Raw genomic sequence first — 233,404 nt, 5'->3', positions numbered from 1 at the left:
CTGGAACAGGGAGAAAACTGCATCAAAAAAGAGAGAGAAACTCCTTCCAGGTATGGAGAAAAACTGCTGGCAGGTAGGAAAATATCCTCCAGAGAGGGAGGAAGCTGCCTTGAGGTTGGGATGGGAACTGCCTCCAGGTTGGGAGGAAAACAGGCTCCAGGCTGTGAGAAAAATTGCCTCGAGGCAGGGAGAAGAGTTTACAGAAACAGCCTGCAGGTAGGGAAATGGCATCCAGGGGGGAAGAACAATCCCAGGGAGGGAGAAGAGCATCCTCCAGGCAGGGTAAAACACAGCCTGCAGGTAGGGAAATGGCATCCAGGGAGGAAAAACAGCCCCAGGGAGGGAGAGGAGCAGCCCCTGGGAAGGGAGAGGCACAGGGAGGGGAAGAGGCTGCAGAAAAACTGCTTCCAGGCAGGGAAATATCCTCTAGGCAGAGAATTATCATTTGGGCAGGGAAATATCCTCTAGGCAGAGAATTATCATTTGGGCAGGGAAATATCCTCCAGGCAGGGGAATCTCCTCTCGGCAAGGAAATAGTCCCTAGGTAAGGAAATCTCCCGGTGGGCAGGGAAAATATCCCCACGGTAAGGAAATATTCCCTAGGTAAGGAAACATCCCCCAGGCAGGGAAGCATCCCCTAGCTAAAGAAATCTCCGCTAGGTAAGGAAACGTCCCCTAGTTAAGGAATTATCTATCCCCTCGGTAAGGAAACAACCTTAGTTAAGGAATTATCCCCTCGGTAAGGAAATCTCCCCTAGTTTAGGAACTCTCCCCGGGCTGGGAACTCTCCCCTCGGTAAGGAATTATCCCCCAGTTCAGGAGCTCTCTCCTCAGTAAGGAATTATCCCCCAGGGAAGGAAACCTCCCCTCAGTGAGGAGCTCTCCCCCAGTTCAGGAGCTCTCTCCTCAGTAAGGAATTATCCCCCAGTTCAGGAGCTCTCCCTCGGTTCAGAGCTCTCCCCTCAGTAAGGAATTATCCCCCAGTTCAGAAGCTCTCCCCCAGCTCAGGAGCTCTCCCCTCAGTGAGGAATTATCCCCCAGTTCAGGAGCTCTCCCCTCGGTTCGGAGCTCTCCCCTCGGTTCGGAGCTCTCCCCTCGGTTCGGAGCTCTCCCCTCAGTGAGGAATTATCCCCCAGTTCAGGAGCTCTCCCCTCGGTTCGGAGCTCTCCCCTCGGTTCGGAGCTCTCCCCTCAGTGAGGAATTATCCCCCAGTTCAGGAGCTCTCCCCTCGGTTCGGAGCTCTCCCCGGCCCGGCCGTCCCCGCTCGGTGCGCGCAGTTCCGGGCGCGGCCCGCAGGGGGCGCGCGGGGCGGGCGGCGCAGGCGCGCAGGGCGGCGGCCGCGGGCGGCGGCGGCAGCGGGGCCGCAGCGAGCGGGGCCCGGCCCGGCCCGTCCCGACCCCCGCCCGGCGCCTCCCCGCGCCCCGAGCGGCCCCGAGCGGCCCCGCCGAGCCATGGCGGCCCGGCCGGGCGGGTGAGCAGCGACACCGCGGCGGCCCGGCCGGCCCCGATGCGGAGCGGCCGCCATGCAGCCGCCGCCGCAGCCCTACGAGTTCCTGGGCGAGGAGAACGGCCCGAAATGGCGCGGCCTCTTCGTGCCCGCCCTGCGCAAGGTCAGTCCCGGCGCCGAGCGGCGGCACCTGCTCTGAGCCTGCCCCGCGCTCCGGGCAGGTGGAGCCCCGGCCCCCGCCCTGCCCTGGGGCAGCGCCGGGAGCGCCCCGAGCCCCCCGCGGCTCCCTCGGGGCCGGCCGGGGCCGCTGCGGGCGGGGATGCTGCGGGCGTGAGGGGCCGGCCGGGCGCTGCGGCTCCGGCACCTGCGCTCGCTCAACTTCGCTCTCCGCTTTAACTGGGGCTCTCGCTTCCAGGGGTTGGTGTCCCAGACTGGCTTGGCTTGGAGGGGATCTTAAATTTCATCCCGTTCCAACTGCCTGCGATGGGCAGGGACACCTTCCACTGTCCCAGGGTGCTCCAAGCCCTGTCCAGTCTGGCCTTGGGCACTGCCAGGGATGCAGGGGCAGCCACAGCTGCTCTGGACACCCTGATAGCACTGCTGATGTGCGGGGGAATGGCATCCTTCATCCCGTCTTTTATCCCCTTTTTTATCCCTTCCTTCACCCTTTCCTTCACCCCCTCCTTCATCCCCTTCCCAGGCGTTTCTCCTGACACCTTTCCAGGCTCTTTCCCCTTCCCCGCGCTGTTCCCGGCACTCAGGTGACACCTGTGACAGCAGCCACCTGTGGTGCAGGGAGAGGCCACCCTGTGGCACATCTGCCACTGCACAGCTGAGAGTGGGAACACACAGGAGGTGAATCCGTGGGTTTAGGATGTGTTTGCACAGCAGGGAAGCTCCTGCCCACCCCCATTTTCACCCCCAGCAGTGTAAAACAGTGATAAATTGAGGCTGGAGGAAGCAGTGCCCTGCTGTGTGTCATTTCCAAAAGCTGAGGGTTATTCCATAATTCTGACCATCATTATCTGCTGATCTGCATCTCTGGTGCTGCCATACAGATACTTTGGGCAATGGTGAGTTGCTTGTCTCTTTTTGTCTCCAAGAATAGATGTAGTGATGCTGTTGGATAATGATTCTCTGTTATTTTTTAATAGAGTAAAAGATCTGCATTTGTTTTGGGTGCCTGTCTAAGTAGTCTTGTGGCTGGCATAGAAACCACTAATTGCCTGTCTGAAGAATCCTGGATTTTCTGCTCTTTACCCTAAAATCTTCTGCTCATGGAAGCTGCTTTCCAGTGTCTTAGAGAATGCCAGGCTGTTCTTTTCCTGATCTCTCTGGAATCTGACCTGAAGCAGCCCCTTAACACCAACCAGCATCTGCCCAAACATGAGCTACAGATGCAAAAAGATTCCCTTAAAATTTAGAGGTGCATTCATCATCCTCAAATACAAATGCAGCAAAAGTTGTAGGGATCATGCTGCTTTACCAGTTCTATTTGTGCACTTGGTTTTGGTGAAAAAAGCAACAATTTCAGCTTTCTAAAGCAGAGGAAACAGGGTTGTGATGCCAGTGAGTGCCTGTAAAAATGTGTATTTGCTTGTAGCCAGGTTTTTTCTCCCTGGGAAAGTTCCTGGTGTGCAGGACCCACCCTGGAGCATGAGGCAATCTGGCTGTAATGTGAATTTCTGGTGTGAACACACAGTATCAGTGAGTCAACCCAAAATTGTATCCTTGTCATCCTGCTGGGGAAGCACTCTCAGTGTTAAAACACCTTTAAAAGATACTCTTTAAAGCAAGCACTGGAGAGCTTAAAATGGGCAGGAAATTATCCAAAATAACTATTGCATTATTTCTAGGGGAGCTGAAGAACCTGGCACTGAATCCAGAGTGTGAAATCCTCCAATTTTCTGTTAATTTCCCAATTCATTAAACATCATCACTGCTGTTTGCAGATAGTTAAAAATCCACTCGTTGGCCAGCTGAGATATGATTTTTCCAAGCAGGTTGCTTTGTGATGAAAACTTTAAATAAACTTTAGTATTTTTTTAGTTGAATCCCTGGAATAGAGGGGGGTTTTTAACTCTTAAGCTGTGTTTTTAATATCCTGGGTATTATTTCCCATTCCTGAAAGCTTTTCCTTTAAATGAGCACTTCTTGAAGGAGAGAAACAGAAAGCAGAAGCAGAAAAAGAAGATAGATTTTGCTTTTCTTTGTGCATGTTAAAGTGGGAAAAAGATTTAAGTCTAAAATGCACAAAGATGTGGAGCTGGATAAGGAGCCCATGTAGTTTACTAACAATAAAGAATATTTCTTTATTGCTTGGATTTTAAGTCCAGAACATGCTTTAAAGAGCTTCAATCTCTTTATTATGAACTCAGCAAGTTTAAAGTAACTTGTTTTTATCAAACCACTTTTAAACTCTTGCTTTACTTTTATTCTATTCAGTGGACACTTAAAAATGGTAAAACAAATCAGTTCTTACTTTAGTCCATGAAAAAAAAAAGAGAATGTGTCTTTTGAACAATATTTTATATGCATTTATACTCTTTAAGATTAGTAGACAGTGACCAGAATCTTTAAACCAGATTTTATATATTTTTATGCCCACATTCCTTAGCACTGGCACCTGAGGATCTTGTAGTTTGGAAAATTAGAAGCAGTTTCATATATTTGCTTCTGTTCTAGTTGGGAGATGGACAAGCACATCCTTGCTCTAAAACACTTAATTTCTTTATTTTCTTCTGCTGCTGTGCTGGAAATGAAGCAGGGAGTGAGGGTAATTTGATATAAAATCCTTTCAAAGTAAATGAGTCAGAAGAAAACATTATTTTGATGTGATCACTGAGGTTTGGTGACTTGAGCTGCTGTTTGGAGCAGGTAAATCATCCCACACAGATCCTGATAAAGGCTTTTAACCTGGCAGCTGGCTTTGGGTTTTGGTTTTTGTTTGTTTGTGTCTTGGTGTTTGGGTTGGTTTTGCTTAGTTTGGCCTTTATTGGGGGAGATGTCAAATGGTGAAACCCTTTTTTAAGCTGCATTTTGGGTTTGGGACCACCTCTCCTAGCACAGATCCAGTGCCACAGCTTGTTCCTGCTGAATTCCAGATGGAACTCCCCAGAGCTGAATCATTTTACAGGCTGAGACTGGGATTCCAGTCCTGTGGGAATTATTTTACAGGTTGATACTGGGATTCCAGTCCTATATGAGTTATTTTACATGTTGATACTGGGATTCCAGTCCTGTAAGAATTACTGAATGGAATTCCAGTCTTGTGTGAATTATTTTGAAGGTTGAGACTGGGATTTCAGTCCTCTATGAATTACTGAATGGGATTTCAGTCCTGTGGGAATTATTTTACATGTTGAGACTGGGATTTCAGTCCTCTGTGAATTAGTGAATGGTATTCCAATCCTCTGTGAGTTATTTTGCAAGTTGATACTGGGATTTCAGTCCTATATGAATTATTTTGCAGGTTGATACTGGGATTTCAGTCCTGTATGAATTATTTTGCAGGTTGATACTGGGATTTAAGATCTCTCTGAATTACTGAATGGGATTTCAGTCCTCTGTGAATTATTGAATGGGATTCCTGTCCTGTGTGAGTTATTTTGCAGGTTGATACTGGGATCCCAGTCCTGTAGGAATTTCAGAGGCAGCAGCTGAGTCTGTCACTCCCTCCAGCCCACTGGAGGTCCCAGTTTTAATATCCTGGATGTGAGTTGCATAAAAGGTTTTTGGGAAGTGTAGTTGAAAAATTCACTTCTATCAAATGCCTTCCATTGGTACCTGGAATAAATTTCTTTTCCTTTTATTTTCTTTTCCTGATCTCTCTGGAATCTGACCTAAAGCAGCCCCTAATCACCAACCAGCATCTGCCCAAACATAAACTACAGCTGCAAAAAGATTCCCCTGGAGCAACTTTTTAAAATAAACCCCATAGAATTAGAGTGTGAGGAATTCATAGATATGGATTTATTCGCCTTTAAAATATTCTTGTGTGTCCTGAGCTTACATTTTACAAGGGATGGGGGAACAGGACCCAGGGAATGGCTCCCAGTGCCAGAGGGCAGGGATGGATGGGAGATTGGGAATTGGGAATTCCTGGTGGGGAGGCCCTGGAGTGGAATTGCCAGAGCAGCTGTGGCTGCCCCTGGATCCTGGCAGTGCCCAAGGCCAGGCTGGACAGGGATTGGAACACCCTGGGACGGTGGGAGGGATCCCTGCCACGGCAGTGGTGGCACTGGATGGGTTTAAATCCAACCCAAACCATTCCAGGATTCCATAATTAGGATTTGTGTCCCCTGGCAAATTCAAAATGTATTTCTGTAAACAAGAGCTGTGTGTTCAGCTGCTTTGCTCTTTGATTTTTTCTAAATAAATTTCAGGAGCATCTCCCAGGGATTCTCCTTTTGGGTTTTCCCTGTGATCCACACACAGTTAAACCCCACAGCTCTGCAGGCACCACATGTTGGGATAATCCTGGCTCTGGGCACTATTTGCATTTTCTAAAACAATTCCACCATTGCTCTGGACCACTCATCAAATTTCTAGAGCATGACTAAAGGGTTTATTCTTAGCAAATGTTGCATAGACAGATATAAAAGACCATTTTGAGGACTTTTTTTGAGTTTACATTAGTTCAGGGCTTCTGTATTTTTAAACATGTAGGAGTTTCTCTGTGGTGATGTGTGAGATTGGGATTGAGGTCAGGAGGTGCAGGGGTGTCCAGCTTTATTCCATGCATGTTTTCCATGGCAGGATCAGGCTCCCCTTGGGTTAGAATTATTTAATGTGTTTTAGCCTCATTATAATGGATTCATATTTAAAGCATTTTAATTTCATTAGCATCTATTATTATTTAATGCATTACAATTCCAACAGGGAAGTTGCTTGTTAAAAAAAATAGTTACATTTAGGTTTGAAATCTCTGAGGTCATTTAGCTTCTCATAAATACATTTATTTGAGCTCAGGAGCCTGGACCTTGCAGTTGCTCCAAACATGAATTTGAGTGACCTGGGCTAGTGGAAGGTGTCCCTGCCCAAGGCAGGGATTTGGAATGTGATGGGTTTAAAGATCCCTTCCAACCCAAACCAGTCTGGGATTCTATGGATGCCTCAGCCTGGAACCAAAGGGGGCTGCTCCTTTTATTTAAATCTTATTCTTTTCATGCTTTTTTTTCATTGTAGCAAAGTTTCTGACACAGGAATCTGTGGTTGGCACACAGTAGCAGGAGGGTTGTGAGGTGAAGGTGGATTTTACATCCCAGGTGTTCAGTAGGAGTGCTGGGGTTTCATTTGGCAGCTCCAGCAGAAGGAACACTTCCTACCTGTGTTGTTCAAGTGGAAATGGGAATTAGTGTTTGCCTTGGCCTGGGGAGCAGGCACAGGAGTTAAAAACCACCAGAGCTGTTGGCTGCTGTGATTCACCTCGCTGTGGAGCCTTTGGGCTCCAGTCCCAACCCCAACCCCAACCCCAATCCCAATCCATCTTCTCATCCTCTCACCTCCTGCAGTGTCTCCTGTCCACCTCCTCCTGCTCTCCCTGCGTTTCCAGCTCTGTCTTTGCACAGTGCAGCCCTTATCTAATCAGTTCCAGAGGAGCTGTGGAGTCTGGGATTTGCTTTTCTAATGACCTCACTGATTGCCTCTGTGCCAGCCTTTCCCATCAGTGCTTCCGGAGCGTTACTCATGTGGAAAACCTGCCTTTCCTGCACCATGGCCCTGCTCTCCTGAGCTTAGTGTCACCTCAGTCACCACTTGGTTCGTGGGGAAATTACTCTGAGGGCCTTCACTGTCTCCAGATTATAGGAATTCTTCCCTGGGAAGGAGGTGAGGCCCTGGCACAGGTGCCCAGAGCAGCTGTGGCTGCCCCTGGATCCCTGGAGTGTCTGGGGCCAGGCTGGATGGGGTTTGGAGCAGCCTGGGATGGTGTCAGGTGTCCCAGCCATGGCACAGGGCTGGAATGAGATGGGATCTGAGCTCCCTTCCAACCCAAACCATGCTGGGATTCACGCTGCAGGTTGGAATAATTCAGTCTGCCTCACTGAACCGTGCTCCTTGGGAAGGGTGGGGTGTAAAAAGTGGGGAGAGGGAGCCCTGAGTGCTGAATTCCATGCTCAGAGCAGCTCTCAGCTCCCTGGGAAGGGTTCTGGGAGAACTGGGAGCTGTCAGGGTTTGCTGGAATCTGAAATGCAGGGAACCCTCAGAGCTTTGGGGCTGTGAGCCAAAGATCAACCCAGGATTTGATCTGGGACCTTGGAAAAGGCTCCCAAACTGAGGGGCCAGAAGTGAGAATGGGGATTTGTAGTTTAAAGCAGAGACATGTTAAGCTGAGTAAAGCAAAGTTTAGAGTTTTAGAGTTTAAGATATAAAAATAAAAGTAGTTCCAGAGGTAAACAAGGAGTTTAGAATGCAGCTCTGTGGGTTTGTGTGCCATAACTTGAGTGGCTAAGAAAGCTCACACTGTAGTGTGGGTCCATAAGATGAAATATTTAAGGATTGGGTCAAAAACACAAATATCCTTGTTGGCAGTGTTTTATTGGCCAATAACTCCTTGAAAGGTCTTGTAACTGAGGGTCTTGTGACCTTCTGAGCCATGCAGTGAAGATGTGAGCCCAACTCACCCTTCCTGTACAAGATAAGAAAATAAATCACATAATCTGAAATCTCAGAGGTGCCATCTCTAACTCATTGAGAACTCCTTCAGAAATCCCCCAAAGTGTTCATTCAGATGAGGGCACAGCCTCCTCGTGGTGTTTCTCTCCCCTGTCACAGCCAGGGGCTGTGCTGGGCTCCCTCAGGCTTTATCTCAATTTCAACAAAGCATTTTATGGATGGATCAAATCCAAACACTTCATTTTCCATCAGGTTTGAAGATTAAAATGTATATATATATATATATATATAGTTTGTGGATGTGTAAACAAATCCACTTTGAGCTTCCCCTTTACTCTGTATAAAAGAAAACAACAATTAATTGGAGAAAGAAGAATTTGTGTGTATTTGTACATTATTATGTTTTTTTCTGTGGGCACCAAGCAGCTTTCCCAAGAGATTTTAGGACAGTCTTTGATGGTGGTTCAGAGTCAGATCCTGTCTGTACCACCCATCATTCCTGCTTTAATTCACCCTCCCCTCAACTACAATATACTGTGAAGAGAAGATTATTTAACTAGCTAAAGATGGAAAAAACCCACATTTAACCAAAGTGGTGGTGTAAGATGATTTTTAATACCCCTGTGCAGTCAGTTGAGGGATAATTTTATTTTGCTAACCATGCTTCAGTAAAAAAGCCAAATGCTGTCTGTAGATAAAAATTCTCTTTTACTTAAGAGGCTGCTTCATGCTGTTCCTCTCTCAGCATGTTTTAGTCTGATTTAAGAAAGACAGGCCAGCCAGAAAATGCTGCACTGGAAATAAAATAAGAAATCAGTGTGGTTATTTTAAAAAAGTTGACAGTGCATTTTTATTGGGGATTTCTCTTCAAGTGTTTAAATCTTTTTAGATTTAAATATTTAAATTTAAACCACATCCCTTGTGGTTCTTTCTAAAGAATAATGCTTGAAAATTGGGAATATCAGTGGTGTTCCCTTTAAGTTGCTCCATTTAGTTCCCTTCTTCCTCTGGAGCATCATCCAGATGAGGGATTAAAAATGCCTTTGGAGCAGATGTTTTGTGTTTCTTGTGGTCAGGGTTATCTTTAGGAGAGAAAAGATAAGAAGGAATTAAAAAAGAGATTTAAAAAAATTTTTTTTTTAAAAATTTAAATGAGAAATTTCTTGTTCTGAAATCCCAGGTAATATTGGAATTCCATTTTCTGAAAAATGTAGTTTTGAATATGAGTACAGAACTGGGATGTTTTTACCAAAAATTTCAGGAAGATGAATCCAAGTTTTTGTGAAGGAATGTGCTGCCTGCAGACTCAATGTGCACATCATGGATTTGGGAATTTTCTGTTCCTGGGGTTTTTTTAAGTGAAAAATCTCTTGTTTTGCTCAAGTGCTCGCTGTGGAACAGCTGGAGCTTTCTGAATGTGTTTTCACTATCAAAATAATCTATTAAGTAAAAATATGTTTGGGTGTTGTAGCCAGCAAGCTGTTGGTTTGTCTCAGAAAAGGCTAAAAAGAACTTCCTTGGAGGTCTCTATTTTTTTCTATTTTTCCCCTCAGTTTTTTGTCATTTCAAATGAAACCCTTTGATAATTTTTTTTCTACTCTGGACTTCTACCTTTCCCCAAGTCTGAGATCCAGAATTCCTGTGAATTCTAAATCCTGAATTCAGTCCTGAATTTAAAATTAATTCTGCCATTATATTGGTTAAAAAAAAACCCTAAAAACCAAGAAATAAGATCAATTTGTTTCTAGTTTTAATACCATTTATCTGCATGAAAAGTTTTCATCCTCATCTTTTCTGAGCAGACTCCTTGCTCTGAGGATTAGTAATATCTCACTGAGAAGGAATTTTGAGGAGAAGCTTTTGAGGATTTTCATCAAATGCACATTGGAAGGGTGGAAAAATAGGGAAAAGTTTAAGGGCAAGAGAAGCAGTTCAGGAATTTCAGTGCAAAATAAAATTATGTCCCCCAGAAAGGCCTTAAGGCCAAGTTCAAATGCCACCCTTGCACCTATTTTTTAATTTCTTTTCATTGGAACAACTTGGACTAAATCTGTGTAAATGACACTACAAATTAGTTCATTCTGCTAATCCTAATCTCTCTTTAATGACTCCAGACTCTGCTATTTCACAGATAAAATAGGCTAAAAATCTGCTTTCTGTGTTCCCTTCTGCTCAGCTTCTTGCAGCAGAGCTCTGGCTCATCAGGGCAGCACCTGTGGGTTTTAAAGGGAATTTTGACCCTTAAAAGAAACAGTTGCCAGACAGAATTCAGCCTGGGTAGCTCTGGGGTGTTTATTCCATGCCAGTTTATGTAACTGTGTTCAGATATTTCAGTGAGAAGCAGAGACCAGTGGATGTCCCTTCTGTGAGTACCATCCCCAGGAGCTTCTCCTGCTTTTTTCCTTACTTTGAGGGTTGATCAATCTCTCCTTGCTTTTCCAGTCCTCTCAGCCAGGATTTGGGGAGTTCTCTAAAGAATTTGTGTTCTCTCCTTGATCCAGTGGCATCTGATTGCATCAGCTGGTGCACAGCTTTTATTACAGCATTTTTGTTTTGCTCTGAAAAACACTGTCTTGAAATGAAATTGGTTTTTTCTTCTCAGCATTTACATCAAATTGATTTCTCTGAAAGCCAGGGAGTGCAGAAGCACCTCTGGGACCTTTCAGGATGCTGCAGACTCATTTCAAGAGGCAGCTGAGCTTCTAAATCCTCTGGGGAGAGTTGTCTCAACCAGGAGATGTTGGGCTTTGTTGTTGGTTTTGCTCCTTCTGAAGGAGCATTGACTCCAGGACTTGGAGAGGGCCCCCGAGGTGATTTGGGGATGGAACAGAAATGAGGGAAGGCTGGGGGTGCTGGGAATGTTCATCCTGGAGGAGAAGGCTCCAGGCAGAGCTCAGAGCCTCTTGCAGGGCTAAAGGGGCTCCAGGAGAGCTGGAGAGGGACTGGGGACAAGGGATGGGGGGACAGGAGCCAGGGAATGGCTGCCAGTGCCAGAGGGCAGGGATGGGTGGGAGATTGGGAACTGGGAATTCCTGGCTGGGCTGGGATTGCCAGAGCAGCTGTGGCTGCCCCTGGATCCAAGGCCAGGCTGGACACTGGGACACCCTGGGACAGTGGGAGGTGTCCCTGCCATGGAATAGGATGGTGTTAAAGGTCCTTTCTGATCCAGGCCATTCCAGGATTCCATGATTTGTGTTCCTAAAGTGAAGCTGAGATTCCCTGGCGCTGTTTAAGGAGGGCTCTGTGCTCCTCTGCTGCTCCTCAGCCTTGCTGCACATCCAGGCGCTCCCAGGAAAGTTTAGGGGAGTGTGGCATGAGCTGTTCAGGCCTGGCAACTGAAGTCAGGTACAAATAAAATCATTTTTTGTGCAGTGAAGTGTGAAATAAGTGACTGGAAAGAGGAGAACAGCTGAGGTCTGATCAGGGAATGGGAGTTCCCATCTTCTCCTGATCTTCCTCCTCTTCTGACTGTTCCTGTTCTTGTCAGTTCTCTGGAGCACCATTAAGGGTTCACTGCAGGGACAGAGAATTTCATTTGATTTCTTTGCTGGTCCTGCTCTTGCTCTAGTGCTGCTCTCTGAGACACGTGGCAGGACCTTCCCAGCACTTCCTGGTTTGCCATTGTTTTGTGAATTAAACTCTCATGTTCAGGAAGAACACAAAATGCCCTGGCTCTTGTTGAAACCTGCTGTCTTAAGGAGGAGTTTTCAAGGAGTGAGTTCGGTTTTCTTGAGGATTTTTTCTTTCTTTCAGGATCTTGTGTCAGCTAGGAATCAGTAGTGTAAAGCAGAGATTCATGTTTGAGGCACAGAAGGCAAAATTGCATTTACAGGGCTATGAAATAACTTTATAACAAGACTGGGCAGCTGGATTCGAGCTCACACAGGGCAGGGTTAGATGGGGAATTGGGAATTCTTGGCTGGGAGGGTGGGGAGGCTCTGGAATGGAATTCCCAGAGAAGCTGTGGCTGTCCCTGGATCCCTGGCAGTGTCCCAGGCCAGGTTTGACAGGGCTTGGAGCAGCCTGGGACAGTGGGAGGTGTCTCTGCCATGGCAGGAGAGGAACAGGATGATCTTGAAGGTCCTTTCAAACCCAGACCATTCTGGGATTCTCCTTAATTTGGAGGAAGCCCCCAGAGCCCCCCAGTTTTTGGGAACTGCTCCCTGGGCTTTGGAAGGGGCTGTACCTTTATTTCAGAGCATCAGAATTCAACCCAAAGATGTTTGTGTCTTGTCCCAAGGAGCTGCCACCCCATTTGTCCTGTGAATCCCAATGTGAGTGTGTCACATGACTTTCTGGAGGTGATTTAGGTGGAATTTGTGTGGGGAGAGCAGGGAATTTCCCTGGATTGTCTTCCTTACAAATCTTTTGGCTATAGTTTGAGATCTAGTGAGCACTTTCCTGACTGAGAGGCTGCCAGGGAAAACTGAGTATGGAGACTAACCCCTGAGTGATTTTTTTTTTTCCTTTTTAAGGTGGGATGGTTTGACTGGGGGGATTTTTAGTAGCAAAAGAGCCCTGCTGACCCAGGATGAGTTAATTGTAGCCCTTTCTCTATGGGCACATGCTGAGGTTGTCTGGTCTAGTTTAGCCTGGGAAACCAAAGCTGAGATTAATCTCCATGAAGTGAGATAAGAGGAATTGTCCTGCCTTGCCTTGGAGAGAGGTGGGGAGCAGCTTTTCCTTGCTGCTCCTGTGTTTAGTCCCCCAGGCAGGGGGAGTGACTCCATCACTCACTCGTGGCTGGGGCTGGTGACATCAGTGCAGTTACTCATTCAGGAACTCAGATACCCACAGGGATGAGTTCACTCCAGTGCTGGCAGAAATCTGCCTTGGCTTGGCACTCTTTCCACCATAATGGTAAAACACAGAGTTTGGAATTCCACAGAGGTGCCAGCTTGGCAGGAATAGGAATTACCACCTTAACTCCAGAGGAAAACTTGTGAGAAATATGAAAAGTGTGTGAATCTGCAGCACTGCAGTCCAGAACTATCCTCCTTTTGTTGGGATTTGTTTTTAGGCCCAGCTTTCCATGAAAAAAATCCTAATTTGTGGTAATTGCTGGGTCCCCAGGACGAAGGAGAAAATGATGAATCTGACTCCATGTTCTTAGAAGGCTGATTTATTGTGAAATGATATATGATATTGTATGATATTGTATTATATTATAACTATACTAAAGAATAGAGAAAGGCAGAAGGCTACAAAGAATGAAAATGAAAACTTAAGACTCCTTCCAGAGTCCCAACACAGCCTGACCCTGATTGGTCATTAAGTTAAAACAATTCACATGAAACCAATGAAACAATCACCTGCTGGTAAACAATGTCCAAACCACATTCCAAAGCAGCAAGACACAAGAGAAGCAGATGAGATAATATTGTTTTCTTTTTTCTCTGAGGCTTCTCAGCTTTCCAGGAGAAGAATCCTGGGCAAAGAGGATTTTTCAGAAAATGTGATGGTGACACTAATTCTTTGAATTGCTTTGGCCAGGTGCAGCAGCAGGTTCACCCCAACCTGTCAGCAAAGGAGGATTCCCTGTACTACATAGAGGAGCTGATCCTGCAGCTGCTGAACAAACTGTGCATTGCCCAGCCACGCACTGTGCAGGACGTGGAGGTAGGACTGGGGCTGCACACACCAGCCTTGGCCTCTGGGATTGCTGGAATTATTTGGGATATTTTGGGCAATGCAGGCTGGAAGCCCAGAGTGTTGAATTTGCAGAGTCCCCAGGATGAAGGAGGAAATGATGAATCTGACTCCATGTTCTCAGAAGGCTCATTTATTATTTTATGATATTATATTATCTTAAAAAATGCTATATTAGCTATCCTAAAGGATACAGACAGAAAGCTAAACAAGAATGATTATGAAAAATCATGACTCTCACTCTTCCAGAGTCCCACACAGCTGGCTGGGATTGGTGATTAAGTTAAAACAATTCACATGAAACCAATCAAACTGTTGGATAAACAATCTCCAACCACGTTCCAAGGGAGCCTGGAACACAGGAGAAGCAATCAGACAATTGTTTTCATTTTTCTCTGAGGCTTCTCAGCTTCCCAGGAGAAGAAATCCTGGTGGAGGGATTTTTCAGAAAATGTGACAGTGACACCCAGAGCTCCCTGGCAGGACTTTGTGGCTGTCCCTGGACCCCTGGCAGTGCCCAGGGCCAGGCTGGAGGGTTTGGAGCAGCCTGGGATAGTGGAGGGTGTCCCATGGCAGGGATTGGAACTGGATGAGCTTTGATGTCCCTTCCAACCCAAACTAATCTGGGATTCTCTGATTCTATTTAGATTTTAAAAGCAAATTTAACTGGAAACTCATTTTTTACCCAGTGCTTCAGGAGGGAAATTGTGGGAATTTTTCCTCATTAAGTGTGGGGAATTGAAGATCTGCAATGTGAATTTGGGAAGGAAGCTGCCAAGTCCTGCTCCCTTCCCAGCCCAGGAGCTGCTTTAGCTGCACCTGTGGTTTGGAGGATCTGAGCTTGGAGCTGCTGTAAATTCTTCCTGTAAATGCAAAATGCTTCAAAGGAATTTCTGCTGTTGAATGCACAACGAATTTAAGAATTTTTCCTACTTTTTTGACATCAATATGCAAGAAAAAAATTTAAATATTTCAATGAAAGGTTACTGTTGTCAGGCCTGGGTTGTGCAGCTGAGGGAACAAAGTTGGATATTCCTGGGACTTTACTGGGCTCACTGAGGCTCTTGTATTATTGCAGCTGTCAGCTTTTGTGTCATCATTCCAAAATGAGGGTTTAATGGAGTCTGGAGGGAGAAAATGCTTCCATGTGGCTGTGCCCCAGTAGAGCTTTGTAGAACATTAATTTTACATCAATCTGTAGGTCCAGGGTTTTCAGCCTCATCCAAAATGATGTCTTTGAATGGGATTCTCTATGTGCAAATTAAAAGAATTACATATATATATTATATAAATTATATGTGTTACAATTATTATGTGTCTGTATTAATATAAATGTGTATCATGGAAATGAAAGAAAATTTTATATATAGTTAAATGTATATAATTGTATATTTTAATATATATGTATGATATGTGTATATTTATGTTAATCATATATATTTTAGATGTATAATTTATATATATATATGTATGTATGTGTGTGTATATGTGTATGTATGTATTGGCCCAATAATTGCCCAAAGGGTTTTAGATTTTTATTAGATGCCCTTTATTCAACATTAATAATTAATTTATGGGGTTTTTTTAATACTGATGCATGAAGATTATTATATCACTAAATTAAAAGCAAAATTTAATAGTTCCTTAAGAGCTCTTGGGATTGGATCTGCTCCTCAGCTGTTTTTAGCTGTAAAGGGAAAACATGAGAGCTGTGATCCCTGAAGTTTATCCTGAGATATTTACATAACAGCCTGGAGCTAATGGAACTGTTTGTCCAAGATGTTGGCCTTAAGTATTTGCCAGATCAAGGTCTAAAAATCTCAAATTAGAAATGTTTGATAAATAGAAGCAGCCCTTCAAATGGTTCCTAAAGGACCAGAGGGAAGCAGTGTTGGAGCACAGCAGGCTCGTGTTAGGTTGGGTATTGGGAAGGAATTCCTGCCTGGGATGGAATTCCCAGAGCCTGGGACAGGGGCAGGTGTCCCTGCCATGGCAGGGGTGGCACTGGATGGGATTTAAGTCCCTTCCAACCCAAATCAGTGTGGAACTCCATGATTCTAAGCTGAAGAATGCTGAATGCCACCTTAGCTGCATTTTTGGGAGGTTCTCCTGGCAGGATCCCAAGGAAGGGTCATTTGGGGGCTGCTCTCCAGGAGGGAATGTCACCCTGGGTTAGCCTGGGAGCATTAAATGGCCACTGCAAAGGTTTAAAAGCTGCCTCTAAGAAAATCTGCTTTTCTGTTAGGTCTTGGAATATGTGCAAAAAATTTTTAATCAAAGGGACACAAATATTTCACCATTTTTTTCCAGCTCATCCTTCAGCTTTTCGTTCCTGCCATAAACTTGATCTGATGTAGGGCAAGTTACACTCTTTTCTCAGATAGGAACAATATCAGTTTGGGTTTTTTGTAGGCTGTAAACTGTTCAGTACTCTCTGATGGTGTTTATATTTTGGGATCCTGGCCTCACAGAATAGTCTGGGTTGGAAGGGATCTTAAAGAACATCCATTTCCAACTCCTACCATGGCAGGAACATCTTCCACTGGAAGTGGAGACTGAAACCTCCTTGCTGCTCTTGAAAAGATCATAAATTTTAGGAGATTTGAAGGAACTCTTGGTGCTCAGGGAGGGGAACTTGTTCAGGATTGCTGAAGAGAGAGAAGCGGGGTTGGGTAAGGAGAGAACAATTAGGAAAAGGTGTTGCAAACACTGAGGAGGAGGATAATTGCCTGTCCTGGAGGGGAAGTAATTTGCTGTGCTGTTTTATTTAAACCTCCCTGGTGGCTGTGGTTGGGCTCAGAGCTGTCTGTGTTGGCAGGAGCGGGTTCAGAAGACGTTTCCCCACCCCATAGACAAGTGGGCCATCGCTGATGCGCAGTCGGCCATCGAGAAACGGAAAAGAAGGAACCCCCTCCTGCTCCCTGTGGACAAAATCCATCCCTTACTGAAGGTACCTCTCACCTTTCCTGCCCCCCAGCATGACCTTTCGTGTATTTCTTTAATTTGTATGAAAATTTAGAAGTTTTTCTTCTTGGCAGAGGGAGTAAAGAATCGCCATAAAGCTGAATTTATTGTATTGTGTAATAAAAGTAAATCCTTAAATTCATCACCTTCAAGACATCAGTGTGTTAATCCATTACTCTACTTTGAAATAGGATTAGTTAGTTTTTAACATAAACAAAACTCAAACACCTCCCCTACTTCAGCAGCACTGCTTTGATGCATTTATTTGTTTCAAAATGCTGCAGAAATCAAAATAGAAGAGGAAGGAACAGCAGATCCTGTTCCTTGTGTACTGTCAACCAAGATGTGTCAGTGTCCTTTCTGTCCCTGCTGAATGTCACTGCTGCCTCAGGTTTTAAAATCAGGAGATCTGCAGAGGTGTTTCCAGCTGTTGAGAAAGCTGTATTGGAGCATAAGCAGAAATTCAAGCACTTTTCAGGTCTCCTTGCTGTGTTCACATACACATCTCACTTCCTGAGGGTTAATGAGAGGGGGAGGGATGTGAAGAGAGGAAACAGCACTAAATAAGATCTTCCTAAACACCACTGGTGTTCCTTGGTGAAATCTGGTTTAGAAGTGTGAAAACAGGCCCAAAATCTGATTTTTAGAGGATGCAGCAACACATAATGAGAACAAGTCTGCCTTAGTGAAATGCACAAAGTCAGCTGCGTTCGTTGGCAGGTGAAAGGCTGCGTGGTGCAGGCTGTGCAGGACGTGGAGCATGTTCCCAAGGATGATGTGCCACGTTCATCCTGGGCTCCATTGTTTTATGGAGTGCTGAGTGCTCAGTTGGCGTGGCAGGGGGTGGAAGAGAGGATCTTTAAGGTCCCTTCCCACCCAAACCATTCCATGATTCCTTGAAAGTGAAGCCTAATCTGTTCTCAAGCGTCCACATGAGGGTCAGAGTCCTGCAATAAGCACAGACAAAGATGGAAATTTAAGTACAGGAGAAATTCCACTGAAGTCCCTTCCTTAAATGAATTCTATTTTTAGGACTGTCATTTTTAGATGAGGGATTATTTCAAGTTCTGTAGCTTTTTCTCTCTTAAAATACTGCAAAATACCACAAGTATTTACAAGCCTCTCCTTCCAGGCAGATGTTTTAATTTCCATTTGATGTCTCAGCCCTGGGTGTTCCATTACTGTAAATTATCACCGCAGACAAAATCCATTTCGGTAGAAAATTCAATGTGTTTGTTGTCATTCTAGATTCATTTCTGGAATCAATACCATTTGTTTTCTCTTGTTTTCACTTTGCAGGAGGTCCTGGGCTACAAGGTGGATTACCATGTCTCTCTCTATATCGTGGCTGTTTTGGAATACATCTCAGCTGACATTTTAAAGCTGGCTGGAAATTACGTTTTCAATATCCGACACTTTGAGATCTCCCAGCAGGACATTAAAGTATCAATGTGTGCTGATAAGGTAAGGGCTTGGGATTAAAACAGTATTTAGAGGTGATTTGTTCCATTTTATTTGATCTGCAAGGTGTGTTCAGAGGAGGATCAGAGGGAGAGCCTGCTTTTACTCCAAGGCAGAGCTTCTCTCCTTGCTCATGCCAGACCTGTCACAGCAAAAATTTAAGTCAAAGGCAAAGCTTCTCTCCTTGTTCATGGCAGATCTGTCACAGCAGAAATTTAAGTTGAGCCTGCATAAATTTTGGAACAGCAGGAGCCTTTAGAAGCAGTGTAAGGCCAGAAAATTATATTGTCCTTCATTTCTCTGCTGTCACACCCTCCTGATGTCACTTTGTCGTGGCAGCTCTCCTTCCTAACACAGAAAAGACCTTTAGTTTCCATGCCCATTAAAATGAGAAACATTTTTGTTCGGTTTTATCTTCAGCAGGAGGTTTTGTCCAAGGCTTATGCAAGATTCCTTGTTTTCCAAGTTGATTCTGCATGAATTGTAACTTGTTTTCTAGGTCGTGCTCACTTCCAAGGGGGAAAATGGCTTTGGCAACTGCTGCAGCCTCCTGCTGCCAAAGTTGAAATATTACTCCCTTGTGAAAGTGAACACAGCAAGGATTGTATTAAAAACTCCAAGGATTTCTCTGAACACATTGAAATAGCTGAGCTGGAGCCACGTGTGAAGGCCTGGCTGGGTGTAATTCTCTGGATTTCTCTGGCAGGTTTTGATGGATATGTTTGATCAGGATGAGATTGGGTTGGTTTCTCTGTGTGAGGATGAGCCCTCTTCTTCTGGGGAGCTCAACTACTACGACCTGGTGAGAAATGAGATTGCAGAAGAAAGGCAATACCTGAGGGAGCTCAACCTGATCATCAAAGTATTTCGGGAAGCTTTTCTGTCCAACAGGAGACTCTTCACACCTCACGTGAGTCCTTTATTGATCAGCAATGCTAATTGCTCCATTAGCAGCCAGAACTTACCCATTTTGCATTAACTGTGTTGGAGGTGAAATCAAATTTGATTTATTGTGTGTCAGTGAATAATGAGAGTTGGCTGTGTGTGAAATCCAGTGGGGGAATTGCCATTAATGGCAGTGGAGCTTAATGGACACAATTCCCTGTCAGATCCAGCAGCAGCTAGATTATTTTGGTCATTTAGGTAATAGTTGCACTTTTGCTAAAGACAAAAATTAAGTCATCTATCTGCATGTGCAGTGAATGCTTGAACTGACATTTACAGGCTACCCCTTATCTGTAGAAATTCCAGTTAAAACAGCCCTTGGCTGTGGATTCTCTGACTGTGAACGGAACCTCTGTTTGAGAAATGATTGAAATATTTGATTGAAATTGTCCTTGTGGCAAATTCTGTTCTCAGGAGGAGAAAGGAGGGATTGGTGGATCCTTCCTGTGGGCAGGGAGAAGGGGACAGACCAGCAGATCCTGAACTGGGATTTGTAGGTGGCACCAGCAGGTTCAAAAGAGGCAGCAGGAGCCATTCCCATCCCAGCTGGGTGTGAAAGTCCTTAGGAGCTGATGGAATTGTGCAGGTGTGGGGGTAGAATTCCAGTGAAGACGATGGGAGCAGAAGGGAGCCGTGTTTGGGAGCTGAGGAATATTCTTTTGGGAATGGGAATGGGAAATTTCAGGATTTCATGTTCCCCCAAGAGGGTTCCCATGGTCTGGGCACTGCCTGGAGGTCAGTGGGAGGTTGGGGCAGAGAAATTTCTGGGGCTCCCTCACTGAGTGTGGGGAATTGAAGATCTGCAATTTAATTTGGGAAGGAAGCTGCCAAGTCCTGCTCCATTCCCAGCCCAGGAGCTGCTTTAGCTGCCCCTGTGGTTTGGAGGATCTGAGCTTGGAGCTGCTGTAAATTCCTCCTGTAAATCAGCTCCTTCCTGCTGTGTTCTGGGGGACAGGAGGGAGCAGAGGGAGCAGGGAGGGCCAGGAGTGCCTGTCCAGGTCCCAGCCTGTCCTGGCAGCACAGCAGCTCCTGGGAAGGATGCTCTGGAAACTGGGCAAGGCTGGATGTGCTCAGGGAAGCCTGGAGGGCTGGGAAGACCACGGAGCTTCACTTTTCCTTGCTTTCTGTTGGCTCCTCTCAGTTGGAACCCTGAGAATTGCTGAGAATTTCAGCCTTTCTGTGCTGACAGGCTCTGACCCCCCAGAGAACACTGCACTGACCTGAGGCCCTGGAGAAGCTTCCAGAATGGAATGACAGAACTGGGATTGTGGGTGTGGGGTTTGGATAGAAGTGTGTGATATCACAGGGTTGGAAACTCAGAGTTTGGGGTTTAGAATATAGAAATAGATATAAAACAAGATGAAGGTTTCAGGGTGAAGGCTGCTCCTTCTTCTTCACCTCCTTCTCCATGGGTTGGGGTGTTTTTGTGTAATTGGATAAAAAAGTCCCCATTGTAGCCATGGTTGTTGGTTATTGGGTTAAAAGTGAAAATAATTGAGGTGTCATTTCTTAATTGGACAGTTTATCCTTAAAAGGCCTTGTAGAGAGAGAGATGGGGCTCCATTTTTAATTTGTTAGAGTGGAGTGCTGCAGAACTCAGGGTTTGTGAGATTGTAACAGAGATAGGAACCACTAAACATCTGAATCCAAGAAGAAATTCCATCTAGCACATTCAATCCCAACCTTGGCAAAAAAGAACTTAAGACTCAACACTTCTCCATTTACCTTGTGGTTCAGACAAAACCCACTCCAATATTTACATGCTCCAAGTAAATCATCCCAGCCAGGACTCAGGCCTGTTTTGTGTTTGCAGGACATTGATGTGATATTCAGCAACATTTCAGACATCCACGAGCTGACAGTGAAGCTTCTGGGACTGATTGAGGACACTGTGGAAATGACAGATGAAAGCAGCCCTCACCCTCTGGCTGGCAGCTGCTTTGAGGACCTGGCAGAGGTTTGGTCTTTCATTTGGTTGGTTTAGGGTTTTTTTAAAATGTTTTTATTAAATCACTCCAATTGGGTGTAGTGGTTTTGATTCATCAATTTGAGATTTGGCCAGTTTTGAGATTTCCCAGCCAATGCAGCAAGGAGTGAGGAGGGTTCAGTGCTGGCCAATCCTCAGCAGCCATTTCCTGCTGGGAGGGAGGATTAGGAGAGGGGAAAGCTCAAAACCTTAACAGGGTATAAAGAAAAACTTTATTAACAATAACAGTAAAAAAAAAGAGTAATAATAATAATATATAATAAGATTAATAATATATTATAATATATTATGATATATTATAATATATTATAATATATTATATATTTTATATATTATAATATAGTATAATATATAATATATATTATATATTATATATATAATATATAATAAAACCTTCAGAACACTTCTCCCTCCACAACCTTTTCTTTCCCACTGGCAATGGAAAGAAACAAACCCCAAAATTTCAGTCAGTTTACCACCTCTAGAACAGTCTTTGTTCAGTTCACTTTGGGAACTTTGCATCACTTCCCTAAATGTCTCCCCAGCAAAACCATGCCCAAATTCCCCTCTGGAATGGGAAATATCTCCAGGGGCTCCAGGAAGGAATGAAGTATCAGAGCAGCAATTTATGGCTCAGAATTGTAGCAAAAGTGCTGTTGATTCCCACTGAGCTCTAAAGTGGGTATGAAAAAGCAGGAATAAGGAAAAACTGCGCTGGGATGGGCTGTGGCTCCTCCTGCAAGGTTATTCATTATTTTCTTAGTTTGTTTTGAATGGGCACTGAAATACTGAAGGAAATTTTTTTAAATTCTCAAATACTCCATATTAAAATTATTCTAGTAAATATTCTTAAGTATTATTTTATTTTAATATATTATAATATAATCTATTATAATCTAATATAATATACTATAATATAATACAGTAATATACTATAATATAATACAGTAATATACTATAATATACTATAATATACTATAATATACTATAATATACTATACTATAATATAATATAATATAATATAATATAATATAATATAATATAATATAATATAATATAATATAATATAATATGTAATATAATGTAATATAATGTAATATAATATGTAATATAATATGTAATATAACGTAATAATATATAACACAATATATAACATAATATAACATGTATATATATTATATAATATATTATATAATAATATAACATAATATATAATGTAATATAGTATTATATTATATTATATTACATTACATTACATTACATTACATTACATTACATTACATTACATTACATTACATTACATTACATTACATTACATTACATTACATTATATTTATAATGTGATCTATTTCATATAACATATTACTATTTTAATTAATTATTGCTATCACCATTCTTAATTATTAATTAAGAATATGTTACTACATCATACATTTACTATATTTTAAATATATTTTATTTAGTATTATTCTTAAATAGTTCTGTTCTGAAATACAGAAAGGAGTCACAAAGCTGAGGAGGGCTAGAACTCAGTTTAGTCAGAATTCCTGAAAATAGGTGCAGAATGGCTCTGGAATTCACAGGGGAAAAGCAGCATCTGAGAGGCAGGAGGACAGTTCAGCTCAGAATAAACCACACAATTTGAATTTTCTGTGAGGAAAGCTCCTGGAGCAGATGACCAAGGTAGGGATGGAGGTTTTGCTGTCCTTGGATATGAATGAAATGGAACCTGCTTTTCTTTGGGATGTGTATTAATCCCAGTTTTTGGCTCTAAAATGTGAGAGCAATCATATAAACACCAATTAGAGAGGAAATTAATTGTTCTGAGCTGACAGAGAATGTATCAGGTGAACCACGTGGTGAATGGCAAATTTTTGGTTTTATCTTAAAATTATGGTGTTTATTTTAAAAATCAAACTTTTAATTTATATTTATATATAATTTCAATATCTTTTATATATTTTTAATATTTCTATTAATTAAACTTTTCATTATATTAAATTTTAATTTTACATTTATATATCTTCCATTTTTAAGATCTGAGGATTGCATGAACACCCCAGCAGCACATAGAGAATAATTACATTTTTGTGGCTGTAAAAAATAGTGATTTTTGGGCACAGGTGCCACTCACTGAGGAAAAGACCATAAAGATAAAGTTTTCTTGGCATGGCTTCAATAAACCACTCATGTAGGAAAGTCCAGTTGACCAAGTCTTAGCAGTTATTGAAGCATAATTGCTTTATAATGATAAGGAGAAGTGTTTGATCAATGGATTAAAGCAGTTATGATATTGAAACTATTAAAAAAAAAACCCTTTAATTTGAAATAGTGCAGCATTATCCTGGAAAAAAAAAATCTGATTTTATTGCAAAAGCTGCTCTGAGTCATCCAGTGCTTGAATGGAAACAAATCCTTTTCAATGAGTGAAAATCTCATCTGATTTTTCATTCACTGAAAAACTTGAAGAGGAAATGAAGTCTAGATTATTTTTCCAAGCTTTTTATGAAGGTAATACATTTGAATTTATGAATTCAGTTAATATGGGGCAAGACCTGCTTAATAAGGGAGCTGTTGATTTGATCATCTCCCGGGGTGAGATCATCTTTGTGTCAGTGTTTGCAGAAGGAATCATTCCAGGGAGATAGCAAAGTGAAGTGTTTATTTGCTCTGCTTATCTCCCTGCCAGCATTGTTCATTTAGTGTTGCCATTAAAAAGGTCCTTCAAGTTCTTGGGAAGGATAATTAAAACCAAACAACACTTGCAAGCTGGAATCTTCCTGCTTTGTCTGTTTTTTTCTGCATCAGCTCCCTGGAAGGTTTAAAAACATAAATATTGTCGTGGGTTTGAGATAAGGAAGTGTGGGGGAAATAAAACATTGATTTTGTGTATGGGGAAAATAAAATATTTTTTGCTGCTGTGGAGGAAATTCAGAAACACCCAAAAGTGGGAGATGGATGGTTGAGAACAGGGCAGAGGGTTTCTGAAGGGATCTTCACAGGGCAGCTGATAAAACAGGGGGGTTGTCAGTAGGTTGTAAATTTATTTTCTGGTGTTTGTGTTTCCACAAGAGGAGTTTTAAGTATCCACAGAGGAACAAAGGTGGGAAGCAGAGCACACAGCCAGGGGGTGAAATGGGCAAACCCCAGTCCAGGGCCACATCCTGCACTGTGATCATTTACAGGGACATCAGGGTGATGCTTCCATAGAATCCCAGAATGGTTTGGGCTGGAAGGGACCTCAAATCCTCCCCAGTGCCACCCCTGCCATGGCAGGGACACCTCCACTGCCCCAGGCTGCTCTAAACCCATCCAGCCTGGCCTGGGGCACTGCCAGGGATCCAGGGGCAGCCACAGCTGCTCTGGCAATTCCACCCCAGCCCCTCCCCACCCTCCCAGGGAAGAATTCCCAATTTCCCACCTAACCCTGCCCTCCTTCAGCCAAAAGCCATCCCTTTCAACATCCCAGAATTCCATGGTTCAGTCACTTTTGCAGCAGTGCAAGCATAAAACCCTTTTTAAATAATTCATCTCTTTAGGAGGATCCCTATTGCAGTTCATTTTAACCTCATGTTCATAAACCAAACCCAAAACATAAAACACTGACTGAAGTCTAAGTGGAAGAAACTGGAACCACTGGTAAATGCAGTAAAAATATAAAATCATTCCAGAAGACAGCACAGAGTCAGGAAATGCTGGCCTGGCTCCTGCAGTGGGTTTGCACTGTGGATTCCTCTGTGACTTGAGACTTCACCAATGTCCAAACAAGTCTTTTGTGGGGTTGGCATTCCCAAATCCAGCAGCCTGGCAAGCACTGGGGTGAAAAGAGGGATGTGCTGAGCCCAGCAGTGACTCAGGAGTGAATCAGTCCCTGCAGGGACTGGGATCAGCCTGACAGGCCCTGGCACAGCCCAGCTGGGAGCCAGAAATGATTCCTGCAGCCAGAAATTATTCCTGCAGGGATTCCTGCAGCCAGAAATGATCCCTACAGCCAGAAATGATTCCTGCAGGGATTCCTACAACCAGAAATGATTCCTGCAGCCAGAAATGATTCCTGCAGCCAGAAATGATTCCTGCAGCCAGAAATGATTCCTGCAGGGATTCCTACAACCAGAAATGATTCCTACAGCCAGAAATGATTCCTGCAGGGATTCCTGCAGCCAGAAATGATTCCTGCAACCAGAAATTATTCCTGTACAGGCAGAAATAATTCCTGTGCAGCCAGAAATTATTGCTGTGGGATTCCTGTGCAGCCAGAGATGATTCTTGCAACCAGAAATGCTTGCTGTAGGAATTCCTACAGCCAGAAATGATTCCTGTAGGGATCCCTGTACAACCAGAAATGATCCCTGTACAACCAGGAATGATTCCTGTAGGGATCCCTGTGCAGCCAGAAATGATCCCTGTGCAGCCAGAAATGATCCCTGTGCAGCCAGAAGTGATTCCTGTGGGATTCCTGCAGCCAGAAATTATCCCTGTACAGGCAGAAGTGATTCCTGTGGGATTCCTGCAGCCAGAAATGATCCCTGTGCAGGCAGAAGGGATTCCTGCAATCAGGACTGATCCTTTGGGATCTCTGTGCCTCCAGGTTTCCCTCCCATCCCTGTGGAATCACAGCTGCATGCTCCAAACAAAACCATAATTTTTGCATCTAAACCCTCAATGGCACTTGAGGGCTTTCCCCTGGGACTGGTTTTTCTCTCCCAATTGAGATATTTTCCCTGGAAAAGTGTCCCAAGTTTCCACATTGTTCATCTTTATGGCCAGAGGGGAGGTAAAATTGCCATTCCTTATGGAATGGGGTGAAAAGCAAAAACTTCTCTTGGTTCCTACTGCTTCAGTACAACAAACTATGTTGGCCATAAAGATGGGGAGGTTGAGGAATTCCAAGAAAATTTTGGGCATTTAAAAGCAGGAAGTGAAATAAGATTGTGGTTTATTCAATATTTGTTTTGTAAAATCAATATTTTCTTGAAAAGTTCCATCAGCTTATTGAAGGAAATTATTATAGCAGCTGGCACAGAAATAGCTTGGATCCTTCACTCCTGTGTGTTATTCTGGTTTTATTTAGGAGCAAGCCTTCGATCCATATGAAACCTTGTCCCAGGATATTCTCTCTCCACAATTTCATGAGCATTTTAACAACTTAATGGCCAAACCTGCTGTGGCTCTCCACTTCCAGGTGAGTGCAAATGAGAGATGCTGAATGGCTTTAATGCTCATCATTCAAAGGTTGGAATTCTGGCAGTAATTCTTTGCTTCTGCTAAGGGAGGAACCCTCAAGGTCCTTCCCTACCTTCAGTGTGGGATATTTTGACTTTGCCTCTTGCTGGAAAAGCAGGGCACAGCTCTGACCCATCCATGGCTGTTTTGCAGGCTTTTTCCTCCTCACATCCTGTATGAGAGCAGAGGGTGAATTCTCACACTGCCACTTTTATTTTACCTTTTATAGCCCACCACAGGCACACAAACACCATATCTTCATTTTCTCCTGTGCATATCCAGGCCTCTTTCAGCCCTGAGGCTGTGACTGGTTCTTTTCTGGAATAATTCTGCAGTAATTCCTTAGTCACTGCTGGCCAGCAGAATAATCTGTGATTTTTTTATTGGTTTATTGCTTCTTTCAGCCTCTTTAGCAGATTTATTAATTAAAAATGCTGCTCAGGCTGGCTTGGTGTTCAGAAATGCCCTTAGAGAAGCTGCTGAACAAGTGATGGGGCACTGGTGCTCCCAGTTAAGTCCAGTTCAGTGGTACTGGGACATCTCTGCAGGAGGGGATCCCTCTGAGCCCTTCCTTCAGGGAGTGTTTCCTCTGCAGCTCCTTGCTGAGCTGGATCATCTCTCTCTGCAATATTCCTTAAGGAAGGCTCTTTGCCTCCTGCCCCCCTAAATCTAAAGCTCAAAGCTGGAATTGAATTCTTTTATTCCAGATTCAATTGATATTTAAGTCAGGTGGTGAATCTGGCCTCCTTTCTGTCCCTGAGGTAATTCAGTTTCTCCTCAGATGGAAGGTGGCAGGAATTTCACCACTGGCTGGAAAAACCTCTCCTCATCTTACACCCTGAATTACTGCCTTAGTAACTACTGGGACTGGAAAATATTTCTCATTTTTTAAGTGATAAACCTGTGATTCTCAGTTTCTGAGAGTGATACTGATTTCTTCAGTTCCCAATGAGGCCTCCATATTTCTGTGGGATATTGGACATAGTGAGAGCACAAGGCATATTCTGAATATTTCAGTGTAAATAATCCTGGTTTTTTTCCTTTCCAGTCCACAGCTGAAGGATTTAAGGAGGCTGTCCAGTATGTCCTGCCTCGCCTCATGCTGATCCCAGTCTATCACTGCCTGCACTACTTTGAGTTGCTGCAGGTAAATGGAGCCACACTCTCATTTCTGACTGAAAAGAATTATTCATGTAGAAAATCTGAGCTTTTAAATAGCTGATTATGTTTTACTTCCTCAGAAAATTAAAATTATTTGACACTGTTACTTGGTTTCTGAAAAGTACAAACATACTTAAAAAATCTTTAAAAGCATCTGTTGCTCTCAGATGAACATTTAAATGACATTTTATTAAACAAATCCTTATTGCACTTGAGTTCTAATATAATTGAAATTTTAATTTAATTAAATTTTAATTTCATTTAAATTTTAATTAAAATTGTAAAAATCTAAAAATTGAATACACAAATCTAATTTCTTTCTTCTATGAGTTCTGAATTTTTTATCCATTCAGCTAAGCAGGATTCTGTCAGAATTCTCAGTCTCAGGTCACACTCCAGCTGCAGCTCTGTTTATTTTTATTATTTCAGAATAATCCATTCTTAATATTCAACCATTTGTCCTGAGTCCTAGCTGGAATTAGCTGAGGATAATGTCAAAAAGGTTCTGTTTGCCCCATGGTGGGGGGAAGTTTGGTAATGCTTTAAGGGGAAATGAATTATTAACTAACAGGGATGAACTTCACTTCAGTGGCTAAAACAGCCTGTGGCTATAGCTGACATTTGAAATAGCACCAGAAATGACTCTCTGAGCTTCTCAGTGTAAAATCTGATGCTGTGCAGGTGAGTTACAGGGATTTCCTTTGTGTTTTAGAGGATTTACTTGTATGAAGGAAGAAAGCAGAATTTTTCTATAATCCAACCTAAATATTTCTAGGAGTTGTGTTAATACCAGCTCTGTCATCAATATTTAGCACAAGCTCCTTTTTTTTAATTTATTTTTTTTAATTTCTACTTCATTTTACTCTTGTTTTCCTCATGTCTGCTGTGATTTTTTGCATATCCTGATTTAAATAAGTAAAAACAAGGGATGATTTATTTTGACCTATCCCCAGTGAATGGGTTGCCAATATTTTGCAGAAAAGTTGAAATTTCAGAATGGTTTGGTTTGGAAGGGACCTTAAAAATCACCTGGTTCCAACCCCTGCCATGGGCTGGGACAGCTTTCAATACACCCAAATATGTGGGATTTCAGTGCATTTTCAACTATTAAGCATTTCTAGGGATAGTCAGTTCAGAAAACAGTTCAAAAAACTTCAAAAAACCCAAAAAAATCTTAATTTTCTACAATTTCCTGACAGGAGGGTGGGGGACAGGAGGGTCAAGCTCTGCCAGGGGAGGTTTAAATTGGATAGCAGGAGAAATTTCTTTATCAGAAGAAATTTCAAAATAATGAACTTCCCTTTCCATGATCCTCACCTGTGTGGGATAATTCTCTGGAAATTCTGAAAATCTTCCAGGTTGAAAAGCCAGAACTGGGGCAGGGACCTGCCTGGTGCTGAAGGTCAGACTGATTAATGTCTCAGAGCTGGGAAAGTGCATCAGGATGAAATTTAAGGATGAAATTTAAGGATGAAATCACCTGCTCCCACAGCTCTGGGGGATTCTGAACCTGGAGCTGGTTTTACAAGTGTAAAATATATTGTGGTTTTCCCCTTTGTAGGGAAACATTGCCACAGGTGCCCTGTAGAGCCTGGCAAAATAATTTTGTTGTGTTTTTATTTATTTTAAAGGATCATACAGCATGAAAGATGATCATTTAGCAGTGAAAACATTTAAATTTGACCCTTATCCTCAGTGCAGGAGATTTCTGAGTAGAATCTGACACTTGGCTGTCTCACAACCTTGTGAGCACAGGACAAAAATCTGCAATATCACCCTGGAGAAATGGTCAATCCAGAGTATTTTGTTGTGTTCCCATTAGTTACAGGTTTCAAATTTGGATTTTATGTTGTACTTTGAAAAATCTTGAATTTACAGCAGGGATTTTTAGAAAGCAGAGTGGTTTTGGGGATAAAAAAATATATTTATTCAACAATTCTAATATATTATTACAATAATATATTATTGTATTATATGTTATATTACTTACATAACATTATATGTTATATTAATACAATATATAACATTAGAAACTGGTGGTACTGCTTCTCTGTTGCCATAATCCTGTTCTCTAAATTAGTTTTAGAATAAACTGAGGGATCCCAGCTGAGGGAATGTAGTGAGGAAAGGAAAAGAAGGATTGTGCCATGCCAGTGAGTGTAAGGAGGATTTCTCTTCAAGTCTGGAGATAAAACAGAGTTTATCCCAAACTGCATGGCAAGTTGTCAGAGTTTTGCTCACCAATTTATTAGCTTGGATTTTCCTTTAAAAAAATTCACAGAATCCCAGGCTGGTTTGTGTTGGAAGGGATCTCAAAACCCATCTCATTGCAGGCCCTGCCATGGGCAGTTCGAATTATCTTGGATGTGAAAAGGGTTAAAAAGAAATGTCTTCTATTTTTTCCATATTTTTAAAGTTTTTTAGGTACCACCTTAACCAAAAAGAGGAACTTTCAGGTTTTGCTCAAAGCATGTTGCTACCAGGTGGATGGAGATTAAATGAAAATCTGTGGAATTCCCTAATTCAGGAAGTTTCTGCTGAGATGGATTTAGCCTTTATACAAAGGCAATACATTTGTTCTCACTATTTTTATATTTTTCTGTGGTAGCAAATCTTGAATTTCAGACTTTTACTCTTTGCTCTGTGCAAAATTCTTGAGTTTGCTGAAGGTGGCAGAATTCAGGATGATAAGAAGCAAAGAGAGTTGCTCCTTCTTGTCTTTGGGTTGTTGAGATGGACTCATGGAAGGAAGATAGAGTTCCATAAACCAGCTCTGAACCCTTGGCTATTTCAAACCTTAAAACTCTTGAATTAAACCAGTTTGAAACAGGATATTGTTGATGAGATAACAGGCAAAATAATACCTGACAATTAGCATTAAAGGGTAAAGGGTGGGTAAATTAAAGGGTAAAGGCTTCTAAATGTGATGAATATCCCCTGATTTTTCCTGAAGCTGTGACAAATATTTGTAATTTCATGCACATCTACTTTTGGTTGGGGCTCTGTAAAAAGTCACTGACTTGAAATCACCAAAATTTCACCGAGTGCTTCCTTCAGTCTTCTTACCCTGCTGGAAATGAGGCAGATCTGAAAGAAAACCAATGTTTGTTGTGTGCCAGCAATTGCAGGAGTGCAGTGAGGACGAAGAGGACAGGGAGTGCCTGAAGCAGGCCATCACTGCCCTGCTGAACCTGCAGTGCAGCATGGAGCGCATCTACAGCAAGCACTCCCCGCGCCGCCGCCCTGGGTGAGCACCACAGAGCCTCCCTGCCTGCCCACAGCTGGCAGGGAGGGACAGCAATCCCCTTTTCCTGCTGGAAAATCTCTGTATTTCCTTCTCAAGGCATGTGTTCTTGCCAGGTTTCTTTGTTAGATGGAGCAGCAGGCAAAACCTTGCCCGCTTGTAAGAATTATGTGAATGTTTGTCTTGGTTTGAGTAGATGGGGGTCTGTTAAGGAGGGCAGGAGTCTCTGCTGAAATGGAAAATGTAAACTCCTCCTCTCTGAATTATAATTCTGAAATTAAGGGGTTTTCAGGTAAAGATGTGGGAGTAGGAATAACAGGTTTTTATTAGAGAAGAAAATAAAAATAAAATTTAAAAATGCAGTAATACAAAACAACAGTGACATAGTCAGAATAAGACCTGACAGACCCCCTGTGTGTCAGGGTGGTGGCACAGTCCCCTCCCAGGGTGGTGGCACAGTCCCATCCCAGGGGTGGCACAGCCCCATCCCATGGTGGTGGCACAGTCAAACCCCAGGGTGGTGGCACAGTCCCATCCCAGGGGTGGCTCAGTCCCATCCCACGGTGGTGGCACAGTCCCATCCCATGGTGGCACAGTCCCATCCCAGGGTGGCACAGTCCCATCCCATGGTGGCACAATCCCATCCCAGGGGGTGGCACAGTCCCATCCCAGGGGTGGCACAGTCCCATCCCAGGGTGGCACAGTCCCAGGGGGTGGCACAGTCCCATCCCATGGTGGTGGCACAGTCCCATCCCAGGGTAGCACAGTCCCATCCCAGGTGGTGGCACAGTCCCATCCCAGGGGTGGCACAGTCCCATCCCATGGTGGCACAGTCCCATCCCAGGGGTGGCACAGTCCCATCCCATGGTGGCACAGTCCCATCCCAGGGGTGGCACAGTCCCATCCCATGGGGCTCAGCCCTCCTGCAGTGCCAGCTGTGGCTCTGCTGCAGCAGGATCCTGCACAAGGGTGGAGTTTTCCTCTGCAGCTGCAGGGCTGCTGGAGATGGGCCTGGAATTCCTCTGGGAATGCAGGGCAGGAGAAAGCTGCTCCTCTGGGAATGCAGGGGGCAGAGGCTGCTGTGCTGTTCCAGGGCAGATTGGATCCAGGTAGGAATGCTTGGCTCCTGCCCTGGGCACAGCATCTCCCCATGGGATGGTGGAATTGGATCAGCCCTGCAGGGACACTCAGTGGCCATGGACAGCAGAGATCTGCTGCAGGGAGGATGGGCTGTGGGGGAGAGAAAGGAAAAACTGCCCCATGAACAGAAGAAACTCCTCTACTTCTAACAGAAGGGACAAAATTCTAGTCCTGCCCACCCAAAGTAGTGCATGTGGCTTATTTAGAACTTGATTAGGGAATTTCGAGGGCAAAAAAATCATGATTTAAACAATGAATTCCCTTGATTATTTTATTCTTTTGGGATGGCACATCTGGAACGTGCCCACTGTGACATTTCTGTTCCTCCTGGCAGGGAGCCGGTCTGTCGCTTCTATCACCGGCAGATCAGAAGCAAACACTTGGCCATCAAGAAAATGAACGAAATCCAGAAAAACATCGACGGCTGGGAAGGCAAAGACATCGGGCAGTGCTGCAACGAGTTCATCATGGAAGGAGGGCTGACCAAAATCGGGGCCAAACACGAGCGCCACATCTTCCTCTTCGACGGTTTGCTGATCAGCTGCAAAACCAACCACGGGCAGTCGCGCCTGCCCGGCTACAGCAGCGCCGAGTACAGGCTCAAGGAGAAGATCGTCATGAGGAAGATGCAGGTGGTGGACAAGGAGGACACGGCGGAGTACAGGCACGCCTTCGAGCTGGTGTCCAAGGACGACAGCAGCGTCCTGTTCGCCGCCAGGTCGGCCGAGGAGAAGAGCACGTGGATGGCGGCGCTGATCTCGCTGCAGTACCGCAGCACCCTGGACAGGATGCTGGACTCGGTGCTGCTGCAGGAGGAGAACGAGCAGCCCCTGAGGCTGCCCAGCCCCAGCGTCTATCGCTTCGTGGTGGAGGACTCCGAGGAGAACATCGTGTTTGAGGACAACTTGCAGAGCAGGAACGGGATTCCCATCATCAAAGGGGGCACGGTGGTGAAGCTGATCGAGAGGCTGACCTACCATATGTATGCAGGTATCCTGAGCTTGGGGTTGGAATCCTTTTATCATTCTGCTTGTAATGAAACGTAAGATCTGCAGGGAGTGAAAATAAGTGACTAAATCACCTGGCTTTGCAGGCAAAGCTGGAAGAAAACTCTGGGTATGCAAACCTTTCATCCCCAAAAAACCCACAAAAATATGTTTCCATGTCTCCTCATGGCCAAAGCAATGGAGCTGTTACAGGCTGAGGCTCTGTGAAGGAGGAAAAGAGTTGAAGGTTATATTTATTATATTTATTTAATTTTTATGTAATTTTTAATTTTTATTTTCTTATGTTATTTTTTATTTAGCTGTATTTTTTATATTTATTACATTCAGCCTGCCACCCTGTGAAGTATCTGGGTTGGAGGGTATATTTATTATATTTACTGTATTTTTTATATTTATTACATTCAGCCTGCCACCCTGTGAAGTATCTGGGTTGGAGGGTATATTTATTATATTAATTTTATTTTTTCATTTTTATTTTATTTTTTATTTTGCTGTATTTTTTATATTTATTACATTCAGCCTACCGCTCTGTGAAGTATCTGAGCTGAAGGTTATATTTTTTTTAATTTATTTTTAAATTTTTATTTTATTATTTATTTTATTTCTTATTTTGCTGTATTTTTTATATTTATTACATTCAGCCCACCACTCTGTGAAGTATCTGAGTTGAAGGTTATTTTTTTTTAATTTTTATTTTCTTTTTTATTTTTTATTTTGCTGTATTTTTTATATTTATTACATTCAGCCTGCCACTCTGTGAAGTATCTGAGTTGAAGGTTATTTTTTTTAATTTTTTTTTTTTTTTATTTACTGTATTGTTAATGTTTATTACATTCAGCCTGCCACCCTGTGAAGTATCTGAGTTGAAGGTTATTTTTATTTTATTTTTATATTTATTTTATATTTTGCTGTATGTTTTATATTTATTACATTCAGCTGCCACCCTGTGAAGTATCTGGGTTGAAGGGGATGCCAGTCACCATCAGCATTTTTCAGCCTCTCAGTGTGTGAAAGGCCCAGCAGTGAAAGCTGAAGGAGTTCCATGAAGGGCTGATGCTGACGAAAATGTTTGGTTTCATTTTTGGGGTGCAAGGGGAAGCTGGTGCTGTTGGGACTGACATGAAATTTTTGTTAAATTTCCCCAATAGCTCAGCTGGTCAGGGAAAGTCATTTCCCAAAGGAGGCTGAGACAGAGGTTTTAAGAGAATATTGGATGTGCAGTTCAGTATTTTTCAGGGAAATGCACCGAAGAACTGAGTGAGAATTTCCCAAGCCCTGTCATTTCTGGTCTTTTTCAAATACAGTGTTTGCCTTACAACCTCAGTGTCTTCTCTGCAGATTAAACTTTTTCTTTGTATTTTATTTCTGATCTTTTGCAACTGGATAAAAACCCACTGCTGTCATTTTCTTACTCAATCCTGACAGATCCTAATTTTGTCCGGACTTTCCTGACCACCTACCGCTCCTTTTGCAAGCCCCAGGAGCTGCTGAGTCTGCTGATAGAAAGGTGAGCAGTGATCCTCCTTTCTGAAGGCATGGAAAAGGTTTGGAATCATAGAATAAAATCCCAGAATGGTTTGAGAAAGGACCTTAAAACCCATCCAGTGCCACCCCCTGCCCTGGGCAGGGACATCTTCCACTATCCCAGGCTGCTCCAAGCCCTGTCCAGCCTGGCCTTGGGTGCTTCCAGGGCTGGAGCAGTCACAGTTTCTCTGGGAATTCTATGCCAGGGCCTCCCCACCCTCACAGCCAGGAATTTCTTCCTCAAAGCCCATCTAAGCCTCGTCTCTGTCAGATTGAAGCCTTTCCCCTTGTCCTGTCACACCTGTTCCTGATGAGTTTTGTATATTTGGAATCACAGAACATCCCGAGTTGGAAGGGACCCACAAAAATCAGATTCCAAGTGCTCCTTTCCTGTTCAGGATCCCAGTGTCAAATTTCAGTGTTCTAGTGAACTTTATAAAGCAGGAACTTTAAAACAACAATCCAGGTTTGCAGTACCAGCTTCCTTTTCCCAGTTTAAATGAGATGCCTGGATGAGGTATGAGCTGGAGCACCTGGTGTGCCTGGGCTGTGGGTGGTGATGTTGTGAACTGCTGAGTTTGCTCATGAGAGAGCTGAGTGCACAATGGAAATTAGGACAGAAACGTTCCAGGCAGTTTGTTTGAAGGCACAGAATTAAGGTAAACAGCATTTTAATGCAGTGTGGTAAAGCTGCTCTTAAGCTCTCATCTAATCTTCCCTTAATCATGCCAGCAGGTCCTTAAAAACCTTCTATCCCAGTCTAGACATGGTGTGATGAGCAGAGCAGCAGAGAATTAGCGGGGTGTGGAGCTGGGGAGGAGGGAATTCCAGGCAAACCGGGTGGCAGAGAAGCACCTGCTTCTCCCCACGCTGAGTTTATATAAATAACATTTCTCTAAACTGCAGCTTGTGCACAGGGGGATTGTGTTCTGCCCTGCTTGCCATCCCTGTGTGGTGCTTTCCCCCAGGTTTGAGATCCCCGAGCCCGAGCCCACGGAGGCAGACAGGCTGGCCATCGAGAAGGGGGAGCAGCCCATCAGCGCCGACCTGAAGCGCTTCCGCAAGGAATACGTGCAGCCCGTGCAGCTGAGGTGTGTGTGTGCCCCTGCCCTGCCCTGGCACTGCCAGCCTGGCCTGCCCTGACTGCCAGAGCTCCTGCAGACTCTAATCTCTGCTGGAGACTTCAGCCACGTCTGCCAGCACCATATCCCAAATCGTGTCCTGATTTTCCCAGCGGCTGCCGGAGCTGGAGCTGGCCCAGCTGGGATCCCCACCCACGGCGCCTGTGGCTGAGGGATGTGGAGCTCAGAGCGGGGCTGGCCACGCTCTCAAAGCATTCCTTGTTCCCAGCCCCTGGGAAGATAATTCCTCTGTTCCCAGTTTTCCAGCCCTGCTGGTGTTTCACTCCCTTTCCCAGCCCTGTGGATGTGGTTGCTCACAGACAGGGAGACTCTTGTCTGTGCTGCACATTGCAGTGGGCTGCAGGGAATCTTCAAGGTCTTGCTGACCAAGCTAATTTGGGGAACAATTAAGCATTTCTAGTATGAATGAGAGTAATTGTTGCCCCGATTGGGGATCGAGACAGGAGGAGACACAGATCACAAGCAGTGTTTGCTTGAGCAACTTTTAGTCATTACACTGGTGAGTAACATCAAGATGTTCCTGTTAATGAGACATTAATTTTACTAATAGTAATTATTAATGACACACACAGAGAACCCTCAGTTACTCTGCTACCACACATTCCTGTTGAAACAACAGCAGTTGACTCAAAGGGTCACAGTGACATGCCAGCACCTCCAAGGTGTTCAGAAAGTCACTCAGAAACCTGTGTGCATATATATATAAAATATTTTAAAGATAAATCTGTGGGTAAGCCTGTAGTTTTCCTTGACACAGAGCTGCCACCACCTTCTTGAACGTGATCCAAGTCACACAACCTCACCATAACCTTGGTCCTCCTGCGTGCTGCTGGCCTTGGGCAGCTTATCAGGCCCTTGGTGTTCCCACTTTATCAGCTCCTGGGGGTTCAGCAGCACCAGAAGTCTCCACAGTTATCAGTTCCTGGGAGAGCTGCCTCTCAACTCCTGCTTTCCCTGGTTTTGCTGTTTTCTGGGAGCTATTTATGATCCTTACTGTGTATTTCCAGTAGCTTGAAGCTTTCTTACAGCTACAAACGAGTGACTTTGAGCTGTTGGTGGATAAACTCAGCACTTTGTGCATTCCAGTGTGGTTAGAAGCATTGACCTCTGCTTCAGACTCTGCAGTTTGGGGAAAAGGTGGACAATTGAAGGTGTTTATCCCTTCCCTCCCTGCTTCCCTGCACTCTCCATCTTGTACAAAATGCAGTGCCCAGGCATGAAAGGGCTTGGACACAAATGTGAGGGGATGGGAAGGAGGAGCTGGGCTGGAAGTGCAGTCAGCAGATCCAGGCACTCTCTGGCTTTCCCAGAGTTTTCAGCACAGGATCTCAAGGGCAGAGATGGGTTAGATAAGATCCTGTTACATGAAACTTGGATCAAAACTTTGCCTCTTGGAATGTGGCATTGATTTCCAGCCAGAATGATCTGTTGGGGCAGAAATTCTTTTATGGGATAAACCTTATTTTTTACCTTGCACATGGGAAGAAGAGAGTTAAGGAATTTTCCATGTGTCCTTCATTTGTCCTCAATGTAGGGCTGATTTTTGCTCAGGTGATAAATTGCACCTGGATAAATCAAAGTGTTGAAGGTGTGAGCTCAGCTTGTTTACCTGAAGAGGAGAAAAACCAGTTTTTTATTCTGATTTATCCTGAGTGCAGAAGGCTGAAAAGCAGCTGGAGTTCACTTTTAGAGACTGATTTATTAGTAATTTCTGTAAGAAAGAGTAAAGAAAAATCAAGAGGAAATTCAGTGTTATCCTTAAAGGATGTACTGGACCTAATCAGGCCTCTTGGGTCATTAGAAATTCTGTGAGCAGGGCAGTAACAACAACTTTGAAGATGAAATTGGTGTGTAGGAAAGAAAGAATGACAAATTTGCCTCTTAACAAGTGGGAGATCCTAATTAGCTTTTTCATTAAAAAAAAAACACACAAGGAAAAAAAGGAAATTACAAGGAAAATAAGAAATCCCAATTTTGTCTGATTTTGCTAAGTCTCTTCCTCTTCTGAAACCATCTCAACACTGGCATTTTTTATATTAGATTTTAAAATAGCACCAAGCTATATTTATGCTAAAACTATTCTTTAAAACCTATAAATTAGGTTTTAAAGAATAGTTTTAGCATGAATAGTCTTTGCTCTGTTCCTTTGTCCATGTGTATTTTGAGAGTCACCAAGTACATGAATCTGTAACTTGACTTCTGTAGGATTGTGATTCATTTTTATGGGATCAGTCATGGAAGTCCTTCAAAATAAACTTAATATTCTTTCCTCTTTCCTCAGAATACTGAATGTGTTCCGGCACTGGGTCGAGCACCATTTTTATGATTTTGAGAGGGATCTGGAGCTGCTGGAGAGGCTGGAGACCTTCATTTCCAGTGTCAGAGGTGCAGTAAGGGGGGGTCCTGTTCCCTTCCCACCTTTTGGTACAACTTCCCAGTCTGATCCTGGTGGATTTTGGGCCTGAGAATACCTTTACACACATGAGTAATTTTAATGCCTTTAATTGAGCTGTTTATGAGGCTTCCCTTTACATGAGGAAGCTTTGGCCTGGAGCCTAAACAGCTCCTAAAAATGATTTCAAGCATTAGGATGATAATAATACTTTAAATATATTTCCTTCTGGACAGTGTGATCATCCTTGCCTGACTGTGTAATTCAGGCAGTCACCTTCCCCTTCTCCATAGAGAATTCCTTCTCTTTTGCTTACTGAACGTTTTCATCCTGATTTTTCCCATTTATATAAAGTTCCAACTGAAAATCGTTATTCTTTCAGAAGAGGATATTGGGCCCATTTGGTATCTCTTCTTTATGAAGTAGATTTTTTTTGGCAGGCTCTGTGGATGGCAGCAGTGTTGGCATGTTTAATCCTTATCCTGGCAATTCCAGGTTTTCATTTTCAGAGTGCCAGGTCTTACACTGGGCAACACAATTCTGAGACAATTAAAAACCCTGGACACAGGGTCACTTTTTTCCACACCAAAACTGTCAGAGGATGTGGTTAAATAGAACAGGCTTGACATGTGTTTATTTGTCAGCTGATATAGGTGCAAAAACCCATAAGGAAAAAAATAGAGAAATACAAAGCTGATTCATTTACGTGCAGAAATGCAGAATTCTGAGTGTACATTCAAATTTTGGGGGAATTGGTTTCACTAAATTACCAAAAGTCCTTTAAAATTAGAAGTTCTCAGAATGGTTTGGGTTGAAGGGAGATTAAAGCCCATGCAGTCCCACCCCTGCCATGGCAGGGACACCTCGCTCTATTCCAGGCTGCTCCAAGCCCTGTCCAGCCTGGCCTTGGGCACTGCCAGGGATCCAGGGGCAGCCACAGCTGCTCTGGGCACCCTGTGCCAGGGCCTCCCTACTCTCCCAGCCTGGAATTCCCAATATCCCATCTAACCCTGTCCTCCTACTGTTTGAATCCATTTCCCCCTGTCCTGTCCCTCCATCCTTTGTCCAAAGTCCCTCCTGCCTGAGCTCCACTTCCCAAATGTATTTATTTAAAAACTCAAATATTCCCTCCCCAGAGATTGCTCTATAACATTGACATTTATGAAAGAACATGAATTTATTAAAATCCAACACTTATAACAAGATCAATGCACTTTTCCCCTCTTGGATTTGTAGTTTAACCCTCCTCTCTGTCAGTTTAAAGCCAAACTTACAACAGCATTGAAAAACCCATGTATGGGGGATTTTTTTTTTTTAATAATTTCTCTTCTACAGGAAAATCCATGAAGAAGTGGGTGGAGTCCATTGCCAAAATCATCAAGAGGAAGAAAGCCCAGGCAGATGGGGTCAGCCACAACATCACCTTCGAGAGCCCCCCGCCGCCGCTGGAGTGGCACCTGTGGCGCGTGGGGCACGGCGAGGCGCTGGAGCTGATGACGCTGCACCCCATCGAGATCGCGCGGCAGCTCACCCTGCTCGAGTCCGACCTGTACAGGCAGGGCCCTCTGCTCTCTGCTGCTCTTCTCTCTGGGTCTGGAAACACTGGGGGCTGCTGAGGAGGGCAGGAGGCTCCCCTGAAATGGAAAATGGAAAATCTTTCCTACTGTGTTTATGGGGTGCCCCGATGAAGGAAGGAATGATGAACCTGACTCCCGGTTCTCAGAAGGCTCATTTATTATTTTATGATCTATATTATATTAAAGAATACTGCACTAAACTGTGCTAAAGAATACAGAAAGGATACTTACAGAAGGCTAAAAAGATAATAATGAAAACTCCTGACTCTCTCCAGAGTCCCAACACAGCTTGGCCCTGATTGGGCAATGAGTGAAAACAACTCACAGCAGAATGCAATGGAACAATCACCTGTGGGTGAACAATCTCCAAACACATTGCAGACAAGCAAAACACAGGAGAATCAAATGAGATAAGAATTGTTTTCCTTTATCTCTGAGGCTTCTCAGCTTCCCAGGAGAAAAATCCTGGGCAAAAGAATTTTTGAGAGAATGTGAATGCCATACCCTCCCTCTAAATTGTTGTCATTTTGAAATTAAGGGGCTCTCAGACAAATATATGGGAATAGGAATAAGAGTTATTTACTAGGGAAGGAAATTTTAAAAAATAATAATAATACAAAACACCACTGCCAGAGTCAGAGCATGCCCTGGCCCCCTGTGTGTCAGGGTGGTGGCACAGTCCCATCCCAGGGGTGGCACAGTCCCATCCCAGGGGTGGCACAGTCCCATCCCAGGGTGGTGGCACAGTCCCATCCCAGGGGTGGCACAGTCCCATCCCAGGGGTGGCACAGTCCCATCCCAGGGTGGTGGCACAGTCCCATCCGAGGGGTGGCACAGTCCCATCCCAGGGGTGGCACAGTCCCATCCCAGGGGTGGCACAGTCCCATCCCATGGTGGTGGCACAGTCCCATCCCATGGTGGTGGCACAGTCCCATCCCAGGGGTGGCACAGTCCCATCCCAGGGGTGGCACAGTCCCATCCCATGGTGGTGGCACAGCCCCATCCCAGAGGTGGCACAGCCCCATCCCATGGGGGTGGCACAGTCCCATCCCAGGGGTGGCACAGTCCCATCCCATGGTGGTGGCACAGTCCCATCCCAGGGTGGCACAGTCCCATCCCATGGTGGCACAGTCCCATCCCATGGGGCTCAGCCCTCCTGCAGTGCCAGCTGTGGCTCTGCTGCAGCAGGATCCTGCACAAGGGGGGAGTTTTCCTCTGCAGCTGCAGGGCTGCTGGAGATGGGCCTGCTCTCCCTCTGGGAATGCAGGGCAGGAGAAAGCTGCTCCTCTGGGAATGCAGGGGGCAGAGGCTGCTGTGCTGTTCCAGGGCAGATTGGATCCAGGTAGGAATGCTTGGCTCCTGCCCTGGGCGCAGCATCTCCCCATGGGATGGTGGAATTGGATCAGCCCTGCAGGGACACTCAGTGGCCATGGACAGCAGAGATCTGCTGCAGGGAGGATGGGCTGTGGGGGAGAGATAAAGGAAAAACTGCCCCATGAACAGCAGAGAGCTGCCCCATCAGATAGGAACAGAATACACACCCCCATTTCCAACCTAAGAAACCTAAGACATGTTTTTGTTTGTTTGTTTTTTTTGGTTTTTTTTTGTTTTTTTTTTTTTTTTGGTGTTAGGGTTGGGCTTAAACGTGCTTGAGGTGGTATTTTTTGTGTTTGGACTTAAGTGTTTATTATTTTTTACTTATATTATAAGTGTTATAAGTCCTGAGTTTTACAGTACTTCACTAATAAGTTACAAAATGCCTTTGTTTAGCTCTTTCTACAAGGTTTTTTAATGGTAAGCTCTTTAATTAAGAAATGAGAAATTGTTTTTACTTTTAACTTAATAACTAATTATTTGTGTTTTGCAACGTGGATTTTTCTATCTAATTATACAATAGTACTTAAACTCATGAAGAAGGTGAAGAAGAACTAGCTACTGCTTTAAACCTTCTGCCTTGTTTTGTATATATTATTATCTTTTAAAACTTTAACCTCTGAGTTTTCTGCTGTGTGGCATTACAGACTTCTATTTAAACTCTACACTCATAATCTTAGTGCTATTATATAATTTTGGAAGCTTTCTCTACAGCTTCAGCTTAAATATAGTGTTTATTTAGGGGGTCAGTGTCTTTCAACACACAAAGTCTAAAATTCTCAGCATCAGGGTTCCAACACTCTCACACCTTTTTTGTCATTATTTCAGCCAAAAAAATGCTCCTCATTCACACCATCGGTCAAAAATACCCTGTGACTTCCAGAGCTTACAGGAAGAGGTTTCTTTGCTGTGTGCTCTGTTAAAATATGCACAGGAGTGAAAAAAAAAAGAGTTTTTATCTCCATATCAGACTTGTGACAACAGAAATGCAGAGGGGATAATGCAGCAGTCTTACAAAATTCAAATTAAAAAATCCTGTTCCTGCTCCAGTGATGGGAGGTTTTGTGAAACCAACCTGTTGCTGCAAGTGCTTCACCTTCCTGTTTTCAGTTTTTAACTCTTTTGGAGTCGTTTTCTTGCCCTTTCAGAAAATTAAAGTCACTCCTTTGTAATTTTCTTATCTGAAAATTCTTCTTCAAAATTACCCAATTTCAATGAAGATAAAAATGTGTTTCCTTCTGTACTCGAGCACTCAAAAAGTTGTGGTTTGCAGTAGATGAGGTGGGATTGGATTTGTGAAATATCAGGTCATGATTAAGGGGAGAAATAATCTTTTATTGCAAAGACAGAAATCACAGTTTTTCTTGGTACTGAGCATTTTGCCTCCTGTTTTGTCATTGCCAGGGCTGTGCAGCCTTCTGAACTCGTTGGCAGCGTGTGGACGAAGGAAGATAAGGAAATTAACTCCCCAAATCTCTTGAAAATGATTCGTCACACCACAAATCTGACTCTGTGGTTTGAGAAGTGAGTGCAGGGCAGTGCCATGGAGCACTTTTCCCTGGATGTGCTCGGGGTTTGCTGGGTCATTTCTGCCAAGTCCTCCCTTGGCTTTCCAACTCCAACGTGTGTAAGATGTGATTACAGAAATTCATACTCGAGATTCTGCAGAGAGAGCCAAAATCTGCATGCTGGATGGGTTTTCATGGAAAAATTTGATTTAATAACTCAGAAAGTGTCAGGTTTTATTTCTCAGTGTTTCTCAAATGCCATCTTTTGATCAGGTGCATTGTGGAGACAGAGAACTTTGAGGAGCGAGTGGCTGTGCTGAGCAGGATCATAGAAATCCTGCAGGTCTTCCAAGACCTCAATAATTTCAATGGTGTTCTGGAGATTGTCAGTGCTGTGAACTCTGTCTCTGTGTACAGGCTGGATCACACATTTGAGGTGAGTTTAGGGCATGGAAAAAGAAATTCAATCAGAATCCAGAGCTGGGTCCCACACGGTTCTGGAGTGAAATCTGTTGTTGGCAGCAAAGCCTCCCTGGAGTAAAACAAAAAAATAAGGATGTGAATAAAATCATTTGAGTTTTGTATGGCTCTGAAAGGCAGCACAAGGCCTTGAAGTTAAAAGCAAATGTTTAATTTTTATTAAAGACCAATTTTATAACTTTAAAGTTAAAATAATAATCTGTTTTCAGTAATCTGGAATCTTTTCTTCAGGATCCACATGACTGAATTGTTTGGGGCTGTAATCCAGAGCAAACCATTGCCCCAAGAGGTTCTTTGAAACCTTCATTTCAATTCCCAAATTCTGCTCAGAGAGCCAGGGATTTGCCTTGTATTTGCTAACCATGCTGTTATGAACATTTCCATCCCTTTTTTTTTTTTTTTTTTTTTTAAATTTTGACAACTCAGGCACTCCAAGAAAGGAAAAAAAGAGTTTTGGATGAAGCAGTAGAATTAAGCCAAGATCATTTTAAGAAGTATTTAGCTAAGCTCAAGTCAATCAACCCTCCCTGTGTGCCTTTTTTTGGTAAGTGACATCGAATTTTTGTGTGGTGTCAACTCTAAAGTTGAGTTTGCTGCAGATGTATGGTTAAAACTGTTTTTTTTTTTTTTTTTAATCAGGAATATACCTAACAAATATCTTGAAGACAGAAGAAGGGAATCCTGACTTCCTTAAAAGACAAGGGAAAGAATTAATTAATTTCAGCAAGAGGAGAAAAGTGGCTGAAATAACAGGAGAAATTCAGCAGTATCAAAACCAGCCCTACTGCTTACGGGTTGAGCCAGAAATCCGGGTGAGCAGCCATGAAAAATCTCTTTGGGGATTGGAGAGGGGGGAAAAATGCCAAATAATCTTCTAACACTGGACTAATTTTGCATGAATAGTGATTATCAAGAGAGGGGGGAGCAGTGGGTGGTAGACAACAAAGAACCACACAAAGGAGCAGCCAAAAGTGGTGAAAAATGACATTTTGAATCACTGAATTGCGAGTATTTCATTAAAATTTTCTCTGTCTGCTTATTTTTTAAATATTCTCGCTACTTGTTTCATTCAGAAATTCTTTGAAAATCTCAATCCCATGGGGAAGATACCAGAAAAGGAGTTTACAGATTATCTGTTCAACAAGTCCTTGGAGATTGAACCTCGGAACTGCAAGCAGCCACCTCGATTTGTGAGTTTTTTCCTGAAATTTCATGGGATCAGGGAACACCCTGAGTTGGAAGGGAACCACAGGGATCATCAGGTCCAATTCCTGCATTATTTAATTAAAATTAAATTGCTAAAATTCACTGACCACTATGGAAATGATACACGGTTACCTCAATAAGCCAGATATAATTTCTTCAGAATTCCTTATCCTGAGTTGATTTTCCCCCTAAACTTGATTGAAAAATACTTCTACTCCTGATGTATGTCATTACTAAAATATATTACTTTATCTGATTTTAAAACTCACCTTTTTCCCCAAAAACTTGAAATATTGCTGTTAAATTTGTATTTCCTATCATACAGTCATATGATAAAATATGGAGTAATATTTCTCATTTCACAGTACCAAGAAATCTTAATACTAATTAAAATATTACTTTTATACATATATTCAGTATTCTTTAAGATAATTTCTGGTTTTGTTTTGTATAAATATTTTATATTATTGCAAAAACTGCAGACTTTACCAGGTGCAACCCTTTTTGCTGAAGAAAGTACAGTTCCATTTAAAGGAGTACCAGTTTTGGGTTTAAAAACCCCAGCTCCTGGAGCTCAGAGTTCTTTTTTAAGCAAGAAAATCACAATTTAGAGCACTTGTTTTTTATATGTTGTAATTGCCTGAGGAACTGGAGCCATGTCTAATTTTTTGGGGGAGCTATAAATCATTTTTGCCATCTCTTGTTAGAGGAATGAGTAAGATGATGTTACAAATGTGGCAAAAAAACACCAGAAATTGCTGTTGCAAAAATGCTTCTGACAGTAATTTTATTAAAATCTTTTCTAAAAATAGGAGTCCAGTCAGCTGGACAGGAATTCTTGACAGCTTATGATTTCCAAAGAGAGAATCATACTGGAATTTCAGGAAAATCCAGTTGTGGGTGCTGTAATGTGCTGGACACCACTGAAAGATGGGGACATAATTGGCTTTGCAAGGCTCAGCTTTGATCTGTGCTGGATTATACCCAAGCCTAACCAGGCTGGGTTTGTCCACACAGTGACCTGGTGTAGGAATCTTGTCCTGGATAAACTGCAGGACAGGGACACCGTGTTTCCAAGTGTGTCCTTGTTCCTGGGTGTGTGCAGGGCCTGGTGACCCTCTGTGCTTTTTCTCTTTCTGTGCTGTTGCTCTGGGGCTCTGCTGCAGCTCTGAGGGACACCTGAAGCAAATTTCTATTTCCCAGGGCTGTTTTTCCCAGTGTTTTGTCCTGGTTGGCAGCAGAACCTGGACTCTTCATTCCTCATTCTTGTGGGGAAATAAAAGATTTCCTCTGCTGCATCCACAACATCCCAGCAAATCCCTGATGTGTAAATAACACTGCACCTCCCATCAGATGTACCCCTGTGCTGCTCTTTGAGAAATACTTCACAAATACCTCACAGAGCCTTGGGAATGCTGCAGTGGGGAATGGCAGCAGTGTTGGGAATGCTGCAGTGAGGAATGGCAGCAGTGTTTGGGAATGCTGCACTGGGGAATGGCAGCAGAGTTTGGGAATGCTGCAGTGGGGAATGGCAGCAGAGTTTGGGAATGCTGCAGTGGGGAATGGCAGCAGTGTTGGGAATCCTGCACTGGGGAATGGCAGCAGTGTTTGGGAATGCTGCAGTGAGGAATGGCAGCAGTGTTTGGGAATGCTGCAGTGGGGAATGGCAGCAGTGTTTGGGAATGCTGCAGTGGGGAATGGCACAGTGTTGGGAATAGCAGCAGTGTTTGGGAATGCTGCAGTGAGGAATGGCAGCAGTGTTTGGGAATGCTGCACTGGGGAATGGCAGCAGTGTTGGGAATGTTGCAGTGGGGAATGGCAGCAGTGTTGGGAATGCTGCACTGGGGAATGGCAGCAGAGTTTGGGAATGCTGCAGTGGGGAGTGGCAGCAGTGTTTGGGAATGCTGCTGTGTGGAACATTGCAGTGTTGGGAATGTTGCGGTGTGCTATGTTGCAGTATGGCAGCAATGTTGGGAACGTTGCAGTGTGGGCAATGTAGTGTGGAATGTTGCAGTGTTGGGAACATTGCAGTGTTGATAACGTTGCAGTGTTGGGAACAGTGTTGGAAACATTGCAGTGTTGGGAACGTTGCAGTGTTGGGAACGTTGCAGTGTTGGGAACAGTGTTGGAAACATTGCAGTGTTGGGAACGTTGCAGTGTTGGGAATGTTGCAGTGTTGGGAACAGTGTTGGGAACGTTGGAGTGTTGGGAACAGTGTTGGAAACATTGCAGTGTTGGGAACGTTGCAGTGTTGGGAACGTTGCAGTGTGGAACATTGCAGTGTTGGGAACAGTGTTGGGAACATTGCAGTGTTGGGAACAGTGTTGGGAACATTGCAGTGTTGGGAATGTTGCAGTGTGGAACATTGCAGTGTTGGGAATGTTGCAGTGTGGAACATTGCAGTGTTGGGAATGTTGCAGTGTGGAACATTGCAGTGTTGGGAATGTTGCAGTGTGGAACATTGCAGTGTTGGGAATGTTGCAGTGTGGAACATTGCAGCCTTGGGAACGTTGCAGTGTGGAACATTGCAGTGCTGACAGCTGCCCTGTCTCCAGCCCAGGAAAACAACGTATCCCCTGAAGTCCCCCGGGATCAGGCCCAACACGGGCAGGCACGGCTCCACCTCGGGCACGCTGAGGAGCCACCCCCTGCCCCTGGAGAAGGAGCCCAGCAAGATCAGCTTCAGCAGGATCACCGAGGCTGAGCAGGAGACGGCGGCGTCGGCCCCGACCTCCCCCAACACCCCCTCAACGCCGCCCGTGTCGGCGTCCTCCGAGTTCAGCGTCTTCTTGGACATTGACCTCAACAGTTCTTATGGTAAATAACAGCTTAGGTTGGGTTCATAGTCATTGGTGCTGTTCCTCAGGCTTCCCAAATGTACTGGGGGGGTGTGCCAGGATTTAAAAAAATAAATTGCAAAATTAGAATTAATTAAGAATTCCCAGCGTGAGTTAAATTCTCCAGTTCAGGAAGGTCTTACACAGGAAATTCTCATTCAGGTTTGCAGCAGATAAACTTGGGGGTTTTTCTGATCTCTCAGCTTATTCAGGCATTTGTCATGTGCTGCAGTGCAGTGGTTGTGTCTGGAAATGGTTTAATGGATTTTTTTATTTCCCAGGTAACAACAGCATCTTCGCTCCTGTGAACTTGCCTCAGTCGAGTGAGTGTTGGAACTCTGTTAAATTTTAACTCTGCCTTCCCTGGCTTCAGGAGAGCTCGATGGGAACTACAATCTGAAATCTGGGATGAGAATGTGGGCTGCATTCAGAAGGGCTCCTTTCAGATCAAATGTCCAGTAAAGAATGTAAAGCCTAAAGCTTAAACTGCTGGTTTAGTTTGGGTTGGGTTTTTATCTCCAGGCTCTCACATGATTTTCCTTCTATTTTGAATGTCCTTGATGATTGTTTTGTTTGACTAAAGCTACAAATAAAGCAACTTGATAATTTCCTAATTCCACCTAGTGAAAATAACTGCTGTGTTGGTGGGAAGGAAGAGACACATTTTGTACCACATCTGTGAGGGATATCCTGCATTCACCTGTGTTTTCAGCTGTTCTTTTTATTTATTCCACACACATTTTTTAAAATATGATTAATTTAATTTCCAGCTGGAAAGCACAGGCCTGATGTAGACACAGAGCTCACTGCATTCCTAAGAGGAAAAGCAAAGGTGTGACAGAAATCACCAATACAAGTCAGGGGTTGTGTTATGTCTTAATTTGAGGATTTTTTCTCCCTCTGTAAGAACTCACTTGGAGTTCCCTGGATTTATTTTCCTGTCTCTCAGCATTGCCTGCTGACTGCTGATGCCTTTTTTTGGTACTGGACACAGGAGAACACTTTGTGAGGCCTATATCTGATTAAAGCAGTGAATTAAATGATTTCATGCTGCTGAAGTTACTGGCTCATGTTGCTGTGGAGCACAAAGATCTTACTTGACTTGCTTTGATTTTGGCTTGATATTCCAGAATATGTTCCTCAGATATTGCACAAGGAGTAAAAGATCTGCTTTTCCCTCTCCAGAGACTTTCTTCAGCTCTTGGGGGAGCTTCCCCAAACTGAGTGATGAGCCTCAGAACCCTCCTCCACTTCCTCCACGGAAAAAGATGGATCAGGATGCTTCCAGTGCTAAGGTATTGCTGTCCTGGATTGAGTAACTGTGGTGATAAATTGGGGAATATCTAGAATCATTTCTCTTGGAAAAGACCTTGAAGATTGTCAAGTTCAGCCATTGATCCAAACAGGGCTCTGTCAGTGTAAAAGACTTTGAGATGCAGAGCTCCAGTTTCCTGTTTTTAAGTTTTGGATTCCCAGTGTCCAAACCCTGCTAGGAATTTCAGAACAAAGTGTTCACATTCCCATCAAGGGTACAGCTGCTGTGCTTCTGACAGCACAACTAGCAGAGGTCAGGAGAATTCCTCATCTAAATGAAGACTGCTCTTTACCCAAACATCTGGACAAGGGAAATGGCTTTAAACTGAAGAGTAGGTTTAGATGGGATGTTGGGAACTGGGAATTCCTGGCTGGGAGGGTGGGGAGGCTGTGGCACAAGTGCCCAGAGCAGCTGTGGCTGCCCATGAAAGTGTCCAAGGCCAGGTTGGGCAGGGTTTGGAGCAGCCTGGGATAGTGGGAGGTGTCCCTGCCCATGGCAGGGGGAGGAATGGGATGGGATTTAAATTCCCTTCCAACCCAAACCATTCTGGGATTCCGTGCTCTCCGTTCTTACATCTCCTTTTTCTCCGACACTGCAGGGAAATTCCAAGTCGGATGACGATCCTCCAGCAATCCCACCTCGGCAGCCGCCGCCTCCAAAGATCCAGCCTCGCGTTCCTGCTTACACCGCGCCCCTGGAGCAGCCCCTGCACAGCCCTCCTCCTCCGCCCCCCCGGGACCCCGTGCCCGACACCCCGCCCCCGGTGCCGCTCCGGCCGCCCGAGCACTTCATCAACTGCCCGCTGAGCCTGCAGCCGCCGCCGCTGGGACGCTTCCCCCGGGACCCCGAGTGGCTGCGGGAGGCCGGCTCCGGCCCCAGCTCTCCGGGCACCCCTCCCAGCACCCCGTCCCCGCGGGTGCTGCGCCGCTGCTGCGTCCTCAGCGCCAGCCACAACAACCTGGCCCAGCCGCCCGTGCCCCCCGTGCCGCCCCGGCACAACTCCAGCCCCCAGCTACCTAAACTGCCACCAAAGACTTACAAAAGGGAGCTCTCCCACCCTCCTTTGCACAGACTGTCTTTGCTAGAAAATGCAGAAACTCCTCAATGACCTTAGCCATAGTAGTCATTGACACTGGAATACTGTTTGTAAAGTTCCTCTTTTTTTTTTTTTTTTATTTATTCAGAAAAAAAAAAAAGGCAGTGTATTTTAGTATTTTCACAAATTATGCTCTTAAAGTGCTGCTGATCAAAAAAAAAAAAAAGGATTAAATTGGAAAAAATTCAGACTACACACATTCCAGCCTGTGTGGTTGGACAGCATTACCCTCAGGTGAGCAGCAGCATTGCCTTGGTTCACATCCTCAGTGCCGACCGTTCTGCCAGGACACAAAACAGACCTTTTGCACTGTAAACTACACTAAGTGAATTTAAACTGACATCATTTAATTGCACTGAGCCAAAAAAAAAAAAAGGTGCGTCTGTGGAATTTTTTTTTCAAATTTGAGCACTAGTGGCCTTTTTTTTAATTAAGGAAACCCAGCAATGGGATGATCAAACAACACAAGGATACAGAGCGTCACAGATTTGAAACCTCTGACCACTTGCCTTGAGGTTCCTGAGTGACAGCTCCTGTTCTGGAATATTCTCATGCCATGTCTTAATTGCCATTGATTTGCTGCTGAAGACAAAGAAAAAAAAATAGGTTGAAACCTAAATACCAAAATATTCCTTTGGTCTTGGTTCTTTGGAGAAAGGATGAAGGAGGAGTACCCGTCTCGGATATCGGGGAGGATCCCGAGTACTTCACGTGCATCCTGTTCAGATGTGCCTTTTTTGTTTTGATAGGCAAAGGTGTCTTAAGCTAAAGAGTTTGTCTGCTGTTGTGGAGAACAAAGCTATGCGCCTGTACAATTGTTTATATTGTATATTTACAGATATGCTAATGACATGTATAAATTGAAGTCGACTTCGAGGCCTATAACACAGTCTGCTACTCCTGGGATTGGATCCGGCCAGCAGCGTTTCCTCTGGCTTGGGAGCAGTCCTGCCTTCCAGACCTAATAACTTCCTTTAGATCTACACTTAACTCGTGAATCCACTTTGGAAATTGGTAGCATTTAAACCAGCAAACACTTAAAGCTTTATTAAACTTTTTAAACTGATAAGTGAATGGAACTTTTCTTTGCCAGTCGAACACCCGTGTTTGAGCTGGTGTGAGAGTGAGTCTGTTTTACTGGTAGTTCTGTAGCAGCATTTATAAAGTGGCCTTCACAAGCCACATTTTATTTACTGGTTTGTGGCCTTTTACTGTGCTTTGTATCAGAGTTCTTAACAAGATTAATAAATCACCCCAGTCTTAATTTTTAAGAGCTTGAGCAGTGCGTGTTCCTTGCAAGGACAAGGTTGGGAATTGGATTTTTGACAATGCAAAATGGCCCAATTTTCCATGGTCTCACTTTGGCTCATCCCAGCCTTCCAAATCACACTCCAACTTCTCATCAGTCTGCCTAAGCTGCTCCCGTTGTCTTGGGCATTCCATTTGGAAAATTCTCTTTTTTGGAAAGGAGATAGGACTGAAGAGGGACGTTAATTAGAAATCCCCTGAGGTGGAAGGGATCCATCAGGAGTCCGACTCCTGGCCCTGTACAGGATCATACCAAGAACCCCCGGTTTTCTCCTGGGAAGATGAATTTTTCCATCTCTCTCTTGAACACTCTTTTTTTTTTTCCTGTCTGTCCCCTCTGTGCTCCTTTCCTGAGGGAGAGGTTGGAATGCATTCATGCAAGGGGCAGAACACACTTTTTTATAGAACTGCTTCATTTTGCTATTAAAAGGTTCAAGAAGTCCCAAATTTGAGATGCCCAGACTGGGAATGCAGGTAGGAAATGGAGGATGACTTGGAAAAGTGGAATTCTTTCTCAGATTCTTTGTATTAAATCTTTTGAAGTCCCCACCAGCAGCTATTGCTAAACAAGGAATAATATTGTTTCAGACTTTCGTGTGTTATTGAAGAGGAAGAAATTCTCTACCTCATTTTAGAATATACAGACGTCAGCTTTATGCCTTCCTGTACAAGTGCTTATGCCAGAACCATTTTGAATACTCCACAGTAAAATATATCATAATATGGCCATGGAAAGTGGTCAAAGGCAGTGAGATTCCCACCAGCACGGTTCAAGAGAGCAATAAATAGCATTTCAGTTACTTCATAATTAGAGGGCTAGGTAAAAAGAACAACAAAAAAACTGCTGGAGGGGAAAAATGTGAAGTTTGGGTTTGAAGTTGGCTCGTGTGGGAAAAGGCAATTCCCTCAGAAATCTTCTTCCCAAGGAGAAGCTGCTGACCACCAAGAGGCCTCCCATTGCTCTAAAAGAAATGAAGAAATAAAGTAATAAAACTTTCTTCTATATATCCAAGGGGGAGGGGGGGAAATCTAAAACCTTTGCATTTCAAGATGTCAGTGCAGAATCAACTCATATTCAGTTGCTCGATTAAAACCTTTTTTGTGAGTTTTAATATTAAAACCTTCATGTAGGTTTGTTAAGACCTTTTTGTAGGTTAAGTCCTTTACTGTAGGTTTATTACAACTTTTTTCATAGGTTTACGAAGACCTTTTTCATAGGTTTATTAACCTTTTTGTAGGTTTACTAAGACCTTTTTGTACATTTATTAAGACCTTTTTTAAGCTTATTAAAGCCTTTTGGTATGTTTATTAGGACCTTTTTTGTAGACTTACTAAGACTTTTGGAGGTCTATTAGAACTTTTTTTGTAAGTTTATGAAGACTTTTTCTGGAGGTTTGTTAAGACCTTTTGTAAATTGCATGAGGGCAGTTTGTAACAAAACCTTCAGGAGGGCTCAGGCTGAAGCGGGTCAGGAGGGATGAGGGAGCGGCTCCTGAGGGAGGAGGTCTATTAGAACTTTTTTTGTAAGTTTATTAAGACCTTTCGGGAGTTTTGTTAAGACCTTTTGTAAATTGTGTGAGGGCGGTTTCTAACAAAACCTTCAGGAGGTCTCAGGCTGAAGCGGGTCAGGAGCGATGAGGGAAGCGACTCCTGAGGGCTCCGAGTGCCTCAGGGCCGCGGCTGCCGGAATCCTGGAAACAATTCCGGCTGGACACGGCTGCCGGAATCCTGGAATCATTCCGGCTGGAAAAGCCTCCACGCCCACCGATCGCAGCCTCTCCCGCCGCCCCGAGCGGGCGGGCAGCGCCGTCCCCTCACGGCCCCCCCGCCATTTCCTGCCGGGGCGGGGCCGCGCCGCCTCAGAGCCGCGGCCATGGCGGGCTTCGTGAGGGAGCTGGAGCGGCGGGCCGGGCCGGCGCTGCGGCTGGAGCAGCGGGCGGCCGGCGGCGTGGGCTGTGTGGTGTGGGACGCCGCGCTGGTGCTCGCCAAGTTCCTGGAGACCGGCGCCTGCCCCCTCGCTCGCCGCCACGTCCTGGAGCTGGGCGCGGGCACCGGCGCCGTCGGCATCATGGCAGCCACGCTGGGGTGAGCGGATTCCCTGCCCGGCGCTGTCTGTTCCCTCAGACCCATTTCGATTCCTTTAAACCCTGTTTGCTATGCTCTGCGGACTGTCCCCTGCCATCGCGTAACTCCCTAACCACGTGTGTGTGTTACAGGGCGAACGTGACGGTCACAGACCTGGAGGAGCTGCAGGAGCTGTTGATGGTTAATATTGAGAATAACAAGCACCTGGTCACAGGGTCCGTCCGAGCCAAGGTACTGAAATGGTTTGTATGAGCCTTTATTTAATGTCTCTGGTCAGCTTTTAACGGGGATTCTGGGCTCAGATTGAAAAAGAGTCGGTTTAGATGGGATTGGGAATTCCTGGCTGGAAGGGTGGGGAGGTCCTGGTGCCCAGAGCAGCTGTGGCTGCCCCTGGAAGTGTCCAAGGCCAGGTTGGACGGGGCTTGGAGCAGCCTGGGACAGTGGGAAGTGTCCTTGCCCATGGCAGGGATGGGATTTAAGTTCCCTTCCAACCCAAACTATTTTAGGATTCTGTGATTTGCAGAATCTGGCTTCTTAAATTGCTAAATAACTTCAAAATACCGCTGTGAGAGGGAAACTTAATATGAGAACACAGTAGTTAACTTTTTGCTGAGTCCTTTAGTATGTGTTATTACTAAAACTTCTTTTCACTTCTTGTTGGTTTTTTTTCTTGTTTGTGCTTTTTAGGGGTGAAGATGTAACAGAATTTCAGCCTCCCCCCGATTATATACTCATGGCTGATTGCATTTACTATGAGGAGGTAATTGAGGACTTTGCTAAACCCCTACAGAAGGATTTCTTGGGAAGGGGCTGGGATCAGTGTGTTTAGTAGGAGAAGTGTTCAGATAAATATTTTGCTCATGTCATGGTCCCTGTGGTTTATAAGAATAGGTAGAACAAGACTGGAAAATGTGTTTTCCAGTAGATGTAAGGCCATTTGACATAGAACGAGAGATTATTTTTATGTTAAAAATCCCAAATTAATGTTTGTGCCTCCCCTCCCCCCTTTTCTTGACATTAGGAATGGTGAAGCAAAGTCTGAACTGTTGAAATCATTGGTAAATGAAATTTAAAAGTGCTGTATCTGCTGTTTGGGTTCTCCTCACGCTTTCCTTGGGAAGGCAAGAGGATAAATCCTGCACAGCTGAATGGTTGTTGTAGCCTGCCTCGTGTCCTCAGCTGGAGCTTGTAGGATGTGCAAAGAGAGCTGAGGGAAGCTGCAGGAAAAGGGAAATAACCTGACAAACCCCATGTCCCAGTGCCCTTCCAATGGCTTTACCAGCCCCTGGCTTTGAGTCCCTGCCTTTTGCTCCTATTTCCCTCCACTGTTCTCTGGATCTGAGCCATCCTCCAGGAATAATTGAGAAAACTTATTTTGAAACACACTGAGGAGTACTCCTTGTGTGCCTCAAGGAAGTGCCCGCTCAGCAGTGTGGGATGTTTCTGGCTTGGATTCCAGTTCCGTTTTCTTGGTCAGTCTGGGAAATTCTTCTCCTGTGAGTCCCCTTTTCTCCTCTGCTTCCCTGCTTTTTCCCCATATTCTTCTTGTCCCAGTTAAAGCACTAAAAATAACTAGCAGAAAAGTGACACTGGGAGATTCTCTCTTGAGTGAAGACTTTAGCTAGAGGGTATTGTAACCAGAGAAATGAACTTGAAATCCACATGGGAAATGTTTAACCTTTTTTGGGCAGTCCTTGGAGCCCTTGCTGAAGACCCTGAAGGACCTGACAGGCCCTGACACTTGTGTGCTGTGCTGCTATGAACAGAGGACGATGGGGAAGAACCCTGAAATTGAGAGAAAATACTTTGAAGTAAGTGGGTTTTAAGCATATTTTCTTTTAGGCTGCTCCATTGAAAGCAGAGGGGAAAATACAAAGTTTTGCTCAAGAACTCAAAACTCTTTCCTGAGTGATAGAGATGCTTCTGAAAAAAAATCCTTCTCTCTAATGAGAGCCCATTAATGAGTGTTTTAATTGAATGTTGCAGGTGTATCTTGTGTGCAGGTGAGGAAAAGCAACACAGGGAACACCTGTGGGGGGATGATGGTCAGTGCAGCTTTAACTTTGCACCTGTGGTGACTGCTGAGAAGCAGCTCTTGTGCAGGATTATCTATAATACCTGTAATATTGCAAAAAAAAAACATGAAAAGGGTGAGAATTGCAGTGGATTGGTAGGTGTTAATCACAGCCCCTGTTTGATAACAGGTGCCTCACACTCTTGTGGGGCCCTGGCACTGAGGAGGGCTGTGCTCAGCTCTGCTGAGGAGCTGCTCCCACAATAAACTCAACAGGTGTTGGTGTTTCTGGCTGATTTCTGCATTTTTTTTATGATTTATTTCCTTCCTTGCCAGGTTCAGCCCAGGCAATCTGAGCATGGCCCAGAGCTGATGCTGGGGGATTTTAGACTGGTTTTTTCTCTCTTCTCCCTTTCAGTTGAGGGTGTTGGCAGACAGGCAGGTGCTGTGGTTTTGCTTAGCATTTTAGGGATTGAAGGAAAATTCTGGATTCACAGAATCATTTCGGTTGGAAAAGTCCTCTGAGATCATAAAGTTCAACCATCCCCCAAGCACTGCCAAGGCCACCGCTAAGCCATGTCCCCAAGTGCCACATCCACACATCTCTTAAATCCCTCCCGGAGTGTTTTACCACAAGCTTAAGTAGATTTTTCTGGAGTATTGCATGTGTCTGTAGCTTCAAGTTAGTGCTGGATGGTGGGAAATGTCTGGAATGATTGTGGAACTGTTCTTTGTGGAACAGCTGCTCCAGAGGGACTTTGAGCTGGAGAAAATTCCCCTGGATAGGCACGACGAGGAGTATCGGAGCGAGGACATCCACATCCTGAGCATCCACAGGAAGCAGATGGTAAGTCCACAGAATCCCAGGATGCTTTGGGTTGTTGGGAAGGGACCTTAAAGCTCATCTCATTCCACCCCCTGCCATGGGCAGGGACACTTTCCACTGAAATGGTTCATGGCACCAGCACAGCAACTGCTGCCAGGAATTCCCGGAGCTGCTGTTTCCTTGGCACAGCGTGGGCACTCCAGGGGTGGAGCTCCAGTCTGTGAAATTTGGGACCCCGTGGAACCACAGCCCTGCTGTACAAAGGAGCTGCTTTGTTCCCAAACCTGGTGCTCCAGGTGCCAGCCTTCCTCTTCAGCACTACCTTTGAGCTTCACACTTCTGCTTCCATGCTCTAGTGGGGTGGGATCTCCAAACTGGAGTTTAGAGGCACCAGTAATAAAAATAAAATGCCTGGTGCTGCTTTTGGCACTGTGGGCTCTGTCGTGCCACCCTCTCCCCAAAGCCAGGCTCTAGATGTGATACTCGGCAGCTGCCAGGATTGCTTTGATCGTTTTGGGGTTAACTGATGAAGCGTGAAGAAAATATTTTGCATATTGTGCTGACACAACGTGCAGGCTCAGCTCTTGAACAAAACCAGGCCACTTACAAATCTGTCATCTTTGTGAAAATCTCTTGACAGAATTTCCCATCGTGAGATCTTTGAGCACAGGATGTGTCCCCTGGCAGAGCTCTGGAGCAGCGGGGATGGGATAACACCGCAGAGGGACTGTCAGCGGTGTGGTTGTGACTCATCTGCGCCGAGCAGCTTCTGGCTGGCCGACTCGGCAGCCGAGGTGTCTGACAGCGCCTTCCGGCCGGACAGCTGTGGGCTGGCCGTGTCTGCGGCCCGGGGAGGCGGGGAGTGGAGCCGGAGCGGCCCCGACAGCCCGGGGCGTGTGCTGGTGCCTCTGCTGGGCGGCTGCTGCGGGAGCGGCGCTGCCGAGCTCTCACCGAGCCCGTGCGAGGGCACCGCGCTGAAACCGCCGAGAGGGGAACATGGGAGCGGCTCGAACGGCCGGTCAATAAAACTTTGGCACGGGAGTTGGGTTTCAGATGGTGGGTTGTTCATTCATCCTGTCCTTCCTGCGTCATTCCCTCCTGGGAGGTTCAGTCCAGGAGCTGGGGCTGTCGTGGTGGTGGTTCCTGCACAGATAAAACACCTGTGCAAAATCGTTCTGCCATCTGTTTTCACCTGTGCTTTTCTGGTGCAAAGATCAGCAGTGTTCAAGTTTGACACCCCCAGGTTATTCTGGTGAGCAGTTTCCTTGTGGCTGTTGGTGTTTCTGCCTCTTGGAGCTCAGTGCTGGCTTAGGGGAGGAATTTTGCAGGAATTCTCGCTTTTCTGTGGTGGAAGCAGCTGTGGAAGTTGGGTCTGTGACAGAGGCACGAGTTACTGTGGCTGAGTTTTCTCTAAGAACTGGTGGGTTGGGAAGAGCTTTGTTCACAGGCTCCCATGAGTTTCCTGCACCTGCCCTGAGTTCAGGCTCCCTTTATCTCCAGTAAGAGAATTCCTTGCAAACTTCCCACATCCTAAACCGCTGTCCTGGCTTGCTGAGCGATGATTAGCGAACGTGAGAACCTAATTTGTCAAACCACACGTGTTATTTGTTACCTTGTTATGAAAAGAGCTCCTTAATTACCCAGTGGCCTGCAGGAAGGGATTTACTGGAATGTTTACACCAATGTGGCTTCCCAAGTGGAAGCTCTTATTGCAGAAAAATGAGGAAAAGATCCCCAAATCCCAGCAGTGGTGAGGATGATAGCACAAAGGGATGGTGTCATACTGGGACACTCTGGCACCCTGCTTGGTGGTGGGGGTGCTGCAGAGGGGAGCAGCCTTTCCCAAGGGTTTGGAGCTGATGGAATAACTGTGTTTCATCTGCAGCACGTGTGGTATCAGCACTTCCTTTTGCACAGGGCTCGGATCTCTTCTTCAGTAGAAAAAGGGAAGAAGTTGTGCTTTTTCTTCCCTGCTGGCTGCTGCTCTGCTGTGCCCTCAGCTTTGGGCCTGTGTCACTCAGGTTGTGACTGTCCCTGAGTGACAGGGACCTCGTGGGAGGGGGCTGGGTCATGTCACCCCCTGCGTCACCTCCTGTCACCGGCTGCGCCCGGCAAGGGGGATGTAAAACCCAGCTGCTGCTGCTGCTGCTCTGCAGCTGCGAGAGGAAACTGCCGCTAACCAGGGCAGCAGGGAGGGGCCCTCTGTCCCCAGAGCCACCACGTGAAACTGCTGCTTTTTGGGGAGAAAAAAAGGGGCTTTGGGAAAGGGGTTGGGATCCTACTGGGGCTCAGCTTCACCGTGTCTGGAGAGGCTGCCTGCTCTGAGCTAGGAGAGGGTGTGGAGCCCTCATGGAAAACAGGATGCGAGGGAGGTGGTGATCCTGCCTCCTGCCAACCTCTCTGTTCTCTCACCTGTCCTGTTTGTCCCAGTTGGACTTGTGCTGATTCCTTGGAGAGTTTTGGTGCCTCTTTCATGGAACACAGGTTTTTTGGAGAAGTCTGGCTGTGACAGAGTCAGGCTCTGCCCAGCCTCTGGGGCACAACAGGTGCTCAGGAGAATTCCTGTGCCTGGCAGTCCCTCCTGCCATGCCAGCTCAAATCTGTCCCAGCTCTCCACGTAAGAGAGCTCACCCTGGGCTCTGCCTCCAGGCTGGCTGTGGTGGGAGCCAGCAGCACCAAATCTACCACATCCCAGCTGGGTTCCCACCCTGTGCCTCACCTTGTGAGATTTGTCTTCACAAGAGAGAGCAGGAACCTCCCTGTGCTGCTGCTGTGGGAGCTGGTTTGGTGTCACAGGCAGAGACATTTGGGAGTTTGAGGCGTTTGCCTGAAGTCATGCTTAAATTGTGGATAATTTCCTGGCATGGCTCCATCAGCAGCCCAAGCCATGGGAAACTGTGTGGGCTGTGCTGTGGAGGTCACGCGTGATTTTCCTGGGAGAGCCTTGGTGCTCCTGTGCTGGCTCAGCCCACAGCCCTGGAGGGTGCCCTGCCCTGTCCCTCTGGTGACAGCAGTGGCAGTGCCACCATCCCGTGGTGCCTCTGGGGCTCTGCTGGGCTGCTCACTGCTGGCTGTGGCAGCCGGTGGAGCTGTTCTAGCTCCACTTGGATCGAGGGCACGTGGTCTGGGAGGGAGCACAGCGTGTGATGCCAGCTCAGCACCAGCCACATCAGTCACTGATGGCTTCTTGTCATGGTATCAGGCACAAACTGCAGGACCCTCAATGCTGCTTGAGTACTTTTCCCTTTTCTAGGACAAGCAAGAGGTGCAGGGTAGCTGCCAGGAGGAGTGCTGGTATCCAGATCTGGCCATTCATGAGTGATTGCTGGTGCTGCTGCAGAGCCCCTGGGACTGTGTGAGGCCAAGACCTGCTCCCACACATCCCTCAGGGCTGGTGGCTTTACTTGGGAAAGTGTTCCCCCCAGCTGTGTAATCTGTGGCATGTAGTCCTGGGCAAATGGATTCTCCTCTTAGAAAGTGACGCTTCTTGCCTGCAGCATTAAGGAAAAGGGTTTTTATTCCTGTGTGTCTGCTCCCCCCAGCTGCAGTGGGCTCCCAGTCCGTTAAACAGTGTCTTGGGTTGATTGTGTGGCTGCTGTTGTGCCACTTCCTGAGCCCCAGCCAAGGAGCAAACAGCACAGTGACAATGGCAGGGTGACAATCACTCAGCAGCTCAGTGACAGGAGGTCACATCTGGGGCCTCTCCCATCCCTGTGCACCCCACCTCATGGGGCCCTGGGAGCTGGGCAGTGCATGGAGGGCCTGGACCAGGGGGAATGGCTTCCCACTTCCAGAGGCCAGGGTTAGTCTGGATGTTAGGGAGACATTTTTGGCTGTGAGGGTGGGGAGGCCCAGGCACAGGGTGCCCAGAGCAGCTGTGGCTGCCTCTGGATCCCTGGAAGTGTCCAAGGTCAGGTTGGACAGGGCTTGGAGCAGCCTGGGACAGTGGAAGGTGTTCCCTGCCCATGGCAGGGGTGGAACAAGATGAGCTTTGAGGTCCCTTCCACTCCAAGCCATTCAGGAATTTCATGATTTCAAACCCCTGGTGTTTTGGCAGCCCAGCCTGGGGGATGGGGACACTCCTTGGTGACAGTGTGGTGTGGATGTGGCTCCTTGGCCCAGCACATGTTCCCAGCACTGCCCTATGAGTCCCTTTAGGGCGTGTGGGATGCCAGGAGAGGGATCCCAGCCTTCCCCTCCTGAAATGGTGTCAGTTTGATCTGCTTGCTGCTGGTGCAGTGTCCTGTCATCCCAGGGTGGGGAAGCCGTGGGACCACAGCCTTGTGGTCTCCTTTCACATCCTGAAACAAAAAAAGGAAAGTTTCTTTTCTGAGGCCATGCAAACCATGAGGTTTGTGCAGCACAGGGGCCCTGGAGCTCCTGTTCCTGCACCCATGAGCAGCCAGAGCTGTGGTTTCCAGCCCCCAGGGAGTGACCAGGACCTCTAGGTGATGGCGGCCCATGTTTGTGTCCAAGTTTAGTGTCTTCCTCTGAGGATCAGCTTCTCCCAGCCGCCATCCTGGGTGAAGTGGAAGAAAGATGACAAGGAGCAGAGAAAGTTGAAATTCTGGCTGAAATTCTGTCAAACTATTTTGGCCTGTGGAAACATTTTTGGAGGATGTTTCCCAAATTCCCCTGTGAGATGGTTGTCTGAGTCTAGCCTGGGTTTGCCATGGGAGGTTACTCCCATGAGCTATGGGACCTCTTGCCTAGGCAGCACCTCCATCTTCAGCCTTGTAATTATCCTGTGCCAGTTATTCCTGCCCTCACCAGCTCCCCTGAGGAATGTGGGAGCAGCCGAGGGCTTATGGGGTGACTCGGATCAGGAGGTGAAACAGGGCTCCTGCTTTGGTGTGCCTGTTTCTTAATCCTCTTGTGCTCCTGGATTTGTTTTTTTTGGGGGGTTTATAAAAAAAGGAAATCTGTAAAACAGGAAAGGCTGTGGAAGTGAGAAGGCAGCAGTGGGCAGGAGGGAAGTGGGGGTGCCTGGGGAAGCAGCCAGCCTGGGCTGTGGTCCCTGGTACCCTGCCAGCGCCAGCGGGAAGTGCAGGACGGCCCCGTGTCCAGCGGCCAGCAGGACGGGGAGGACGCGTGGCAGAGCCCTCTCCCTGCACGCTACCATGAGTTTACTCATTTCCTTCCTCTCCCTGTGACCAGGGAGAGGAAAAAAGGCACGGTTTTCCCTCTGGAGGAGGGTTTGCTCAGGGTGATGCAGCGCGGGCAGCCTTGCGGCCCCATCCCGGCACGTCCCCATCCCGGCATGTCCCTGTCCCTGCGTGTCCCCGGCCGTGCTGAGCCCGCGCTTCCCATTGTGCCCGAATCCTCTGACTCATCCGTCTCTGCTCCGCTCCAGTGCAGTCCCTGGCGCGTGGCAGCCACCGGCTCACGGCGTTTCTGTTCCCCCTGGGGGGCAGCGAGCGGCCGCTTCTCCTCCTGCTCTGCCCGTCCCGCCTCCAGCTCCGCATCAGCGCAATCCTGGCCTGACACCCTCGGAGCAGGCGCTCAAACCCCTCCGGTTTGGCGCTCTGCATCCCCAGAGGGCAGACAGTGCCGCTGTGCCCGTGCCGGGGCTGGATGTCTCCCTGGCTGCTCCCTGCCTCTCCGCACACATCCGTGCCCTCATGCCAGCAGCGGCTGCCATGCCCAGAGTGCGGCACGGAGCCGTTCCCAGCACAGGCTCTGCGAATCTGCTTTGAAGCTGGGGATGAAGTTGGTGACAGTTTCTGTGGGTTTTGCTCCCCCTGCCCAGCCCAGCTGATACCTGATGGGCTCTGAGGGCTGGCAGGGCTTTGTAGAGGAACGTTGTCCACACTTCCCTGTGGATTCCCAAGCTCCAGCCACCCTTGCTGGATCCCATAGGATGCCTTAAATAAATAAAAAAAAACACAAAACAGAAATAACCTGGAGCAGCTGCCCCCAGGCTGCTGCTTTACCCTGCCAAGCATGTTCAGGTACTAAAATCCAGCATGGCTGGTTTGGGGGCAGGGCATCACTTTTTTGGGGGTGCACCATTTTTGGGTGAGCACATCAATTTTGGGGTGCTCATTTTAGGGAGAGCAGCGTGGATTCAGGTGTTGCTTCCCACAGCATTTTCTGGCACATGCAGGACCCTGAGACATTCGAGAGCCCTGGCAGGAGAGGAAGTGGTGTGGGACAGGTGGGCTCTGTGAATCCCACAGGAGCTGGAAGACTCCCACTGGAGCCAGGAGGTCCCTAGGGAAGATAAGAGGACCCTCACCATGGCTGAGTCACTCCTGCAGGTCTGGCACACTCAGGAGTGTTTTGCACCCACCACCCCATGTCCTCCATCCCATCCAGGTGCCCAATTTCCTTTGGATTTGAGTGCAAGGAAGGAGTTAAGCAGCTACAGGCTTGTGTGGATTTGGGCCAGATATTTAAAGATCCAGGGCTGGGAAGGGAAAGGGGAGGTGTGATACTCTCCAAACGCTCCCTGCAAACACCTCAGAGGCTCCCACTGCCGGTGCCGTCCCCACGCTCCCGACAGCGGCTGCTGGGGAAGAGGCACAAAATGCCTTGCTGCTATTTTTAGCTCTTCCACGGTGTCATTAGAATAATCTGGGATTGGAGAATGCTGCTGTGCAAAACTGCCTGGAAGGTAGAACTCAAAATGTGAAGGTGTGGGATGCTGCAGGTTGAGGTGGTGGGGATGGAGAGGAGACACATGGCAATGGTCCAGTGGGAGCTGCCCAGGGAGCACCGCTGGTGACAGGGACAATCCGTGCTGCTGTGACACAGCAATTAATAGACACGTCCTTAATTACATCCCAGGAGAGGGGGTTTAAATAGAGATGAGGCACCTGCCAGGGTGGGTTATCCAGGCCAATGGAACATGCTCAGCCTTGGGCCAGTACTGGGGACACGTCTGCATCCTTGTCAGCAGTGCCACCAGGCTCCTCACCCTGTCCATGACAGGGTCCCCTCGGTGCAGCCCTTGCAAATGCTGTCTGGAGCCCGATGTGTTGGGAATAAAATACATCAGGAAGAGCTGAGCTAAATGGAGGAGCTCAGCAAGGCCTTGTCAGGGAATGTCCTGCTGAGCCAGTACCAAACCAGCAGAAACTACACCCAGAAGAGGCTCCCTCTGACCCAGAGCTCGTGTAAGAGTCACAGCCCTGGGCACAGGCTCAGCTCGCAGCCACCCTCAGCCCCCCTCGGGTCACTTGCCCTCATCCTCCTCCTCCTCCTCCTCCTTTGCCCCTTGGACAACTTGGCAAAGTCCAAAGCTAAACATTAGCTCAGGTCTGGGAGCAGCTGCCAGTGGTCAGTGTGCCGCCCTCAGCCTCCCCTGGCCGGTTGGACCTCGTCCCCTGTGACTCAGCCTCTGTTTCCACGTGTTTCTCCACCTCATTTAAGGCACAGCCTGGTCCTTCTGCAGCTCCTGGGGCCAACCATCATTTATTCACCTTCTACCCAATCTGTGCCTGGAAAAGCAGCATCTCCCTGGCACATCCTCCATGCCCCCACCACAGCCCTTCCTCATTGTTCTGCTGCCTGTGACCCTCCAGGTCCCCCTTACCCCCCATGTCTCCCTCCCCCTCTCTATCCCAGGAGCTTCACCATCCCAAAATTATTTGATTTCACATCCCAACTGCAGCTTGAGTTCAGCCTGGCAAAAGCTGCAAATCCAAACTATTGGGTTTTTCTTTGGTTCTTCTTTTTCTTCACTCTGGTTCTGGTAGGGTTTCAATGGGACCATCCTGAATTTGTGCTGCCTCCATGCTGAGTCTTTTCTTCTTGGCAAACAAGATCATGGGAAAATATCTTGGATGTGCGGCCAGGTTGGAGAACATCCTTCCAATCCCCAGCCATCCTCCATGCCAGGTTGGAGGTGGACCAGAGCATCTTCCTCTGCAACCAGACATGAAACAGAGCTCAGAGGCTCATGGCAAACCCTGAGTAAGTGGAAATTAAGTCTTGGAGGCTGAGTGGGACCACGGGGGTGTTTGGACTGGGGCCTTGGAAGCTGGTACCACAACCAAGCCAGCTGGGAAAGTGAGAAAAAAGAGTCACCCCAGCAAGAGCGATGGCCACGAGCCCCAGACCACCTCCCCTCCCTCACTCCTCGGGCAGACACAGCTCTCTGCTCTCAGGTCTTCGGGAATAAACCCCGCTCAAGGCAGGGATGGCTCCTCCACCCCCAGCGTTGCGACCCCACCCACCCCTGCCGCGGCTCCCTTTGAGCGCGATCCTTGCGCGGTTAATTGGATTTGGGCGCTGCGACAGAAGGGACGGGGATTAGGGTGAAGGGGAGGAATTACAGGCGGGGGTGGGAGCTGCCCTCGGGGTCTTTTGTCCCGAGGATTATTGGCAGGGGCTGAGGACGGGGTTGGATGTTCAGGAATTGCGGTCGGTGTGATGGTGGTTGGTGTGGTCGCTTTGTCACAGCGCCGTGGGTGGCCCTGGGGAGGGTGTGGGGGACATGGGATTGACCCCGTCCACGGACAGACCTGCAGCTCTCCTCAGGCTCAGGGCTCGGTGCTGGAAATGAAGGATTCTCCCGGTGCCTTTGTGGGAAGGAGGCTGCTCTGTCCTCATCCAAACCCAGGGCTTGCCCAATGCAGTGGACACAAACACCTAAAAAGTGTTAAACTACCAAAAAAAAAAAAAAAAAAAAAAAAAAAGATTTTTGGCAATTTGGCAATTCCTGCAGTGGGAGTGGGGAGGACACTGGATCTGCTCCAGTCTCCTGGGAGCTGATAAACCAGCCAGAGCATGGTTTATCCAACCAACTCAAAATTCAGAAGTCAGTTTGGTGAGAAAGTGATGTAGGACAGTAGCTGGAAGTCACCTCTCTGCTCAGAGACCAGGCATCCCCTGGATGAGGCAAATTCATGTTGTGGCAGTGTGGGAATTCCAGAGGCAAATCCTGGGGGCAAATCCCGAGGACGTTGTGACGCAGCAGGAGCCAGCTCAGACGGTGTCACCCTTATCTTGGCACGGCACTGCCATCCCCTCCCTCCTCCCATATTTATTTTGGGAGACTTGAGAGCACGGCTGGTCCTTGCAGCCACGCTGCTCTGCAGGACCCAAATCCATCTGGGAGGGCCGGGAGCTGTTTGGGGCAGCTGGAGCCGTGCGGGGCAAGTTGGAGCAGTCCGGGAACAGGAAATACCTGCTGCACCTCATGGCAGGGATTACGGGCGTGGCCAGGGGGCGGGGATGCCACGGATTGAGAGACTCTGCTCCCAGACTCTGCTCCCAGACTGCTCCCAGACTCATGGCTTCAGCCATTAAAAAAGGAGGATGAGTGACCAAGGGATCAGGAGAAGTGCCCTTTGTACCATCACAGCCCAAGAGCTGTGGGAAGAGGCACCAGCCTGCCTGAGGATGGCCAGAAATCTCCTTTTCCACCCAAATCTCCTTTTCCACCCCAGTTCTCAGCTTGCAACCAATATCAACAGGTCTGGCAAAGCCAGGAATGTGATTTCACTCAGGGAAAACCGGGTGATTCCATGGAGGTGGGATGGGAACACGATGGGCTCTGGGCTCTGCTGTGGGCTCTGTGGTCAGCCTGACAGTCTTTGGGTGTTTCCTGCAGGAGAGCAGGGAGGTTTCACACTGCCCAAGGCGGTGCTCAGTGTCCACCGTGCAGGAGTTAATTGGGTTTTCTTTATGTTAATTGCGAGGGGAAGTGAAGAATGCCCTTAATTAATTGGAGGGCAAATCAGCCGTGCAGAACGGGCCAGATTTACCAACCCATGCACAAAAATCCCAGCTCTCCCCCTTGCCATAGCAACGGGAAAACACGGGGGATTCTGCTCATTCAGCCAAAAATCCAGCCGGGATACCCTCCTGTGTTACCCTCACTGGTGAACAGACCCTTCCCAGGGAAAATTAAGACTCAAAATAATATTTTTTTTAAAATACTCCTGGGGAGGTCTGGGTGCATGGAATGGTTGGATTTGCCTTGTGCTGAGAGGCCTTGGTGGGTTTTGATGGGACCTGCCTGTACTGGAGGCATCTTGTAAGATCCAGTGCTGAGCCCTGGGAAGGTTGTTTGTTCCAGGAGGGATGTGGTTCACTCCAGGTTCTCCCACCCGTCTTCCCAGCGTGACCTAAATCCATCTGTATGGGAAGAGGGGTGGGACTAACATATTCCCCTCTGCATAAATAATAATAAAACAATCTGCCCTAAAAAAAATAACACAATTCACTCTTGTGAATCAAACTTTGGGAGCAGAGAAAGGCTTTGGAGAGACCCCAGAGCTCGCCTCCGCAGCCGCTCCCAGTGGGAAATTAGATGTTTTCTGCACTTCCATTCCAAGCCTGAAACGTCCCTGCCGAGACAGCTGGTTCCACAGGTCCAAAAAAAAACCCCTGTGTGAGTATGAAAATCATATTGAAAAGAGCTGAAATTTAATTAGGTCACATCCTTGTGATCTGGTGATGCAAATCAGCGCCTGGCACACCGAGGCTCTGCCTGGAAAATGTGACAGCGGTTAATGAGGAAAGCACGCCGGTGGGATTTCCCTCCCAGGCTGAACAGCTGGGGAAAACATCAGGAAAACTTTGTATCCCTCTGGATTGCTGTCAGCTGAAACCCTCCTGTGGGGCTGCTCCTGGCCTGGAGCAAACCAGGGGCTCCCAGGCGGGGCTGCAGTGAGGGAGATGCTCGTGGGCATTGGGATGAAGTCAGTCCCTGGATTGGCACTGCCATTCCCACTGGAGCTTGCCCAGGGAGGCCAGCGGGCACTGCCACCCCCAGCTGTGGGATGTGGGTCAGCATTGACCCTCTGATTCATCCACACCCACTGTGGGTGCCGTGGATTGATGAGTGGGTGCTGAAGTTCGTGCTCCAGTTTGTGGTGCTGAGATTAACCCCCCAACATCTCCGTGCTGGGGCTGGTCCCACCTTCCTTTTGGGGAGAAGACTCAATGTTTTTTATACATGCTGTCCAGAACATGTCCTGGGTGTAAATCCATGGGGGGGAACTCTCCACAGGACCCTTGGGGGATTTCTCATGATCCCCCATATCTCTTGTTGCCTCTGGGATCAAACAACTCTCAACTTCCAGCTTTGGTTCTAGAAAATGAAAGGAAAACCTTCTCCCAACCCCAGCAGCAGCTTTTCCACCACATTCCCGTGATCCAGCCTCCTGCAACCCCACTTGAGATGTCTCAGATATTTTACACACACTTCTAAGTCTCAGTTTGGGAGGAGAGAGCCAGGCCACAGCTCCATTGCTTGGCAACAGATTTCCTTCCCAAAAATCCCACCCCAAACCCAAGTGTTAAATATAATTCAGTGGGAAGGCCCGCAGGCAACGCCCTGAGAACGCTGCTGGGGCAGCCTGAGCTGTGAGAGCTCTGTGGAGGGGATATTTTGGGAAGAGGGAAGTTGGTACCGGGAAGACACGGCTGGGAGATAGGGAGGTGCTCCCAAGGGTTCACACTGTGTAAAGAAAGGGTAGAAATGCCCAGATCCAGTTCCTGAGCCTCCCACAAACCAAGAGAGTCTGCCCAAAAAATCACATGGCAGCACTTGGAGCCACATCAGAACCTTCTTTTCCTTGCCATGACCCCCCAGCAGGCCAGAGAAGCTGTGTCTGCCCCTGGATCCCTGGAAGGGTCCAAGACCACTTTGAAACAGGGTTTGGAGCAACCTGGGATGGTGGGAGGTGTCCCTGCCCAAGGCAGGGAGTTGGAACTGATGAGCTTTGAAGTCCCTTCTAAACCATTCTGGGATTCTGTAACGTGGTGTCATTGGGTTTATCTGATCCATAAAATCTGGGATTCATTCAACACAAAAGAGATAAACCTTTCCATTTATTTATACACATAGAAATACATATGAATCTTTGCAATTGAAGCCAGTAGCTGTCTTTGGGGTTTTTCCCCCTTTTCCTGAGCTCACCCCTAGCACAGAAATAGATTTAGATCCAATTTAGATCCACATTTAAAGGCATTTCCATCCAGCTCCAGGCCTGAGCACAGCCCCACGCATGGACTGCAGCCAAGCTGAGCGTGTTGGATGTTGGCTGTGCTGCAGAAACATCATCCCATTCTTCTTTCCAAGAGCTCCAAGCTGACAAAGCAGCTGGCCTGGAAAGATGCTCAGGGAGCTCCAGCCCTGGATCACCCAGCCCTGGCAGCTGGGGAGAGCTGCTGGTCCTCCTGCTCCAGTTGGCCTTTTCCAGCTTTGAGGAAACAGCACAGATCCCACCAAAGCTCAAGGAGAGGTTTGGGACCTGCTGGAGGATGCAAATCCCCAACCTGCTGCTTCTCCAGGGTAATGGATCCTGCAAACCAAACGCCACGTGCATCCCCCTTCCAGCCCAGACAAGGCCTTTGCCAGCACAAGCGATGCCAGCACAGCTGGAGTCTGGATTTCCTTGTGTATTTGGGAAGCAGCTTCTTATCTTGCATTAATTGCTTTGTTAATTACCCTCATCCCCCTCACAGTGTCTCTGGGGGAGCGGCCCGATGATGCGCTCATTGGCCACGCCGGATCACCAGGGCTTTTTTCCCAACCCCGTTTATTTATTAGCTGGAATTACCTTCAAACTAACAGGACTGAATATTTTTGTTCCACTTGGCCAAGACTTTATAGACCGTGGAGAGGCAGAAATCACTGCCACACACCCACAACGCGGGCAGAGGCACTGAGGTCGGGGACGGGGCGGCCGGATCGGCGTCCCAATCCCAAAGGGACCTGGGGAAGCAGCAGCTTGGGCATCGTTTTTCCTCCGTGCTGCTCCCAAAAGCCTGGCTGCTGGCACTGAACTGACTCCAGACTCGCTGTATGTGCACGTACATTCCTTGGCCATGCGATCACACCGGAAAAGATTGCCTTCAGCCCGGGAACCGCAGCGGGAAGGAGGCTGGGAAGAGCTGTGCAGTCACCGGGGCGGGAGCGCTGCAGCCTCCAGAAAAGCTGCAGTCAACACTTTTTTTTTTAGGAGACGTGGTGCTAAAAGAGGAACCGCTGCGGGACGCACGGATGGAAAGGCTGAGATGGGTGGGGGGGGGAAGTGCTGTTATTTTGGCAAAATCCCTCTTTCCTCACGCAGATCTTTGTGCAGCACGAGCCCTGTCCGTGAGGCCGAGCCCCTCCCAGGATGCTGCTCCCAGGACTGGGCCAGGTTCTGCTCCCACCGGCATGGCTGAGCACAGAGGGCCTGAGAGCAGCTCCCCCACCAAGCTGGCTCCCAGGCTAGCAGGGCAATGCCCAAAGCACATTCCAGGTGGGAACCACAGCCCAATCCAGACACTATCCCCACGCTCCTACCACATGTCTGGAGGGCAGCAGAGTCCCAACCCTCACAGGGAGTCTTGCTCCAGTCCCTCAAGCCTTGTGCTCCAGATCCCGCTCTGCTCCCACCAAACAGCCCCCTGAGCTGCCATCGGGAAGCTCAGGATACCCAGAACAGCTCCAGCCCCTGACCATCAGGAATTTTGGCACCATCCGTGTGGCCGAGCGATGGTGTCGCAGCTCCAAGCATGGGGTGTTTGGGCAGGAACAAGCTCTGTGCTTTGCCAGAGCGGGCTGAGATGCTCGGGAGCTGTGCAGGAGCGGGCTGGGATGCTCAGGATCTGCAGCAGGAGCGGGGCTGAGCCCCCGGTTTCCCTGGGATGGACCCGGCCTTCCCTGCTCCAACAGCCCAACTGCGGGTGAGGAGCGCGTCAGTCACTCACCGGTGCCGCACCGGAATTTGCATAATTCCAATTATGTTTCCAAAACGGGGAACGGGCTCTGACAACAACTCTGCAGTGCCTCGAACAGTCAGAGAAGATGGGAAATCGTTGTCTCGGACCCGATGGCCCCGCAAGCGCCTTCCGCTGGCACCGAATCAGCGGCGGGATTGCGGCGTGGGAAAGGATGCGGCAATCCCGGTTTTGCCATCGAAACCAATGGATATAAACGTGTTTGAGGAAGGACGAGCCTCCCCCCGGCACTGCTCTGCCTCTCTGTTCTCTCGGCCCTTCGTCCTCCACCCCCTGCCTCCCCCAGGGCCATCCCAGCTCCCACAGCTTCTGCCTTTCCCAGTTTCCCCCTCTACCTGGAGGCAAAAGAAAAGCAGGAATGACGGAGCCGGCTGTGAGTGCCGTTGGTGTGTTGAGCCATCGCTGCCCACGAGGATATTTAATCTCCGTGAGTCACCTCTCCCTCCCTATCTGCCATCTGCAAGTGCTCCGGCCTGAACTGCAGGTTTGGGAACGGGCTGCTCCGGAGCCACGCAGCTGCGGCTGTCCCCGAGCCTTCCCCGCTGCCGCCGCGCACATTTTTGGCAACCTGGGAATGCCGGGGAGTTGGCAGATGCTAAACGAGTCCACCGATCCCATGCCTTAAATAGCACCTGGTTTCCCGAGGCGGATGCCGGGAGGTGGGATAGAGCCCAGGAGGAAGCTGCGGGTGCCCCGAGCCTCCTCTGCAGACTGCGGAACCGGCGGCAAAACACTCCGGGTCTGGTGTTTAATTGCCCGCGGTTAATTGGCAATCCAAAGGAGGAGGAAGCTGCAAGGAGAGACGTCAATTCATAAACCCTCAAGTGTTGGGAAGCTCCAGATTTTCCAAAGGCCCGAAAGCAGCCCGGCTGCTGAATAATGCATCAGGCTGCCGAGAAATTGGCAAACACCGGAACCAGTTAATCCACAGATCCCTCTCGGATGCCAGCACTCCTCCAGTGACAACGTGATTAACCAGTTTCACTACTGGGAGCGTTTCCGGGAGCTGGAGAGCCTGGAGAAGGCAAGGAGGAGCTGTGGAGCCCCTTCTCCTCCATGGCAGAGTGGGGCTGGGGGACACTGGAATGGTGAGGAGTGAAAAAATGAGTGTGGCATTAGAGCAGGAGGTTCCAGGCTTTGACCTGGAGGCCTTGGGTCAGGGAAACCCACAGGTCACTCCAAACAAGGTAGAAAAGCTGCAGTTCATCCTGGTGGGGAGATGCATCCCCTGCCAAAAATCACCATAATGGCCACGATGAAATGAAAAGCTGGAAAGTTTTGGTGCTGTGGTTAAAAGTGTAACCTCACATCCAGGGGAAAATGCAGAGCAGGATTTCTCCATGAGGCATCAGCCAAACAGGAGGGCAGGAGCAGATCCTGAGACTGCAGGCAGTGTTCCTTAAAGGAGAACAGACCTCTGCCCTACTCCCTGCAACATTCCCAGCCCTCCCTAAAGAGGCCAGAGCACTGCAGCCAGCGTGGCCAGGAGCAGATCCAAAGCAGAGCTGCAGGAGAGCAGCAGGAGAAGCAGGAGCAGATCCAAAGCAGAGCTGCAGGAGAGCAGCAGGAGCAGCCCAGGAGCATCACCTGAGCCCAGCCTGGATGGTGACCCTGGCTCTCAAGTGCCACACTCAAAATGTTTGGAGGCAAGGGCTGGAGGACTTTGGATTCATTAACGGGTCCAAGGCTGTCAGATGAGCCAGAGATCCAGGGACAGCTCGTTGGCAGCCATTCAGCTCCTTCTACAACACAGCACCAGGGGCCAGTGGCTTCCACAGCAGCCCTTGCTTAGCTTGGCTCTTCTTCCAGCCAGCAGGTGCCAGGGGAGATCATCCCAAACCTTTGTGTCAGGCAGCAAGGAGCCACCCAGCACACCAGCAGTGTCTGTCTGGCTGCTGGCCCTCACCTCCCTACCCAGATGCTCCTATTTTCAGTGCTGATGTGAAACCTGGTCCATTCTGAGTCATCACAGCCCAAAAAACTCATTCTATTGAAAATATGAGTAGATCCAGAATATACAGGATGGAATTTGAACAGTTCACAGACATTCTTTGGAGGCAAAGGTAAAGCCAGCTCCCTGCTGGCCTGCCAGAGCTGCCTCTTGGCGGTGTGAGGCGGGTGCTGGGGTTGGTTCCAGCCAGGGCAGCAGCCTGAAAGCCACAAAAACATGATTGGAAAAGCTTCCTGGAGAGCTGGGTCAGTTCCAGCCTAATCCAGCCCCTGTGGGAAAGGCATCCTGGCAGATGTTGAGCTAATGGGATAACTGCAGGCACATCTCACTCCAGTGGTGTGTGGTGGTGGGAAGTGCCCGGCCTCAGGGTCCTGCTGCTCCACAGGAGCCCCTTCCTTCCTAGGGGAAAATGCACAATGCTCCTCAGGGCAGAAAGAACAAATATCAGCAGCACAGGGACTTTGCAATCCCACGTTCCACTCCCAAAGTGCAAAGTCTCCCTTGGAGCAGGCACACGGTGCTGCCCAGTTAGGAGCTGTCAGCACCAGGCATGGCAGGGCCTGGAACTCCCAGCCTTCATGGAATGAGCTCCTTCCCCAAGAGCAGCTTTACAGGAATGGCAGAGGTATTTTGGGGCTGGGTTGGCCCTGGGTGCTTCCCTCTGCTCCTCTCTGTCCCCTGCAGCCATGATTAGGCAGGTGCCTTCCTCTGAGGGACCCTCATGGGATGAGAATTGCTGGAGCTCAGCCACAAAAAAAGTAATGTGGTCTTCTCAAAAATCCAGGATAATCCTGGGAAATTGCTTCCCTGGCTTCTGAGGTCTCCCAGCCAGCCCACCCTCAGGTTTTCCCCTTTTCTCCCCAAAATGTGAAATAAAAGTGCATCCTCACAGAACAGCTCAAGAATCACTGGATGCATTTGCTGCAGCTTTCCTCAGGTTTTCATGCCTTGCATTGATGAGAGAGAAAAACTCCCTTCCTGCTCCATCAGAAACTTCAGATGAAGGCAGTGTCTGGTCCATGCAGTGGAAAATCATACAAGGAATCCATTCTAGGCACAAGCATGGGGATAATTTTAGGAGTTCACAACATTGTAAAATCATAGAATGGTTCAAACAGGGACCTTAAAACCCATCCAGTACCACACCAGCCATGGGCAGGGACACCTCCCACTGTTCCAGGCTGCTCCAAGTCCTGTCCAGCCTAGCCTTGGGCACTGCCAGGGATCCAGGGGCAGCCACAGCTGCTCTGGGCACCCTGTGCCAGGGCCTCCCCTCCCTCCCAGCCTGGAATTCAGGCTCTTTTGTACACCCTGGCTCCCTCCTCTTCTCTGTTTAACCACCAAGGAGGTTTTCACCCACCGAAAGGCAGCTGGAGCACCAGGATCCTGTACAGATCCAGGAGCTGTTGGTGGCACCCCTGGGGTTTGCTCTCACCTGAAAACTCCTAAGGAAAACAAAGTGTTCTAAGTGCTGCCAATTTCCAAGCATCACCAATTTCCATCTCACAGGACACCCATTAAACCCTGCTGCAGCATTTTTCCTAACTAAAGCTGTCTTGGAAGATGCAACTAAAAAAACCAGGAACAGAGGAGTGAAGTGCAGCCTCTGGAAGGGAAAACTTGAGGCAAAGCAGGTCCCAGAGCCTGTTAAACCACCCTGAGACTCAGCAGTGAGTCACATCTTGACTTTTTTCCCCCTCCTTTCTTAAGGAGGCCAGAGATACCTGTTCTTAAGCAAGAGCAGAGCCACTTCCTGGACAACCCCCAGCACACCCCATTTCCCGCCTGTACAAACCACCCTGCACAGAGCTGCTGGGGCTCTGACTCACCCTGCACCTCCCAGAGCTGACACAGGGTGCAAACGACACCCTTGTGCTCTTGGGGTGCTCCCACTTTTGAAAGGGAGATGGATTGTGGGGCTCCAGCTGGGCCTGAAGCTCTGAGAGCCTTTGCTCAGACGTAATTCCGAAACACGAGCGCGCACAGGACCTCAAAGAGGAACTGAGGCAGTCAGCAGGGCTGACACTCACTCACCAACAGCCCCTGGGAGCTGATGCTTCCCCACGAGACCAGGGGAAAGTTTTTTTATCTGAACTTCCAGAAAGCACCAAAGCTGAGGGGATTTCAGATTGCCCACAGCGAGCTGTCAGGTTGGACAGATATTAAAAGCAAATCCAAGATAAAAGCACAGCCGTGTGTTAGAGGGAAGTCTGAGTCACAGAGCTCACACTGAGGCTGCTTCCACATCCACAGCAAGTTCTCTGCTCCTGGCAGTCCCTTTTGTCCCATTCCCAAAGCCCAGTGAGAAGGGAGAGCACCTCAGCTCCCCAGGCTCTCCCAGCCCCTTGCGCCAGCTGTTCTGAGAACATTTTCAAAGCGAGACACATTCCTTTGGGAGGACTTGCATTAACAGGGATAATTTCCAATTAGGAATGGTGGGCAGAGTTTTTCCAAGGCCTGTCCATGAGGACAGGGCCCTGGGACTGGGGGCAGAGCCCTGCTGGGGGCTGAGTCACGGCGTGCTCCGGGCTCACCGCGCTCTGATGGGACCCGATAAGCGCCGGCATTTTGAAATGTGACTCTGCTGCAGCCAGAGAGACACCGGTTCCCCTGCTTGTCTCCCAGCTCCAAGGAGTTTAATTAACTCCGAGTAAGTTCATTTACACAGCCACACCCTGGTCTGACAGCCAGGCAGAGCCTGAACACCCTGGAAGGGGAAGGCTCCGTGGTGAACCCCATGGCCCCTGCGCCTACCTGGCTGGACAATCATGGAATCATGGAATGGTTTGGGTGGGAAGGGACCTCAAAGCTCAGCTCGTTCCATAGGCAGGCATGCTGCTCACTAGAGCAGGTAATAATGCTCCTGAGCATTCCCAAAGCTTTGCAGCAAGGAGGCCGTTCCAGGGCTGACACCTGGCCTGGCACCTGCAGCTATGGGAGCAGAGCCCTGGCTGTGCCCTCTGCCAACAGAGCTCTGGCTGTGACCCCGCTGCCTGTCCCAGGGGATGGCAGCTGTCACAGGATCCATATCCCGCTGCTCCCCAGCCCCCCCGCAGCCCCAGCACCTGCCCAAGTCCTTTTATCAGCTCACTCGAGTCCTGCTCAGGCACCAGCAAGTCCCAACATCACATCTGTCACTCCACAAGCACCCCTAGTCACTCATCAGCCCCTCTGTCCATCCCTGTGTTCCACACCAGCCTCGTGCTGCCCTTTCCAGGGAATTTCCTCCCTGGAACAAGGCAGAGACTGCCCCTCCCTGCCCTCACCTTCCCGAGTTAGGTGGGGCTGGAGAACCCCGACAATAAAGTTTGCTCAAGTGGGAATATTAAAGCAGCATCCTCCTTTTCCACTTCTAGTCTCTCATCTAGTTCTCAAAGGAATTACAGCCAGGCCTCCAATCTGGGAGATCCAGAACAGAGCCCTCTTTATGCCAGCACGGCGCCCGAGTCCGGCACCAGATTGCCCCTTTCTGCTTCTCTCATAATTCAATACAAGTAACATACCAGGAGAGCTCCGCTGTATAATTGCTTTATTTTCTGCTTATTAGTTCTTTACCAACACTACAGCCATATTGAGAACACAAAATTCCTGGGTACTTCAGTCAGGGAGATCACAGGCCACAAACTCAGTCACTTGGTCGGACACGATTGAACGCCATTCAAAACTTACTCCATAAATTCACACGAACACAAATCGATGCACTTGGAATTCCAGACTGGTTTGTTTGGTACAGAATTCCCACTTTATCCTACTGACAGCCACTCCCTCGTGCTGAGGTCCAGCTACAGCCTAGAAAGGACGTGTTGGAAGTGAAACCTGTGGGTTTTTGTTCGGTGGCCACGGCCGTTTATTTCTGACGGCTCTGCCACACGTTCCAGTAACTTTTTCTCCCCCATCTCTTCCTCCCCACTCCCCCCCCACCCAAAAAAAAAATTTTAAAAATCCAGAAGCAAAAGCAATTTCCTTTCACCTACAAAACAGAATTACAAAGTTACTTCTAAGGGGATACAAAATTGCAAAATCAACTTAATGCAAAGGCTGCCCCAGCGCTTGGAAACACAGGAAACCAACTCAGACAAAAAATGAAGGTATTGAAGTTTTCATGTTGACTGAGAATAGGTTTAAGAAAGTTCAAGAACCATTAATAGAGCTTCAAGTTTTCCAGTTTAGGCATTTACTTTGTGCTTGGCTATTTTATTGATGCTCCAGAAGAAAACAGTAACCATATTGTTGTAATTTTAAGTTTTTATACCACCACACTGTTCATTAAGTTACAGCAACAGGAAAAGAAAAATAAAAGCTAGAAAATAGAGCAATGATATTCCAATGGCAAAAAGCCTTGGATTAAAATAAACTAATCTCACTTCCTCTTCTTTAGGGCTGAGATGGAAGAGTTATTTCTACATTAAGCTTCTGCAGACTCTCTACAATTCACAAAGTCCATCAATGCTCTATCTTCTAGCACCAAGAACCCATCCAGTCCCATTTGCAACCCACATCCAGAAAAGTCTTTTTTTTGGAACCATACTCTAAAAGGACTTTGAAGTGCTCCAAAGCATTGGATTTCAGAAGTGAATTCAGGATTTTTATCTTCCCATACATCTTTGGTAAGAGCTCCATGTACAAGGTACTCAGCATGCAGAGTCACCACTGCAGCAATGTAGTGTAATGCCCCCAATTCCATGTAAAACTTATATTCTTGGAAAGAGAACACAATTAAGGAAAAAATGGAAAATAAAAGCCATTTTCTTCTGGTTTTGTAGCATACATTCCTAGAATTCCCCAACGGAGTTCTAACTCCTTGAGGAAATCTGAAGTTAATCCTTAAGGCTGAATAAGAACCAGCTGCTTTAACAGTTTGTGCACCCAGCGTTAATTAATACTTGATTGAGTTTTTATGCAAATACTCGCTCTGGGTGGGGTTTTTGATTGGCCAGTCCCAGCTACAGGCTGTGACATGGCTAACGAGCTGCTTTGCCCTTTAAGAACTAATTATGGAAGTTTACATTCAGCGTCGATTCTCTCTCTCTGCCCTCCCCGCTCTCATTAGCAGTTCCTCAATGGGCCTCAGACATCCAACATAGTTCCCTTTCCTACAGGACCACAGCAGCCCCGGGACACGGGCAGGAGGCTCCAGCCGCTCGCAGGAGCTCAGTCCGGGCTTGGAAAACCAAAGCAAGCAGTGATTTCCTCAAAATGGCCATTCCTGATGTCAGAAGCCCCGGGCTCGAGCAGAGCTCGGCTCGGAACTCGCCCCTTCGCAAGGCTCCAGCATGGAAAAAGAACAATAATAATAATAACAACAATTTCCTTCCATCTGTTGGAAAGAAACAGGAATCCTTTCAAAGTTTAGGTGTCTCCAGCTGCCTTGAGATGGAAGCGAGAGGCAAGTCAGAGCTGGACTTTTGCCAAAACATCTGATTTAAAGTCAAACTCATTGCAACATTTTATTGCTGCATCTGCTGGAAAGAGCCTCGGCCCAAGGACCGACACCAAGGAGTAAAAAACTGCAACTAAACCTCATTTAAGACAAAAAAACCTGCCCAGTGCCTGCCCTGGAACTACAGCATCGCTCATGCCTTGTTTGCTATGTGGTGTGGGGAGCTGGTTTTGCATCCCTCCTCATGCATGATGTATGGGTCAGAACTTCCCAGCTGACATTCCAAAGCAGTTCTTACATTTCCCAGCGCCCGACACGCACTTTGAACACGTTACAGTGGAATTCCCACTCTCTGCCACTGCAGGCAAGAATTCCCCTCGTTAGCCTGAGCCGTGGAGCCAGACTGAGTCACTGTTTAGTTACAGATTAACAGAACTTTTTTTTTTTTAAAAAAAGTCCTTAATATAAAAAGACAGACTGCAGTTTGATTTTAAGCAACAATTTTCAGTTTACTAGATGAAGTCGACCTAGCAACATATCCTGCAAGAATGCAAAAAAGTAGCAATCTACAGCAATGTGAGAGAAGAGAGAGAAAAAAAATATATATAATCAAAAAAGTAGACCCAGAAAGCATACACTGAAAATGGACCCCCTCCCCCAACATCCCCCAAAATAATCAAACCAGCAAAGGGCTAACGAGAGGAAAAAGGAAAAAAAAAACCAAAAAAAAAGTTACTTAGCAAGTCTATAATGTGTCCTTCCCCTGTTTGCTGGAAGTCTGCCATAGCATCTAGTGCCTGTGTTCGTGTCACATTCGGAGGTTAGAGCATCCTAACGCCAAGCAGGAGGAGTTAGAACAGGAATCCAGCCAAGGGTGCAGGAGGAAAGGGTGGCAACTGGAGAAAGGTGATCATAATCCTATGGATGCGGTTTTGTTTTTACTTTTCAGTAGAGAATCATTCTTCTGGAAAGCCACGTGGGTTATTTTTAATTTTTTTTTTGTTTCTTTTTTGTTTAATTTTTTTTTGTTTTGTTTCTTTAATTCTTTGTAGACTAAATAGTTCCTCTCCCATTAGGATTTATAATTGGACGTTAACCACGTCAGCCCTTCGTAGAGTCCATCCCCCGTCGTGGCACAGGAGGGCTGCACATACCAATTCCTATCCCTGATCCGGGTCAGGCCCAGTTTCTCCTGGATCTCGTGGGGTTTCATGGCGTCGGGCAGGTCCTGCTTGTTGGCGAAGATGAGGATGATGGCGTCCCGCATCTCCCGGTCGTTGATGATGCGGTGCAGCTCCTGCCGCGCCTCGTCGATGCGGTCGCGGTCGGCGCAGTCCACCACGAAGATGAGCCCCTGCGTGCCCGTGTAGTAGTGCCGCCACAGGGGCCGGATCTTGTCCTGGCCGCCCACGTCCCACACGTTGAACTTGACGTTCTTGTAGGTGACGGTCTCCACGTTGAAGCCCACGGTGGGGATGGTGGTCACCGACTGGCCCAGCTTCAGCTTGTACAGGATCGTGGTCTTGCCGGCCGCGTCCAGCCCCAGCATCAGGATCCGCATCTCCTTGTTCCCGAAGATCTTGGACAGCACCTTGCCCATCTCGGCGGCATCCAAGGGAGGGCGAGAGGGCGAGCGCCGGCCCGGCGGGGAAGGGCGGGCGGGGCTCAGCGCGGGCCGCGCATGGGGCGGCGGGGAGGCGGCTCCGCTGCTCCGCCGGGCCCGCGGCGGCGGCTCCGCCCGCTCCTGCCTCGGCTCCCGCCGCGGCGCCTCAGCTCATGGGTGCCGGCGCGGTGACGGCGGGAGGATCCTGAGGGCCGGGGAGCGCCGCGGAGCGCCGGGAGTGGCCGCGATGGCCCGGGAACGTCCCGGCCGTACCTGAGGGCCCCGCGCGCCGCTCCCTCCGCCCGCGCCGCCGGAAAGGGGCCGCGCGCGCCCGCGCCCGCTTCCGCCCCGCCGCCACCCCGCGCATGCGCCCGCGCGGGCCCCGCCACGCCCCGCCGCGGCCCCGCCCCCCTTCCGCCCGCGCCTTCCCGCCCGCCCCGCGCGCATGCGCCCGCCGCCGCCGCCCCGCCCCCGGGGGCTCCGCGGGGGGCGGGGCCTCGCCGCTGATTGGACGGGGCGGGGCGGCGCGCGCGCGGCGCGCGGAGGGGGCAGGGCCGCGGTGGGGAGAGGCGCCACGCGATCGCGCGTCAGCGCGGGGCGCGCGCGGGGCGCGTCTTAAAGGGGCAGGACCGGGCGGGAGCGGCCCCGGGACCGCGCCCGGCACCGAGCCCCGGGCGGGAGATGAACCCTGCCCCGGGACCGGCCGTGTGCGCAGCGAGGGCGGGGAGACCCCGGCACGGGTGCCCGGAGAGGCTGTGGCTGCCCCCGGGTCCCTGGCAGTGTCCGGGGCCGGGCTGGGCACTGGGAGCGGCCGGGGCAGTGGGAGGTGTCCCGGCCTGGGCCGGGCCGAAGGGTCCCTTCCAGCCCAGCCGCCCGTGATTCAGCGCTGCATCATCGGCGCTGGGACTCCACGTTGTCCCGGGTCGCTCCCAGTGATTCCGGCGGGTGAAACTCCGCGGATCGGCGCTCGGGACACGCGCGGCGGTCGGGGCACGTCCCTGCCCTGTGCCCGGAGCTGTGCCCCGGCACGCCCGGCGCGGAGCGCGGCGCCTCCTGCACGCACACGCCGGGCCCTGTCCCCACCCCGGGGCCGGGACACGGGAGCGGCGCCAGGGACACGGGGGCGCTGCCAGCCGCTCCTCCGGCCCGGGGCTGCCGGGTCCCGTGAGGGCCGGCCTGTGTTGGTGGCTGCTCCTGGGGGCAGCGGTGCCCGGAACACAAATCCCACAAAAGCGCGGAATCCCAGCCCGGTGCGGCTTGGAAGGGACCTTACAGCTCATCCCCTTCCACCCGTGCCATGGGCAGGGACACCGCCCCGGGGATGCACTTGGCGACTTTGGGGTCTCCTCCTGGAGAGCACGGTGTGCATTCCCTCGAGGTTGGGTAGGATTGGCTTCACTGTATCTTCCCAATCCCTTCAAACACTCCAAAGCGTGGGTTGATTTCTGTGGCTGATGTCCTGGTACATGGGAAGCAATCCCTCGGGAAATGCTTTGGTGGCTTTAGGAGAATGGGAGGTCTCCTAGACTGCAGAATTAACAAGGAATCAATTAATAAGGGATCTTCCCTCTGGTGAGCAGGGACAGGAAGGAGCTGTGCAGGGAGGTTTAGCTTGGAGATAGGGAAAGGTTCTTCCCCTGCAGGGCCAGGGGTTGGATCCATGGTCCCTTCCAGCTCAGGATTTTCCATGATTCTGTGATGTCAAGAGGAGTTTTTGAGGAAGGCTTTGCTCTTTCCTGCAGCCAGCCAAGAGGGAGGATGCCAAGGCAAACACGGCATGCGTGGCCTCTCCTGGTGAGAGGCTGTGCCAGGGCACGGCCTGCTGACCCCAGGGCTCAGGAGTGTCCCTGCCTGGCCAGGCACTGCCAGAGTTCATGCTCTGCTGATTAAACCAGCAGATAATGCTGCTAATTATCACACTGGATTGGGATTTCCAGCACACCCTGATCCCACTGGATGCAGTTGGCTCAGTCTCCTCTCTCACTAGCATGGGATATTTATCTAAACAGACACCTGAATATTTGCAGGGCTAAAAGTACCATCAGGCTGTGGATATTGGTGGGTTTTCACTCAGCTCTGCTCAGTGTGACCATTTCCCTGCTGCTGAGTTCATTCAGTCAGGCAGCACCAGCCCACAAGGGCTCACAACAGCACAGAAAGGAGATGTCAGGAGCTTTGAGGTCCTGCCTTTGCCCATGTGCCGGAATCTGTTGTTCTTCCCTCAGCCTCAGAGCAGCTTTTTGTGCTGTCAGGAAATGACTTTTGGTGCTTTTGTTCTGACAGTGCAAAGCGTTGAGGGGAGGGTGTGACCGTGCTGGGGTTGCTCTGCTCCCCTTTGTAAGAGCTGAGAGGCTGCTTGGGGCTTTCTCCCAGGTGAGGAGCGTGGATCTCAGGGGTTAGGTGAGAATAAAGCACAGGTGGGGGAACACGGGCTGGGGGCTGGGGGCTGTGTCACCCCCTCTGGGTACCATGGAACCCCATGGAATGAGCCCCTGCAGGGTGGGGAAGTGCCCTTCCATCATCTGCTCCCCACTTTGCACCCAGCCCTGCTGTTCCTCGCGTCTCTCCTCTTGAATCTTGGCTTTTGTTTCCTTTGTTGGAGACTGCATTGTCCATCATCCCTGGGGACTGGGTGCAAATAGGGCTTGGCCTGCTTTGGCTTTGCCCATTTCACCTGGCAAACAGCTTTTCTGAACTCCTCCTGTCCTTTCCCTCCTGGAAAAGCGATGGGACCTGTGCAGCTCCTTCCAGAGTTTCTCTGAGCTGCTCCTGCCGTGGAGCCCTGTGGAGATGAGGCCCTCCCAGTGCCCCCTGCTCCAATCTCTGCTATCTCTCTGCCTGCTAACGGTGTTCAGGTTTAGCTTTTCTATTTTCACATTCTGTGCTGCTTTAGTGTGTGGGTCTGGGTTCATATTATGGGATGGTGAGCTCTGTGCACAGAGCAGGGAGACAAAACAATTCCTGCTCCAGCTGGGCACCAAGGACAAATGAGCCAAATCTCAGGCCAGGAGCACAAACCCCGTGGGCTGGAGAGAGAAAAACAAGCAGGGTGGGACTGCAGGGGCTAAAGCTGGGATGGGACAATGAACTGCAAGGTGCAAATGGAGCAGAGCTGATCCCAGGGAGAGACCCCGTGCCCGGCCGGGCATTTTGGGGCCATTTTGGTTCATCTTGGGTGCAGCCCTGGCTGGGCTCTGGTGCTGCCCAAGGTGGGTCCATGGAGGATCCTTTGGATAAATCCCTGCTTTATTCTGTGACTCCATCCAGCCTCTGCTCTAGGGCAGCCTGCACAAGGCATTTCTCCTTTCCCTGGATCCCTGGCAGGGCCTGTGGCCGAGTTGAGCTGCCCTGGGCTGTGGTCACAGCTTCTGCCTCTGGGTGACACTGAGAGCACCCAAAACTGATCTTCCCACGATCATCCAGGGCTCCAAACTTGCCAGAGGGGAATGATGAGCTGCACTTCTTCCCTCAGAAAGCCCAAACTGATGGGGGGATGTGGTTAATGCCCTGGGCAGCTCGGGTGGGAAGGGACCACAGTGGGGTCACCTGGTGCCACCTCCCTGCTCCAGCAGGGCCGGCACAGGGCACAGGATTGTGCCCAGCTGGTTCTGGAATGTCTCCAGGACTGCAGACTCCTCTCTGGGCAATCTGTTCCAGTGCCTGGTCACTGCACAGTAACAAGTTCTTCCTCAGAAGAGAAATGGGATTCGCTCAAATGCTTTTCCACCTGTGCTGGGATTCATTCCCAGGGATCCTCCCTGCCCTCCAGGAAAACTTCCCAACCTCACCAGGGCAAGATTTGCCATGGCCTGGCTGTGCTTTTAGAGGAAGTGTTCCTGCTCTTGAGGAGGACAGATAGCAAGGAGACATTTGAGCACTCAGCACTTCGGGTAGTTAAGATCTCCAATTAGTCACTAATGAACTCAGTGCAGTCAGTCCTGGCTGCTCACGTTTCCCAGTCCCCAGGGAATGCGGGAGAAGCTGGAGACACAGCACCACCTACTTTTGGAACATTTTAGTGGAGAGTCCTGGTGGTTTCCGTGAGTGCACAGGAAGGAGGGTAAACAGGAAGCAAATGGAAATAACTTCAGAAAAGTAAAAAAAGGCTTTGCTGTCTGAGGGATCCCACTGCTGACTCCCTGCAGAGCCTCTGGGAGAGCGCAGCCTTTAAAATGGGAATTTATTTGCAAAGACAGGCCCTTATTTTTAACAGAGAGATTTAAGCTGCTGTGAGGTGGAAATTTGAATGAAGTGTGATGGTCTGAGCAAAGCAGGTTCTTCACCTCAGGATGGATATAAATCTGAATTTATAGATGGGCCTGTAACCACCCTCAGGGAAAGGAATGCACTTCTGGCACTGTCTACTCCATATAGCTCAGCCTTACCCTGCTGATTGATTTTCAAGGTAAAATACTCCAAAAACCACACTCAAAATGCCCAAATATGTTCTAAATTACCTGAAAAACGTGAGCTCTTAGGAGGGGTTCACTTTCACACACCTGCTTGAGAATTAAAACCCTTCTCAGGTCCTTGGCATCCCCAGTGAGTTACTGGGTAGCCTGCAGGAGTTAAATATTTCAAAAGTGAGTTAAATATTTTAAAAGCGAGTTAAATGTTTCGAAAGTAAGTTGAATGTTTTAAAAGTGAATTAAATGTTTTAAAAGTAAGCTGAATGTTTTAAAAGTGAGGTGGACATTTTAAAAGTGAGGTGAGTGTTTTAGAAGTGAGTTAAATGTTTCAAAAGTAAGTTGAATGTTTTAAAAGTGAGGTGAGTGTTAAAAGTGAGCACTGGCTGATGCTGTGTCAGTGGATGGGTTGTCCCTGTACCTGCTGGGGATTTACAGCCCAGAGGGTAAAAAGCAATCATGGTTGTAAAGTGATTAGGGCTTAGAGCCTGGGGAGAAGGGCAGCAAATACCTGTGGGACCTTGTGGTGGCTCAGCTGGGCCTGGCTGCTCTTTATCTTTCCTTATCTTTCCTTATCCAGAAGGAACCCATGGACAGAACCCCTGGGCAGTGCAGGTACCAAGGTTTGCATTTATTATTTTCCACGGGTTTGCACACTGTGGTTCCACGTTCTGCCCTCCACCAGAGGTCCAGGTGCTGTCACAGCAACCTGAAACACCAGATTAACCAAACCTTGAGGGAACTGATGCTCATCAATCAGAGAATTTTTATCTCTTTGCATATAAATCAAATTCCAATCACTGTGGATCATCAGGCCAAACCTGTTTTGATGGGGTGCAGCCCATCTTTCCCTCCTTCCCTATTGACAGGGATGAGAAAAGCCTTTGTTCACTGCTCCTTCAAAGACTTTTGTGGCTTTCCAAGGAAGGAAAAGGGAATATAATAGCAGCTCTGGCTTTAGTATCTGTGTTAGATAAATTCTCCTGTTGTGAAAACAAATTACATCCTCGATACAACAATGGCATTCCAGGGGTAGATTTGTCATGGAGATATCTGACACAATGGGCCAAGTGTCCTGTGCAGGGGTGAGTCAGGGAGAGAAGCCTTTCCCAGAGCACTTGGCCCTGGTCCTGCCTCCCTGTGGGCAGGGAGGGGTGGGGATGGTTCCCATGGATGTCTCAGCTCTGTTTCCTGTGAGTTTGGGTGCAGCAGCAGCTGGGATTGGCAGGAAGCTGAACCTGAAACCTCCAAAGGTGTGCGTGCTACAGGCAGTGGCATCAGAGACTGGATCCCTGCATCTTCCCATCCTGCTAAGGAAATGGAGGAGTGGAGGTGGGAAGGGGTGTTGGAGAATATGGGAATTTGTTTGGAAAGACAGGCCCTTATTTTTAAGAGAGCAACTTAAGCTGCTGTGAGGTGGAAATTTGTCACCACAGATGAAATTTGGTTGAGCAAAAAATATCCTGACTGCAGTGGGTTTCTGTGAGCCCCAGTGTGCTGAAATGATGCCTTCAGGATCCTGAAGAGCCAATAAAATCCCACAGGTACCATCAGGAAAAAGCCCTGTCCTGGTCTCCAGCCCCCTGTGGAAGTGAGGAAGAAATCCTCCAAAGTGACCTCCCAGCAGGAAAACCACTCTGACACCCTGGAGAGGAGAGGGCTCCAGGGAGAGCTCAGAGCCCCTGGCAGGGCCTGAAGGGGCTCCAGGAGAGCTGGAGAGGGACTGGGGACAAGGATGGAGGGACAGGAGCCAGGGAATGGTTTCTCACTTCCAGAGGGCAGGGCTGGATGGGAGATTGGGAAGGAATCCTTTATTCAGGGGATGGTGAGACATTGCAAACAGGTTTTCGATATATCAATCTAGTCCCTGTAACCACCCTCAGGGAAAGAAATGCACCTCTGGGCACCATCTACTCCACATTGCCCAGTCTTACACTGCTGATTGATTTTCAAGGGAAAATACCCCAAGAAAAACCACTCCAAAAAAAGCACTGTTGGATGCCCCTGGATCCCTGGCAGTGTCCAAGACCAGGCTGGGCATTGGGGCTTGGAGCACCTGGGACAGTGGGAGGTGTCCCTGCCCATGGCAAGGGGGTAGAATGGGATGGGATTTAAACTCCCTTCCCACACAAATCATTCAGGGATTCTACGATTCCAGAATATTTAGGGGTTTGTAATAAATCTTAAGTACATCCAATGTCTCACAGGTGCTATTGACAAAGCTGGCTCCTGCTCTCCCAGGGTGTTCCCAGGAGCAGAGAGAGGAAATGAAGAGGGGGGTGGATACTGACCAAACCTTCACATGCCAAAATCCTGGATCACCACCGTGGCAACACCAGCCTGAAAAATCCTGAAGCCTTAACAAGAAGAATAATTTGAGGCCCATGGTGGGATTTTGGGGTGTCCTGCGCAGGGCCAGGAGCTGGACTCCATGATCCTTCTGGATCCCTCCAGCTCAGGGTATTGTCTGGCTCTATTCCGTGACCCTGTGGTCGCCTGGCCCTTGGAAGGAGGAGTTTTGGAGCTCAGTGGGATCCCCAGGCTGGTTATTTGTGGGGCTGGAGCCTGGCTTAGCCCTGACTGTGCACAAAGCTCCCGCGGGGAGCTCAGCGGGGTCCTGGAGCAGCTGCTCCCGCTGGGCTGGGCGGGTCCAGCGGCTGCGGGATGAGCCCCGGAGGGCAGGGTGGGATGAGCTCCGGAGGGCAGGGCAGCCCCGGGACTGCGGGATGAGCCCCGGAGGGCAGGGCAGCCCCGGTGCTGCCGGAGAGCTCCCGAGCTGTGCCCAGCCCCGAGGGCTCATTTGCCCTCTCAGCTGTTATTTTGGTGCTGCCCAGTTCTGTCAGACCCTTGCTGCGCCTGGGCCCTCCTCAGGCTGCCAAGCCCGTTCCCATCAGATTTTTTTTCCCAGGAAATCACGTTGTTTCGTGCCCCTGCTCTCCCAAATTCCTCCTGCTATGGTTTTTTCACGTGAGCAAAAACTTCTGTGTGCGTGGCAGGAAGAATCCCCGTGTCAGTGGCAGGAGGAGGGGGTGCCTGGATGTGTTCAGTGTTATTTCTGTGGGGATGGTTTGCCTTTCTCCCATGTTTGTGGTTGCCAGGCCCCCCTCTCCTCATGCCTTGACCCCTAAATCATTATCCTAATGCCTTTAGCCAAAACCCCAGCTGTCACCAACAGCTCTTCCTTAAGGAGATAAAAAGAGCCCAGAACAAGGTCTGGGATCCCTCCCATGCAACCCTGACACCCTTAATGCTGCAGGCTCGTGCAGCACTGGGGAAAATCTTATTTTCCTTCTCGGAGATGGAATTGCACTGTGGACTTTAGCCCTGGACTTTGCTCCAGTTGCTCAGGACGGGCTGGAGGAAGTGCTCAGACACCTCGGAGTGGCTCTGGCAGGGCAGCAGGCGTGGCCCTGCCTGGGCAGGACACCCTTGCCTTGACCTCTGTGCTGGAGAAACACAACTCCATGAGCCATCCATGGAGGAGAGGGAGCAGCCAGTAATTCCCATGGGGTACCTGGGGCAGGACACTTTGACAGAGGCAAAACACAGAGTTCAGGTGAAAAATCCTCAGTGAATGAGTTCCTAGGCAGCAGCCTGTTATGGCAGGGAATGGATAAAAGCAGAGAGCTCCTGAATTTTATTTTTTGCCTTAGGTTTTTGTTATTTTTTTATCCTTTGTTGAGAATCATTCAGCTCATTACACCTGCAGGGAGCAGGCTGCCCCTCAGACTATCTGCAAATCCTTCTGAGCTCTCTCTGGTCACATTCTAGAGCAGGACCACGGACTTAAATTTTCAGCCTACACCAGCGTGACCTGCCCTGTCTAAACCAAAGCATTGTGCTGGATGCTCACTTGAAGAGCTAAATTTTGCTCCCTGTGCCTGCTGCTCCTCCCAGCGTGCTGCTGCAGCTCTGAGGAGCTCCCGAGGCCGGAGGAGCCGCTCCAGGGCTGACGGGGAGCGGAGGCAGCGGAGAGAGCAGCCGGGCACGGTGGCTTGTGCCTGTAATCCAAGCTCCGGGGAGGCTGAGGCTGGCGGATCGCTGAGCCCGGGGGTTCTGGGCTGCAGGGAGCTGTGCCGAGCGGGCGTCCAAGCTAAGGCCGGCATCGATATGGTGGCCCTGGGGGAGCCGGGGGCCACCAGGTCGCCTAAGGAGGGGTGAACCGGCCCAGGTCGGAGACGGAGCAGGTCAAAGCTCCCGTGGCGGTCAGTAGCGGGACCGCGCCTGTGAACAGACCCTGCAGCGCAGCCCGGGTGACAGGACGGGACCCAGCCTCTTTTGGCATCTCATCCCCTCGGACCCAGCCTCTTTTGGTACCTTATCTCCTCGGACCCAGCCCCCTTTGTCAGCTCTCCGTGCCGCGGAGCAGCCACAACAGCGGGGAAAGGCAAACACTCGCAGGGATGCTCCTGCTGAAGATGCCGCGCCAGCCTCGCCCACCCAGCCGTGCTCAGGTTTTGGTGGGATGTGTTGGGATCCCAGCAGATGTGATGTAAAACTGGGAAATGCCGGGTTCCTGTGCCGGCCGGCAGGATTTCCCGTCGCCTTTCTGGCAGCGAGTCAGTCCCACCCCTCCCTCAAAAGCTGGGGAAGCTCGCAGGAGCCTCTCAGAACTCTGCTCTGCCCGGTATTCTCTGTCACAGCCCATCGGTGCCCTCGGCTCTGAGCTTTCCACTCTCAGGACAACGCTGGCAAATCGGGGAGCTTTGCTCCAGGAGTTTTTCAAAGCAGGTCTGCTCTGCCCTCGTCTCTGTCCGGAGCTGTCCCGGGGACAGAGCTCCGGGCTCGGAATGAGAACAGCACCGGTATGAGCCTGCTCTGGCTCCGAATGGGGCTTTGGGCTTCCTCAGCAGCTCAAACCTCCTCAAAACCCATTCCTGTCTCCCCAAGCGGTTTGGAACATAAAGCAGAGGGAGCTCAAGGACGTTCCCTCGGTTCCCCACTGCCGCTGTGTGGCCAGGCAGAGCTCGCACAGCACGGGCGGCAGGAATCTGCAGAATAGATGGATCTGGTGGTTTGTGGGTGGCATCTGAGTGCTGGGAAGGCTGAGGTTGGGATTTTGGGCTGCAGTCGTTGTGCTGGTGGAAGTTCAGTGTGGATATGGTGCTCCTGAGGGAGGCCCTGATCCTAAATCCCACCGTGAATCTCTGGGAACAACGCCCAAACTGTGTAAGAAGTGAAGTTTGTGCTAAGGATGGGGTGGGGGGCTCTGTCCGTGGCCTGGCTGTTTCCTCAGCAGGGAAAACTGAGGTGTGTGCTGGGGATGGAGGGAAAGGAGAAACAGGAAGAGAGGGAGAAGGGAAAGGAGAAGGGGAAAGAGGAAAGAGAACGGGGAAGGAGAAGGGGTAAGGAAGGGAAGAAGAAGGGGAAGGGGTAAGGAAAAAAATGGGAAAGAAGGTGAAAGCGACAAAGGGGAAAGGGGAAGGAGAAAAGGGAAGGAGGAAGGAGAACGGGAAGGGATAAGGAAAAGAAGGGGGAAGAAAGGGAATGGGAAGGGAAATGAAAAAGAAAAGGAGGAAGAGAAAGGGAGAAGGGGGGGAAAAGAAGGAGGAATGGGAAGGGGAAAAGAAAAGGGCAAAGGGGAAAGGAGGAGAAGGGGGAAAAGGATAAAGGAAAGGAAGGGGAAGAAGGAGGAGGAAGAAGAGAAGGAGGAGAAGGAAATGGAGAAGGGAAATAAGAAGGAGAAAGAGGAGGACGAGAAGGCGAAGAAGGTGGAAGAGGAGGAGAAGGAGGAGGAGCAGGACAAACAGGAGGGAGGAGCGAGGGCAGCAGGAGGAGGAGGATCAGGAGGGTCGGGGCGGGGCAGCAGCAGCAGGAGCAGGAGGAGGAGCGGGAGGCGGGTCAGGGGCGGGTCGGGGGCGGCTCCGCACAAACCGTACCGCTGTCGGAGCGGGCAGCAGGAGCAGAAGGAGGAGCAGGAGGCGGGTCGGGGGCGGCTCCGCACAAACCGTACCGCTGTCGGAGCGGGCAGCAGGAGCAGAAGGAGGAACAGGAGGCGGGTCGGGGGCGGCTCCGCACAAACCGTACCGCTGTCGGAGCGGGCTGCGAGCGCCGGGCGCGGTGGCGCGTGCCTGTAATCCCAGCTGCCGGGGAGGCTGAGCCCGACGGATCGCTTGAGCCCAGGAGTTCTGGGCTGCCGTGCGCTGTGCCGAGCGGGCGTCCAAGCTAAGGCCGCCATCAATATGGTGACCCGCGGGGAGCTGCGGGACACCAGGTTGACTAAGGAGGGGTGAACCGGCCCAGGTCGGAGACGGAGCAGGTCAAAGCTCCCGTGGCGGTCAGTAGCGGGATCGCGCCTGTGAATAGCCACGCCAGCGTAGCCTGGGCAATACAGAGACACGCGGGCTCCCCTTTTGCCCCACAGGACCACCAACACACCCCAAAACCCCCCGAAAAGCCCTTTTTGCCCCAAAACACACACTCGCAAACACCGCCTCCTACTGGACAACACACCGCAGCAACCCCGCGCCGCTCAACTACGCTCAACTACACGATTCACAGCTCCAAGTAAATTTTGAAGCCAAATCCGCCCTGAAATCAGAAATGTGGACAAACACTCGTGAAAGCTGTCCCGCGGATCCCTTTGCTGCCCGACACGGACGCCCGAGGGCTCCTTTGCCCTGCTCAGCACAGAGAGACGCGGGGCCCTTTCCTGCCCCCCTCACCCCGCATCCCTTTGCCGCACACGGGACCCTCTCGCGCCCCTTTCTGTCCCCCTTTCGCCGCCCTCCCCCAGGGCCCCTTGCTCACACACGGACCCTTTTTTGTCACTCCCGGAGTCTTTTTTGTCATTGCCGGACCCTTCTCTGTCACTCCCGGACCCTTTTCGGTCACCGCCGGGCCCCGCTCGCCGCCCGCCCCCTCAGCGCCCCCTCGCTCACAGCGCCTCCTGCTGGCCGCGCGCGGCACCGCCCCCGCTTGGTTCGGCGGATGCGCGGCCGCGGAGCGCCGGGGATTGGCGCCGGGCGCGACCCGTAGCGGCCGTGGGCGCAGGCGCGGTGCGGCCGCGGAGCGCCCGGAGCCGTGAGGGGCCGGGAGTCGTGAGGGGTGGGAGCCGGGATTACGGAGGGGCCGCGGGCCGGGATCCTCGTGGGTCTCGGCGGGCGGCGCCGGCGCCATGAAGTCCCGCTTCAGCACCGTCGACATCCGCGCGGTGCTCGCCGAGCTGCGGCAGAGGTACCGGCACTCCCCGCCCGTGAGGCTCCGGGGAGCGGGGCCCGGTCCGGTGGGACCTGGTCCTGCCCCGGGTCCGGGTCCCGGTCCTGGTCCTGGCCCTGGCCATGGTTCTGGTTTTGGTTCTGTCCCCTCTCCTCCCTCTGGCCCTGGTCCTGGTCCTGGTCCCGGCCCGGCGTCCCCGCCCCGCCGGAGTCTCGGGGCTGTGGGGGCTCTGCTGCTCCATGGTGTCCCGCTGTCACAGCTCTGCCCCTCAGCACTGCCCTGCCCGGGCTCTGCAGAACCCCCTCAGTCCCGCTGCCATCCCCTTCCACCCCTGCCATGGGCAGGCTGCTCCAAGCCCTGGGCCAACCTGGCCTTGGGCACTGCCAGGGATCCAGGGGCAGCCACAGCTGCTCTGGCAATTCCAGCCCAGCCAGGAATTCCTTCCCAATGTCCCATCTAACCCAGATGAAGCCATTCCATGGCTCCTGTTCCTCTGTCCTTGTCCCCAGTCCCTCTCCAGCTCTCCTGGAGCCCCTTCAGGCCCTGCCAGGGGCTCTGAGCTATGCCTGGAGCTTTCTCCTCTCCAGGTGAGCAGCCCCAGTTTCCCAGCTGGAAAACTCCTCACGTCCCTGTGGAGCTCTGACACATTTCTGGTGTCCAGCCCCACTCTGAAGGGAGTGACTGACACCCCAAAACCAGTTCAGTGCCCATACTGGGATTACTGGTGCCCTGTGCTGGCCAGGAGCTCCAGTATCACCAGTTCATTTTACATCCCTGCCACAAAGAGGAGCACGGGCAGGAACTGGCAGCTTTCTCCATTTTCTTCATTCATATAAATTTCTTCATCTAATTTTCCCCCTTTCTTAATTGCTGTGTCTTAAGAGCAGTTTCTCCATCTCTCCATGGTTGTTGCTTCCAGTTCATTCCATTAATCTTCCTTTGCTGCCCTTTTGGTTCCTCCTTGGTAATTTATCCTAACGTAGTAATTTATCATAACTCGGTAATTTATCATAACTTGCCCTTCTCTGTACTTTAATTGCCACTGGGATTTTTCCCTTGTGTTTTGGATTCTCCAAAGCATTCCTTGTTTTCCTTTTGGCAGCTTGTTGGGAATGAGAGTGAACAATGTTTATGATGTGGATAACAAGACCTATCTCATTCGCCTGCAAAAGTAAGAGCTTTAAGTATCTGTACTTACAAATTCTTTAGAAATGCTGTGTGAAAACCAGATTTTTTAAATTGTCTGCAGTAATTCCTGACTTGTTTCCAGTGAAATTCTGCTGTTTTTTTGGTAAAATGCAGTAATTTTTACCCAAAAAAGATCTTAGGAAATGGGAAACGCTGCAGAAAACCCTGTGCAGATGGGTGGGTGCTGGGGTGGCTGCTCCTGTGCCAGGTGGGATCCCAGAATGTCCTCATTTGGAGGGGATGCTGGGGATTTTGGGGTGCAGGTGGGGATTTTGGGGTGCAGCTGCTCTGTTCTGCCCCCAGGCCGGAGTGCAAGGCCACGCTGCTGCTGGAGTCGGGGATCCGCATCCACCTGACGGAGTTTGAGTGGCCAAAGAACATGATGCCATCCAGCTTTGCCATGAAGGTGAGCTCTGCAGGGCCTGTGCTTTAGAAAGTGTCTGCCCATCAGGAAGGAGTGGTTACCTTCTGTCCTTGGAGGCAGGAAAATAGGGAAGGGGTATCCCAGTGAATCCTGGTCCTGCAGGGGGCTGAGGACAAGGGAAGAGCAAACGTGGGCTTGGGGTCACTGATGTTGTCTGAAAGAGCAATATTTAAAATGATAAAAACTTTTTATAAACTTTATTTGTAGTTTTTTTATAAACTTTACTTATAAATTCCTTCTGGAATGTTGCTCCAGTAAAATCCTTGTTGTTCCAGTTGGATTGTGTGAATTTTTGGTTGCTGGATGCAGCATGCTGTGCTCCAGAGTCCTCTGTTCAGTCTGCTGAGCTCTGGGGCTTCAGGCCTTGCTCCAGGCTCTTAGGCTGGGCTCCTGCAGGTGGATCCATGGGTAGATCCATGGGGATGCAGCCTGGGATGACTCCCATGGATCTGTTTAACCTCTGGGTGCAGCCAGAAGTGACTCAGCAGAGATCCTCCAGGGTGGCTCTCCACAGCAGAGATGGATGCAGGGTTAATCCCAATTCTCTTTACAAATCAACTCTTAGAATTTGAAGCAGCTGCTTCCTTGAGCTAAACAAACAACATGAAAAAAAATGTCTTAATATTAACAATTGGGCTCAATTATATTTATAATAATAAAAATGAAGGTGTTACTTTGGTGAGCACCAGCATTTTTACTCTTGTGATATTTGAGTTATATGGGAGGTGGTTGGTGCCACAGGAGGGCTCTCTAGCCAAGCCATTCCCAAGTGTTTTCAGATGTTTCCCAGACATTTTTCCCACCCCTCTGATGCCTGGAGAGGCTGCTTAGAACAGAGGCCAGACAGAGTTCAAGGATGAAGGTGGGTGTTTATTGAAAGGCCTTCAAAGGGCACTCCCTGGGCATGCAGGAGTCTTGCAGAGGCCACATCCAGGTGGGACAACAATCAGGAGTTTTTCAGACAGGTGAAAGTTTGGGCCATTTGCATAACAGAGGTTAATTGTCCAATTAGAACTTCAGGGAATGAAGTCACTTACTCCAAGTTTTTCCCCTGTCCTGGTTTAGGGCCAGGAGAGGGAGAGAACCTCTGAAGGGGTTTCTCTAGAAAGCAGATTCAGTTGGCTCCTCCCCCAGCTCGCTCAGGAAAAATACTTCCTTGGAGAAAAGTGGAAAAACTGTTTATTTCTCAGGCAAAGCATTCACCAGCACAAAACCCAAAAAAATGAACAATATTAAACAACAAAATAATTCACTGATTATTATGATTCATTCACTGTTGGTTACATTTTTTGGACCCTGAGCCAGTGAGGCATCCTTAAATTTCCGGCCTAGAGAGGAATTATTTTATCTGCATAAAACAGGAGGGAACAGCAGCTGAGCTTTAGAGTTACCCCCTGAGGCTGCCCTGATTTGAAAAACGTAACAGCTCCGACCTGGGGCCTCCCCTGCAGTGCCGGAAGCATCTGAGGACGCGGCGCCTGGTGAGCGTGCGGCAGCTGGGCGTGGACCGCATCGTGGACCTGCAGTTCGGCAGCGAGCAGGCCGCCTACCACCTGATCCTGGAGCTCTATGACAGGGTGAGCCTGCCTGCTCTCGGGGCTCTCGGGGCTCACACTGTCTCTTTTCCCTGCCCAGAGACCAAAGGAGGAGTCAGGTTTATTTGCTATTGTTTATAACATTCTTTCCCTGGCCTGCTGAGGTCCGTTCGGCAGGTCAGTGGCACACTGACCGCTCTCAGGGCGGTGTTCTCTTTTTATACTAAAAACTACTAAAATCTACTACTTTTTATACTAAAACTACTACTTTTTATACTAAAAACTACATGTACTTTATTTACAATAATTTCCCAATACCTATCACCTACGTTAGGCAGTCTGTCTCTACCCTGAACCAATCCAAAAGTGCCACCATCACCCAGAAGATGGAGGCTAGGAAGAAGGAGAAAGAAGGACAAGGCATGCCCAAATTCCTCCATCTTGGGACCCCGAGCCTCCATTCTAAAAACCCCAAAATTCTACTTTTCACCCTGTGACAAACTTAACTATCATTCTACTTAAACTTTTGTGGCTTGTAAATCCTCATATAAGGCTGGTAATTTTTCCCATGGGTCACAATCAACGGCACAGGTATCTTGGGCCCTGTGCCAAGGTCTCTGAACCCCCTGGCAGGGTCTGGAGTCCTCCAGGGCAGCCGGAGGAATTTCCCAGGTTCTGACAGGCTGCCAGTGTCCCCCGGGGCAGGGACACGGCGCTGGCCTGGCTCAGGCTCCCTGTGCTCGCAGGGCAACATCGTCCTCACCGACCACGAGTACCTGATCCTCAACATCCTGAGGTTCCGCACCGACGGCGCCGACGACGTCCGGTTCGCCGTGAGGGAGCGCTACCCGGTGGAGAGCGCCAAAGCTGCCGTGCCCCTGCCCACCTTGGACAGGTAACCTCAATTCCAGAGCTCATATTTGGTGCCAGTGCCAAAGCTGCCGTGCCCCTGCCCACCTTGGCCAGGTAATTCTAATTTCACAACTCATAAATGATGTATTTATTGTGGCCAGTGCCAAAGCTGCTGTGCCCCTGCCCACCTTGGCCAGGTAATTCTAATTTCACAACTCATCAATGATGTATTCATTGTGGCCAGTGCCAAAGCTGCTGTGTCCCTGCCCACCTTGGCCAGGTAATTCTAATTTCTGTTGGAATCTGAATGCAGGGAACTCTCAGAACTTTGGGCCTGTAAAAACCAAAGCTTAGAATTAAACCCAGGATTTGATCTGAGACCCTGGAAAAGGCTCCCAAACTGGGGTGTTATAAGTGAGAATGTGGATTTGTAGTCTAAAGAGAGACACATTAAGAAGAAAGTTTAGAGTTTAAGATACAGAAGTTCCAGAGGCAAACAAGGAATTTAGAAGGCAGCACTGTGGGTTTGTGTGTCATAACATCATAGGCTAAGAAAGCTCACACTGTAGCATGGGTCCATAAGATGAAATATTTAAGGATTAAAAACATGAATATCCTTGTTGGCAGTGTTTTATTGGCCAATAAATCCTTAGAAGGGGTCTTGGGACCTTCTGAACCATGCAGTGAAGGTGTGAGCCCAACTCTCCCTTCCTGTTTACATAGAAGATAAGAAAATAAACATTATCTAAAAAACTCAGAGGTCCCATCTCTAACTCATTGAAAACTCCTTCAGAAATCATCATGAATTTCAGAGCTCATAAATGGTGTATTTACTGGGACAAACCCAAATTTTTCAGAGCTGTGAAAATCTTTGGGTAGTTTATTCCAGGCCATTTTTAGTTTCATTTTTTAAGGCTGGAAACATTTTGTAGCTTCTAAACAATGCAATGTTGTTTTAAAACACATTATTCTTTGGAATTGCGACTTTTTATTTTCTCCTTCCTGCAGGTTAACTGAAATCATATCAAATGCACCCAAAGGGGAGCAGCTGAAGAGGGTTCTCAACCCACTCCTTCGTAAGTGATTGGCCTTTGTCAGGAGATGGAATGAGGTCACTCAGTGTGTGCTCTGTCATGCTGGAAAATTGGAATAACTGCCTTGGTTTGGAAAGCCAGGAGTCTGCTAAGGAAGGCAGGAGCCTCCTCTGAAATGGAGAATGTAAACCCACCCACCCCCCCAGTTGTTATAAATTTTAAATTTAGTGGCTCTCAGGCAAAAAATATGGGAGCAGGAATAACAGTTCTTTATTAGGGAAGAAAATAAAAGGATAAAATAAACAATGCAGCAAACCAAACCAACAGTGCCAGAGCCAGAGCACAGCCTGACACCCTGTGGGTCAGGGTGCTGCAGCAGGGCCATTGGAATTGTGGCTCAGCCCTCCTGCAGGGCCAGGGGTGGTTCTGCTGGAGCAGGGATCCTGGAGAAGGGGGCAGAATCCTCTGGAGATCCAGGGGCAGAGGCAGCTGCTGCTCCTCTGGGAATGCAGTGGAGAAGCCGTGCTGGTGTTCCAGAATCTCCAGATTCTATCCGGGTAGGAATGCTTGGCTCCTCCCTCTGGGCTCACATCTCCCATGGGATGCTGCAGCTCTTATCAGCCATGCAGGGACATTCCATGGCCTCTTATCAGCAGGTGTCTGCCCAAGGGAGGAGTGGGTGTGGAAGAGATAAGGAAAAACTGCCCAATGGACAGAAGACAACTGCCATACAGATGGCAAATGGAATACATCTTGCCTGGCAATCTGGGACAATAACTTATCACAGAACCCCAGCGTGGTTTGATTGGGGTTTGGAACCTTAAATCTCATCTCATTCCACCCCCTGCCTTGGGCAGGGACACCTTCCACCCCCCCAGGCTGCCTTGGGAACAGGGATTTAGTGATTCTGAGGCACCTGCCCGTGGTGCAGCAGTGATGAGCCCTGGCAGCGGCTCTGCTGGAGCTCTGCCTTGGGACATTTTGCACCATCCTGGTACCAGACAGGAGCTGTAAGTGTAAAGTCAAGTTTTCCTGAGCACAGAACCAAATTTGTCTTGTTTGAGGTCATCAGAACAAAATTGGTTTTCCTCCTGACCTGCCAATGCTGCTCAAGCAGAGAATTTCCTGAGCAGCTCAAATCACACCTGAGCGTGACTTTCCCATCTCTTGATTCTCTTTTTCACCACCCTTTTCTCTCTCTTTCTCTACCCTGCTCTCTTAAATAATTGCATAATAATGATGATGATGATGATGATGATGATGATGATGTATAATTGCTAATTGCTGTCCCCCACTGATCCCAGCTGTGCTGTATCCATGCTGGAATTTGGTGTTTCTTTTCCTGTCATGTAGGAAACCTTGGCCTCACGTGGTGTTGCTGATCCAGTTACCAGGCACAGCTGCTCCTCTCTAAAATCCCCAGCATTTTCCTCTTTGTGGCAATTTTGGCTGTTTCTCACTCCCTCCTCCTTACCCACCCATCCCTCCTTCCCCTTCCCTGATTTTTGGCTCTTCTCACTCTTCTCACATTGTTATGTCCAGTTTTGTTGTGGTTTTCTTTAATGCAAATTGTGAATATTTTCTACAGATGATCCTTCATTATTTCTTTTTTTTTTTTGAACAGCTTATGGGGCCACTCTCATTGAGCACTGCCTTATAGAAGCTGGATTTTCTGGAGCTGTCAAAATAGATCAACATCTGGAAAAAAAAGGTGTAATATTTTAAAGGCTGGGCCACAAACATGGGGATTTTTATGTCTCTGTAGTGTTTTTTTCCCAAAGAGATGAGTGAACCTGTGGTTCTGACCATGTAGTTTTATTTTTTAATGTTTTAGCTTGGGGACCATCCTTGTTTGCATTAAAACTCTTGATTTGTGCATAAATTGGAGAGAAAATGTCAGATTGTTCCTGTAGTCTAAAAAATTTTATACTGACACCACCTCACCATAAGGTGAGTTCTGGTTGTTTGACAAGAAGAATTAACATCCAAGTCTTTATTTGTAGCAAACATTGGGGATTTGGTAAAACAGCAGTTTTACATTTATTGGGAAATTAAAGATTTGGGTAGAAAATCAAAAAATATTTTCTTGCAGTCTTATTTTCCTTGTGTGTTTTATATTTGCCATAAATCCAGAGGATTTTTTCCTTCCTACTGCATTATGGTGCAGTCAAAAAATAACTTCTCACAGCTTCTGGTTTATGCTTTACCTCTGCAGCTTTAATTTCATAAAATGTTGGTATTTGTGGGGTCTTTTTTTCCTCCTGAAACTTGAATAATTATGTGCTAAAAGCATCTAAATAAATTTTTATATGAAAAATTTCCCAGTTGTAAACTTAAAGTCCTGTTGAAAATGAGCAGTAATTACAGGGATGAAATATTTCTGCTGTTTTCTCTTCAGAAAACCTTGAAAAGGTTCTTTCAGCTCTAGAGAAAGCAGAAGAATACATGGCCCTCACTGACAACTTCAGTGGAAAGGTGGGTCTGGGGTGAGTTATCAGTGGTTTGGAATTGCAGAGTTAAACTGGCAAGCAGGAATTGCTCAGGAATTCCCAATTCCTGCTGTTCCCAGCTCTGGGTTTTATTCCTGGGTGTCAGGTGCTGATGTGGAATACAAGTTCTTTCCATGGGCTGGGCAGCAATTAAATAATGCACAGGCAAGATGTGTGAATCCTGGGAGATTTGCACTTGGGTTTTAGTGGGTTCTGTAATAAATCCTGCACAGAAACTCTGCATTTATGGGATGGTCCTGAGGGCTGGAAGAAGTTCACTTCTTTTTCCAGAAGAAATTGGAGTCAAGATAAGGCAGTGGGTCAGGCACAAGGTTCCCTGCTGGAATTATTTATTGATACTTAAACTTTTCCACAGACAAATGATATTTTTGTTTTCTTTCAGGGTTATGTTATCCAGAAAAGGGAGAAAAAGCCCAGCCTGGAACCAGATAAACCAGCAGAAGATATCTACACGTAAATATTTGAAGTATTTCTTCCCTTTCTTTCTACTAGTCTGCATAACAGAAATTAGTTTTCAGGTGATAATATCAAATGTGTGTTTTACAGATATGAGGAATTTCATCCTTTCTTGTTTTCTCAACATTCAAAATGTCCCTACTTGGAATTTGACTCATTCAATAAGGTACAGTGCTTTTGCTGATGCTGTACTTAAGTGCTTGAATTGACTGCTGCTAAAAAGAGTAATTAATTAAAACATAGTGCAGGGGTTGTTAATGAAAGCAGAGACCTTGGAAGGGATGATTCATTTTATGGATGAGTGTTTGATGAGAAAAAGCCACCCCCAGCAGGGCCTTTGGGCTGCAGCTGGGCAGTGCTGGCTCCTGAGCTCAGATCCTGCAGTGAGGGAGGTGGAAGCTTCAGTCAGAGAATCCCAAATGTTTTATTCCGGAGAGCTGGAATCTGAGTTGTCTCTGGAGTTAACAGTTGTGGCAGACATCACATTTACACTTCTCCTGTTCCTGCTCTGAAAGCCTCAGCCTCTTATTTGGTGTTTCCTCGGGCATTGTCCTTTCTGCTCCTCAGCTCATTAACATCTGGAGTCACTAATTGCTTCTTGTTCTTGACCTCGATCTCCAGAATTCCCACTCCATGCTCCTGCCCTGCTTCCTGCCTCAATTTCTGTCATCTCCTTCAGTGATCACAGAACCCCAGAATGGTTTGGGCTGGAAGGGACTCAGAACCCACCCAGTGTCCCCCCTGCCATGGCAGGGACACCTCCCACTGTCCCAGGGTGTCCCAGTGTCCATGGCAGGGACACCTCCCACTGTCCCAGGGTGTCCCAGTGTCCAGCCTGGCCTTGGGCACTGCCAGGGATCCAGGGGCAGCCACAGCTGCTCTGGCAATCCCAGCCCAGCCAGGAATTCCCAGTTCCCAATCCCCCATCCATCCCTGCCCTCTGGCACTGGCAGCCATTCCCTGGCTCCTGTCCCTCCATCCCTTGTCCCCAGTCCCTCTGATGATCTAAACAGCCCCAAACCTTCCTCACCCTGTGCTCTAAGCACAGCTGGAGCACCAGGAGCAGTTCTCAGGCACTCTGGCTCTTTGTGCTTGTTTACCTGACCGGTGGAGCAGCAGGGATTCAGGGCAGACAGGTCTGGCTTTGCAGCCATTTCATCTGAACCAAAGCAGCTTTTCCATCCTTTCTTAGCAAAGAAGGTGAGCCATTGCTTGGCCACTGTTTTCCTTCTGTGTTTGCAGTGAGACTCAGCCCTGAGTGTCCTGCTGGACTCATCCCATGGGAAGGGAAATGGGGAAGGCTCCTGGAGGTTGTCTCAGCCTCTGGCACATCTTTTAGTGCTTTGCAGCCCCTTCTCTGCAGGGCCCCTCCTGTGCCTGCCCTGAGTCAGGCCAGCCTGGGGATTCTCCAGCCTGACTCTCTCCTGCAGGCAACAGATGAGTTCTACTCCAAGCTGGAGGGGCAGAAGATTGACCTGAAGGCCTTGCAGCAGGTGAGTCCTGATCCAGGCCTGGGCAGCTGGGATGGCTCCCACATCTCCTGAGGCTTCTCTTGCTTCTTGCAGTGATTACCTGATGCCATTTGGTAGTGGCATCAGGTAATCACTGCAAGATTATATATAAATATATTTTAATATAAAAAATTCTTCTTTTTTTCCATTTTGTATTTAAAAGGAAAAACAAGCATTGAAGAAACTTGAAAATGTCCGTAGGGACCATGAGCACAGACTGGAAGCTCTCCAGCAGGCTCAGGTAAGACAGATTTTGGGTTTCAATTAAAAACATGCATAATCACAGCAGCAGGGGATGGTTTGGTTGGGAGGGAACTTCAATCCCACCCAGCTCTAGGGGCAGGGACACCTCCCACCGTCCCAGGGAGCTCCAGCCTGGCCTGGGACACCCCCAGGGGTTGGCAGCACTGCAGTTGGATCTTCTCCCGTGCCACCACTTCCATCCATCCTTGCATTTCTTCACCACTGCTTCCCTTTTGCTGACACCCCCTGCTGAGCACGTGTTTGGCTGCAGTGCTCCAAGCTGCTCCTTTCCCTAAGGAAGCTGATAAGCTGAAGGGGGAGCTGATTGAGATGAACCTGGAGGTGGTGGACAGGGCCATCCAGGTGGTGCGCAGCGCCCTGGCCAACCAGATCGACTGGACCGAGATCGGCGCCATCGTCAAGGAGGCCCAGGCCCAGGGGGACCCCGTGGCCACGGCAATCAAGGAGTTAAAGCTGCAGACAAACCACATCACCATGCTGCTGAGGTGAGTGCACTGCAGCAGGAGCTCAGAGATGTAAAAATACCCCAAAATGGCTTTTCTGTACCCAGAATTTGTGGTCTAAAAGCTGGGATGTGGCAAAGTTAATCCGTGAATTTTTGGTTACCTCGCTTTCAGAGGTGGCAGTTCATAGAATAAACTTGTTTTTAGTCAGTTCCTTGGATTAGAAAAATTGGGCTCTTTATCTTCTGCTTTTGTTTTCTTTTTCCCCCCAAATTTGGCTGACTCCAGAACAAAAAAGGGCTGGCACACGAAGCTTCCTGTGTCTGCACAGCAGGAAGGGTTTGGAGGCTCCTTGGGCTATTTCTAAACTTCTGAGAGAATTAAATTAAGAGCACATTGCATCAAGGATTAAAAATTAACCAGTTCTCTTATATTAATCCTGTGATCTCATGTGTTTTTAGGAACCCCTATGTGTTATCTGAAGAGGAGGAGGAAGAGGATGATGCTGAAGTAGAGAAGGAAGAAACAGAGGAACCAAAGGGAAAAAAGAAAAAGAATAAAACCAAACAGTTGAAGAAACCTCAGAAAAACAAACCCTTATTGATTGATGTTGATCTCAATTTGTCTGCCTATGCCAATGCCAAAAAGTAAGATTTTTCAGTAAATATTTAGTGTGTTTTTGTAGGATCAATTTTTCTGGGTGTGCAGGAGGAAGGATTTTGGGATGTCTTGTTAAAAATAAGAGTTAAAAATTGAAATAGCAGCTTATCCTGAGCTCTGGGATGGGAATTCCCTGGTGCAGAGCAGCTGCTCTGTGGCTCACACTGATTTTCCAGTCTTGCCCATGGAACAAAAGGCAGAGGCCTGGGAGGAGTGGGGTGAGTTTGAAGGAGTGGATCTGCTGGGATTTCAGGACACACACTTGTGTTTCACAGGTACTATGATCACAAACGACACGCAGCCAAGAAAACTCAGAAGACAGTGGAAGCTGCAGAAAAGGTATTTTTTTCCCTTGGATTTTAGAAGATATTTAAAAGGAGAATCCCTCCCATTCCTCAGTGGGAAATCCTCACCTGTTCTGAGCAGCCCTAACAAAACATGGAAGGGAAAAACAATCACCCAGAGTTGTTTTATTCCTGCCATTTGGAGCTCATGGAGGAGTGCAGATCCCTGATGGATCCTCCTTTTCCACCAGTAGCATTGGGAATACTCAGAGCAGGTGGAGGCACTGACAGACCAGGGCTTAGAGTGGAAAATCAGTGGAAATCCTTCCAGTCCAAGAGCTGATCATGTCAGGGAGCAGCTCTCCAGGGTGGAGTTTTGAGAGCAGGGCTGGGTGGAGCCTGCACTGTGATCAAGTCCAGAGCCATTTCCTCCCAACTGTCCCAGTGTTCAGTGAGGAATTCTGAGATTCCTGCTGGATGGTGACAGTGCTTTCTGTCCAAACAGGCTTTTAAATCAGCTGAGAAGAAGACAAAGCAAACCCTGAGGGAAGTTCAGACTGTCACCACCATCCAGAAGGCCAGAAAGGTCTATTGGCAAGTACAGCTCCATCATCCTTCTCCCGTGTCCTGTGTCAGGATGGATCTTCCCTGGCTTAGGGGTGGAGCTCTTTGGGATTTCTGAGCACTGCACTTTGCATGGGGTCTCCTTAAAGAGTCACAGGATCCCTGAATGGGTCCCAGGGACAGCAGCCCAGAGCAGCTGTGGCTGCCACCTCCTTGGAAGTGTCCAAGGCCAGGCTGGATGGGGCTTGGAGCACCCTGGGACAGTGGAAGGTGTGGTCCAGGGGGACGGGATCATCTTTAATGTCCCTTCCAACCCAAACCATTCTGAGCTTCTGTGCTTTAAAAAGCAGCAAACAAACGAAACAAAACCTCAAAGCCTTTAATTATTAAAATAAAAGTAGACAGGAGAACTGTGCTTCTTGTTCCATCTCCAAATCTCCCTGCCAGTGATGCTGTAGTTGTCCCATGCCTTGTTTTTATGTCCCAGGACTGTGGATGGAAATAAAAATATTTTCAGTCTCATAAATTGTAGGCGCTGAGATGGATATTTTGAGTTTGGTATCAAAAACCACCTGTGCAATGTCCTGTTAGTTCCAGGTGTTACTCACACTGGGTTTGCTGGAATTTGGCAGGTTTGAGAAGTTCCTGTGGTTCATCAGCTCTGAGAATTACCTGGTGATTGCTGGCAGGGATCAGCAGCAGAACGAGCTGATCGTGAAGCGCTACCTCAAAGCAGGTGAGCCCATGGAGGCCATGTGGGGGCTTCTTCCTCTTTCCCTCTTCTGTGAGTGTCCAGGAGTGACAGGGGAAGGTCCCTCTGCTTTGTCCTTGAGCTTGGATCAAAGGGAATTTTGGTGGTGGGAGTTCCTCCGGTCCCACGGGGCGAGAGCAGCTTGGATGGGCTCCCCTCAGGAGCAGAGGAGCTGATTCTCCCTGGGACAAGGATGGGCTAAAAGGTTTCTGTGTCCCCACCCTGCCCCTTGCAGCCAGACCAGGCATTTCCATCTAACATTAGAGATTCCCTGGCTCCAGGGATGTGTGGATCTGAGGGAAGTCTCCTGTTTCCCAGGGGACATCTACGTGCACGCGGATCTGCACGGAGCCACCAGCTGCGTCATCAAGAACCCCTCAGGTACCTGTGGAACCCTGGGGACAGGAGCTGGCAGTGCCTTCCCTTGGGATGGCAATCAGGCCTTGCTGGGAGGCTCCCAGGCTGGCTGAGGGCAGGATCTGATGGCTCCTGGGTGTTCCAGGTGAGCCCATCCCGCCGCGGACGCTGACGGAGGCGGGGACCATGGCCCTGTGCTACAGCGCAGCCTGGGACGCGCGCGTGGTCACCAGCGCCTGGTGGGTGTCCCACAGCCAGGTGAGCACAGAGCCTGCAGCTCCCCAGGGGCTGGGATGGGACCCCAGGCAGCAGCCCATGGGTGTGGGTCAGACTTCTGTGTGAGGGTGGGGAGATCACACCAAAGGTGTGGTGGTTTTGTTGATACCTCAGGTTTAGCTTTTCTATTTTCACATTCTGTGCTGCTTTAGTGTGTGGGTCTGGGCTCCATGTCAGGGGATGGAGAGCTCTGTGCACAGAGCAGGGAGACAAAACAATTCCTGCTCCAGCTGGGCACCAAGGACAAATGAGCCAAATCTCAGGCCAGGAGCACAAACCCCGTGGGCTGGAGAGAGAAAAACAAGCAGGGTGGGACTGCAGGGGCTAAAGCTGGGATGGGACAATGAACTGCAAGGTGCAAATGGAGCAGAGCTGATCCCAGGGAGAGACCCCGTGCCCGGCCGGGCATTTTGGGGCCATTTTGGTTCATCTTGGGTGCAGCCCTGGCTGGGCTCTGGTGCTGCCCCAGGTGGGTCCATGGAGGATCCTTTGGATAAATCCCTGCTTTATTCTGTGACTCCACCCAGCCTCTGCTCCAGGGCAGCCTGCACAAGGCAGCATTATTCCCTGAATGCTCCTGAGTAGATCCTGGGTTTATTTCCTGAGTTACTCATCCAGGACTCCAGAACTCAGTACTGGTAGGGTGTGATTGGATTGAAATATCCCTTAGGAAAATTCCCTGCTAAGGAGAGGAAGAGCCCCTTGGATATGGGGCCCTGCAGAGCTGTTCCAGGAGTTCAGCTCCTGTTGAGCCAGTGTTTCTCTTGGTGCTGTTGCCACCTGATGCTGGCCTTCTGTCACAGAGATTTTTTACAGTTTCCTGTGGTTTTCTTGTAGGTTTCTAAAACTGCCCCCACAGGAGAATATCTCACTACTGGCAGCTTCATGATCCGAGGTGAGGCACAAGGGAGCGGTGGGAGTGGGATGTTTTCCCAAAGGTGCTGGGCTGTCCTGCAGTGGCAGCAGATCCCACTCTTCTCCCAGAAATCTGTTGGGAATGGCTTAGTCTGAGTCTCAGGCAGCTGCAGCAGTAGTTTGAGCTGAGCCCTGGGCAGAAGTTCATTAACTCAGCTGCTTTTGAGCTCTCCTGTTCTCATCCCAGAGATAAAAAAGCCCCAGTGTAATTTTTTGGTAGCCTAAAGCCTCTAATAAAAATGAATTTTGGAAGTACATCCTGCAGCATGGCTGCTAAACCTCCTCATGAGACTCTCCCTTTGTTTTTCAGGGAAAAAGAATTTCCTTCCACCTTCCTATCTGATGATGGGCTTCAGCTTCTTGTTTAAGGTACAGCTTTTCCCATGCAGCTCCTGCTGGCTTTTGTAATTTGCTTTGAGCTGCAGGAGGTTTATTTTATGCATCTTGCTTATCAGTGTATTCCCAATTACTTCTTTTCCCACTGGGAAAAATCCCATAAAGAGCTTCTTGCTGATAATGACTCTGCTTTCATTTCCATCTCAGCCCAGTGTGCTCTGTCTGCATTCCAGACAGACTCTGGACCTTCCTGCCTCTGCCAGGGCTGCTCTCCCAGCTCTGTTTGGAGTCTGAACATTTCTGTGTGTCACCCTGATTCGTGGGGTTGGCACACTCGGGTCTGGTTTCATTCTCCTGCCTTTTGATGGCAGGAAGTGTTAAAAAGGGAAGAAGAAGCTGAGTGAGGTGTGGTGTGAGCATTGCCAGGCCTGACCCAGAGGCTCCTCGTTTCCAGGTGGATGAGAGCTGTGTCTGGAGGCACCGGGAGGAGAGGAAGGTCAAGGTCCAGGATGAGGAGCTGGACACGGTTTCCAGCAGTGCCAGTGAGCTGGTGGCTGAGGACGTGGAGCTTTTAGGTACAGGGGGACACTGGGTCCTGTGGGGGCTGCTGGGGGATCCCTCAGGCTCTGGGGGATCCCAGTTTGGATCACTGACAGGACACAGGGAATGGTCTCACACTGACACAGGGCAGGGATGGTTGGGACATTGGGGTGGAGTTCCTGGCTGGCAGGGTGGGCAGGCCCTGGCACAGGGTGCCCAGAACAGCTGGGGCTGCCCCTGGATCCCTGGCAGTGTCCAAGGCCAGGTTGGATGGGACTTGGAGCAGCCTGGGACAGTGGAAGGTGTGGGTGGCACTGGATGGGCTTTAATGTCCCTTCCAACCCAAACCATCCTGGGATGATGGATCAGTTTGGTGTTCCTGTGTTTTCCTGCCCTGGGTGCCCCAGATGGAGGAGACAGCAGCAGTGAGGAGGAGAAAGCCGAGGCTGAGGCTGCTCCAGAGGAGGTGGAAGCTCCAGAGGAGGTGGAAGCTCCAGAGGCTGAGGAAGCTCCAGAGGCTGAGGAAGCTCCAGAGGAGGTGGAAGGCACAGCTGAGAGCAGCCGAGAGGAGGCCAGTGCTGAGCAGGGAGGAGGGAACACTCCTGCTCCAGAGGCTGACTCCGAGGAGGACGATGGAGACTCTGAGGAGGAACATCCAGAGCCCAAGAGCGAAGTGCAGGAGGAAGAGGTGAATTATCCAGACACCACAATCGACCTGTCACACCTTCAGCCCCAGAGGTGAGAGAAGCAGCAGCTGGGGCACCTGAGGGTCTCCTGAAGCACTGCCAGCACAAGGCTGGGATGTGCTGCCTTCCCTTCCTTCCATGCTCAGCATTAGGAATGCTGAGAAACTGAGCCCTGAGCTGCCTCTGCTCTGCTGAGGCTGTGGGATGAGCTCAGCTCCCCATTGTCCCTGGGACTCCTGAGGGTGCCAGGAGCAGGGATTGGGTGGAGCTCATGGGGAGCTGCACACTGCATCTCCCTTGGTGCCCAGGCTGTGTTTGTTGCTTGTGTGTGCATGAGAGGAGCTGGCAGAGGGCTAAGACTGTTTTCTAAAGTGAATCCCAGTGTTCCTGCCTTTTCCAGTCAGCAAAGCTGCCATTGCCAAGCTCTGGAAAGCTGAAAGTTAGAACCAGGCTGCTCAAGTCTGGGCTGTGGTTGGTGTGTCCATGGTGAGCTGCCCTACATCTGCTGATGAGCTCCTTTTCCATCTCTCCACAGATCCCTGCAGAAAATCATCCCCAAAGAGGAGGAGCCCAGCTTGGTAAGGTCCCAGCTCCCCTGGGTGTCCCAGAGCAGCAGGAGCTGCTGGGCAGGATCTGCCCTAAACTGCCTTTCCCTCCTCAGGGTGACAGCAGGGCCCAGGGCCGGAGGCATCTCTCTGCCAAGGAGAGGAGGTGAGAGCCAGTGGGTGTTCCAGGGAATCCCAGGATGGTTTGGGTTGGAAAGGACCTTAAATCCCATCCAATTCCACCCCTGCCATGGCAGGGACACCTCCCACTGCCCCAGGCTGGCCTTGGGCACTGCCAGGGATCCAGGGGCAGCCACAGCTGCTCTGGGGAAATGCCTCTTCCCCATTCCCTCCCCATGTCCTGGGCACATCTCTACCCACTCCAGTCCATGCCTGTTGCCCATCCTGCATTTCCAGGGGGAGGTGCTGCTCCTGGCCTTTGGCAATGCTGGCTGGGAACAGTTTTACTGAGGGGCTGGAGAGGTTTTTCTGAGGAGGGGCTGTTTCCAGTGTTCCTCTGGGTCCCTGTGGCAGGGAAGCAGGGTCAGGAGAGCAGCAGCTTCTCTCATCACAACAAATGAGGGTGTTGTGATTGTTCTCCTTAGAGAAATGAAGAAAAAGAAGCAGCAGAACAACTCTGAGAACTCGGATCTGTCTGAAGAGAAGCAGAAGGAGACAGAGACAGAGACCCAACCTGTGGCTGCTCCCAACTGCCCCAAGGCAGCTCCAGCTCCTCAGACCATCAAGAGGGGCCAGAAGGTGGGCAGGGACCAGGGAACCCTGGGCTGAGCTGTTGGCATGGAACCTGGGACAGCAATCCCAGATGTCCCAGACGCCCATGGCTGCCTTGGTGGTGCTTTGAGGGGTCTCAGGTGATGGTGCTGGGGGTTAGCACAGAGCTCACTGGAACCAGTGCCTTGCTTACTGGTGACCTGCTCTGAAAGTTTGGGATCCTGGGAAGGAAAGAGCATCTGTGATTGCAATCCTCTGCTAAAAGTTGTCATTTCTGAAGCTGTTGGTGTTTCCTCCTGCAGAGTAAAATGAAGAAGATGAAGGAGAAGTACAGGGACCAGGACGAGGAGGACAGGGAGCTCATCATGAAGCTGCTGGGGGTGAGGGGGGAAGCTGTGCCTTCCCCGGGGTGTGGTGGCTCTGGTCACCAGCCCTGACCACCTGTGTCACCACAGTCTGCAGGCTCCAACAGGGAGGACAAAGGGAAAAAAGGGAAGAAGGGGAAGACAAAAGAAGAGGCAGCAAAGAAGCAACAGCAGAAACCCAAACCCCAGCGTCGTGCAGCAGGAGGTGGCAAGGAGACCCTCCCAGCAGGAACTGTGCTGCATGAGGCACAGGAGCCAGCCCTGGATGAGCTGCAGGAGGACAAGGTGAGGAGTGGGAGGGGAAGGTGAGGACCAGGGTGAGAAGGTGAGCAGCAGGAGGGGAAGGTGAGCAGCTCTCTCCTCTCCTCACCTGCCCATGTGTGTGACCTTGCTCTGTGTAGCTCTCCCACCCAGGAGGCTGAGCAGCTCCCCTTGGATTTTGGGCACTGTGGAGAGCTCTGTGTCTGCTGCCAGGGCTCAGGGAGCCCACTGGATTCCCAGAGCAGCCCAAAGCCCTGCAGCAATCCCTGTGCTCATCCTGTTCCCAGCACAGCCAGAACTGGGGCTCAGAGCAGTCCCCAGGCTCCCGTTCCCGCAGCACCTCCCCCTCAGCCGGGTGTGCCCCACCTCCCGGCCCTGCTGTTGGGATTTGCTATCTCTGAGCCCCATCTCCTCCTCCCAGCTCGGCGTGTGCCAGGCAAATGAGAGGTTGGAAGAAACACTCCACCCTCCCACCCACAGCAAAGTGCTGCTCTCACCTTGGTTGTGAAACGAGCTCAGTTCTCTTTGCAGGGACAATGGGGCTTTCTGGGGCTGCTGATTAAAGAATTTCTTGGGGACAGGGGAGGCAGGAGCAGCTCTGTGGTTTCTGCAGGTCTGATGTGTCCTCTGTTTGTGTGTGCAGGAGGAGCAGGACCAGGAGCAGCCAGGACTGGAGGTAAATGCTCAGTTCTGTAAGGGCCGAGGTGGGGCTGTGCTCCTCTGGGGACATGGGGAGCCCTCTGGGACTGTTTGAACCCACCTTAATTGTATTTCAAAATTTAACCTTAAAATTAACCTCCATGCGTCCCTGCTCATCTCCACACCCTCCATAAACCCAGAGCTGGCTCCATGGATGTTTGTCCTTGGTTTTTGCCTTGGTGGCTCTGGGCTGGAGGATGACACAGTGAGCAGTGCAGGTTCTTTAGTTTGAAGTTTATTTATCAAATTGCTTCACACTTTTCTGTAATTACTTCTGTGCAATTACAGGCTGTGGGTGTTGCCCAGGGCTGGGAATAAGTGAATTCCTTTAAATTCCTTAATGGAGCAGGATAAGGATGTCTGCTGGGGGAATCTTTGGGTGACCCTTGGCCCAAAACCAAGGATGTGATTGTAGTGATGAAACAGGATCAGTCACAAACCTGGCTTGGGAATTCCATGCCAGTTCATGCTCATGGAACCACGGAATGGTTTGGCTGGGAAGGGCCCTCTAAGGCTGCCTGTTCCCACCTCCTGCCCCGTGACTCCAAGGAGGGCTGAGCAAGGTCCCAGTGCAGCTCTTTGTGTCCCAGGAGAGCGAGGCCCTGCTGGACTCCCTGACAGGGCAGCCCCACCCCGAGGACATCCTGCTCTTCGCTGTCCCCATCTGTGCTCCCTACACAGCCATGACCAACTACAAGTGAGTGGCAGCACCTTCCTGGGAGGGCACGTGCTGAGTTTGTTTTACTGACAGAACCCTTTCCTTTGGGCAGGTATAAAGTCAAGCTCACTCCGGGCACCCAGAAGAAGGGCAAAGGTATGGAGTGAGAGCCTGAGTCCCTTCCTGTGCTCTGCCTGCTGAAGGCAGCGTGGTTTTCAGGCTGTTTCACTCTTCCCTGGGTTTTGCAGCTGCCAAGATTGCCTTGCACAATTTCATGCAGTCCAAAGAAGCCAGTGCCCGAGAGAAGGATCTGTTCCGCAGCGTGAAGGTGAGGCTGGCTCTGCAGAGCAGCAGCAGAGTGTCCACAAGTGCCATTCTGGGAGGAAATGCTGCCCAAGTGAGGGGGCTGCTGGGTTTTTTTAGCAGTGGAGTTTGTACTCCAGGGGAAGGTCAGAGTCTCCTGCAATGGTTTGGGGTGGAAAGGATCTTAAAAATCCATGGGCAGGGACACTTCCCACTATCCCAGGCTGCTCCAAGCCCCATCCAGCCTGGCCTTGGACACTCCCCAGCTCCTCTGGGAAAGCTCTGCTGCCCAGGCTGGGAAGGACCGTGAGGAACTGAGCCTCAGTGGGAGCACTGGGCCTTCTGTTTCTGCATTGTGTCACTGTCTGACAAAAGCAGCATCTCCCAAGAAAGCCTTTGGGTGTGGGAGTGGGAATTCCTGGAGCAGGGGCAGGAGCTTGCACTGGGAGTTGAGGTTGGAGGGGTCCTGGTGCTCACCAGGGCCAAGGAAAGGATCATCCCAGTGCTCCAGCAAGGCTTTCCTGCTGTGGTCACCTTCTCCTCTCCCGTGTTCCCTAGGACACAGATCTGTCAAGAAATATTCCTGGGAAAGTGAAAGTGTCTGCACCTCACCTCCAGAACATGAAGAGGAAGTGACTCCATGCTGGGGGCTCTGGCCCCACACCGGACCTGGGGCTGGGACAGATGGACACAGACCCACCACCAGGACTGAATCCCTGCACCCAGGGCCTGCATTCCTGGTGGTTTAGCTGGACTCTGATACAAATTGCAGACAAATGTGGAATTAAATTGCTGGCATTTGGTAAGGAATGTCCTCCCCTGCTGCTGCTTCTCTGTTCAAGCGCTCGTTCCCCACTGCTGGGCAAAGGCTCTGGAGTTTGGGACAGGAAAACTCCAGGGTGTTCAATTCCAGAGCCTCCAGGAGGGCAGTGCCAGTGGAGAAAGCTTCCTTGGGGAAGGTGGAATCCTGTTTCTCCCCAAACATTCCCTGGCTGTGGAAAGAGGAAGGTGCAGGCCCAGTTTCCCCCAGCCCAGCTGTGCCAGAACCCCATGGCGAGGAGGAAGAGCAGGGCTGGGAGTCAGGAAAAAACCCCGGGATCTCTCAGGAATTACAGCACAGGAATTGTTCTACAAGTCAAGGTTTTTAATTAGTTTTTGAAGACAGCTTAAAACATGATCCCCCCCCTTCCCCACAGCAGCACGACCTGGCCCTGTCCCCCGTGTCCTCTCTCCCTGTCCCTGCAGCCAAGGGACATCCCTGGGGCTGCTGCAGGGGCAGGGGAGCTCCACAGGGCTGGGCACAGGCACAAACACTCTGTTACACTTGCAGGGCAGAATATCTGCTACCTAAGGTTCACAATTGAAGTTCCACAACAGAAAAATTAAAACAAAAAACCAAAACCGAACTACAGCCAAGCAGAGAGTAGTGATGCTCTAACATCTCAAGGTTTACGACAGTTTATCGACCGACAACGGGACAACTTCCAGATCCTGCTCCTAACTTCCACATCCTGCTTCTCTGACCTTAACCATCTGTGGCAAAACGTGAAGCTGTGGACTAAACACCACTAAAGCAACACTCCAGAGCCGTGGTGTGCTCAGCACTCCCAGCTCTGCCCCCATGGACATCCCCCCCGCTCTCGGGGTCGGCCTCACCCCTTGGGGGTGCACAACCCCGCACCTGGTTACAGCTGAGGCTCAGGCTCATCTCCTCTGGCATCAAATACATTTATTGGAACATCTCACACAAAAATAGGTTCTCTCTAGGCCATTCACATGCACGGGAGGGCGAGAAGCAACTACCTACACACAGAGGGTGGAGCACACGGCGCGCCCGGGCTCAGGAGCCCGAGGTGTTGTTGCTGCCGAAGCGCTGGTTCACGCTGTGCAGCAGGTGCTTGGGCAGGCAGTGCCACGAGCTGGCCAACATCTCCTTGAAGCAAATCACGGCCTCGAGGCACAGCCTGCAACACGGGGCTCTGTCAGCACGGAGAGGCTGCACTGGGAGCTTGTGCCAGAGGTGCTGAGTGAGGGGAATGCTCCATCCTCAGCCCTGGCTGCTGCTCTGGCAGCGTTTGGTACAGGCAGAAATGTTTGCCGTGTTTTAGGAACACGAACAGGTCTAATGGTAACCCTGCCCCACTTGTCTTAGAATCCCAGAATGGTTGGGGTTGGAAGAACCTTAAATCCCATCCCATTCCACCCTTTTTCTATGGGCAGAGACATCTACCACCATCCCAGAGTGCTCCAAGGCCTGTCCAACGTGGCCTTGGGCACTGCCAGGGATCCATGGGCAGCCACAGCCATGCCAGGGCCTCTCCACGCTCCCAGGAATTTCCCCCTGCCAGAGAAGCTGGGACAGACAGTTCTGTGCTGAACTCTTGCTCTCTTACCTTACAAGAGATCTTGGCTGGAGGGAGAACACCAGGATTTCATTACTGTGAGCCTGGAGGGTGGCAGAGACAGAGAGAGAGAATTGGTTCTGTGGGCTCTCAGCAGGAGCCAGAGCAGCCCAGACTCACACAACCAGGGAATCCCAGAATGTTGGGTTGGAAGGAGCTTAAAGCTCACCCCATTCCAACCTGCCCTGGGCAGGGACACTGGAGGAAGCCTTCAGGTTGCCCAGCCTTGAGGGACTTTGGACAGGAGCAAAGCATTTCCTCCTCAGGCTTTATCTGTGCACCTTTATGATCCTCACAAGATCAGCACTGCAGATCCCACGGGAAGGGGAAGCTCAAAACCAACTCACAGCTTTGGAATGGGCCAGAAGGTTGTTGGCACAGCCCCCAAAGATGATCACCTCGCCCTCCTCGCTGGCACAGGCCGTGTGCCAGAGCCTGGGAACAGAGAGCAGCACAGCATTAACCCAACAGCCAGCTCTGGGAAGATCCCTCCTCATCCCCCAGGCCAGAGGCAGAAAACCAGGAAGCAGCAGTGCTTTAACCTGGCTCAGGGCACTTCCCCAAGCAGAGGGACGAAGACTCATGTTTTCCATGCCACACTGGTGCATCACAGAGGCTGTGGGGCTTTAAATTGCAGGTGACCAACTCCTCACCAACTCCTATTTCCTCAGCAGGAAGCCAAGAACAGCCCTGGGTGAGCACAGGATAAGCCTCTGGCAGGACCCTGGTGACACCAGCCCGTGCCTGGGTGGTGGCAGAGCAAGGACTCTGGTTCCAGTTAGCTCTGCTGCTGGCACTCACAGCTCAGACTCCTCTGCAGCCACATCAAACCCTAAATCCCAGCACCAAACCCTAAATCCTGAGCTCAAGTTCTGTGCTTCCTGTTTCACAGGCTGTCTGCCCTGTGTGGCCCTGACCTGGAATTCTGGGAGCACACAACCACCTGCACCTCTGGGACACGTGGAAAAGGAGAGCTGTGAGGAGGAACCAGGGTCCTCTCTCTGACAGCCACCACCAGATGCTTCCACACCCCTTCTGTACCCAACTTCCAGGGAATTGTCTGCCATACCTTGGTTTTTCAGCGTAGTTATGCTCAAACTGTACCCACTCATTCTTGCTGATACAATAAATCCAGGCATCACCTGAAAACAAGAAAAATCCCAGATAAAACCAGGATTCTGTCGGTTCTGGAAGTTGCTGCAATATACAAATACTCTGGTGTAGCACATCCCATCTCTGTTCTTAGATAAATCAAATATTTTCGGAAAAACCTTATAAAACACTGACTCCTGTTTGACAACAGGTGTTTAACAGAGATTTATGGGGGTGAAGGTGGAGAACAGTAAAGCTGTCACCAACTGCAATTTGCACTTTTAGATACATTTTTAGAGCAGATCAATTGCTGGAAGTTCTGGTGTCTCCAGACCCCTGGCAACTCCTGCTCTGTGGAATGAGGAGTTGGAGCCCACAGGAGGAATTTAGAAGGAATTCAAAGCAATCATTAAAGCTCCTGTGCAGAGCTGTTCCAGAGCACAAAGCCACCCCCCAAATCCCTTTGGAATGACTTACTCAGGGGCTGCTTGTTCGTGGTGAAGCCTCCAAAGAGGAAGAGGTGATCCGAGGAAATCGGCGTTAAGGAATGCCACGATCGGCCCACGGGGCAGATGCCTTGGGTGAGTCTGGATTGCAATAAAAACACCCCAAATCATCATCAGGGACAGTAAAATCCCTCTCTCTCTCCTGCCCTGATTATTTTTCAGCTATCTGCAGGATACTGCAGTGACCCAAGGACAATGTGAACTTCTTTAGACACAAGAATTTCACAGGGATCGAGTCTGAGCACCCACATTTCGTTCCACTCCCACGTGTCCAGGTTCAGGTAGTAGAAGTCGTTCATTCTGGATTCCTGCAAGAGAGCAGAGCGTGGCTCAAGGCTCAAATTCCTGCTCAGGTCTGGGTTTAAGCACAGCTGAAACAGAGCTGGGCTTACCCTGTATCTGCCTCCAAACACGTAGCCCCTGTTCCCAACCGTGGCACAGGCGTGGGCGGCTCGAGGGGACGGGGTCTTCCCCTGGGAAGGGACAGGGACAGCACAGATCAGTCACCAGAGGACAAGAGAGGCTCAGCCCAACTCAGATTAAAGGCAGCAAGGATCAGAGTGAAAAAACACAGCCAGTAAATCATCCTGTCTGCAGGCTTGGCTTTCTGATGGATGGAAGGTCAGAGAACTCATTAAAAATGGGGTTTATTTCTTCCCTCTTGAAGTGTGTAAATTTTGCTTTTAGCACTGGGTTCAGCCACAGAAGACAGACTGTAAATGAGACAGGGACGTAATAAATCTTTAAATTCATAAATCATGAAAGCGTCCAAGGCCAGGCTGAACAATTTGGAGCAACCTGGGCAAGTGGAAGGTGTCCCTGCCATGGCAGGGTGGAACTGACTGAGTTTTAAGGCCCCTTCCCACCCAAACCATTCTGGGATTCCATTAAACACCATTTTTCTTGAGTTTCTGAACCACTTGAGACCTGTATGAAGCAATCAGAGCAATTCTTTGGCAATGTGGAGCTCCTTGTCTCACATTTCACTTCCTCCAAGCCCGTGGCAACACCAGCCCATTTCCCTGTTCCTGAACACTCCAAATGCATGTGTTTGCAATTAGCAGTGTTTAATTGCCTTGTGACCACAATTCACCCCCCAGGGACAGGAACCAACCATGCCCTGGCACTGAGGGTGACAGCAAACCCCACTGCCCTGAGCACAGTGCAGCTGCAGCATCGACCAAAGCAAGAGAAAATGGATGAAGACAGATCTAAAGAAAAGCAAATTTCCTCTTTTTGCAGAATGGATCTGTCTAAATAAATGGTTTAAATTCAGTGGAGATGGCTCCAAGAACATTCCTAAATAACATTACTGAGCTGTGACTTAATTAAATGATAGCAAACCATTAATTACCGTAGTTATGGGTTGGCTCCAAGTGAAAGTTTCAAGGTCCAGAACGTGCACGTGGTCGTTCCACCCTCTAGGAAGACCTGAATTCTTAAAAAAAACCAAAACAAAACATAAAGAAGCAACAAGTTTTAAAAAGCACTGCTGAAATATTAAAAGCTGAACCAGAAATGGCTTCCAGGGTTACTTACCCAAAAAGAAGTTTCATCAAATTCAAATGTCCCACGTTGCTTCCCTTCAGGAAAATAGCCATAGCCTCCAAAAAATATCAGCCTGCAGGAAAACATGGAGCAAGAGCTGTGAGAAATTCTGTTATTGCAAATATAAATATAAATTAAATATAAATACTGTGCTCAGAAAACCAGGGAAGCTCCTTTGGTTTTCCAGGAGAGGGCTCTGTTTGTTGCCTCGCTGACCCTCCCACCACACTGAATCCCCCTGGAGCTGTTTCCACCTCAGGCTCCAAAGCTCTGCTCCACCTGCAGATCTCTGAGGCTGGCAGGGTGTGCAGCCTGCTCACTGCACTTGGGCCTTGGTCACGTTCTTCTCCTGGAGTTGAAGTGGGAATTACCTCCAAGTTTTACCTTTGGGGTTTAGCCTTTGTTAGGAACTGGCAGGGCTTTGCCAGAAATTCCTGATTGTGGAGTGACAGAAAACAACCTGCAGCACCTAATTAACCACCCACAGCTGCAGCCCTGCACAGATCCACATCTACCCTGATGCCATGGGGTGTGCTAATGAGGAGCTCACTGCCCACATCAAGGAGCTGAAAAAGCAGCACTGTGGGCAATTCCACAGAACCACTGAGCATCCCCAGCTGGAAGGGGCACACAAGGGGTTCCCACCTTTCCTGAGTCTCTGCAGCAAATCCCACAGCAAATCTCCTAAATAGGAGCTCTCTCCATGGAGTGGCCAAGGCAGCACAAGAGTTAAACTCCAAAATCACAGAATGGTTTGGGTGGAAGGGACCTTAAATCCCATCCAGGGCCAGCCCTGCCATGGCAGGGACACCTCCCACTGTCCCAGGGTGTCCCAGTGTCCAGCCTGGCCTCGGGCACTGCCAGGGATCCAGGGGCAGCCACAGCTGCTCTGGCAATTCCAGCCCAGCCAGGAATTCCCAGTTCCCAATCTCCCACCCATCCCTGCCCTCTGGCACTGGGAGCCATTCCCTGGCTCCTGTCCCTCCATCCCTTGTCCCCAGTCCCTCTCCAGCTCTCCTGGAGCCCCTTCAGGCCCTGTCTGGAGCTCTCCCTGGAGCCTTCTCCTCTCCAGGGGAACATTCCCAGCCAGCCCCTGCTGAGGGAGGAGGAGGAAGAGGAGGGAGAACCAAGAGAGAGCAGAGCCCTCACTGGGGCCTCACCTGTTCTTGTGCACCCACACCCCCAGCTTGTCCTTGGACGAGGGGGGCACCCCCTGGCACTCCACTCTCACCCACTGCAGCACTTTGTCCGTGGATCTGGCATTCAACATGTAGAACTGGGAAAATAAAGTGATTTTTTAAACTCACATCATCAGCTTAAAGCCTAAGTCTGCTGTTAAAATAGCAACTTTAAATCAACATGTGTTGGTATAGAAATAGTAATAAATGAAAAGTTCTTTTCCTAGCTGAAAAGTAGAGCACTGAAAATATTTGCAACAAAAGATGGATTCACAAATCAAAAGTCCTGACCTTTTTCAGACTCAAACACCTTCTACAGCACTAACAGGGTTCTGGACACTGAGCTTCAGCATCCAAAAGCTGTTGTGGGATACTATGAAGGTGTGTACAGAGCACAATTGTCTTACAACTAAAAAGTGGTTCAGAAGTTTACAAAGTGACATTTTTTACAGTATCACCCCTTCTCTGCATTCATACCATAACCAGCTGCTCCCCTTACACTGAGAACTGAAATGTAATGCCACAGCAGGAAGGGAAGAAATCACACCTTACAAATGAGGTTTGTTTCAAACTGTCTGCAAAAACTCCTTCCAACTCCTTCTAGTTTATGTTTACATAACAAATATATGATCTTATGTTTACATAGATAAACTACATATTTATACAGACCAAACCTATTTAATTTAAACCACATTGCCAGACTACCAGAAAAGATCATTAAATAATTGTAGTTGAAGGTGGTGGGTCAGTGATCTTGGAGGACTTTTCCAACCTAAATGATTTTGGGATTCTGGGATTACCACAGACTCCAGGGAACAGAAACACTTCAAGCCACCCCAGACCAGTTCCAGATCAGTTCCTGATATTGTTCAGGCAACTCTGGCAACTCCCATCTTTTATAATCAGCAAACTCAGAGGCAGGGACACAATCCAATTGCTGGGGGGAATTGCACAAGGACAGAAGCGATGCCAGCTCGGGGTGTTCCTGCAGTGCTGTGAAGCTTCCAGGGCACAACCCCGTGGGAAAGGATTATATTATTATATTATTATATTCTATTATTATTCTATTAGAAAGGAATTCCTGACCTTGTTGGTGTTGCCCCGGGCGTGGTGCCCCCCGAAGAGATAAACCACTCTGTCCACACACACGGCACAGCTGCCAGACATGGAGGGGGGAACATCTCCCTCAGTCTTGCTCTTCTTCCTGCAAAACCAGGGTGGGATCTGTCACCTGCTCCCAGTCAGCAGGGATGGGCTTATCTGGAGGGTTTTGATTTCCACAGTTCACTGGGGATATTCAAGTCTGTTCTTCCCACCTTTTCAGATGTGATAATTCACAAAATGACTCTGTTATGATGGAGGGGTGGGGGAAAGGCACTTTAGTTAATACATGGGATTTTTGGGGGTAGGAATCCCATCTGCCCAGCTCAGGAGCCTGGAATGCTCAGACTCCTCAGGCAAAGAGGATTCACCTGTGTAAACTGCAAGTTTCCACTTTGCTCCTGGATTTTTCCTGTTTGTAAACATCATAACCACAGAGAGGAGATTCTAGCCCGTGCCCCAGGGAGGGCTGGGAGCACACCTGAAATCCCATTTCCTGCAAAGCACCTCCTTTGGCTGCATCAGTCTTTAAAAGCAACTCCTGACAAGGCCAAGAACTCATCAGGGATTCCCTGACCACCACAAGCATCAAAAGTGGCACAAAGACAATTTCCAGCTGCTCTATCCTATCCCAGGAATCCCCAAACACCTCACACTGGTGGTCACACACTCCTACCCAGGCTGCCTGCCCCAGCTGCCTCTCCTACTTCATCCTAGAAAATCATACTAAATGCTTTCACAGGAAAAAAACCCAAACCTGAAATATCTGACACACTTTTGCAACAGTTTGATAGGTGGGAACAAAGAGATCAGGGAATTCTCTCCCTGCTCAGTCCCTTTCCACACCAATTCAAGGATTTATCAATTTTTTTTTCCCCAAATTAATGATTTACCATCTTCCAGTTTCCATGTTGTAGATCCATATTTCATCCCTAGGCAGGTAGAAGTCATAAAACCCCCGGACCTGGGCATTCTGCAGGACAGGCCAGAGAAGGAAAAGCAGGGTTAGAAAGGGTGTTTGACACATGGAATTCCAAACTCCTGGGAATGTTTGCACCCCCTCTGGGACCTAATCCCAGCACAGATCACAGCAGGAGCAGTGCCTGTACTTCCCACACTCCTGTGCCTCCCACCTGCACCAGAGGAACAATCAGCCTAATTTAGCACCTGCTGGGGACAATCAGCTCCCAGCAGAGCCAGACAGGGCTAAATGGAAGTTAAACCTCTGTTTTATAGCCTGAGCCAGGGAGCAGAAATGAGCCACAAGCTCCTTTTTCCTTCCCCCACCCCCTCCATGACAGGAGTTTATTTACTGATTTCACTGACAATGACTTTGGCACTGAAATGATTTTGTGGTGCTGCAGCACACGCACACCCCAGTGTGACAACAACAGACCTGGGATCCTTACCGCCCCAAAAAATTACTACCACCCAAAATTACAAATTTCAATTACAAAACATAATTACAAATTAGCAATTACCACCCAAAAATAGTTGTGCAAATAAAATCACCACTCCCAGGGTGCACAACTCCAATCAGACAATACTCCCTTCACCTTTTGCCAAAGGCAAACGACACCCCAAAAATCCGTGTACCTGCCAAGCTTTTAACACCCGTGATTTATCCCAGCGTTGCAAAACACCCCTGAGGGCCGTGTTACAAATTGCTCGCTGGAGCTGCTGTGTTCCGGGGGAGGAATAATTCCTCAGAGTGGGATGGATGGGACACGATTCCCAGGCTGGAGCAGGGCAGCTGTACCTTGTATCCTCCCCAGACGTACATGCAGCGCCCGTCGGTCACGGCCACGTGCCCGCTGCGCTCCGCGGGGCTGTCGTTCTCCAGCTGCTCAAAGCCCTCCTCGGCCGGCGCCGGCAGCTCCTCGTCCGCCGGCAGCTCCTCGTTGTCATCGGCCATCTCGGGACGTGCTGCAGGCACAGGGACACGGAATTCCCTCAGCGGGATCAGCCAGGGCCGCGCCTGGCCCGGCACAGACCCCACAACAATCCCACCCCGGGCATCCCAAAGGCTCCTGGAGCTCTGGCAGCCTCGGGGGTTGTGCCCATTCCCTGGGGAGGCTGGGCAGTGCCAGTACACTCTGGAATAGTGGAACCCTTCCCTGATATCCTGACCCTCCCCTGACACAGTGTGGGGCTTGGAAAGGCCAGGATGAGCTACACACGGCTGGAGTCAAAAATGTTCCAGGTAGGGACTCCCCAGTGGTGCACGGTTTGTAATGGTTACAATTGCCAACGTGACTCAAAGTGTCCGTTTTTTAAAATATTTCAAATCTTATCTATAAATACTTTGATTGATTTGCCCAGAGAAGCTGTGGCTGCCCCTGGATCCCTGGAAGTGTCCAAGGCCAGGCTGGAGCAGGCTGGAACAGTGGAAGGTGTCCCTGCCCGTGGACAAGATGAGCATTAAGGTCCCTTCCAATCCACATCATGTCAGAAAAACCCCACGATGTCAAAAAAAAAAAAAAAAAAAAAAATCCAAAGGGGAATAAATTTGACAGCTTTGCCCACAATAGCAGCAAATCCTGGAGCTTTTCAGTGTCCCCCACCCGAACCTTCCCAGAGCGGCTCAGTGCAGGACAATGTCACCCATCCTACAAAAACCCCACAGAACCAAAGCCCCTGCTCCAAAGCCGCGCAGAACGCCAAACCCCAGGCTGGGCTGGGAAAACACAGATCCAAAGCTCAGGGAAGCCAAACAGCCCAAATTTGTGCACCCAGATACGGGGAAAAGGACCTCAGTGGGACAATCACACCCTGCACTCCAGGCTGGGTACTCTGCTGCTCCCATACACCGCTCCTGAGGGGGTTTTGCTCTTTAATTTTAATCACTCTGCCACGGAGACGCTGCACCACCTCCGGGGGGTTATCTGTGAGCTTTAATTACGATTTCTAATTTAGATTAGCAAGCCTTGCCCACAGCCCCGTGAAACCTGCCTGCTTCGAGCTAGCGGTGTCTTCACGGCCTCGGGGAAATAACACCGATATAATATTTATCTATAATGCACATGTACAATATTCTGTTGTTCATTTTGCCCCTCAGACACGCTGGGCCGTGTCCCTGCAGCCATTTCCCCCTCAGCTCCCCGCAGCCCTGCGCGCTCTGCCCACCCCCCTCACACACCGCAGCCGAGGGGGGGGGTTCCTCACGACACATTCTCCTGTCGCGACATGCCCGAGCGCAGGGTGGGCCCGGCGAGCTCCTCACGACACGCTCAACTGTCGCGACATTGCGGCCGCCCGAGCGCTGCCCGCCGCCGTTACCGGCCCGGCCCGGCCCGAGCCCGCCCCGCGTCCCTCCGAGCCCCCCGAGCCCCCGGGCCCGTCCCGCTCCTACCGCGGCCCCGCCGCTACCGCTCCGCCGGCCCTGCCTCCCTCAGCCGCGGCCGCGCCGCAACATCCGCCGGGCGGGCGGCACCTTCCGGCGGCAGCGCGCAGGCTCCGGCAGCGGCACCCCGAACAGCCCGGGGCCCCCGGCACCCCGGGATTAACACTGCGAGCGTCTGAACTGCCCCAACATTAACACTGGGGGCACGGGGCACCGCGGGATTAACACTGGGAGCGTCTGAACTGCCCCGAAATTCACCCTGAGAGCATCGGAAATACCCCCGAACACACCCTGAGGGCACGGGGCACCCGGGATTAACACTGCGAGCGTCTGAGGTGCCCCAAAATTAACCGCCCCGAAATTGACACTGAGAGCATCAGAACTACACCACAATTTACCCCGGGGCACCTGGGCACTCCAGAATTAACACTGGGAGCGTCTGAACCGCCCCAAAGTTTACCCTGGAGCACCCGGGCCTGGCAAAATTCACCCTGAGGGCACCTGAACCGCCCCAAAATTAACACTGGGAGCATCTGAAATACCCCACAATTCACCCTGAGGGGACCCTAACCACCTCAAAAATCACCCTGAGGGCACCTGAACCGCCCCAAAATTAACACTGGGAGCGTCTGAAATACCCCAGAACTCACCCTGAGGGCACCGGGCACCCCAAAATTAACCCTGGGAGCGTCTGAACGGCCCCGAAATTAACACTGGGAGCATCTGAACTGCCCCAGAATTCACCCTGAGGGCACCAGCACCCCCAAATTTACCCCAGAGGCACCTGGGCACCCCAGAATTAACACTGGGAACATCTGAACCGCCCCAAAATTTACCCTGGAGCACCCGGGCATGGCAAAATTCACCCTGAGGGCACCTGAACCGCCCCAAAATTAACCCTGGGAGCATCTGAAATACCCCAGAATTTGCCCTGAGGGCACCTGAACCTCCCCACAATCAATACTGGGAGCATTTAACAGCCCCAAATTTAACACTGGGGCACTCAGGCACTCTGAAATTCACCCCAGGACACCCAAACTGCCCCAAAATTAACATTGAGACCATCTGAAACGCCCTGAAATTAGCACAGGGAGCATCTGAAATACCCCAAAATTCACCCAGGGGGCACCTGAACCATCCCAAAAATCACCCTGAGGGCATCAGGCACCCCAAAATTCACCTGGGGGGCACCTGAACCATCCCAAAAATCACCCTGAGGGCACCTGAACAGCCCCAGAATTCACCCTAGGGGCACACAGGCATTCCAAATTTAACACTGGGTGTTCCTGAACAACCCCAAATTCACATTGGGGGGATCTGAACCTCCCAAAATCAACACTGGGAGCAAAACTAACCATGAGGGCAGCTGAACAACCCCAAAAAATTACCTTGGGGCATCAGAACCACCCCAAAATTAACCTCAGGGGCACTTGAACCTTGTAAATTCACACTGGGGGCACCTGAACCCAACAAAATTCCCACAGGGGGCATCTGAAACCCCCAAATTAACCATGGGGGCACCTCAGCCCTCCCAAAATGACCCCTGGGGGCACTTGAAGCCAACAAAAGGAACTCTGGGGGGCACCCCTGCAAATTAACCTTGGAGGCAGCAGAATCCACCAAGTCAAACCCCCAAAATCAGACTGTGGAGGGAACATGAGCCCCCCAAAATCAAACCTTGGGGGTCAGGGGGGAATCTGGACTCCCCCTCCCCTAAAAATGGGGGGGGGGAGTTCAGCACATAAAATGAGGCTGTTAAAATAACCAGTCACAAAACTTCCTTTTTGAAAGAAATTTGCTCCCCCCAAACCTCTTTTTCTCAAATAATTAAATTTTACAGACTTTAAAACCATCAAAAATGTGTCCAAATGCCTCTTGCTTCAACTCTCTATAAAATTTTAATGACTGTGCTCCTGTTAAGTAAATATTTGAAACAGAAAAATAACCAGTACTACATTTGCTTTTTTTTTAAACAATAAATAAGCAACTTTGTTGTTGTTTTTTAACAAGAATGAAATATAAACTTTGCACATCCAAAATACAATATACAACTTATTTCCAAAAGGATTTCCTGATGACAGAAACAGTAAAACCAGGTGATGAACTGAAGTTTTCCTATAGAGACCAGGTGGTGTTGCAGCTTTTTCTTCCAAGTTCCACAATTCCCAGATGGATTTTCCCACTTGGAGTGAGGTGTGAGGCTCCAGGGTTGGATTTTGGTCAGAGCCTGGTGGAACCAACTCTTGGAGGTGGTAAATTTGTTACCTTTAAGACTGACAAAGTGTGAATGTCCCCAAGACACCGAGGTGAATTTATCTTTTTGGGAAGGCTGACGGGGGTAAGGCCAAGGAGGGTTTTTAAACTTAAACCATATTTTATCCAGCTGAAAAGGATCCTTCCAAAAGAACAAAATGTCCCCTTCCAAAAGAACAAAAGGTTGTGAGGGCTGTGTGGTCAAACCCACGAGAGCAGAGGTGAACAATTATCTAGAAATGAAGTTGGATCAGTTTTCCATAACGCAGGAAACGAGAGATTCCCACTGAAAGGATTTGTTGTCAAACTTCCCTCAGAAAGCCAGCTGAGCTGCAGGGGCAGAGCACAGAGCTCTGCACAAACCCCTCTGAGGTGTCCCACAGCTCCCTGCCCCGGCTCATGTGGAGTGCAGCTGGCTTTGTCTCTCAGTCTCAGCTTTCCTCTCCTGCCTGTGGGTCATGGCAGCCCAAAAAGTGATTTTTTTCAGCACTTCCTGCAGAAGTTTGGGTGGCAAACAGGGAATTTGCTTCTCCAAGAGAGCTACATTCTTCCCAATGCAGTCCAGACACAGCCTGAGGAAGGGAAATAGGAGAAAAAACAAAAATTGAAGTAAATTATTTATATTCTAACAAATGACACCTAGCAAAAGCGGATGTGCATTAATTACAGGTGTTAATTGCAGGTGCAGGGAATTACACAGCACCAGTGATTCAGCTGCTGTGCAGCATCACACACTGAAGGGTTCAGGTATTTCCTGAGGAGGAAATTAATCGGGAATTTCACCCAATTTCTCAGAAGCAGGTGGCTGAAACAACACCTTGGGTAGTGGGAGGTGTCCTGCCCATGGAACACGATGGGATTTAAGCCCAGCCTAAACCAGTCTGGGATTCTGTAACTCCAACTCACCTGAGCAGGGAATAAGGCTGAGTCTGAAATATCAACAAGTCACTGCAGTGACCCTGAGTATGAGAAGAAAAGAATCATTAGAATGGCAAACAACTTCTCCACCTCAGTAATTCTCTACATTAATGTCACATTTATTACCATGTGCATGATTTAGAAATATTCTCCTTGACCCACTATTTATAAAGAACCTCAATTACAAATTCCTTTTTATCCTGTCAGTCAAGAAAGCCTCAGGTGGGGATTCCTCAGTGGTGTGTAAATTATAATTAATTTATAATCTGTGGTGTGTAAATTATAATAATTTCCTCAGTGGTGTGTAATTCATAATGGTTTCAGTTACCAATGTAAGCAAAGTTTTTGAGCCAAATTAAATCTGATTTGTTTTTCTTTTTTCTTTTTTTTTCAATTAAAATCCTATATCGATTTTTTTTGAAAAATTAAAATAAATCAATTAATATATTTATGTACTGAAATTTCCCTATAGAGACGAGGTGATGTTGCAGCTTCTTCTTCCTAGTTCAATTAATATATTTATTAATATATTATTTATTAATTTATTTATTTGCTCAGAGGTTTTAGACTGCCCATCTGTGGAAGTGTCCCAGGCCAGGCTGGATGATGCTTGGAGCAACCTGGGAGAGTGGGAGGTGTCCCTGCCCAGGCAGGGGTGGATTCAATGGACTTTACAGCCCCTCCCAACTGAAACCACTCCATAATTTGATATTAATTATAATTATCCCAGTGATGGGATTTATTGTTCAGTTTACTGACCGTGTCCATAAAAAGCAAATCATCTTTGCTGCCCCCAAACACCATCACTTCTCCCTCCTGCCCAAGGCAGGCTGTGTGCCACAACCTGCAAATCAAACACAAACACAGTGAGTGCCCAAGGAACAAGGACTTGGCTGTTAGCAGCAAGACAAAACCATTATTTCAGGGGTAAAGAAGAACACCTTAAAACTCATTACTTGTTTGTTTAATAATATAACATAAGAGAGCACTGTAACTCCCCAGCTCATCAGAGTTATTTTCATACAGACCAATATATTTTGTCATTATTTGACTTTTCTGTATTCTGGGCATATAAACTTTGTCTTATTTATCACCACAGTGGAAAATTTTTTGGCAACTCTACAAACCAAGCTTTTGCCAAGCTTTTCCTTTTGCAATTTTCCACTTTCTTTAGTTCAGCAGTACAATTTTCTCGTGGCTTTCAGCCTGGGGGGGTTCTCAGTGCTGACACAGATCCCTGAGCACTTGGATCTCCAGTTCTCCTGTTCCAGTCTTACCCTTCCCCCAGAGATTCCTGGGATCATTTGCTGTGAGTCAGTAACTTCCAGCACACCAAGGAAGTTTTATCATAAAGACCCCACAAAAGCAAAGCCTGACTTTAGAACTTTCAGAAAGATCCTGCCCCTTCAGCAGCCACCCCTGATGGGGATTTTATTTTTCATGATTAGATTTTTCTGCTCTATCACCACTGCTGATGGACTTTAGAGCCACTGAAGCAAAATCAAACACACCACTGAAGTTTCATGCAAAAATCAACGTCCCCACTTTCTCTCTCCCTTCACATCAGTCCTTAGCAGGTACCTCACCTTTTCCCTTCCTCATACCTGTGACAGATCTGTCTCTGCCTGCTCTGCATTAGGGAAATCTGGGCTTGGTCACGGAGAACACGGGGAAGCCTTTCCTGCCTGGGCTCTGGTGACATCCTAGCTTGAAACCTGAGGCTTTTCCTACTGCCTGAGAGCTCCTGGCCTCCCATGGGCTGCTCTAACTTATCACCTAAACATTCTAACAAAGCACGTTATTCAATCACACAGGGCTCTTCCACCACAGCAACAGCATCACATGGCAATGAAAACATGGCAAGCCAGGGGTTAAACACTTTGCTCTCTATCCAACCCAGCATGCAAAACTAAAATTGATGGACAGAGGGAGGAACAGGATTTTCTACCAATTATGGGAAGGAATCCAGGGGTTAAACAGTTTGTTCTCTATTTCAACCCAGCATGCAAAACTAAAATTGATGGATAAAGAGAGGAACAGGATTTTCTACCAATCATGGGAATGAAAACATGGGGAATCCAGGAGATAAAATTTGTGTTTTATTTCAACCCAGCATGCAAAAACTAAAATTGATGGCTAGAGAGAGGAACAGGATTTTCTACCAATTATGGCAAAGAAAACATAGGGAATCCAGGGGTTAAACACTTTGTTCTCTAGTTCAACCCAGCATGCAAAATGTTGGCTGAATAGAACTGATGGACAGGAAAAGGAACAATATTTTCTACCAGTTATGGGAATAAAAACATTGGGAATCCAGGGGTTCAAATTTGTATTTTATTTCAACCCAGCATGCAAAACTAAAATTGATGGACAGAGGGAGGAACAGGATTTTCTACCAATTTTGGGAATGAAAACATTGGGAATCCAGGGGTTAAACACTTTGTTCTCTAGTTCAACCCAGCATGCAAAACTAAAATTGATGGACAGAGAGAGGAACAGGATTTTCTACCAATTCAGGATCACCTGAGAAGGCAATTCTTTAGAAATTGCTAAAAACTGAGGCTGAAGGAAATTATTCTCTACAGAACTGAGGGAGGGAATCAGAGTTGCAGAAGCATCAGGAAAAGACACCAATAAATTTCATTACACAGTAAGAGAAATACATAAAAGAAGTACACACAGATGTATTACTGCTCTGCATTTGAAGAGCAACTGGACTGATTTAAAGCTTTTCCAGCTGCAGAGATCCTGCAGGAAATAAAATCCTGGTACAAGTACTTGACACTAAAGCAGTTCAGTGTGTGGACAGGCATTTGGGGTGGTTCCTTTGATCCACCCCGAAGCCCCTGGACACAGCCCAGTGTCACCTGCTGCAGGTGGCCCTGCCCTGGCAGGGGGCTGCCCTGGGGCATCTCCAGAGCTCCCTCCCAACCCTAACAATTCTGGGACCTCCTTTGGTTCTAGAAAGATTTAGGTTCAGGAAAGCTCCTCAGCCCTACAGCCCAAACCCCCCTGGGAACCCCCTGGGGCTCAGGGATCCCTGCCCCTCCCAGCACAGAGTTATTCCAGCTCATCCCAGGAAAAATCCCAGCACAGGAAAGGTTTGGGAGACTCAAGACCTGAGCCCAGAGCCCTGGCTGCTCCTGCTGTGCTGTGATTAAAGACTCCTCAGTCCTGAACTCTCATAAAAAATATCCCTGATCATAAATGGAGTATTTGGTGAGGCTGAGGGCTGAGTTTATTTGGGCCTGGAAGAGTTTGAAGGGTAAGAAGGCAGAAAAGTTGGTTTAAATGTGGCTGTTGTGTTTAAGAGACAGCCCAGAACAGGATAAAACAGGAAGAAAATTAATGAAGGTGAAGATATTTCAGTAACAAGGCAGGGAGCAGAACACAACTGGACATTTTTGTATCAGAAAAAATGATATAAAAATGTGATATATTATGATATAAATATTGTAATAAAATACATTGTGAGATATATTATTATATAAAATTGTGCTGGGAGTTCCTGGGTAAATGCAGGGAATGAATTCAATGAAAATCTGAATATTTACTATCCAGAGCAAATCATTCAATAGTTTTTAAGTTAGAAACACAGGTAATTCTTCAAACTCTGGGTTCACACTCAATTTTCCTTTTGAACCCTGAAAGAGGAACCAAATTTTTCATGGTCTCTCCTGCCCTGTTTCTAATAATTTATAAATATTAATAAGCTTTTATTATTCTCCTTGGTTATTTATTCCTCCAATTTTTATGGTTTGTTATAGAACAATAATTTGGCTCCAGAGCACCAGGTCAGTTGGACACCCAAATGCTTCACCATAAAAAAAAAAAAAATCTTTTCATGCAAATAAGCATCAAATACACAAATTAAAAACGAGGCATGAAGGCAAAAAAAGGTGTTAAAGCAAACTATTCAACCACACTGCATTAATATTCTGAAATATTCTTTAAAAATACTGTTCAAGAATTTAAAAATGGGATCATTTAAAAAATTAATCAATTTCAGCAAGCAAGATTTCTGTTTTGTACCTGGGCCTGCTCTTGGGCAGATGGGTGAGCTGCTTCCATCCATTGGTTGCAATGCTGTGGATCCAACCATCACCTGCAAGGTGAGAATAATAATAATAATAATTATTAAGCTTTTTATTCACTCAAGCAGCTCCAAGAGATTTATTTAGGCAGCAGGAACATCAGCACTTCATGAAGCTGCATCTTTTCCCACCTGTGATTTAATGTTGTCCCAGAACCCTCCCTGCAGTGAAATCTGGAATTAAAACACACCTAACCCCTTCCTTTTGGGTAAATTGAGAAAATAATCTCCTCCCAGTGGATTTATCTGTGAAATTAATATTTATCTTCAAATTATTTTTGCTAATTTTGGTTTTTTTCATGGAAACAAGCAGCCTGTTCTACAAAAGCAACTCCTGTCAACCATCCCACCCCCTGTTTGTGTGATCTGAAATGCACAAGAGAATTAGAATTACATTTTTACTCTAAATTACTCACTCAAAGGAACATTATCAGAGCTTAGTCCTCCAAAAAGGAAAAGTCTGTCCTCCCCTATGGGGGTCAGCGTGTGCCAGGAGCGATCTCTGGGCTTCTCCCCACTGATATTAATCCTGGGGGAAACAAAGAAACAAAAGCCCCAAATCTTCAAACAGTGCTGAAAATGTTTAATGATTTAATTAACATTTATTTGGCAGAAAATTTCAGTTTGTCCTAGAACCACCTTGGGTGTTTTCCCAGTGAAAGAAGAGATTAAATGCAGAAATAAATTCCATGTACATGTAGGGACAGAGTTAACTGAGATCAAATTGATGAATCCTGAGGAGCTCCAGGCTCTCCACTCCAAGGAAAGGGATTTGAAATGACACAAGGATTTGTGGTTTTACCTCTGATCCACCTCTTCAAGCTGGGCTCAGCCAGACTTTGAAATAAATATTAGTACAGAGGGAGATTCCTAAGTACAGAACAGATGAAAGTTTATTATTGATAAAATCTCATCTGAAATCTATTTCAAACGAGCTGTATTGAAATTGATTTTATTTTAGTTGGGTTTGCTTGAGAATGTGAACAGTAAAGCTCCTGATTTGCCAAAAACCAGTTTACCAGAGATCATGAAACAGGGATTGCAAAAGTGCCCTGCTAAATTTGGCACTCAAGTCAAGGCCAAGTTGCAATATTTGTTTGAATCCAAGTGAAGAAAAGAAGCTTCTAAAATTGGCCATGGGACAGCCTGGGCTTTGATGGTTAAAAAAATATCAAACAGATACTGATAATTGATAAAAATTCAATTTTCATGCACAAGAAAAGATCTCAGTACCAGAAATAACCAAATATTGAATGAGTTTAGGAGAGCTCAAGGCAGAGAAAGCAACTTCTGGGCAGTGGCAGCTGAAATGAATTTTGCAATCTCCTGCTGGATGCTAACCCTGGGTTAGCAGGTTCCTATTATGCAATTCCTTCAGAAAGCTGGGTAGAGTTGAGTAAGGAAAAAAAACTTGACTGTTTAGTAAATAAAATCATCATTAATTAATAAAGAATTACTGGATCCCTTTGTGATCAGAGGGATAAATAATAATGAATAAATACAAACACTTTATCTCTTGTGAGGGGCCAACAGCAGCAGATATTGAGAAGTCTTCCCCCCCCCAATATCTTAAATTTTTTTTTTCAGTCTTAAATCTCTTTTTTCAGTCTCTCAAAAACCTCTTTGCAGAGGTGCTGCAACAGCTGAACAGAAGATTCCTAAATTTACAGTGATCCATTACATAAATATTTATATGTTTAATATATAAATTTACAGTGATCCAATATATAAATATATATATTTTAAATATATATATATATACACACTGTACTAAATGATGGATAAATCTTATGAGCTTTTCTTGAATCACAATATGGAAGTGACTTGAATTTTGGAAAAATCTTTTTTTTTTTTTTTTAAGGATTTCATGGCCTTTTTTGGAAGAGACCTTTTCCCAATTCGTGCTGTAACTACAGTCAGTAAACCCAGCATTCAAAAAGCCCTAAAACCTGGAATTCCATCTGGATAAATGGAGCCAGGCTGAAAATGAGGGTGTTAAATCACTCCATGCTGTGCTTTAAACAGCACCATCAAAGCTGTGGTGCAGAGCAGGAAAAGCTCAGTAACCACTATCAAAATTCAATTCCATTGAAATCACAACCCAGCAGCTCTTAGGAGTCCCCAGACCCTCATTCTCCTCTTGGAAAAGCTGCAGGAATAGCTCTGGAACTATTTAACAATATGTTTCCATCTTCTAAATTCAGTTTTAAGTGTTACAAAAGCAAACCTACCTTCCAGACCAAGTCCACGTGTCTAAATTCAGGCAGTGCAAATCATTCATTCTGGTTTGCTAAAACAAAGAAATAAAATCCCACTTGGGTTATTTTAAGCAAACAATAAACAAAATATTTCAGTGAGGCCTTCCTGGGACAGAATATTCCAAGTACCAATAGTTTGAAGAAATCTGTACCCACTTGCCTTAATATAAATTTGAATTATGTGGCAGATGAAAAGCTTTTCTCCTCACAAAAACCATGCAACACTCAGGAAAGTGCCTGGCAGAAATATTTCCAGTCATGCAACAGCACTATGGGGCCAATTTTAGCTCCTAAAAGTGAAGAACTTTGTGGGATTTATCCAGTTCCTGCAAATGTTTTTAATTTCCATCCACAGAACTCCTGGCAGGGCAATGCAGAAGGTGTTTTACTCTCCTATTGTTGCCTGCTGTTATTTTCCTTGGCATTGTGATCAGAAGTTTGGATGCTCCTGTCTGGTCACTACTCCTTGGAGTATCCTGGTAGTGCTGTACTCTGGGTACTCCCAGAAATGTCCATCATTTGTGCTTTTCCCTCTTTTCCTTTCACAAAGTGACCACCAGCAAGGTTTTAGGACCCTTTAGCATTTGCCATCAAATAAAAAGGGAAATCTTTCCTCTTGCTTATCTGCCTGGGGTTTGAGATGGAGAAGTCTCTGCCTGCCTGGGGGTGGTGGAGAAGGTGATAAAAGGATTTCTTTGCTTGCCTGGGAGCTGTGATTCCCCTGGGAACTACAAAAACCATCTGGGAAGTAGGGAAATGTTTCTTGCCTTACCTTCCAACTCCTTTTCTCCCTGGGCAGTCCATAGATCTATTAGAAAAAGCTTTTCTCCAGCTTGCAGATCCTCTGAGGCAGAACTAGGCTGAAAGGAGTGCTTGTACCCCAGCAGGGAGGCTGAGGCACCTCCAGAGCTGCCCAGCAGAGCTCTGGGAATTCTCTCAGGGATTTCAGGGAACAGCAAGGATTTCAGGAGTGCTGCAGCCTCCTCTGCCAAGCACTGCTAACCCTGCTGGGCTGGGAAGGGAATGGGAAGAGCATTTTGGGGAGGGCAACAGGATAAAGACAAGCAGATTGTGAGGGATTGGGGCGCTGCCTAAAAACAGCCTTAAAACCAAGTGTGGTCCAGCTGACAGCCAGGGGAACAGATCTGTCTTCCATGACACCTCTCTCCAGTTCCCTACTCCTTCTGGTGCCTTTGAAGGGCATGAGGGGATCAAATCATCCAAGCTGAAAGCAAAATGCAGTTGGGATCTTCTGGGGGCAAACCCAACATCCTGGCCTCTACAACTGGGAATATTCAATCCTGCTGGAGTAATGCAATTTGATATAAAGGATATCTGTCAAAGGAAGTTGCTGTTATGGTGAAAATTAAGGTTTCAAGAGGATCCTGTTCAAGACCTCCTCGCTGACTTTCCTTTCCTGGGCATTAGGCAGATGATGGAGAAATTCTCTTTCCTGCTCCCTGGGAAATCAAAAAATCTTTGCATTCTCATGGTTCAACAGCTGGGCAGATGCAGAATTACAGCAACCTCATTTTGAATTCAAAACACCACCAACTGTCCAAGACTGAGACCTTTAACAAATAAAAGCACCTTTCTCCCCAACCCCTCTGGGAAGCTGGAAGCACACAGGTTTACAGGAGCATCACTTGCCCACAGCTCTCCTGCAGCTTCTCATGGATTTCTCTTTCCTGCTCTGTTTCATCATTCTGCTGCCAGTCCTAAAATGATTTTTAATTGGTTTCAGAGCACCAAGCCTCCTAAGAGGTCTGGAATTTCCCTTGGAGCTCCAAGGGCTCCTGAGACACTCAGCTTATCTCTGGCAAGTTGATTTCTTGGCAGCCCAGTGCACGTTAGGCAGGAACTGCTTGGTCTCAGGATTAGCACCAAGAGAGGCTTTAAGGGTGCCATTATTCCCAGCTCCCTGCTGGGACAGGGAATTCTGCAGCTCTCCCTCCTGGATTTACAATCAAAAGCTATTCCAGCTCCAAGCTTTGCCAAGAGAAGGATTGCAGCTCCATGGATCTTCTGAGCTTAGCTGACAGGAAATATAAACATGCTTACATTAAGGCACCAGATGTGTGAAGAGCTGCTGCAAAGACTTTGGTTTATTTACTTCATTCTCAACATGAAACTTTTCCACTTAAATCAAACATAAGACTCACATCAACTTCTGGACTAACTCTCCTTCCTTCCCACTTTCTCCCATTTCTGTTTTTCCAGGGGCTTACCTGAAGGAACTGAGTCCACATAACACTTCTGAGCCTGTTTTCAAATGATTCCTGGTACAACTGATTCTCATCATCATCATCATCACCATCATCATCTTCTTTTACCAGTTCTAGCTCCAAGTTTGGAAAAAGGTGCCCTTTCCTCCCAGAAAGATGAATAGGAGAAGCCTCATGACACTTCCTGGCCCTTTCTGGTTCCTTGCAGAGCCTTTTCCCTGGGAAGATTTGTATTATGGTGAACTAGAAGGAGAAGGAGGAGCAGAGCAACCCCGTGTTTGCTCCTTAATTTCTGGAGAAAAGCAAAACTTCATCCTTTGGGGAGGAATTATTCCTGGTGTCAGGTAATTTAGTGGTTTTCTGCTGTCTTTAGCTTTTTCTTTTCATGACTTACATTAATTCCTCAAGCCCCAGTGAATGTTCCCTCACTTTTTTATGTTTCCTTCCATTTATTTCTAGCACAGAAAATGGATCAATAATAATCACCAAGGTGAAAATTACACTTGCTGCTCTCCTACAGAATTAAACACAGCTTTCCACAATTTCACTCTTCTCTGACACTCGGTTCCCAAGTGGTTTCACTGAAATTTAGCAAGTTTTTAAGGAAGCTGAAAAGAAAAACCTTTTAAGATCAGAATGCTGTAGTCAAACAGAGTTAAACAGAAGCCTGAGGGCAAATCCTCTGAGGGCAGTGCAGGAATGACAGGTGAGCTTCAGCTAAATCAGCATTTCAGTGGCAGAGGCTGCATGAGACCCCAGCTGGGGTTAGAGAGCAGTTCAAGAGTGCAGCAGCCCTGGGGTGAGCACAGAGCCTGCCCTGACACAGCCCTGGGGGCAGGAGGCTTTGCAGGCCCAGGAGGAACTGGCAGGGCAGGACCAAATCATCCAAGGGACCTTTACATCCCCACATTTGGAGTTTTTCCCTCTCAGCTCCCTGAGGGAGGAGCAGGACTTGGCTGTGGTCAGCTGTGAGCACACAGGACAGGGCACAGGGCTCACTCAGGGCATGGAAAACCCTGACTTTTCACTCTCCTCAAATCTCTTTATTTCCTTCAGTTATCTGCAAACCCACTTTGTCCAAACTTACAGCTCTGGGAGGCGCTGAGTGCAGCTCTCTCAGGCTTGAGGAACAATTCCAGAGATCCTGAATCAAAGGTCACATAATGGCAGGAACAAACAGGATCCATTTTAATTATTTTCTTTTCTGTTTGCTCTGGAAAGGCACTTAAATAAAAACTTCCTGCAGGTGGGGAAGTGGCTGGACATGGTGTGGTCACTCTGAGCAGCAGGAGTGGAAAGAGTGCAGATTAGCCAAAAGAATGTTCCAGCAGGAAAATCAGGGAATGGGGAACAAAGTGCAGTTTTACACTGCTTTGTTTGCCAGGATTTGGGAATACAGGGCTGAGGCTGTGGCAGCTTTCCAAGGTGGAGCTGGAATATGCTCATTCCCAAACTAATTCCTTCTCTTTTTTAGACCACAACTACAGGAACACAGCACTGGGGACTCTCAGAAGCTTCTTCACTGTCAATTCTGGAGATAGAAAACATCCAGGCTCATCCTCTAGCTGAGTAGGATTAAAGGTTCTAAATCAGCTGTAGTGAAAAGAGCTAAAAACTTCAATTAAAATAAAACACAAGAGTGCACAGTCACTGAAATTGGGAGGGTTTTTAACTTGCCTTACAGGATCTGTTTCTCACATTAATGCTTCAGCAGAGAGGAACTGAGTAGAAAATCTCCTTAATTAGCACTGGAGAAATTCCAAGTGTTGCTGAGAGGTTTGAGTATCTCCCTGCTTTAATCAGGGGGGTGGTGCCTATGGCTTTTTTCAGTTAGAAAGAGTCAGGAAGAGTAAAAATTACACAGCCACAATCCAACCCTAAATTATTTATGCCCAGATTGCATCCTTTTGTCTATGACCTCTTCCAGACATCTGCTTCAGTCACTTATGTGTAAGAAGTGGCAAAATTCAATTAGAAAGCCAACTCAAATCTGTTATTTACCACACAATCATCTGTGCTTTACCTTTTTTGGACAATCATTAATATTACAGACAAAAATATTCTTCTTTTTGTAGAGGGTGATGACAAGCAGCATCCTGGATACAGAGCCCTGGACATCCAGGTTAGGCCAAAAACATTTGGGATTTTTTTTTTTTGTTACTACAAAATGACAAGAAAAAAGAAAAAAAAACTGCCAAGAGAATAATATCACTGCTAAGAAAATATTGAATTACCAGCACTCGTCCTCCAAAGATGTAACCTTTATTTCCCAGCACAGCACACGTGTGAGCTGCTCGAGGCTGAGGTGGATCTCCACCCTGAAAGAACCAAAATAATCCTTCAGAACACCAGAAAATCTCCTGGACAGTTTTATTTTCTGATCTACAAACCATCAGGAACTGCTACTGAAACCCCTGGAAATCACATCTTAAAATTTGATGTTATATCCACGTGCCAAAAAGTTCTCCCTGTGTAAATCAGAACTGAAGGTGGCAAAACTGGCTTTTACTTTGCAATGGTGATTTCACATTTTGCATTTGGTTTTATAGGGATTTTAGAACATCTTGTAAAGACCATAAAAAGCTGCCAGACACTCCTTAAAATATACAACTTCTGCTGAGCTCTTACATAAACTCACCTGGATTTTATGAACTTTAGAGAATATTTTCATCTCAATAAGGCAGAGCTCTCCTGTTATCTGTGAGAGGTTATCCATGGGAATTATACAGAGAGATTTCCAGAGAGCTGGAGCCCCTCTGCTCCAGTGAAAACTGGGAATGTTCACCTGGAGAAGGCTCCAGGGAGAGCTCAGAGCCCCTGGCAGGGCCTGAAGGGGCTCCAGGAGAGCTGGAGAGGGACTGGGGACAAGGATGGAGGGACAGGAGCCAGGGAATGGCTCCCAGTGCCAGAGGGCAGGGATGGGTGGGAGATTGGGAACTGGGAATTCCCAGATTTGCTGTGGTTGCCCCTGGATCCCTGGCAGTGCCCAAGGCCAGGCTGGACAGGGATTGGAGCAGCCTGGGACAGTGGGAGGTATCCCCAGTTTCTAGAGCACAATAATGATTCAAAAGTCAGTGAAATCCCAGTTGTGTCAAGATGTGAGACTAAAAAACACTCACTCGAATTGTTGGCTGAGACCAAGTCTGTGTGGTTGTATCAAAAACATGAACATCATTGTGCCATCCCCAGAATATCTGTCCTTCCTAAAAAAAAAAAAAAATAGAAGAAATTAAAAAAAATATATATTTTAATTTAAAATCTTGCTGCTTATTTAAGAATACAAACCTGGAAGGGATCTTGCCAAACAAAAAATACACTAAACTAGGCAATTTCATGGAAATGTGTGGTGATATTTTTAAGAATGCTGCAGCAGCTTAAATTCACTTGAAGGTCAGCAGCACCCAGGGATGTTCAGGCTGTAACACCTGAAAATTGGCTTTGGGCCCCAACATCAGCCACTGCAGCAAATTTCACCTTCTAAATTTCATTGTAACACACTGAGAAATTAGGAGATTGTAAAAAACCAGTTCTTGGGTGTCAGTCTTTAACATTTGATGTCAGGAGCTTCATGTCAATACTCTGCTCAGCCATCTTTGTATTAATGATAAGAAATTACTGTAGGGATGTTGATAATCCAGGCATCTTTCTGAAAAATTAACTCAATAAATTAACTCAGAGTATTTGCCAGGTAGACTTGGGAAGCTATAAATTCCCTAAAAAGAAAAAAATTTTTAAAATTATTACATTAATTATAAAAATGACTTAAATTTTCCAGGATTTTCAGCTTTAAAATATGCTTTTAGATTAAAATCCAGCATTTTCCTGCTTTGACAGCATTTAATTCACTGCACTCCAAGCCCAGCACTGGGAACTTGGAATATGTGGAACAACCAGCACTCCCAACGCGCTGGGAGTATCTGGAATTTCAAACCTAAAAAAGATTCCAAATTTGCATTTCTGCTGATGCTATAAATAAAAGAAAAATCAGATTTTCATGCTCATCAAGGATGTTAAAAAGGATCTTTTTTTTTCCCCAATCAGTGGGAATGGGGGCAAATCTCTTACCCAAAATGCATCGTGGACATCGAAACAGTCACTGAGCTCGTTGTGCTTCCTGCAGCCATAACCTCCAAAATAAATCAGCCTGAAACAACAAAACCAGTTCATTCTCCTGGAAACAGGATGGAAATGAATAAGCTGCAATGATGAATAGTTTGGGTCATGCTGCACCAGCAGTGATACAAACACTGAGAATATTTTGTGTTGCACCTGATGATGCAAACCCAAACAAGGTGAAGGTCACAGCCCTCAGCAAACCTGACTGAAACCCACACAAGGAAATTATTCAAGACGCCTCAAAGTCTCTGTTCCTCTCCCCAAAAGTTTATTTCCAGGGCTGTTTTCAGGCAAAAATGGGAAATAAAACCCAGGACACAGGAGGCATTTCAGCCTACTTCTCTGCCTTTTCCTAGTGAAGTTCCTGTGCTTCTGCTGCAGTTTTTTGTTTTCCTGTCCAATTTTTGGCAAGAAATGTTCCCAAGCTTTGTCCCACAGGACACAAAAAGTCTCTTTTTGGCTTAAAATGAAATGTTTTAACCAAGCACTGCTGAATCTCCCGATTCAGGATCCTCACACACCTCCCAGCCCAATATTCCAACCAGGAAAGGGACATTAATAAAGAATTTTTTTTTGCATCCAAAGGTTCCATTCTATCATCTAAACCAGGTGATTTTCTCAGCATGCAGGTGACACAATACTTTGAATAAATGCATTTAGTTTTGAATAATCTTGTGTTAACAGCTAGGGAGTTGTTCAAATATCTGTATTTTCCTATCTCTAACAGTTAAATTAGAATTACAAAACCAAGATTGGCACCCAGGGGCATCGCACAGCTTGGGCAAAACCTCTTTAGATGTGGAGTCCAGAAAGAGATAAATCATTTCCATCTGATAATGTGCACTATAAATCACATCCTGACGTGTCTGTAACACATTGAATAATAAATCACTGACAGGGAACCTGCTTGTGATCACTTCTGCCTCATTATCCAGACATTTTCCATAATAAACAGAAAATCTGGAGTATTTCTGTTCTCTAAACACACTTAGTCACTCTTCCAACACAAATGTCCAGGCTGATTCAGTCCTTGCAAGATAAAGATAATCCCTGAAATGCCTCTGCAACTGCCAGCTGTTAAAATCCTTGGGAATCCACTAAATGGATTTATTGCAGGTAAATTCAATGCTTAAAATAATGAATATTGCAGAGAAAGTAATTTTATACTGTTTTTAATGTGTTAAAATCATACAATAGATGCATGATTGCTTTCTAAAGTGTCAAACATTCCACAAATTTACCCTAAATATCCCAGCCCTCTCCTAAAGTGGGGTTTTATTTACCATTAGTTCAGCTCACACGAGAGGAAACTGTGGTACAAAGTTGCTACAAAATCCCCCAGCAAGTCAAGCTTAAAATCAGAGTTTCCTCCATCCCAACCCTGAGTTCTCTTCACTTTTTAACTCCTTCTCTCTGCAATTAACACAAATTAAATATTTATAATGTGTTACCTGTTTTTGTACACCCAGCAGGAAAGTTTGTCCCTAGGTGTGGGAGGTTGACCTTTAAAATTTGTGATTCTTTTCCACCTGTAGGTTCCGGTTTTTGTTCTCAAATTGACATAATAAAGCTTGAATGGAAAGAAACAATGACAAAGTTTTCAGAAAAAACACAAATCACCACCAGAAAAAACAACCCACCACCCCCAGAAGGCTGGAAGTAAGAGAGGAACTGACAGTGAGTTTAAAATGGGAAATACACCACAAAAACAAAGTTAAAGTGGGAGAATTGGCAGAGATTCACCAGAGGCTCCATGTCACCGATTTTCTAGTCAGGAGTCAACTCTAATTTCATTTATATTCAGTGATTAAACAACTGATTTAATCTATTTTGTTAATTCAGTTTTCAGTTATAAGGAAAGCTGGTAGCTCTATTTTAACCTTAATTATTACCTGATCTTTTAAAGCAGTGAATTGCTATCAAAGAGCAAAAAGAAAAGTGATATTCAGAGATCAGTCTCAATTAAGGTTGTCAGAATATTTTAAAAAACCAATTGGGAAAGCAGTGGCATAAATATAGAAGGTTTTTAAAAAATAAAGCTTTTTCCCAAATTTCTCTTTAATTCAAATAAAAATACACCAGATAAACAGCAAGGTCGGTGTTAGTACTTATTAAAATACAATGTTATGGGGAAAAAAAAGACTACAATACCCTATTGCTGTATCCTTTATCATCAAATCCCCCAAAAATGTACAGCTTCCCATTGATGCTGGCCCCACAGCTGCCTGACATGGAGGTGGGTAACTCCCCTTCCATCAGGTGCATTGTCCTGCAATTAAAAAAAAAACAACATTAAAGCCCTTTTAATCTGCCAAGATGTAACAATCCCAGTCAGATTTATTCAGAATTTTTAGACTTCAAAGGTGAAAAACAGTTTGGGCCATAAGTAGGAGTAGGAGCTGCAGGTGAAGTTGGGCTCCTGTGGTGGAAGAGAACTTCCAGGTGGATAGTGTGTGTTTCTAAAGTAAAGTTGATTTTTCTGGAGCTAAAATTCACATTAGGAGAGCTTCAGTAGAGCTGAAACATTAATTGTTCAGAATCTGGAAATATTATTAACTCCAGGAACTCCTGAAATGAGAATGTGGCATTGCTGGGATGTCAGAACTGGAAAACTGAGGTTGTGCTGTGCCCTGCACTCAGCTCTCAGTGTGGAGCTGGGCTGGGAGCTCAGGCAGGCCAGGAGATCCTGGATAAACAGAACCTGGAAAATTCTGCTCAACCCAGATCCCTCCCTGATCCCTGGGAGCACAGAAAGGAAAACCAAGGGAGTGTGAAAGGCTGTGGGCAGCCCTTCCCACAGGAAAGGGACAGCAAATCCTGGTCAGAGGGGAAGAAATGGGGGAAAAGGGGCAAGAGAGAGAAAGGGGAAAAATGGGGCAAGAGAATGGGGGGAAAGGGAAGACAGGGCAGGAGAGGGAAGGGGGATGAGAGGAGAGAGAGGAGAGAGGGAGAAGAGAGAGGGATGAGAGAGAGAGGAGAGAGGGAGGAGGAACAAGGAAACAAAAAAAGGGGGGGAAGAAGGAAACAAACAAAAGGGGGGAGAAGGAAACAAACAAAAGGGGGGAGAAGGAAACAAACAAAAGGGGGGGGGGAGAAGGAAACAAACAAAAGGGGGGGGGAGAAGGAAACAAACAAAAGGGGGGGGGAGAAGGAAACAAACAAAAGGGGGGAGAAGGAAACAAACAAAACGGGGGGGAGAAGGAAACAAACAAAACGGGGGGGGGGGAGAAATAAAGTGGAGGGAAAGAGAAAAAAGGCAGGGATAAACAAAGTGGAAGAAAAAGGGCAAGTTCTGAGTTACTTCTGGGAGGAAAAAAGAAAGTGGAAGGAAAGAGAAAAAGGGGAAGCTCTGGGTTATTTTTGAGTTGCAGTGTACATGGAATTAATACTCCAAAAAAATAAACATATAACTGTAACTAGATCAAGAGCCCAAGAAGGCAGTGTTTAACTGTTCTAAGATAAAAGTGAATGTAAAAGAACTAAGCCAAAATAAACTGCCAGGTAAATGCAGCTGTGCTAACAGAGCCTGGAGCCAAGCACTTGCAGCATTCCCTCACACACAATAATTAATCAGCCTTCAGCAGGGATGGTGTTTCCTGGAGTTCATTTGCCAGCCCAGCTCTGTCCCTCAGTGTTGACATTAAACACCTGCTGTTTAACATGACCAGCGTCCCTGAAAGGTTCTCCCTGCAGCTCAGTGACAAAAAGCAGCTTTAGGCAAGAATTCAGTATAAATGGTGCCACTCACCACAGCCCACTGTCCATGTCATAGATCCAGAGCTCATCACTGGGCAGATAAACTTCATTTTCTTCAATGGACTGAAAGGGGAACATGAAAATGTTCAATCAGTTCAGCTTTTTGTGTTTGCACATGAAATGCCAAGCCATGTTACTCAGCAACACCGAATGATCTCAAGGGAATCAGAAGTCACACCCCAGTGTTACTGCTCTGATCAGAAAATGAATTTATTTTAAAAAGAAACAACTCATTCCTCCTCAGGACCTCTCAATAAAGGCACAGATAAACTTCACATTTTGCCAAGAAAAGATGTGTAGCGACATCAACCAGATTTGAAGCTCCTGAATTAAAACTCATTCAGGTACTTTTTATCAGGAGGTGTTTCCATTGGCAGAGTGGAAAAATAAAAAACAGAATATAAAAAGTGGGCTGAAAACACAAAAAGTTACTTGCAGCAGTAACTTGAAAGACCAAGGTGTCACATATAAAGGAGAAAATTAATTCTTCTGTGGAAAAAAAGATTTATGAAGAGTCCTGAACAGAGGTCATTAAGAAAGATAAATAATTTGGGAAATAATGATGAGGAAAAACAATAAACAGGAGAGGAAGCCCAAAAAAATGCAGTACTGGTGGTGAGTAACAACTACAGCATTAATTACTGCCTTGGCACCAGAACAAAATTAAAGCCTGGCAGTGAGTAAGCAGCCAGAGTCAGTAAACAAATAAAAACTGGCTCAAAATTAAACAAATGTGAGGAAGTTAAATACAAAACTGAAATTTAATTAGTGACAATCCAGTTACTGATATTGATGACTTGCTTTCACATGATGTTTTATTATGAATTTCTCACTCTGAAAGGTGCCAGGCAGGCAGGCACATCCTATTTTTGGTAATTTATTCTGCCAGGCACCTCTGCTCTGCTGTTACACACCCCCTCTGCAAGGAGCACAAGTTGTCTCAATTTAATCTGGAGATGTCAGAGGTCGAGCACCTGCTCCTGAACCAGCTCTGAGCAAACACACTGATGCCAAAAATAAAGCTTGCTGGGCAGGAGGCCAGCAGCAACACGTGAAAAATGATTTATCTGTGTAAAGGGCTGCTTACAGAGCAACAATTTTCATAACATTTTCATCAGACAAATATGTAATACTACCAAGAACACTTGCAAAGTTTATCTGCTAAACTTCATATACATTGTCTGTTTTGAATGTGCCATGAACCCACAATTTTTTATTAGGAAACCTTTGAAAACATTGTGCTCATTAGTTCAACCTCAGTTTTAAAGTCCAGAGCATTAAAACAACTAAAGACCCGTGATTATGGGAATATTTAGTTCTACAGAGTATTATGGAGTTTCAGTCCAGGAGTTTCCCACTAGAGTTCTTTGCCTGAGTACAGAGGGACAAGCTTTGAACACTTTAAAGTTACCTTAGACCATGAAGAAATATATTCAGAATATGAACTGTCTTTATAGAAATAACAGTTTCCACCTGATCAAGACCAGGAATTACACCAAGCACAGGCATTTTCAATTTTATAGCCAATGTGCACAGACAGACAAGATGAACAGATAAATATAAACAGAAAAATGACAGGTAAAACTAAGTAGGTGTATTTGATGTAATATTCTTATCTCTCTTTTGGGTTGCATTAATAGAGTTAAAAGACACAAGGACTTACTTATGACAGAACCTGTTTCTTTTTATGAAAAAAAAAATTTAAACTGTGGGTGGGTTTCAGCCTGCCACCAGCTTGTTTGTGAGGCGACAACAGCGCTTTCTACGGGAGGAAAACGCGCTGTAAGCACCACACACCTACGGACAAATAAAAAACATGGGGACTCAGCAGCGAGAACACGAATTACAGCCTGGAAAAACTGAGCCACAAATTGCAGCGTCGAGGCTAGCAGGGAGACGCGCTGAGCGCGCTGAGGAGCGAAGGAAGGGCGGCTTGGAAGGAGCGAACCGGCTCCACCAGCCCTTCCCCACACGTGCTCCGTGACGGAGCGGCTGCGAGCGGGGCAGGAGGAGGGCGCTGATCGCAGGGAAAGGCTGGCGGGACGAGGCCATCGGAGCGGGGCAGGAGGAGGGCGCTGATCGCGCAGGGAAAGGCTGGCGGGACGAGGCCATAGGAGCGGCCCCGCCGTCCCCTCAGCGCCTCCCGCCGCCATTCGAACGGCGCGCGGCCGCCGCAGCCAATCAGCGCCCGCGCCACAGCCCCGGGCGCCCGCCGAGCGCTGAGGGCCGGCGGGGGGACCCCCCCTTGCCCCGCCCGGGGCTCCGCTCCCCGCGCCCCGAGCCCGCTCCCGCCGCTCCTTCCCGGCTCCCCCGCCCGCCTTACCACGTATCCTCCCCACACGTAGAGAAAGTTGCCGTCCACCACGGCGCAGTGGCCGCTGCGCTCCTCGGCCACGCAGAACTGATCCGCGGGGTCCGCCGCCATCTTGGGGGGGAGGAAGAGGAGGAGGAGGAGGGAGGAGGAGGAAGCGGCTCGGCCGCCTCAGGGCTCGCGTCCCGCCACCGCCTCCTCCGGGTGAAGCTGCGGCTCCGCCGCCGGTCGCTCCCCTGGGGCGGACGGGAAGCGAGGAGGGTCCAAAGTGTGGGGCGGCACCCGGCGCGCGTCGGGGTGGGAGCGGACGGGGAGAGCGCGCTGCCCCCGGTGCCGGGCAGCAGTGCCGGACTGAGGTGTGAGGCGGAATAAACCGTGCGGGAGGATGTGAATAATGCGGGAGGATGTGAATAATGGGCGCGAGAGGAGGAAAGAAGCACCGGGAATAGGAGAGCTAAACGCAAACCACAGGGCAAGAAGGGAAGGAGGAGCTGGGTCCCAAAGCGGGACGGGGTTTAAGGCCCCGGGCAGGGCATGGGGTGATGGACAAGGGGGGACGGCTTCAAAATGCCAGAGGGCAGGGATGGGTGGGATATTGGGAAGGAATTCCTCCCTGTGAGGGTGGGGAGGCCCTGGACTGGAATTCCCAGAGCAGCTGTGGCTGCCCCTGCATCCCTGGCAGTGCCCAAGGCCAGGCTGGACAGGGCTTGGAGCAGCCTGGGACAGTGGGAGGTGTCCCTGCCATGGTAGCTGTGGAATGAAATCGGCTTTAATGTCCCTTCCAGCCCAAACCATTCCATGATCCTGTGGATTCTGTGATAAGACAAGCACAGCAGAACTCCCTGTCTCTCTGAAGGTGAGATAAGCCACGCTCCTGCCAGAAACAGCAGCCATGAAATAGTAGCTGATATTAATTAAACAGTTGGACAGTTCCAGTTCTTACTCTGTTTTATCAACAACTGAGTCAGTTCCAGCTGAACTCTGTGTCCGGCTGGAATTAATGGAATTCAAAATAAAACAGGTACAGCTCTTCAGAAATAGTAGAGTAGAAGAACTTGGGAGAAATGTGTGCTTTAGCATCTTATAAAAGGGCACCAGAAAATAATTGTCATGATTTTCTTGTGACAGTAGGACACACACTTCCTCTGTTGGATCTAGGAGGGAAGATGTTACTTATTCACATTGATAAACTGGTAATATTAATCACAGACTCTCCTGAATTGGAAGGGAGCCACAGGAATCATCCAGGGCAGCTCCTGGCCCTGCCCAGACCCCCAGCAATCCCACCCTGGGCAACCCTGGCAGCTCCTGGAGCTCTGGCAGCCTCGGGGCTGTGCCCATTCCCTGGGGAGCCTGGGCAGTGCCAGCACCCTCTGGGGAAGAGCCTTCCCTGAGATCCAAACCTGCCCTGGCACAGCTCCAGGTGTTCTCTCAGTGGTGACACAGGGATCAGCACTTGTCCTGAACTCAAAATGGGGCAAGGTACTGATGGTGGATTGGGATGGTGGTTAAAATGCAGGAGTCAGCATTTGGAAGAGGTACAAAAGCCATGGGAAGCAGACAAACTCTATCCACAGATCTCTAGGCCAGGTAAAGCTGCAATGTGCCGTCCCAGGAGAGGGGATTCTGCCAGTGGAGCAGTGACAGACCTGGAAATGGGCTGTTTGTCAGTGTAACAAAACAATTCCATGGATCCAGGTAGATCCATGCTGGCTGATCCTGGAGCCCTGGGCTCTCTCCAGCTGCTGTGATGTCCAGCAAAGCCACAGAAGGTGACAGAGACAAAGATCTGGGGATGGCTTGCAGAGCTGCAGATGGCTCAGTGAAACACAAGGCTGCAGCTCAAGCTGGAATACTTTTATATCTCTGGTGGGAGGTTCCAGGCAAGCTAAGAGAGCCCCCAAATCCAGCAGGATGCTGTAGGAGTGTGCTTTGCATTCCCTGGCTGGTCACAGCTTTAGAGAAAACTATTTTTGGACAAGGGGCACATCCCTTCTCCAGGTGCACCTTCCTTCATGTGGCGAGACAGGAGCTGAATGGCAGGATCAGGTTTTCTTAGAAGGAGAATAAGCAGTAATTTTAGCAAATGAAGGTACTTATGTAAGAATTGGGCTTATAATTTGCACCTAGCTGCATGCCTGTGACAAAAAATGAATCATATTTCCTGCCAAAATAGCTGAGACCTGTCAGATGGCAGCTCTTTGTCTGAAGAGAGTAGCAGCAGCTTCACCCATGAGCTCACTCCCCGATGAGGAGCAATTATAAATTATGCAGTTGAGAATGGGCTACAGAAAATAGCTGACATTTTCTGTCTGTCTTTAAATCCCTGCAGTCTTTCGATCAAACTCTTTCAAGAGTTGCTTTGTGAGCCTCCTGTGGAATCAAAGCTGTACTTTGAGAGATGGGGATGAGTGTTTGAATGAAATATCAGGTGTTTTCCATCTGGAGAGAAGGCAGCTGCTCCACAATCCTGGAACTGTGGCTGTCCCTGGATTCCTGGAAGTGTCCAAGGCCAGGCTGGATGAGGCTTGGAGCAGCCTGGGACAGTGGAAAGCGTCCCTGCCCATGGCAAGGGGTGGGATGAGATGAGTTTTAAGGTCTTTTCTCATCCAAACCATTCTGGGATGGTATAAAAACAGCCCTGGAGAGCATCCTGTGCTCACAGGACCAATTCACAGTCAGATGTGTTTGATGGATGTTTTGTGCCAAGAGAATCTGAAGTGAGAGACTTTGGAGCCCTGGAGATGCAGAGGAGCCTGTGCTGGGCCTACAGGGAAAGAGCAGGGAGAAATATTAATATTCTGAGCTACAATAGCAGTAAAGGAACAAAGTGATACCGTGGATAATTGTATTGGGTAACTTGTGTCAGTCACAGCAAGTGTTTTATGGAATCAGGGAATTGTTTAGGTAGGAAAAGCCCTCAATAAATGTGGAGTCTGCCAAGGCCACCACTGCCCCATGTCCCCCTATGCCACATCCACACGATGTTTAAATCTTTCCAAGGATGGCGACTCCACCACCGCCCTGGAAGCCTGTGCCAGGTCTGGACAGACCTTTCCATGGGGAAATTCCTGCTGTGCCCACCCTGAGCTCCCCTGGCCCAGCCTGGGGCCGTTCCCTCTGCTCCTGTCCCTGTTCCCTGGAGCACAGCCCGACCCCCCGGCTGTCCCCTCCTGCCAGGAGCTGTGCAGAGCCACAAGGGCCCCCTGAGCCTCCTTTGCTCCAGCCTGAGCCCCTGCCCAGCTCCTCAGGGATTCTCCAGCCCCTTCCCAGCTCCTCAGGGATTCTCCAGCCCCTGCCCAGCTCCTCAGGGATTCTCCAGCCCCTTCCCAGCTCCTCAGGGATTCTCCAGCCCCTGCCCAGCTCCTCAGGGATTCTCCAGCCCCTTCCCAGCTCCTCAGGGATTCTCCAGTCCCTGCCCAGCTCCTCAGAAATTCTCCAGCCCCTTCCCAGCTCCTCAGGGATTCTCCAGCCCCTTCCCAGCTCCTCAGGGATTCTCCAGCCCTTTCCCAGCTCCCTCAGGAATTCTCCAGCCCGTTCCCAGCTCCCTTCCTTTCCCTGGACACGCTCCAGCCCCTCCATGTCTCTGTCAGAAGGGGCCCGGAGCTGCCCTCAGGACTGGCGGTGTCCAGCAGTGCCAGCTCAGGGGACAATCCCTGCTCCAAGCCGGCTCCGGCCCCGGCGCTGTCCCTTCCCGGGCAGAGCGGGGCCGTGCGCGGCTCCTCCCGCGGCGGGGCCGGCCCGGCCTGAGGGGGCGGCCCGGCCGCGTTTGGCGCCATCGCCGCCATGGAGCCCGAGCGGCTGCGGCGCCGCCTCAGCTCCGCGTTCCGGCTGCGGGGGCTCGTCCTGCGCCCGTGAGTAGTGCCGGGCCCGACCCTGCCCCGGCCCGACCCTGCCCCGGCCCGGCCCCTGCTCCGGACCAGCGGGGATCGGCCCCGGCGGGTCTCGGGCCCGGGGAGCGCCGGTGCGGGATGGGGCCGGGGCCGCTCCGCGTCCCCCGCGGCGCCTGCTGGGGATGTGGGGCTGCCTTTCCCCGCTCTTCCTCCTTCCCGAGGCCTCTGGAGGCTCCTCCAAAGCCATCTTTCGCCTGTCCTGCTGCTGCGGGCCCCTTCCTTCCATCCGTCCGTCACTCTCATGACCCTGGGTGCCACCAAAAGCTGCCCATGGTCTCCCCTTGGAGCCCTCCCTGATGCTGGTGCCGGGGGTTTGCTTGAGTGTTTTTGTCTGCCTCTGACCCTGACAGCTTTGGGATGCGAGTTCCACTTGCCAGTCTTGTGCTCAGCATTCTTTGCTAGAGGAAGGAATGGCATTTCCAAAGACAGGAATGGTGAATTTCCAATATGATGGGATGTATTAATTAGAGATGCCAAGGTCATTGAAAAGGGATTCCTGCTTGCAGTGGAAAGTGTCATGATTTAAAAGAGACTGGGTCTCCCATTGCTCGTGTTTTCCCTTTCTTTCTTGTGTGTGTTAATATCAATTAAATTCTCTCTCTGTCGTGGTTGGGATGTGATTATTTTGGACAGTGCCCTGATCCTTTCATTAGAGAGGAGCACAAGCCCAGAACTCCTGACTCCACACTTCCTTGAGCTGAGACATTTTAAAGGTCAGGCTGATCACCAAAATGCCAGTTTGGTTGGACAGCAGATGACATTAGTAAGAAAATTGTTATTTTTAATGTGAGACTTGTCCAAAGTTGAGAGAAGAACTTGATTTCTAAATCTTGTGTTATTGAGAATTAAAATAACTCCAAATATATTGCTAAACTGGAGCAGGTCCTGTGGGGGCTGTTGAGGTGGTCCTGGGCTGGAGGCCGTGGGGGAAGCAGGAAGGGCTGGAAGCTCTGCTCTGGTGACATCCCAGCTTCAGGGCTGCAACTGGATTTGGAGTCCAAAATGGGGATGTGGAGCTGCTGGAATGAGTCCAGAGGAATCCATGGGGCTGCTCCAAGGGCTGGGATCCCTCTGCTCTGGAGCCAGGCTGGGAGAGCTGGGAATGTTCCCCTGGAGAGGAGAAGGCTCCAGGCAGAGCTCAGAGCCCCTGGCAGGGCCTGAAGGGGCTCCAGGAGAGCTGCAGAGGGACTGGGGACAAGGATGGAGGGACAGGAGCCAGGGAATGGCTCCCAGTGCCAGAGGGCAGGGATGGGTGGGAGATTGGGAACTGGGAATTCCTGGCTGGGCTGGAATTGCCAGAGCAGCTGTGGCTGCCCCTGGATCCCTGGCAGTGCCCAAGGCCAGGCTGGACAGGCCTTGGAGCACCCTGGGACAGAGGAAGGTGTCCCTGCCATGGCAGGGAGTTGGAATGGGATGGGATTTAAGGTCCCTTCCAACCCAAACCATTCTGGGATTCCATCATTAGAGGGTCAGAGAGCCTGGCATGGAGAGTATGTGAAGGATTTGGGTTTATTTAGCCTCAAGAAGGGAATATTCATGAGGAGCTAATCTGAGTCTTCCTAAACATGAGAAATGTTCTCAAGGATGCACATGGACAGGGCAAGAGACATTTAATTCTTCATTGTAATAGTAATCAAACTTTGAAGTTGATGGAGTAGAGAAGTGCTGGAATCTTCTCAAGGCTTGGCTCCACAGGGGCCTGGACAGCATAACCCAAGCCCTGCTTTCAGGAGAAGGTTGACCACAGGGTCTCCAAAATTCCCTTCCAACATGGAATTTTTGTGTGAGGCTGAAGTTCTCCACATCTTTCCCCTGATATTTCCAATCCCATTGATTTTTTTCTTTGACTTAAACCAATGTGCTATTATGCAGAACTAATTATTTCTGCTTTTTAACCACAAGCCATGTGGTGATGATGTGCACACCTGCCAAAATCAGCACAGTTTGTGTCAACTACTGAACATTAATTGCTTTTTGTGCTTTCTCCTCTGGGAGTAGGGATGCCCTGAAGTATCTCACTGAAGCTTTCCAGTCCACCAGTGAGGGAGAACTTGATGATATAATTGAAAATGTCATCGATGCAGTTGAAAAACAGCCTTGTAAGTAAACAATTTCTATTTCTTTTTCTTGAGCCAGATTTTCTGGCATTCCTGATATCATCAAGACAAAGACAGTTACTGGCAGCAGAGGCACTGAGGTGTCATTGTGATGTAAAGGGTTGATTGAGATAAATATATTTTTTGGCTTTTTATTTTGGTTAAACACTGAGTTTTGCAATGTCAGCAGAAGACATTTGTGCCATAGAAAGAGTTGGCAGTGCAGAATATCCTGATTTTTCCAAGAATAGTGACATTTTTCAGTGACAGTTACTAAAAGTTTGCCTGGAGATCCTTGTACCTGAAACTGTCATTTTAAATATGAAAGTGGAGAGAGACTATTTACACATGGAGTGACAGGACACAGGAATGGCTCCCCACTGCCAGAGGGCAGGGATGGATGGAATATTTTGAAGGAATATTTTGAAGGAATTCTTACCTGTGAGGGTGGGGAGGCCTTCAAACTCATTTCAATTATCAATTTAAATTAATGAAACAATGAATTAATCAAATTAAATTAATGAAAACAATGTGCCCATCTCCAGAACTGTGTTGGAGTACTTCAGGCAGCAATCCTTGTGATAATGTTCTGGAACTAAATTAACCTCCAGAATGTGAGAGCTCAGCTCTAACACATTTGTGATATATTTGGCAGCTTTGCCTAAACTATAATTGTCTTGTTCTCCATGTTTGGGGAATTTTTCCCCTAGGAATGTGTCCTTTTGGTGGCAGTATTCAGGGATCCCTCTGTGTGTCATTACAGAAAATTCATTACGTGAATTATTTGTGTGTATTCCTGTAAGGAGACTCAACCATTTAATGTGAAATATTGGAGACTCACTTCCTTCCTTGCTGCAGGTTTAATCCTTGGGATTTTTCTTTCCAGTGTCATCCAACATGATTGAGCAGCCCCTGGTGGAAGCAGCTGTCCAGGAATGCAGCCGGGCCCCGGATGAGGCCATGTAGGGTGACATTAGAAATGTTATGGGGACTTCTGGGAGCTGCTGGCATTTCCTTGTTCCTCCTGGGGACAGGAATGCCAGTCATTGTCTGCAGTCATTGCTCTGTGCTTTTGCCCTCCTGCTGCTGCCTTTGCTCCAGTGATGCCTCAGGTTTAGCTTTTCTGGTTTTCAGACTCTGTGCTGCTTTAGTGTGTGGGGCTGAGCTTCATATGAGGGCATGGTGAGCTCAGTGCACAGAGCAGGGAGACAACAACTCAGCCCTGGCCCCCAGTGCCACATCCAGGCTTTGTTAATCACACCCAGGGATGGTCACTCCACCACCTCCCTGGGCAGCCATCCCAGAATTTTTTCACTCTTTCTGTAAAAAACTTCTTCCTAATATCCAACCTAAATTTCCCTTGGCACAGCTTGAGATGGGGAGCCCCAGGAGAGGCTGAGGGAGCTGGGAAGGGGCTGGAGAATTCCTGAGGAGCTGGGAAGGGGCTGGAGAATTCCTGAGGAGCTGGGAAGGGGCTGGAGAATCCCTGAGGAGCTGGGCAGGGGCTCAGGCTGGAGCCAAGGAGGCTCAGGGGGCCCTTGTGGCTCTGCACAGCTCCTGGCAGGAGGGGACAGCCGGGGGGTCAGGCTGTGCTCCAGGGAACAGGGACAGGAGCAGAGGGAACGGCCCCAGGCTGGGCCAGGGCAGGTTTGGATTGGAATTTGGGAACATTTCTTCATGGAAAAGTTGCCCAGGGCAGTGGTGGAGTTGATGCCTCAGGTTTAGCTTTTCTATTTTCACATTCTGTGCTGCTTTAGTGTGTGGGTCTGGGTTCATACCAGGGGATGGTGAGCTCTGTGCACAGAGCAGGGAGACAAAACAATTCCTGCTCCAGCTGGGCACCAAGGACAAATGAGCCAAATCTCAGGCCAGGAGCACAAACCCCGTGGGCTGGAGAGAGAAAAACAAGCAGGGTGGGACTGCAGGGGCTGAAGCTGGGATGGGACAATGAACTGCAAGGTGCAAATGGAGCAGAGCTGATCCCAGGGAGAGACCCCGTGCCCGGCCGGGCATTTTGGGGCCATTTTGGTTCATCTTGGGTGCAGCCCTGGCTGGGCTCTGGTGCTGCCCCAGGTGGGTCCATGGAGGATCCTTTGAATAAATCCCTGCTTTATTCTGGAATTCCACCCAGCCTCTGCTCCAGGGCAGCCTGCACAAGGCAGCTCCAGGTTGCTCCTTGGACTGTTTGTTCTCATGGCTGGGCCTCCAGGGGGCCCTGAACAGAATCTGGGATTCTGGAATTCAGCTGCTGGGGTTGTGTGTTGGATGTGCTGCAGGTAGAATATTAACCAACACTTCTGGCCATGCTTTATTTGCTTTGCTCTAGATGAAAGTTATCTCAAGTTGCTTTTGTTCCTTTCTTTTCTGAAAGCACTTTGGAAAAGTTTTCTCTGGGGTGCCTGCTCCTGCTTTTTTGTTTGATTTTTTGAAGCCCTGATTTATTTCCCTTCTGTGATAACAAAGTGTGGAGCAATTACTGGAGTTTCTGAGAACTTTGTGATCCTGATGGATGTGTTTCCTTTCGTGTTCACATCGTGATGCAAAGCATGAAAAGAGATGGTTTGCTGGGCATGTCAATTAGATCCTGTCATCCCCCAGCCTCTCAGGATGGAGAAAATTTGGGTTTAACTTTGCTCCTTGCCATTGGAATCTTATGATGCAGATGGTGTGAGTGTGACTCTTCTTTGTGGTGCTTTTTTATACTTAATTTAGGCTTTTTCTGCTCCAGAACTGAAGAGAAATCCATATGTACAGATTCTCAGTGCAGAGTCCTGAAGGGAAAAGCTCTACAGATCACAGGGACAAGTCTTTTTCATTATTGAACTAAAAGATGCAGGAGAAAATAGACTAGGAAATAGACTAGGAAATAGAATATAAAATAGAATATAAAATAGAATCTAAAATAGAATATAAAATAGAAAGAGAAGTGGTGACGATAGTGAACAAAACAATTTGTCAGTTTGTTTCACCCACTTCATGGAATCATAGAATGGTTTTGGTTGAAAGGTAACATTCAGTTAATGCTGTCTCTGTTCTTATTTCAGAGAAAATGTTTTCAACATTATTGGAGCCTTTGACATTCCACGTTATATTTATAATTCAGAAAGAAAGAAGTTCTTGCCGTAAGTCTCCCATATTTGAAATTTCAAGCTCTTCCTGTTTTAAGAACAAAGCCTCTATTTCTGTAGGATAAGTCTGGTTTAATCTTTCCCTCTTGGCTCTGTTCAGCTGAAGCCTGAGTGAGAAAAGTAATAAATGTTTAAGGCCATAAACCAAGTTTATTCCACCTAATGAATAAAAAAGACAGTAAGGCTAAGGTCATACATCACTAAAGGTAGTTTGGGGTTATTTTTTTTTTCTCACATTGGGCTGTTTAAATTTATTTTTTTACTAAATTTGATCTGTCTGTTGCCTGTATTTATTTCTTAGTCTGTATCTTGCAGCTCCCTGAAGCCCTGGGGGGTTTCTGAGGAGAGCTCCAAATGGTAAAAAAGAAAAATTAGGAGCAGCTGGTGAGAAACTGGAGGAATAATGCTTGTGTTCACAACTGCTTAAAGGCATAACTGCTTTTTTTAAAATGGATTTCTGCAGAGCTCTCTTTGGGTGGAAGGATAAATCTCAAGGTCTGTGAGTTAGAGGGGAATGAAATGGAGGCAGAAATGCAGAAACACAGGATCCCGAGCAGGAATGTACCTAAATCATGGTGCAGCTTTTGCAGCCTCCCAGACCTTTTAGATCAATAACTCATCTTCCTGGGGGGAATATCCCTTTTTGACATTGTGACTGTGTTAATTCCTTGCAGCCTGTCCATGACTGACCTGCCTAGGCCGAGTTTATTTGGGACTGCCAGGGACAAGGCGGAGCTGTTCCGGGAGCGCTACTCCATCCTCCAGCAGGTCAGGAGTCCTCAGGGATGGATCCCACTTCTCCTTCCAAAAATACCTCCTGCTCTCTGCCTCATAAACCCTCTGCCTTCCAGCTTGTCACAAGTAACTTCTTTTAGCAGCCTTACAGATGCTTTCATGACACTTCTTTTAGGCTTAGTTTTATTACCCGCTGCATTTTTTAGGCTTAGTTTTATGATCTGGTGTTATTGATCATCTGTTTCCTGGAAGTAAATTCTTGTCAAAAGGACTGAATTATTAAAAGTTGCTGGATGAAGTAGAGTAAGAACTTTCTGGAGTGTTTTGCATAGTGCTTGTAGCAAACTGGCTTTTTGGCAGTGCTCATTTATTTTTAAACTGAATCACTTCAATTTTGGTTTGTGCAGAGGACTCACAGACATGAGCTGTTCACTCCTTCACCAGTTGATGCTCATCCTGATGATAGCAAGAACAAATTCCAGGTAAAAAAAAATTGAGTTCTTTCTACTTTTTATCCAAATCAGCACAGCAGTTCTTTATGCTAGCAGCCACTATTGGGAATCTCCTCCAAAGCCACAATCAGAAATAAGGCTCTGATTTTGGTAAGGAGCCTGTATCCCCTGGCTCATCTGTGTGTTCATGTGCAACCATGCCCTGTGTGGGGCTTTGGGGGAAAAAGCCAGCAAAAGAGTTTGAGTTTGGAGGGTTTGATTTGGCTCTGATTGGATTCTTTGCCTTTGACCCCAGCTAAAGACAGTAGAAACTCTCTTGGGCAGTCCAGCGAAAGTGGGAGAAGTGATTGTGCTTGGGATGATCACTCAGCTCAAGGAGGTGAGTTCTTTTTTGTTGTGGAGTCTCTGATCTCTGCTCATTCAGTGCTGTAATACATTAAAAAATGAGAAAACTTAAATATCTCACACCCATTCTGAGAGACTTTTCCACAAGCATTCAATGCCAGTGTGTGTGCAAAATGTCTTTCCTTGTCTTCCCACTATAAAATTTTTATGTCAGCAACCAGAAGCAGTTAGGATTTTTTGGCTTGTCCTTCTTGAGGGGCTGGAGCTTCCAGTGGCTGAGTTTGGACTTGCCAATGCCCTGCACTGTGATTTTAGGGAGGGGAGCACAGCAGTCCCAACTGCATCAGCTCCCAGGGAAGCTGCTGAGATACATTTACTATAAATGACATTATTTTCACTTCTTGCCAGCTTAAAACATTAAACCAACCAAATTATTTCTAAATGCTGACTGATAGAGCCTTCTGATTGAAGCATTTGTGTGTTTGGTATATTTTGCTTTATTAATTAATCCTGTTTTGTAGGGGAAATTTTTCCTAGAAGACCCCACAGGAGTGGTCCAGCTAGACATCAGTAAAGCAATATCCTTTTGCTGTGATTGAAGAGCTGGAGGAATTTCCTGTAGACCTGCAGGGTTTGAAATTGAACAGTAAATCAATGCTGACCATTCCAAATTCCATATTGAGAGCTGCAGCTCTGTCTTTCTCCTTTGTTTGCAATTCCTTGTCCTGCTGCAGCTCCTGCCTTTCCCTTGGACACGGTGACTTTCCCTCCCCATGGAAGCAGAGCCTGTTCCAGTTCCTGGGCTCTCTCTGGACTTACCTGCTCAGGTACCAGGGAATTTCCAGGCTCCTCAGGCAGCCTGGGAACTTTCAGTGCTGTCCAAATCCATTTCACCATCTGGAAAGCAAATTTTAGTTCCAAAACCTACTTTAAATCTAAGAAAAATACATTCCTTAACCTTCCTGCACCAGTTCCACAATGGGTTATACACCGAATCCTCCTTTGTTCTGGCAGAAGGTAAAGCACCCTGGGTTTGGTTTTTAGCTTGTAATAAATTATTCTGTTCAAGCTGTGGCTGCCAGATGTGGCTGAGCAGAGGAGTCTCATTTTGGTGACCATCAGTGAGTTTGGGACTGAGATTTTTGGCCTTCAGCTTTTGCTGTGACTCTGGAGGCATAGAGGAGGAATTTGGGGGTTTTGGGGAATGTGAGGCTCTGGAGCAGCTTTGAGGATTGGCCCCAGCATGCTTGGAGAAGTTATGACTGGATTAGGAAGACAGCCTGGAATAACCAGAGGAATGATTTAATGATCTGAAAATACTGCTCTGTGCTGGCAAAGCCTTTTAATGAGGCTTCTCATTAGGATGATGTAAGAGCTTGCAGTTTTGGAGCCTTGTTTTAGCAAAAAAAAAAAAAAAAAAAAAAGGCTATTTCTGTATGTGGAATGTTCCTCTGTGCAAGATCCATGATCTCAGTCTGTTTTCTGGTGTGTTTTATGCTTGTAAGGAGAAGTTGGGAGCAGAAATGAGAGTGGGGATAAATAAATAAATCACCAAGTTCCTTCTGTTCTCAGCAGTGGGGTTTGAGACAAGGAGCACTTGGATGGGGACCCTTCCAGGACAAGGCCAGCAAAATCAGGCAATCCTCCTTGTGTGCTTCAGGGGTTTGTTCATGTGGCTGTGCAGCAAATCCACTCACAGGAGTGAGTGCCTGGGGTGTAAAACAAAGTTGATTTCCTTCTCAGCCCTTTTCCCACCCAGATCATTCCCTGCTCTGCTTCTGTGGAGCTGCCACAAGAGAGGGATTGATGGAGGCTGGGACTGGCAGTGCAGCACGGCTGCCAACTCTCTGACTAATGTCTAGGACATGATGCTGTTAGAAAAACTGAAGGGTTATTTTGCTATTTTGCTCTTCCAAAACCTCCTAGGTTGGTATGAAGATGAAGTTTTTCATGTGAACGCTTTTGGATTTCCTCCCACTGAGCCTTCTGCTACCACGAGGTACAAAAGTGACTTTTGGCAGCCTCACTCCATCTTTTCCTAGGGCTTTCTAAGTAAGATCATTGTTATTTTGTAACTTCCCTGACACTCAAGTATGTTATTCTTCCTCCTCCCCAAATGCTTTAAAATAAATACCATTTTAAGGAAGCAGTTCTGGCCTTAGAGGCACTGTAGTGTTGGCAGGAAAACCCTTCCAAAGGCCTTTGGGTTCTGCTTATTAATGGAAATTGGGATGTAAACCCTTCTCAATGGCAAAGCCAGGTCACTGTTCCATGGGAATCATAAATTCCTTGTTGCTGAGAGAATGGATCCCTGGACAGTGGAAGGTGTCCCTGCCCATGGCAGGGGTTGGGATGGGATGAGCTTTAAAGTCCCTTTGAACCCAAACCATGCTGGGATCCTGACTGGAGCATTTTAATGGTGCAGAGCCTTCTATGGAAATATCAACTTCTTTGGAGGGCCTTCCTCATCATCAGTGAAGGCTTCTGCAAAGCTGAAGCAGCTGGAGGAAGAGAATGAGGATGCCATGTTTGTGTTTGTGTCTGATGTGTGGCTGGACCAAGCAGAAGTGCTGGAAAAGCTTCACATGATGTTTTCAGGTAGGTGAGGATTGCTTTCACTCTAAACCTTCTCTGCATGATTTGTTTCCATAAATTCTTGGTACAAATAGTGGTTTGACCAGGAGCCATTTTCTGGGCTGTGATAAGAATGTTTCCCTTGCTCCTGAAAGTTCTTCCTTAGCCTGAAGACTAATTCTTTAGTTCAGAGAGATGGATGTTGCTGCCCACTGCCAGATGGGATATTGGCAATTGGGAATTCCTGGCTGAGACGGGCTGGGCTGGGATTGCCAGAGCAGCTGTGGCTGCCCCTGGATCCCTGGCAGTGCCCAAGGCCAGGCTGGACATGATTTGGAGCAGCCTGGGACAGTGGAGGTGTCCCTGCCATGGCAGAGGTGGGATGGGATTGGATTTAAGGTCCCTTCCAACCCAAACCATTGCAGGATTCTGGGATCAGTGATGGACACAGCACTGGATACAACATTCCTGCAATATAAAGGAGCATTTATGCATTGCAGTTTGGGAGCAGCTTGTCCCTCCTGCCTCGGGCAGAATGGAAGTGTGAGAGAGTGAGTGGTTCAAAAACAACCCAGAATTCAGGGTGGGAAGCTGCTCCTCACCAAAAGGGAGCTGGACACAAATGGGCAGAGTCATGCAGAAGTTACAAAACCAGTTCAGTGTCTGGATCAGAGCTGGCAAATCCTGTGGGCAAACTGGGCTTGACCCAGGACTGCAGGTGCTGAGGGCTGAGAGGGACTTTGCTCAGGGAGGTTTGTGTGCTGAACTCACCTGGCAGAGATGCAGACCTTGCATTTGCTATTTTGAGACTTTAACAGGCAAATAATAACCTTCTTAATTATAAACTAAATGAGCAGCTGTGGGGGAGAGCAAGGAAAAATATTGATGAGCCATTTCTCTGGGATAAGCAATTCTGTTCTATTTACCAGCCCTTTGAAAGCCAGTGAAGTAAATCCAAGTGTGATTCTGTGTGTCAGGAAAATGGAGAGTAACTGGGATGTGAGATGAATGCCTGAGTAGCTGTTTCTATTTTTATTTCAGGGATGGGAATCAGGTTTCTTTTTCCCCCCCCTTTGCTTTGAAGCAGTTAATGGGTGAGGTTGTGAGCACTCATCAGATCCTCAAACTGCTCAGGCAGTTCCAGTTACTGTTGCTTTATAATGCCAAAGGGGGAATTGGATGTTGGGAGAGCCCTTAAATTGGAATGATCAGGGAGGTTAATAGCAACCCCGTGCTGCCTGCTTGCTGTTTTCCTCTTGAAGGCAATAATACATTTAAAAATGGCATTATTTATTGTAATTGCACTTGGTATAATTCTGTGGCTGGGGCAGGAGTTGGATACACACAAACACTGCTGGAACTCAGCCTGTAAATGCCAGAGGGCTCCCTCAAAGTGACATTTGTACATTGCCATCCCCTTTTTGAGCTAAAAACAGCCTGAATCAAGAAAATCAGTCAGGTGTATTAATAGCAGCAGAGCCTGAATTGCTGTTTCAGTTCCTGCTTTTCCTGGGATGGGCTGAGTGCTGGAGTGGATGGATGCACTCACAGATCCTCTCTTTTCCCAGGTTATTCCTCTGCACCTCCCACCTGCTTTTTCTTCTGTGGAAATTTTTCATCTGCACCATATGGCAGAAATCAAATCCAGTCCCTGAAAGGTGAGGTCCTTGTAAACAGCCAGACATGTGCACTGAATTAAAATAATGATGGCAAACAAATAAACGAGTGCAGAGAGCAGAAAATGAACCCTGTTTTTGTTTTTGTTTTAAGTGCATTGCAGCAGAGGGGGGATTCACCCGAGGTGTGTTTATTTCTAACCAGCTGTTGTGCCCTGTTTTTCCTTATTCCAGGTTCTTTGAAGGCTCTGGCAGATATTATATGTGAATATCCCAGCATCCATAAAAGGTACAGAGCAAGGGGAAATCTGTTTGTTTTGTGAAGCCTTTAATTACTTGTAGAAGCTGAGAGTTACCCTATTTTCTCTGTCTGTGATCAGATAAAAAGCTGCTTTTGTAACAGGCCTGCAGGTTTGTTTGGGAGCAGGGTAAGTTTGATTTTATCTAAAATAGCTTGGGCATGGAAACTGCTAATGAGGGAGCCAAGCTCTCTCCCTGGGATACTTTCCTGGCTCCTGCTCTCTGAATTCAGAGCATCAGACACAGTTTTTAGGATCAATTTATACAAAAAAGATTTGTTAAAATTCTTTTTTTTTTTTTCTCTCTGCAGTAGTCGATTTGTGTTTGTCCCTGGTCCTGAGGATCCTGGGCCTGGTTCCATTTTACCAAGGTCAGTTTGCTTCCCTTCCTCACATCTTGGAATTTTGAGTGAAATTGGAGTTAAAGATGGTAAGAGTCTTTGTTGATACCTCTGCTATTTATTTTAGACCCCCCCTGGCTGAAAATATCACTCAGGAATTCAGACAGCTGGTGCCATTTTCAGTTTTCACCACAAATCCCTGCAGGTAACCATCTAACTGCTATTTTTTTTTTAATATTTTTTTTAAAACTAAATTATGTGCAAATATAATTTTCAAAGCCTATAAATTTTGGGGAAAATTTGCCTTAAATTTTCCAAATGAATAGAATTCTTCACTTGCATGATTTGTAACTAGTTTTAAATACACTAAGACATAAAAAATCAGTGAAGAAAGGAAGTAGTGGTAAAAAAATGATATTGAGTATAACAATCCTGCTCAAAAGCATCATAAGGGAAAGTATTATTTTCATTAATTGTCTTTATTAGAGGGTGATCAACTTTCTAACGCACCTCCCTCATTTTCAGGTTAACCTTAATTAATTTCACTGCTGTTTTCACTCAGGGTTCAGTACTGCACCCAAGAAATCATCATTTTTCGGGAAGATTTGGTCAACAAAATGTGCAGGAACTGTGTTCGCTTCCCCAGCAGCACCATGGACATTCCCAACCATGTGAGTGAGTTGAATTCACCAATTTTTGCCAAGATTTTTGATTTTATTGATCAGCAGGGCTGCATTTTGGGGGCTCTGATCCTCATTCTCGTGCCACATTGCATGAATAACCCAGAGGGGTTGTAGGAAGGATTTATACATTTAGTATTCTTGTTTTTCTTTACATTTTGACAGCAAAATAACTCAAACCATGAAAGTTTAAGGTTGGATTGAGTCATTCTGTCGCTCTGGAGCTGCCTTTGAATGCAGAACTTCAGAGCAGCAACCAACCATCAATGTGCAGCCAAGAAACACTGATTCATAAAGGCAAATTTTAATGGAAATGACCATTTTTTTAAAGATTTGATTGGTTACCCAGTGCCATTTGCAGTAAAGCAGCAGGTCACTTCCTCTAAAATTCATCTGCTTGTTTTGTCTCCTCACTTGAAATTGAAATTCTGCTTCTCAGCCCTCAGCAGAGTGCTCTGGGTTGTGGTTGCACTGAATGAATGCACAGCAGGAGCTGCTGGGATTTACTGAAATAATTGGATGAGAGCAATCCAGGTAGTCCTGGCTCATTGCAGTGATGGATGGAGTCTGCTCTGATTTATTTTACAGGAGGTTTTGTGTTTGCTTGCCTCAGGAAGTTGTTTTAGCTCAGTGTCTCTGTGAACACCCCCTGGACACTGAGGTACCTTGGTTTTGTGGGCACATTTGCATTCCTGACTCCTCCCTGGCCTCATCCAGGGCTTTCCAGGAAGGAAATGTAGAATTGCAGCACTTCCTGCAGATTGGTTTTTGCATACTCCACTTTTCCTCAGCCTTTTTTGCCTACTTTAATTCAGCCATCAGTGTATAAAAGCAAGGGAGAGGGAAATTTTCTCACAAAGAAAAGAAAATCATCTGGGAATCAAATGATTTCTTCGGGGAAAAGACTTTTTAAGTGTGGGTCTTGTGGTTAACTGGAAAGCAGTAAGAAAAATAAAAACCAAAAATGAGACTTGTGGCAGTGTTGGTACTTTCTGGGCTGGAGGAACAGGGAAGTGATTCTCCTGGAGAGTCTGATTGATGAGATAATTGTGACATCTTCAAATCCTGGACTTGTGTGTATTAAAACCCCCACAACTGAAGAAAGGAAAGAGCAGCTCAGTGCTGGAGGAGAGTCACTGCTTTACTCTAGAAATCACTAATAATCAGCGGGAATGAGACACAAAAAAACCCCCAGACATTTCCAGGTTCAAAAAGGTTCTTTATTAATCCACACTGACACGTGCAGGGCTGAGCTGAGCTTGTAGCAAATGCTCCAAACCAAGAGTTTGTGGGGTTTTATTTGCACTTTGTAAAGACCATTTTATCTCAGGGGATAAATGTTTCAAATGGTTCAAACCGAGTGTTTGTGGTGATGCCTCAGGTTTAGCTTTTCTGTTTTTCACATTCTGTGCTGCTTTAGTGTGTGGGTCTGGGCTCCATATTATGGGATGGTGAGCTCTGTGCACAGAGCAGGGAGACAAAACAATTCCTGCTCCAGCTGGGCACCAAGGACAAATGAGCCAAATCTCAGGCCAGGAGCACAAACCCCGTGGGCTGGAGAGAGAAAAACAAGCAGGGTGGGACTGCAGGGGCTGAAGCTGGGATGGGACAATGAACTGCAAGGTGCAAATGGAGCAGAGCTGATCCCAGGGAGAGACCCCGTGCCCGGCCGGGCATTTTGGGGCCATTTTGGTTCATCTTGGGTGCAGCCCTGGCTGGGCTCTGGTGCTGCCCCAGGTGGGTCCATGGAGGATCCTTTAGATAAATCCCTGCTTTATTCTGGAACTCCACCCAGACTCTGCTCTAGGACAGCTTCCCCAAGGCATCAGTGGGGTTTTTCTTTTTTTTTTGGAATTTGTAAAGACCATTTTAGCCCAGGTGTAATTCTTAAAATCAAGTGAATGTTGTTTTTTCTTTCTTAAGTTTTTGGTTTTTTTTTGGTTGCAGTTTCTGAAGACCATTTTATTCCAGGGGTAATACCTAAACCCAAGTGTTTGTGGGGGTTTTTCTTCAGTTTGTGAAAAGCATTTTATCCCAGGGGATAAATGCTTCAAATGCTTAAAACCAAATGTTTGTAGGTTTTTTTTTTTTTGCAGTTTGTGAAGACCATTTTATCCCAGGAGATAAATATTTCATATGTTTCAAACCAAGTGTTTGTGGGGTTTTTGTGTTGCAGTTTGTGAAGACTATTTTATCCCAGGGGTAATGTCTAAAACCAAGTGATTGTGGGGTTGTTTTGTTGCAGTTTGTGAAGACCATTTTATCCTAGGGGATAAATGCTTCAAATGCTTAGAACCGATTGTTTGTGGTTCTTTTCTGTTGCAGTTTGTGAAGACCATTTTCTCCGAGGTGTAATGCTTAAAACCAAATGTTTGTGGGGTTGGTTTTTTGTTTTTAATTTTTAAAATTTTTTTTGTTTGATTTTGGTTTTTGGGTTGCTGTTTGTAACGGCCATTTTATCCTAGGGGATAAATGCTTAAAATCAAGTATTTGTGGTTTTGTTTTTTGTTTGTTTGTTTTTATTTTTTGGTTGCTGTTTGTGAAGACCATTTTCTCCCAGGAGTAATACTTAAACCCAAGTGTTTGTGGGTTTGTTTGTTTTTTTGTTGCAGTTTGTGAAGACCATTTTATCCCAGGGGATAAATGCTTCAAATGCTTAGAACCGATTGTTTGTGGTTCTTTTCTGTTGCAGTTTGTGAAGACCATTTTCTCCCTGGTGTAATGCTTAAAACCAAATGTTTGTGGGGTTTTTTTTGTTGCAGTTTGTTAAGACCATTTTCTCCCAGGTGTAGTCCTTAAACCCAAGTGTTTGTGTGGTTTGTTTGGTTTTTGTTGCAGTTTGTGAAGACCATCCTGTCCCAGGGCCACCTGAGCCCGCTGCCGCTGTTCGTCAGCCCCGTGTTCTGGGCCTATGATTATTCCCTGAGGGTTTATCCCCTGCCAGACCTGCTGGTCACTGCTGACAAACACGACCCCTTCACTGTCACCAGCAGCGACTGCCTCTGCATCAACCCCGTGAGTGCCCTGCTCCCGCCCTCCTCACCCCCTGCACTGGGGTTTCCCTCTCCCTAATGTGGAATTTTTCCCCCTTTTCCTTCCCAGGGTTCGTTTCCCAGAAGTGGATTTTGCTTCAAGGTGTTCTACCCCTCCAACAAGACAGTTGAAGACAGGTAAATGGGTTTTTCTTCTGTGCTGAGTTTCTGATTATCATAAAAAACCCACAGAAAACTGGTAATATTTGAATGTTCCACCAGCTTAACTTACACTTCATACTTAGGCAGTGTAACAAATCCAAATGCCCAGAAACTAAAGCAATAAATGTAGGAATTACAAATATCAGTGATGGGAAGGACAGTTCAAAAGTAAAAGGAAGGATGATTGCACTGCCTGATTTTCAGTGATAGAGAACTAATTGGGGAGCAGATTTGTTTCTGGGGATGATGGTTGTTACATAAATTAATTAAATTTAGGACCAATTTTTGCTTCATTTTGTCATAATCACCAAGCCCAGAAGCCACTTTCAGGCTTTGATTTCACATATTTTTAAATCTGCACTTGTTAATTCCACTGAGTGGAGAAAAGCCAGCTGCAACACCAAAAAAGTATTAAAATGCATCAAAAACCTTAAAATAGATGAAAATTTACCTGTTTAAAATAATGATGGTATAACCCAAAAGGAAAAGGGTAAATTTATCTTCTCCTAGTTGGAGAAGCCTTCCCAGGGAATTAATAATGGGTCAGCCTATTTAACTTCAATTTGAATATAAAAAATATCACACCATGAAATACTTGAGGTCTTTAAATAGTTGAAAACATTATCAAGTCTTTCCTACATAAAGAAATAGAAAAGCATTATGAACTGTTTTTAAAATAAACCTTTTAAATACTGTTTTCCTTTGGTATTTTCAGCAAGCTTCAAGGACTCTGAAAAAAGGCAGTGAACCCATGGGAAGCCAACTGTAATTTATTTTTTTTAGTTTTGTGATGTATTGTGGACTTTTTATAAAAAATGCCAAAATCAAAACTGATTTGTTTTGTACACAAATAAACTTTTACAGGAAAAGACACTGGTGTCAGTTTAGATAAATTGTAAAGTCAGAGTGAAAAATAATTGGCTAAGTGGAGGAACCAGCTGTATCAAACAGGAAAGGAGCATTAAAAAAAAAAAAAGAATTAAAGATAAGGAGAACTTGGGTAGCTGGTTATCTGCAAGGAGCCTGGAAATGGGGGTAGGATGTTCTTTGTCTGGGAAATGCCCAGGAAAGATCTGTGAGGGGTTTTATGACAGCAGCAGCTGTTTGAAGGTGGTGTTATGCAGGCAGGACAAGGGGTGGTAAAAGCAAGGACATGATCCTTTAGGATTTCTGGAGAAGGCTGGAAAGGAGGAAATCTTGGTGGGGGAAAGTGGGAAAGAGTGAAACTGAGGCAAACAAAAGCTGCTGCAGGTGCTGGTGGGCAAGGAGAGCAGAGAGGGCAGCCCAGAGTGCCCACAGAGGGGACCCCAGGCACAGCAGCTGTGTCACAGCCCTGCCTCTGTGCGGGCACTGCCCGGGGCAGGGCTATAAACACACACTCTAATACTGGCTTTCCACAAATACTCAAAAAACTGGATTCTGTATGTATAATGTGAGGGTAACTTTGCTATACAGTTTTAATTTCTGCTATTAACTAAACTTTAGACATGGTAGTGAAATAGCTGATCTAGTTGTGCTTGGGATGGTTGAACTGCCTGCTTAGCTGGGATAACACCAGGGAATGTGGGATGGAGACCGGCTGCTGTCAACACCTGCTGTCTGCAGAAAGCACAGACCAAAATACAGACTGAGGGGAGGGCAAGAATGGGCTAAAACCACAGCCCAGAAATGTGCATGCTCTGAAACGGCAGACCCGATGCTAAACAGTTCTTAGAACATGTAAAGTAGTTTGGGGAAAAGTTTAAATATGCATAATGATGAATATGCAGTAGGCTGATGCAATAGAAAAGGGATGTAAAGGGTTTCTCTGAAATAGGTGTGCTCTTGGCCGAGCACCCAGCTGTTACCTTTGCTTTATTTTTGTGTCCTACTGTCCTATTAAAGTTTTACCAGGAAATTGAACCTCATTTTTCGCAACAGGACCGAGGAGGGACAGCGGGATCGGGCTCTGAGGGGACAGCAGGGCTGGGAGGGAACCTGGGCCTGCTGAGGATTTAAAAGTGCTCTGTGAGGGGATGGCAGCGGAGCCCAGGGCTGTGGCATGGGGAGGAACATACACTTTGCAGAAGGATGAGGAGATGACGGCGGGAAACCATCCCTGCTGCTGCCAGGGGTCAGGGCTGGAAGCCGCTGAGGGGAGGGGAAAGACGAGGCTGGGACGGCGAGGCCTCGGCCCTGAGGGGCCGCTCGCCATGTTGTTTGCCGTCTCCATAGCAACCGCCGCCATCTTGTTTACAGTCACCACGGCAACGCCCGCCATCTTGTTCGGCGTCCCCACAGCAGCGCTCCCGGCCGGGCCGGGCCGAGCGGGGCCATGGCGGGCGCGGGGCGGCTGCACGACCTGGACCTCAGCGCCGAGGAGGCGGAGCGGCTCCAGCGCGCCTTCCGCGACGAGCGGTTCCGCGCTCTGTTCGCGGAGTACGCGGCCGAGCTCACCGACCCCGAGCAGCGCCGGCTGTACGAGGAGGAGGTGGCGGCGCTGGAGCGGGAGCGCGGCGTGGAGGTGCGCTTCGTGCACCCGACGCCGGGCTTCGTGCTGCGGACGAGCCAGGATGGCTCCCGCCGCTGCTACATCAATGTCTGCAGCAACCCGCTGATGGGGGAGCCGCGGGCCCGCGCCGAGCGCGGCGGGCAGCGCTGGGAGCTGCCCTACAGCCTGGCCCCGGGCCGCGAGGAGCTGCGCCCCGCCGGCCGCCGCCGCCTCCTGTACGACGTGGTGTTCCACCCCGCGGCGCTGCGCCTGGCCGCCCGCAGCGCCCGCTTCCGCCGCCTGCTCCGCGACACGGCGCTGGAGGCCGTGGAGAGCCACTGCGGGGTGCGGCTGGACCGCAACAACGCCACCGTCCTGCGAGGAGTCTCCTACAAGGGCGTCCCGCAGGCGCCCGTCATCCGCTCCCCGCTGCCCGGCGGCGCCCCGAAGCCGCCCGAGGACGGCGAGTCCCCGCTGCCGCCCTTCCCCTTCCCCTTCCCGCCCGCCGCCGCCCCGCCGCCCGCTGCCGCCCGGGGCTCCTCGTCCGCCGCGCCGCCGCCGCCGCCGCCCTCCGGCCCCACCACGCCGCGCTGGAGCATCCGCCACCGCTCCTACGTGGACCTGCAGGACTACCGGCACTGCCGCGACTCAGCGCCCAGCCCGGTGCCCCGGGAGCTGGTGGTGACGGTGGAGCTGCCGCTGCTACGCTCCGCCGAGCAGGCGGAGCTGGAGATCCGCGGGCGGGAGCTGCGGCTGGACTCGCAGTGTCCCGCCTACCGCCTGCGCCTCCGCCTCCCCTACGACGTGGACGAGAGCGGCGGCCGGGCCGCTTTCAACCGGGCCCAGCGGCAGCTGCAGGTCACGCTGCCCGTGGTGCTGCCGCCCAGCCCGCGGGAACCGCCGGCCCCGGCTGGGGAGCGCCTGGAGGGAGCCGAGCCCGCGGCCGAGGGGCCGGCAGAGGCAGGGCCGGCAGAGGCGGGCGGCGGAGCGGCTCCTCCCCCGGAACTCGGGCCTGGCGGCGCGGCCCGGGCCACGTGTGGCGGCGGGGAGCCCGGTGATCCGCTCACCGAACCCCCGGCTGACCCACTTTGTGATCCTCACGCTGGTCCGTCTGCCGAGCCCCTCGCTGAAGCACCCGCTGAACTGCCCCTAGAACCACTCTGTGACCCACCTGCTGAACCCTCGGGCGAACCTCCCGTTCATCCAACCTCTGAACCCTTTGCTGACTCCCCTGCTAAACCTGCCACTGATCCAACCTCTGAACCTCCTGCTGAACCCGCCACTGATCCAACGTCAGAAGCCCCTGCTGAACCTGCCCCTGATCCAACCTCTGAACCCCCTGCTGAACCCGCCACTGATCCAACCTCTGAACCTCCTGCTGAACCCGCCACTGATCCAACCTCTGAACCCCCTGCTGAACCTGCCCCTGATCCAACCTCTGAACCTCCTGCTGAACCCGCCACTGATCCAACCTCTGAATCCCCTGCTGAACCTGTGACTGATCCAACCTCTGAACCTGCCCCTGATCCAACCTCTGAACCCCTCGCTGAACCCATCACTGATCCAACCTCTAAACCCGCCACTGATCCATCATCTGAGCCCCGTGCTGGTCCAACCACTGACCCCCGCTCTGAGCCCTTCACCGAAGCCTCTGCTGATCCCCCCGCAGAATCCCCCACCGAGCCCCCGGCCCTGCCCTGCTCCGGTGCCGCTTCCCCCATCGCCAGCCCCGAGCCAGCCATGCCCACCGGGGACACCGCCCCGCAGGCCTCCGAGTGCCACCCCAGCGAGGCGGCCAGGTGCCCTCCGTTCCGTGCCCGGCAGGACGAGGTGTCCCTGACGCTGCTCCTGCCGGTGCCCGGCATCCAGCCGCGGAGCCTCCGCGGGGATGTGGGCACGCAGCACTACAGCCTCCGCTTCCGCACCGACCGCGCCGCCTTCGCCCTGTTCCTGCGCTTCCCTCCCGCCGCCGCGCTGCTGGGCCCCGAGAGCGGCCTCAGCGTCTCTGCCCACAACGCCGTGGTGCGGCTGGCCAAGGCTCCCGGCAGCACCGGCCTCTGGGACAAGTTCAGCTTCGGCCTGGAGCCCTCCGCTCTGCAGGTAACGGTGGTGACACGCTCGGGGCGTCACCCGCCCGAGGTGCCGCCGCTGGGTGCGGCTGCTGTTGGCCGGGTGCTGGCTCGGGGAGGTGCGAGGGGCAGATGGAAGTTGCTGCTTCCTCCGAGAGCTGCTCCCGGATGTCAGTGCCGTGACCTGATTTGTGCGAGTCTTGTACGAGCAGCGCCCAGGTCACACCGTGGAGCTGACACCTTCATCCTTGGAATTGGAATGACTTCTGCCTCACATACAAATTTTTTTCTAAGGGAAGTTCTGGTGATGAATGAAAACGGTGCCTCTGTCCTCTATGTCCTTAGCGCTCACTTTTGAAGCCCTGTGAGTTGCTCGTGCAGCCTGTTCACACAAAGAAAGTTCTTTATGGTACACCAGGCTTACACACGTGTGCACACACCATCAAGGAGCGTAGGGGAGTGTCCCCGTGTCTGTGTTTTGGGACAGAATTCCCATTTACAGCCACAGGAACCCCCAGCAGTTCAACCAGAGCAGAACAGCCAGCAGCAGCTGTGACTGTCCCGCTTTGCTGGGGTAAATCTTCACCTGCTCTGTCTGAATGTGATCCTCATTTAGTATTTTCTAATTTTATAGGTTGTTGGGCAGTGATGCTCCTGTGGTGGGAGAAGGTGGGGTGGCTTCATCCAGTGTCCCCAAGGGGATGCCCACCTTGTGACAGTCTGTCCAGAGCCACTCACAGAGGTTTTGTGGAGCACCACGTTCCTCTGTGAGCTCAGACTTGCAGACAGTTTCTCATGAGCAGGGATTAAAGCTGCACAGTTCTTGTGCAACCTTCTAGCCATGGGATTTGGAGTTTGGCTGGAGTTGAGAGCAATAAAATCCTCTGCAGTTTGGATCACGTGCAGTGGGATTGCACGTCCAGGAAGCTGGCAGGCTCCAAGCATATCCACAGGGATAGACTTGGCTTGGAGCAGCTTAATTGCTCCATCCCTCCAACTAGAAATGACTTGTGCACGATTTTGAAAGATATTTATCCAATTAGTGTTTGTGCAGCTGAAACCACGTTGAGTTTCCCATTTAGCAGCCACACACCTTTTACAGCAGCAATTCCTGTGAAGGAGGAGCTGATCATTTCAGGGAAGTATCAAAGATGATGAATTTATGGAGAACCACCCACGCTGAGCTGTTTGCAGAGCATTTCCTTTGCTTTTACCAGAGCAGGAGCCTGCAAGTCTGTGCAAGTGGGGCCACAGAACACTCAGTGCTGCTGTTCACTGCTGTGATCTGGCACTGCCTGCTGCTGCCACGTCAGAAAAGCCACTGTGTAAACTCCTGCCTGTTTTCTGTGCTGAGGTACTGAGGCTGCCCAGGGCACTGGTGGAGTCCCCATCCCTGGGAATGCTCAAAAAACCTGTACATGTGGCACTTGAGAACATGGGTTAGTGGTGAGCGTGGTGGAGGCTGGAAGTTTGGGATATGGATTTGTTGTTGCTGTTGGAGGAACATTTTTGTGATTGAAAGGTTTTAAAAGGCCACCCAGTAATGGGATTTTTGGCTTTTTGAGTTACAAAAACCCCTTGAACGTGCTGATTTTATTATATATTGCAAAATGTTTTGGGTGGAGTAGGAGAGAGGTTGGGCATTAGTCATCAGCTTCCTGGCCATTCATTCACAGCAGCCTCCAAGAGATCCTCCTGGCCTCCAGTCCTTTTGGACACTGGGCCTGCAAATTGAAGCAGGAGAAATAAACTGAAGCCATTTGTCCTGTTTGCTTTTTTTAAAATCTGTGCTATTTCCCCAAAGTGCCTGAGAGCTGCACTCACTCAGAGTGAAGGGAGAAAAATGAATATTTAATTAGAGCCACTATGACTTGCTGCCTTCTGGCCATTAACCATTTGTTCCTGGTCTCTCTTCTTCTACTGATGTTGATTCCTTCAATCTGTCTGATGCCACCTCGGGGGTTTTCCTGCCTGGAGTCTCATTCTGTAAATCAGAGCTGTGGCTCTTGCACTGAGACCTGTAACGAGGCACATCAGTCACTGCAGGGTGCAGAGCAGTGCCCAAAGGGAGCTTCTGGGGCTGAGGCCAGCAGGAATCTCATCCTGGAGCAGGAATCTTAACCTGGAGCAGGAATTTCATCCTGGAGCAGGAATCTTATATTGGAGCAGGAATCTTAACCTGGAGCAGGAATTTCATCCTGGAGCAGGAATCTTAACCTGGAGCAGGAATTTCATCCTGGAGCAGGAATCTTAACCTGGAGCAGGAATCTTATATTGGAGCAGGAGTCTTATATTGGAGAAGGAATCTCATCCTGGAGCAGGAATCTCATCCTGGAGCAGGAATTTCATCCTGGAGCAGGAATTTCATCCTGGAGCAAGAATCTTATATTGGAGCAGGAATCTTAACCTGGAGCAGGAATTTTATCCTGGAGCAGGAATCTTATATTGGAGCAGGAATCTTAACCTAGAGCAGGAGTCTCATCCTGGAGCAGGAATTTTATCCTGGAGCAGGAATTTCATCCTGAAGCAGGAATCTTAACCTGGAGCAGGAATCTTATATTGGAGCAAGAATCTTAACCTGGAGCAGGAATTTTATCCTGGAGCAGGAATTTCATCCTGGAGCAAGAATTTAATCCTGGAGCAGGAATCTTATCCTGCAGTGGGAATTTTATCCTGGAGCAGGAATCTCATCCTGGAGCAGGAATCTTATCCTGGAGCAGGAATTTTATCCTGCACCTCCCAATCTGCTTGTTGGTCATCTCCTCTCTCACAGCAGCATTGCCAGAGGATGGTGCTTGGCAAAAGTGAATCATGGAATGGTTTGGGTTGGGAGGGATCTTAAAGCTCAACCAATTCCACGGGCAGGGACACCTCTCCCTATCCCAGGTTGCTCCAAGCTCTGCCAGTGTTTTTAACAGCTGTGGAATTCCTGCTCTGCTCCATTTTGGGAGGCTGATGGAGGCCAGGGGTTGCTGTGGTGTTCCCTGGGTTAGTTCACAGTCTGCCCCTCCATGCCTGGTGGCTGTTCAGTGCCCTCTGAGGCTGCCTGCCCACATCATTCCCATTAAATTTCAGTTCCTTCTTGGAAGCTGCTCTGATCCACGTGCTGGTAGAAGAGTGAGTTGGGCTCATCCTTAGAACACCATGCTTGAAACAGAACTTCAAGAGCTGCTTTTCCTTTTGTAGTCAGCAGTGGCTGAATCCCTGTGCTGGAAGAGGATCTATTTAGAGCTCAGTTTCCATAGATGCCAAGCACTTGGAATTCCCACCCCAGCAAGTGCCTCTTTTCAGGAAATCTCTACAGTGCCCTGCTCCTCCCTGGGCTTTAACTGTGAGGAGTTTCCCTCCTTGGCCAAACCAGAATGTCCACACTGCAGTTGGACTTGATGATCTCAGAGATCTTTTCCACCCTCTTGGTTCTGTGATTTGTGATGGTGACCAGAAATCCCATAAAAATAAAGATTCCATAGCTTTGAACGTTGGGAGCTTAGGGTCCCATATTTCAGGGCTTTAAAAGCCACCTTTTGTCACTGCTCTGCTGCTCAGTCCCTGCACCAGAGACCACAGTGCTGATCCTCCTGTTTTTCCAGGGAATCATCTCATGACCAGAGGAAGCTGCCTGATTTCCCCACTGCCAAAATCTCTGCTCTTTGCCTGGAAATCCCAGCCCTGTGCTGTGCTCTCCCCATTGCTCTTCATTGCAGTTCTCCCTCTATAACCTTCTACACCTTTTGCTGAAATCCTGGGAATTCAGGCCTGGGAAACTCCTGCATCAGAGATTTCCCCTTCATTTCCAGACAACACAGCCTGGGGAGAAAATGATGAAGGAGAAGGGTTGGCAGTTAAATAACCATTAATACAATTTGTAAGCCTGCCAGGCAGGGTTTCTGAGAACATGTCCCAGTGTGTCCTGGTTTATGGTAGTGCTGGAGCTGGGCAATTATGGAAATTGTGCCTTTGGAGAACACTTGGAATGTCTGGGAATGTTTGGCCTGCTGGGGTTAAATGCTCGATTCCTAACAGAATAAAAAGCAGTTTTCTGGGGTTGTGTTGAGCTGCTGAGACTTGGGGGCTCAGTTCCTGGAGCATGTGAAACACAACAGGCAGGGAATTCATTCTGCAGTTTTGGGGTTGTGTCTGCTCGTTTTCATGGGATTAGAAAAAGCCTGGTTCACGCAGGAATTCCCGTTCAGGCTGCTCCACACCCTTCCTGCCCTTCTCAGGGGCCTGCAGTGGGTTTGTGCAGAGGATGTGTGCTCATTCCTTTGCTCAGTTTCCCCCTGGGTACCCCTGGCTGGGCAGGGAATTGCAGCCAGCCCATCCCTTTCCTAAAAGCCCCTGTCACATCTTAGGGAGAATATTCAGATTTAACTCACGTAAACCCCATGGGGCTCCAGAGAACAGCAGGGAGCAGAGGAAAACAGAGGAGGAAATATTTCCTCTGCTTTCCTATGCATTACTTTTTTTTTTTTTTTTTCACATTTCCAGGCTGAAAAAGATTATATTGAACATTCCTGAGGAGTTGGTGGTTGGAGCTGGGTCTGAGTTACTCTGTGTGTGAGGGATCCAAATGGGAATTGCTCAGAGATTGGGAAGTTTTGTTTGACTTTTCTGGGAGTGTTGAGGCCTCCATGCAGGATGTTCTACATGGCTGTGATTCTTCTGTTTGGGACAGCCACCAGTGCCTTGTGAAGGAGACCCTTTGGAAGCTCCTGGTGCTTTATCCTTCAGACAGCAGCTGGTAAAAAAAAAAAACGTGGAGCTGTTGGAAAAAGTCCAGAGAGGGCATGGAGCTGTTCCAAGGGCTGGAGCTGCTCTGGAGCCAGGCTGGGAGAGCTGGGAATGTTCCCCTGGAGAGGAGAAGGCTCCAGGCAGAGCTCAGAGCCCCTGGCAGGGCCTGGAGGGGCTCCAGGAGAGCTGGAGAGGGACTGGGGACAAGGACAGAGGGACAGGAGCCAGGGAATGGCTGCCAGTGCCAGAGGGCAGGGATGGGTGGGAGATTGGGAACTGGGAATTGCCAGATTTGCTGTGGCTGCCCCTGGATCCCTGGCAGTGCCCAAGGCCAGGCTGGACACTGGGACACCCTGGGACAGTGGGAGGTGTCCCTGCCATGGCAGGGGTGGCACTGGGGGGGATTTAAGGTCCCTTCCCATCCAAACCATTCTGGGATTTTGGGATAAGAGCCCCTAGAAGAGGCTGAGCCCTGGGAAGGTGATCTGGGCTGATCCAGCCTGGTCTGGGGCACTGCCAGGGATCCAGGGGCAGCCACAGCTGCTCTGGGCACCCTGTGCCAGGGCCTGCCCACCCTCCCAGCCAGGAATTCCCAGTTCCCAATGTCCCATCTACATTTTCCAACATCACTTGTGTGGAGCTGGAGGTGCCAGAGTTCTGTTCCTCCTGGCACTGGGACCATGTGGAAAAGGCCAAGGGCTGGAAGTGTCCCCAAGGGCTGGAAGTGTCCCCAAGGGCTGGAAGTGCCCCCTTGGGCCATGCTGGGCTGTCCTTGTCCTCTCTGAGCTCAGAATTTGGGCTCTTGTGGATAAAAGTGTTCCTTGGTTGGAGAGTCAGCCAAGCATGAAGCCTTGAGAGCCGTGTTGGGACGTGTCAGACACGGATGTTTTAAACCTTTGCCACCTTTCATGGAGAAATCCATCCTGGAGAGCTGTTTTGCTCTCATTTCCAAGCTATTTGGAGTTATAATTTTCAATTTCCAAGCTACTATAAAGAGTTATTGTAATAGTCAGGGGTTACTTCTAAGAAGATGCTGCTGGAAACTGGGGCTGTTGAATGTAATCCTCCAACAGTTTATTTTTGGTTCAGTTAATTCTGTGCTCAGCATTTCAAGACTCTTGGCAAGTTTTTTGGGAGGTCAGAGAAGGACAAAGAAGGAGAGCACAACAAACTTATTATTTCACATTTTTCAAAGTAATCCCTTTCCCAAGCTACATTAAGGACCATAATTAGTTTGCTTCTGCTATAAAACAAACTAATTTCTGAATAGTCTTTAATTGGTAGCTGCATTTTGGGAATACCATGACTACACAAAACAGTTATGTCAGGAAACATTATTAACCTGCTGCTGAAGCTCATCAAAGCTTCTTTGGAGCTGTTTCATCTTTGCAGTCATGAGCACCTCAAAAAAGTTTTCATTTCACTCCAGGTACTTTCAAATTCTCAGCTCTCAGAGCTGGTTTGTGCTGGGACCCCACAAATGCAGAGGTCAGGAAATCCAGGTCCTTTCCCATACTGGCATCACTTGTGGGGTTTGGATGAGAGAGGTTGTGGCTGCCCCATCCCTGGAGGTGCCCCAGGCCAGTTTGGATGGGTTTGGAGCAGCCTGGGACAGTGGAAGGGTTGGAACTGGATGGGATTTAAATCCCAACCCATTCTGAGATTCCCCGATCCTCTCATTGCAGGAGCCACCAAAATAATTTCAGCTTGAAATCTGTCCTGCTTTTCAAACTTGCAGCCTGTGTGGGAGGTAACTCTGGGTGGAAAGTGTCTTCAGTGTGCAGAAATGAAAGCAGAATGAACCCATCTGAGGGCTGGGGGCAGCCGGGAGGGGAGCTCCCGGCGCCCTGAGACACAGGGATGGGTTTGGATGATGAAGTGTTCCAGAAACCAAAGTCATCCCTGCTAAGGTTTATGTTAATTTGGTCTCAGTTTAGTCACAGGGAAGAATGAATGTGTACCAAACAGCAGATGACAGTGTGTGCAGGGAAAAACAAATTAAATTCGAAGTTGCTAAGAGAGCATCATAAATACCAGAAAATAAACGGCTTAAATTGAAGAATTATTTTACAGGGTCATTGAAATCAGCTGCAGATGGTTGTCCTCTGTTTGCTCTGGCTTGGAAGGCAGAGCAGGCTTTAGAATAAATTCCTGGATCATTTTTTTTCCAAGGTCTGTGCTCTGATAACATCTGCAGTAATATAAATGCCTCGGTGTGTGCTCCCCGTGAATGCAAAGTCTGAGTTACAGTGCCTGGTGGAAGAGGCTGATGATAATCACCTCAGTGCCAGCAAACACACCCCAGTCCCTGATTTATGGCAGGCCATGGGGCAGGCATGGGATCAAACAGTAAATACTTCTGGGAACTCAGAGCTGGGCTGGGATGAAACTTGGTAAAATTGGTTTGTGCAGTGAGTCAGAATGAACAGAGCAACAGCACAAGGGGTGACTTTTAATCCTTGTTTAAAGCACTGATTATTCACAGAATTATGGAATATTCTGAGCTGGAAGGGAGCCACAGGGATCAGCCAGGGCAGCTCCTGGCCCTGCCCAGACCCCCCAGCAATCCCACCCTGGGCATCCCTGGCAGCTCCTGGAGCTCTGGCAGCCTCGGGGCTGTGCCCATTCCCTGGGGAGCCTGGCCAGTGCCAGCACCCTCTGGGGGAAGAGCCTTCCCTGATCACAGACCTCCCATTCAGTTTTAGTTTTTTAACTGTATTTTCTGTGAAGAAAACAAATTCTTTTGCTTTAATCATGAAGAAATTCTCCAGAAAGATTCAGGGCGTTTGTGGCCAATTTGCAAAGTCCTGGTTGCACTGAGGAGGAGAAGGTGTCCCTCACACAGCCAGGCAGATTCAGAGGGAAAAGAGATTATTGTCTGTGAAAAACGCCAATCACTTGTTTTTAAAATTTTAAAATTTTAATAGTAATAAAATGGTTATAAAAATAGTAATATAATTAGAGTAATAATAATTTGGACAATTTGGATTAGGACAATATGAGACAATAAAAACAAAGAGTTACAGACAGTCCGGGTACCTTTTCTGGGCAGCACAAGCCCAAAAAGGCCCCAGGTTAACAGAGGATTAACCCTTAAAAGCAGCAGCCTGTTTCATATTCACACACCTCATCCGTGATGCATCAATTCCATTCACACACAGGATTCTGGCTGGGCAGTGTCAGCTTCTTCCTTGTAATCCTAATGGCATCATCCTGGCCAAGCCAGGCAGGAAGAAGTTCATTTCTCCTGATAGTGGAGCAGTAAATTCTCTTTCTCTGAAAGATTTGGGTGTCCTGTGGCTGCTATCTCAGTGCAAGTCCTGTCTTTAAAAAAAGTATCCTAAATAGCAGAGTTTCTATTTTAACATTTTGTTATAACCTAAAACTATATTTAACACGCCACTTAAGAGAATTAACACAGCATCACTTTCTAACACAACACATCTAATATTCATTTGAACATTTGTGAAAAGCCAATCATAAAATGCACATTTTTCACATTTTCTTCATTTTATGGAGGAAAAGTAGGATGGGACTTGGTGCAGCCTGGTCTAGTGGAAGGTGATTAAAGCTCCTGGAATATATCCCATGGCAGGGCAGGAATGAGATGAGCTGTGAGGTTGCCTCCAACCAAACCCTGCTGTGATTCCTGACTGTGATTTTTCTGCTGGGTGAGGAGGGCTGTGCTTTGCTCTCCTTGGGAGTGCAGGCTCCAAAATCCCAAATCCCCTCCAGGGAGGCTGAGCTGTCCGAGCTCTGTGGGCCAAACATTCCAGGGCAGAGCTGGGAATTCTCCTCCTGAGCTGCCCCAGGCTGGAGTTGAGGAGCCCGTGGGAGTTCTGCTGCTGCAGATTTTGTGTCTGCAGCCCCTGCCTTGTGCTGTGCTCTGACACCTTCCCCTGAACTCTGCAGAGCATTCCCACAGCCTGGAGCTCTGGCAGATCCCTCTCTGGCAGGCAGGAGAGGATGCAGCACGAGGGAATAAGAATTTTAGGCTTTGCAGAAATGCAAGAAGCAGGGATGTTCAGAGAGGGTTTTCAGTCAGGGCAGCTCTGCTGCACTTTAATCTCTCCCCAAACCATCCCAGCAGCCAGTGCTGGCTCTTTGCCTGGATTGTAATCTTTCTGGAGAGAAAATGAACCCAATCCTCTGCCTTGGAAAACCAACAGTTCGTGTGTTATGACTTTCCATATTGTGATTTCTAATTTAACTAGTGGAAAAAATAGGACTCTGGCTTATTTTTCCAATCCTGGTTTGGGTTTTTGTTTTTTTTTTCAAGATGACAGTTAAATTTTGTACCTCAGACACAATGTGACATCTGGCTGTGCATAAGGCTCCATCCACAGGGGGCCAAAAATGTGCAGAATTGCCTTTTTGCTTCTTGGTCTGCAAGATGTCAGCGATAATCGAATTTAACTTTCATTGGATTGAGAAGAGGGTTGAACTGGACCGAGAAATTTAAAAGTGTGACTTCATGTGGAAGGTTTGCTACTTGTCCCTGTTATTTCCAATTAAATAAGGAAGGTAATTCCCAGAACCTAAACTACTCCTCCAGGTCAGACCATTTTTATTTAGTCTGTCCTTCCCCTCAGCCTGCACAGATGCTGTGTGAACAGCACAAGGACAGGGAAGGCTCTGCAGTTCCTGTGGAACAGCCCCTCCAGGATATATTTTAGGACCTTTAATTACCTGTAAGTGATTTAAATCTCTAAACCCGTAGCAACACGTTTGAGGTTGTTTATGAACAGCCTGGAAACACACCCCAGGCTGTGTCTCTGCCTGTGGATACCTCTCCTTTTTTTGTTGTTGTTGTTTTTTTTTTCCAACTGGCTTGTCTGCGTGGAGATCAGAGCAGCCTCAGTGGCTGGGTGTGAAATGGATCCAGCCCTGAGTGTTCCAGATCTGATCCTGGAGGGAGGATCCTGCAGTGCCTCTCCAAGGAGGTGTTTGTGTTTCCCTGCAGGCAGCCAGGAGACAAACCCTCAGCAGTCTGACACCTTCCTGGTGTTCAGACAGGTGAGGAAGGTGGAACCAGGTTGGGACAAGTCATTTTTCAGAGAGAGTCTACATCTCAGTCTTAGTCACCCATCCAGAGAGAGAAATAATATTTCCTTTATATTTGATACAGATTTGTACTTTGAAGCAGAATTAGCTAAGCACTGGTTTTAATTCATTCACCTCATTCTTTGAATGTCTGGCTTAGAATTTCTCTGTCAAGACTTGAGTTTGCTATGAAACTTGGGAATTGCTGTCCTGGCTTTCTTTGCAGTGAGTTTTTAGTCCCTCTACCCCTGCAGTGTAGCACAAAAAGAACATAACCTGCTGTTTTCTCTCTTTTTCTCTAGGAGAGGTTGTTTGTCAGTGAGGAGAACGTTGATGGATTTCTAGGCACTGCTTTCTGCCCTTCCCCTTGCTCCCAATCAGCACTGGAAAGCCAGCCATTAATTGAAGTGCTGGATGTTACTGAGGACAGAATTCAAATCAGGGTGGAGGTAAGGATCCAGGAGCAGCACAGGCTGATTTATGTTCTTCTGCAAGATCCTATCAAATCCCACTGAAACAGCTTTGTTCCTGTTTTGTCCTGGGGAAGCAGGGAAAGCCCAGCACTGGGGTTATTTGCAAGTGTAAATGTCAATTTTGAGAAGTAAAACTTGTGTTCGTGCCATTTCATGTGACCAAAGGATTGAAACCTCCTCTGTTCCGTTTGGAAGGTGCAGAACTGTGATCCAGTCATTTAAAAAGTGATTTTTCCTGGCAGGAATAGCTCACCCACTCAGCCTTGTACAGGTAGAGCAATCCTAGAGGGTTTTGTCTGGGAAGAATCCTGCCTCATCTTTATTCAGTCCATGTATTGGAATACTTGGTGGGTTCCTGTTGTGTAGATAATTAAACATGAGGCTATTAATCTTAAACACTGGTCTCAAATTCAATCCTTGTAGTTTGAGGCCTCATTCAGGCTCTCCTTCCTGTCTAGAACAAGCCAGGCTGTTTCTGGGATCTGCCACAGGATTAAATTGTCCTCCCTTGGCAAAATGGATGGACAGATGAAGAAATCAAAATGTTCATTTTGTGAGGAGGAAAATGTGAGATAAACCCCCCACGTTCACTGGGATTTCTGGGTGGGCACTGCATCCAAAATCCAGATGAAACTCTCCTTAAAGGGAAGATAAAAAGCAGGAAGCAGCAGGTCCCTGCTGTGGCCAGGGGCTGGGGAGTGCAGCTGGGGTTAAAGTGCAGCTGGGTTATTGGGAGGCGAGCTCAGAGGAAACACATGACCTCTGAGGAGCTTCCCAGAGATAGTGCATCCAGCTCAGCTTTCACAGCTGCTGCAGGCTGGACACAAAAAATGGAATTCTAAGTGCTGGAGAGCAGAGGAGTCCCTTTGGGACCTACCTTCAATCATCCCATTCCTGCTCCTGTGTGGGGCCAGGAGTTGGGGTTTGTGGGAAATACAGTAAAGGTACAAAGGTTTTTAGAAAGTTGTGAAAGTTGTTTTTTAACATAGAAAGAGTAGAAATTTAGAGTTAGTTGTAAAGTTTGAAAGTAGAAAAGTTTTAATAGTGTAGTAAGTAAGGATATGAAGTAGTAGTTTGAGTTTTAGATTTGGTTAAGGTAGATTTGAGATTGTAGAAAAATATGTTTAGTATGGCTAGAAAGTTTTTAAAATGTTCTGTAACAGAAAAATCTTTACTACTAACAATATCTCAGCCATATCATAAGACTAAACCCCAGTAAAACTCAAACCCCACATCCCAGCAGTCCCATCCCATTGATACAAACCCCAGCACAGAGCTGATGATCCTGAGGGTCCCTTCCAGCTCAGGGCATTCCATGAGCGTGTCCATGTGGGAGAGCTGCCCCCTTTGGAAAGGGCTCACTGGTGTTTCCTGAGGTTCCTGTGCTTTGGGGGTGTGAGGAAGAGCCTCTGTCTCTGAATCCATGAATCAGCTGCTCTTGGATGGATCCTTCCTGATCCTGACTCTCCACTGACCCACACCTATGAATTACCAGCAGTTTTTTGCCAAAACTCCCAGTAATGGTGAACTGGTTGGACAGCACCTCTCCCAGTTCCTCCTCTCCCGAGGCAAACTGCAATTCCCAGATCAGCCCACAGGCCAGGAATTTCCCTAATTGCACGGTTCCAACCTTGCAACAAGAGTTGAGATCCCCTGTGGCTGCTGGGATTTAGGGATTTGGGGATCAGGCTGGGTGTGGGGAGTGGCTGCTGCTGGAAAGGAAAGCAGGAAGCCCTGGGGAAGCAGAGGGACCTCCCTGCCCCTCATTCCCACACACCAGACAAGGGCAGGAAGCATTCACTTGGCTTCTGGAAGGAGAATCATGGAATCACAACCTGATTTGGAGCCTTAGGGATCATCTGCTTCCCACCCCCTGCCACGGGCAGGGACACTTTCCACTATCCCAGTGGAGCTGTTGGAGAAACAAATCTCTCCTGTCTTTGTGTGCAGAGTTGTGAAATAATTCATTTATTTCCTTGACAGCCACAGGAATGTGATGGACAAGGAGCACTTGGCAGCTCAGGGGAGGCCCTTGCTGGAAAGACCGACAGCATCTACCCCGAAACAAAGGCAGAAACAAAGTGTCCTGCAGCCGAGGGAGGTGCTGCAGGATCCAGCCCGGCTCCCGGGGCTGGAACAATGGGAACGGCGGGCTGGGCTTCACCCCATTGTCTGCAGCCTGAACCTCCTGCCTCCAGCTCAGCCATTCCCGGCGGATCTGCCAGAACCGAGCCCGATTTAGAAAGTGCTGCTGCAGCAGGAGACACAGCCCCGGCCCCGGGAGCGGCGGGAGAGCTGCAGGGGGGTGGGGACGGGGATGGGGACAAGGATGGGGATGGGGATGGGGACGGGAACGGGAATGGGGATGGGGATGGGGATGGGGATGGGGATGGGAATGGGAATGGGAATGGGGACGGGGATGGGGATGGAGACAGGGACAGGGACGGGCAGGAGGCAGCCCCGGGGCCGGGCAGCAGGGCAGGGTCCCCCATCCTGCGGGAGGTGAACCCCCAGGACGGCAGCGAGCGCATCCTCCGCGCCCACCGCACGCACTGCCCTGTGAGCTTCCACAGCTCCCTGCTCTACGAGCTGGACTGATTCCATTGTTTTACCATTTCCTTCCTCGTTTGGTGCTTGTTCTGACTCCGTGGTGGATGTTCTGACTTCCATGGAGGCCGTGGGTTCCCACTGAAGCTGGTGTAACACCAAAACTTTCTGTTGTTAACAGTTTAACAATTCCCGTATCTGTTGCAATAATTTTGCTTGTAAGAAAAGTTGCAGTTGGAGGTGACTCTGAGCTCCTGGAAAAAAAATGTATCTTTATTGTTTACATAAATTTTTTATTCTCTTCCCACGTTTCAGGGATTATTTGTATATATCCTCAGCCTAATGGCTCCCTCGGGAATTGAGCAGTAGTCATCATTTTCCAAACCTTTCATTTTGTGATAACTGCAGGATTAGACTCACAGTGATTCTTAGCAATCAAATGAAATTTCTAATTACCCGGAGAAGTTCTAATTAGTCTCCTAGAAATAATCACCATTTATACCCTGTATTCCATCCTAGTGCTGTGCTTCAGATCTGCAGCACCCAGATATCCCCCAGCTGAACAAATTCCATTGCACAAGAGCATCCTCTGGGTCCATGTCTGCTCTGAAGTATTTACAACTGGTGAAATGGATTCTCTTTAGCCAGATTAGATTTATTTTTCTCAGTTTCCCTCGAGTTTCAGCGTTTTTCACCTCCTGAACACATCTAATAATAAAACTTCCTGTTCCCCTTTCTCACTGCTGCTGAACCAACTTCTGGTTTTGTTTTGTTTGAGAGGTGCTCAGGGCTGCTCTGGCCCTGCTGTGACATTTCAGTTGGCCTGTGTGGTTTCAGAGTTCAGCAGGAGCCACAGCTGCCCAAAACACCTGCCCTGCCCTCCCTGGTGGCACATCCTGCTCGAGCTTTGCTGGGCTCAGCTTAACCCCCTCAGCTTTTTGGGAGAGGTCTCCGAGGGTGAGGCACCAGCACAGCTTCAGCACCGGCCCCGACCCAGTGGAACAGAACACAGAACAGTGGAGCAATTACCTCGCAAAATTGTGGTTAAATAACCCCTGGAAAAAGAAAAAAGCAGCATTTTATTTCTCTGACATATTTCTGTGTTCTACAAAAGCTGCTGAGGCGCTTCTGCCACAGCTGAGTTCACAGAGTGGCATTAGAGCTGCTGGAGCATTCACAGATGGCTCCGTGGCCCCAGCTCAGCCCCTTCCCACCACACAGCAGCATTTTCACCCAGCTCATTTGAAACAACTTTTTAAAAAAAAAATCCAAACAATTGAGGTGTTGTGCCACCAATTTGCTACTCTTTTCTGCCTCAATTAATGAGTATCATTAAAAATTTAATGAAGTTAAATGCACACTGCTAGAAGGAGTGATGGCACGTGTCCAGCCCTCAGGATTAAAGAAGAGAAACTCCCCCCCTCCTTCCCATCCTGACTTTTTAGGAACACGAGGTGACATCATCTTTTTGCTGACAATCAAGAACTTCTCTAGGCTTACAAAACAACGGCATTTTTATTTCGGCAGAACTAAAAAAATCATATATTTATCTACATCGTAGTAAAAACAATGAGATTTATTTTCTTTTCATCCTTCATATATTCATCGACACAGCGCAACCGAACCGGGACTCGGGGATCGGGCGTGAGATGACCCCGGGTGGGACCCCAGGCACCACCAGAGCTTTGAAGCACCAAAAAAGATGCACTTAAAAGTGTTCTCCTCCTCCTCCTCCTCCTCCTCCTCCTCCTCCTCCTCCTCCTCCCAGCAAACACAGCAGCAGGTCACTTTTTGCGTAGGGGCTGCAGCACGTCACCCGTTTCCAAAACGTGGTTGCCAAACATGAGAGATTACTATTTTGGGACACCTTTAAACAAGAATGTTTATTCATATTAAAGCAGAAACCAACTCATAAATGCTGTTTATACACGTGTGTGTGCCTGGAAAGGACACAATGGAACAAGTCAAGGAGAAAAGGCGCTGCGAGGAGGATCCTCACTGGAGTCTGCGGTAGCTCTTACAGAGTTCGTGGTCCCTGATGTCTCCCCACCCTCCGTTCTTGACGTGAGGGGACAGGGGAGCCATGGAGTACCTTTTACTGACACTCATCACCTCGGGAAACAGGTACTGTTGGTTGCTGTTCAAGAGAGAATCGATTTTGGCACTCTGGGTGGACGGTCTGCAGGATTTCTTGTGGTGCATGCCACAGTCCCCCGTGTGAAAAATCCTGGGGATTTCGGGAACCAGCACTTTCCAGAACTTTGGAAGACAAGAGACAGTCAAGTGCTGCAGAGTCCAGTCCCAGTTGTAGTCATCGTAGGTGCAGAAGGCGTCCGTGCACTCGATGAGCTTCTGGTAGGTGTCTCTGCCGAAGGCCATGCCCATGTTGTGCTCCGTGGACTTCCACGTCTTCATCTCCACCTTGTCGGCGCGGCCGGCGAAGCCGCCCCGCACGGGGCTGTAGGTGCCCAGCGACACGAGCTGGCACTCGGGGCACTCGCGCTGGCGCAGCGCCCAGAGCCGCTTGAGGACGTGGTAGAAGTCGGGCGCCAGGTAGTGATCCTCCTCCAGGAAGAGCACGGGCCCCGCGTGCTCCCGCAGCGCCCGCACGCGCTCCCACACGAAGTGCAGCTTCCACCACCAGTGGTGCTTGGTCTGCGCGAAGCGCGCCTCGCGGTAGTGCCCGAACGAGTCGGGGAACTCGGCGTTGATGCAGCCCAGCCGCAGCGCCGCCGCCTTGCCCACGTCGCGGGGGCAGTCGCGGGGGTCGTGGCCCGGGAACTCGCGCGGGTATAGCTGGATGCTGAACGGGAAGAACACCTGCAGCACCGGGCAGAAGTCCACGCGGGCCGCCAGCCGGTTCAGCTCCTCGGCCCACAGGTCGTGGCTCAGCACCAGCAGCACGTTCTCCACGCCCGCCGCCCGCCGCAGCGACTCGAGCAGCAGCCGCAGGTGCTCGGCGCGGTCGTGCACCTGCACCACGAGCACCACGTCGGGCCGCGCCGGGAAGCGCCCGGCGTTCCGCACCGGCTGGTCGAAGTTCAGGCGGTACACGAGCGAGCGGTAACTCAGCGTCGCGTTCTCGGACAGCACCTCCGCCGCCACGGCGGCCGACGCGTTGGCGGCGGGGCGGCGCGCTACCGGCGGCGGGGGCTCGCTGACCCGCGGCGGCTCCCCGGTGCTACCGGGACCGCCCCGCTGCTGCTGCTGCTGCTGCTGCAGCTGCTGCTGCCGCCGCCGCCCGCCGCCGCCGCCGGTGCCCCAGAGCGCCAGGGCGCAGAGCGCCAGCGCCAGCGCCAGCAGCAGCACCTTGCGCTTGTAGACGCGCAGCCGCATCGTCCCGGCGGCGGCGGCCCCGCTCCGCCGCTCCCGCCGCCGCCGCCGCCGCCGCCGCTCCCGCTCCCAGCGCGCGCGCGCCGCCGCCGCCCCGCGCGCACACGTCGCCGCTCCCCACTGGCCGCCGCTGCTGCGACCGCGGCCTCGCCATTGGTCGGAGGAGCCGTCAATCAACTCCCCGGCCCTTCCGCCGCGCGGGGGGGGCCGCGCAGCCGCCGCAGCCGCACCGCGCTCTGATTGGGCGGCGCCGGGAGGGGGCGGGGCCTGGGTGTGAAGGGGCCCCGAAATCCTTCGGGATTGGGGGAAAAAGGGAAAATAACTCTGGAAATGCAAGGAAAACACACGGAAACCAGCCGCGATCCGCGGGAGACACACACAAAATAAGAGAATACTAGGGCTGAAAAACTGCACGTTAAAAAGCATTCTGCAATGACAGGAATAAGGTGAGAAGTCATTCTAGAAACGCAGGAATAAGGTAAAATTACTGTAGGATTGGAAGAGTAAGATAAAATAACTCTAAGATGGAAAGAAAAAAATTCTAAGATTTACAGAATAAAAGAAAACAATTCTAGATTTGAAAGATTAGTACTATGAGCCCATTCTTGAATGGTAAGAATTAAAACATTCAGATCAATTAATTCTAGAATTGCAATTATAAAATTTTCAACACTAATTTAAGAGTAAAATAATTCCAGAATAGCAGGAACAAGATAAGGAAACCGTCCCAGATGCCTGCAGGGATGGGGACTCCATCGGTGCCCCATGCCAAACCTCCCTTTCCATGGAGAAATTTACCCAAAAATCCAAACTAAACCTCCCCAGCTGGCACTCAGTGTGCTCCAAGCCATCACATCTCCCAGGGAATGGGATTCCTAAAAACTTCTCAAAATAAAATAATTCTAGATTTGAAAGATTAGGATTATCAACCCATTCTTGAATGGTAAGAATGAAAAAAATTCAGATGGATTAATGCTAGAATCACAAGTGTTTGTTCCCTGCTGTTCCCATCTCCCAGTCATGGAGCAGCTGATAAAACAGGAAATAAAAGAATTTGTGGATATGCTCAACATTTTGGTGGCATCCCCAGAAAAATACCAGCAGTTCATTCCTGGAACAGACTGGATGGAAAACCCCTCAGACAAAACACAATCCACACGTGCATGGAAGGCTTTCAAAATTTAATCTGTCAACACAGTGAAACAAATTCCAGAATGGTTAAAACAGGAGGATTAAGAAACAAAGTTTCAGGCACATATTTAGAAAACAGACATTTCTGGTATCACAAAGAGAGAAACCCCAAAAACAAACATTTGCTCTGGTAAAAACCCAGCAGTGCTGGTCCCTGCTCTGGTGGGAATGTAAGGGAATGTGTAACAGAACCTTTAAAAAAAGAAGCACCTGGGATTCTGTAACTGCTCTGGATGTGATTGCTGCTCCACTGGCAAGAGGGGAGTGCAGTCCTGGCCTGGCAGAGCTCAGGGCTCCTGTGGGAAATCTGGGATAAATTCAAATTCCCTCTGTCCTTCCAAGGAGGAACCACTTACCCACACACCCAGCAACCCTGAGCACAGCCCTGGCAGCAGGAAAAGGGAAATACATTCGGAGAAAGGCTCTCTGCAGCTCAACACTGCCTTGTGCTCCAGGAGAGGAGATTCCAGAGGGGGAGAAGGCCAGGCTGTGTCCCCTCCTTCCCAGAGCAGGACAAGAGCCAGGCCAGGCTGGGTCCCCTCCTTCACAGAGCAGGAGAAGAGCCAGGCCAGGCCAGGCCAGGCTGTGTCCCCTCCTTCCCAAAGGGGAAGAAAGGCCATGTCAGGCCAGGCTGTGTCCCCTCCCAAAGGAGCAGAAAGGCCAGGCCAGGCCGGGTCAGGCTGTGTCCCCTCCCAAAGGGGCAGAAAGGCCAGGCCAGGCCGGGCCAGGCCGTGTCCCCTCCCAAAGGGGCAGAAAGGCCAGGCCAGGCTGGGTCAGGCTGTGTCCCCTCCCAAAGGGGCAGAAAGGCCAGGCCAGGCCGGGTCAGGCTGTGTCCCCTCCCAGATGTGGAGAAGAGCCAGGCCAGGCTGGGTCAGGCTGTGTTCCCTCCCAAAGGGGCAGAAAGGCCAGGCCAGGCTGGGTCAGGCTGTGTTCCCTCCCAAAGGGGCAGAAAGGCCAGGCCAGGCTGGGTCAGGCCGTGTCCCCTCCCTCCCTCCCTCCCAGAGGGATGTGTCCCCGCAGGGAGCGGCGGTGACACCGCAGGTGACACGTGCAGGCCCCTCCAGGCCGTGGTGGCGGTGTCAGCCGTGGCTCTGCAGGTGCCTGTCCAGGAACTGCGAGTAGCAGTGCAGGGAGCAGAAGTAGCAGAGCACGGGCGCGTCGGTGCCGCCCATGTTGTCCACCAGCACCACGGTGTGCGCCACGTGGTGCAGGTTCATGGTCACCGTGATCTGGATGAAGCTGCTCAGGCAGGCGCTGCCGCAGCGACACGTCTTGGCCACTTCCAGATCCTTGCACAGGTGGGAGGGGAGGAGGTGGCAGCCATAAGGGATCCTGTGGGATGAGAGGAGAGAGGGGGAGTCAGCACAGAGTGAGCTGGGACAGCACACGGGCACCAGCCACTCCCGGGGCACGTGGTGCCAGGGTGCCTTCAGGCTCAGCTTTCGTGTTTCCAGACTCTGTACTCCACTGGTGAGTGTGCATATATATATATATATGTGTGTGTGTGTGTGTGTGTATGTATATATATATATACATATATACACACACACATACATATACACACACACATATATACATGTATTTATATGTGTATACACATATATAAAACATGTGTGTATATATATATATACATATACATGTATATATACACACATAAATATATGTATATACACACACATATGTGTGCATATATACACACATCTATATTTATATATATATGTATTTATATACATATAAAAATATACATACATACATATACATACATATATATATACACACATGTGGTTATTAATTGTTGAGGTATTGTGAGGTCCTCAGGAAGAGGTGAGAGATGAGAGTTGACTCCAAGTTCTCAGAAGGCTGATATGATATGATATAATATCATGTCATATTATATCACATTATATCATATCATATTATATTATATCATATCACATTATATCATATTATATCATATCATATTAAAATGCTATACTAAAACTATACTAAAGAAAGAGAAAGGAGGCATCAGAAGGCTAGAAAAGGAATGATAATTAAAAAACCTATGAATGATCAGAGTCCCGACACAGCTGGACTGGGGTTGTTCATTAATTAAAAACAATTCACATGGAACCAATCACCTGTTGGTGAGCAACCTCCAAACCACATTCTAGGCAATCAGATAATTATTGTTTACATTTCTTACATTTTCTGAGGCTTCTCAGCTTCTCAGAAGAAAAATCCTGGCAAAGGGATTTTTCATAAAATATGTGACATACACGCAGACATATATAACTCTGAACTTGATATAAGGTGTTAGCAGGTTCTCCTCACAGCTCAGTCCCACAGAACAATCCTTTTCCAGCCCCAGAACCAAGGACACCACTGCAGCTTTGGGCCCAAAAAGTGTAAAACCAGGGAACTGAGGAGAGCAATTTGTGAGGGTGGGACTGCAAAACCTGGAGCTGTGATTGCACAGTTAATTCCAATATGGAAATGGACCAAAACTTATCAAAGTGTGAAAACTCCTGACTCAGGGTCTATCTGGGGTGGAGCCACAGCCAGGCTCTTGCACTGCCCAAGGTGTGTCCTGTGAAGGCCTTTAAATAAATCTCCATTTTATTCCTTTAACTCTGTCCAGCCTCTGTTCCTGGGAGCCTCTCCAGGAATCACAGAGACATGGAAAACTAGAGATTTGGGACTGAAATGCCACTTCCTGGGATTTCAGGAATGAAATTTCCAATTTTAGGACTGAAATGCCACTTCCCAAGGCAGTCCCTAAGGACATGAACTCTGGGAGACACCCCAAAAGGGAGTTCACAGCAATCCTGGCAGCCTGGGCCACAGCCAGCTAGGGAATTAGAAGGATTAAGAGTAATGAGAATTAGGGAATTAAAGGAAGATTAAGAATAATGAGACAACTGGGCACGTTCTGTTCTTCCCTCACACCCTCTGTGTCTCACCCTGGCCTGACACGGCCCCCACCACTGACTCCTCCCTCTTACACCCAGGAGTAGCAGTGCCCAAACACAACTCAGAGAAAGCAGGAGATAAATGGAGCCTTTTGCAGCAGCACTGCCCTGCAGGCAGCAAATTAAAAGTTCTCCTGCTCTACAGCTCTCTCCATCCATCGTGTCAGCAATGACATCCAGAGTTGGGAAGGGGAATTGCTCCTTTTGGAATTTACAGTGGAGCTGTTTTGAGCTTGGGGTACAAAGTAAATAATTCCCCTGAGGAATTGTTGGGGTGGCTGAAGTGTGGGGCTCAGCAGTGCCCAGCTGGCTCTCCAAACTCAGCACAGATCCCACTGACTCACATCCTGCCTCCACCTACACATCCCCAAGTCTTTCCACTCACACAGCTAAGACTCCTCTGGGGTCTTTTTTCCCCACCTTAATTTCAGAACACCCCTTTTTTCTGGGAAATACATAATCAAATACTCTGGTACTTTCCCAGAATAAAGACTGATTTCCAAACATTATTTTTGCACCTTCTCCTTCTGTTTCATCCCTTTCTCAAGGTTTTTACAATAACTGAAATCTGACCAGTGCTGAGGGATAAAATCGTCTAGAAAAAAAGCCTTAATATTTACATCAAACCCACTGCAATTTATATAACGTTGGGAAAGGAGACATGTGGGGTTTAATTATAAAATCAGCAAGGTCAGCAGTTGGTGATTTGGCCCAGAACATGTGGTGGCTCAGCTCCCTTCAGGGTGTGCCTGTGGATGCCTTTGGTGCAAATTTCTGCACAATTACCCGGGGTTTATGGGGCACTGCCCACCCTCAAGGCAGGAACGGGCACAGGGTGCAGATTAGGGACACTTCCCGCCTCTCTCTCCCCCTTTTCTGTGCCAAATTTCTGTCTTTGGGCTCCCTTCCCACCCAGAGCAGGGTGGGAGCAGCAGCTGATGGTACCTGGAGGCTTCTGGTACACGAAGGATCAGGGGTGGAAGCGGTGTGGGGGAAGAGGAGGGAGCTGAGAACAAACAGCAGCCTGGGGGGGTGGGATTTACTGGGTGAAATCATATTTTTTAAATTACCTCAGAGCTGGGCTCTCTGAATAAGTCAGAACACCTTCACTCCAACACCAAGGGAAATGAGGAGCTCAAGGAAAACCTATGGCAGGGGAAAGCCTGCAGAAGTGGCTCAGGGTTGCAGAATTGATTCTCTTTTCCCAAAGTTGGCCAAAAAGATTCTGTTCATCCCCCTTTGGTGGATGAAAACACTTCAATCTCTGCCTTTCCTTAAATGCTTTCAAAAGCACCAATAATCCTTATCCTGATGACTTGACAAGGAAAATTCAAAGGAATTTTCATCTTATGAAGTTAACAGGTGAGAAAGCAGGCACCGAGGGGAAAGGAAGGAAGCAGGTGAGGGAGGACAGGTGTGAAGGAGCAGCGCCAGCTGTGCCCTCCCTGCCCCTACCTGTGATTGACGGTGGCCCTGGCAGCACACTCCAACAGAGTCAAGGGGATCTTCAGCTGGATGTTGGGAACCAGCGGGTTGGGCTGCTCAAAAGGATTCCCAAAGAGGTCCAGGTTCTCCAGGGAGAGGTTCCTGAAGTCCCAGGGCAGGAAGGGCAGCTTGTTGCGCGCGGCCGACAGGAAGCGCAGGCGGCTCAGCTGCCCGATGCGGCAGGGCAGGCGCAGCAGGGCGTTGTCGTCCAGCCGCAGCTGCACCAGGCCCCGCAGCTGGCAGAACTCCAGGGGCAGAGCCTGGATCTGGTTCTGGCTCAGGTCCAGCAGCTGCAGGGATTTCTGCAGGCCGGAGCTGCACAGGGCCCCGCTGAAGGCCTCCAGGTGGTTGTCGTGCAGGTCGAGCTCCTGCAGGCACACCAGGTCGCCCAGCGTGGCCGGCAGCTGCTTGATGTGGTTGTGGCTCAGGTCCAGCTTGCGCAGCTTCTTCAGGCACAGCACCCTGCTGTCGATCCTGGCCAGCTTGCAGTACGAGGTCTGCAGGTGCTCCAGGGAGAAAGGGAAGCTCTTGGTGAGGGGATAATCCCTCCTGGAAGTGATGATCATTTTGGTTTTGGGCTTCTCCACGTCGGAGTTCTTTGCTGGGACCAGAGGTGAGAGAGGGAGGACTCCGGTGTCGTTGCCTTGGTGAGCCAGTCTCACGGCTGAAAGGAAAGTCTTTAAATTGACCACATTTGCCTGCAGGGGAACACAAGGCTGGAGTTAAAAGTTCATTATCCTGGTTATGAACACTCTCTGGGCTGTTTTGTGTGTGTCACTCAGCAGGGCAGTGGGACGGGAGGGGGAACAGCTCTGTAATGAATAATCCTGGTCAAACTGTGCTGCAGCACCCAGGGAAGGAACAAAGCACCAAATCCACAGCTGGAAATGAAGTAGAGAAAAAACCCCTGATGCACTGGGAGATCCCTAAAATCCACCAGGATCAAGGACTGTTACAAAAACACATGGGGAAATCAGAGCTCTAAACCCTGAGGCAGTAATTCCTGGAAGTTTCTAGGAAAGAAAAGGATGGAGGCTAGGGTTGAATTCAGCGAAAGGAAGGTGAAGTCACTGCTGGTGGCCACACACAACTCTGGCTGTGCCAGCAGCAGGCAAGAGGGAAATTCTTTGCAAAGACCAAATAATGCTCGACTTGGGATACAATAGTTTGGCAGTAGAATTCCAGGACAGTTTGGGTTGGAAGGGATCCTAAATCCCATCCTCTTCAACACCCTGCCATGGCAGGGACACCTCCCACCGTCCCAGGCTGCTCCAGCCCCAGTGTCCAGCCTGGCCTTGGGCACTGCCAGGGATCCAGGGGCAGCCCCAGCTGCTCTGGCAATTCCAGCACATCCCCTTCCCACCCTCTCAGGGAACAACTCCTTCCCAATCTCCCATCCATCCCTGCCCTCTGGCAGTGGGAGGCCATTAAAGGCTCCCACCAACTCTCAGTATCAGAGTATCAAGTGATCTGCATTTTAAATAAAGATCCAGAGAACTCCAGAAAACAAAAAGCATCTGTTGCACTGATTTGATTCACTTCTTTGAAGATTTGTGACCAAATCTTTCTCTTCTAGATTTTCCAGCAAGTCTCTGCTCGAGCTGATGTGCAGCTGACAGGCACTGAGCTGAAAAGTGAATTCTAAAATAAAAACCACATTGCAACCATGGAAAGAAAAGAAAAGAACTAACTTGGAGTTCTGAGAGCCCAGAGGTTGTCCTTGTGCTCCCAGCTGCCACTTGCCCAAGCCCAGGGACACAATTTGCACCTCAAATACAATTTTGCTCCTAAATGTATTTGTTTAGACCAAATTTGAGAGGGTTCAGAACTAGAACACACAATGTGCTATAAGCACCCAGCACAAGAAAACAAAGATATTGGAGATAATCCTGGATGGAAGTGTGGGAGAAATAAAGACATTAAAGGTCAAACTTAACTGACTGCATGTGTAAACTGAAATGATCATTTTCCTTAAGCATTCCAAGCACAACTCCTGCTGTGACACCTTCCAGAGGTGGGGAGGATGCACAACAAACACCTTTGGATCCAAGCTTATCCAGAGAAGCCAGGGCTGCCCCTGGATCCCTGGGAATGCCCCAGGCCAGGCTGGATGGGGCTTGGAGCAGCCTGGGACAGTGGGAGGGGTGGATGGGATGGGATTTTAAGTCCCTTCTATCCCAAACCAGCCTGGGATCCTGAGACCACCAGCCCTCATTATCTCAGCCAGCCTATCACACACATTTAGCTACAGAATTTCCCCTCATTCCATGCAGATTCGTGGCATTTCCAAGATCACTAAAATGGTAATTAAGTCCAAAAAGTTCTCCAGATCTGTAAGGACCAAGTGAAATCAAGACTGCACACCAGAATGAAGTTACAGGCAGGATTTCTTTGCTCTCAAGCACAAAGCACAATTCCCTCCACAAGCCCTCCCCTAAGGGCCATGTAAGATCTCCAAATCTCTTGCTGAGAAACCCTGAAAAAAAGAAAAAAGAAGAAAACAAATAATTACTTGGAAGAGCTCAGGATGCAATTTCCTGCCCCAAGCCCCAAGTCTCAGCCACACAGACAATGTTGGAAAAGGAGTTTAAATTGTGTTGATGCCTCCCAAGTGTGAGAGCTCCGAGGAAATCAGAGCTGAGGTGGATCCAGGGAAGCAGGTTCAGGCCTGCTGAAGGGAAACAAACCCCAGGAAACAGCCAGGATTTGTTATTTCTGCTCCAGGGTGAATGCTCTGCACTGATGTTTCCCAACTCCATTCCTGAGCTGGCTGAGTGCAGCAAATCCAGTGCCTGGCACAGCACAAGCAGGGGGATTTCACATAACCAATATTCCAGTCTTTGGAAATCTCTTTTGCACAAAGTTTTTGTTTATCTTTGAGAGTTAAGGAGCTTTTCTGTAATGAAGTAACAAAAATCTGGCAGAAAACTATGGAAAGGAGATGAAACATCTTAAATTTGGGTTCTGGAGTTGGAGAGCTAAAGAGGAACCTGTAATATTTTCAGAGAAACTTTTTCAATTCCCACTCTTCAGCTGAAAAATTCAGAGTAAAGGAAGCAGAAGTTATTCGGAATCTAATATAAAAGCTTTAATTGTTGCAAAATACAGAGCATATTGGCTTCTAACAGGGAAAAATATAACTGGGTTTGGTGTCCTCCCTTCCTATTTAACCCTTTAACAGGTTCATAAAATTAAGGCTGCTTTCCTCAGATTCGGGTAAGAGAAATGAAAAAAGGATTTTCTAAACCACCAATCAACATTATTTGCTTTTATTAACACAGCCTGACTCTAAAGCTTTAGGTAAGATAGAAAGCCTGTCTTACTTTTCTGTCCTATAGGGCTACAAAAGATTCCTGCAACAGGCACAGAAGAAAAGGACACGAGAATTTAGTGATAATATAATTTTTCTGATGAGTTTAGTGCTGTTAAAAACACTTTACAAATCCTCTGGGAACTGTGAATAAATACAGAGGTATTTGAAATACGGGGAGATGCTGCCTGTGCCCTGCTCTGTGTGTGCTTTGAAAGCCACGGTGAGCACAGTCATGGTTTGTCCATGAAAACAAGAGGATTCTCAATTTTTTTTTCCATGAGAAAGACTGTAGGGAGCAACAATTTCATGGGAATTAAATTGAGCTGAGGGGACACGGGATTTAAGGCCAAAGACCAACATTGCACCAGAGAGCTGAAAAAAGCTTTTTCTAAAGAAGCTGGGAAGCAAAGCATGAACATGGACTTCTGAAGCAGAAGAGTTAAAACACGGCCCAGAAAAGAGGGAATGGCTCCCAGTGCCAGAGGGCAGGGATGGGTGGGAGATTGGGAATTGGGAATTCTTGGCTGGGCTGGGATTGCCAGAGCAGCTGTGGCTGCCCCTGGATCCCTGGCAGTGCTCAAGGCCAGGCTGGGCACTGGGGCCGGAGCAGCTTGGGACGGTGGGAGGTGTCCCTGCCATGGCAGGGTGTTGAAGAGGATGGATTTAAGTCCCTTCCCGCCGTGGCGCGGCGGGTCAGAGCCCGGTGAGCCGCGGCTCTCCCGCCGTTCCCGGTGCCGGTCCCACCTTGCTGAGGCACAGATCCACCGCCGGCTCCCGCAGCCGCACCGTGGCCTTTCCCTCCTCCACGAAGCGCGTGAAGAGCCGCTCCACGTTCTGCTGCACCTGCGGGCACAGCGCGCTCAGCGGCAGCCCCGGGGCACCCCCGCCGCGTCCCGGCCCCCGCCGCCGTCCCCACCTTGTACCGAGCCCCGCCGCGGTCCCGCGCCGTGCACACCATGAGGTAAATCCCGGCACCGGCAGCGCCAGGCGGGCGCCCGAGCGACAGCAGCGCCCGCGCGGCACGGCCGCGGCCCCGCAGCCCGCAGGTGGGCAGGAGCCGGCTGAGCACCTCCACCTCGCACTGCAGCCGCATCCCGGCCCCGGCACCGGCCCCGGCCCGCGCACGGCGGGCGGCGCCGCCGGGGGCCTCCCGCGCTGTGCGCGCACAGGCGCCCGCTGCGCTGCCTGCCCGCCGCCGTGCCGGCCCGCCGCTGTCCGGTCCCGCCCGCCGCCCGCTGAGGGACGCGGGGCCGCCCGGCGAGCGGGATCGCGGGGCGGGAAGGGCGGGCGGCGGCTCCGGTGGTACCGGCGGCAGTGGCCGCACCGGCAGCGGCGGGCAGCCTGAGCGCGGGCCCTCAGCGCAGCGCTGGCCGCGCGGGGCGGGCCGCGGGCACCTCCTGCTGGAGGCGGCTGGTGCGGCTTGGCGGGACGGGGAGAGAGAGGCGGCGGGAGCGGCGGGGCGTGAGGGGACACGGGTGTGAGGGGACAGAGAGTGTGAGGGGACAGAGAGTGTGAGGGGACAGAGAGTGTGAGGGGCCACGAGGTGTGAGGGGACATGGAGTATGAGGGGACATGGAGGAGCTGAGAGGACGCGGGTGTGAGGGGACATTGAGGATATGAGGGGATGCTGAGGATGTGCGGGGGCATGGAGGTGTGAAGAACACGGAGTTATGAGGGGACATGGAGGAGCTGAGGGGACACGGAGGTGTGAGGGGATGTGGAGGATGAGGGGACATGGAGGGTGTGAAGGGACACGGGGGTCAGGGGACATGGGGAGTTGAGGGCGGACACAGAGGAGCGAAGGTGTTGCCGAATCTTAGGGACTCTAAACACGAACAAGTCAGGTTTAGAAAGGAGACATTGTTTATTCTGTGCAGGGTGCAAAGTGGAAATTGTCTACAAATCAAGCACGCCAGGGAATAAAAAGCAAAATTATTTATACACTAAAGTTTACATAAATCCGCCCATCTAATCCCCAGTTCCTGCCTACCTAATACGCAGTCATGCCCGAGCACAACATAAAATATAAAGTTTTCCATGAACATCAAGTAAAGCATACAACACGTGGTGATGTGTTGGCATTGAAAAGAGAGGTTAGAGGGCAGAATGGTGCGAGGAGCACGAGGGAGCAGAGGAAGGGCCAGAGAATTCTGTGTAAGGACATGGAGGGGACAGCAGGTGTGAGGGAGGGGTCGTGGAGGAGATGAAGGGATGGCGTGTGTGGGAGGGACACAGACAGGAGTTGAGGGCAGGTGGGTGTGACAGCAGCAGCTGAAGCTTTGGTAAGCGACAGGAAGGCTTAGGTCAGGCTTGGTGTCGGCGCCATGAGGCGTCTTTGAGCACATGAAGCGACATTGGGAGAAAAAATGAAAGAAACTCGGGGAGGCGTTTGCTGAGTGTTTGTGCAGATGTGTTATTTGAGGGCAGCTTTGGTTGGCGCAGATAATTGTGTAGTTGAGCGGTGCGGGGTTGTTGGGGTGTTTGTCCAGTAGGAGGCGGTGTGCTCCGGTGTGTATTTTGGGGCGAAAAGGGGTGTTTGGGGTTTTGTTGGGTATTTAGGGCGTGTTGTGTTAACGGTGTGGGGGGGCGAAAAAAGGTGAGCCCACGTCTCCCTGTCTTGCCCAGGCTACGTTGGCACGGCTATTCACAAACGCGGTCCCCTTGCTGACCGCCACGGGAGCTTCAACCTGCTCCTTAACCTAGACCTGGGCCGGTTCACCACTCCGGCTCCGCAGGCTCAATGCCTCGTCACTTGCCGGCCTCAGCTTGGACACATACTCGTCCCACCGCACGAGCAGCCCAGAACCCCGGGCTCAAGCGATCCGTCGGGCTCCGCCTCCCCCATGGCCAGGATTACAGGCGCGCGCCACTGCGCCCGGCGTCCTAAGGCCGCTCCGTTAACAATACAAACTGCGGCAGCGCTGACATCACGGGGCGGGCGGACCTGTCCCGCCCCACCGCGTGACGTCACGGAGGGGGAGCGGGCCCACCCGCAGGTCTCGCGGCGGTGACGGCGCAGGGCGGGAAGCGTGAGGCGCGCGGTGCACGCCGGGAGGCGCCGTGAGGGGTATAAGGGCAGGCGGCCGCCGCCATCTTTCTCTCGGCACCGCGCAGCCATGGGCCACCAGCAGCTCTACTGGAGCCACCCCAGGAAGTTCGGGCAGGGCTCCCGCTCTTGGTCAGTGCTGCCCCTTGCGCTCTCCGGGTCGTGGATGCCGTCTCACCGCCCTGCCTCGCTCCTCTTCCCCTCACATTCCCCTCCCCGGCGCCATTCCCCGCCCTCACTCGCCTCTCTCTGTTTCCCTCACAGCCGCGTGTGCTCCAACCGCCACGGTCTCATCCGCAAGTACGGGCTCAACATGTGCCGACAGTGCTTCCGCCAGTACGCCAAGGATATCGGCTTCATCAAGGTGAGCCCCGCGGCTGCGGGAAGGGGCTCGGGGGTGCCGGTTCCGGCTGACTCCCCTCGTGTCTCTCGCTCTCTTGCAGCTGGACTGAGCGCCGGGAGGATGAGGCGACAACCACAAGCGTTCGGCCCGTCCCAGGGCCTCCCTGACACATCTGCAGCGTCTCGGCTCAGTTTTATCTAATAAATGGTCTCCTAACCCAGCTGATCCGTGCGTGTTTCCCTTCTGTGCAGGTTTTAGCTGCTCTGAGGGTTTTTTGTACGGAGCTGCTCCCGGAGTGTGGGGGCTGCTCTGCTCTGCCCTGCTCTGCCCAACCTTCCACTACCCCGGGCTGCTCCAAGCCCTGACCAGCCTAGCTTGGGGCACTTGCAGGGATCCGGGGGCAGCCGCGGCTGTTGTGGAGGGAGTGAGGTAAAGACACACCTAAGTGTGCCAGAGGTCTGGAATTCTAAGTCCTTTGGGATTCCAAATGTCTGGGTATTTTTCTGCTATGGAGTGGCACTGCTGTGAGGGGACTGACCAGGTAAATGCTGCTCCCTCCCAGCTGAGTGCTCTGCAGATCCTTTGGGAACGCCCAGGAGCCTTTGCTTAGTCCCCCTGGCTATGACATCGGTGAGATGAGGTGGTGAGGAGGGAGTGGGGGCAAATCCAGGTGTGCCCATAGCAAAAGCTGAAGGGCTGTGGGATTATCAGAGAATTTGGGATGGTTTGGGATGGAAGGAGCTTTAAAGCCCATCCCATTGCAGTCCCCTGCCCTGGGCAGCGCCACAGGGCATTGGATGGTGAGGAAGCAGCTCCTTCCACCTCCTGCTAAACCCTTCCGGTTTAAACAGGGATGAGGGTTTGGCATCATCTGGGAGCTCTGGGGAAGGGTTAGCTTTCCTTACCAGGGAGTGGTTGGGCCTCATTTTGAGTGAGAAATGGTTAAATCCTGGTTCTTAACAGAAAATGCTTGTGTGTGAAGGTTCTACACTGAAAAATACAAAAAAAGTTCATTTGCTGTGGTGGTGGTTTTGGGCTTCCCCCCCCCTCCCCCCCACAGTTATTGTTGATGTACACAGTGAGGGGAATCCTGTGGGATGTGCTTGTTTGGCTTCAGTGTGGTTCTGAAAAAAAACAACACAAAACTCTCATTGCCTTTTTAACCAAAATACTGAATTTCTAGGGGAGGGTCTAACTGAGGTGTAAAACTTCAGGGGAACACAAAATCACTGAGGATGCAGAATATGATGGGAGGGTCTGTGCAGCTCCCACTGCTGTGTCCAACTTTCCTCCTGCTGCCTCTCAGAGGCGCTTGAGGCACTTCCCAGTGGGAAATCCGTGTTTTTCCCAACACATTGGGCACAGGAGGCTGCTCCATGCTGGGTACCACTGAGAGCCTTGGAAATGGCAGCAGGATTGGGATTTTTTGGGTTCTAAGACCTGTTCAAGCCAGGCAGGGAATTGTGGATATTTGTCCCTTTTTCCTGAGCAAAGCTCCTTCCTGATGGCCAAAGGGATTTGGGATAATTTTCCCTGTGCTCCCTGCGGATCTGGGCCCCAAATCTCTGCCAGAACATTTTTTTTCTCATTATGGAAAATAAAAATAAAGCAAATAGTTTGGGATGGTAATTGCAAAGCAAATCCCTATTGAAACCAAAGGTAAAGTATGTTTTCCAATTACCTTGTAAACTTTCAAATACCTCTGTTGGCACCTAATCTTGTAAAATTACAAAATGACAATTGCCTTTTCCCTGTTCTGTTGCTTCCATCTTTGAAGCCTGGGGAGAAAGTGGTGCAGGACAAGGTGTAATTCCTTTTTACCTCATTGCCGCCTCAACCAGGTATTTATTGCTCAATATACAACGAAGATGAGGTGCCAAAACCTTGAATTTCCCGAGCTCAGTGTGGAAATTACATTTTGTTCCTGGTGGCTCCAGTCTCTGGAGGTTCATGGATGTGAAGCTGGAACTTATTTGGATGCAAAGTGATTTATAAAGAGCTGCTGATTCCCCTAAAGAACAGGTGAAATCAAAATCCACTTCAAGGACTTTGCATTAATAATAAACAACTAATAAATGGTTTCCTGTAGGGAAATAAAATGTCCTGCCAGGAGCCAAGGAAAGATAGTGATGCTTTGGGAGAGAGGAGTTTCCAACTGCTGGAATTGAGTTTATAGGAGATTTGTACTGCTGAAACCCCACTGGATTGCATTGGATTATGCACCAGATAAAATCAGCTTGTCACAGGCTCTGGGAGGAATTTCAGAGATTTTGGGGACAACTTTGGCTTCTGAGCTCATCCCAAGGCTGGAAAAGCTGAGGAAAGCAGTCCCAAGCCTGCTGGGAATCCTCCTGGCTTTATGGGACCAGCCTGGGGGAGATTTTGGGGCTCTTTCCCTTCTCCCAGGTGCATCCCAATCTCCTGGATCAGGAATTCCCCAGCTGTGAGACCGGGATGAGCTTTCAGCCTGATCCTCCAGTCTGACATCGCCCAGTTTCTGCCGGGATCCAGCTCAGCTCAGGGTGGTTTGGAGGCTGCAGGTGATGCCTGGAGTGGTGCTGATTTTAGGTCCAGCACTCCAGAGCCACGCTGAGGGAAAGGGACAAACCCAAACCTGGAAAGGAAGGAAACCTCCAGAGGGTGGGAGCAGGGCCAGGCACCTGAGAGGACACAGGGAATTTATCCAAGCACACAGGGATTGGGAAGGATAAAACCCTGAGGGAATTGAATGGGGCCTGGGCCATCAAGGGTGACAAAAATGCTTCTAAAGTACCTCGGTGATAAAAGGAAGAGCAGGGAAAATTCACAGAATCACTGGGTTGGGAGAGACCTTCAGGATCACGGAGTCCAACCCAACCCCAACAGCTCAACTCACCCCTGGCACCCAGTGCCACATCCAGGCTTTGTTAAACACACCCGGGGATGGGGACTCCACCACCTCCCTGGGCAGAACATTCCAGAACTTTATCACTCTTTCAATGTAAAACTTTTCCTGATATCCAACCTGAATTTCCCTTGGTGCAGCTCAGGCTGTGTGCTCTGGTTGTGTCAGTTCCTGCAGACAGAGCCCAGCCCAGCTGAGCACAGGCACCTTTCAGGAGCTGTGAGAGTGATGAGGGCAGCCCTGAGCCTCCTTTTCTCCAGGCTGAGCACCCCCAGCTCCCTCAGGGGCTCCTCTCAGGGTTTGTGTTCCCAGCCCCTCTCCAGCCTCGTTGCCCCCTCTGGATGTGTTTGAGCATCCCAAGGTCCTTCCCAACCCGAGAGGCCAGAGCTGGGCACAGCACCCGAGGTGTGACCTCAGCACTGAGTCCTGTCCCAAAGGAAACAGGAGAGCGAGGGCTGGAGCCAGGCTGGGAGAGCTGGGAATGTTCCTCTGGAGAGGAGAAGGCTCCAGGCAGAGCTGGCAGGGCCTGAAGGGGCTCCAGGAGAGCTGGAGAGGGACTGGGGACAAGGGATGGAGGGACAGGAGCCAGGGAATGGCTCCCGGTGCCGGGGCGGTGCAGCGCTCCTGCTCCAGGAGCCGCAGCTAGATGGCACCGCCAGCCTGCGATTCCTCCTCCTTGCTGGGTCCGTGAATTCCAGCCTCCCTCCAGCAGCTGGAGTGCAGGAATTTGTCCTGCGGGTTCCCTGTCCTTGCTGTATAATATTTTGTATCCTTGCTGCTGGACAGCAGGACTGGGGCAGAGCCGGGCTCTCCTTGCTGCAGCTTGAGTCTGTGTGACACTGGAAGCAAAATTCCAGTTGCTCCTGCTCCTTTTTCTTTTCCTCCCCTCATGCTCTCCTCCTTCACATTCTATCATTTTGGGGGAAAAAGTTTAAAATCCTACCCAAAGGAGCCAGGTGCTCTTTATCCCTGCTCAGGCTATCCCTGATTTCTGCCTGCTTCTTCATCAGCCCCTGCTGAGCTCTCCTCATCCTCACTGGGACCATGAATATTCCTGACCCGAGGGCTTTTATCCATAAATTCATTTTAGGAGAGTCAAATTCACTCAGGGACATTTGGGTGTCACTTTGTGGGGCCAAAAGCTGTGCTGAGCTTGAGGGAAGCATCTCCTGCATCCAGCATCAGAGACTTGGATGACTCCCATGGATTTGGGGAAATCCCATGGATTTCTCCCTGCTGATTCCCAGCACCAGGCTGGAACTGCAGTGATGCTTACATGTCCCAGATTCCCACTTTATAATTTGATTTATTCCTTTAGCACAGTTCTCTGCTAAACTTTCCCCACCCCAGTGCTGGGGTGAGCCCCCGAACACAGGGTGTGGCACCCTCTGAGCAGGAGAATTTTCCAGGAAAAATTTCCCCATGGAAAAGGTGCTCAGGCCTTGAAATTGGCTGCCCAGGGAGGTTTGGAATCCCCATCCTGGAGGTGCCCAAGGAATCCCTGGATGTGGCACTCAGAGCTCTGGGCTGGGGGCAAGGCGGGGACTGGATGAACCCAAAGATTTTTCCCAACTGGATGATTCCATGGTTCTGCTCCAAGTTTTTAACAATCTGGTGGGATAAACAGCCAGGAAAATTCAGGCAGATGGGATCAGGCTGAAGTGCTTCTAAATAAAACATTCCCAAGGGCTGGCAGGAGGCACCAGTGGCTCTAATTCACGCCTCTTGTTGGGAGTGTGTTCCTTGCAGACAATGTTTATTTATGGCATGGAAAAATCTATTTCCATCCAAACATTTCCATAACTGAATATTTATGCCAACAGCCACTGAATGCTCCTTGACTAAAGTGACAAAGTATTTATTCAGTTATAAATGTTTACTTGTTTAGTGGTAAAACTGCTTTAAACAAACTTCAAAATCAAATTGGTGCCTTCCTCTTCCTCAGGATTTCCATGGTTTTCCAGACATCAGCAATGGTGGGAATGGTGGAATTATCATTCCAGCTTGAGGAGCCTCTGTGTATTTATGCCTTTAATCTCAGAGTTGGTCTGGGTGGGATATTGGGAAGGAATTCCTGGCTGGGAGGGTGGGGAGGGGCTGGGCTGGAATTCCCAGAGCAGCTGTGGCTGCCCCTGGATCCTGGGAAGTGTCCAAGGCCAGGCTGGAGCAGCCTGGGACAGTGGGAGGTGTCCCCGCCCAGGGAGAGGTGGAATTAAATTGGATTTAAGGTCCCTTCAGCCCAGCCCATTCTGGGATGAGCAGGCAGTGCTGGAGTCCCCATTCCTGGAGGGATTTAAATCCCTGTGGATGTGGCACTTGGGGACACGGAGCAGGGTGGCCTTGGGGATGGTTGGACTCCATCTTAGCTTCCCCCTGCCCTGGGAAGCTGTGCCAGGGCTGGACAAACCTTTCCATGGATAAATTTTCCCAAAATTCGCCCTGAGCCTCCCCTGGGCCAGCCTGAGGCCGTTCCCTCTGCTCCTGTCCCTGTTCCCTGGGAGCAGAGCCCAGATTCTCCTGGCTGTCCCTCCTGTTGGGATCTGGCATCTCTGAGAGGCTGAAGCTGCCCCTCCTCTTCCTCAGAGCAGCTCCAGCTTCATCCCACAGCCCTGCTGAGCTGCTCCCTCCCAGCACTGGGATCAGGAAAGTTTAGCAAAGGACTGTGCTAAAGGAATAAATCAAATGATAAACTGGGAATTTGGGATAGGTGGGATTGGGATATCTCATTTTCTTCTGGCATGAGATTGGAAGAGGCTTCTCAGCCTCTTAAAGTTGCAATTTTTGGGAATGAGGGGCCCTTGTTGCTCTCCTGGCAGCTCCTGCTGGTGCTGGTGAATGAATCCAGCTCCAGACCCAGAGCTGGGATGCTTCCCCCAGCACGAGGGGATTGTAGGTGAGCTCTGGGAGGGGAAATCCATGCCAAAACCTGGATTTCTTGGACTTCATCCCATAACAGCTGGAATCCTACCCTTGCTTAAAGCCTCCTGCTTTGCAGAGAGGATTTTGTTCATCCAGCAGCATCTCCTGGCTTCTCTCCATCCTCCTCCTCCTCCTGTGGTGGCTCTGCAGAGCTGGGATTCCATTGGAAATGGGAGAATTCCAGCTGCAGGAACCCCCCTGACCAAGCACCTGGGATCCCCCCACACCTGCAGAGCCTTCTGATGGATTAATTAATTTTTGCTTCTCCTTAACTAGCATGAAAAAATGGGAGAAGCGGGCAAAACCCTGGAGCCAGCCCTGCCTGGGGCTTAGCTTTGCTCAGGATTATTTATTTTAAAACTTTTTCTGTGTCTTTATATTTTTTTGGGGTTTTTGGACTTTTTTTTTCATGTCTTTGTTTTTTGTTTTGTTTTCTTTTTTTGTTTTTACTGGTTTGTTTTGGAGCTCTGAGAGCACAAAGGATATTTTAGTGAGTGTGTGCAGGCATCATCCATCACAGCTTTGAGGGTGGTGAACACCATCCAAACCCCAGAAAAAAAAATTCTCTGTGGCTTGGGAGGGCAGAAATCCCTCTGGAATTTGGTCCTGAGTTCATGGCTCCTTGTCTGGAGCACCAGGAGCTGAGAACTGCTGTGATTCCTGGGTTTGACACAAAATCTGTGCCCAGCTCTGTCATTCCCTGCTGGAATTGGGCTCGTGGTGGATTTTGGGTGGATGTGGGAGATTTCTGGACTTTTGGGGCTGTTTGGGTTGGATTTGAGTGGTTGGAATGGGGAGGGGCTGGCACAGAGTTCCTAAAAGTGCCCAAGGCCAGCTTGGAGCAGCCTGGGATAGGGGAAGGGTCCCTGCCATGACAGGGCTGGGATAAAATGAGGTTTAAAGGGATTTAAAGGGGTTTAAAATCCCTTCCAGCCCCACCCAGTCTGGAATTCCCTGACTCCATTCTGCCCCAGAGCTTGGCCACGCTCCCTGCTGCCCCCACACCAGCCCTGATGTGCCTTTGGGATTGAACATTTATAAATTTCCAATTTATCTCTTTGCAACTGAGGGGAAAAAATATTTGAAGGGATCAGTTTTGTTTGCAGAGGGGTTGTTCCAAAAATACTGGGACAAAAATAGTGGGAAAGGTGGTGAAAAGGACAGAGTGATGCCTCCCTTTCCAAAGGGCCTGCTCAGAGTGTGAATATCCACACAAAACACACCAAAAATTCCCTTTTCTGCCTGAGAACTGATCAAAGTCTGGCTGAAAACTCACTTTTTGGGGTGAGGAGTGAAGAACTGACATGCAACCTTTGAATCTGTGCTTACAGGGCAGCAGGTTTAGCTCATCCCTGCCAGTGCCAGGTTTCCAAACAGACTTCAGAGAGATGATGGGACTCCCAGCTTGGAGATTTCTGCCCTCAAAGGGTCCCCCTCTCCTTTTGGGGGGACTGCAGGTCACAGAGCACCTGCAGTGTGGCCAAACTGGGGTTTCCCCTTTCCCCAAACCCCGGCCTGGGCTCTACCGTGAGGTCCAAACCCCAAATCTGTTCCTTGAGTGACAGAAAAGGGAATAAAAGACCAAAAAATTGAAAGAACCTTAATTTCCTGGGGTGTTTTTCCCATCCCCACCTGTAATTTCCTGGGTGTTTGTCTCCCCCAGGGCTGAGTGGATGGGCTGGGATTGGGCTGGGAAGGGCTCTGAGCATCAAGAAGGGATAAAAGGGGCTGGTTTGGGGCTCTGAAATGGGATTTTGAGGACCTGAACTGGCTGGTGATTAAAGCTGAGGGAACTTTTATCAGATAAATAAATGAGCACATGTCCAGGTGGGTGTTTTTCCTCCCAGGCACATTCCAAGGATGGGCAAAATCTCAGGAAATGAATCCTGAGGTGACTTTCTTTGCTCCCAGCCTGGATAGAGCTGTCCAAAGTGTCCTGCCCTCATCAGGTAACTTAAATTCCTTTAAAATAAATCCAAATTTCAAGTTTTTTTGGCTTTGAGGAGTGGATTTTCCTCTCTGCAGAGGCAGAGCAAACCCAGTAAATAAAAGTCTGTGGCAGCAGGAGCTGGATGGCTGCAACTGGAAAGGTCTTGGAGCGTCTGGAGGAAAGGGAATGGATTGATTTATGATTTTAACAAGCCTGGCTGGGCAGGGAGTCGTGCCTAGATGGTTTTAAAGGCAGGAGGAGATATTAATCAAAATTAAAGCTGCTCTAAGCTGCTCTCCGAGCCACTGGGCTGGGTCCTGCCTAATTAATTCCAGGCCTAAAGCAGGGCCAGGGAAAGGACAGCCTGGAGCGAGGGGCTGGGGTTTAGCAGAGGCTGGAACAAGGGGAGTGATGAGGAATAAATAAGTGGGGTCACTTGGAGGGGCTGTGCTCCCCTGGCCCCTGGGATCAGTGGGAATGATGGATGGGAACCCAGCAGTGACATTTCTGGAGCTGCAGCTGCAATCCTGCCCTGCCAAAGGTCAGCTGGGCTTGGATTGGGAACTGCAGCTCTGGAAAATCCACAGAATCACTGTGTTGGGAAGAGACCTTCAGGATCATGGAGTCCAACCCAGCCCCAACAGCTCAACTCCACCCTGGCACCCAGAGCCACATCCAGGCTTTGTTAAACACACCCAGGGATGGGGACTGCCCCACCTCCAGAACTTCATCACTCTTTCTGTGAAAAACCATGAAAAAATGATGGTTTGGGGCACAAGTCTGGCTTTTCAGCCTGGACTGAGCTGTAAAAGCCCTGCTGCCTCCCCTCACCTCACCTAACTCCTCATTCAGGAATTGTCCTTCTGAGGGAAAGCTCCCTAAAGAGGCTGAGCAGGGGATGCTGATGGGGCTCCCCCCAGCTGGGTGAGGTCACAGAACAGATTTTGTTGGAAAAGGCTCCAAGATCATGGAGTCCAAGCTGTGAGTGATCCCACCTTGGCTTTCAGGACAGGAGGGATCTGTGGCTGTTCCTGGGAGGGGCACACACAGAGCGGGGATGCCAAACCCACCTCCCATGGCCTGGACTGGGGATGGTGCAGGAATTCCAGGACGTTTTCATGCAAATCCCCTCATCTTTCCTTGTGGAATCCATATTTTCCATATGGAAAAGGTGAGGAGGGGCTGAGGGGGCTGGGAAGGGGCTGGAGAATCCCTGAGGAGCTGGGCAGGGGCTCAGCCTGGAGCAAAGGAGGCTCAGGGGACCCTGTGGCTCTGCACAGCTCCTGGCAGGAGGGGACACTTGGCTGAGCACAGGACAGAGACCTTTAAAGGACATTCCTGTGCTGTGGTATTTTCAGGGGCCCCCGTGGCAGGAAGGAATGATGAATCTGACTCCCTGTTCTCAGAAGGCCAATTTATTACTTTATGATACTATATTATATTAAGAAATGCTATACTAAACTATACTAAAGAATACAGAAAGGGTACAGACAGAAGGCTAAAAAGACAATAATGAAAAACTCCTGGCTCTCTCCACAGTCCTGACACAGCTGGCTGATTGCTCATTAATTAAAACAATTAACATGAAACCAATGAAACCATGACCAGTTGGTAAACAATGTCCAACCACATTCCAAAGCAGCAAAACACAGGAGAAGCAATCAGACAATTATGGTTTTCATTTTTCTCTGAGGCTTCTCAGCTTCCCAGGAGAAGAAATCCTGGTGAAGGAATTTTCCAGAAAATGTGACAGTGACACTGTGCAGCCAAGGATGAAGGGTGAGTGTGAGGAATTATGAAGTAAATTGAGACAAAGCTTCTAAATGGGTTTTGATAATACAGTTTATTTTTCTTATCTTTTGCATAAACAATCAAAGGAATTCAGCTCACATCTTCACAGCATGGTTTAAAAAGTCACAAGACTTCTAGTTACAAGACCTTTTGAAGATTTATTAACTAATAAAACAGTAACAAAAATATTTATATTTTTAACTCAATATTTAAATATTTTGTCTTACAGACTCATGCTACAGTGTAAGTTTTCTTAATTATAACACACAAGCCTACAGTAATACATTCTAAACTTCTGATTTAACTTTATAAGTGCTTTTATTTTTTCTATATATTAGACTCTAGGATTCTGAATTTTCTTTACTTAATGTGTCTCTGCTTTAAACTATAAATCCACGTTCTCACTTCTAGCACCTAAGTTTAAAAGCCTTTTCCAAAGTCTCAAATTAAATCTTGTGTTTAATTCTAAGCTTTGGTTTACAACCCCAAAGTTCTCAGAATTCCCTAAATTTCAAATCCCAGCAGGTGAGCAAAGCCCTTCTCAGGCAGCAAAACTTCCCAGAACCTCCAAGGCCAGCAGGAAAAGAGAAAATCCCAGATTTTTTTAAGGTTTTGCAGCTCCAAGCTGGGAGAGGGCTGAGCTCAGCCATGGAAGTGGCAGCAGGGAATGGGGAATGCTCCTTCTCAAGGGTTTTCTGGTGTTATTGTCATTGCTAGTAAGAAAAGGGTTATTTTTAATTATTTATTTTTTAGTCAAGCTTTTAAATTGAAAATTATTTTAAAGCCAAGAACGATCTATTATTTAGATAAACATTACTCTCGGAGGTCATGAGATTTTAGAGGAGTAAATATTTGGTTACAATTTAAGAATAGTTCCAAATTTCTTTGTTACAAGGTAATATAGAACTTTCTAAACTAACAGTTGCTACAGAATTTATTTTGTTTTTTTAACTTAGCACTTTTATTTCCTTCTGCTGTACTGTGGATACTTTGTCTGATGGTTTTTGTCTCCCTTGCATACCTTTGCTTTTGTTATAACTTCTATACCCTTTGCTGATCTGTACAAACACACCTTTACATTATAAACTCTTCACTATTTTATTTAAAGCATATTCTTACTGATAACTATAGAAACTATAAAATATATTGTAATTTTATGATTTTTCTGCTTAATGTTTGTGTGTTGTGTTTTTACATCAAGCCAAGCTTCTTCCAAGATTACAGATGAAATTCTTTTGTGTTTGTGGAGGTTTCTGTTTTTCTGATTCCCACATTTTGGGAATGGGCACCTCCAGCAGGGACCTGGAGCTCTCCCACCTCAGCGCTGGGACTGGGGGATTGTCCTCAGGGGTTTTTGGGGATAAATGGCCAGGATCTCCTCCACTCAGGGATTTTGCACCCCTGCAGGTCGCGCTCTCCACAGAGCCTGGGATGCTTCATTCCCTCAGAACCATGGAATGGTTTGGCTTGGAAGGAACCTCAAATCCCAGCTCATCCCACCCCTGCCCTGGACAGGGACACCTCCAGTAAGAGCCTGAATGAGGGATGGGGACTGCAGGGGCTCTTCCCAATGCAGTTTATTCCATCCAAGGTGTCCCAGCAGCCCAGGGCCGTGGTGACAGAGCTGTGCCCACAGCTGTCAGCTCCAGCTGCAGGCAGCCCTGCAGACCCTTAGTTTAGGTTCCAGTGCATGATTGACTTTTCTTTGCTGAGCACCTTCCCACAGCAGAGCCAATCCATCCCTTCACTGTTACCTCCAGCCCATCACAGCTCCTGTCAGTGCCACATTCATGGGGCTGCTCTCCAGTCACTCACAGGCAGCACATGGCAGCTTCAGCCACAAGTTGTTTTGCAGTTTTCTTGCACTGGGAAATTCTGGGACCTTTTTTCTCCTTGCCACATTTGCTGCCTTGTTTGCCTGTGCTCTCTTCCTGCTTGGTAAAAACATCTTCTTGTTTGGGCTGGGTTTATCCTTTGCTCTGAGCCATAAAACCCCTTCTAACTCACACAGCCTTTGGCTCCTTGGTCAGCCAGCAAGGCTGGCTCAGCAATTCTTTTCTTGTGTATCAAAACTTGCTTCCATCTCTATTCCTTCTTCAGACTCCACATTCAAAAATCTTTCTGCCAAGCACACACAGATCTGTGAGACTTTCTTGTCAAACTTTCATCCTTCCCACCGTCCCAGGTGGCTCCAAGTCCCATTTCCTGCTCTCCTGTGTGTAAAATCCCAGCTTTTCCTGCTTGTGAGGTTTATCCATCCCTCTCCAGCTGCTCCAGAGAACAGCAGGAGCATCTGGATGAACCCAGCCCACAATTCTGCCACGGGAAGGGTTTAAATCCTGATTTCCCTTCTTGTAGGACCAGCTGCTTTTCTCTCCTTATTTCAGCATTTTCTTGGATTGCAGCCATTTCATCCAAACTCCCTCTTGCTGCTGCTGGAGCAGGAATATCCAACAATTTACTGGGAAATGGCTTTGCCTTGAAAAGCTCCAGCTCAGCAGACAGGTGGGGAATTGCTGGGGTTGTTCAGGGCTGGTTTTGATGCTTTGGCAGCATTTCAAGGGATTTAATTCACCCACCACAGCAGAAAAAAGTTTCTTCCTTTATTTCTCTCTTTTAAAATCCAATATTTAAATGCCCTTTTCCCCCCAGACACGAATTTACTCACAAAATGCTTGTTCTGTTCCCAGAATTTAAAACATTTTATTGGAAGGATCCACAGAGTGAGGGGATGCTACATCCAGGGATGGGAAGGGTGGTGGGAATAAATCAGGATGTCTTGGATAGGGCTTGGTATAAATAATGTGGAGTGAAGGGTGGAGAAAGTGTGGCTGGGCTTGGAATAAAGTCAATTTTCTCCCCAAAGCTGGTGTGAGGATCTCAATTTGTAGGAAAGGAGGGATGAAAGGGGGAAATTATAGATGTCCTCACTCAGGGACACCGTGTTGAGGTTTTATCTTCTTTTTGCCAGGGTCAGGATTAAATGTATTTCTTATTGTGTATTCTTATTTCTTATTTTTTATCTGTGTTACAGGCCCTGAGTTCTACAGCACTTCATTTTAATAAACTAAAAAATGGAGCTGTATTTATTTCTACAAGACTTTTTAAGGATAAACTGTCCAATTAAGAAATGACACCTCAATTATTTTCCCTTTTAACCCAATAACCAACAACCATGGCTGCAATGGGGACTTTTTTATCCAATTACACAAAACCACCCAAACCCATGGAGAAGGAGGTGAAGAAGAAGGAGCAGCCTCACCCTAAAACCTCCATCTTGTTTTATATCTATTACTATATTCTAAACCCCAAACTCTCAGTTTCCCACCCTGTGATATCACACACTTCTATCCAAACCCCACACCCACAATCCCAGTTCTGTCATTCCATTCTGGAAGCTTCTCCAGGGCCTCAGGTCAGTGCAGTGTTCTCTGGGGGGTCAGAGCCTGTCAGCACAGAAAGGCTGAAATTCTCAGCAATTCCCAGGGTTCCAACATTGTCTGGCTTTTCCTTTCCCTATTCAAGTGTCTTCACTTCCCACTTTTCCCCCTCCCCGTTTTCTTCCCCATCCCAGGGGATTGTGAGGGGCCGTGCCTGGGATGAAAACTGTCACAGTCACATTTTCTGGAAAAATCCCTTTGCTCAGGATTTCTCCTGGGAAACTGAGAAGCCTCAGAGAAAAAGGAAAACAATAATTATCTGATTTGCTTCTCCTGTGCTGTGCTCATGTGGAATGTGTTTGGAGATTGTTCACCCACAGGTGATTGTTCCATTGCATTCTGCTGGGAGTTGTTTTCACTCTTTGGCCAGTCAGGGCCAAGCTGTGTTGGGGCTCTGGAGAGAGTCAGGAGTTTTCATTATGATCTTTTGAGCTTTCTATAAGTGTCCTTTCTGTATTCTTTAGTATAGTTTAGTACAGCATTCTTTAATATAATATAGTGTAATAAAGTAATAAATGAGCCTTCTGAGGACATGGAGTCAGGTTCATCATTCCTGCCATGGGGCACCCCACAACACAACAGAAAACCCTGCTGGGTTTGGCCCCTCTGTGTCCGGCTCGGCTGTTGTCTGTCCCTGCCCAGACACACACAGGATGGTTTGTTCAGATCAGGCTTCAAAGGACCAGGCTGGACTCTCTGATTTTTGGTCTTCAAGGTTGTTTATCATTTCTTATCTACAAGATTTTCTCTCTGCCCAGCCAGGGTCTGACCAGCAAGGCAGCCAAAGGCACTCTGACCGCCCACGGGGCAGTCGTGTCTTTTTATAACAAAACCTACATAAATCATATTTACCTTTTATCCCCAATACCTCTCACCCTTGTTGGCAAGTGTACCTTCACCAAGAGCCTATCCAAAAGTGTCTGTGTCACACAGAAAAACCACGAGACAGGCCCAAATTCCTCCATCTTGTCTCCATAACCCCCTGTACCAAACCCTTAAAACCCGTGTTTAACCTTGCAATTATTCTGTTTTTACACCATTCAAACCCCGGTGATTCTCATACCCTCACATGCAGGTGGCACATCCCTAGAGGGATCAAAGTCAAGCCACCAAGTGCTTCTGGCAACATTCCAGAACCTTCGAGCCCCCCAAGGGTTCTCTGGGTAGCTCTGGACATCGGGAGTGATGTGCTGAGTTCCCACACCTCTGGCTGGAGTTTTTTGGGAGGCAGGGACCATGGAAATGGCAGCAGGAAACGGGAACACTTCTGCTCAAGGATCCTTGGCTGTGATTGTCCTTGTTAGGACGAAGGGATGGGGCTGTTTTTAAGTTAGGAATGATTTATTACTTGGATAAACATCGTTCTCAGAGACCACGAGGCTCTGGAGGAGCGTTTGGTTACAGTTTACGGCTGGAAGGGATCAGTAGATGGAGCTCTTTGCTCACGCTTCCCGGGATCCCCAGCCCAGCGGGATGCGATTCCCGGCCTCTGGAAAGAGCCCGTGTCCTGGGAGCGTTTCATTCCCGAAGGATTCCCTCTTGGAATGGCGTTTAAGGAATAATCCAGACTGGAGGGGGTTTTCTCCCGGGTGGATAAAGTTCCAGAACGGATCCCAAGGAAGGCTGCAGAGGGTTTTAACGAGTTGAAGAGACTTTTCCAAGAGATGCTGAGCCCTCCCTGCTGCTGGATCCCTGTGGTTTGGAGCCACACCTGGATTTTCCAGGGATGAGTGAGGGGCTGGAGCTTCCCATGGAAAGGTTTCCTGTGGAAATTCAAGGTTTTCCTTGGCTTTTCCTGCTTCCAGCACAGGGAGGATGGGGAGCTGATGGAGCAGCAGGATCTGAGGGATGGAGCAGCTCTGCTGGGAGGAAAGGCTGGGAAAGTTGGGAATGTTCACCTGGAATGAAGCTTTGGAATGGCCTGAAGGAGCTCCAGGAAGGATGGGGTGAGAGGATTTCCAGGGATGGAGGGTCAGGACAAGGAGGAATGGATTCAAACTGATGGAGGAGGGGTTTAGGTGGGATATTGGGCAAGAATTCCTCCCTGTGAGGCTGGGGAGGCCCTGGAATGGAATTCCCAGAGCAGCTGGGATCCCTGGCAGTGCCCAAGGCCAGGCTGGACCAGGCTTGGAGCAGCCTGGGAGAGTGGGAGGTGGAACTGGCTGAGCTTTAAGGTCCCTTCCAACCCAAGCCAGTCTGGAATTCCATGATTTTCCAAGCTGATTTTTTACTCCACACTGGCAATTCTGGAAAAAACACCAAAAATCCGTTTTCCACCTCCGTCCCACCAACTTTTCTTCCTCTTTCTCAATTCACTTCCATTGTCACCCCACTGAAGCTGTTTAGGGTTTCCTCTGGGGCACAGCCACAGATCTTTGCCTGATCCATATTTTAGCAGCCCTTGGAAAAAGCTGGATGCTGCTAATTCCACATGGTGGGATTATGATGGACTCCTGTGAATTAATGGTGCTCAGAAATGTGGTCCCACTGAAATCCTCACCACCTTGGGAGCTGAGCCATAAAATCCAATCCACATTCAAAATCAGTGCTCTGTGCTCTCAAAAAACCATATTTTGTGTGATAAACAGGGGGAAAAGGCTCCCAAAAATCCTGCAGGAGCACATTTATGGTGTGGGAAGCGCTTTCATGGGACAAGGCTTTAGGGTTGGGTGGATTTTAAAGGTGCTGCTCTTTAGTTCCAGGCTTTGCACATGTTTAGGAGAAACTGGAATATTTTGGCTGATTTTCAAAGTGCTTCCCCAGGTCTGGCAGATTCTGCACCTGTTTATTTGTTTTAGGCTTGGAATTTTTCTTCAGCAAATAATCTGGGGATGGTCACTGATCCTTGGGATCAAGGCCCAACCTGGTTTTCTGTGATCCTAATTCAATGTCATGAATGTTTTTAAAGGTTTTTAGAGGCTTTGCCCCCACATCAATGATGAACAGGAGAGATGGAAAATCCCCCCTCCTGGTGGGAACTGTCCCTGTCCCTGTCCCTGTCCCTGGCCGTAGAGCTGGAATAAACCCCTTGAAAGTCCCTCCCAACCCAAATTTTTTCCATTCCAACATCCTGAAAAACTCAGAGCTGTTTTTAGCAGAGCTGAACTCCCTGTTCTGCCCCTTGGGGAGATCCCAGTGAGGTCAGGGGTGTTGGCAGTGTTTGAGGCTGCTGGTCTGGGGCATTTCTGGCTCTCCCTGTGGATTTACCTGTGGATATCGTGTGGATGTCCCCTTTTGGTATTGCACAGAACACCTCCCCAAGAGATTATTTCCTCCTGCTTTCCCTCTTTCCCCTCTTTTGCTACAAAATCCCATAAACTCCAGCCCATTCCCTGTTTTTACAATGTCCTGAACCTCCTTGAATTCCAGGATTGGTTTTTTAATTCTTGTTTAAAAATCCCTGTTCATTCCCGGCTTTTTTCCTCCTCAAATCTCTTTCCTGGGGTTGTTTTCCTTGAGCCAGGGATCTGGTGGTGCTTTGCCCACTCCTGGTTAAATCACCCAGTGACATCTACTGCATTTGCATCCTTAATTATTACCCTTTATGCTAATGAGGCTTCCTCCTGCTGTCACTCGTCAGAGCTCCAGCCAGAGCTGGAGCAAAATGTCTGTTGCAAAGATAGATGGGATGCAACCAAAATATTCCAATGAATATTCATCCCTCTCCCATTTTGGAACCCTTCCTTGCTGGGTTCCATTTGCACTTTTGGGTTTGGACAGCTCTGTTTGTGGGCAGGGCTGTCAGGCAAAACACAACCTCTGGCAGAAGGGGATTATGATTTTTGTTTTTTTTTTTGGGGTTGTTCTCACAGCCAGGATGAAAAAAAAAAAAGGAATTTTCTCCAAGAGGCACCACTGGAAATGGGGATGGGGTGTTCTCCTGGAAATGTGCATGGATGGAAATGTCCTTGGAGGAATAAAGGGATTTTTACTGCAGCTCTGGGGCTGAGCCTTTTGTTTTCCTAATCCACACGCTGCCTGAAGGTTGTTCCCATATCCCAAATGTGATTTTGGGATAATTGCCTTGTGCCTCAGCACCTGGGATAAGGGAAGGTGTCCCTGACCATTGGAATGAGATGGGTTTTAAGGTCCTTTCCAACCCAAACCATTGGTGTGGGATTTATTTTCCTTAATTTTTGGACCCAGAGATCCCTTCAGGACCCGGGGTTAATTCCTGTAAATATTACAGGAGTGGCTCCCAAACCTGCCCCTGATTTTTCCATGAGGAAATGTTTTTAGGAATACATTCTGGGATTAATTAATGATCAGTTAATCTGTGTTCATGCAGGTATTCCAAGCCTGGCTCTGTTCTGGGTCTGGGATGTGCTGCAGGGTCTCCTCCTGAACAGTTACTAAAACCAGAATTGGGCATTTTATAAAAAACAGTTTAAATATGAAATATGTCCTTCTTTTTATGAGATTTAAAGCTGCTATTAAATCCTGATGATGCCTTGTGCAGGCTGCCCTGGAGCAGAGGCTGGGTGGAGTTCCAGAATAAAGCAGGGATTTATTCAAAGCATCTCCTCCATGGACCCACCTGGGGCAGCACCAGAGCCCAGCCAGGGCTGCACCCAAGATGAACCAAAATGGCCCCAAAATGCCCGGCCGGGCACGGGGTCTCTCCCTGGGATCAGCTCTGCTCCATTTGCACCTTGCAGTTCATTGTCCCATCCCAGCTTCAGCCCCTGCAGTCCCACCCTGCTTGTTTTTCTCTCTCCAGCCTACGGGGTTTGTGCTCCTGGCCTGAGATTTGGCTCATTTGTCCTTGGTGCCCAGCTGGAGCAGGAATTGTTTTGTCTCCCTGCTCTGTGCACAGAGCTCACCATCCCATAATATGAACCCAGACCCACACACTAAAGCAGCACAGAATGTGAAAATACAAAAACCAAACCTGAGGCATCAACTCCACCACTGCCCTGGGCAACTTTTCCATGAAGAAATGTTCCCAAATTCCAATCCAAACCTGCCCTGGCCCAGCCTGGGGCTGTTCCCTCTGCTCCTGTCCCTGTTCCCTGGAGCACAGCCCGACCCCCCGGCTGTCCCCTCCTGCCAGGAGCTGTGCAGAGCCACAAGGGCCCCCTGAGCCTCCTTTGCTCCAGCCTGAGCCCCTGCCCAGCTCCTCAGGAATTCTCCAGCCCCTTCCCAGCTCCCTCAGCCTCTCCTGGGGCTCCCCCTCTCAAGCTGCATCAAAGGAAATATAGGTTGGATATTATGAAAAAGAAAGAGTGATAAAGCTCAAACCTGAGGCATCACTGAGGCCTTTATTCCCTCATTTCTGACTCCTGTGGACCCCTAACCCAGGGCTGCAGGAAGAACCTTTTACCCTCTCTCAATTCCCAGCTCCTTCAGTTTCCCACTGGGCTTCCCATCTTTTCCATGGCAGCAGAGGGCAGGAGAATCACCCGGGCTGGGACAAATCCTGACACCATGGAACCGGCAGAGAGGGAAGGGCTCCACTTTTGGGATGGGGATGGAATTGGGATGTGATGAAGGGAATCTGGGAGGCAGGTAGGACCTGCTGCTGGTTCTGGACCAGGCTGTGATGCCTCAGGTTTGGCTTTTGTATCCATGGAGGATCCTTTGGATAAATCCCTGCTTTATTCTGGAACTCCATCCAGCCTCTGTTCTAGGGCAGCCTTCTCCAGGCATCAGTTGATCCCGGCTGGAAGTGTGGGATGGATGGGTGGATGCAGCTCTGTGCTCACACCTGGATTTTTGGTCACTCCACATCTTCCATTTCTCATTTTCCTTCTTCTTTTTCCCCCACTCCCCATCTCTTCAAAGCCGGTATTTATTTTACCCGGAGCGAGCTCCTCATCAAACAAATCCAAGCCACGGATGCTATAATTAGCATTAGGAGATACTAATTTTTCTTCGGGCATAATTGGAAGGTTTCTCCCGTTTCAGGATAATCCTAAAACTATCCTATTTCATGGCTCATTTGCCAGAGGATGCCTGGGAAGCTCTCGCAGCTTTATCACCCCTTATCAATGGGTAAAGAGTGTCAGAGCGGGGGTGGGGGTGGGAAATCCCAATTTTCCCAACTTCTGCTAATTGAGCAGCCTTCCCTGAGCCTTTGGTGATAACGAGCTGCTAAAAGGGCTCTGAAAACAGCCCCAAAACCTCCCTGCAGGGGCTCAGGGTTTCCAGCTCTTCTTGCGGGGGCTGATTTTGGGCTGTTTGGGGCAGTTTTGGGTGGGTGCTGTGGATATTCGTCTGATTGCACAGCGATTCCCAGCCCCAGAGGGGGTTTAGCCCTGCCCGCAGCTGCTCTAATCCCATTAAATCCCATTAAATGCCCGCGGTGTCTTGTCCTGATGAGCTGCTGAATGGCCGGGCTCGTTTTCCCTTCCTAATGAGCCCAAATTAATCACGCTCGATGGGTTCTTGTTGAAGGGCGCCTTCATCGCTCTTCTTCCTCCTCACTGACCTCCAAGGCAGGACAGGGGGGGCGGTTGGTGGCCAAAATTCAGAAATGCTGGATCGGTAAGGTTTGGGAAGGGGCAGGAATTCACAGAATCACAGAATTCCAGAATCACTGGGTTGGGAGAATCCTTCAGGATTACGGAGTCCAACCCAGCCCCAACAGCTCAACTCACCCCTGGCCCCCAGTGCCACATCCAGGCTTTGTTAAACACACCCAGGGATGGGGACTGCACCACCTCCCTGGGCAGAACATTCCAGAACTTTATCACCTTTCTGTGAAAATCTTTCTCCTGCTATCCAGCCTGTATTTCCCTTGGCACAGCTTGAGATGGGGAGCCCCAGGAGAGGCTGAGGGAGCTGGGAAGGCGCTGGAGAATTCCTGAGGAGCTGGGCAGGGGCTCAGCCTGGAGCAAAGGAGGCTCAGGGGGCCCTTGTGGCTCTGCACAGCTCCTGGCAGGAGGGGACAGCCGGGGGGTCGGGCTGTGCTCCAGGGAACAGGGACAGGAGCAGAGGGAACGGCCCCAGGCTGGGCCAGGGCAGGTTTGGATTGGAATTTGGGAACATTTCTTCATGGAAAAGTTGCCCAGGGCAGTGGTGGAGTTGATGCCTCAGGTTTGGTTTTTCTATTTTCACATTCTGTGCTGCTTTAGTGTGTGGGTCTGGGTTCACATTATGGGATGGAGAGCTCTGTGCACAGAGCAGGGAGACAAAACAATTCCTGCTCCAGCTGGGCACCAAGGACAAATGAGCCAAATCTCAGCCCAGGAGCACAAACCCCGTGGGCTGGAGAGAGAAAAACAAGCAGGGTGGGACTGCAGGGGCTGAAGCTGGGATGGGACAATGAACTGCAAGGTGCAAATGGAGCAGAGCTGATCCCAGGGAGAGACCCCGTGCCCGGCCGGGCATTTTGGGGCCATTTTGGGTCATCTTGGGTGCAGCCCTGGCTGGGCTCTGGTGCTGCCCCAGGTGGGTCCATGGAGGATCCTTTGGATAAATCCCTGCTTTATTCTGTGACTCCATCCAGCCTCTGCTCCAGGGCAGCCTGCACAAGACATCAGTCTCCATCCCTTCAGGGGTTTAAACTCTGTGTGGATGTGACACTTGGGGACACGGGGCAGGAGTGGCCTTGGGGAATTTTGTACTCGATCCTGGAGGGTTTTCCCAACCTGAAGGACTCTGCTTGCCTTTGCTGGGATGCAGCAGCTGCCTGGGATCAGTCCTGTGGGGTGGGTCAGGTTCCTGTGGGGCAGAAGCAGCTCCTGGGGCTCGGTTGGCTCGTGGAGCTCTTTCCCGGCGGTTTTGGCAGAGCTTTGAGCCTCTGACCTCATCTAAAATATTCTGCAGCCTTTTAAATGTTGCTGCTCCACCATGGGTGAGTCCTGGTGTTGTGTCCTGGCAATCCATCCCTGGATTTAGACCAAGGAATTTGCTCCTGGACCATCTCAAGAGCCCTGTGGGCTCTGCTGTGCCCCAGCAGGGCCAGGAGGCTTCTGCAGGGGCTCTTTGCTGAAAACACCCCTGGCCTTGGAAATTTTTCTGGGAGAGAGATCTGAGTTGTATAAACTTGAAATCCTTTTTTTTCCTTGATGCTTTTCTTACTTCAGCAGAGATTTAGGAAGTGCTGTGGCCTTGGCAAAGATCAATAGATACCCTGTTAAAGAAAGACTCTAAATTTAGTGTTTGGATGATTTCAGGGGGAAAAATATAGTTTGAAATATTTAATTCGGTTTGAGCTAAGTTTCATCACAAGAAGGGAGAAACCCTCTCCTCAAATGAGAGAGGAACCTTTTGTTTTTCTCCTGAAGCCTTTAATTAAAACCCTGAATAATTAGATTTGCCCAGCTTAGTGGAATACTGGAGCAGAGGCTGGGAAACTCCAGCTCCAGTTCTCTGCTATTCCAAAAAACCCCAGCAGACACCTCTGCCTCTCCTATTGCTCCTTTCAAAGCTCCTCTAGACTTTTTCCTCATTTTCCAGCCTGGCTGTATTTGGGACCAGCTTATGCTGATATTTCTCCCTTGCTAACATTGTTTTTGAGCACAAAGAGTTGTTTTTCATCCCCCTCTTGGCTGCCTTTGCCAAGCACACGGAGAGGATCTGCCAGAGCAATCCTGTTTTACCTCTCTGGAAATAATGAAGCCAGAAACATTTTCTCCTTCTCGCTGGTTTAAATTTACAGAAGTGAACAATCATTTTTGCAGCCTCTGAGAGTGAAATGTGGGGGAGACAAACTGATCTTATCGACTTTTCCAGCTGGAGCAGCACAGGGAACATTACTTAGAGCTCCACCACGCTCAGCTCTAATCCCATGAGATGTCTTTGTTGATGCATAAGCTGTGACCTAAAATATTGACTTTATAAAGTAATTGAATCCCCGAATCATGTTTCAGATGAAAAGCACTTGACAAACGGCTCCAGGAAGGAGCTGAGCCCAAAGGCCTGAGTGTGGCTGGAATGGGATTTACTCCACTTGACTCCCCTCAGCCTGGCTGGAGCAAACAGCCCTGCCCCAGGTTTGGGGGAATTGCAGGGCAAGGAGAGGTTCTCTCTCCTTTATTTTTTTTTTCCCATTTTTTTACCTCACAGGCAGCAGGATAATAAATCCTTCAGGCCCTACAGAAGAGGTGGGAACAGGGCAGTTTTTGAGGGGGAACATTTTGGCACAGGGTGACGTGGTGGGGCTCTGTGGGTGCTGAACTTGCTCTCCTGGTTTGCTTTTTGTCCAAGGGGAGATAATCTCCAGTTCTGTGCCAAATTTGAGTTTCAGAGGCTCCAAATCCCCACCTGGCCTTTCTGTATGACCCAATTCATCCCAAATCATCCCAGTGCTCCAAGCAGAGCTGCTGCTGGAAGGAAAAGCGGAGATGGAAATGGGGAAATGATGCAAAGCCAAAGGACCTCGGTGAGGCTCTGGTATGGAGCAGATCTCATCCCTGAGCCATTTCCCTGGATCCTGGGGATGGCTGGGGCTGAGGGGATGAAGATGAGGTGCTGGAGGAGGACTCTTGGTGAGAAATGATTTTACCCCAACCCTGCGGCCCAGTGACCTCTCCCTCCTTCCTCTGCTCCTCATAACAAAATTTCCCCATTAATTTAGGAGGGCATGATTACCTCATTATTCCAAATGGTTCCATTTAACCAGACCTTATTTCTGACTCCTAAATTGTTACTCTGCTCGCCCCACAACAACTGTTTTCCTTCCGAGCACGTTGGCTCCACCGCTTTCTCTCCTCCGCTCTTTTGCATAATGTTATAACAAGCATTTAAATGACTGTAAAGGTTCCATCAGCTCTTGCTTTCATATCTTGCTGTCTCCATGGCAACCAGCTACACTTCCCTGTCTACTTTCCCCCTTTTTTTTTTTGGGTTTGAGTCCCTCAGTCCAGTGGCTGGAAGATGGAGTTGGGTTCTCCACTCGTTTTGGGTTCTCCCCTTCTTTGCCCTCAATGTTGAAGTGCTGCCCAAATGTTGGTTTTGCTGCCTTGCTGTGATCATTATTTTCCCTCCTGGCCATTAGTGAGGACACTTGGAGCTGGGAAATGGAAATTTATTTTTTCCTTTGTACAATGTACTGGAGGATGGGGGAATGGGCAGTGGTAATTACTGGGATTTGGAATTCTAGGCTGAAATTGGGATGGGTTAAGTTGAGTTCAACTAAACTTTTCTTTGCAGAGTGTTCTCATCCCATGCCCTGCATTTGAGGCATGAAATCTCTTGCAGAAAATTTTGCTTTTTCGCTTTCTTGTCAAAGCACTCGTTTAAATTGAACCTTAATATCCCATACCCCCATTAAAACCATAAACAACAATCCAGCATCCTGCTGCGGGCTGGTTTATATGGATCTGACAGAGCCAGGGCACTGGGCAAACAAACTGCAAATCTTCCTGCAAATTGCTGGAATGAACCTGGGAAGGCTTAATCCAATGGGACTGTCTGCCACTGGCAGGAGTTCCAGCCTGCCTGGGGATGGGATCCGTCCTGGCAAGGCGGGAGGGAACAGAAGGTAGTGGTGGCAGCTCGCAGCTCCTGCCAGTCTGCCTTTCCATCTGCAGGGAGGTGCTCTTGATGAGACTAAAGTGGCAAAAGGAAGAATTCCAGGCAGGCTGCTCATTTCCCTTCCCCCAAACACGGCGTGGTGACCCCGCAGTCAGTGATGCAGATGGAGCTCAAAGCCCCGAACAAACAGGACGAGGGAAGCTGCTGGCGTTTTATTGTTATTTATTGCTAAGAAATGAGCCACTGGAGGCTGCTGGTCACTCACAGGATTGGGGAGTCATGGAATGGTTTGGGTTGTGAGGAACTTGGAAGACATTCCACTACCCCAGGTAGCTCCAAGCCCCATCCAGCTCGGCCTCGGGCAGTTCCAGGCTGCACTAGGGGTATCCCGCACCGTAGGATGCAAACTCTGGGATTTTCCTTATTTATTAGACCTCAGTCTCAGGAATATTGGCATTATTGGATCGAGGAAGAGAAACAATCCCACTGGAGGAAGAAATCACCAATAGAAGAAAAGAACGAGGAAATCATTAAAGCAACAAAAGCTGAACGAATCCGTTCAGGCCTCTGACCCTTTTCCACTGACTCCAGGAAATTCCTGATGGTGTTTTCCTTCTCTCATGGCAGTCTCTGACTGATGGCCCTGGGGCATCCTCCTCCCTCACAGTGTCAGGCTTGTTTTGGACACAGTTGTGCTATTTGGGAAATGTATTTCTATGCTGAAGGGAGATTTGGAAGAACCCCCATGGTCCCAGTTCCTGGGGCACCCCTGGCTGAGGCTGTCACCACCTCATGGAGAAAGAAGCTGAAGCAAACAAAATTGTGCAGAAAAATCCTTCTCCTCAAGGAACACCGAGGAGGAAAATGCCAGGATCAGCCTGCCTTCATCACTCTGTTTCTCTGCTGGAATCTGATTCATCGATTTGGCTGAATGTGGAACCTGACAAATGCTTTTCAAAGCAAATTTAGGAGGATCTTTGCAGCTGCTTTTCTCCTGAGGAGGAATGGGAGTGTTTTGAGTGTGCAGCTCACAGCTGACCCCGGAGCACTTCTCTGCAGAGTGTGGGGCAGCTCTGCCAGGGGAAAGGCTGATCTGGGGCTGAGAGCAGTAGCCCCAGATTTGTCAGAGATTTAACCCATTTTGACTGCTGGGTGAGCAGAGGAGCTGCAGAGGGATTTTGGACAAGGGATAAAGGGACAGGACCCAGGGAATGGCTTCCCACTGCCAGAGGGCAGGGATGGATGGGAGATTGGGAATTGGGAATTCTTGGCTGGGAGGGTGGGGAGGGGCTGGGATGGAATTCCCAGATTGTCTGTGGCTGCCCCTGGATCCCTGGCAGTGCCCAGGGCCAGGCTGGATGGGTTTGGAGCAGCCTGGGACAGTGGGAGGTGTCTCTGCCATGACACTAGATGAGCTTTAAGGTCCCTTCCAACCCAACCCATTCTGGGGCTCCCTCCCTGAGAGCACAAACATAACAAAAGAATGACATAAAGGCACAGTGAAAGCTTTTCCCCGTCTCTTCTCACCCTGCAGGGTGCTGGGGCATTAATTCACAGCACTTTGTGCTCTGTGTCCATTTCACCTCTCCCTGCAAAGCTGCAGACACTTGAAACCTGCTCCTGCTCACATCTGAGCTGCTGCTCAGGGCAGAGCACAGCCAGGGTGTCGGCAGCCGCTCTCCTTTCCGCCCTCCCTGCCCAGGTGTGACACCTCTGGAGCGTCACAGCTCCGGAGCAGCGAGGGAAGCGCTGGCAGAGCACTGCCAGGAGCTTTTCTGCACTCACCATCCGTGTTCCTGTTATAAATAAGAGGCTTGACTAGGCCAATGTTCAAGCAATAATCAATTTATTAATTAATTATGGTAAAGTATGAGCAGAACAGCGCTGGGTACAGTGGAGGCAGTTTTCCCTCCGACTGCACACCGATATTTGGGCTTACAGCTATTTATAGGGGTACTCAGAAGCTTTCCCATCAGTTTCTATTTCTACTTGTTTACATCACAATTCTATACACTGCTGTGATTTAGTTTTTCTCAGGATGTGTCCCAAAAAGGAGGATCCCCAGATGGTGGTGGCAGCCTCCGAGATGTTGGTCCAGTTTCCTCAAGAACAATGAGGTATCCCCTCTGGTGAAGTCCAGCTCCCCAGATGTGGGTCCCCCTTGTTATCACAGGGGCTATCAGTGATGTCCAGCTCCCCAGGTGTGGGTCCCCCTTGTTATCACAGGGGCTATCAGTGATGTCCAGCTCCCCAGATGTGGGTCCCCCTTGTTATCACAAGGGCTATCAGTGATGTCCAGCTCCCCAGATGTGGGTCCCCCTTGTTATCACAAGGGCTATCAGTGATGTCCAGCTCCCCAGATGTGGGTCCCCCTTGTTATCACAAGGGCTATCAGTGAAGTCCAGCTCCCCAGGTGTGGGTCCCCCTTGTTATCACAGGGACTATCAGTGATGTCCAGCTCCCCAGGTGTGGGTCCCCCTTGTTATCACAAGGGCTATCAGTGATGTCCAGCTCCCCAGATGTGGGTCCCCCTTGTTATTACAAGGGCTATCAGTGATGTCCAGCTTCCCTTGGTGGAGTTGTAAATCCTTGAGATGATGTCCATCTTCCTTTCTCAAGCTGTTTTTCTCAGTTTTGTTAAGGAGTGAGATAAGAACATTTCCTTTCTATACATTCCAAAGCTATAGTTTCAAGGATACAAACAATATTTTAAAATTAAAAAGGTTATTATTGCAGCACTCTTTAAGGCCTGACTACAAGCAAAGAGCAACATCCTGAATGCTGTAATTCAAATGCTCCTAAATCAATCCAGGTTAATTACAAACAAAGGCTAGGTTCAGGGACTTCCATGCTTTAATTTCCTCAGTTATTATCAGAATTTGCAGCCATCCCATGGTCGGTGTGCACACATATCACAATCACAAATACACACACTGCATTTCTGTGCCAGGCACCAAACACAGCTTTGTATTTCACATTCCAGTGCCATTCCTCGTGTGAGGCTCGCTCAATCTGCTCGGTGCCTCCTCTCACAGGGCTCCCAGTTGCTGGCAGGAAGGTGGGGATCAGAGCCCAGGCTGGATTAATGGGGACGGACACTGCAGGCTCTCCATCTGCCATTCCCCGTGGGAATGCTGGCAGTGCCTGGCTGGCTCAGCCAGCCTGACAGAGCAGCTTCCCTGAGCACGCTGCTGCTGCTGCTCCCTGCACAGGGCACTCATGTTTCATGTGGATAATTGGAATTGCATCATTTATTTAATCAAATGCCTTCCCACCTTTCCCAGCGGTGACAGCGCTGAGCTCGGCTTAAAACAGCAGCAAAGGATGAGCTGGTGGTTTGGGCCAGGCCTAAAGGCTCTGGGTGCTCTGCATGTGGTGATCTTTTTCCCAGGGGAAACTGCTCCTAAAACCCAGCTTAACCCTCCCTGGCACAGCTCCACCCATTCCCTGCCACGCCTTAGGATTTTAGCTTTTATATTTTTCATACATTTGTAACCCTGCAGCTCTTCAGTGGGTAACTCTGAACTCCACACGCAGTGTGAGCTGCTGCTCTCCCACTCTGGGCAGACACAATTCCTCCAGGACACCTCACTGCCTCGGGTCCTGAGAGATTTAAACAAAAGTGAGTTGGGGGCAGCAAACTTGGGTAAATGATTTCATTACCTGAAGCTGTAATTGGAAGATTAACCCCCAATATGCAAATGGACCAAACTTATAAAAGTATGAAAACACATGATCCATTTTTGGGTGTAGCCCTGGGGGCAAAGACCAGTTCAAGTGCATTTTACTGCAATTTATCCCTCTAGTTTGTCTGTATTTCAGCCAAATGGAGGAATTGGGAATCAAACCTTGGCCCTACAACATCTCCCATGAGGCACTTCCCAAACCCTCCGTGCTGGACAGGCTCATCCCTGCCCTGCTTCCCTCCCTGCTGACCACAGAATCAGGGCTGGTAATTCTGGGAATGCCCAAAATGCGACTTTTTCTTGCTGTGTGATTGTAACCTTGGCTCTGCAGCTTCTTCTGGAATGATTATGGAAAAAAATCCAGCAGGAAATGTTTGGGAAAAAGAAACAGACCCTGGAATTCAGAGGCAGGCTAAGGCAGGAGGAGGCTGAGGGAGAAGGGACAGGGTCCCTGGGTGGGAGCTGGCTGTGAGTGATGGTGTGGAGGTGACAGCTGGAGCCCCTGGGGAGGGCAGACCAGGCACTGCAATTCCTGCCTGGATTGGGGCTGGGATTTGTCCCTCCCTGGGGAGATCAGCCAGCAGGAGGAGGAGGAGGATGAGGGGGAAATTGTGGGGTTCAGCTGGAGGGAGAAGTGTTGGGATGGAGGCGGAGAAGGTGGGAGATGCTGGATCCTGTGGGATCTCCGTGGCCCGGAGAGCTCCTGGTGGGATTGTGTTCTGGGATGGGTGGAGCAGCCTCTGTTGGACCTGAACCACTGAATTTTCCAAGGAGAACCCTGTCAGAGGAGTTCTGGGACCTTCATGCTGAGCACACGAAGGGAAATGAGCTCCCTTGGCTATTTTTAGTTCACATTGGCTGAAAAGCAAAGTTTTCCAAGGAAAGCTTTGGAGATGAAAAACATTTTCTGCTTGATAAAAACTTCTGGCCTTTTTTTGGAGGCGGGGAATAAATCTGTAGGAAGGAGTGACACAAATCACAGCAGAAAAAAACCAAAACCCAGTTTGAAGAAAATGTCTTCCCATTTGTTAGCATACTCTTTGTTGTCTGATTTTAATTTTTTTTTTTAAATTCTTTTATAAATTTTTTTGTTTTCCTGACAGCTGCTGCAAGTGGCACCACTTTTCTCCTCACAGAATCTGCCTGTTTGGGAAGTTGGAGCTTTCCCTTGTGGAGCTTTTTATCCTCTTTTCCTTTTCCTGTGATTCTGTCAGAGCTCTGCAGGGCCCTGGGTCTCCCCCACATCCCTCACACAACGGAAATGATAAATACAAGAGAGGAAAAAGCTGAGATTTCCACCTCAAGTTGTGTATTTGGATATTCCAAATATCCAAATTTAGAGATTTGATGGAGGAGAGCAAGCTTGGGGAAGAGGTTTGAGTGAGGAACTGGGAATATGAAGCTGTGGATGGGCTGGGAGAGGCATCTTTGGAAGGAGGAGCTGCATTCTCCTTGGCAGATGGTGGAGCTCAGCTGGGTCTGTGTTTTCCAGCTTCTGCCTGGGTGCAGGTGCTCCAGGGATTAATTCTTCCCCGAAATTTGAAATCTTCATCCCACAGCTCCCTGCTGGCAGCGCTTTCTGCTCCTGAATTCCCTCTCCCGTTGCTTCTGCAGGGGAGTGAGGGCTCGGCTGAAAACACTGATGGGAAAATCTTTAATTTTTATTTTTTCTCGAAACAAATTAGAGCTGTGGAGTAATTTAAATAACTCCCAAATCCGCTGATCAGCAAATCAAGCTCGTTAGTGCTCCTGCCCCTACGTCCAAGCTGCACACACGCAGGGTTCCTTTGCTGCTCCGCAGATCCGCGGCGCACCGCAGAAATTAAGGGGATGGCATCATTAAAATCAACTTGTCATTCTTCTGCTGGTGCTTTCATTAATAAAATAAACCCTGGGATGGAGAAACGGTGAGCTGGCTTCTCTCTGTAGGTTTGCAAAGCGGGGAAGATGCAAATAATTAGTCCAAGCAGAACCTGGCTCCGGGCGAGTCTTTGCCGCGCAGAATTTTACATCTTGGATCATTGAGGGGGAAAGAATTCCGCTTTTTCCTGGGATTTCAGGGTGGTTCGCTTGTGACCTCTGCCTTGTGGTCACGTACCTGCAGAGAGGAGGCTGAGTTGGTTCATTAATCACCGGCAGCATCACTGGGAGAGAAGAGCTCGAGCATCCCAGCCTCTCCTAAAGCCCTTTGATATTCAAAGCATCTCCCGCTGTCCTTGGAGCTCAGGGAACGGGGAAAATCCCGCTGCAGGATGGGGAAAATCCCGCTGCAGGATCTGCTCCCCGTGCCCAGCGCTGTGGGGGAAGTGTTCTGGGGGGAATTTCTGGCATAAATTGCAAATCCAGGTCTGCAGCTCCCCGCAGAGCAGCCTGGTGAGGATCTCTGGGAATTCCCGGGGTTTCCGAACTCCCCATCCAAAGTCCCGGCACGTTCAGCCCCTTGACCTCATCTTTCCAGCAGGACAGGATGGAGATCCCATGTGCTCAGGACTCCATTTTTGGGAGAAAAGTGGTTTTTAATGACTAATCCTCAGGGAATTTCCTTCGAGTCCACTTTGGCTCAAAAGTTGGACTCAGGTAGAGGAAGGATTTTCCCTCTGGCTTTCCTGAGTCCAGCGAAAATGCCCCTTTGGCAGTGGCAATCCTCTCTCATTAATATCTTAATTTCTACTGGCATTAGTTTAAACCTCCATGAAATTCAGTCTAGAAATGAACTTTGGAGGTGAAATCCAGGACAAGGATTCTCTGGGAGAAGCTGGGAAGTTACTGCAGTTCCTAAAAACTGCTTGACTTCTGGAGTTGTTATCCAGGGGACTGAGATGTGCCTTGGGAGGGGCTGGGGAGCCTCTCCCGGAAATTTGTGCTGAATTCAGCAACTTGATTAACTTGTTCTTTCCTTAAATCAATTCTATTTGATCTATTCCTAAACCTTTTATTTTGCACGAGGAAGAAACCTCCCAGTTTTGGATGGAGTTGAATGTGATTTTTTTCTGTGCTTTGGAGTCAGAAAGTTTCTGGGCAGGTTTAACTTTGTATTTTTTTAAGAATTCTGAAGTGATTTGCTCAAGTTGGCCTCAGGAAATGGTTAATTCAGGATCTTCAGGCAATACCATCACCCAGCTCCCAGGACTCTGGGTATTTTATCCCTGGAGGGTGAAGCTAAACTAAGGGATAATTGCCTTTTTTGGTGTAAAAACCATATCAAACCTTTGCAGTGATGTTGAGCTTGGCAGGGAATATTCCAGCAGGGAATTTTGGGGTCGTGCACTGGGATTGAGGTGGTTAATTAGAAGGATTCTCCTGTCCCTCACCTCTGCTCAAGGATTTTTTTTTTTTGAAGATTCCAGGAATTACCCCGAGCCCGGTCACTGCCAAGGCTTCATGAGGTCCCTGGAACATTTTCCCCAGGATGAAATGACTCCTCCACATTATCCCTTGGATCCACAGTGATTCCTGGGAATTCAGCCCTTCTTGGGGTGTTGGTGGAGGTGTGAAGCCACAGGGTTTTTGTGGGATCCCTGGCAGTGCCATTCCCACCTCACTTCTCCGTGGTGGGAGATTCCTGCAGATTCCAGCCCCATCCCGTGTTCCGTGTGGGACCTTGTGGAAAATGAAGGAAAGGACTTTTGGGAGTGAGTTGTTTTTTTAGGGAAGGCTGTCCCATCCCCATCTCACTGCATTCCCACCACTTTTCAAGGTCTGGGCCTCTGATCCCGCTGGCACCAAAATGAACATTTCATTATCTGCAGGCAGATCCCTCCCTTTGCTCCCATTCCTGCAGCTGCATTTCCCTCAGACCTTCAGGGATTTAATTGCATCCATCTCTGATTTTTCTGCTGAGTAGAACATGGCATTTCTTCAGTGCCTCCCTCTGCTAAAAAGGTCTCCTAAAAAGGAGCAATTTGTCACTCTTTGGCCCAGGTACACTTTTTTTTGCCCATCCGAGCATATTTTCCCTCAGCATTTGCTTTTCCTCCTAATTTCCAATGGAACATTGCTCGGCTTTTCTCTTGCCTTGCCACCATAAATCCTCCTGAGCACGGGGAGAAGAGTGCTGAGGATTATTAAGCACATTGGAAGGAGCACCAGAGCGGGGCCTGACTTGCATTTTCAGCCTCGCTCCGAACAGGGAATGTCTTCTGGGATAAAAGTTATGTTTACAGTCAGCTGCTAATTAGTGCTAGCAGAGTAATTATGTAACTGATGAAACAGGACTGCAATTTCGGGTTTGAAGGCTTTTTGCATCGTAAGCAGGGAGCTCAAAAAAAAAAAAAACAAAACCAAACCCAATGGGGAGTGTTGTTAAATTCCACTTAAGTTCATGGAATCCCAGAATCCCAGACTGGTTTGGGCTGGAAGGGAACTTAAAGCCCATCCCATCCCATTGATCCCATCCCATCCCATCCCATGGATCCCATCCCATCCCATGGATCCCATCCCATGGATCCCATCCCATCCCATGGATCCCATCTCCATCCCCATCCCCATCCCCATCCCATCCCCATCCCATCCCATCCCATGGATCCCATCCCATCCCCATCTCCATCCCCATCTCCATCCCCATCCCCATCCCATCCCCATCCCCATCCCCATCCCCATCCCCATCCCCATCCCCATCCCCATCCCCATCCCCATCCCCATCCCCATCCCCATCCCCATCCCCATCCCCATCCCCATCCCCATCCCCATCCCCATCCCCATCCCATCCCATCCCATCCCATCCCATCCCATCCCATCCCATCCCATGGATCCCATCCCATGGATCCCATCCCATCCCATGGATCCCATCCCCATCCCATCCCCATCCCCATCTCCATCCCATCCCCATCCCCATCTCCATCCCATCCCATCCCATCCCATCCCATCCCATCCCATCCCATCCCATCCCATGGATCCCATCCCATCCCATGGATCCCATCCCATGGATCCCATCCCATCCCATGGATCCCATCTCCATCCCCATCCCCATCCCCATCCCCATCCCCATCCCCATCCCCATCCCCATCCCCATCCCCATCCCATCCCCATCCCATCCCATCCCATGGATCCCATCCCCATCCCCATCCCATCCCCATCTCCATCCCCATCTCCATCCCCATCCCCATCCCCATCCCATCCCCATCCCCATCCCCATCCCCATCCCCATCCCCATCCCCATCCCATCCCATCCCATCCCATCCCATCCCATCCCATCCCATCCCATCCCATCCCATGGATCCCATCCCATGGATCCCATCCCATCCCATGGATCCCATCCCCATCCCATCCCCATCCCCATCTCCATCCCATCCCCATCCCCATCCCATCCCATCCCATCCCATCCCATGGATCCCATCCCATGGATCCCATCCCATCCCATCCCATCCCATCCCATCCCATCCCATCCCATGGATCCCATCCCATGGATCCCATCCCCATCCCATCCCCATCCCCATCCCCATCCCCATCCCCATCCCCATCCCCATCCCATCCCATCCCCATCCCCGTCCCGTCCCGTCCCGTCCCGTCCCGTCCCGTCCCGTCCCGTCCCATCCCATCCCATCCCATCCCATCCCATCCCATCCCATCCCATCCCATGGATCCTATCCCATGGATCCCATTCCATCCCATCCCATCCCATCCCATCCCATCCCATCCCATCCCATCCCATCCCATCCCATCCCATCCCACCCCTGCCATGGGCAGGGACACCTCCCGTCATCCCAGGGTGCTCCAAGCCCTGTCCAAGCTGTCCCTGGCTGTTTTGATGGGGTGTTTTTTATGTCTAAGGAGGATTTGGGATGCTGGTGGGATTAGGAGAGGTTGGTGTGGGTCTGAACAGTTGTGGGGAGAGCGGGAGGCCCTGGGAGCAGTGGAGCAGCTCCACCTGCCTCTGCAGCAGCCTGGCTCTGCTCCCCTCTCCAGAAGATGGATGTCCCCATGGAATTGTCTCTGTTCCGAGCTTCCAGCTCCCTCCTGAGCTCTCCCTTCCTGCAGTGCTGTAGGAGTTCTGCTGCTGAATCCAAACGAGCTCCACTGGCTCTGGGGACGTGGCAGTGCTCAGAGGGTTTGGCCATGGACAGCCTTCAGCCAGGATCCTGCACCTGGAGCTGAGGAGATCAGGATGGAGAGGAAGGTGCTGGGTTGGCTTTTCTGTGTGTGAGTGAGGGAAAAGTTCAGCTTCCTCCTTTAAATTCTGCATCCAGCACATCTTCCTCCAGCAGCTACTTTCTCCTGGTGCCTGCAGGGAGCTGGGAGGCCACATCAGCTCCCAGCCCTCCTGCCTTTGAGTTTTAATCCATTTTGTGTTTATTCCAGGGCTCTGTGGAGCTCAGGGTGCACTGAGATGTGGCGCAACCTGGATAATTTGGAACATGGGATGAAGGTGCTCTGTGTGCCTGTGGAATTCCCAATGAATGGAAATGCAGCCTGGCACATGTGCTGCTGTTCCTGGCCTGGTTTGTGCTCCATAAATCCAATCCCTATGATGTGTCCCCTGGTGCAGCTCAGCCAACAGTCCTTGTCTTGGTTTGAACAGCCAGGTGTCTGCTAAGGAAGGCAGGAACCTCCCTGAAATGGGAGATGTAAACCCTCTCCCTCTGAATCGTTATCATTTTGAAATGAAGGGGCTCTCAGGAAAAGATATGGGAGTGGGAATAACAGTTCTTTACTAGGGAAGAAAAGAAAAATAAAATTAAAACTGCAGTAATACAAAACAACAGTGACATAGCCAGAATAAGACCTGACAGACCCCCTGTGTGTCAGGGTGGTGGCACAGCCCCATCCCATGGGGGTGGCACAGTCCCATCCCAGGGGTGGCACAGTCCCAGGGTGGTGGCACAGTCCCATGGTGGTGGCACAGTCCCATCCCATGGTGGTGGCACAGTCCCATCCCAGGGGTGGCACAGTCCCATCCCAGGGTGGTGGCACAGTCCCATCCCAGGGTGGTGGCACAGTCCCAGGGTGGTGGCACAGTCCCATCCCAGGGGTGGCACAGTCCCATCCCATGGTGGTGGCACAGTCCCATCCCATGATGGCACAGTCCCATCCCATGGTGGTGGCACAGTCCCATCCCAGGGGTGGTGGCACAGTCCCATCCCATGGGGCTCAGCCCTCCTGCAGTGCCAGCTGTGGCTCTGCTGCAGCAGGATCCTGCACAAGGGGGGAGTTTTCCTCTGCAGCTGCAGGGCTGCTGGAGATGGGCCTGCTCTCCCTCTGGGAATGCAGGGCAGGAGAAAGCTGCTCCTCTGGGAATGCAGGGGGCAGAGGCTGCTGTGCTGTGCCAGGGCAGATTGGATCCAGGTAGGAATGCTTGGCTCCTGCCCTGGGCACAGCATCTCCCCATGGGATGGTGGAATTGGATCAGCCCTGCAGGGACACTCAGTGGCCATGGACAGCAGAGATCTGCTGGAGGGAGGATGGGCTGTGGGGGAGATAAAGGAAACTGCCCATGAACAGAGAGAACTGCCCCAGCTCTGACAGAGGGTGATGGAGCAGACTTTTCTCCTTCAGCAGCTTTTTGGCTTTTCCATTTGGAATGGGCACCATTAAATCATTTTCCACTCAGATCCAGACATTTTTGGTACCTGGGAAACCAGGGGTATTTCCTACCCTAAATTCAGGGAATATCTCTGGGTACATCTGTTGGTAAATATTTTCCAATATTTACCTCATAAAATTTTTAATGGGGAGGTTAAGACATGTCAGATCATGATGTCCTGAATGCCTAAATTGTGGAATTGCTGCTGTGGCCTCTGGAGCGATGCAGAGAGGAGCTGGCTGAGACAACAGCTCAGGCTGTGCACACCGGAGGGAAAAAAATGTAAATCCTCAAATAATCAGAAAAATCAGTAATGGCAACTGGGGTTTTATCCCTTTGCAGGTGCTCGTGTAAGCCTGACTCTCTTGGGGTGAAAATCAGAGGAGGGAGTGATGCTCCAGAGCTCCACTCCTTGGGATGGGATTTCCTCCAGCCTTGGGAGTCTGTAAGTGTCAGATTTTGGAGGTGAAACTGGCGGATCCTGGTGCAGAAATTGTGGGATGGGTTCCCACACTGCGAGAAAGAAGCAGCTTTTGACAGGTTGGTCGTGCCAAAGGCACAGGGTGGCTGCTCCTGCATCCCTGGAAATGTCCAAGGCCAGGCTGGACAGGGCTGGAGCAACCTGGGATAGGGGAAAATGAAAAATTATCCCTGGCCATGGCAGGGGGGAAATGGGATTGGCTTGAAGGTGTTTCCCAACCCAAACCATTGTGGGATTCTGTGGTGGTGGAGCTGGGAAGGCTGAATGAATCTTTCTTGAGCAGAAAACCTGAGGAGAGCACAAATTCTGCTTCCTGAGGGCATTTTGGGCTTATTTGCCTGAATTTTGAGCGCTGTGCCCTGAGAGCTTCTGGAAGGAACTCAGGGATGGTGTCTGGAATATTCTGTTTTTTTCTGAATGTCCTTTATGGTGGAAAGATGAAAACCCCCCAAATCTCTGTCTCCTTGTGTCCAGGAGAAGTTTGTGGGCAAGGTCTCTCTGTCTTGTGTAGAAATCTGCTTCCTGAGGGCATTTTGGGTTCATTTACCTGAATTTTGAGTGCTGTGCCCTGAGAGCTTCTGGAAGCAATTCAGGTATGGTGTTTGGAATATTCTGTTTTTTCTGAATGTCCTTTATGGTGGAAACATGAAATCTCTGCATCCTTGTGTCCAGGAGAAGTTTGTGACCAAGGCCTGTCTTTCTCTTGTGTAGAAACCTCGAGGAGAGCCCAAACTCTGCTTCCTGAGGGCATTTTGGGCTTATTTGCCTGAATTTTGAGCGCTGGGCCCTGCAGGCTTCTGGAAGGAATTCAGGGATGGTGGCTGGAATATTCTGTTTTTTCTGAGTGTCCTTTATGGTGGAAAGATGAAAACCCCCCAAATCTCAGTGGTCCAGGAGAAGTTTGTGGGCGAGGCCCCTCTCCAGTGATGTAACAGCTGCAGTTCTGCTCCCAGCATTAAATGTTATAAATGGGGCTGATGTAATTCCATTTCCCAAAGCCTGGGAGGCTGGCAATAATAAACAGAGCCTTTTAGGGCCGGGTTATTGATGCAAAACAGTTTAGCTAAACTGGGTCGCTGAAGTGCAAATGTTTTATTCATGAGCTCCTTTCTCCCCACAAATCACTGCTCTCCGTGGCACAAATGTTCCCCATTCCCGGTGGCTCCACTCCTTGGGAAGTGCTTTGGCAGGAGCCAAAAGTGGGATTGCAGACTCATCCATCAGGGCAGGCAGTTGGTGATGTTGTTGTCTTCCAAATGGAGTTCATAATGGGCAAAGAGATTTAATTAATGCTGCAGAGTAATGGCTCTGTTTATAAAGAAATAATGTCCTATAAAATTAGGCACTGCCTGGTGAAATGTGCCTCCTAATGGCCGGGCTGGCATTCAAAGTGAGCACTAAATCACTTAAATATTAAGACCTTCTTGAGCAAGGATAATAAAGCAAGAGATTTGGAAATGGGAGATACCAATGCTTACAATTATCCCTTAAATAAAACATTTTTATAGTGATCATAGAGTTAATCACCTCCCGGAGCAGGCAGGTGAGAGGGGCAGTGGAAGATGTGTGGTGTTATTGCCCCACAGATAAAGGAATTTCAATGGAGTTCTTGGAGTCCAGAGTCACCAGGGAGAAAATATCAACTTTTCCTGAGCTCTTTTTTGATTCTTTTGATGAATAAATGCAAGCAGCTGTTGTTACACAGAAAAGCTCCTGATCAAAAATCCGATAGATCAGGACTATTCCCCAGGCAGTGCTCACGGAGCTGCATGGCAGAACACAGGGATGATCTATGAATATTGTTTCCAAACCCCTGCTCCAAGTATTTGAAAATATTCTCAATTGCCTCCATATTTTTAGCTGCAACTCAGGCAAAAAAAAAAAAAAAAAAAAAAATTGCTGAATTACTGCTTTACAACTTGAATAGGATCCGGTTTTGCAGCCTTGCTGCAGTTGTGTTCATGGATGGGAAGGAGGCGGGAGGATCCAGGTCTCCTCTGCGAGAAGTTTGGGCAGTTTTAGATGGAAAAAATGAGATTTTAATGAACTGAACGAGATCCAAATGATGGGGATGCTTTTCAAGGTAAAACCACAGAAATTAGCGGTCTACAGGGGACACGAAGCATTTGCAGAACTCGCACAGATTTTTGTCCCAGGATGGGGAATTATCGCCAGGATTTTTAAAGGATTGTGGGAAGGAGCATTCCCAGGTGGCTGGGGGCTCTTTGGAGGTGAAATCCAGACAGGTTTTTGTTTTCACGTCCCTCACAGGGTTGTTAGATGTGACTTTGAGTGTCTCTGTTATCATGGGTGAATCTCCCCTTTATCAGCACAAATCCATAAAAATCCCACAACCATCAGCAGTTCATGAAAGAGATTTTTCCTCGGGAATGTTGGGATTTTCTTATTTAAAAGGAAAGCATCCACAAACACTCAAAAGATTTATTTCAAATAATTCACCAAGAGAAAATAAGGAATTATACCTGTGTCAGAGATTTTGCATCACCCGCTGGATTTGATGAATGAAGAATTGCTCTTGGTTTAGGATTCAGGGAGGTGAAATGGCTCTGAAGGCAAAAAACAGATCCCTCAATGCTTTTATTGCTATTTTCATCATTTCACCAAAAAGATGAGCAGAATGTTAAAGCAGCTTGTCAGAAAAAAGATGGAGAGGTGATGGGGTGGATCCCATCCTCGGGGGCTGAGCTGGGAATTTCCAGATTTCCCTAAAATTTGACTTTCAGAGATTAAAAAAAACCCAAACAAACAAACAAACAAACAAAAAATCCCACCAAAACCCAAACCAAACCCCAAACAAAAATCAAAACCCCAAAAACCCAACTACCCACCCCCCAAAAAAGACCCAAACCAAGCCTCAAAAAAATGAAGGGAAAAAAGGAAAAATGAAAGCCAAGGTGAGGTGATGAATTCCCACCAGTCACTTTCCTTCTGGAATATCTTCCTTATTTTGTATGGAAGTATTTCCTGTTGGGAATGGCACAGGGTGGGAGGGTTGGGATGTCCTGTGTAGGGCCAGGAGTTGGATTTGATGGTCCCTGTGGGTCCCTTCCAGCTCAGGAAATTCCCTGATCCTATAAATCCATACAGGGACATTTTAGGAGCAGCTGTGTTTGACTGCAGAGTCTTAATTTGAGACACATTTATGGACCAAACATTAATTTCAAAGTAAATTCCTCCATCCTTTCCCACTTGGAAATGCTTCCAAAATGGAGGAAAATGAGGTTTCCAAAGGCTGTTGTAAGGAGTGTTCCTGAAAGTTGACAATTTCACAAGAAACAGCTTTTTTCCCTATAAAAAGAGGTTCAAGAAAATGATTTTGGACTTTGTGGGATTGAGCCTTGCGCCTGTTGCAGGGAACCCCTGAGTTTTGGGATGGGAACTGGCCCATGTCTCCCCTCAATTCTGTTTCTGGAATTAAAATCCAAGTTAAAACAGGAACTGACCCTTAGCAAAGCAGGAAAAAAATCCCTTGAGATGAGAGGGAAGAATTTATTCTGATGCAGCTGAACTATTCCCATCTCCTACCCCACAAGGTCAAAGATTTTGACTTCAACTCCTCCAGGATTCCCCCAAAATCACCAGGAATGAGCTTTTTGTAGGAACAGGGACTCGAGGAAGGTTTATTTTGTGGTCTCCTGGGTAATTTGCAGCTTCCCCTTTTGACCTCTTTTCCTCTCATTATTAACAGCAAGGAAATTCCCCTGGGATCATTTTATCCCGGAGAAGCTGCCAGGTGATGTTTGAAACACCTTGGGATGTGTTTTCTCTGCAAACAAATTCGATTTGGGATGAATATTCCACATCTTTGACCTTTTCTCCTCAGCAATCAGAGGACAGGGGAGCTGTGCCCTGCAATTCCAGGGAAAATCCCTGGGATTGGCATTTTCCAGGAAAAATCCCTGGGATTGGCATTTTCCCACCATGGTGGTGCCTCCTGGCACTTTGCATGAGGAATATTTTTAAAAACAATTTTTTTCTCCCTTCAGGATGGCAACACTGGGA

General features: G+C 48.7%; 11 protein-coding genes across 12 annotated transcripts; 6 read left to right on the top strand and 5 right to left on the bottom strand.

The window, feature by feature from the left end:
* The first annotated feature begins 1,389 nt into the window (after positions 1-1,389).
* SOS2 (SOS Ras/Rho guanine nucleotide exchange factor 2) lies at positions 1,390-50,544 on the top strand. The gene is made up of 23 exons (XM_084208806.1): positions 1,390-1,610; positions 13,556-13,681; positions 16,530-16,661; positions 17,975-18,139; positions 18,843-19,046; positions 20,895-21,038; positions 26,141-26,251; positions 27,341-27,439; positions 30,573-30,700; positions 32,172-32,827; positions 34,270-34,351; positions 35,337-35,459; positions 37,792-37,895; positions 39,238-39,457; positions 42,258-42,377; positions 42,635-42,797; positions 43,268-43,385; positions 43,481-43,653; positions 43,915-44,031; positions 46,603-46,864; positions 47,166-47,207; positions 48,070-48,179; positions 48,798-50,544. Exons 1-23 carry the CDS (start codon positions 1,524-1,526, stop codon positions 49,305-49,307), a joined length of 3,996 nt encoding a protein of 1,331 aa, XP_084064932.1. The 5' UTR covers positions 1,390-1,523; the 3' UTR covers positions 49,308-50,544.
* A 1,917-nt stretch (positions 50,545-52,461) lies between these two features.
* On the top strand, positions 52,462-56,510 carry VCPKMT (valosin containing protein lysine methyltransferase). Its single transcript, XM_084208644.1, has 6 exons — positions 52,462-52,688; positions 52,820-52,930; positions 53,376-53,448; positions 54,380-54,499; positions 55,445-55,549; positions 56,169-56,510. The coding sequence occupies exons 1-6, from the start codon at positions 52,477-52,479 to the stop codon at positions 56,181-56,183; spliced, it is 636 nt and encodes a 211-aa protein (XP_084064770.1). The 5' UTR covers positions 52,462-52,476; the 3' UTR covers positions 56,184-56,510.
* Positions 56,511-75,131: 18,621 nt separating this feature from the next.
* Positions 75,132-78,497, bottom strand: ARF6 (ARF GTPase 6). Its single transcript, XM_084207999.1, has one exon. It carries the CDS (start codon positions 78,143-78,145, stop codon positions 77,618-77,620), a length of 528 nt encoding a protein of 175 aa, XP_084064125.1. The 5' UTR covers positions 78,146-78,497; the 3' UTR covers positions 75,132-77,617.
* An 11,070-nt stretch (positions 78,498-89,567) lies between these two features.
* On the top strand, positions 89,568-109,656 carry NEMF (nuclear export mediator factor). 2 transcript variants are annotated; one of them, XM_084207047.1, is made up of 33 exons: positions 89,568-89,730; positions 90,815-90,883; positions 91,204-91,306; positions 92,776-92,901; positions 93,606-93,754; positions 94,720-94,787; positions 96,370-96,456; positions 97,144-97,220; positions 97,638-97,708; positions 97,802-97,877; positions 99,142-99,204; positions 99,386-99,463; positions 99,808-99,971; positions 100,391-100,576; positions 100,865-100,928; positions 101,379-101,467; positions 102,070-102,173; positions 102,507-102,569; positions 102,691-102,803; positions 103,659-103,716; positions 104,047-104,105; positions 104,527-104,647; positions 105,020-105,350; positions 105,834-105,876; positions 105,960-106,009; positions 106,449-106,602; positions 106,878-106,955; positions 107,031-107,225; positions 107,845-107,877; positions 108,491-108,597; positions 108,671-108,714; positions 108,807-108,886; positions 109,420-109,656. In XM_084207047.1, the coding sequence occupies exons 1-33, from the start codon at positions 89,672-89,674 to the stop codon at positions 109,495-109,497; spliced, it is 3,240 nt and encodes a 1,079-aa protein (XP_084063173.1). In that variant the 5' UTR covers positions 89,568-89,671; the 3' UTR covers positions 109,498-109,656. The 2 variants fall into 2 exon arrangements, with proteins under 2 accessions (XP_084063173.1, XP_084063172.1); XM_084207046.1 differs by having other exon boundaries at positions 99,763-99,971.
* Positions 109,657-110,570: 914 nt separating this feature from the next.
* KLHDC2 (kelch domain containing 2) lies at positions 110,571-120,126 on the bottom strand. The gene is made up of 14 exons (XM_084208586.1): positions 120,041-120,126; positions 118,448-118,614; positions 117,582-117,661; positions 116,674-116,791; positions 115,570-115,685; positions 114,401-114,482; positions 114,216-114,299; positions 113,254-113,334; positions 113,111-113,169; positions 112,833-112,942; positions 112,333-112,405; positions 111,611-111,698; positions 111,255-111,307; positions 110,571-110,825 (listed from the first exon to the last, which is right to left on the bottom strand). Exons 2-14 carry the CDS (start codon positions 118,601-118,603, stop codon positions 110,702-110,704), a joined length of 1,224 nt encoding a protein of 407 aa, XP_084064712.1. The 5' UTR covers positions 118,604-118,614; positions 120,041-120,126; the 3' UTR covers positions 110,571-110,701.
* A 1,821-nt stretch (positions 120,127-121,947) lies between these two features.
* Positions 121,948-142,187, bottom strand: KLHDC1 (kelch domain containing 1). The gene is made up of 13 exons (XM_084207449.1): positions 141,974-142,187; positions 139,643-139,713; positions 138,046-138,163; positions 137,346-137,464; positions 135,844-135,922; positions 134,898-134,981; positions 134,013-134,096; positions 129,527-129,585; positions 127,712-127,824; positions 127,235-127,307; positions 123,962-124,046; positions 123,191-123,243; positions 121,948-122,856 (listed from the first exon to the last, which is right to left on the bottom strand). The coding sequence occupies exons 1-13, from the start codon at positions 142,073-142,075 to the stop codon at positions 122,682-122,684; spliced, it is 1,215 nt and encodes a 404-aa protein (XP_084063575.1). The 5' UTR covers positions 142,076-142,187; the 3' UTR covers positions 121,948-122,681.
* Positions 142,188-145,702: 3,515 nt separating this feature from the next.
* Positions 145,703-163,171, top strand: POLE2 (DNA polymerase epsilon 2, accessory subunit). Its single transcript, XM_084207146.1, has 19 exons — positions 145,703-145,815; positions 147,853-147,953; positions 148,837-148,912; positions 150,995-151,072; positions 151,753-151,846; positions 152,221-152,295; positions 152,561-152,644; positions 153,132-153,188; positions 153,579-153,627; positions 154,537-154,609; positions 155,036-155,208; positions 156,753-156,842; positions 157,035-157,089; positions 157,411-157,470; positions 157,568-157,645; positions 158,003-158,111; positions 160,959-161,135; positions 161,223-161,290; positions 162,030-163,171. Exons 1-19 carry the CDS (start codon positions 145,748-145,750, stop codon positions 162,046-162,048), a joined length of 1,584 nt encoding a protein of 527 aa, XP_084063272.1. The 5' UTR covers positions 145,703-145,747; the 3' UTR covers positions 162,049-163,171.
* Positions 163,172-163,501: 330 nt separating this feature from the next.
* DNAAF2 (dynein axonemal assembly factor 2) lies at positions 163,502-178,698 on the top strand (the record flags this gene model as incomplete). The annotated part of the gene is made up of 5 exons (XM_084207971.1): positions 163,502-165,076; positions 165,377-165,884; positions 175,930-176,076; positions 178,084-178,389; positions 178,558-178,698. The coding sequence occupies exons 1-5, from the start codon at positions 163,629-163,631 to the stop codon at positions 178,696-178,698; spliced, it is 2,550 nt and encodes an 849-aa protein (XP_084064097.1). The 5' UTR covers positions 163,502-163,628.
* A 1,727-nt stretch (positions 178,699-180,425) lies between these two features.
* On the bottom strand, positions 180,426-182,051 carry MGAT2 (alpha-1,6-mannosyl-glycoprotein 2-beta-N-acetylglucosaminyltransferase). Its single transcript, XM_084207506.1, has one exon. It carries the CDS (start codon positions 181,981-181,983, stop codon positions 180,643-180,645), a length of 1,341 nt encoding a protein of 446 aa, XP_084063632.1. The 5' UTR covers positions 181,984-182,051; the 3' UTR covers positions 180,426-180,642.
* A 1,095-nt stretch (positions 182,052-183,146) lies between these two features.
* LRR1 (leucine rich repeat protein 1) lies at positions 183,147-192,062 on the bottom strand. The gene is made up of 4 exons (XM_084207998.1): positions 191,837-192,062; positions 191,665-191,763; positions 187,578-188,305; positions 183,147-184,503 (listed from the first exon to the last, which is right to left on the bottom strand). The coding sequence occupies exons 1-4, from the start codon at positions 192,011-192,013 to the stop codon at positions 184,251-184,253; spliced, it is 1,257 nt and encodes a 418-aa protein (XP_084064124.1). The 5' UTR covers positions 192,014-192,062; the 3' UTR covers positions 183,147-184,250.
* Positions 192,063-193,950: 1,888 nt separating this feature from the next.
* Positions 193,951-194,529, top strand: RPS29 (ribosomal protein S29). Its single transcript, XM_084207585.1, has 3 exons — positions 193,951-194,098; positions 194,231-194,330; positions 194,410-194,529. The coding sequence occupies exons 1-3, from the start codon at positions 194,037-194,039 to the stop codon at positions 194,416-194,418; spliced, it is 171 nt and encodes a 56-aa protein (XP_084063711.1). The 5' UTR covers positions 193,951-194,036; the 3' UTR covers positions 194,419-194,529.
* Positions 194,530-233,404: the final 38,875 nt, after the last annotated feature.

The sequence above is a fragment of the Fringilla coelebs genome (assembly GCF_963513975.1).
Source record: "Fringilla coelebs genome assembly, chromosome: 6".
Lineage (NCBI taxonomy): Eukaryota > Metazoa > Chordata > Aves > Passeriformes > Fringillidae > Fringilla > Fringilla coelebs.
Note: the sequence above shows the minus strand (reverse complement) of the source record. Positions and strands in the feature narration are given on the sequence as shown.

Excerpts from the sequence above, each read along its gene's own strand:
- SOS2 (XM_084208806.1), top strand. The coding sequence starts at position 1,524 with ATGCAGCCGCCGCCGCAGCCCTACGAGTTCCTGGGCGAGGAGAACGGC. Across the intron at positions 37,896-39,237 it reads CTTCATTTCCAGTGTCAGAG|GAAAATCCATGAAGAAGTGG; the intron begins GTGCAGTAAGGG and ends TCTCTTCTACAG. Across the intron at positions 42,798-43,267 it reads GGCTGGATCACACATTTGAG|GCACTCCAAGAAAGGAAAAA; the intron begins GTGAGTTTAGGG and ends TTGACAACTCAG.
- VCPKMT (XM_084208644.1), top strand. The coding sequence starts at position 52,477 with ATGGCGGGCTTCGTGAGGGAGCTGGAGCGGCGGGCCGGGCCGGCGCTG. Across the intron at positions 52,931-53,375 it reads CGAGCCAAGGTACTGAAATG|GGGTGAAGATGTAACAGAAT; the intron begins GTTTGTATGAGC and ends TGTGCTTTTTAG. Across the intron at positions 53,449-54,379 it reads ATTGCATTTACTATGAGGAG|TCCTTGGAGCCCTTGCTGAA; the intron begins GTAATTGAGGAC and ends TTTTTTGGGCAG.
- ARF6 (XM_084207999.1), bottom strand. The coding sequence starts at position 78,145 with ATGGGCAAGGTGCTGTCCAAGATCTTCGGGAACAAGGAGATGCGGATC.
- NEMF (XM_084207046.1), top strand. The coding sequence starts at position 89,672 with ATGAAGTCCCGCTTCAGCACCGTCGACATCCGCGCGGTGCTCGCCGAG. Across the intron at positions 91,307-92,775 it reads CATCCAGCTTTGCCATGAAG|TGCCGGAAGCATCTGAGGAC; the intron begins GTGAGCTCTGCA and ends CCTCCCCTGCAG. Across the intron at positions 108,715-108,806 it reads CACCCAGAAGAAGGGCAAAG|CTGCCAAGATTGCCTTGCAC; the intron begins GTATGGAGTGAG and ends TGGGTTTTGCAG.
- KLHDC2 (XM_084208586.1), bottom strand. The coding sequence starts at position 118,603 with ATGGCCGATGACAACGAGGAGCTGCCGGCGGACGAGGAGCTGCCGGCG. Across the intron at positions 113,170-113,253 it reads TGTTTGGAGGCAGATACAGG|GAATCCAGAATGAACGACTT; the intron begins GTAAGCCCAGCT and ends GCTCTCTTGCAG. Across the intron at positions 112,943-113,110 it reads ACGTGGGAGTGGAACGAAAT|ACTCACCCAAGGCATCTGCC; the intron begins GTGGGTGCTCAG and ends ATTGCAATCCAG.
- KLHDC1 (XM_084207449.1), bottom strand. The coding sequence starts at position 142,075 with ATGGCGGCGGACCCCGCGGATCAGTTCTGCGTGGCCGAGGAGCGCAGC. Across the intron at positions 139,714-141,973 it reads ACGTGTGGGGAGGATACGTG|TCCATTGAAGAAAATGAAGT; the intron begins GTAAGGCGGGCG and ends TTCCCCTTTCAG. Across the intron at positions 122,857-123,190 it reads CAGCCTTATTCCCTGCTCAG|GCTGTGTCTGGACTGCATTG; the intron begins GTGAGTTGGAGT and ends TCCCTTCCTCAG.
- POLE2 (XM_084207146.1), top strand. The coding sequence starts at position 145,748 with ATGGAGCCCGAGCGGCTGCGGCGCCGCCTCAGCTCCGCGTTCCGGCTG. Across the intron at positions 156,843-157,034 it reads TCAAATCCAGTCCCTGAAAG|GTTCTTTGAAGGCTCTGGCA; the intron begins GTGAGGTCCTTG and ends TCCTTATTCCAG. Across the intron at positions 157,646-158,002 it reads TTCACCACAAATCCCTGCAG|GGTTCAGTACTGCACCCAAG; the intron begins GTAACCATCTAA and ends GTTTTCACTCAG.
- MGAT2 (XM_084207506.1), bottom strand. The coding sequence starts at position 181,983 with ATGCGGCTGCGCGTCTACAAGCGCAAGGTGCTGCTGCTGGCGCTGGCG.
- LRR1 (XM_084207998.1), bottom strand. The coding sequence starts at position 192,013 with ATGCGGCTGCAGTGCGAGGTGGAGGTGCTCAGCCGGCTCCTGCCCACC. Across the intron at positions 191,764-191,836 it reads GCGGCGGGGCTCGGTACAAG|GTGCAGCAGAACGTGGAGCG; the intron begins GTGGGGACGGCG and ends CTGTGCCCGCAG. Across the intron at positions 188,306-191,664 it reads TGGATCTGTGCCTCAGCAAG|GCAAATGTGGTCAATTTAAA; the intron begins GTGGGACCGGCA and ends GTTCCCCTGCAG.
- RPS29 (XM_084207585.1), top strand. The coding sequence starts at position 194,037 with ATGGGCCACCAGCAGCTCTACTGGAGCCACCCCAGGAAGTTCGGGCAG. Across the intron at positions 194,099-194,230 it reads GGGCAGGGCTCCCGCTCTTG|CCGCGTGTGCTCCAACCGCC; the intron begins GTCAGTGCTGCC and ends TTTCCCTCACAG.